This window comes from Geotrypetes seraphini, chromosome 2 (assembly GCF_902459505.1).
Source record: "Geotrypetes seraphini chromosome 2, aGeoSer1.1, whole genome shotgun sequence".
NCBI classification, from domain to species: domain Eukaryota; kingdom Metazoa; phylum Chordata; class Amphibia; order Gymnophiona; family Dermophiidae; genus Geotrypetes; species Geotrypetes seraphini.
In genome coordinates, this window is record NC_047085.1 from 66,562,705 (window position 1) to 66,849,543 (window position 286,839).

The window sequence follows — 286,839 nt, forward strand, 5'->3', positions numbered from 1 at the left end:
AAATGGTGAGAAGAGGGCAATCATGGCGCCATCGAAGAGGGGGAGCCACCCGAATCCTCCAAGCGGTTAAGGAAATCCTGGGCCTCCGCCACAGTCGCATAGAAGCAGGTGGAGCCATTAAGGGTGACCCGGAGTCTCGCTGGGTACAACAGAGCAAAGCGGATTTTCCAGTCAAACAATCAAGAGCAGATAGGGCTAAATATTCACCTCTGCTGGGCCACCCCCGAGGAATAATCCTAGAAGCAGAGCACCCGACGGGACTGATAAGTCAACTGGCGGCCACCTCATAGCGCTCGCAGAACCACAAAGTTCAGGATGGGCAAAGTTCAGGATGCGCAAGATAATTGCCCGGGGCCTCTCAGCCCCTTCTCACCGCGCACCAAGCCGATGAGTGCGCTCCACCCGCAGGGGGCCCAACACCGCGGGAATCTCCAGGGACTCAGGCAGCCAGTGCTCAAAGAAAACGCGGAGCTCCAAGTCAGGCAGGGTCTCTGGATGACCCACAAATCGAAGGTTGTTCCATCGGGCTTGATTCTCCAAGTCGTCCAGTCGCTGTTCCAGTGCCTCCAAATGAAACTGTCTGACTCTCCACCACGCCACAAACGCGATCCTCCAAGTCACTCACCCGCTGTTGGAATTGGATGAGATCACAGCCCACGGCCTCCAATTTACCCTGCAACATGTCCAGTTTAGTATCAGGGGTAAGGAAACGAGCTTCTAGAATAGAGGCAACTGCCGCAGTCACCTCCTGGGTAATAGCCGCCGCGGTCACCTCCTGGGTAATAGCTGCCACCCACGGTGGTGTTGAAGACGGACCAGCAGGGCTTGCTTCCTGTGCCATCTTGGGCTCGATCCTTGTCCTTCCGCAGGGTTTTGGAGGTCATCCAACGAAACCTCGAGATGCCGGCAAGATGCACAACGGGTTCACAAGAAGTGCTGTGAGCAGCGGGGCCCCCGGGAGAAAGCAGATTAAGTAGAAAAGCTGGGATTAAGTAGGCTGGTGGCCGGAAAGGAAGCTAACCGTGTCCCATTCGGAGCATAGCGTCATATGACCCCCTCAGTATTTTAAAAATTTAAAATAATCCTGTTCCAATCTATTTCAGAAATATTTTAACTAATAAGACAGTTTTTGTTTAGTTAGGTTAATGATTTTGAATTGTTTTGTAAAATTTTGTTAATATTTGCTTTGTAAACTGTTTTGAGCCGTTGGTTGATAAGGTATTTAAAAACCATTATGTTCTGTTAAACTTAGAAAAGGACCAAGAAAATTATGTTTTCTTCTGTTAGTGGAGATACACACCCCATAGAATATGGAGGAGTAATAGAAGACTTAATGTCAACCTTTTTTTTTTTTTTTTTTTGAATAGTAAGTGCTAGACCATTCACTGTCAAAGCTAAGTAAAATGACTAACTCAGAGAAGGACTGGTGACCTGTCTGAGAATCTTAAAAAGGCAAAAGGCATTAGGGTCTCTGAGAAGAAGATTTAAAAAGTAAATTATTTTGGCAATTTTTATTGATTGTCTGATGAGAGCCAGTCAACATGGGTTCAGGTAAGGGAAATCATGTTTGACGAACCTACTTCAATTTTTTCAGACAGTGAACAGACAAATTGATAGTGGAGAACCGGTGGATATTGTATACTTGGACTTTCAGAAAGCATTTGACAAGGTTCCACATGTAAGACTTCTCAGGAAATTACAAGGCCATGGAATAGAGGGAGATATACTAAAATGGATAGGCAAATGGCTAGGGAACAGAAAACAGAGAGTGGGCATAAATGAGAAGTTCTCAGAATGGGAAAAAGTGACTAGCGGTGTACCCCAGGGCTCGATACTTGGACCCATCTTATTTAATATTTTCATAAATGACCTGGAAGAAGGAACATTCAGTGAAATCATCAAGTTTGCAGACGACACAAAGCTATGCCGGGCAATCAGATCGCAGAAGGACAGCGAGGAACTCCAGAGCGACTTGAATCAATTGGAGAAGTGGGCAGATAAATGGCAGATTAATTTTAATGTGGAAAAATGCAAAGTGATGCATTTAGGCAGAAAAAATAAATATCACAAGTATAGTATGTCAGGTGTAACTCTGAGAAAGACCGAACAGGAAAAGGACCTGGGTGTACTGATAGATAGGACCCTGAAACCGTCAGCACAATGTGCGGCGGCGGCAAAGAAAGCAAATAGAATGCTAGGCATGATAAAGAAGGGAATTACGAGTAGATCAGAGAAAGTTATAATACTGCTAAAACTGCTAGAGAGGGTGCAGAGACGAGCAACGAAGCTAGTGAAAGGTATGGAGAACCTGGACTATGAGGAACGACTTAGGAGACTGGGGTTGTTCTCCCTTGAGAAGAGGAGACTGCGAGGGGATCTGATCGAGACTTTCAAAATACTGAAAGGATTCGACAAAATGAAGCAGGGAAAGCAGTTATTTACAATGTCCAATGTGACACGGACAAGAGGACATAGACTGAAGCTGAGGGGGGACAGGTCCAGGACGAATATCATGAAGTTCTGTTTCACGCAGCGAGTGGTGGACACCTGGAATGCTCTCCCAGAGGAAGTAATTGCAGAATCCACTGTTCTAGGATTTAAGGGTAAACTTGATGAACATCTCCTTAAGAGTGGCATAGAGTGATACGGGTAAGGGTAAATTAGATGCACATCTCCCTTGAGAAGCATACAGTGATATGGGGACTAAAACTATGCCAGGGTACACCTGGTGGGGCCTCTGCATGTGCGGATCACCAGACTTGATGGACCCAGGGTCTGATCCGGAGATGGCAATTCTTATGTTCATATGTCTATAGTGGGAAGCAGAAGCTCTGAACATTGATAAATCTGAGGGCAATCGAGATTTACACCATTGGTGTTCAAGATGACAAAACTGCCTTTTAAGAAGTCTAATGGGTGGGACTGACATGAATTGAAGTCCTTAATCCAGAGTTATAGAATTAACATTAGCATATATTGATGACATCTAAATGGTCTATTCATATGATTTCCAGAAAGCAAAGGACCCACATCATCTTTGCCTGTCCTTAAGATCATAGCTCCTCACAAGCTCAAGCATAATCTGCAAAAATCAGAGGCCATCTGGTTTTCTCTTAAAAAAACTCCTCTCTTATTTATATCCTCTCTGTTTACATCAGTAACAAGCACCAAAATTGTACTAAAGGATTCAGTCATTAATCTTGGTGTTATCCATGACAGTCTGGGCATTTAGATATCCTCTTTGACCAAGAAAAACATCTATGCTCATTGAAGAAAAGCAAGGTCATGCATTTGGGCTTCAAAAACCTGAGGGAACAGTATAGTTTAGGGGGTGAAGAACTTATGTGCACGACAGGAAAGCGGGGCTTGGGTGTGATTTGTATGTGATGATCTTAAGGTGGCCAAACAGGTTGAACAGGTGACGGCAAAAACTAGAAGGATGCTAGGGTGCATAGGGAGAGGTATGGCCAGTAGAAAAAAGGAGGTATCGATGCCCCTGTATAAGACTCTAGTGAGACCTCATTTAGAATATTGTGTACAATTCTGGAGACCACACTTTCAATAAGATAAAAAGGATGGAGTCGGTCCAGAGGATGGCTACTAAAATGGTGTATGGTTTTTGTCATAGGGTGTATGGGGACAGACTTAAAGATCTCAATATGTATACTTGGAGGAAAGTCAGGAGAGGGGAGATATGATAGAGATATTTAAATGCCGATGACAATAGAAACACTAGCTTAAAATCACTTGTGATTGCTGCTTGAAAATAATTAATCTTGAGGCTTATTCTCCACCCTTTTTGAATAATGTGGATCTCCTAGGTAAAACCCATTGCTGGTGAGTAACATTTGGAAATTTGTTGTGATTGAATTGTTACTACTGATTCTTTCTTGAAAGACATTTAAATACCTACATGGCATAAATGTGCATGAGTCAAGTCTTATTTGAAAGGAAGCTCTGAAATGAGAGGGTATAGGATGAAGTTAAGAGGTGATAGGCTCAGGAGTAATCTAAGGAAATAGTTTTTTACAGAAAGTGTGGTAGATGCATGGAACAGTCTCTCGGAAGAGGTGGTTGAGACAAAGACTGTCTGGATTCAAAAAAGCAAGGGATATTCTTAGAGAGGAAGAGATAATGGTTACTGCAAATGGGCAGACTGGATGGGCTATTTGGCCTTAATCCGCCATAATATTTCTATCCTATCTTAGTTCCTTGACTCATGCCTTTATTAATAGACTGGACAATTATACCGCCCTTTAAGTTGGCCTAATGATCAAGAGCACCAGCTCAAACAGAACATTGCAGGGAAGCTTTTGTATGGAGCTAAAATATTTGATCATGTAAATCTACTTCTAAAGAAGATCATTAGCTTTCAATTGCACAAACAATACAATTAAAAATATAATTTTTTTTTAGCTTTCTCCATTGGTCATTCTGTCTAGCCTCATCACTTGCTCCATATGCTCCAACAACATCCTCAAGATCTTCACAAGGTAATCTTCTCCTACCTCTTCTTTGAAGGTTCAGATTTGAATTTACTGAGCTCTCTGCATCAGAAGATCAGGATTTAAAACTGCTATTCTACCTAGATATAATAAACTGTTTACTTTTACCTATGGTGAAAACTTAGGACCTACTTAGGGAGCAGTGCCTGGGATATAGTTTATGCCAACTTAGCTGCTATTACCTGAGAAGAAGGGCATGGGAGCTTGCTCTGCCCAACCAGCTGACATCACATACGCTCACTACTTAGTGATCAGCACCAAGTGGTGTGCCGCCAAAGGCATGCTCCTTAGCATGCTTCTTTGCACAGCAACTGATTTCAATTAGTAAGAGTCAGCATTTGAATCTATTTTAGATAATTTTGTAGTGAACATGTTCTGCTTATAGGGTTTTTTTTAGAAGTTCAATTTTAAAGTCTCTAGCGCCTTTTGAATTTTTCAGTGGGCATTTCCTTTAAAATGCATTGATTATACATACTGCTTTTGAGTGGCTTAGGCCTTTTTGGGCCTATTCAGAATAACCATTCTGATATTCTCAATATGTCAATACAACGGCAACCTGGATTCAGAAATGCAAGATATTTAATGAATGGACATCTAGTTTACTGTATGAGCTTTCAACCAAAAAGACAGAAGTTTTTTTTTATGGCAAAAGACCTTTAAGGAAGAGCAATCTTCAAAGGAGCAAATATCACTCTTATTTATGGCTTATTTCTTACAGTGCTTTTGCAGTCCTACCACATAAAGCCATATTAGTCCCACATTTTTATTGTTTGTTACTGCTTTTTTAAAGGGTTTGACTTATTGGATCAGTGAATTATTGTGTTTCCAATTTGGATGTTTTATTTGTCGTTTGTATTGTTTTAAGCATTCTGTATGTTTGATCTTATATAAACGTCCTAGGGTTAGATGGTAAAGAAATTTTAATAATAAATAATAAAACATTTTTATTGAGGGACTTGAGATAATCAAATAGGGATCGCTTTTATAGTGGAGACATGGCTTCCTGAACAAAATACTCCATTGTTGTCTGAACTATGTCCTCTTGATTATAGTCTGTAACTCTGGCTCTGCCCGCAGACTCCAGCCAGCTCTCTGAGGTTGGGTCACCCATGATCAGGATTAAAAAAATGTAATTTCTAAGTGAGGCACAGTTCTTAAAGTCACTCGAGCTACAATCCTAGGTTTAATCACCACTATTAGGGGTTCATAATAAAAAATAAAAAAAAGTCTAAAAAGTGGCCTAAATGGCTACTTGAACGATCAAAAAGCCTGATCGTCCAAGTACCCATAATCAAAGCTGGTTTTAGACGTATCTAAAATCAACTTAGGCCTTTCCCCTGCCACTAAACGCATAGAGAGAAAAGAGGCGTGTTTAGAGGAGAAAGGGCGGGAGATGGGCTGACCTACACCTAGGCGTGCAGCAGGTATAACCAAAACCTTAGGCAGGTTGCCTAGTCGGCACTTATATGTTTTGACTTAGACGAAATCAAAACAGGTCTAAGTGCCGAAAAAGGGGCCACTGAGCTGATCGTGGCTGCTGCGATCAGCTCAGCGGCCCCAGCAACCTGCCTACCCCCTACAGCAATGATCACGGCAGGAGAGATGCCTCATCTCCCCTACCCCGATGCCATCACTCCTCTACCCGAACTGCCGTGACCTGCAGCAGGAGAGATGCCCTATATATCACCCCCCCCCCCGACAACATTGGGGCAAGAGGGAGCCCAAGCCCTCTTGCCCCACGGCACCCCCGACCTCCCCGATGACATCGGGGCAAGAGGGAGTCCAAGCTCTCTTGCCCCGTGGCACCCCCGAACCCCCAATGAAGATCGGGGCAAATGGGAACCCAAGCCCTCCTGCCCCGCGATACCCAACCCCACCCCTGAGTCCGATCTGGCCAGGAGGGAGCCCAAGCCCTCCTGACCTCTTGCCCCCCACCCTCTACAAGATCGGGCAGCGCCTGGGCAGGAGGGGTTGGGCTCCTTCTTGCCCCAATCTTCATTGGGGGTTCGGGGGTGCCGCAAGGCAAGAGGGCTTGGACTCCCTCTTGCCTCGATGTCATGGGGGGGGGTGGATTCTATAACCGGTGTTGTTTTTGGCAGTCACCGGTTACAGAATCCAGCTTTTAAGCGAAGGACTGGCTCCTCCTTTGCCTAAAAGCCCTTGTGTTGGATGTTTGGGGCTTAGGCGTTTTTTTGGTTTATTATGGGGTATAAGTGTAGACATAGTGGGGGTATAAGTGTAGACATAGTGGTGGTCTGGGCGTTTAAACAGCTGAATATAGAGGCAGGCCATTATAAAAAAAAACCTCCATTTGGACATTTTTTTTTATTATGGACATTTTCCCTGCTTCTACTTTCAACGTTTAAGGCCTTAGGCCAAAAGGGGACTTAAACGTTTTTTTTATTATGCCCCTCCACGTCTCTTGCCTAAATTGCAGTTGAAGAATTCAAGCCGGAGTCAAAGGGTAACTGAAAACAGCAACTTTTAATTTAACTTGATTGTAGGCTTCAAAATCAACTATTTACCATTTCGTTCCATGTTAGCAGTAATCAGGTGTAAAGGTTCTTTTTGTATTTCTCCAATCACAAATCTCTTTTAGTTCGCTATAGCTGTTCTATTCAGGTATTCTCACACTCATAGTGTCTGTCCTCTCCCATAATCCCCTTGAAAAATAAAGGCCTTAGATCTTTTTCATTGTGAATCCCTCCTGGAAGGGTTACCATATTTTTTCTCTCCAAAAGGACATGTGGCTCAACCCAATTCTGCCCCAGCCCCTTTCCATTCTGCCCAGAGCCCTGCTCCTTTCTGCCCTCCCCCCCCCCCAACCCTGGCCCCACACAAACTTTGTCTCTTCGGGGCAGCATCTGGAGGGCATCTTCACAAGTGAGGATGCAAAGTAATGACATCACATGCATGCATATGACATCATTGCATCGCATCCACACATGCGCAGATACTCTCCAGACCGAGCCCCGAACTCAGTGATTTTCAAAAACCGGACAAAGTTATGGATTTTGAAAATCTGTCCAGATGCCTGGACAGTCCTCTAAAAAGAGGGCATGCCCAGGTAAATCTGGACATCTGGTAACCCTAACTGTTGGATTTCCTCTTTCTCCTCTCTTCTGTTTTCTCTGTTGCAAACCCTCTTAAGACTTCCTCCCCACAGGTAATCAGTACTCTAGGAGTCTCCCTCAGCACTTGGGCTCTGGCGGGAGAAATAGGATAACCAGAAACCTTGAAATGAGTTCACACTCTCTCCTTTCATATCTTCCCTCCTCCCACCTAGCGAAAAGGGCTCCAACTCCTCCCACCACTCTTTGCTGTCCACAAACACACTCTCATTGACCTCCTGAAAAATTCACTGTCTCCTGCTAATTCAGCAGAGGCATTTTTCTAATACACAGCCCTAAAGCAGATAAAAAAGGGAGGAGGTTTAGCAATTATGAGGGCCATTTAAAAACTATCAGTCCTTTATTCATAAAAAATACTCGTATTCAAATACAACAATCTTATACTAATCTCTTTCAAAGTAGTTCCCTTAGGCTGCCACACACTTCTTTCAATGGTTCTGCCACTGTTGGAAGCAGCGCTGGAATGCCTCTTTTGAGATTGCTCGCAACTGGTCCATCGCATTCTGCATGATGTCTTCTCTTGACTGAAATCTGATCCCTTTCGGGGGCATTTTCAGCTTGGGGAAAAGCCAGAAGTCACACAGAGAGCCATGTCAGGAGAGTAGGGAGCCTGAGAAATCACAGGTGTGTTGTGTTTGGCCAGGAAACTCCGTATCAAATGTGAAGAGAGTGCAGGTGGATTGTCATGATAGAGCTGCCAATTGCCCGCTGCCCACAGGTCCGGCCGTTTGCATCTCACGAAGGCGTCTTACGAAGGCGACAGATAACCTCTTGGTAGTACCCCTTGGTGATTCGACAATCCTGCATCACCAGGGTCTTCACTTGGTCAATGGCGATCTAATTTCTGGATGTTGAGGGCCTATCAGAACGTGCTTCACTCTCCACTGATGTGCAGCCATCTCTGAAGCAGTTGTACCACTCCTTTATCTGTGTGGTGCCCATTGCTTCATCCCCGAAGGCCTGTTGGATCTTACAGATCATTCCCAAATGGGAATCACCAAGCTTTAATGCACTAGCGTTGTTCAACTTTTTCTGACATTTTGTCAAAAACTAAAATTGGATGGCGCTCACATACACTTCCTCACTCATCGGTGGTCTGCTGGCGACTGACAGCTTCTGTAGGCGGGAAAAAATTAAAGCATGTGCATTAGGGTCGCCTACATAAGTGCACCAAACCACGCCTCCTACCTTTATTTGTTTACATAAGAAAAATTAAGGTCTGATACTTTTTGAATGGCCCTCATATATATAAAAGCTTTTTCTCACTAGTGTATCTAGACTCTTCATTGAAAGGAGATTTAGAAATCTTATCCTGTAAATTATAAGATGATTCAAGCTTTGGTCCAATTAGGATTTTGCTTATATAAAGAGCACCAGGGAGTTAGATAGAAAGTCAACAACATTTGATTATATTGTAATAATGTCTGCACATTATTCACGATTAATTATTCTGGATGATTTAAATTTTCTTCTTGAAAAAGCTGATGATACTTACATATTTAACTTTATCTTTCTTAGATTCTCTTACATCTTGGACCCGATTCTATAAACAGCACCTAAATCGGTAGGTACCTAGGGAAACTGCACTTACTGCATGTCATTCAAAGTTAGGTGCCACTATAGAATCGTGCCGGTAGGCATCAGAAACTTAGGCGCCAGTATATTAGGCCAGGGTTTTCTTGGCCTAAAATACCGGCACCTAACTCAATCCATGCCAAAACTCAACCCCTAACTATGCCTATTTTTCAGGTAGGTGCCTCGGTGTAGTAGATGTCTACATCGAGTTAAGCACCCATGCGAAAATTCATTTTTTAAAATTGTGTTTTAATTGGTTTTTAATGGTACTGTTCAATTACCAGTGCCAACTGAACCAATTATAAAAATTAAGTTAAGCACCTAGATTGGCTAGGTGCACTAATCTAAGTGCCTAATTGTAGACATCTTTTATAGAATCAGGGCCCTTGTGTCCATTGTTCCAACACATTCTAAGGATCATACATTGGATCTAATTGCTTTTTCTTCTTGTGTGAGTGACAGAGATACAATTATTCAATCTTTATTGGAGCCCTTTTTCATGGTCTATCATATATTGGCTAATTTTGATTTGAATACCCATATATAAGGAGAGGCAACAAATTGAACGATCTCATATTACATTTCAGTCTACAGGGAAGATAGATTCCAACTTGTTCTGGACACAGGTTAATTTACTCCCAATCTCAGCAGAATCAGATCCAGAAAAGTCTATAAACCAATGGAATAATAATTAAAACTTTGGATAAGAGTGCCCCTCTAAAAGAGAAGAGTTCTATAAATATCCCCTTGATACTCAACACAATTAAATATTTTAAAAAGAGCTTGCAGAAATCTGTTAAGGCAGAAATATTTTAAAAATAGCTGCAGAAATCTATTGGGGCAGACATTAGAGAAAAACAGTATACTGACAGATTGTGCAAACAATAAATAAATATAAATACACTTCTCTCTCCAAATTCACAGGGGTTAGGAGCAGAGCTGGTCCGCGAATATGAAAATATCACAAATAACTTTAAGGCCGACTTACCCACCCCCAACTCATTCCTGCCTCCTGGACCTTTCCACACCTTACCTGGTAGTCTAGCGGTGAAGCAGGGCAGGAACAATCTTCCTACGCTCCTGCCCCATGCAGAGTCGTGAACAAAAATGGCTGCCATGAGTTCTCGCTTTAGTCTTGTGAGACCACTTCACTACTAGACCACCAGGTAAGGTGTGGAGAGGTCTGGGAGGTGGGAGAGAAGCAGGGGTGGGTCAGGATTAAGAAACTTATGACTAACCACAATAGCAAGTCCTAAACCCATGAATTTGGAGGAAAAAATGTATTAGCCTCTCTTTTACTAAGCCTTGGTAGAAGTTTATACTGTGACCCCCCCCCCCCCTCCTTTTACTAAGCCGCAGTAGGCTTCTACAGCGGTCCAGAAAACTAAATGCTCAGAGACTGCTCCGATGCTCATAGCAATTCTATGAGTGTTAGAACATTTACGGCCTCTTTTACAAAGCTGCGCTAGCGGCTGCGCTGCGCTAACGGCCCCGAAGCCCATAGAGATTTAAAGGGCTTCGGGGCTGTTTCCACGTGGCTTTGTAAAAGAGGCCGTTAGTGCTCAGGACCATAGTAGAAACCTCTACCGTGGCTTAGTATAAGGAGGGGCCACAGTAGAAACCTCTACCAAGGTTTAGTAAAAGAGGGCCTAAAGCATGGAAAGATTATTATTCAAGTCTGAGAGGAACAGAAATTACTGATCAAAAGGTACTGTTTACGTTGTTGAGGGAATTAACTAATACAACTAATGCCCATCTCCCTGCCTTCATCTCACCATTCTATGATCCCCTCCACCTGTGTATAGTATCACTCCTCTATATCTCTATGCCCCCCTATCCTGCATCTTCCTTCTAATCTAATCTAATATTTGTGTGTTGCGCACACCTAAACAGGCTCTAGGCGACTTGAGGAAAGGGAGGGGAAAGGGAAAGGAATGGAAAGGGGACAGGAAACATAAAACAGGCAAATTAAGTAAAGGTCAGGTGCTTATAAAGATCTTAGAAAAATTAATTGTCGAAGAGTGAAATTTTCAGTTTTTATCGAAATAGGGTATGGTTGGTTTCCGTTCTTATAGTCTCTGTGAGATCATTCCAGATTTTGACTCTGAGGAAGGTGAACATGGACCGGAAAGATTCTTTTGTACTTGAGCTTTTTGTCGAGGGGAGGTTTAATTGGATCCTGTTGAGAATTATGCGTGAGATGGACCATGCATCAAGTTTCAAGTTTCATCAGTTAAGAGTTTGATGAGTGGGGCGGCTGAGTTGCCGTAGATTATGTGGTGCATGATACTGGCTGTTTTGAATTTTATACGAGCAGTGATGGGTAGCCAGTAGAGTTGTTTGCGGTAGGTTGAGATGGAGTCGTATTTTTTCAAACTGAAGATGAGTCTTACTGCAGTGTTTTGAATAAGTTGCATTTTGTGGATGATGGTGGTGTTGATTCCCAGATAGGCGACATTGCAGTAATCCAGTTGGGATAGAATCATCATCTGGACAATGGTAGCAAAGTGATGCTGGTGAAAGTATGGCCTGATGAGTCTTAGCTGTTTCATGGTGAAGAGGGCTTTCTTTCGAAGACGAGATACTTGAGGCTCCATGGATAATGTGGAGCCTAGAATTTTAGAGTTTTTTTTCTACAGTAAGTATGCTGCCCGATTGGAGCGTGATGCTTGTTGGCGCTATTTGTTGGGCATTGTGAAAATAGAGGACCTTAATTTTGGTGGTATTTAGCTTTAGTTTTTGAGCAGTTGCCCATGCTTGGATTTTTTCTATATTATCAGAGATTTTCTTGGAAGTGTTAGCTTGATTTCCTGTCACCGGTAGATTAGATTAGATATACAGACTAGCATTATGTGGTGTAGAACTGCAGATTCTCTCCGTAACTAGAGAGAAACATAGCCTAACAAACCAGTCCAGTTGTGGAGTGAATGGAGAGTCAGTCACCATATGGCTGAAATCAACACAATAAACCAGTGCTTTGGCCTGCTCATTGCTCCCTTTCTTGGTCAGAAACAGTGCTGGGATTCTATGCCGTGAGCCTTCATCCACAACTACTCTTTCTCCAAGAGTATCAGGACAAGCTTTTTTATGTTAAATTAATTGATCAAAGAAGAAATGTTATAAGATTATAGAACAAATTTTTAAACAATGCAGTTATATGGGGATGTGGCATAGTGGTTGGAGCTACAGACTCAGCACCCTGAGGTTGTAGGTTCAAACCCCATGCTGCTCCTTGTGACCCTGGGCAAGTCACTTAATCCTCCACTGCCCCAGGAAGATTAGATAGATTGTGAACCCACCAGGACAGAGAGGGAAAAGGCTTGAAGTACCTGTATGTAAACCACTTTGAATGTGGTTGTAGAACTACAAAAAGGCAATATACAAGTCCCAGTTCTATTCCTTGCTCTACATTCCTGATGTCTAGCCATCTTCTCTCTGTGCCCATATAGCACAGTTACTTACTGTAACAGGTGTTATCCAAGGACAGCAGGCAAATATTCTCACACATGGGTGACATCACCAACGGAGCCACGGTACTTACACTTGAAAACTGAATCACAACTTTAAGTTTGTAGAAAGTTCGCGATCAGCCTGCACCACGCATGTGTGAGTGCCTTCCCACCTGACTTAGGCATGCGGTCCCTCAGTTAAGATAAGCCAGCTAAGAAGCTAACCAAGGGAGGTGGGTGGGTTGTGAGAATATCTGCCTGCTGTACTTGGATAAAACCTGTTACGGTAAGTAATTGTGCTTTATCCCAGGACAAGCAGGCAGCATATTCTCACAAGCGGGTGACCTCCAAACTAACTAGGATGGGATGGTGGCAGTGTTGGCAACTTAGCAGAATAAATTTTGTAATACGCTCTGGCCAAAATGGCCATCCCACCTGGAGAAAACATCCAGACAATAATGAGAGGTGAAAGTATGAACCGAGGACCAGGTGGCAGCTTTGCAAATGTCCTCAATAGGAATGGATCTGAGGAAAGCTACTGAAGCAACCATGGCTCTGACTTTATGGGCTGTGACTCGACACTGTAGATGCAGTCCAGCCTGAGCATAGAAGAAAGAGACATAAGCAGCCATCCAGTTGGAGATAGTTCGCTTAGAAATTGGATGTCCCAACTTGTTCGGATCGAAGGAGACAAAAAGTTGAGGAACAGATCTGTGTGGTTTGGTGTGTTCTAAGTAGAAGGCCAAAGCATGCTTACAGTCCAGGGTATGAAGAGCTGATTCTCCAGGATGAGAATGAGGCCTTGGAAAAAACACTGGAAGTACAATGGATTGATTGAGATGAAATTCTGAAACCATTTTAGGTAAGAATTTAGGATGAGTATGGAGGACCACCTTGTCATTATGGAAAACTGTGAAAGGTGGATCAGCAACTAAAGCTTGCAGCTCACTGACTCTTCGAGCAGATGTGAGGGCATTGATAAACACCACTTTCCAAGTGAGATATTTCAGGTGAGCCGTATAAATTGGTTCAAAAGGAGGCTTCATCAATTGAGCAAGAACAAACATTGAGATCCCAAACCACTTGAGGCGGTTTGAGAGGAGGTTTGACATTGAAAAGTCCTTTTATAAATCTGGAAACCACAGGATGAGCAGAAAGGGGTTTTTCTTCAATAGGCTGATGGAACGCAGCAATTGCACTAAGATGGACTCGAATGGATGTAGACTTGAGGCCAGACGTACATAAGTGCAGAAGATAATCCAAGATGGAAGACAAGGAGGTATCTTGAGGCACCTTGTTATGAGAGATGCACCATGTAGAAAATCTAGTCCAATTTTGGAGATAGCATTGTCTAGTGGCAGGCTTTCTGGAAGCCTCTAAAATATCCCAAACAAGTTGAGAAAACTGAAAAGGTGTCATGTTGAGAGGTACCAAGCTGTCAGGTGTAGAGACTGCAGGTTGGGATGAAGAAGAGATCCTTGACTCTGTGTAAGCAGAGATGGAAACACTTGTAGAAGGTATGGCTCCCTGCTGCTGAGCTGAGTAGAAGGGAGAACCAGGGTTGCCTGGGCTACTGAGGAGCTATTAAAATCATGGTGGCATGATCGTTCTTGAGCTTGACAAGTCTTGAGAATGAGAGGGACTGGAGAAAATACATATAGAAAAAGATACAGGAAAAGATTCATCCATTCCAGAAAAAAAGCATCTGCCTCGAGGCGATGAGGAGAGTATATCCTGAAGCAGAACTGAGGCAGTTTGTGGTTGTGGGGAGATGCAAAGAGATCTATTTGAGGAGTTCTCCACTGATAAAAAATGTGATGAAGAGGTGAGGAATTGAGTGTTCATTTCTGAGGTTGCAGAAGACGACTCAATTTGTCTGCCAAACAGTTTTTCTCTCCTTGAATGTAGACTGCTTTCAAGACTGTGTTGTGATGGATCGCCCAGTCCCACACCCTTTGAGCTTCTTGACAAAGAGGGAGAGATCCTGTTCCTCCCTGATTGTTGACGTAGTACATGATTGTCTGTCTGAATAAGGACTACCTAGTCGTGAAGAAGATGCTGAAAAGCTTTGAGAGCATTGAAGATCGCTCTGAGTTCCAACAGATTGATATGACACTGAAGATCCGTGCAGGACCAGTGGCCTCAAATACGGAGACCGTGGAGATGAGCCCCCCAAGTGGTCGAGAAATCTATCGTGAGGACCTTCTGATGAGGGGGTGTCTGAAACAGTAAAGGAGTGACTGTAATGTGTTGAGAGAGTAGGTCGCAAGCCTGTGCCCACTGAGATGCCAGGTCCACTGAGGAATTTTGCGGTGAAGTCTGGCAAAAGGAATCACGTGAACAGTCGAAGCCATGTGACCGAGTAAAACCATCATGTGTCTCGCTGAGAGTGAAGAAAGGGAAGACACTTTGCGGCAAAGCTGAAGAAGAGCATCCAGACGCTAATGAGAGAGGAATGGTCTGAGTTGGACAGTGTCCAGAACAGCTCCGATGAACTGCAGATTCTGAGAGGGCTGAAGATGAGATTTGGGAAAGTTGATTTTGAATCCCAAGCTTTGTAGGAACCACGTAGTCCATTGGGTTGCTACAATAACCCCCTGAGATGTTGAATGTTTGAGCCAGTCGTCCAGGTAAGGGAACACCTGAAGACCATGGTTCTGCAGAGCTGCTGCAACCACCACTAGGCACTTGGTGAACACTAACTAAACTAAACTAAACCTTAAGTTTATATACCGCATCATCTCCACGGAAGTAGAGCTCGGCACGGTTTACAAGAACTTAAAAATGAGAAAGGGTAGGAAAAGGTTTACATAAGTTTATAAATCGAGTGGAAAAATAAGGGAAAAGAAATTACATGTTAGAGAAGAGCCAGGTTTTTAGTTGCTTGCGGAATAAATGGAGGGAGCTCAGGTTCCGCAGCGGGATAGTAAGGTCATTCCAGAGACCTGTGATTTTGAAAAGAAGTGATTTTCCCAGTTTACCTGCGTGGAGAATACCATGTAGGGAGGGGAAGGAGAGTTTTAATTTATGGGGCGGTCCTGGTGGAGTCAGGGCACGAGGTGTTGAAAGAAAGTGGGATTAGGGAAGGAAGGATGCCGTGAATAATCTTAAAAGCCAGGCAAGAGCATTTGAATTGGACTCTGGAAATCACTGGGAGCCAATGAAGATTGGCCAGGAGTGGGGAGACGTGGTCAGATTTACGTTTTGCAAAAATCAGCTTGGCTGCCGTGTTCTGAATAAGCATCCAGAGGTCAGATGTAATGGTCTCCCATCGATGGTAAAAATGATGGAGACGACCTCCTATGGGAAGAGGGGAGGACAGAGGCAGAACGATGGAGGTTTTGCTCTATTTGAGACAGTGAAAAAGGCTGAGAAGCCTTTGATGTAGCAGAAGTCTGAGGTTTCTGTTGCTTCTGTTGTTGTTGTTTCTTGGGGGTGCTCGAGGTAAGGAGCTGCCCTCGGAGGATAATGCCTCTGATAGGATGGAAGAGGCCAAGAAGGTTTGGAAGGAGCTGGCTTAGGCTTTGGTCTGACGATGGAAGCAAAGGATTTCTCATGCTCAGACAACTTCTTGGTGGCGGCCTCTATGGATTCATCAAAGAGGTCATTGCCTTCACAAGGAATATTGGCCAGACGATCCTGAATGTTGGGATCCATATCAATGGTGCGAAGCCAGGCAAGGCAGCGCATCGCTACTGAGAAAGCAGTGACCCTCAAGGAAAGTTCAAAGGCATCATATGATGACTGAAGAAGGTGTAACCTGAGTTGCGCCAAGGTAGCAATGACTTGCTGGAACTCTAAAAGCCTGTGTTGACCAAGGTCTTTAGAAAAACCAGGGAGTATATCAATAAAATACATGAAATAAATAGTAAAGATAAAATTATGATTTAAAACCCTTGAGTCCATCATCGAATTTTGATAAAGACAACGATCAAACTTGTCCATGGTCCTGCCCTCTCTGCCAGGAGGTACGGTAGCATAGACCCTGAAAGGATGACTCCTCTTTAAGGAAGATTCCACAAGAAGGGACTGATGAGATAGTTGGGAGTTCTCAAAGCCCTTGCAATGTACAGTTCTATACCTCGATTCCAGCCTGCCTGGAACAGCAGGAATGGCATAAGGAGTCACCAGGTTTCGTTTGAAAGTCTGAGAAAGAAGTCTGTTCAGAGGAAGTTTGAGAGACTCCGCAGGAGGCCGAGGCAAACTCATTTCCTCTAAATACTCCTTAGAGTACTTAGAACCAGAGTCCAATTTAAGATCCAGGTCCTCAGCCATTTGACGGAGGAAGGATGAAAAGGACAACTGATCTGCCAGAGCATTGCCTCGAGAGGGACTCAATGACCTCAAGATGCCTCGAGTGGAAAACGAAGGTGAGTATCAATACTCTCTGGAGTATTGATATCCCAGTGAATAAACAGACTGGGGCAAGGCACTGGAATCAGCTGAGCCCTCAGGTTCTGCTACTGGTGTCCTGTCTGGAGGAGTTGGAGGACTCAAAGAACTGGAAGGCCTGGATGAGGAAGGCTTCTCTCTGGAGGAGAACCTGCACCTCAATGAATGCCTCGATGAGAGCCTTGACATGTGGTGAGAGTGCTGCCTGGAAGCAGGTCTCATATGAGGGGGAGGAGACTTCGCCCCATGCCTCGAAACGGGCAATGCCTTAAATGAGGATATAGGGCTAGAAGCTGGAGATTGAAGTCCCATTAACTCTGTGGTTTGAATCGAGGAATCTCGAAGCACTCCCAAAGACTCAGCTCCTTGTATGGAGTGTGAGGATTCCAGATGAGACACTCGCAAAGACTCGACTCCTTGCATAGTGTGAGGATTCTAGATGAGACACTCGCAAAGACTCGACTCCTTGCATAGAGTGTGAAGATTCCAGACCAGACACTCGCAAAGACTGGACTCCTTGCATAGAGTGTATAGATTCAGCTCGAGGCACAGGCAAGGACTCGATCTCTTGTGAGACTGTTGAGTGCCCAGGCTGGACTGCAGGAAGCAGAATCGAGGCAGGACTATATTTGGTCAATAACTGAACAAATTCCCACTCTAAAATGGTCTGGATAGTAGCCTGAAATTGTGGATCCGAGTCTGAAACTGGGCCACTTGTTGAGGCTAAAGCAGGAATCTCAAAGTCCCTCCTTGAGGGCTGCAATCCAGTCGGGTTTTCAGGATTTCCCCAATGAATATGCATTGAAACCAGTGCATGCACATAGATCTCATGCATAGTCATTGGGGAAATCCTGAAAACCTGACTGGATTGCGGCCCTCAAGGAGGGACTTCGAGACCCCTGGGCTAAAGGCTCCAAGGTCGAAGATGAAGAATGCTTCGACTTGGAAGAATGATGTTTGAGTAGCTTGAGGACCACTACTGGAACTGTCTACTGAGGTATCTGATCTGAGGGAAGCTCAGGAAAACACTTGGCAGATTTACTCAAGGTCGCGGACGTTCCAAATAAGGAAGGTCTGATGAGAGTCGAGGTCGAAGTTGTGGAAGCAGGAGGACACCCCGTAGTAGGCCTGATCGAGTCTGAGATCGAGGACAAGGATGTAACAGGGGTCTCCATACCGAAAATCTTCTTCACTTGAACTCGACATTTGAGGGCTCGAGTTTGAAGGGTAGCACAGCGAACACATGACTCCGGGCAATGATCAGGCCCCAGACACTGAAGGCACCAGCAGTGTGGGTCAGTGAGGGAGATCGCACGCTGGCACTGGCTACACTTCTTGAAGTCAATGACCGGCCGGGACATAGAAGGAAAGATAGCCGCCGCAAAGTCGAAGCCCGCAGGCTGAGGGCATGTGACAGGACCCGCCAGTCATTCTACGAAAAAATTATTATTTTTTTTAATAAAGACTGAAAGAAAAGCACAGCGACATGGTAATAAGTAAAATAAAACATGTGGCTCCTAGGAAAACTGAGAACTGAGGAGATGCGCCCTGTGCTGGGCAGGAAGGCACTCGCGCATGCGCAGTGCGGCAGACTCAAAACTTCTGAGTTTTCTACAAGCAAGTCTGCTTGCGAGGCTGTCCACATCTGGGCTCCATGGATGACGTCATCCACATGTGAGAATAGGCTGCCTGCTTATCCTGGGATAATGTCCTTTCTCCTGCATGAGAATGAGGCTTAGGGAATAAAACTGGGAGAACAATCGACTGATTGAGATGAAACTCCGTAACAACTTTCGGTAGAAACTTTGGATGCAGAACCACTTTATCATGGTGAAAAACTGTGAAGGGTGGATCTGCCACCAACGCTTGTAACTCACTGACCCTCCTGGCAGAAGTGAGCGAGATAAGAAAGACAACTTTCCAGGTAAGAAACTTGAGATGAGCTGTGGCCATTGGTTCAAATAGAGGCTTCATTAAACTGGAAAGAACTAAATTAAGGTCCCAGACTAAGGGGAGGAGGTTTGAGAGGTGGTTTAACATTGAAAAGTCCTTTCATGAATCTGGAGACCATAGGATGAGCAGTAAGAGGTTTTTCCTCAATTGGCATTTGAAAAGCAGTAATAGCACTGAGATGGACTCTGAAAAATGTAGATTTGAGCCCACAGTCAACAGATGAAGTAGATAATCCAACACCAATTCAACTGACAAGGAAGATGGATCATGATGATGGAGACTCAAGTCCACTTTTGTTGATAACATTGTTGAGTGGTTGGCTTCCTGGAGGCATCAATAATATCGCAAACAGGCTGAGAGAGATGTAATTGATATGAATTCAGCCCAAGAGAAACCAAGCTAACAGGTATAACGATTACAGGTTGGGATATAGAAGCAATCCTTTTTTCTGAGTAAGCAGAGTAGGAAAGATTGGTAGAGTAATTGGCTCCCTGGTGCTGAGCTGATGTAGAAGGGAGAGCCAATGCTTGTTTGAGTTTGAACAGAGTTTTCAACAGGAGAGGAGTTGGAGAGAATGCATATAGAAACAGGCCTGTCCAATCCAGGAGAAATGCATTGGCTTCCAGACGGTGAGGAGAGTAAAGTCTGGAGCAAAACTGGGGCGACTTGTGATTGTGGGGATCTGCAAATAAGTCTACCTGAAGAGTGCCCCATTGAGCAAAGATGAGATGGAGAGTCACAGAGTTGATAGCCCATTTGTGAAGTTGAAGAATTCTGCTGAGGTTGTCTGCCAGGGAATTCTTCTCCCCTTGAATGTAGACAGCCTTTAAGAAAATGCTGCGAGCCATCGCCCAAAGCCAGATTTTCTGAGTCTCCTGACATAACAGAAGAGTGTCCGTGCCTCCTTGCTTGTTTATGTAGTACATTGCTAGATTGTCTGTGTGAAGGAGGAGGACTTGAGGACTTAAGAGGTGCTGGGAAGCTTTGAGAGCATAATATATCGCTCTGAGCTTGAGGAAATTGATGTGAAACTTCCACTCCCTGGCAGACCAATGACCTTGTGTTTGAAGGCCCTCCAGGTGCACCCCCCAGGCATAAGGAGATGCATCCAGTATCACCTTTTGGTGGTGGGGGGAGTGAAAAATGATACCTCTGGATAGATTGGAAGAGGTCATCCACCATTGAAGCGACTGCTGAAGAGATGATGTGACAGAAATATGTTGAAAGAGACGATCTATCGCTTGAGACCACTGAGAAGCAAGGGCCCACTGAGGAATGCGAAGATGTAGCCTTGCTAGAGGAGTTACATGAACTGTGGAAGCCATGTGACCCAGGAGAACCATCAGAGATGGTGTGCACCTTCAACATCTGGCACTCTGGAGGGAGAAATGCTCTCATTAGAGTAGTATCGAAGATAGCCCCAGTGAACTGAAGACGTTGAGTTGGAATTAGGTGAGATTTGGGGAAATTGACTTTGAATCCCAAAACTTGTAGGAAGGCAATGGTCTGAGATGTTGCCAGAGCCACCTCCTGAGGTGATACAGCTTTGATCAACCAGTCGTCCAGCTAAGGAAAGACTTGAAGACTGTGGGATCGGAGAAATGTGGCCCAACAATCAGGCACTTTGTGAAGACCCTGGGAGAAGATGCCAGGCTGAAAGGAAGAACCTTGTATTGGTAATGACGTCCATTCACTTGAAACCAAAGGTACTTGCAGGAAGCCTGATTAATTAATAATAATAATAATAATAATAATAGTTTATTTTTGTATACCGCCACACCATCAGTTCTTGGCGGTTTACACAATAAATTACAAAGTATTTAAAATACAGAGCTAGATAACAGTGTCTTATAAAAGGAAATAACACAATTCAATAACTGACAAAGTACAACCCTAACTCATTCAAACAAAGTATGCACAATACAGATAATTTATACTAAAATAGATAAGCTTCTATAAGCCTTATTCCAAAAACATAATAAAAATTCATTTATCAAATTGATATTGATATCTATTAAGTATTGTACTGTTTAAATAGATAGGTCTTAAAATCTTTCCGAAATTGCTGATAAGTGAGGGCTGGAGTAATAAGAACATTCAAGCATGTATTCATTACTCCTGCTTGAAACGCCAGAGTCCTATCTAAAAATTTCTTAAAACGGCACGCTTTTGCTGAAGGAAAATTAAACCAGCCAGTTCTACGTATATTTTTTTTACATATAAAAAATCTAAAATGAGCAACAAGATAAGATGGGGCCAACCCAAATAAGACTTTGTAGCAAATACATCCAAATTTAAACCACACTCTAGCCTCAAACGGTAACCAGTGGAGCCTTTGATAATATGGGCTGATATGATCATGTTTTTTTAGATTAAAAATCAAACGAATTGCTGTGTTTTGAATTAATCTTAATCTACTAGTTGTTTTTTTATGAGCACCAAATAAACGACATTACAGTAATCCAGCATTGAAAGAATTGATGATTGAACCAGTATTTTAAATGATATAAAATCAAAATATTTTCTAATGGTACGCAACTTCCAAAGAGTGATAAACATCTTTTGACCAGCAAATCTGTATGAGCCTTAAATGATAAAGTACGATCCAAAGTAACCCTAATATTTTTAAAGTAGGAACTATTGGATAAGTTTGACCGTTTACCGTAAGCATCATTTCCGTAAGCTTATCATTAGGGCTAGCTAGAAAAAACTTTGATTTATCTGGGTTCAATTTCAATCTGAAACTAGAAGTCCAAAATTCCACTTTTGTAAGAATGAAAGACATCTGATTTAAAATTTCTGGTGTAAATGCAGTTAAAGGAATTAGTATTGAAATATCATCTGCATAAATGAAAAATTTTACATGTAAACTATAGAGAAAATGACCCAGTGGAGCTAAATAAATATTAAAGAGAGTTGGCGAAAGTGGTGATCCCTGAGGAACCCCACTTTCGTTTACCCACCAGGTGGACAACTGACCAACACTAACAACCTGATATGACCTATTTTTTAGAAAACCTTGGAACCAATTCCATACCTTTCCCGAGATTCCAATCAAATCTAAACATGATAATAAAATGTCATGGTCAACCAAGTCGAAAGCACTGCTCAAGTCCAGTTGTAAAATTATTGCACTTGAGCCTGCTTTACACAAGGTATGTATGTGATCAATTAATGAGGCCAGTACTGTCTCTGTACTAAATCCTGATTGAAAGCCAGACTGATAATTTTTTAAAATTTCAAATTTATCTAAATAATCTACAAGTTGTACATTGACTAGACCTTCTATCACTTTAGTAAATAATGGAATAGAGGCAACTGGTCTAAAATTAGCTATATTTGTAATAGATTCTTTTTAATCTTTTATAATTGGAGTAATTAAAATCTTGCCTATTTCCCTTGGAAACTTCCCCATTTCTAATAATGTTATGATCCATTCAAACAGTTTTGATTTTAAAGAAAGCGGTGCAGTTCTCATTAACTTTGAAGGGCAATCATCAAGTTGACAATTTGTTTTAGCACATTTAGAAAATAATTTGCAAAAGGTTGCCCAATCGGGTGAATTAAACTGATTACAGCACATATTAGCCCTTATTTCCTCCTTATCTTGATTTGTGAAAAATTCAACAATTTTTTTCATTTCTAGTTTGTTTTAAATGCTTTCTTAAATTAATGATTTTAATTTCAAAATATTGAGCTAAAGCATCTGATGAAGGTGGATTCTCTAACCTAGATCTAGTCTTAGATTCAACATTAAAGAGATTGTTAACTAATTTAAATAGATCTTTACTATTCTTGTTTGGATTTCCCACTTTTTGAGCGTAATGTTTGGTTCGCTTCTCCTTAATCATGTTTTTATAATTCCTTATCTCTAGCCTCCAGGAGTTCTTATCTTCAACTTTACCTGATCTTCTCTATATTCTCTCTTTTTTCCTCACTATTCTTTTTTGCTTTAACAGTTCATCGTCAAACCATATATTTGAAGTTCTAGTTCTCTTTGTATAAGTTTTATAAGGTGCTATTTGATCTAATATTAATTTCTTACAGTCATTCCAATCCGATAAAAAATTATTATTCTCTTGGTCTGTAGTCATCATTAAATCATAATGAGACCAGAATTCAACCTGATTAATTTGTCCTCTACTAGTAATAGTCGAGACTTTTTTAGAACGATTTTGATTTTTCACTGAGTTTTCATGCCATTCAATTTTGAAATTACAAATATAATGGTCAGACCAATTAGATTCAGTCCAAGTATCCTGGAGATATATTATTTTGGGCTCAATCTCTTCCTTTGATGAAAAAGTCACCAAGTCTAATTTGTGGCCTTTAATATGAGTTTTTCCTGGATCAGATATAAAAAATCCTAAGGAAGTAAGAAATTGCCATAAATATTTCACCTCTGAGTTCTCCCCCTGGTCCAGATGTAAATTTAGGTCACCCAGAATTAAATTATAAGAACCAGCAATTGAATGTGATAAAATAAATTCATAAAAATAATCTTTGATACAGTGCCATTTCTTTGGGGGAATATAAAATAAAGTTACCATTAAAACATCATCTAAATCAGGCCATGCTAACCGACAAGTTATTATTTCCCAATCATTCGAAAAAAATGAATCAACCTTTACAAAATCAAAAGAATCTTTTAAAATAATGGCTAAGCCTCCATCTCTTTTTCCATCTCTAGACAGAAGTAGAATTCTATAGTTATTCGTTTATATGCGTGTAGGCTTCTATGAGATCTAGAGAGCATAGCTAGTTGTTCTGATTTAGAAGTGGATAAAGAAGGGCAAGGGAGAGCATCTGGAATTTCTCTTTGACTAGAAATTTGTTGAGATCTCGGAGATCCAGAATGGGTCGCATACCTCCGGTCTTTTTCTGGATTAAAAAATACTGGGAGTAGAATCCCTAACCCTGCTGAGATAAAGGAACCTCTTTGATGGCACTGAGAAGGAACAGTGATTGAATCTCCTGAATAAGAGGAGAAGATTATATCGGGTCTGAAATAGACTCTCTTGGAGGATGATCCGGAGGTAGGGTATGAAAATGGAGAGCATACCCTGATGAATGATATCTAGAACTCAGAGATCTATGGTGATGAGCTCCCAACAATTTACATAATGTTGAAGCCGCCCTCCGATCAACTGAGGTAGTGGTTGGAGAATGAGAACTGTGGCTATGCTCCTGAGGAACACGTCAAAAAGGATGTGTGGGCTTTTGTTGAGCAGCCTGTTGTTTAGGTTGCTGACGTGGTTGCTGCTTTTGCTTCCTAGGCTGAGAAGGAGCAGGAGGAGCAGGCTTAGCTGAAACCTGCGCTGGTACGAAGAAGGTGGCTTGAAAGTATGTGGTGCTTGAGGCTTCTTCTTTGGTTTAACCAAAGTATCCCATCTGCTCTCATGAGCGGATAGCGTTTGAGTAGTTGTATCCATTGATGGACCAAAAAGCTCATCTCCTGGACAGGGAGCACTGGCCAAGCGATCCTGGTGATTTACATCAAATTCAAAAATACGAAGCCAGGCAAAGCGCCTCATGGCCACCAACATGGCCGCAGCTCGTGATGTAAGTTCAAAAGTATCATAAGTAGTGCGAACCATATATTTCTGCAATTGAAAGTTGAAGCAATGAATTGTTGGAATCTCGATTGCTTACGGAATGAAATATAATTTTGAAAAGATGCAAGCTATTTGACCAAATATTTCAGGTAAAATGAAAAATGGAAATTATGTTCAAATATATTTTATTGAGCTCAACAAAGCAGCAAACAGGAAATAAACCAAAGACAAGCAAGCTCAGCATTTTTAATAACAGTACCCAACTCCACAAAACGCAACCTCCCAAGATAACCCCCCCCATCCCAACACAACCCTACCCAAAATAAATTAACTCCCCCCCCCCAGGGTCCTCCTTCCAAGCAATACACATTCAGAAAATCATAGAAACATAGAAACATAGAAATAGACGGCAGATAAGGGCCACGGCCCATCTACTCTGCCCACCCCAATGACCCTCCCCTACCTTTCTCTGTGAATAGATCCCACGTGTCTATCCCATTTGGCCCTAAAATCAGGCACGCTGCTGGCCTCAATAACCTGAAGTGGAAGACTATTCCAGCGATCAACCACCCTTTCAGTGAAAAAGAATTTCCTGGTCCCCGTGCAGTTTCCTGCCCCTGATTTTCTACGGATGCCCCCTTGTTGCCGCAGGACCCTTGAAAAAGAAGATATCTTCTTCCACCTCGATGAGGCCCGTGAGATACTTGAATGTCTCGATCATGTCACCCCTCTCTCTGCGTTCCTCGAGTGAGTACAGCTGCAACTTATCCAGCCATTCCTCGTACGGGAGATCCTTGAGTCCCGAGACCATCCGGGTGGCCATTCTCTGGACCGACTCCAGTCTCAGCACATCCTTACGGTAATGCGGCCTCCAGAATTGCACACAGTATTCCAGGTGGGACCTCACCATGGATCTATACAATGGCATAATGACTTCAGGCTTACGGCTGACGAAACTCCTGCGTATGCAACCTAAGATTTGCCTTGCCTTGGATGAAGCTTGCTTCACTTGATTGGCAGTCTTCATGTTCTCACTGATGATCACCCCTAAGTCTCGTTCTGCTTCAGTTCTTGTTAGGATCTCGCCATTAAGGGTGTAAGTCTTGCATGGATTTTGGCTGCCCAGGTGCATGACTTTGCATTTTTTGGCATTGAAGCTGAGTTGCCAGGACCTAGACCAAGGGAACAAATGGAAACAGAATGCAAAAAGTCAACAATTCAACAAGCGGCTGCGAGCCAGCGGGGTCATAGTTGTCCAGAACGGCTCCCAGGTACGCTGAAAAATACGGCCTGGAGGAGAAGAAAGGTCGATCACATCTCGTCGTTCCACATCAAGAGGGAACTCATCCAGCATCTCCAAAGAGAGTAATCTGGAGCTGCAGCTTCAAGCCAGGTAAGTAAAAGGCACTCCAGGGCCACTAGAACAGTCCATTTAAGGAAGGTGGCAGCTTCCCTCACATGAGGGAAATAATGAAAAATGGAAATTATAATTACCAGCTCTGTTGGCCAACATTGCATTCTGGTAAAGACGCTTACCAAACTTGTCCATTGCTCTACATTTTCTGCCAGGAGGTATAGATGCATAGACACTAGCACCCGACGATTTCTTTAGAGTGGATTCAACCACTGAAGATTCATGAAGGAGCTGTGGTTTAGCAAAACCACCCTATACAAAGAGTCCAGTTTTTTAGGAGCCAAAGGAATGGACAGAGGAGTCTCGAGGTTCTTATAGAAAGCCTCTCATAAAATGTCATGGAGTGGAGTGGTGACAGTTCAAACAAGCGTGGGATGAATACAGACGATCTCTAATCAGAAAATAATGGATATACATAAGAACATAAGAGATTGCCTCCGCGAGGTCAGACCAGGGGTCCATCGCGCCTAGCAGTCCGCTCCAGCGGCGGCCCATCAGGTCCATAACCTGTAAGTGATCCTTTGTCTAAAACCTTTCAATCCCCATTATTCTTCTATCTATACTCTTCCATAATCCTATCTCTACCTCTATCTATAGCCCTCAATCCCCGTATTCTTCAGGAACTTGTCCAATCCCTCTTTGAGTCCCCTTAATGTACTCTGTCCTATCACATCCTCCGGAAGCATATTCCAGGTGTCTACCACCCTCTGAGTGAAGAAATATTTGCTAGCATTGGTTCTAAACCTGTCCCCCTTCAATTTCTCCGAGTGCCCCCTTGTTTTTGTAGTTCCCAATAGGCTGAAGAATCTGTCCCTTTCCACCTTCTCTTTGCACTTCATGATCTTGTAAGTCTCTATCATGTCTCCTCTGAGTCTCCGCTTCTCCAGGGTGAAGAGCCCCAGCCTTTCTAGCCTGTCTGCGTATGAAAGGTTTTCCATACCTTTTATCATTCTTGTCACTCTTCTCTGAACTAAGGCCTTTACTGGGCAGGCTTGCACAGCCTGTGTCCCGTATATGAACATTCAGTTGAGGATGGGCTGGGGAGGGTTTGATGGCTGGGATGGTTAAGATGGGCTGGAGTGAGCTTTGATGGAGACTACAATAGATGGAACCTAAGAACACTACTGGGCAAGGCTCTGGGTTTCTGGCCCAGAAATATCTAAGTAAAAAGACAATTTAAACTAAATAATTAATTTATGGAGGAAGTATGGTTGGGTAGACTGGATGGACCACTCGGGTCTTTATCTGCTGTCATTTACTATGTTATCTAGACGCAGCCCAGAGCTCAGGGAAGGAGACAAGAAGTTGATGTGGGGGCAGGGCAGAGGGGCCAGAAGAGAGTGGGGCCACATGTCCTCTTTATTTTTTTTAAAGAGGAAATCTGTTAACCCTACCAAAGACCACGATTTCTGTCTATACAGTCCTTTTATATAACTTCTCCTCCCCTTTGGCAAAAGGACCTCCTGTTCCTCCCTCTAGTCCACTGTTTCCCAACTTCTTCAAGCCAAGTACCCCCTAAGTCTAACAAATATCAATGGAGTAATCTTGCCCAAGCTCTGCCCCAGACCCACCCAAGCTCCGCCCATGCCCCACCCCCCTAATAATAGTACTAATTGTAATGCATTTTCTTCCATCCATTTTTCATATAAGAACATAAGAATTGCCACTGCTGGGTCAGACCAATGGTCCATCCTGCCCAGCAGTCTGCTCACGCGGAAGCCCCAAGGTCAAGACCAGTGCTCCAAATGAGTCCAGTCTTACCAGTTTAGCATGAACTTGTCCAACTTTGTCTTGAAACCCTGGAGGGTGTTTTCCCCTATAACAGACTCCGGAAGAGCGTTCCAGTTTTCTACCACTCTCTGGGTGAAGAAGAATTTCCCTACGTTTGCACAGAATCTATCCCCTTTCAACTTTAAAGAGTGTCCTATCGTTCTCCCTACCTTGGAGAGGGTGAACAGTCTGTCTTTCTCTACAAAGTCTATTCCCTTCAGTATTTTGAATGTTTCGATCATGTCCCCTCACAGTCTCCTCTTTTCAAGGGAGAAGAGGCCCAGTTTCTCTAATCTCTTGCTGTACAGCAACTCCTCCAGCCCCTTAACCATTTTAGTTGCCCTTCTCTGGATCCTTTCGAGTAGTACCGTATCCTTCTTCATTTACGGTGACCAGTGCTGGATGCAGTACTCCAGGTGAGGGCGCACCATGGCCCGGTACAGGGGCATGATAACTTCGGATCTGTTTGTGATCCCCTTCTTGATCATTCCTAGCATTCTGTTCGCCCTTTTCGCTGCCATAGCACATTGTGCAGAAGGCTTCATGGATTTGTCGATCTGAACTCCCAAGTCCCTTTCCTGGGAGGTCTCTCTAAGTACCGCCCCAGACATCCTGTATTCGTGCATGAGATTTTTGTTCCGGACATGTATCACTTTGCACTTATCCACATTGAACCTCATTTGCCATGTCGCTGCCCATTTCTCGAGCTTGATTATATCCCGTTGCAGATCTTCGCAATCCCTCTGTGTCTTCACAACTCTGTATAACTTTGTATCATCCACAAATTTAATCACCTCGCTCATCGTACCAATGTCCAGATCGTTTATAAAGATGTTGAAGAGCACAGGTCCAATCACTGAGCCCTGCAGCACCCTGCTGGTGACACTCTTCCAGTCTGAGAATTGTCCATTTACCTCCACTCTCTGTTTTCTGTGCTCAAGCCAGTGATGCTTTAATCCACGTGAGTATTTCACCCTCGATTCCATGGCATGCAATTTTCCGAAGTAGTTGTTCATGTGGAACTTTGTCGAACGCCTTCTGAAAATCCAGATATACAATGTCAACTGGGTCACCCTTGTCTATCTGCCTGTTTAGTCCCTCGAAGAAGTGCAGCAAGTTCGTCCGGCAAGATCTGCCTTTACTGAAACCGTGCTGGCTGGTCTTCATCAGATCATGTCCGTCAAGGTGATCAATGATGCAGTCCTTTATCAGTGCCTCTACTATCTTTCCCGGTACCGAGGTCAGACTCACAGGTCTGTAGTTTCCTGGATCTCCCCTCAAACCTTTCTTGAAGATTGGTATAAAATTTGCCACCTTCCACTCTTCCGGAATATTTCCCGATTTGATTAACAGATTGGCTATTAGCTGAAGCAGTTCAGCTATAGTCCTTTTCATTTCCTTGATGACTCTATGATGGATGCCATCTGATCCTGGGGATTTCTCACTCTTAGGCCTATCAATCTGTTTGCATACCTCTTCTAGACTGACTGTCAACTCTGTCAGTTTCCCATCTTCTTTTCCAGCATATAGCCTGATGGGTTCAGGTATGCTGTGTATATCCTCTTTGGTAAAATACAGACGCAAAAAAATGTGTTCAGTTTGTCAGCGATTTCTTTGTCCTCCTTTAGCACTCCCTTTATTCCACGGTCATCCAATGGCCCCACCGCTTCCCTCGCGGGTCATTTCCCCTTAATATATCGAAAACGGCTTGAAGTTTTTTGCCTCCTTGGCTATTTTTTCCTCGTAGTCTCTTTTGGCACCTTTTACCGCCTTATGGCACCTGCGTTGATGTTGTTTGTGCTTATTCCAGTTTTCATCCGTTTTTTACCCTTTCCATTCCTTAAACAAAGTTTTCTTGTCTCTGATTGCTTCCTTCACCTCTACAGTGAGCCATGCCGGTTCTTTGTTCTTTTTCCTCTTGGTTCCTTTGTTGATACGTGGTATATATAGATTTTGTGCCTCGGTGACTGTGTCCTTAAAAAGGGACTAAGCTTGCTCTAGCGTTTTTACAGTGCTTATCCTCTTCTTAATCTTCTTCCCCACCATGAGTCTCATCCTTTCGTAATTCCCTTTTCGGAAGTTCAGCACCGTGGCCATAATTTTGGACCGATGTTTCTCACCTGCATCTAGGTCGAAGTGGATCACATTGTGATCGCTGCTTCCCAGCTTCCCTTCCACTTCTACATGTTGTGCCAGTCCTCGTAGTCCATTTAGAATTAAGTCCAGAATTGCATTTCCTCTCGTATTTTCCTTGACGAGTTGGAAGCAATCGCCTACAGTATCCAGGAACTTGGTCTCCCTAGCACAGCCGGAGGAGCCTAGGTTCCAGTCTATCCACGGATAGTTGAAGTCACCCATGATAATTACATTGCCTCCTTTGCAGTTGCGCTTAATCTCGTCTGTCATTTCCCCATCAATTTCTTCGGACTGCCCTGAGGGTCGGTAGTAGATGCCAATCTTTGTTTCCAGTCCATTTGTTCCTGGAATTTTGATCCATAGAGACTCTAACTTATCCATCAGTTGTGGTGTGTTCTCTCCAGTAGATTCAATTCCCTCATTGACATATATGGCAATACCCCCACCTTTTTGAGCCACTCTGTCTCTGCGGTATAGTTTGTATCCTGGTAGCACAGTGTCCCAGACGTTTTCCTCAGTCCACCATGTTTCTGTGATGCCGATGATGTCAATGTTATCTTTTAATGCCATAGCTTCTAATTCACCCATCTTATTCCTTAGGCTCCTTGCGTTCGTGTACATACACTTGAGTTTACGACCCATTACTTTCTTGCATTTCCTTCCCTCTTGTGTCCCTTTCAATCTGTCTTGCTTGTGATCTGGTGGGCCTTCCTCTATATCTTCCTGCACGGTATCTTCTGGGGAGTCTTCCCCTCTATCTTCCTGCACGGTATCCTCCGGGTATACCGTTTCCCGAACCATCGACTTTCTCTCTTGGTTGACTGTCTCAACTTCTCTCTTGATGTTGCTTGCAAGTAGCCTCGTTCCGTCTCTGCTGAGGTGGAGTCTGTCTTTCCTGTAAAGCTTGCTCTTCCCCCAGAATGGTAACCACAAAATTTTTTTTTTAAAAAACACAAAGCACACTGTATGCAGAAAAAATGTTCATCATTTATATTTGTTGGGGTTTTTTTCAGAGGTCAAGGCAGATGACTTTAAAATAGGCAATGTTACCTCAGTAACAATTATAGAAAAATATAGTGCAAAATATAGACAGCAGATATAAATTCTCAAAATTGACACATTTTGATCACTAAATTGAAAATAAAATCATTTTTCCTACCTTTGTTGACTGGTGATTTCATGAGTCTCTGGTTGCACTTCCTTCTGACTGTGCATCCAATTCTTTCTGCCTCCTGCACACTCCTCTCCTCCAGACCTCATTCCCTTCACCCAACCAACATCTCTCTGTCCCTCCATGAGTCCAAATTTTCTTCCTCTCTCCTCCACCCCCATTGGCAATATGTCTCCCTCTTTTTTTCTCACTGTTCTCTCATACCCTCCCTTGCTGCAAAGGGTATGAGGAAAGAGAGAGAGAGAGAAAGATCCAGAGTGCATCTCTCCCACCCCCTCTACTGTCACATACAACATTTCTCCCTCTCTCATCCCCCAGATCATGTGCAGCATTTTTCATCACTGTCCACCAGCCCCATGCCCATTTCTCCTTCTATCACCCCTCTCCAGCACCATGCCACATCTCTCCCTCCTTCACTATGTCCAACATTCCTCTCCCTTGCATCCCCTTCAATCTGTCCCTCTGTTCTCTATCCTCCACCATATCCAACATTTCTCCCTCTCATCCTTCTCTTCCCCATGCATCTCTACCTCCTCTCTCTCTCTATGCTCATTTTTCCTCTTTCTTTCTTTCCCCATGGGCACCATTTCTTTCCCTCTTACTCACACACTCATGCCCAACAATTCTCCCTTTCTATTCCCTCCCTCCTGTCCCAAGTTAGTGCCCCCTTCCTCCCTCCCTTCTGTGTTCCTAGATTGTGCCCCCTCCCTGCCTTTGTCCCAAAATCGTACCCCTCCCATGTCCCAACATGCTCCTTCCCCTCCCCCCTCCCAGATCATATCCCCTCTTTCCCTTAATTGCTCGATCCTTGGCCGCACTTGCTTCTTTACTATGCTCCTTCAGCAGCACTTATTGCAGGGACGCATGGACAGCCGCTCTTATATGCTGCATGTGGCTGACCCACAGGCCTTCCCTCTGTTGTTAGCTCTGACATCAGAGAGAAGGCTTCTGGGTCAGCCATGTGCAGTGTGAAAGAGCCACTGACGCGACCCTGCAACAAGTGCAGCTTAAAGCTGGAAGGAACAGCTCACCTGGAAGGAGATAATTGTGATCCCCCGCTGACCCAGAAGGCTTCCCTCCAATGTCAGCTCTGACATTAGAGGAAAGCCTTCTGGGTCGGCTTCGGCGGAGGGGGTGGGCGGGCAGGCAATAAGGAGGGCATCTCTGCGGCATCAGTGGCCATTAAGGAGAAAGGGGCCTGGAGACCTACAAAGTGCCTAACCCTAACCCTCAACAAGCTGCTTGTATACCCTTAAGGGTATGCGTACCGCGTGTTGAGAAACACTGCTGTAGTCCATTCTAGCCTTACACTGGAAAATGCACAGTTCTCTGCTTCCTACTACAAAGGCATTTTCCAGGGGAAGTCACAATATACTGTATAAACAACTTTGATTCTAAGAAAGAAGTTTATCAAATCCCATCCCCTTTCCCCTAAATCTTCTCACTACTGAGACAGAAAAAAAAACAGCATCATGATTTGATTACTAGTAAAGATGCAGATTAAGGGATACTGAAATTTGTCCCGAATAATAATTATTATAAGGACCTGTAATTCCCCATCAGAGACCAGCAATATGGGTTCTGTCTCTAGCTATCGCTCATGAACCAGGTTCCATCAAGTAAGAAAAGCATAATAGTACTCCAGTAAACCACAAACCATAATCCAATTGTTTTTGTTTTCCCAATCCCTGCTCTATAATAGTGCTTTATGTCATCCTTGTAATCCTATGGTCAATATTATTATTATCATTTGATTTGTGCCCATCAGACGTGAACAGCACATATACGGGTGAATTTTGTAAAGCATTTTTCAAAGTTCAAAGCATGTTTTTCACATAAATAATGGCTACTATAAATTGCATGGGGGTACACGCATTAAAAAGAATGCATAGCAAAAACCAAAACAAAACAGTGCTTTTAGAATAGTGTTACCATATGGCTCCATAAAAAGGAGAATGGATTGAGACATCAAGATTTTACTTCCACTGAAAGCAATGGAAGTAAGGAGGACAGACTGAAATATCTGGGTTTTACTTCCATTGAAAGCAATGGAAGTAAAACCCGGATGTCTCAATCTGTCCTCCTTTTTCTGGAGTTATATGGTAACCCTATTCAGAATAGATAGTCTCCACATATGAATTGTTGTAGGTGTAGTTGCTTTACACTGACATCTGCTTCAGAGCAGATGTCACTTTATGTGAGAAGTTGGTGATAGTTCTGGGATCCTATTTTATAAAGCCATATATATATTTCCTTATGTTGCCTACATAAACATTCACTTTTTAACAAATATTTTTTAAATGCCCTGTTATAAAATTATGCCTACACAGTCTACACATCAGCTATCTGTAGGGTGACCAGGTTACCCATTCCAGAAGGGAGACTTTTTGACCAATCCTGGTTTTAAAAATCACATCCCCCAAAGCAGAGTAATATTTGTAGACCATTCTATCCATTGAAATCAGTGCTACAGGTCTAGTCGAAAAGTCTCCCTTCTAGAATGGGTAACTTGGTCACTCTAGCTCTCTGTCCTCTAAGTTTACAAACTGGGAAAACCAACAATTAAGGACTTTGTAGGTCACTCATTTTGTTTCTTGTAGATATAAGCTTCCTTTCAGAAATACTTCCTGTTTCTTACTGGACAAATCCGCCCTGCCCCCTGCTTCTCAGCTGACTCCAAACAAACGCTTTCCTGTTTCCGCATTGACGTGTTACGTATCGCCGTTCGTGCGTGAGGGACTGACGTCATAGGCCCTCTATAAATAACTGGCGACGGTGCCCATCCTCTTCCCCTAACTCCCCGGCTGTTAGTGCTGTGCGTGTGAGCGTGTGCTCCGAAGCCTGGCCTCGGCACACATTTCTTATTAAAAAAAATATAAAAAATAAAAAAAAATACAAAATCCTTCAAAAAAAACTATCATAAAAAGTCTTTATTTTTTCTTTTGTTTGAAGTTTTAATTAGGAAAAAACCCACACACACGCAACAAAAAAAAAGCCAACCAAAAATTAAAAAAAAATAAAATAAAAACTGAAAAAAAAAATCCCAGCAGTAACCAGTGAAACGAAGCTTTCGATCGCAGGGAATTCGGCAGCGGTGAGGACGAAGAGCGGATAAACCTCGTTGACGAAGCTTCTATTGAACTGTTGAAGCCGCATTTGCTGCTCCACACCCGGCCGGAGCGCGCGAGCCTGCAGCGGAGCCCCGTCGTCTTCCTCCGGTAACAGTTTCTTCCCGGAGCTTCGGCCGTCGCGCGCCCGGCCGCGCGTGCCCCCTACTCGCCCGTTAAAACTTGGAACCGTCGTCGCCACTGCCGCCGCCTGGCAGGGCCCGCGCTCCTCGGGTGGGGAGGGGGCGGCCTGGGGGCCCCGGGCGGCAGGGCGGTTTGTGTGTGTGTGTGTCTCTCTCTCTTTCTCACTAACTCTCCGTCTCTCTTGTGTCTGTTTTTGCGGCTGCTGCTGCTGCAGTGAAGCTTGAGCCGTCCGACCTCCCGCGGAAGATGAACCCCAGTGCTCCCAGCTACCCGATGGCGTCGCTCTACGTGGGGGATCTGCACCCGGATGTGACCGAGGCCATGCTGTACGAGAAGTTCAGCCCGGCAGGGCCCATCCTCTCCATCCGGGTCTGCAGAGACATGATCACCCGCCGCTCCCTCGGATACGCCTATGTCAACTTCCAGCAGCCGGCCGATGGTGAGCTCCGGCGAACGTTCGCCTGCTTTTGTTGCGCTTCTCTTTAGAGGGTGTTTGGCTTTCCTCCTCCTCTTCTACCCCTGAGGGTTGAGGTACCTATATTCTCCCTTCTGATCTGTACGCCTAGAAGGGCCCACATGGTCTTCTGCTTTTTTTTTTTTTTTTTTGGGGGGGGGGGGGACTCTTCCACCCTGTTTTATGTCATTGGTATGTTTTGGGGAGGTTTCAGCTTGATCCTCTTTCATATCTACGTTATTTTGCTCTTCTGGGAGGTTCCCTTCCTCTGTTTCTTCCTGATAGCCTCTCCTTATCTCAAGCTGCTTCTTTTTTTAATTCTTTGCTCTCTTTTTCCTGTTCTGCAGCCTTTGATTTCTATCTGGGTTAGCCCTCATATGCTTCTGCCACATCTTCCTGTTTCCCCACACTTTTACCCTGGGACTTTTTACCCTGGAGAAGAGAAGACTTAGAGGGGATATGATAGAGACTTACAAGATCATGAAAGGCATAGAGAGAGTAGAGAGGGACAGATTCTTCACACTTTCAAAAAATAAAAGAACAAGAGGGCATTCAGAAAAGTTGAAAGGGGACAGATTCAGAATGAATGCTAGGAAGTTCTTCTTTACCCAGCGTGTGGTGGACACCTGGAATGCGCTTCCAGAGGGCGTGATAGGGCAGAGTACGGTACTGGGGTTCAAGAGGGAATTGGACAACTTTCTCCTGGAAAAGGGAATAGAGGGGTATAGATAGAGGATTACTGCACAGGTCCTATACCTGTTGGGCCACCGCGTGAGCGGACTGCTGGGCACGATGGACCTCAGGTCTGACCCAGTAGAGGCATTTCTTATGTTCTTATGTACCCCTCTTGTGCTTTGGGAGCCTGGGATAGATTCCTTCTTTCCCCCACTCATTTTGTTTCTGTTCTGTCTGTCTCTCACTTCTATTTTTTTCTCCCTCTCCAGCACTTCTCATTTTGGTTTTCTACTAGTCTTTCCTCCTATTGCCTAGTATTTCACAGCTTATGCTCTTTCATTTTATCTACTCTTATTTTGATTAGTTTCTGATGTACATATAGTTACTCTGTTCTGAATGCCTTAGTTGTTCTTTTAGTTTGGAGGATTTCAGATTTGTATTGTGAAATCATAATGAAGTATCTTCTTTCTTTTTTTAGCACTACAAATGTCGAATTTATTCCTTACCCTATTTTCTTTCTCCCCCCACCCACACATGTTAGAGGAAAAAAGTCCTTAGTAAACTCACTTTTAGTCTGATTCTTTCTCAAATGTGGAAAACAAGGTTTTGTGCTGAATATTTAGAAAATTGACTTGCGAGTTTGCTTGTGAATAGTTGACAGATGATCTCTGTTTTATGAAATGCAGACTTTCTACAAACCAGTTGTGTACACTTCAATTGTATTTTAATGAAAGTGTACAAAATTGGTTCAGCTATTAAAACAGGATATACAGTTTGGATAACTTGTGTTTGCATTAACCGGTTTCCAAGATTTGAGCATAATAAAACATAAATGAGCTGCATCATGACAAAAGACAATACTTAAGTTTTTGGGTGACTTATGTTGAGATAGTAGAGTTATGAATAAATATGTGAATAAAGGTAAGCCAGTTGACGTAGTGTATCTAGATTTTCAGAAAGCTTTTGACAAGAGTTCCTCATAAAAAACTCCTAAGAATATTAGTCATGTGATAGGAGGCATTGCTATTGGTAGGGACAAATGTCCATTTTTCTCAATGGAAGAGGGTGAATAGTAGAGTGCTACAGGGATCTGTAAAGAGATTGGTGCTGTTTAACATTTGTAAATGATTTGGAAATCGGAACAAGTGAGATGATTAAATTTGTAGATGATACTAAACTATTCAAAGTTGTTAAAACACATGCGGACTGTGAAAAAATGCAGGAAGACCTTAGAACAGGCTTGTCCCAAGAGCAAAATTTTATATTTTGCAACATTAAGAGGGCCAAAGCACACGCTGTCATATTTTGTCAATTGTTTTTCTCAAATTGCAACAAAATATGACAGTGCATTCATTGCCCATTTCCCCAGCCTTCGCCCAGTCTTGCTTGCACTCTCTCTCACACACACACTCTCTCTCTCTAGCTTACAAAAAGCTGAATTGTGATGGGAAACAAGATCTAGATGTCATCATAGACATCATCTGGTTAGCACTCTTCAGCTTAGAAAAGACAGCTGAGGGGAGATATGATTGAAGTCTACAAAATTCTGAGCGTAGAATGGGTAAAAATGAATTGATATATTTCTTTTACTTTCAAAAATTATAAAGACTAGAGAGCACTTACTTAAGTTAAACAGAAATACCTTTAAAATAAATAGGAGGAAATATTTTTTCATTAAAATAATAAGCCCTGGAGCTCCTTGCTGGAGGAAGTGATAACAGCAGTTAGGATAGCTGGATTTTAAAAGGTTTGTACAAGTTCCTGTTATTAAGAAAGATATGGGGGAAGCCACTGCTTGCCTCTGGGATTGGTAGCATGGAATTTTACTTCGGTTTAGGTTTCTTCCAGGTACCTAGATTGGCCACTGTGGAAACAGGATTCTGGGCTAGATGGACCATTTGTCTGTCCCAGTATGGCTATTCATATGTTCTTATGTAAGGAGGCAGAAATAGGATTTAAAAATCACTAGAACATTGCAACTTACTTTGGACTCGTAGTTACGAACAGGGTCCTGCTTTTCCCTTCTGTGTCCCAACTTCCTCCTTTCCGTGTCCTAATGTGCCTCTCTCCCTCCCCCCATTCTAAGTTTGTGTTTCCCTCCCATGGGTGTTTACCTTTTCTGGCCAGCTCCCTCCTCCATTCAGCTGCACTTGTTTCTCTTCACAAAGCTGGGGGCAGCGGCTCCTTCAAGTGATCCATGGCTGACCTTGGAAGCCTTCCCTCTGACGTCAGAGGGAAGGCTTCTGGGTCAGTCGTGGGCCGATCATAGGAGCCACTGCCTGCAGCTTTGTGAAGAGAAACAAGTGCGGCTGGAAGGAAGGAGGAGGAAGTAGCCGGCCAGAACAGGTCCACTTGCAAGAGGGAGTCACAAACTTGGGACACTGAATGGAGGGAGGGGGAGAGAGGCACTTTGGAAGTTGAGAGAGAGGAGGCACTTTGGGACACAGAAGGAAGGGAGGGAGCACAAACTTTGGACAAAGGAGGGGAGGGGGCATGAACTTGGGACATAGGAAAGAAGAATGGAGGGAGTGAGAGAAAGAGATGCCAAGGTGGGGGAGGGAATAGAGAAACTTGTTGAGCATGGGTGGAAAGAGAGATGGTGCACATAGGGGAATGAAGAAAGAGGAGAATTGTTGGGCATAGGGATGGAGAGAGTTATTGGACATGGTGGTTGGAGAAGAGCGAGGTAGAAATGCATGGAGAATAGAGCGATGAGAGGAAGAAATGTTGAATGTGATGGTGGAGAGAGAACAGTGGGACAGATGGAAAGGGATTCAAGAAGGGCCTCAAGGAGGTAGAGAAGTTGGGAAGAAAACTAAAATCAGACTTTGGGAGGTAAAAAGAAAGTTTTCCACTACTCTGTGCTCAGAGGGAAGGCTTCAGCTGCAGGCAGAGTGTAGGAAATGCTGCCCCTGACTTTGTGAAGAGAAACAAGTGCAGCTGGAAGGAAGGAGGAGGAGCCAGAACAGGTAAACACCCATGGGAGGGAGGCACAAACTTGTCATAGAACAGAGGGAGAGGCACTTTCCAACCCCTCAGCAGCAGAACCTGATGTCTGTCACTTCCATTTATACTACAGTACTTTATTTTGAGGACTGTTTCTTTAATGTTCAAGGTTTTTATAGACTATGTACTGTACAGAAAAACATAAATACACAGATTTCTCACATGATCCGAGTTGCTGTATATGCAAATTCAACTTAAGAACAGTGTTAAAAACAACTCATTCTTAACCCAGGAACTGTCTGCTGTATTCATTAGAAACTTAGGCAGAATCAGCATTAAGTGTACTCACTGCCAGTAGGTGTGGTCTATTGCAAACTAATTAATCTTTGAAGAGCAAGAAGCTAATGGTTTGCTATTTTGTTGCTGAATTGGCATTTGGTGAAACTTAGTTTAAGAAGACTAACATACTTCTCCATGGTTGTTATTTTTGTTTGTTTGGCTTTCCAATGTGTCCATATGAAGTTGAGATTCTGCTAGTAATATACAGTATATGTTTTTAGCTAGGACAAACTAACGCTCCACCACAGATATATATCCTAACCTTATAATCTTAAAAAAAATACTCAAACAATTGAACCCTTTATACAGAATTCTTAAAGCGAAATTCTTAAAAATAAAAATTTTTGTGGACCATCACAGAATGTTTAAAATCCTAGTCACATTAAACAGACATACTTCTCATAAGTTTGATTTTTGTTTTTTTTTTTTGGGGGGGGGTTTCCCCCCTACTATTAAATATCTAATTTAAAGTGCTTGAGAAATATTTTGAAGTATATGACCATCTCTGGGGAAAAAGTGACTAAAGTAACCAGAAACAAAAAAAATGAGGATTTATTAAATTCTGTTAGAGCAAATAATTTGTAATACAATAGTCCAAACCCTATCCAAACATATAACTTTTTCAGACTATTTATGGAACCATGACATGAAAAAAAATCAGACATTCTCAATATTTTGGATCTGCTACTTTAGTCACCTTTTCTCAGACAATCACATTCTTATTTGTAACATCAATCAATGCGTTCATGTTACATTCTCGTTTCCTAAAGTATTTTTTTTTTTTTTTTTTATTTATAAGTTTCCAATTTTATATAATCAAGATAAACTTGTACAGAAAGATGATTCATGGAAAGATAATTGTCAAAAGAAAATTAAACAAGCAATTAAAATAACTTAACATAAATCTTCTCAAGTCCTCAAATGGATCCAAGATGTAAATTAAATGCGAGTACATCAGAAAGAAACAATCTTTATAAAATCATAAGCTAGCAGAGAGTAAGGACCTCTAATCTATTTAGCACTCTCCTTCTCCAGTCGGGACAAGGACAGGAAGATCATCAATTGGGGAGGATCAAAAAATACATATTTCTGAGTTTTATAATGGATTACACATTTACAAGGATGTCTAAGAAAAAAGTTGCCCCTAGGGCCAGATCACCAAGTTTTAGCAAAAGAAATTCTCTTCTGCGCTTTTGAGTCTCCCTTGCCAAGTCTGGAAACATTTGTATCTTATAACCAAGAAATTATTTTTGTTTGTTTATAGAACATTCTCATTAACCAACTCTTATCAGGGGTAAGTGCAAGCGTTAAAAGCAAAATAGATGAAACAGACATTTCTCTATCAAATAAATCTAATACAGCTGAGATGTTTATAGGATCTTGATTTGTTACTTGTTGAATATCTCGAGTCTTAGTTGGTAAATAATACACTTGTGTAATAGGTGGTAGTGCAGACTCAGGTATTTCCAATATTTCTTGAAGATATCGTTTCAGCATATCTTTAGGTGTTACCGTTGAAACTTTTGGAAAGTTAATCAGTCTCAAGTTGTTATTCCTGGAAAAGTTTTCCAAAGATTCAATTTTCCTTCTTAAACTTATATTATCTTTAATCAAAGTCTCTTGAAGTTTCTTTGATAATCCTATATCTTCTTGAAGATTATTCGTTAAAGATTTAGAAGCTTCTAAATCTTTTTTCAAGTTCCCAATTTCAGTATCATAGTTGTTAATTTTCCCTTCTAATTGTTGGAATTGAGAATTAAAAGTCTTTCCCAAATTCAAAATCAAATCCCAAAGGGATTCTAATGTAACTTCCTGGGGTTTTTGAGGTAAGAAAAGTTGTAAATTTATTCCAAATTGCTCACCAATTGTAGTTTCTCCCTGTCTCTGTTCCTTCTGGGCTGTTCTTACTCCACCGGCTGTTGAATCCTCACTTTCTAAGCTCAGGCTCTCTTGAGAAAACTGAGAGCCTAAACTTCTGCTCTCCAGATCGACTTCTCTGGCCTCAGGGGTAGAATGCCCACCATCTCCTGGCAACACTCCCTCCCCTGGAGAGCTAGTAATTTGAGGTTGTTGGGGCGGTGCTCTGGCATTGGGGCTGAGTGTTGTTTCAAGCCCCACAGAGGCCGCCGGCATCTCGCCTCGTTGCCGCGCCTCCAGCGTGGAATTTGCTGCCGTAATGTCCTGCATCCGCCTCAGAAGCTTGTCAATTGTGCTGACAGCTACTGGTCCGGAGCGCCGCGAGGCCCCAGCTGCGCTCCTGCCTCTTTGCTTCGGCATAGTAAAGGTAAAAGTTTTCAATAAAGAAAAGTGGAGAGGAAATTTGCTGGCAAGTTTCCTGGCGTCCTCTCATCAAACTCATGAAAACGCCATCTTGGATGTTTCCTAAAGTATTTATCTTAGTTGAGCAACATAAAAATATCACAGGACCACCCAACATGATCATGTTTCACATAGGCAGAGATATCAAAAAAATAATTATCAATCGCCCCCCCCCCCCCCCCCCCCAAAAAAAAAAATTAAGCTAACTCAAATATCCTTAAATTCTTTAATATTAATCTTTGGTATCCACATTATGCCTAAATCATTCATGTTGCATACTAAGTGAGAAGGTGGGGATTATGAGCGATACTCGAATTATAAGGAAAGAGGTGGATTTGTGAATTTAAAGCTGTCACTAGGACGGCTGAATGAGTAATTGGATTGGGATGTCACTGGTTTAAGTCAACTGACTTTGATTAGCTTGAACTATATAAAAGGGGGTTGTAAAATTGCTGAGTATGCAATGTGAATAAACAATTTAATAATTAAATAAGAGTCCTGCGAGAACTAACGGCAGCCATTCAGGGAGCAGGGCGGGGCCAGGTTGGAGTGAGAAAAGCTTGTTCCAGCCTTGTGCGCTGCTGGCCGCAAGATATGATGAAGCAGCTGTCCAGCGAGGGAGGGGCAGGAGCGTGGAAAGCTCGCTCCTGCTGATACACTGCTGGACCATCAGAATTTTAAAAGGTACCGGGGGTGTGTGTGTGTGTGTAAAAAATTGTTTTATTCGCTCCATAAGACGCACAGACATTTCCACCCACGGTATATATGGTATTTGTGAATTTATTTTTATTTTTATTTTTTTTTGTAATTGTTTTTCAGGTACCTCTTTCTAACACAGATTATGTGAAATATGATCATGATCATTTTGGGAGGTCTTGTGATTATTTTTATATTTGACTGCTTTAACTTTTGGAAATGAGAATTTCTCTGTCAGCAGCAGACAAATCTAGACACATGGGTTAAGCCAACCCACCAGCAGGCGGAGAAAGAGAACAGCAGAGTTGTGAACTGGTACTTCGGATGGTATGCTTCATAGTTCTCCAGGAGGCAGATGCATGGACTTTTCCATGCTCCTGAATTCTTCTTCCCATAAGGCTCCCATTGTCTTCTTTTGCCTTGGTTGCTGCCTCAGGGGTTTTAGGTTCATTTGTGCCTAGGGGAATATACTTGGTGGAGCCAGGTCAATATTCCTCCCCTCTCTCTCCTTAACTCTGTTGCGGCTCTCTTGCTCAGACTCCCTCCTCATTACAAAATAAACAAGCATCCAACCTTTGGTCACAGTGCTGTGAGGCAGGTTCTTGCTGGGACTGTTGTTTGACTGCTTTTTATTTTTTGGAAATGAGAATTTTCAAAATATCATTGCATTCTCAATTGTAACAATTTCTCAACCACTTTAGAGATTTAACAGCAAAACTTAAGACCTGTGAGGAAGTATGGTTGTTGCTTAACAAAAGGAGAATTTTAACTACACCGTTAATGTCCATATAAAATGTTTCTGTTCTTATTTTAAGAATTTTGAATAAAGAGTTCAACTATTTTTGTGTATTTTCTTTAAAGGTGGTAAGGTTAGTACAGTGTCGATCAAACTATGCGCCACGAGAGATTCCAGAACTATTTTACTTTATTTTTAAAATTTCCCATCATAAGTACTAGAATAGATGACATGTATGTTGCATACACAAGAGTCTTTCAATGTTTTGAGCGTCTGTGTGCGTAAGGATACAACTGCCCAGCTAAGCATCATTCTTTGACGTGATTGGTTTTTGAAAACTAATGGCAAGTTATTTTATTTTTATTTTTTATGCAGTAGATATTCTAACTTGAGCAACAAAGCAATAAAGGCTTTGTTACCATTTGGCTTGTCTTATCTTTGTGAACTTGGATTTTCAGCTCTGAAAGAAATTAAATCAAATAAAGAGGACGACGGCAGATGGTGGATGATGAAATGCGTGTTTGCTTGTGAGTTATTGAGCTGCATTTTGAGTTAATTTGCACTCAAAAAACAAGCACATCCATCACATTGATTAGCAATTCTATTCTATCTTGTTTCACTATTGTTACAATTACCCATACATAGTTAAAGAACTTTGAATAAATAACACTTAAAGTTAATTTTTTGTTGGTTTTGCAATTTTATAATTTCAGTTATAATGTGCCACAAAAATATTTGCTTTTTTTAGTGTGCTAGAGCTTAAAAAAAAAAAGAAGTTGGAGACACTGGGTTAGGATATAAATCTGTGGTGGAGTTAAGGTGTGGTAGACATTACAGGATAATATCACTACTACTTGCTGAAAGCAAAGGCCCCATTATATTCCCTCATCATTACTAACTTAATATGATAGCAGTTTTTAAACTTAGTTCCTGGATGTTAAACTAAAAGTAAAATATTTCATTTTCTGTCAGTAATAATGGGTTTAGTAAGAATTATGTTAACTATCACTTCCTCTTGTAAAGATCCTCATACTGCAGCTAGCCAGTAATAAAGAAAAATTCCAAATGCTGAATTCTCCTTAGGATATCTCCTGTTCTAGTTAGGGCAGTGTAGCACAAACTATGCCACAGATTCCAGGTGTGCCACCATACGCCAGCGAGGAGGAGAGGCACCGGCTGACTGCATACAGGATTTGCCTCTCGCAGCAAGAGGCACGTCCTGTAGGCTGTCAGCCAGCATCGGCACCTCTCTTTGCCGGCATATCCTCACACCTTTCCCCACACCTTCCTCCATTAGTAACCCCTACTGGCGTAGAAATAGGCTCAGGGTCACAACTGGAGGACCTTCGCGCATGCGCGGATGTTGACATGATGATGTCGCACATGTACGTGATGTCATTTCATTTATGCCCGCGTACTTCTGGATGCCCTCCAGCCATAGTGTCAAAATATTTGCGGGGCACAGAGTTAGGGAATACTTGCAATTTGCTAGCACTTCCATTTACACACAGCATCCCACACTAATAAACTTATTTCGGTTCCCTAGGAGAAAGACAAGCAATTTTACATTTTTTGAGGGGTCACTTTGCAAAGTAGAATACTATGTAGAATTTATTGCCAGAGAAACAGATGGGAAATTCTTAAACAAAATTAGGGTTTCTTGGCAATTGTGTAGTGACGTGTGAAATGGGAAGAAGTAAACTATCCATGCGGCTAAAAAATTAAGTGACATTTGAAATGATGAAATGGGCAGTCTTTATGTTCAAATCTGTTTTATTAAGAGTTAACAGCATTATTATAGTAGCAAATACGTCATCAACATAGTGTCTGTTCCTCCTATACAGCAACAGAGCTACACAAAGCAGCAACCATCCATCTTTGCAGAATACATTTGCGGGCAATCATACACATTTTACGACACATCAAACGAGGTCCCCTATTCATCCATCCATATGCTGTACAGGTATCCAATACCAGCTGATGCACTGTACCTGCAGTAGGCCTGCCCAAGAGTGCTGACATATAGTTAACCACATGCTGCCAGAACAGCTGAATTTTATGGCAGAACCAAAATGCATGGCCAAAGGAGTTCTCCTACTGTTCACATTTAAGAAAGTGGGAAATGGGCAGTCTTTAAAGAATGTAAGAGTGTAAAAAAGTGTTCTATTAATACTTTAAAATTCTTTTTAAAGTATTAATAGAACATATTCTTCAGGTTACTTTGTGGATTTATTGGAACAACAATTAATGGGGAAGGATACAAAGCTATATAGAAGGATACAAAGTACAAATAATGCATTATATTTGCTTCAGTTCTTAAGGTAGAAAAGTTGCATGGGAGAGATGAAGCCAGAAAGGGAACTAGACCTAAGGAATATGAACATTTTTTACAACCTTGGATTAAAGATAATGTTGTGAAAATTCAATACAAGCATTAGTTTAAATTTAAGGCTATTTTGATAAGGTAAAAAGAACAAGAATAGGACCTTTGCAGAAGCAGTGTGAAAACAGCAAAGATGGTTCAAGGAGGAGGGACAACCAGAAGTTCAGCCATAGAAATTTATTGAGGCTTGACACATAAGAACATAAGCAGTGCCTCCGCCGGGTCAGACCATAGGTCCATCCTGCCCAGCAGTCCGCTCCCGCGGCGGCCCAAACAGTTCACGACCTGTCTAAATCACCAGAAGGGGCCCCCATGCCTCCTTGGTTTCCTAATTGAGTCCTATCTTCCTATCAAAGTCCTAGCCCTCCGGTCTTGCACCTGCACGACCTGGTTGGGTTTCTACATTTATTTTCTGGTTAGCTTTCTCAGTATCCCACGATCCCCTTATCCCTCAGGAATCCATCCAGTCTCTGTTTGAATCCCTGTACCGTACTCTGCCTGATCACTTCCTCCGGTAGCGCATTCCAAGTGTCCACGACTCTCTGGGTGAAAAAAAACTTCCTTGCATTCGTTTTGAACTTATCTCCCTTCAGTTTCTCCGAATGCCCCCTCGTACCTGTTGTCCCCTTCAGCCTGAAGAATCTGTCCCTATCCACCCTCTCTATGCCCCTCATGATTTTGAAGGTCTCTATCATATCACCCCTGAGCCTCCTTTTTTCCAGAGAGAAGAGCCCCAGCCTATCCAACTCTCAGCATATGGGTAGTGTTCCAGCCCTCTTACCAGTTTTGTTGCTCTCCTTTGGACTCTCTCAAGTACCTCCATGTCTTTCTTGAGGTACGGCGACCAATATTGAACGCAGTATTCTAGATGCGGACGCACCATCGCTCGATACAGTGGCATGATGACTTCCCGCGTCCTTGTAGTTATGCCCCTCTTTATGATGCCCAGCATCCTGTTGGCTTTTTTTGAGGCCGCTGCGCACTGTGCAGATGGCTTCAGTGATGCATCCACCAGCACACCCAAGTCTCTCTCAAGATTGCTTTCTCCCAACAATTCCCCCCCCAATTTGTAGTTGAACAACGGGTTCTTTTTCCCTATATGCATAACCTTGCATTTTTCCACATTAAAGCTCATTTGCCATTTGTTTGCCCAGTCTTCCAGCTTGTCTATGTCCCTTTGCAGGTCCTCACACTCCTCCCTGGAGCTAACTCTGCCGCACAGTTTGGTATCGTCTGCAAATTTTATAACCTCGCACTTTGCCTCCATTTCCAGGTCATTGATAAATATGTTGAAGAGTAACGGCCCCAGCACCCTGTGGCACACCGCTCGTGACTCCCCGCCAGTCAAAATATTGGCCCTTTACTCCGACCCTCTGCAGTCTACCCGACAACCAGTGCTCGATCCATCTGTGCACATCCCCTCCCACCCCGTGGTTCCACAGTTTCCTAAGCAGCCTTTCATGTGGTACCTTATCAAAAGCCTTTTGAAAATCGAGGTAAATGTTGTCGATGGGTTCTCCATTGTCCACCCGACTGCTTATTCCCTCAAAGAAGTACAGAAGGTTCGTTAGGCACGACCTTCCCTTACAGAATCCGTGCTGGCTTGTTCTAAGTAGGCCATTTTTCTCAATGTGCTCGCAAATGCCGTCCTTTATCATAGCTTCCACCATCTTCCCTATAATTGAAGTCAGGCTCACCGGCCTGTAGTTCCCGGGGTCACCCCTCGATCCCTTCTTGAAGATAGGTGTGACATTCGCCAATTTCCAGTCCTCTGGTACCTCTCCAGTTTTCAAGGATAGGTTACAAACATGCTGGATTGTGCCCGCTATTTCTTGTCTTAGTTCCTTCAGAACCCTTGGGTGGATCCCGTCCGGACCAAGTGATTTGCCGCATTTTAACCTGTCTATCTGTTTGAGGACATCTTCCTTACTTACCTCTATGTGCTCCAATTTTTCAGCCTGTTCCCCACGCATGAGCTCCTCTGAGTCCGGTATATTAGATGTGTCTTCTCTCGTGAAAACTGACGAGAAGAACGTGTTCAACCTCTCAGCTACCTCTTTATCCTCCTTAATCACTCCCTTCCTATCCCCATCGTCCAACGGCCCCACCTCCTCTCTCGCTGGTCGTTTCCCCTTTACGTAACTGAAGAATGCCTTGAAGTTTCTTGCTTCCCTGGCCAGCCCCTCTTCGTATTTCCCTTTTGCTTTTCTAACCTCTCGGTGGCATTCTTTTTGGCATTTCCTGTGCGCCTGGTGATTTTCCTCCGTTGGATCCTTTTTCCATCTCCGGAAAGATACTTTTTTGTCATTTATTGCCTTCTTTACTTCTGCTGAGATCCAAATCGGGTCCTTTGACCGCTTGTTCTTGCAGCCTTTCCTGAAACTGGGGACGTACGTTTTTTGTGCTTCCTGCAGGGTGTCCCTGAATAGGGTCCAGGCGCTTTCCACAGTCTCCATCCTAAAGATGTTTCTGAGCTTCCTCCCCACCATTTCCCTCATAGCAACATAGTTCCCTTTCTTGAAGTTGAGCGCAGTTGTTGCGGTTCTCCTTACTATGGGTGTCCCCCTTTCTAATGTGAATCTGATCGCATTGTGGTCGCTGTTGCCTAGTGGTCCTCCCACTTCTACCCCTCTTGCAGGCCCCCCTAATCTGTTCAGGATGAGGTCAAGGGTAGCATTCCCCCGCGTCGGTTCCCTGACCAGTTGCTCCATGAAGCAGTCCCTCACAGCTTCTACAAATCCTGTTTCCCTAGTGCAGTTGGAGTGACCTGTTCTCCAGTCTATCCCTGGGTAGTTGAAGTCCCCCATCACTGTTACACTTCCAGTCCTGCACTCCTGTCTCAGTTCCGCTTCCAGGTCGTGTCCGAGTCCTTCTGGCGTGCCAGGTGGGCGATAGTACAGCCCCAGTTTTATGCCTGCACCCTTGTTTCCCGGCAATTTGACCCATAGTGATTCCAGCCCCTCTGCCTTCGTTGCCATATCCATCCCGACCGAGTAGATAGAGTCCTTTATATATAGTGCTATGCCTCCCCCCTTCTTGTGGGTCCTGTCTCTCCTGTAGAGCTTGTACCCCGGCAGCGCCACATCCCATTGATTCTCCTCTGTCCACCATGTTTCTGTAATTCCAATTATATCCAGGTCTTCCCCCTTGGCCACGACCTCTAGTTCATCCATCTTGGCCATGAGGCTTCTTGCATTTGCGTATAAGCACCGCAGTTCCCGTCGTTTTTCCTCCACCTCTGCATTCACCTCTGCATTCACCTGGGCCGCCTCTCCTGTTCCCTGTACTTCTGTTTTGCCCTTTGCCTTTACCCTCGTAGCTTTCAGCTTCCCCACATTTCTGCCACCCCACTTCCCCGCTTTTCCTCTGGGTTTTCTTGCCCCCTCCTGGGCCTCGGCCTCTGTTTGATCCCCCTCGCCTTGTGCAGCCCCTAAAATGCCCTCAGCTTCCGTCCTCTTGACACAACTTGGCCAAGTTTCCACATAAGGGGCTCATTTTCAAAGCACTTAGACCAGTGGTCTCAAACTCACGTCCCGGGGGGCCACATATAGCCCCGCCAAGTACTAGTTTGAAGCCCTCGGTATGTTTATCATAATCATAAAAGTAAAATAAAAAGTTCCTTGATCATATGTCTTTTTAGCTATAAATGACAATATTTTTATTAAGACTTAGCCAAAAGGAAAGATTTATAAGCTATAAAGAGTTTTGCAAAATTGCCATTTCTTTAATAAGACATTAACTAATTTTTTCTGAGGCCCTCCAAGTACCTACAAATCCAAAATGTGGCCCTGCAAAGGGTTTGAGTTTGAGACCACTGACTTAGACACACAAAGTACTTTGTTTGTATTAGTACTTTGAAAAAGAGCCTCTAAGCCTTTTTGAAGAGTCATCAAATTCCTCAATAAATGCTATAAAGGCACAAATTTGCAAGCAGTCTATAGAGCGCAGTAGCATTCTGCTTCCCGAATGGTTATTTTGAAACATTGCTAGTTCAGGAGTCAATCTAGTTTCATAGGACTGTTAATACCATCTAGTCTCTGTATTTAGTAAGAGGATATTAGAAGGAAACTAGTTTATCTTCTGTCAATTTATGTAGGATTATTAATCAATGGACAGGCACGTTTCAAAATGCTAGATGAGATCATCATGTTCTCTAGTGACTCCCCATGCAACTTCTGATCCTGTTTAAAACTCTTAATTATGGCAGCTGCTTCTACTTGACAAAGTAGACAAAATCGTTTTAAAAGGAAGATTTGAATTTTCTCATCTCTGCATGAGTGGTGTACTTTGCTGAAATGTACTTTTGCTGTTGGGAAGGTTATGAATATAATACTGAAGTTGTAGCATGTAATTTGTGCATATCATGAAAGAAGAGCAGGACTGCAACAAGACTTCCCCAGCTTTCTAACCAGTCACTGTCTGCTGCTTGGTCCTGTTCTCAAGGTGTAGGGATTGTCTACTTTTCTGTGAACAGATTTTGGTGAACTTTAGTATGAGAGCTGGAATAGTAAGTCTGTTATGTAACACCCTGATTCATGGTTGGACAGTCCAGTAAGTACAATTGTGCATTTAAGTGATGACATGCACCTGAATTTCAGAAGTCCTTGTTAGGAAAAATGTTTCAGTATGATGTAGATACGTGCTGATTCAAGAATTGAAATTGAATGCTGTGTTTGTGGTTGAGAAGGAATAGACTATAGATAGCAATAGGAAATTTTTACACGTTTTATTGGGTACCAAGTAAATATAGCTATTAGGAAGGTAGAAAGTTGGATTCCCTGGTTGTTTGGTCTTAAGCTAAATATGAAACTTGTCAAAGCTGGGAGAGGTAGACTAGGTTTCCTTAAATTCAGAGGAGGCTGATTTTAACAATTGCAAATTATCTATTCCAACTGTTGAGTAAATAAATATAATACACTGTTTGAAATGACTTTATGCAAATGCCAGAAGCCTATGAAACAAGATAGGAGAATTAGAATATATTGCACTAAATGAAAAGATAGGTTTAAATGGCATCTCTGAAATCTGGTGGAAGGAAAATAACCAATGGGAAACTGTCAGGTTACATGTTATATAGTAGTGATAGGGTGGATTGAACCAGAGGCGTAGCGTTATATGTTGAGGGCCTCAAATTGAATGGATTCAAAATTGTACAGGAGCAGAAACACCTTATACAATTCCTCTGGAGGCTGAACTAGAGGGTTCTTGTATGTCTGATAGCTTCAGCTGCAGGGCAACTAAAAGATGATCCCTCTCCTTTGGGCTACTTGCCCAGGAGCTTCCTGTCTTGCTCAGTTTGTTCCTGCAGCTTTGCTGCTTGGTTGAAATCAATTAGTTCTGCTCGTGATTTGTTTTCAATTCCTTCCAGAATGGCTAAAGATAACCTTGGACCAATGGGTCCTAGAGATGCTCAGGGAAGGTCTTTGACTACAGTTCTCTGTCCACCGCCGGACTTCTTCATGTCCTCTACCAAGGAAATTCGAACTGGGCCAGCAAGGTGCGTACTACGATGCGCAGGTTACTGGATCTTGCGGCCATAGAGCCTATCCCAAGGGACATTTTGGGCTCCAGGAGATACTCTATTTACTTCATTGTGCCAAAGAAGGACTCCATTTCCAGACCAATTCTGGACTTGTAAGCAGTGTACGAATTTTTTTTGAGTTCCGTGTTTCCGGATGGAAACAGTGCGTTCTATCATAGCAGCGGTGGCACCCAGGGAGTTTAGGCTTCCTTGGATCTCACGGATACGTATCTCCACATCCTGATTTTCCCATGTTATTGGAGGTTTCTGAGGTTTCATGTACTCAGGATGCATTTCTAGTGTGTGGCGCTCCCTTTCGGTTTGGCATCGGCGCCCAAAGCTTTTACCAAGGTCAGGGAGGTGGTGGCTGCCCATTTGCAATCTCTGGGTGTGCTAGTGTATCCGCACCTCGATGGCGGGCTGGTCAGAGCTCCCTCGAGGGAGCAGGGCTGCTTAGCGATTCACGAAGTGGTGTCTTTGCTGGAATGTCTCGGATGGGTGATCAATCTGAAGAAGATTCACCTCGAACTGACCCAGGACTTGGAATACCTGGGAATCCGGTTCCACATGGGGTCTGAACTGGGTGTGTCTTCCAGAAGACTGAAACTCAGGAGTGCAATTCGGTCCCAGCACCGACAGCCTGGCAGTACCTGCAGGTGTTGAGTCTCATGGTGGCGACCATAGATATGATTACGTGGGCAAGAGCTCGCCCGTGTCCTCTTCAGTTTTCACTTCTGATACGGTGGAATTCCCAGAAAGATGCGCTGGGGATGAAGTTGCCTTGGTTTGAAGCAGTATGATGTGGTGGTTGAACCCGGTCACTCTGAACAAAGGGCTCCCTTTGTGGGTCTTGGATTGGATGACCCTGACTACGGATGCAAGTCTCTCTGGATGGGGAGCAGTTTGCATGTCCATCCCGGTCCAGGGCTGCTGGACGCTGAGGGAGAGCAGATGGTCAATCAATCGACTGGAGCTACGAGCAATCCAGTTAGTTCTGTTCATATTCCAAGGGAGTCTACACTGGAAGGCTGTCCGTGTATTCTCGGACAATACGACAGCAGTTGCCTATGTCTAGGGGGCATGAGGAGTCCCCTGCTGGGATTGGAGGCTCGAAGGCTCTTTGCTTGGGCGGAGTGTCATCTCTTGGCTGTTTCCGTGGCTCATGTGACAGGCATAGCCAATGTTCAGGCAGACTTTCTCAGTCAGACTTTGGAACAGGGAGTATGGTCCCTGTCAGGGCTGGCGTTCGAGGCGATGGTGCGCTGCGTTATCAATGAACAGAAAGGCAGACAGATTCTTCAGCCGCAGACGAGAGGTCGGCAGTGAAGGACTCGATGCTCTTGTTCAACCTTGGCCACAGGGAACCTTCTGTATGTTTTTCCCCCGTAGCCCATGATATGGCATGTGCTATGCTGGGTGTCCTCTCACAGGGGTCTGGTGATCCTTGTGGCTCTGGACTGGCCCAGAAGACTTTGGTATGCAGACCTTGTGAGGCTGAGCTCGGAGAGAGGTCTGCGTCTTCCTTGCCATTGGAAGTTGCTCATGCAGAATCTGATTGCACTTCAAGGCTGCCTCTGCGGTTATATCCATGCAAAAGCCTGGTGGTGTTTTCATGCTTGGTGTGTGGGGATCCAGGTGGACCCATTAGTACCGTCGGTAGCTCATGTTCTGGACTTCCTGCGGGATGGCCTCAGGAAGGGTCTGGCTGTCTCTTTTCTGAATGTTCAGTTTGCGGAACTCTCCTGTTTAGGTCCCTCTTTGTTCAGGGGTTCTCTGGCTTCTCACCCGGATGTTGTCTGGTTCTTGAGGAGGGCCGAGAGGCTGAGGCCTCCCTTGTGCCTGCCTCGGCGTCCTGGAACCTGAATCTGGTCCTATGCTCCCTGACTCGTCTGCCCTATGAACCCCTGGATGGGATCTCTCTGAAAGATCTTACCATTAAGACCGTCTTCCTGGTGGCAGTCACATCGGCACGGTGAATGTCAGAACTTCAGGCTTAGTCGTGCAGAGATCCTTTTCTTTGAATCGCGGAGTCTGTGGTGATTTTGAGGACTGTGCCTTCTTTTCTTCTGAAGGTGGTTTCCACTTTCCATGTCTACCAGGAAGTTTGTTTGCCAGCCTTTGCTCCTTCGGGTTCCAAGTCTCAGGATCATGTTTTGTGGTCTCTGGATGTGAGGCATCTCCTTTTGAGATACCTAGAGGCTACTAACGACTTCCGTCTGTTGGACCATCTGTTCGTCCTGGTTAGCCCCACGCGTCAAGATCGGCCTGCTTCCATGGCTACCATTTCATGTTAGATATGTGCGGCCATTTCCGCAGCCTATGTGGCGGCGGGGAAGAAGCCTTCCCTTGGGGTGAAGGCTCACTTTACCAGAGGAATGGCTTCCTTGGGGGCTGAATCTCATGCGGTCTTGCCCGAGGAGATTTGTCGGGCAACCACATGAGCTTCCCTTCATACCTTTTCCAGGTTTACCGACACTATGTGGCGGCTAAGGATGTTACGGCCTTTGGCACTTCTGTTCTCGCGGCGGGCTCATCAGGCCCTCCCTGATATTAGGGACTGCTTTGATATGTCCCTCTAGTTCAGCCTCCAGAGGAATTGTATAAGAATGCAAGATTAGGTTTCTTACCTTTGCTAATCTTCCTTCATGTAAATCTCTGGAGGCTGTTTAGTCCAAATCACAGGTCGCCTCTTCAGTAACTGGTAAGCTGGATTACTAAGAATTGCTAAGAATTACATGAGTATTCCCCTCTGCAAGGTTTAAGAGTTGGTGGGGTTCCAACCGAAGGATAAAAGGTGCTCTCAGGGAAGACAAGGCCATAGCGGAGAGATTAAATGAATTTGCTTCTGTCTTCACTGAGGAAGACGTGGCGGAGTAGCCGGTGCCAGAAATGGTATTGAGTTCTGATGAATCAGAGAAATTCATGCAAATCTCTGTAACACTGTATGATGTAATGGGTCAATTTGACAAATTGAACAGTAGCAAATTGCCTGAACCAGAGTGCTGATAGAATTGGAAAATGAACTTGCAGAGCTATTGTTGATAATTTGTAATTTTTCTTTAAAAACCAGCATAGTACCTGAAGACTGGAGGGTGGCCAGTGTGACGCTAATTTTTATATTTCAATCATGTTTTTTGGAAATGATAAATCTCAACAGCATTCAGAGATAACAAGGGTTGATCACAGCTTCTAGGGACAAACAAAGATTGATACAACACCAAATATCAAAACCAAAATTTCAGTTGTCTATCCAATCCATACCCATCCTCCCAAACCCACTCCCCTGAAACCCACATTTCCAGTTTATACAAAATAATGACCACAGTTAAAGTTTAGAACTCAGAAGGGCTCCCAAGTTTGCTGAAACAGTTGTCCTTTAGATGAGGACAGGAATTTTAACACCCTGTTGCTCCAGGGTCAAGAGTGCTATCATATGGGTACGCCATACACTACTGTATAAGGAGTCAACCAAGCAAGCAGGATCACCTTCTTTCCTATTGTCACAGCCTTATGAAGAAACCTTTGTAAACCTTTAGAAGAGAGGCTGTGTCCCACCAGGTGCCCCAAACAGAAGAGCAGGGGACTCCACTGGTCTACATTTCCAGTGCTGTCATATAAGAGCTATGATAGCAGACCAAAAGGTCCGAACAACTGTGCAATGCCTGAACATATGGCCCAATGTCACCCAGACCATTTGATATTAGGACAGGAATCGCAAGTTCTGTATGAAGCCACTTAAGCTTGGCACGGTGATATAAACAATCGCATAAGGAATTTATATTGTATTTTCCACAGAAGGGAGCCATCTGGGATGGTACAAGAGTAGGTAACATAGGAGCTCGAGAGACACTGGGTTGACAAATTATAGGTCCTCAGTCCAAGTCTCCGCTAGCAGCTGATAAGAAATTGAGGGCGCTGATTTCCGGATGGCACTGTGATGACGTCGAAGAGGTAGGTACTTTACTTAGTGAACCAAAAGAATGACAAACACTCCTGTTTCTCCTCTTGTCAAATGTTCCTTTGGCAGGGTGCTCAAGTAGTGATGTGGCAAAAGCATTCTTACTTCTGAGATGAAACTCCTGATGCAAGTCCACAAAAGATTTAATAGTCCCCTCTGAGGTCAAAACATGGAGAGGTAACGAAAGCCATTGCTCTACCAGTCCAGAAAGCTCTTATTGTCTGTGCCTAGCAGAAAGGGAGTTATATGAGGGGACAATATCAGATATTGACAAGTCCATCGCCAGGTACTGCTTAGGGGATGTACCAATATACAATTTTAAAGACAAATTGATAACTGAGCTGGAGGTGCATGCAAAATTGCAATAAAGTGTAAGGAGGAATGTAACTGCGTTTCCACATTGGTGAGAGAAGACATAGTAGAGTTACAATACCAGTTATTTATATGTCTTATGTGGCTAGCTAACATCAGATGTCTAAGGTTCAATAAGCCCAGCCCCCATTATCTGTGAGCCTAAAGTTTTTATCAAGCCACAGGAATTTTCTGAAGCAATCTCTGTAAATGTATCTCATCTCTCCGTCAAAGGCACACAGGTAGCATTTGAAATTTATACAACCACTCCAGAACTATCATCATGTTCTACAGATGGACTTGTTTTAGGAGTGAAATGAGATGTGATTGCCACAATTTCAGTTTAAGAGAAGCATCCTGCAAAAGGGGCTCTACATTCACTCGATAAAGCTAATTGATTTGACCTGGAATTAAGATACCCAACTATTTTAATGTGTCCCCAGTGGAAAGCTCCTCCGCCATCCTTCTCTAACCTGCGCTAACACTGGCAGCACCATAGTCTTTAGCAGTATGTATGGTTGACCCCCCTCAACCTTCTTTCATAGATGGAATAAAGCGGGAGCCTCCCTTTTGTTTCATTAAACTAGCCAAGAGTTTCCCCACTCTTACCATGTTTATGAAGGTGATATTTACAATATATGCGCATTCTCTGAGTTCTTTCATGCAATAGCATTTGTAGAGCCACCTTAGTGGAGTGCCATCGATCAAGACCTCTGGGCAGATGTGAGTGAACATATTGTCTCCTAGCACTATACAATCCTTTTCCAGTTGCCATATACTTTGAGACAAGCGTTTATTACACACACTATGATATCTCCCTGCAAAACCGCCTTTGCGGCCTGCCAGTATATCCCAAAAATAAGACCTACCCCGAAAATAAGCCCTAGTCGCCAGCAGCAACACTCCCCCGACCCATCTCTTCCTCCCATCCGAACCGCGAGACTAAATGTACCTTATAACAAACTGGCAGTGTCGGCAGCAATGTAGACAGGCTCCTTCGCGTCCTGGGCCGCTGATGATGTCATCAGTGATGCGGCAGAGGAACGGCCCAGGTCACAAAGGAGCCTGTCTTTACTGCCGACACTGCAGGTTTGTTATAAGGTACATTTAGTCTCGCGGTTCAGATAGGAAGTAGAGATGGGTCGGAGGGGGTAGGGATAGAAAGATACTACACAGGGGGATGGGAGCAAGGGAGAGAAAGAAGCTGCAAGAGATGGGAGGGAGGGATACAAGCTGCAAGGGTTCTTCACAAGGGATGGGAGGGAGGGGAGGAAAGATGCACAAGTGGGGGAGAGAAAGGAAATAGAAAGAATTGGGTTGGAGGAGAGGAAGGGAGAGATGATCATTGTACATGAAAAAAATAACTACCCGAAAATAAGACCTAGTGCCTTTTTTGGGCCCAAAATTAATATATGACAGTCTTATTTTCGGGGAAACATGGTAGCAGGGCGTTTGAAGTGTGTGCACTGATGTACTTCTTATAATCCCATTTCTTGTGCATCAGTAAGTCTAGTTTCCTGGAGACAGACTGTTAGCCTGCTTTCTATGCAATGTGGGTAAAATTTTACTACTCTTAATAGGCAAAGTTATTCCGGCCACATTCCAGGCGACCAAGCACAGCGTGCTACCTTTCTGAATCAATGAAGCAGCTGAGGCATCTCAGATTTAACGAGAACAATCCTGAGTCAGGGTTCCCAGCCTCCACCTGAACCCAGAGTGGTGTCATGAACAGTAAAGTGGGTCTGTGGTCCACCAACATCAAACAAAAGAGCTTGCAGAGCCTCCACACCCTTTCCCCACTCCCCATAATGCACAAAATCTATCAAGTGTGCTACCACACAAAGCAGGATAAGAGCACAGGAGACCACTCTAGAAGACTAAGGGCCCCCCACCCCTCTCTGATTCCAATGGCAGCGAATACCAAACGTAAGTACAGGGACACATGCTCAACAATAGTGCTGCCTGATTCATGATTCAAATCGATTCACCGATTCATTTCAGGTGAATCGATTCAAAACCCCAAAAAATCGGTCTCCCGATTCACCATCTGACCCTCGCCCCCTAAAGCAGGATCGGCAGTGCTGCCTCTTGCTGGCTGCCGCTGCTGCTCCTGCTTTAGAGGGCGAGGGGAGGGTCAGTCGAGAAGTGCTGTAGTGGACGGCTTCCCCCCTGGCCTCCTGTGCCTTCCTTTACCTGATTGCAGCCTGCAGAAAGGATCGCAGGTACTTTAGCGATCCTTGTAGGTTGCCTTAGGCCTCCGGAGCTGTCGTCCTTCTGCCTCGGTCCCGCCCCTCCTCTGACGTCGAATATTCTTGAAAGATCTTAATAGGCACAGTTTCATAAAGTACATCTGTTGTACACGCTCTGTGTTCTTAGCAAGTCTATGCATATAGTTAAAGATCTTAGCAATAACCAGCAAAGGCAGCGTGGGTTATGTGGCCTCCATGATGGGGTCCTTTTGCAGTCTCTCTTTCTGTCTTTTTTTTCTGTTTTGAGGCCATCCCAGCTGCCGATTTTGTAAAAAATCTGTCCATAAAGTTGTGCCCGAAAGCACCAAAGAGCCAAATGTCACCGATGGGTGAATTAAATGAAAATATTTGATGGCAGGGGTAGGGAGCCCTGGAACTCGACAGAGAGCAACCTGCCCCACTCAAATCATCATGTGGTCTCTGGTCGACACCTGTTTTTTTAAAAGGGTTCCAGAAGTGATCTGGGAAATTATAGACCTGTGAGTCTGACATCGGTGCCAGGTCAAAATGATAGTGACTATTATAAAGAACAAAATGAAAGAACATATACGTAAGCATGATTTAACAAGAGAAAGCCAACATAGTTTTAGTCAGGGGAAATCTTGCCTCACCAGTCTACTGTATTCCTTTGAAGGGGTATTGAACATGTGGATAAAGGTAAATTGGTTGATATTGTGTATTTGGATTTTCAAAAGGCACTTGACAAAGTACCTCATGAAAGACTTCTGTGGAAATTAGAAAGTCATGGGATAGGAGGTAATATCCTATTTTGGATTAAGAACTAGTTGAAAGACAGAAAACAGAGTGGGTTTAAATGGTCAATATTCTCCATGGAGAAGGCTAAATAGTGTGGTTCCCCAGGATCTGTACTGGGACCACTGCATTTTATCATATTTATCAAAAATCTAGAGATGGGAATAACAAGTGAGATAATTAAACTTGCTGATGACACAAAGTTGTTAAATCGCAAGATGATTGTGAAAAATTGCAAGAGGACCTTGTGAGACTGGGCATTGAAATGGCAGATGGCGTTTAATGTGAGTACATGCAAAATGATACATAAGGGAAAGAAGAACCCGAACTAAAGCTACGTGCTGGGTTCCGTGTTAGGAGTCACTGCCCAGGAAAAGGATCTAGGTGTCATTGTTGAGGATGTGTTAATAAACCCTCAGCTCAATTTGTAGCAGCGGCTAAGCAAGCAAATAGAATGTTAAGAATTATCAGGAAAGGAATGGAAAATGAAAATGTTATAATGCACTTGTATCGCTCTGGTACAGCCGCAACTTGAATACTGTGTGTAGTTCTGGTTGCCATATCTCAAAAAAGATATAGCGGAATTATAAAAGGTACAGAGAGAGAAGGGTGATGAAAATGATAAAAAGTTTGGAATGACTTCCTACGACAGCGATTCTCAACTTTCCGATGGTCTTAGGCAGTGTTCTTCAACCGCCGGTCTGTAGACCGGTGCCGGTCCGCAGAAATTTTCTGCTGGTCCACAGGGCCCAAGACAGCGTTCTTCAGCTGCCGGTCCACGGTACGATCAGTGCTGCAATTCTGCTTTTGATATGCATGCTGCATAATCCATTTTGTGGTGTTTTTCTTAGGTATTTTAAACTGTTTGCGGTAAACATTTTTAACAAATAATGCTAGATGGTGAAGTGTTTCACAAAACCAATTAATTTAATAGAACTCATTGGTGCAGGACATAGTAAGAGCAAATGATATTAAACCGATTTCAAAGGAGTAAACAAATTTAATGCTAGTTAGGGATCATTTCATGTTTAGTGCCTCCCTAAATCGAGACCTTAAAAACTAGAAGGGTATGAAGTGGTTGGACAATGCTGCAGATTAAAAATGGGAAGTCCTGAGCCTTAAATCTTACCATTAGGTGTCACCATTGAGCAATGACTATGATGCTCTCTGGCCCTTCTCCATCATACACAAATAGGACATGGGAGAGGGGGACGGCACAGCCTCTGCTTCAAGCCATCTCAGGGAATGAAATATTTGGTTCTGGTATCTGACATATAACACATGTAACTTTGTCATCGTCTTTCCTCAAGTTTTGCTTTCCTTCTCTACAAACACTAATTGTTTTACATTTGTATGATGTAAGAATGTAACCTCTCCCAGATTTACTAGCCTGAGTATGATTCCTAAGCATGGGCCCTGAGAGAAAATATAGAATGGTTTCTTCTGGTAAGGTCTCCTCGATCAAATCAGGCAAAAGAAATCTTATTACCCCAGATATGAGGTTTTGTGGGTATTAGCGTACTAGTGTGCGCTAATTTGCCGGCCACACTAGCCGCTACCACCTCCTCTTGAGCAGGCAGTAGTTTTTCGGCTAGCGCGGGGGTTAGCGCGCGCTAAAAAGTTGCGTGCGATAGAGCCGCTGGCGTGGCTTTGTAAAAGGAGCCCTTTGGGTTTTGGCCAGGTACTAGGGACCTGGATTGGCCACCGCAAGAATGGGCTACTGGGCTCGATGGACCTTTAGTCTGACCCTGTAAGGATATTCTTATGTTAATTTTGTGGTTACCATTATGCATTTATTTGTTTTTGTTTTTTTATTTGTAATTTTTACAACAGTTCAATATCCAGAACAGTAAAGAATGGAATTTTACAGTCAAACACCATTAGAAAAAAAATAATTAAATATTTTAACTATTTCCATCTAGCCCCTTTAAGAAAGGGCTAACTTCCTTTATATAATGATTTTAAAATTCATCGCCTAAACAAATGACCTTCTCTCACTATGATACTTCCCTTCACAAACCTGATGTAATTTCTCATGTAGCTCCAATGCCTCATGTAACACTTCTCATATAACCCCAATTTTTATGTAACATTTCTCCTCTTGCATTCTGTAATTCGCTGATAGTCCAGCCTTCTTTCAATGTGAACCGCCTAGAAGTCATTTCGACTATTGCGGTATAGAAAAATAAAGTTGTTATTATTATTATTAGGAGTGTCTTTTCAGAATGGCAAGTATGATTTTGTTGCTTTATCTTGGGTTGTAGTGTGTGTATTTTCACCTTTTGTTAATATAAACAATTTTATAACATAAGTTGCTCAAGTGGCCCTATAGACTGGACTGGGTGGCATCCATTTTTAATTAAATGTGGGTGTCTACAGTGTAGGAAATTAGGATGGCAATCTGCTATATGAAATTAACATGCAATATAGTAGCTATGAACTGCCTGTATAAAAGTTATTTTGTGTTGTGTACATTTTGTATACTGCAGCTAGGTTATTAACATCATATGCAAACACATGGTGTCAATGTTAAATCACTTTGAGCAGATTTTGGGTGAATCTATCCACTGTATACATTATGCTGTAAAAACATTGTTTTTAGTATTGGTATTAACCTTTGCAAAGTAATCTATAAGTGAAGTCCTTACCAAATTTCTTAATTCAGATTGTATTCAAAACAGAGATGATTGATATTATAGGATGGTGAGCTTTTTTGCTTTGACCATTCATTATTCAGATTACAATGAAAAAATTATGATGTGCCACTAAGCATAGATCTTTTTCCCCAGCTGAACGTGCTTTGGATACTATGAACTTTGATGTCATAAAGGGCAAACCAGTGCGTATCATGTGGTCACAGCGTGACCCATCTCTCCGTAAAAGTGGAGTTGGAAACATCTTCATCAAAAACTTGGACAAATCCATTGATAACAAAGCTTTATATGATACATTTTCAGCTTTTGGAAATATACTTTCTTGTAAGGTAAGTGAATTGATATAACAGATTTATTCAATTAATGATCCATTTAAATGTAAAATATAGAAAAGCATGGCATGACAAAATGCTGGTGATGCACTTGTGTGAATACAACAGATAAAATCTAAACAAAGAGAGAACAATTGGAACCTTGAGTACATTAAAACATATTTATTCCAGGACAAGCAGGTAGCATATTCTCACTGATGGGGGATGTCACCGACGGAGCCCCGGTACGGACCACTTTAAAAGTGCATCGCCACTTTAAGTCTTTAGAAAGTTTGCAATAGCCCGCACCGCGCATGCATGTGTGCCTTCCTTCCCGACATAGGCGTGCAGTCTCTCAGTTTCTTAGTTTCTGCGGAGCTAAGAAGACTTGTTTTCAACGGCCGTTGAAAATTTTTTCTTGCTGCCTTCCCGCTCGTGGATTTCTTTGACTGTTTCAGTCATTTCTTTATTTTTTTTAGCCTTGTGTAAAAAAACACAACATTTTTGTGTTTTCCCTCTCGCGGGTTTGGCCTGGCGGAGCTTGTTCAACCACCTTGGTCTCTGATTTTTATCTTGCTAGGGCCATTTTTCCTTCGATGTCCCGCCTGGAGATGGATTTTAAAAAGTGTGGACGTTGTGCTTGCCCCATTTCCGTGACTGACCAGTGTTTGGGGCCTGAGCACCATCCGGAGACCTGTTCCCGCTGTTCTTCTCTACAAAAAAGAACCTTGTCGCCTCATCCAACAGCGACTTCTATTTGGTGTCACGATGGAAGGAGATTTCGACACCACTACTGACGTCGCCATCCAAGTCGACACCAACAGAACCAACTCTGGTGTCGCAGTCTTCTGTGGGTAAGCTGGCTAAAAAGCCTTCCCCCACCCCATCTGGGCTCAGGTCAAAGTAACAGTGAGTCAAGTCCTGCCGACCTCGAAAAACCCCCAAAAGCGCTCTGCTCTATCGTTGAATGCCTCCTCATCGCCAGAGCGTAGAGCCGCACCAAAGGTATCGGCAAAAAAGACAGCGGTACCAGTGTTCAAGCAAAAAAATTGACATTTTGCTTAGGGAGGAACTGGGTGAGCATTTCCAAATGCTGGTGCCAACCCAACTTGTGCCCATGTCGACACCGACTCTGCCAGTGCCAGTCCGGTCTGAGCCCACGACACCGGTTGCACCTTCAGCTGATATTCCATTGGTGTGGAGGCTTTCCACACGGGAATCAGTACTTCCAACTCACCGGCACTGGTCGTCCTCGACACAGACATTACCAGAGATGACTCCAATGCAGTCCTGGAAGGCGTTGCAAAAGCTAAAGCATATTAAGCCTTCGACACCAAGTACAGTCTATTCAGAATTCAGACTTGTGGGGAAACTCTGAACATGATCCTCTTCTTTCTGAGGATGTGGGTTCTTCTGATTATGATTCACCTCAACATTCCTCTCAAGAGCCTCCTGTGTTGTCTGAAAAGTCATCTTTTTCCATGTTTATTTGTCAAATGTCAGAAACTTTATCCGTTCCACTAGAAGCTGACTCAACAGTCTAAACAGTTCTTGGAGGCTTTGGATTATGATCAACCGCCTAAGGAACTGCTCAAGCGTCCCCTTCATGACATTTTACGGGAAACTTTTTATAAAAATCTGGAAACGCCACTTTCCATTCCTGTGGCTCCTCGCAAGTTGGATTCTCTGTACAAAATGGTTCCTATTCCTGGTTTGACAAACACCAACTTCCACATGAGTCTCTCCTGGTGGAGTCTACCTTAAAGAAGTCTTCAGGGGCTAGTGTTTATGCATCTGTGCCCCCTGGCAGAGAGGGCAAAACCATGGATTGGTTTGGCAAATGCCTTTATCAAAATGCCATGTTGGCCAACCGCTCTGGCAACTACATTTTTCATTTTACCTCAAGCACTTGATTAAACAGATTTCACTTTTCCAGAAATACATTCCAGAGTGAAAACTTCCTGCTTTTCAACATCATATTTCTGATCTGTTTCAGCTTAGGAAATATATGGTACGTCCTACTTATGACACATTTGAACTTACCTCCCATGCTGCAGCCATGTCTGTAGCCATGAGATGTCTGGCCTGGCTTTATGTCTGAACTTGATGTGAACCATCAAGATAGGCTTGCAAATGCTCCGTGTCTTAGAGATGAGCTCTTTGGTCCCTCCATGGACACGACTACACAGAAGTTGTCTGCTCATGAGACCAGATGGGACACTCTGGTCAAGCCTAAAAAGAAGCCTTCACCTCCTCGTCCTTTCAGACTGGCTTCTTCTTACCTGTGACGGTTTGCTGCTAAGCCTGCAGCTCCTCCTCAAACTCAACCGAGGAGACAGAAACAGCAACCTCATCAAAAACAGAAACCACAGGGCAAAGCCACCTTCAGCATTTTACAGTCTTTGCCTCAGCCCATTGGAGGCCATCTCAAATTTTTCATTGCTTGCTGGGAGCTCGTAACATCAGACCTCTGGGTCTTAACCATCATTTGTCAGAGTTACACTCTCCATTTTCACACCCTGCCTCCAGATCATCCTCCAAGAGAGTCTTCTTTGGATCCTGCACAATCCTTTCTTCTTCTCCAGGAGGTTCAATCCCGTCTCCTGCTGAATGCCATTGAGGAAGTTCCTCTCGGCAGAATCAGGGATTCTACTCCCGTTACTTCTTAGTTCCAAAGAAGATGGGAGGACTGTGACTCATTCTAGATCTTGGAGCTCTCAACAAATTTCTAGTCAAGGAGAAATTTCGGATGCTGTCCCTCGCTCTGCTTTATTCTCTTCTCAATCAGACGACTGGCTATGCTCCCTGGATCTCAAGGAAGCCTACACACATATTCCAATTCATACGGCTTCCAGGAAATATCTCCGTTTTCAGATAAGTCAATTGCACTACCAGTACAAGGTTCTTCCATTAGGTCTGGCGTCTTCTCACAGAGTCTTCACGAAGTGCCTGATTGTCGTGGCCGCATCTCTCAGATCACATAGCCTACAAGTCTTTCCTTACCTGGATGACTGGTTGATCAAGGCTGTTTCATCTCAGGAAGTGGTCCAAGCAACATCTCAGACCATTTCTTTTCTTCAGGTTCTAGGATTCAAAGTCAACTTCCCCAAATCATATCTCATTCCGACTCAACGTCTTCGGTTCATTGGGAGCTATCCTAGAGACCACTCTCGAGAGTGTTTCTCCCTCTGGATCGCCTTCAGGCTCTCAACCACCTTTGTCAGCAACTGCTTCCTCTTCAATCCATCTCTGCAAGACACATGATGATTCTTCAGGGCCATATAGCTTCCACTGTGCATGTGATACCACTGGCACGACTACACCTTCACACTCCTCAGTGGACCCTTGTGTCTCGGTGGTCTCAAGCGACGGATCGTCTCTCACAACATATATCTGTAACATCATCTCTTCTGCAGTCGCTTCCATGGTGGATAACTTCCTCCAAGCTATCCAGAGGTCTCCTTTTTCACTTACCCCTTCATCACAAGATCATCACGACGGATGCACCCCCTTATGCTTGGGGGGCATATATGGATGATCTTCGGACCCAAGGTCTCTGGACCGAGAGAGAGCAGAAATTTCACATCAATTTCCTGGAGCTCAGAGCAATGTATTATGCCCTCAAGGCCTTCCATCATCTTCTCTGCCCTCATGTCCTCCTTCTTCGCACAAACAATCAAGTAGCAATGTACTGCATAAACAAGCAAGGAGGCACGGGCTCTCTTGTTATACCAGGAGGCCCAGAAAATCTGGACTTGCGCGACGACTCACAACCTTTTCTTAAAGGCTGTCTACATCCAAGGGGAGAAGAATTCCATAGCAGACAACCTCAGTAGAATTCTTCAACCTCACAAATAGACTGAACTCTGCAGCTCTCCAATCCATCTTTGCTCAATGGGGCACTCCACAAGTGGACTTGTTTGTGGCTCTCCACAATCACCAGTTGCCCCAGTTTTGCTTCAGACTTTACTCCCCTCTCCGTCTGGCAGCCGATGCCTTTCTCCTGGATTGGACGGGTCTGTTTCTCTATGTATTCCCTCCAATTCTTCTCATGTTGAGGAGTCTGATCAAACTCAAACTAGAGGCAGCCACCATGATTCTTATTGCTCCTCGGTGGACCAGGCAACATTGGTTCTCCCTTCTATTTCAGCTCAGCTCCAGGGAGCCCATACCTCTTCCAGTTTTTCCTACTCTGCTTACTCAGCATCAGGAATCAATTCTACATCCCAACCTGCAATCATTGCATCTGACAGCTTAGTTTCTCTTGGACTGAATTGATCTGATTTACATCTCTCTCAGCCTGTTCGACATATTCTTGATTCCTCCAGGAAACCAACCACCCAGCAATGTTATCAACAAAAGTGGACTAGGTTTTCTTCCTGGTGTCGTCTTCATCATCACGATCCAACTTCCTTATCAGTAGATTTGGTGTTGGATTATCTTCTTCATCTGTCTGACTCTGGCCTCAAATCTATGTTTGTCAGAGTCTATCTCAGCATTATTACAGCTTTTCACGTACCAGTTGAGGGAAAGCCTCTCACTGCTCATCCTCTGGTCTCCAGATTCATGAAAGGACTCTAATGTTAAACCATCTCTCGAGCCTACGCCTTTCATCTGGGACCTTAATATGGTTCTTTCCAGTTTGATGAAGCCATTTGAATCAATGGCCGCAGCTCATCTCAAGTTTTTCACCTGAAAAGTTGTCTTCCTTATTGCTCTCACCTCTGTCAGGAGGGGTCAGTGAGTTACAAGCGTTAGTGTCAGATCCACCATTCACAGTTTTTCACCATGACAAAGTGGTTCTTCGCATGCATCCAAAGTTTCTACCGAAAGTTGTCACAGAGTTTCATCTCAATCAGTCGATTATTCTGCCAGTGTTTTTTCTTAAGCCTCATTCTCATGCAGGAGAAACCGCTTTGCACACTCTGGATTGTAAATGTGCTTTGGCCTATTACATCGACAGGACAAAGCCTTGTCGTACTTCTCCCCAAATTTTCGTCTTATTTGATCCAAACAGGTTGGGCATCCTGTTTCCAAGAGAACGATTTCCAACTGGCTGGCTGCCTGCCTGTATCTCATTCTGTTATGCTCAGACTGGACTGGCACTGGAGAGTCGTGTCACAGCCCACAAAATTAGAGCTATGGCAGCTTCTGTTGCTTTCCTTAGATCTACTCCCATTGAGGAAATCTGTAAAACTGCCACCTGGTCCTCAGTTCATACATTCACATTCACTATTGTCTGGAGTCTTCCTTCAGATAGGATGGGCACTTCTGCCAATCTGTATTACAAAATTTATTCTCCTAAGGCCAACACTCCCACCATCCCATTCTTGTTAGCTTGGAGGTCACCCATCAGTGAGAATATGCTGCCTGCTTGTCCTGGGATAAAGCACAGTTACTTACCGTAACAGGTGTTATCCAGGTACAGCAGGCAGATATTCTTACAACTCACCCACCTCCCCAGGTTGGCTTCTTAGCTGGCTTATCTTAACTGAGAGACTGCACACCTACGTTGGATGGGAAGGCACTCGCACATATGTGGTGCAGGCTATTGCAAACTTTCTAAAGATTTAAAGTGGCGACCCACTTTTAAAGTGGTCCGCATCGGGGCTCCGTCAGTGACGTCACCCATCAATGAGAATATCTGCGTGCTGCCCTGGATAACATCTGTTATGGTAAGGAACTGTGCTTTCTTGTATAATCCCACTCTATTCCTGAACAAGTGGGTAGTCAATCCCATTTCGCAAGATCTGTTGTAGAAAGCTTCATTTACATATTTTGATCCTCCCCTCTGACTTCCAGTTGTCTTCCTACAAGCAAGACAGTAGGAGCTAGTCTTTTTTACTCATGTTTATTTTTTTCTATAACTTCAGTATTTTCGTGGATTCGTGTTTTCATGCTGCAGAGGTTCCCCACAGGGACAGCTCTGGCTGTGGGAGATCATAGGGCTAGATTCACTAAACCTTCCGATCCTGTACTGATCCCTGACCTGATTCACTAAACTGTTCTCTGATCTGATCCACCCATGCAAATTAGTAAAACCCTATGCAAAATAGCCAAGGGAGGAGCCCAAGGTGCCTGAGCTAGTCAGGGCCTTAGACCCCTCCCTGTACATCAAATGATGTACCGGGGCTGGGCCTAAGGCCCAGTCATGTCCAGAAGGCCTACGGAGCAGGAGGGACTGAACACCCTTCCTGCTCCCAACTTTTGAAAGAGGGAGAGGGGGTCAGGGAGTGGGGGTCTAGGTCAGTGGCAGGAGGGAGTGGGCATACCTCCTGCCTTTTTCTTCGATGGGGGGTGCGTTTCTTTGGGGGGGACTTTTTTATTTTTTAATTGACCAGATATTTTGCGTGTGTAATACACGCACAATATCTGGCCCATTGAAAAAAGAAGAAAAAGGAAAAAAGCTGCTGACAGCAGTGACAGGAAGCTGCTTTTCCTGCCACTACTGATAGGGCTGCCCCGACTCAATTGCTTACTGAGTGATTGAGTTGAGGAGTTTGCATGCAAATGATTTGCATGCAAAAAAAATAGTGAATCAATCGTTGTTTCAAATTTGGCCAGTAAATGGCCAACAGCGATTGAATCACTACCTTTAGTGAATCTGGGCCAATGTCTGTTTCCAAGGGGTTGGCTGCTTTGCAGTGCACCCACCTGGACGGCTTGCATTCCTTTGAGAGCGTGGCTCACCTCAGGTTTGTCTGCTTGTGGGTTTCTGCACAGGATGCATGGCTCCATGGCAATGTGTCCAGGATCAGGGCCGACCTCTGTTCCTCCACACTTTCGCATGTGCGGCATTTCCGGGTGAGGTGGAGGTCTCCGGGTGAGGCATTGGGCCGAGAGGCAGTCAGAAGACTGGCAGTTAAGATTCCAAGGCTTCTTGAGGCAGATAATTTCCCTGTCAACTTTCATCTTGCAGCTCTCAGTACACAGCATTGCACAGTGAATAAAAGGCTGATAGCTTATGAGATTGATTTTGGGATTGGGGGCTGTCTCCAGAATTGGGTTTTAAGAGCTTGGGAGTTAGCCCTAGGTCCCCCCCCCCACTCCCCCCCAGAAATCCTAAAATCCCGGCAGTGTCTCAGGTCACAGCTCTTATCAAAGCACCATACAATGGTTCTGTGGAGCTAGATGACCGCAGACTTTGGGAGCCCACTCTACTACCACCCCAAAGAAGCAGTTATGACACCAGGCTTTTGGCCGGCCCTCTGATGATCAAAGAGAGGTTCTTGGCATTCCTGAAGGAGTGGGCAGACATCACCACAGATCGCATGACATTCTGCAACAAGGGTACAAGCTTGAGTCCTGCAAGCCTCTTCCAGAATTGTTTGGTTTTTTTTTTTGGCCTCCAGCAGAGAGACCAGACAAATTAACTGAAGTCATAGCCACTGTCCAGAGATTGTTGGATATAGGTGCCATAGAGTCCATTCCTTAGTCTGACTTGGGCTCTGGCAGATATTCAATATGTTTCTTTGTGTCAGAGAGAGGCTCTGAAGATTGGAGACCAGTTCTGGATCTCAATTCGGTCAATGTGACCCTCAAGATTTCTTGATTCAGTCTGGTGACCATGTGGTTGGTGATTGCCTCAGTAGTGCCAGGGGAATTTCTGGTCTCTCTGATTCTGTCGGAGGTTTACTTTCATATTCCCATTTTTTTTTCCGCAGCACAGAAGACACTGGACGTTTCACGTCTTGCGACAGAACTTCTAGTTTGTTGCCTTGCACTTCTAGCTGGCAAGAGCACCTTGGACCTTTCCCAAGGTGGTGATTGTGGCATACCTAAGGAAAATCAAGATCCAAATCTATCCGTATTTGGATGATTGACTCATCAGGGCTCAGTTGGAGTCCAAGGATGCCCGGCCGTGCAACTGGGCATCCAGCTGCTGCTAGGCTGCGTGGCAACTTTCAGAAGAGTCGGCTCATTCCGACATGAGACCTGGAATACCTGGGAGTCTGTTTCTGTTTGGGAATCAACAAGGTGTTCTTGAGTCGCGCTAGAAGAAGTTTAACCAGTGGATAAGTGTTTTACTGGACACTTGAGCCTCGACAGCCTGGCAATACCTCGATGGTTGCAACTTTAGATACAGTTCCATGGGCACAGGCTCACTTGCGCATGCTGCAGGATATGCTTATCTCCTAATGTGTGACTCCCTTGGACGACGAAGGCTCAGTGCAGTCTAGCCTAGCAGTTGAATTCTCTTTGATCCAGCAGAGTTCCCCTCCAGATTTCTACACCTGGGTGGTTTTGATGACAGACATCATTAAGCCACCTGGAGCTTCGAGAGATCTGGCTGGATCTCCTATGCTTTGAGTGTGCGCTTCAGAACAAGGCAGATCGAGTCTTCTCAGACAAGGCCATAGTATTCACCAATGTCAATTGTCATAGAGGCTCAAATGCTCTTACACTGAGCAGAAAAACTTTTTTTGGTGTTTTCTGCGGTGCACATAGCAGGAGTATGCAACATGCAGTAGATTCTTTCAGCCATCGAACTCTGTATCTAGAGGATTGGTTTCTGTCCAGAGAGCCTTCCAATGTAGAGTTGAGAGTTATAGACGCCCAACGTTCGGCCTGATGATGTCAACATCCAACAAAGGCAGCTTATTTCTTCCACAGTCGTCTCAAACCAGGAAGGGAAGGATTGGACACCATGGTGTATCTGTGGCCATGTGAGGGCTCTCTCTCTCTGAGTTTCCTCTACAGCCCATAATAGATCGCCTTCTGAGAAGAATCAAGACAAAATGGGATCAGGTGATTCTCATGGCTCCTGATTGGCCAAGACACCCGTGGCATGCCAACTTCATTTGTCTGCAGCTGGATCTTCCCTGTCATTCACACCTTTCATGCAGGGGATCATAGCCCTACAGGATCTAGACAGCTTTGGTCTTCGGGCATGGCTCTTGAGCTTGCAGATTTTGTGTGCAGAAACTACTTGGCAGGAGTGATGGCTGCCATCTTGCGCAGCAAGAAGATGTCGATTGTTGCAGTGTATTCTAAGGCTTGGCAGAAGGAAGACCCGAGCTTGGCGTTAATCCCACTTATACTCTTCTTTCTTCAAGTAGGCCTGGAAAATGGCTTTTTCAGTTGGCTCCCTGAGAGTTCAGATAGCCAGGCTTTACTGCTTCTGTTCTAAGCCCCTGGGGGATGCTCTGGCTGCACATATGATGTGGTCAGGTTTTTCCAGGGCATGTGGTAGCACCGCCCTCCATTGCGTCAGCCGTTTCCAACTTGGAATCTCAATCTAGTTCTTGAGTTGCTTGTAAGTTTGTCCTATGAACTGTTGGACTGGGCTTCTTTGATGAAACTCAGTGTTAAGATGGTTTTCGTTTTCTTGGACTTCACATCAGACCGCAGAGTTTCCAAACTTCAGGCTTTGTCCTGCAGAGATCTCTTTCTTTGAATTACGGAATGAAGTGTGCTCCTACGCCCTGTCCCCTCCTTTCTTCTAAAGGTGGTCTCTGGTTTCCACATCAATCAGGAAGTGCGGTTGCCAGCTTTTACACCCTTGGGTTCAAGCAAACATGACAAGGTGTTGGAATCACTTTATGTGGTCACGAACAGTTTTCATTGTCCAGTGATCTGTTTGTGCTGGTAGGTGCAGCCCATAAGGTCAGACCAACTTTGAAAGCCACCATTTCCAGATCACATGGATATTTAATCCGCATATATTGGAGCCGGACAGTGGTCTCCTTTTTCGGTATAGGCTCACTCCACACGAAGCTTTGCTTCCTCATGGGCAAAATCTTCGGCAGATTCCCCAGAAGAGATTTGTAACATAGTAAATGTTGGCACACAAAGATCTGAATGGTCCATCCAGTCTGCCCTGTAATCCCAAGCATTACAATTTCTTGATTAAAAATGTCTTGCAATTTATTTATTTATTACTTTTCATCAAGTTCACAAGCATCCACTTGTTCAGGAAATACAGTGAATAAGGTAGCATAAAAGGATGACTATTATAATCATAATCACAATATCTTAAAAAGAAGAAAATAATTATCTCTTCCTCAGACCACAAAATTGTACTAAGAGGAAGCAAAGAAAGATAAGAAGATCCTCAAAAACCCCCCATTAACTTCTAAGTAATAAGCTTAACTGGATACAACACCATCAAAACCTTTTAAACTAGCTCTGTACATTCTGAACTAGCTTCATGGTATCTAGAAAGTCTCTGAGCTGGTTGGGAGTGAAAAAAACATATTTTATCCCAACAAATTTGACTATACATTTACAGAGTCTTTATCTGCCATCATTTACTATGTTAATAAAAAAAAAGTTACCCCTAATGTTTTAACTTCTTACTTCATACTTGGGAATAATTTTCTACGATCCTGAGTTGACTTCACCTCTGGGAAAACCCAGATTTTTTGACCCAAAAATAAATTTTGCAAAGATCAGAAGAATTTACGCATTACTGTGGTTAGATCCTGCTCAAATACAAATGAGGCAAGAAGGGTAGAACAAGATTCAATTTGTATAGTAGATTTTTCCAAAAATTCGGACAGATTACTAGTATTTAGAGGTTGTAAATGATCATTTCTAGGCAAATTCTCAGACTTCTTTTTTTCAGGGAGGTAATAAACTCTGTTTATAGGAGGCATTGTTTCTGGTGAAAATTTCTTTTTTTTAAATAGTTTTTATTGATAAAGCAGCCAAACCATAACAAGAAATCAGAATCTGAGGTGCAAAAGTATTCATAAACAATATAGTCAAGCTGGGAATGGCTAACAAAAACAGGTATGAGAAAGCACTGGAGAATATCATCAAATGCAAGGCTCAACAGAAACAAAAATGTACAACAGGAAAGCCTGTAAGGAGCCAGGCATGGTTCCCGTGATATTGATACGAACTAGAGTGCAAAAAGGACGCCCTCCCGAAGAACTAGTCAGGGCTGCAATAACCTTTTAAGTATAAAAGAGACAAACCCGCATCCCCCCCTCACACCCTCAATCAATCCCTCATACAACAATGACCAATACACACCACACTAGCCACACCACATTTACCCCGAACAGTCCCCCAGGCATTCACCAACCATACGCACCCCAATCATACCGGCTTGAGAATAAACAGACAGCACTGAGCCCCTGATATCCAGGAAAACAGAATCATAGCGGCGCAGTGGGGACAGCCGCCGCAGCCGCTGTCCTGAATGCTCTCCACAGAGAAACATAAAGGCATCTGTTGTTGAATAATGCGGAAGAATAGGTGTGGATTTCAAAGGAAGCAACTTCCTGCATCTTCCGCAACCACTGTGGGAAGGAGGCATGTGTCTGTTCCACCCAATGCTGTAACAAGAGCTTTTTTACTAACAGGAATGCAGTATACAGGAACTTTCTGAGCAGAAGGGCAAATCACCCATGGAGTAACGCTCTCTGATCCTCTAGAAGCAACAAGCCATAGTACCGGGGCACCCGCTGTCCCACCACATCCAGGAATGGAGAACCTGAAGCCAGACGGCCTCATGAGGGCACTCCAAAAACATGTGGACCAGAGTGCCCGGGACCTTCTGGCAATGGGAACAAGTGGCATCATCCCAGAGGCCCATACAGATATCAGCCGGTAATATCCCAGCTGATTTAGGAAAATTAAGTAGCCTAAGGTCTATTGAAATTTCAATTTATTCAATCTTCCTTTGAATGAAAAGTTTGTCTTTAACAAGGTTCCCTGTTAAATTTTGAAGAGAGGAAATTTGTTGGCAGTTTGAGTTTTGAAGGACTCAAAAATGTCTTTTTTCTTTGTTATTTCAGGGCCATAGACCTTAGAAGTCTAGTCCTTAATTTTCAACTACTGGAGTTGCTGTTGAAGCTCACTCCAGCCTATCCAAGCCATCTCCTTTGCTGGATTCAGACTGTGAAAGTTTGCTTATTTATATTCTTAGCGATCCTCTGTGTTCATCCCATACTTTTTGAATTCCATCACTGTTTTCCTCTCCACTACCTCCCTCGGGTGGGCATTCCAGGCATCCACCACACTCTCCGTGAAAATAATTTTCTACATTACTCTTTAGTCTATCACCCCTTAACATCAATGTATGTCCTCTAGTTTTACCAATTTCCTTTCTTTGAAAAAGATTTGGTCCTATATTAATACTTTTCAAATATTTAAATGTGTATCACATCACCCCCGTCCCTTCTTTCCTCTAGAGTATACATGTTGAGGTCTTCAAGTTTTATTTTATTTTTCTTTCCAGCTTATAATTTATCTTTAATCTTATCTATTGTTTTGCCTTTTGTCTTTGTTTTGTTCTATTTCTATCATTTAAATTTCTCCAGAATTATACTGTTCAACAGCTCCCCCTTCTGCTTCTATTCCTTTCTCTCCTCTCTTCTACCTTCCAAAATATTTAGATCAATGCTGTCTTGTTAAAATGTTTATTTTATTTTTATTTTTCCTCTAACTCTACTTTTCACTTCTCTATTACCCTCCAGGTACTTTAGTTAGATTGTGAGCCTTCGGGACAGTAAGGGAATTTTTCAAGTACCTTTCTTATTTCTAATCTTAATGTATATTTTCTGTAAACCGCTTAGAACCTAACGGATGTAGCGGTATATAAGAAATAAATTACATTACATTACATTACATTCTAGTCTCTTATACTACTTTTGGCGCAAACCTACCATTTTCGTTGCTGCCATTTGGCCCTATTTGCATGTTATGTCCCACTTGTCCAGGAATAGAGTGGGATTGTAGAAGAAGGAAAGATTAGGTTCTTACCTTTTCTAATCTTCTTTCCAGTGCAATAGGTATGTCATTCTAGACAAGTGGGTTATCTCCCCATGACCGCAAGCCATCTGCAGAAGGAATCCACTCCGGATTTTTTATGTCTCTTTCCTACTTAACTGTGAGCTCTACTGCCACCTGCAGTTTTTCCCTTCCACAAGTGAGCTGGAAGGAGTGTTTGTCTTCTGCATGCTCTTTATTTGGTGTTTTCAACCTTTATTCGGTGTCTTCAGTGCTCGGAGCTTTCACCTTGGTTTCAGCTCTGCCTGCATAGAGAAGAAGCAGACTCTGGTCTGCAGCTGACAGGCTGATCCCTGGTGGTACCTGTTAGTCAGTCTGCACAAGTATTTTTTGGAGCTCGGGGCCATCCCCGCATTTATTTCTCACCTACTGCTTTGCAGATGTTCGAGCATAGGCTGTTAGTCACCCTTAGGAGACTCAGTAGTGTCTCGCAGGGTGCCAGCTCCCCTTTTGTAAACGTGCCTGTTGGTCCGCAGGGGTGGAGGTGCAGCCAAGCTCCGTGTCTGGCTGGCATCCCAAAGATCAGCGTTGAAGAGGCATTCCCAGCTTGAGGCAGTGATTATTATTCTTTCCAGTTACTGTAAAGGACTGAGGCAGGCTGTAGCACATCTTCCTAATAAGGAATACGAGTATACAATGTCAGGTGCAACTCTGGGGAAGAGTGAACAAGAAAAGGACCTAGGTGTACTGATAGATAGGAGCCTGAAGCCGTCGGCACAATGCACGGCAGCGGCAAAGAAGGCAAATAGAATGTTGGGCATGATAAAGAAAGGAATCTCAAGTAGATCGGAGAAAGTTATAATGCCGTTTTATAGGGCAATGGTCAGACCACACTTGGAATACTGCGTCCAACATTGGTCTCCCTACCTAAAGAAGGATATAAAACTGCTGGAGAGGGTGCAGAGACGAGCAACAAAACTGGTGAAGGGTATGGAGAAACTGGAATACGAGGACAGACTTATAACACTAGGATTGTTCTCCCTTGAGAAAAGGTGACTGCGTGGGGATATGATCGAGACCTTCAAAATACTGAAAGGAATCGACAAAATAGAGCAGAGAAGATTATTTACATTGTCCAATTTGACACGGACTAGAGGACATGTAATGAAGCTAAGGGGGGACAGGTTCAGGACTAATGTCAGGAAGTTCTGTTTCACTCAGAGAGTGGTTGACACCTGGAATGCCCTCCCAGAGGAGATTATTGCGGAATCGACCGTCCTAGGCTTCAAGAGCAAACTAGATGCATATCTCCTTAAGAGAGGCATATAAGGATATGGTGGACTATAAATTAAGCCAGGTGTACACCTGGCAGGGCCTCCGGTGTGCGGATCGCCGGACTTGATGGACCGAAGGTCTGATCCGGAGATGGCAGTTCTTATGTTCAGCACAGGTCACATTGAGTAAGTCTGAATTTCAGGTTTTTGGGTGTTTCTGTATGATCCCCTGTGTCACCCTACCTAAAAAAATCCTAATTTCGCTGCTTTTGTACTTTGTAGAAATGTTTGTATTAACATTTTTAGGCGTAAAATTCTTAGTGGTGGCCATCTAGCAATCTTTTTTTCAAAAGTTCCCTGCATGTTCAAAACTGCAATTTTTGCCTCAAAACTGGTTGGGGAAGAGTCCTTGGGCTCTTCTACCACCAAATTCATTTAAGGATTGTGCAAATTATGGCATCTCACCTCAGACAGATAACTAAAAGGGCTGCCAGCCCGTTGGGGCAGCCTTCTCTATTTTCATGCCTGGAAATCCCTGCAGCCCAAAAAGCGCAAACTAAAGTCATCAAAAGGTGACTTCAAGCGCCAATCCTGGGGACTTCTCAGACTTTCTGAAATTTTTGTGGAATGCCTTTCATGAGAGCCGTGCTTCTTCTGCACAGTCTTGCTGCACCTCTGACTTGTTTCCTTGTGGTGTTGCCTCTCAGGACACTTTTCAGTTTGCTGCTGTTCAGGACTTGGGAGACCTCGCCCCAGGAGACACTAATGATGAAGACCATTTTGCAGATCCCTTATTTTCGGGGATGGTCTTTCTGTGGCTGGGGACCAAGAAATGTAGGCTGGCTCTGTGGATCCTGCTTTGGCTTTAGATCTAGGGGGCATCCCCATGGTTCTGCACTTATTTCAGTCCGCAGTTGTGTCAGATATTATTTCAGAGTCTCTGCATGAGTTGAATTTAGTCAGTCAGCCAGCTCCTCCTACTTTCTCCTCTCTTATGTGTGGTGAGAGAACTCAGTCCTCTGCCTTTCCCTGGCATCCTGATATTAACATCCTGATTTCAAAACAATGGGACTCTCTGGAAGGGACTCTTAAAGTAGCAAGAGTCATGTCCTAGTTGTATACTATAGCACAGGAATGTCAGCAACTCTTTAGTCAGCCTAGAGTGGATTCTTTAGTAGCTCAGGTTACTAAGTGCACTTTCCAATCAAAGGTAGTATGGTGCTTAAGAACATACAGGACCATGGAGTGGATGTTGTGCTCAGGAGACTTTTTGAGGCAGTGAATTTGGGAGTCAAAGTTGCCTTGGTGGCGTCTTTTGTCACGTGCGCATGTCTTTCTAGACTGTGCACTTTGGAGAATGAAGCTGTCGAGCCTCCTTCTCAGCTTCTTTTGTCAGGGATGGACTATATGGCTGACACCCTGTACAACATTCTTCGTTTCTCCATGGACAAGCAGTATAAGTCAGCCCCACTTTTGGTGACGTCATCTACGTCCCCAATTCGGATTTGCTCTCCTAGAGCTCAGGTGAGGCTTTGGGAGCCTCATCTGAGCATGTGCGGGTAGCCCTATATATACCTGTGCTGTCCCTCATTTAATCCAGTTTAGTTCATCCGCCCTCCAACGGCCGGATCACAGCTCTCCAAAAAAAAAAAAAAAAAAAAAAAAAAAAAAAAACCACGAAAAACAGAACAAAGAAACCAGAAGAAACGGAATGGAATCAGGAAAAAATGCAAAACCGGGATTCAAGAAGTGCCCGACCTGCAAGAGGAAAATGAGCTCCACAGACCCCCACGAGGTGTGTGTCCGATGCCTAGGAGAGGCTCACCTCATGGCCGCCTGCCCTCAGTGCCTCAAGATGTCCCTGAGAGCCCGCAAAAATCGCCTGCACACGCTTCAGAACCCGGGGGAAGACAAGCAGAAAGGGAAAAAAATCCCCACCAGCAGCAGGGAAGACACCATCGGCACACCCGACGCTGAAAAAGCCCCCCGGGGAGCCCAATCGGCAGCTACAGAAAACCCTGCTTACCTGCTAACTAAAGAAACACAGGGACAGCAGAGCAGGCTGCTTTTGAAACTCTCTGGCCTCATGAGACATTCCCCGTCGGCTGCTCCAGGGCCCGGGTCGAATGCAGAGGCACAAACAATGGCAAAAACGGCCGAGGGTCTCCTATCCCCTCCGCCTGCTTGCCCCAGTGCGCCGACAGTGCCATGCTTCGATACAGCACGGCGCCATGTTGCCTCCAGCCCAGAATCACTCTCTGCTCCGATTCCAGATCCCGATGACGTCAGCACGTCGGGATCCGCCCCCTTAAAGGCACAGCTACTCCTAAAAGCTGCACAGCCTAAAGACAGTGCTTTTTCAAGCATGAACACTGACTCTGCCCAGCAAACCAGCTGCAAACAGGGAAAAAGAAGGAAGCGACACAGGACAACTTCATCTTCTTCCTCCACCTCCCCCTCCTCTGCCTCTTCAGTCCCGCCGAGGCGGCACAGACACCACCACGGAGCCAGGAGCAGGGGCAGGTCCCGCCAATACAGCGCCAGTGCCCCCGACCAACCAGCCGCCACCATGGACCACCAACAACTACTTAATCTACTCAGCAGATTCATCTCACAAAATGCAGACCAGGTGCGGCAACCATCACCGGCAGGGAGGCATGGAGCACAGACAGCGGCATCTCACTCACCGACCACAGGCGGCTACGCCTCGGACCAGAGTGAGCGCTACCAGCCAAGCTACGCCTCAACAAAAAGCAGCCCACATGCATCAGCATTGGGGGAGACTCCAGACACTGAGCCTGCAAATGGGACAGCACAATCAGACACTCCCGCAGAAGACCTCACCTACCCCAAGTTCCTCCAGAAGGTGGCCACGCGCCTAGCACTTGCTCCAACACCGGAGCGAGAGGCGACAAACGAAGTGCCGGGACTGCTAAAATACCTGCAAGTGCAAAAGACCACAGCGATACTACCAGCCCACAAGTTGCTACTAGATCGCCGGGACGAGATCTGGAAGACCCCAATGTCAGGCACCGCTGTGTCCAAGAAACTGGACCAAAAATATCAGATCAGTGAGGCACCAGGCTTTGACAAACCACAGCTCCCTCATTATTCGATCATAGTAGAATCTGCACTCAAAAAAGCGAAAAGCAACCGCCCTCATGCCAACGATCCCCCGGGCAAGGAACACAGGACCCTGGATTCCACTGCTAAAAAGGTCTACCATGGCTCCATGCTCAATGCAAAAATTGATACCCACTTATTCCACCTGACCCTGTATAACGATGCCCTCCGGAGGAGAGTAGAGGAAACCCTGGACACTCTACACCCAGAGGAAAAAGCCTGCATAGCTCCCATACTGCAGGACATGGAAGAATGCGGTAAACATATGATAAGAGCGACCTTCGACGCATTCGAAACCTCGACCCGCACAGCTGGGGTAGCCATAGCAGCCAGACGCCTGGCATGGCTACGAGCCTCGGGACTCCGAGAGGACACCCATGAGCGTATTGCAGACGCGCCATGCTCAGGGGAGAACTTATTCGGAGACAAAGTGATGGAAGCAGTGGACAAAATGAAGGAACATTGCACTACTCTCCAAACCCTCTCCTCAGATGGCCTGGTAAAAGCCGCAACTATAAGACGGCACATCAACCAGTATCGCCGACAGAACACCAATGGAAGGCGGTATGACAGCCAGACCAGATGGCCACCACACAGACAGAAAGCACATCAACCCAGCGCCCCTTACCAGCAAAGGCAGCGCCAGAGGGAACGAAAACAACACAAGCCAGCCACTTCCACCGGCACGAAAGCGGGGCCCAGTTTTTGACTCATCAACATCGCCCCCCACCCCAGTAGGGGGCCGCCTCTCCCTTTTCCACAAGGCCTGGGAGAGAATAACCACAGACAAATGGGTGCTACGAATCATAAAAAAGGGATACCGCATCAGATTCCGCACCCACCCACCACCCAACCCACCAAAAAGAAACTACAGGGAACCGCAGCCAGAACTCATCTCCAGAGAAATAAAAGCTCTCCTCCAAGCGAGAGCAATAGAGCCAGTACCCAGGTCACAGCACAACCAGGGATTCTATTCCCGTTATTTTCTCATCCCCAAGAAGACGGGAGGGTTCAGACCCATCCTAGACCTACGAGGCCTGAACGAGCACGTAGTCAGAGAAAAATTTCGAATGCACTCCCTAGGGACAATCCTACCACTAATTCAAAAAGACGACTGGCTGGCCTCTCTGGACCTTCAAGATGCATATTCCCACATCCCCATGCATCACTCCCAAAGAAAATTTCTACGATTCAGAACCCTAAACCAACACTTCCAATACCGGGTCCTGCCCTTCGGACTCTCATCTGCACCGAGAGTCTTTACAAAATGTGTCGCCGTAGCAGCGGCCCACCTCCGCAAGAGCGCCATATGCGTGTTCCCCTACCTGGACGACTGGCTACTGGCGGGTCCATCAGCCCAGGCAACAGCAACAGCGGTAAAGACAACGATGTCACTCCTGCAATCCCTGGGCTTCCTCGTAAACATCAAAAAATCCATAATACAACCAACACAATCAATAGAGTTTATAGGGGCAAGAATTTGCACACCCCAGAACGCAGCCTTCCTACCCCACTCAAGGGGAACAGCAATACGAAAACTAACTCAGAATATGTCGGAGACACGTACAGTCACAGCCAGAACGATACTACGTCTCCTGGGCCATCAAGCTGCCACCATACACGTCGTCCCTCTTGCCAAGCTCCACATGCGACCCCTGCAATGGTTCCTCAGAAAAAATTGGAACCAACACACACAACCTCTGTCACACAGAGTCATAATGGACCAGAAAATCTGCAACGGCCTCGAGTGGTGGACACAGCAGCAGAATTTGTTCAAGGGCAGACTCTTCCAGCAGCCACAACACCAATTGACACTCACCACAGATGCCTCAAAGCAGGGGTGGGGAGCCCATCTCCTCCACCTGAGAACCAAGGGCCCCTGGTCCCCATCCGAGAAAAAACAACACATCAACCTGCTAGAACTCAGGGCAATTGGGAATGCCCTACAAGCCTTTGCCCCCTGGATCTCCAACAAGACCTTACTGATTCAGACAGACAACCAGGTGGCAATGTTCTATATCAACAAGCAGGGAGGCACAGGCTCACTCACCCTCTGCAGAGAGGCCCACAAAATCTGGACATTCGCTTTAGCAATCAACACCCTCATCCAGGCCACCTACCTCCCGGGCCAGAACAACGCCCTGGCGGACAGCCTCAGCAGAAAGCTGGACCCCCACGAATGGTCCCTCCACCCGGAAGTAATCCAGGAACTCTTCCACAAGTGGGGCCTCCCAACAAGAGACCTCTTTGCAACGGAGGACAACAAAAAGTGCCCACAATTCTGCTCCAAAAGACCAGCACAATACAGCCAAACCAGGGACGCTTTTGCCATACATTGGGGAAAACACCTACTCTACGCTTTTCCCCCCATACCACTTATCCACAGAGCGCTCCAGAAGATCAGACAAGAGGAAGCCTCAGTGATCTTCATCGCGCCCTACTGGCCGAGACAAGTGTGGTTCCCCTTCCTACATCGGCTGTCGACACAGCCGCCGATCAGCCTACCACTGCGACCGGACCTGATCACCCAGGACCAGGGACAAACACTACATCCCAGTCTGAAAACTCTAGCACTTACAGCATGGATGTTGAAAGGCTAATCCTGGACCCTTTCCACATGTCAACAGGGGTGACTGAGGTACTACTAGCAGCCAGACGCCCGTCCACTAGAAAATCATACAGGCTCAAGTGGAAAAGATTCCACATATGGTGTATTTCGAAAGGAGAAGACCCACTGAACTGCCAGGTCCCAACTGTACTCCAACACCTACTTAACCTATCCAAGAAGGGCCTCAGAACATCCTCCATACGGGTCCACCTGAGCGCTATATCAGCGTTCCACAGCCGCATTGAGGACAGGACCCTAGCCACACACCCGCTAGTGTCCAAGTTCATGAAAGGGCTTACAAACCTGCACCCGCCGCCCGCCACCCGCGTGGGACCTGGGCATCATCCTACACAGACTAACAGTGCACCCCTTCGAGCCTTTGGAGGAGGCGCCAATCAAATTCCTCACCTGGAAAGTAGTTTTCCTCATCGCCATCACATCAGCAAGACGCATTAGCGAGCTACAGGCACTGGTGACATACCCACCATACACACAGATCCTTCATGATCATGCAGTACTGAGAACTCACCCAAAGTTCCTACCAAAGGTAGTCTTACCTTTCCACATAAACCAAGCAATAGTACTTCCCTCCTTCTACCCGGGACCACATAACAACAGCACAGAACAACTCCTACACACTTTGGACTGCACCCGTGCACTCCGCCTATACATTCAACAAACACTACCCTGGCGGAAAGCAGCACAACTATTCGTCTCCTTTGATCCCAACAAACCGGGATCACCAGTGGGAAAACGCACTATTTCCAACTGGATCTCAAACTGCATCGCCTTCTGCTACGAGCAGGAGGGAGCATCCCTTGAAGAAAAGGCCACAGCACACCAACTAAGAGCCATGGCCGCCACATTGGCAAACCTCAGCAACACGCCACTCCAGGACATTTGCAGAGCAGCCACATGGTCTACCCCACACACCTTCACCAGACACTATTGTCTGGATCGCCCAATGCAGACCTCCAATGACTTTGGCCTGAACATATTACGATTGGTGACCAAAACAGACACAGCAAAGGGCACCAACACCTGAACTAGCCGATCAGGACTATTAGCCAAATCAGATAGAACAAACTGTCAGCAGATTACTTTCTGCCATGTTGGCACAATTTGCACTGTTTGCACAGGTTAGCACAACTTGCACTATTGGCACATGTTAGCACAAGTCGCACTGTTTGCACATGTTAGCACAAATTTGCACAGTTACTTGTTATAATCGCATCTGTTATTGAGATACATACTCTACCACGTTGGTAAGAAAGAAAGTGTTGGTCCAGTTCTGAGGACCAAAATAAAGTTCCTATTGTTTACAACACATAACCTCTGACTGGTCTCAGTAATTGGGGTTTTATCTCTGTCCCTCACCTGACTTTTATGCAGCCTCACCCTACCGCAGCAAGGTAGCGGAGATGCAGAGGGGACCATCCCCTGATGGGGACCCCGTCCTCTTACACCCTCTGCCCTCCGCAGCTGGAGAGTCACCAAAAGTGGGGCTGACTTATACTGCTTGTCCATGGAGAAAGCGAAGTTACTTACCTGTAACGGGAGTTCTCCGTGGACAGCAGGATAAGTCAGCCACACTGACCCTCCCTCCTCCCCTAAGGGGTGACACTGCAATAAGACTCAAGCTATGGAAATCACTGGATTAAATGAGGGACAGCACAGGTATATATAGGGCTACCCGCACATGCTCAGATGAGGCTCCCAAAGCCTCACCTGAGCTCTAGGAGAGCAAATCCGAATTGGGGACGTAGATGACGTCACCAAAAGTGTGGCTGACTTATCCTGCTGTCCACGGAGAACTCCCGTTACAGGTAAGTAACTTCGCTTTCCTGGCTAAAGCGTTAGCCTATTCCATTTCTGGTCATTGTATACTCTGGATCAGACAGTGGCCTTGTAATTCCACATCTAAAGCTACTCTTGCCAGACTCCCTTCTAAAGGGACAGTTATTTGGTAAAGGCTTGGATGGCCTCATGAATTCTGTGGTGGATTGTTCTAAGATCTACCTGATAGCAGCCCTAGAACCTTTATAGGCTCAGCGCTCTAATTTTCATAGATCCTGGCACTCCTGCCAGTATACCAGTTCTGCATCGCAGAGATCCTACCAAGGCTACCAACAGAGGTTCTCGGGGTTCAGACGTAACCAGTCCTCCTCCTAAGATGCTCCATCTATCAAGAAGTTGAAATGATGCCAGGCTGGGAGCGGCTCCTCTGCATATTAGGGGCAGGCTCTCAGCGTTTCTTCAGGCCTGGGTTCGGATTTCATCCAAACTGTTGGTTCTGAACATCATTGAGTATAAGCTGGATTTGCCCATCCTCTGACAGATTGGTTTGTGGACTCGCCCGTGAGACACCTGGAGAAGGTTCAGGCCACTGTGAGAAGGATGCTTGATATTTGGCCCATAGAGCTGGTGCCATCTGAACACTCAGGCAGATACTTCGTGTACTTTATCGTGCCAAAGCAAGGCTCAGACGATTGGAGAGCCATCCTGGACCTTATTCATGCCATGCCATGCTGGACCTTATTCATGCCATGCTCAGCGTTCTGCGATTTTGCATGAAGACGGTTCGATAGGTCATAACGGCAGTGACCCCGGGAGAGTTCCTGGCCTCTCTAGATCTGACAGAGGCCTACTTGCATATTCATATTTTCCCAGACCATAGGAAGTTTCTCAGGTTTCATGTCCTGGAAAATCATCAGTTTTCAGCTCTACCCTTTGGCCTGGTGACAGCTCCTTGCACCTTCATCAGAGGTCATTCATTTGGGCTGCAAAAACCCAAGGGAATGGTACAGTTTAGGAGGTGAAGAACTAATGTGCACGACAGAAGAGTGGGACTTGGATGTGATTGTATGTGATGATGTTAAGGTGGCCAAACAGGTTGAAAAAGTGACTGCGAAAGCTAGAAGGATGCTAGGGTGCATAGGGAGAGGTATGGCCAATAGGAATAAGGAGGTATTTTTGCCCCTGTATAAGACTCTGGTGAGACCTCATTTAGAATATTGTGTACAATTCTGGAGGCCACACCTTCAAAAAGATATAAAAAGGATGGAGTCAGTCCAGAGGAAGGCTACTAAAATGGTGCTGTATACCTTTGAGCAAAAACTTTTGAGCAAAGGTGGGAGAGGGGAGATATGATAGATGTTTAAATACCTACGTGATGTAAATGCGCATGAGTCCCTTTTATTTGAAAGGAAGCTCTGGAATGAGAGGGCATAGGATGAAGTTAAAAGGTGATAGGCTCAGGAGTAATGATGGATGCCAGTCTCCTTCGCCTCAGAGAGTGCTGTTATATGTCTTTCCTCCTTGGCCCAAGATAAGCCAAGTCATTCGACAAATTGCAGTTCATCAAGGAAGTGTCACTCTGGTGGTGCTGGATTGGACTCACAGGTCATGGTATGTAGATCAGATGTGGCTTCGATTGGGCCACACCCTCAGGTTGCAGGTACATCCAGACCAGCTTTCTCAGGGTCTGGTATGCATGGAGGATCCGGATCACTTTGCTCTTAAGGCATGATTATTGAACACAGAGTGTTAGAACATAAAGGTTATTCATGTGGCAGTTATTGCCACCCTTTTCAAGTCTAAGAAGTCGACTACCATTTCTGCCTATGCTAAGATGTGGAGAACTTTACAGCATTGGAGCTTCAAGGAACATGTGATTCAGGCCAGCAGCGTGCCGGATTTTAAAAGGAAATGGGATACACATGTGGGATCTCTAGGGGGTAAAAAATGTAGAGGGGATACACATGTGGTATCTCTAGGGAGGTAAATTCAAGGGGGTGGGGTTGTTAGAGTGGGCAGACTTGATGGGCTATAGCCCTTTTCTGCCGTCATCTTCTATGTTTCTATGTTCTCAGTTCCAGTGTTGACCTTTCTCCAGGTGGGCCTTGACAAGGGCCTTACCGTGGCTTCCCTTTGGGTCTAGGTCAGTGGGCTCTCTTGTTTCAGGGCTCAGAACCGTAGACCTATGCTGGCATCTCATCCAGACATTTTGAGATTTCTGAAGGGTGCTTTCTGCATTAGACCACCGATCAAACCCCCATTCCCTTCTTGGGACTTCTTGGGCTCCGTTTGAGCCTCTGGAAGGCGCATCCCTCTTGGACTTGATGCATTTTTTTTCTGATAGCAGTGACATCTGTGAGACGAAGTCGTAGAACTCCAGGCTCTTTCTTGTTGGGAGCCTTTTCTTAGAATCTCAGAGACAGGTGTTTGCTTCCACATTGTTCCTTTCTGCTAAAGGTGGTTTTAGCATTTCATGTAAATCAAGAGGTCCATTTGTCTTATGTTTCAACCTACAAGTTCTAGGAAGCAGGGACTGTCTTTTGATGAAGTTGGACATGAGAAGAATGCTTCCTTGCTTTCTAGAGGTCACCAATGAGTTTAGACTCTCTGACCATCTGTGCTGACTCATTTGTCTAAGCGTGGTACGCCTGTTTCCAAGGCCACAATCTCCAGATGGAACCTTAAAAGTCCTCCAGAGATTTGTAGAGCCGTGACTTGGTCCACACTACACACCTTTGCAAAGTTTTACAGGGTGGACGTTGCAGCACAAGAGGACTCTGCATTTGGTGCTCCATATTACGGGCCGGTGTAGTCAGCCCGCCCTAGATTCCTTGGTCTCGCTTGTCCTTACTTTGATAATATCTTCTCCAGTAGATAGGTGTGTCATTCTAGACTCTCGTCCTGTCCTGCATGTGCCTGCACACTGTCTCATTCTGTTAATGCTTTTTCAAGCTGTGTCTTGGTTGCCAGTTAGCTCTTTGGGTCCTGAAGAATACTGTATAATAGGTTTTAGCATCTCCAGGGGTTCTACCCCTGAGCTCCTTTGATGCTTCTGTTGTCTTTTGCTAGTTCATTACATATTAGTGTTTCTATGTTAGCGCAGAACAGTTGTGTTGTTGAACCCTCGCTTTCCTTACTTCACATATTTGGATGGAGCTCTAGCATTCTAGGGTACTAACTGCAGGTGGCAGTAGAACTGACACTGAAGTAGGAGGGACACTGAAAAAATATGGAGTGGATTCCTTCTGCAGATAGCTCACAGTCATGAGGAGATACCCACTTATCTAAAATAGCACACCTATCTACTAGATATTATCAAGGTAGAGACATAATCTCTCTTGTAAATCCACACTTTATTCCTGGAACCTACCCTGTGAGTTGCTGATTCGCTGATTGCCTGACTCAATAAGTACCGACAAGTTGGACTTCTGATTCTTTGATCAGCCTTTCCAAGATTAACCTCCGTCATTATCGTGCACTTTATCCTGGGGATCTTTCGTTGTTGTGCCCCACATTGTTAGCTCACACTGCGTCTCCTCGATTTTATGGTTTATAATGTTTACGAAATCTGTTTATTTGATCATGATTATTATGAAGTGTTATGTTATGAGCAGATTAGACTTTTTTCTCTGGGAATATCCCTGTACTCCTCCCCTTTCTATGTCCTATACACTTATGACTGTTTTTGTATCAACTGGAAGTCAGAGGGTAGTCCTGAGGTAAGAGAGGAGGATCAAAAATATGTAAATTAAGTTTCCTACAAGAGATCTTGTTAGATGGGATGGACTATTCGTCCAGGAATAGTGTGTGGATTTACAAGAAGATTAGCAAAAGTAAGAACCTCTTTCCATCTTATCCCGTGTATATAGGTAGTATTCTCCATTCTGTTACATCCACTCAAGAATCCATATGTATGATGATAAATCTGTTCCCAAGAAACTGGACTTGCAGAAGTGTGAATACTTATAGCTTTCAGCATCTCCATCATGGAGGCAGAGCCCAGAATCCCCTTTCATTTTTTCTTCTGCAAGCAAACTGTGCAGCGGTGTTATGATCTGCTTTGCTTTGTTTTCTTTTTGGCCTAAGGTGGTTTTTTCCTGAGGCTTTAGTGTCCCGAGACCCCATTCTTAGCAATCCTCTTCCTGGGAAAGGGCACAGGTTCCACTGAGTCAGTGCAAGCCTTCATATGGACCTGGAAGGCCAGCCTGCTGTGTGTGTCTTCAGGGCTCGGAGACTGTTTCTCTGGGAACTTGCTCACCACCTGAGTCAGTGGCTTGAGCGCGGGCTGTGGATGCAGGGCATCGGCTGCATAGTTTGCTCACCCTGTTGCGCTGTGAGGTTCCATGGATGTCGATACAACTCGCATCCCATAGATTTCTTGGTTTGGAGTTTGATTTGGAAGCACCTGAGGCAGAAAGTCCTTTCCCTCTCTCCAGCTGCACTGAAATAGCTGATAGCCAAGTACTTCCGCAGAACTGTGAGTACAGCCCTTTTATTTCCTATGGGAAAACAGGGGTGAATCTGAAAATCTCAATTTTGAGGGTTTCTGGGGTTAGGGCTTAGGTCTCCTACCTCCAAAACCCTTTTTTCTGTGTTTTTTAATTTTCCAAGTCTCCACGAGCCATTTTTGTCAAGATTTTACTGGCGGCAGCTATCTTGGATTTCAATCGATCTTTTTTTTTTTTCAAAAGCCTCTAGCTATCTCAAAACCTCTTAATTTTGATTATAATTGACTGGAATGGGCTCCTCAGGGTGTGTGGACACCGTTACTTGTAAAAATTGTCCACATGTTCATGTGCCACAGTGCATGCAAGGGAGGGACAGGAGCTTCATGCTAGAGAATGACACGGTGACAAAATTCATCACCGTTCCCGTCCCCGTGGATAACTGCGGGAAATAATCCCATGTCATTTTCTGTGTCTATTTCAACCTCGGTCCTTCTACACCAGCATTCTTCAAAGCATAGCTTGCGGGTCAGTGGTTGTGCCCAATTATACTCTGATTCTTCCCTCTTTCCTTAAAGAATGACATGAAGATGGTTTCCCGCGGTAATCCACGGGGACGGGAACGGTGATGAATTTTGTCACCGTGTCATTCTCTACTTCATGCTTAGCCCCATCCATGTCCTCCAGGGCTGGTGAACCGCTGTGGGCCCAAGAAATGAGTAAGAAGTCCCATCCGGATCCCCTATCTTGCAGTGATGCAAAGCAGAGGTTTATGAAGTCCGCAGAACCCACAAGAGCCCAGTAGGAGGCTCTGCAGGCTTCATTTGCTTACCCTACATAAATCTGATATGGAGAGCTTTTCTGACCAAACCAGCTCAGCACAGCCTACAGGCCCACAGCTGTTGACCCAGGGAGCATCCTTTCCTCCAATGTCTGTCTGCTTCTCAGTTGAGAAAGCCAGGCCTTGGCTCCAGTGACACTTCAGATTCAGACTGGCTGGATTGGGGTCTTGTAGTTGAGAAGCCTCCATGGCTTTTGACCAGGGAAATGACCCTCAGATCATCTACCTCTTCAAGTTAGTCCTCCACTTTATTGCTGATTCTATTAAAGAACTGAAGTTGGAGGCTCCAGCCTCCTCTTCCCAGTGCATTGTCATGAGTAGTTCTAATGCTCAGACCTCCTTTTTTTTCCCATGCATCTGGACATTATGACACTGGTTAAAGAACTGTAGGAGACCCCAGAGGAGTCCCTGAGGGTTGCCAAGGCCATGTCCAGACTTTATCCCATGGCATCGGAGTTCCAGCAGCTATTTGACCAGCTGGAGGTGGATTCGGCAGTGGCTCAGGTCACTAAACATATGGCTCTCCCGAGTGAAGGTGGTGTTATGCTGAAAGATGCTCAGGACCACAAAGAGGACATGATTTTGAAAAAGCAATTTCCAGTGCATTAGGTGTGTCATTCTGGACAAGTGGGTTATCTCCCCATGGCTGTGAGCCATATGCAGAAGGAATCCACTGTGGATTTTTTCTGTGTTCCTCCTACTTCACTGGGAGATCTACTGTCACTTGCAGTTTCTGTTCTGCATGCGAGTCGGAAGGAGTGTTTCTGTTCTGCTCTCTCTCTTATTTTATTTGGTGTTTTCAGTGCTTGGAGCTTTCACCTTGGTTTCAGCTCTTCTTGTGTAGAGAAGAAAGCAGACTCTGGTCTGAAGCTCACAAACCAATTCCTGGTGATGCCTGTTAGCCAGCCTGCAGATTTATTTTTGGAGCTCAGGGCCATCCCTGTTTTTAATCCTGACCTACTGCTTAGCAGGGGTTCAAGTGTAGGCTATTAGTCATCTATAAGAGGCTCAGCAGTGCCTCGCAGGGTGCCAGCTGCATTTTTTGTTCCCCCCTCCTTTTGTTAGCACATTCATCGATATGCAGGGGTGGAGGTGCGGTCAAACACTGTGTCTGACTGGCAGCCTGAAGATCAGTGTTGAAGAGGCATTTTCAACATGAGGCAGCGATTCTTCTCCTTTCCAGCTACTGTAAAGAGCTGAGGTAGGCTGCAGCACATTGCTAAAACAGGTCACAGTGAATAAGGTTGTTTTATACAAATTCATTGTTCTAATTCTTGTTTTCTAAATTACAGAGCAGAACAGAATAGTGTAATGTATACGGGGTCATTCCCCATTCCCCTTCTTTATAAGAACATAAGAATAGCCTTACTGGGTCAGACCAATGGTCCATCAAGCCCAGTAGCCTGTTTTCACAGTGGCCAATCTAGTACCTGGCCAAAACCCAAAGAGTAGCAACACTCCATGCTACTGATCCAGGAAAGCAGTGGCTTCCCTCATGTCTTTCTCAATAACAGACTATAGACTTTTCCTCTAGGAAATTGTCCAAACCTTTCTTAAAACCAGTTATGCTATCTGCTCTTACCATAACATCTGTCAACGTGTTCCAGAGCTTAACTATTCTCTGAGTGAAAAAATATTTCCTCCTATTGGTTTTAAAAGTATTTTCCTGTAACTTTGAGTGTCCCCTAGTCTTTGTAATATTTGACGAAGTGAAGAATCGATCCACTTATACCCATTCTACCCCACTTGGGATTTTGTAGACTTCAATCATATCTCCCCTCAGCCGTTTCTTTTCCAAGGTGAAGAGCCCTAACCTTTTTAGTTTTTCCTCATATGAAAGGAGTTCAACCCCTTTATCATCTTGGCCGCTATATCTTTATTGAGATAAGGAGACCAGAATTGAGCACAATACTCTACATGGAGTGATAGAGGATTATAACATTCTTAGTCTTGATAACCATCCCTTTTAAAATAATTCCTAGCATATTGTTTGCTTTTTTGGCCACTGCCGCACATTGGGCAGAAGGTTTAATCGAATTGTCTACAATGACACCCAGATCCTTTTCTTGAGCGCTAACCCCCAAGGTGGACCCTAGCAATCTAGTAACTGTGATTTGGGTTATTCTTCCCAATCTGCATCACTTTGTATTTGTCCACATTAAATTTCATTTGCCAATTTCCTAAGATCTGCCTGCAATTTTTCACAGTCTGCATGCGTTTTAACAACTTTGAACAATTTAGTGTCATCAGCAAATTTAATCACCCCACTTGTTCCAATTTCCAGATCATTTATAAATAAGATAAATAGCACCGGTCCCAGTTCAGATCCCTGTGGCACTCCACTGTTTACTCTCCTCCATTGAGAAAAATGACCATTTAACCCTACCCTCTGTTTTTTTATTCGATAACCGATTCTTAATCCACAACTGAACTTTCCACCTATCCCATGACATCTTAATTTTCTCATGAGCCTCTCATGAGGAACTTTGTCAAATGTTTTCTGAAAATCTAGATACACTATATCAACTGGCTTACCTTTACACGTGTTTATTCATACCTTCAAAGAAGTCAAGCAAATTGGTGAGGCAAGATATCCCTCGGCTGAACCCATGCTGACTGTCCCATTAAATCATGTTTGTCTACGTGTTCCATAATTTTATTTTTTATAATTGTTTCCACCATTTTGCCTGGCACTGAAGTCAGGCTTACTGGTCTGTAATTTCACGGATCTCCCCTGGAACTCTTTTCAAAAATCGGTGTAAGGTTGGCCACCCTCTAATCTTCAGGTACTACAGACGATTTTAGCAACAGGTTACAGATCAATAACAGCAGGTCAACAATTTCATGTTTGAGTTCTGTAAGTACCCTGGAATTTATACCATCTGGTCCAGGTGATTTATCACTTTTAAGCTTTTCGATTTGGCTTACTGTGTTTCCCTGAAAATAAGACACTGTCGTATATTAATTTTGGGCCCAAAAAAAGGCACTAGGGTAGGTCTTATTTTTTTTTCATGTACAATGATCATCTCTTCCTTCCTCTCTTCTATCCCAATTCTTCCTATTTCCTTTCTCTCCCCCACATGTGCAGCATCTTTCCTCCCTTCTCACCCATGCCCTTGTGCAGTATCTTTCTATGCCTCCCTCCCTTCCATCCCTCTGTGCAGCAGAACCCTTGAAGCTTCTATCCCTCCCTTCCTCCCATCCCCCTGTACAGCATCTTTCTATCCCTCCCATCCCCATGCTGCCACACACACACCCTCGCTGACCCTTTCATCTCTCCCTCCCGGCCTTCTCATGCCGGGCGTTACTCTGCCGCGTTGCTGATGACATCATTAGTGATGTGGCAGAGGAACGCCTGGGCATGAGAAGGCTGCGATGCAGCCTGTGCTGCCATTTGTTACCAAGTATTTCGGTCGGGGTTCGGATGGGAGAGAGAGAGGTTCAGCGGGGGAAGCGCTGCTGCCGGCGACTGGGGCTTATTTTCAGGGGTAGGGTTTATATTAAGACCTACTCTGAAAATCATGGCTAGGGCTTATTTTCAGGGTAGGTCTTATTTTTGGTGAAACGGTAGTACATCTTCTAGATTCACCGAGATTTTTCATTTGCTCCGTATCATCACCCTTAAACATTTCCAATTCGAGTAGATCTCTTACATCTTCTGTAAAGACCGAAACAAAGAATTAATTCAGTCTCTCCACTATGGCCTTATCCTCCCTGACTGCCCCTTTTACTCCTTGATCATCTAACGGTCCCATGGATTTATTGCTTCTGATGAACTTAAAAAAAAGTTGTTGTGAGTTTTTGCCTCTTTTGCAAGTTTCTCTTCATATTCTTTCTTAGCCTATTTTATCAGTTCTTTGCATCTAACTTGCCAGTGCATGTGTCTTCTCTTATTTTCGTAATTCGGATCCTTTTTCCATTCTTTAAAGGATGTTTGTTTGTTTTTTCCACTATGATAGCCTCTTTCACTTCACTTTTTAACCATGCCAGCTCTCATTTCCTCTTCTTTCCACCTTTGTTGGAATACATATGGTCTGGGCTTCCATGATGGTATTTTTTTTTTTTTTTTAATTCTTTATTCATTTTTCCATCTTACAACAAGTGCACAATACTACATCATATTAACTTTTACATATCACTTGATATTCATACAATTATGATTTTACATACTTGAATTTATTCTCCCCCATCCACACTTCCCACAAATAATTTAATTCAAAATATCATTTATATATTATATTTCAATCTATTAATCAGACCTTTAAAAGAACTATTTACCCTCCCCCGTCCCCCTACATTTAAATGTACTTTCATTAGGAAAATGATGTCTATTCATTGCAATAATTTTTTAATGGCCCCCAAATCTTTTTAAAATTATTATAATTCCTTTTTTGTATGGTAATTGATCTTTCCATTTTATAAATATGACATAATGAATTCCACCAAAATATGTAGCTAAGCCTATTGTAATTTTTCCAATTGTTGGTAATATGTTGTATGGCGACTCCTGTCATAATTAATAAATAATATCCATGCCTGGTTTACAGTCCTAATCTTTGCAACTGATCCTTTTAGCTTCTTTTTAACCATTTTTCTCATTTTATTATAGTTGCCCTTTTGAAAATTAAATGCCACTACAGTAGATTTCTTTTGCGATGTCACTCCTTGTATCGGTTCAAATTTGATCACGTTATGATCAATGTTTCCCAGCAGACCCAACACTGTTAACTTCTGTACTATGCCTTGCATTCCACTAAGGACCAAATCTAAACTAGCTCCCCCTCTTGTGGGTTCCTGGACCAGTTGCTCCAAGAAGCAGTCATTTATGACATCTAGGAATTTTACCTCCCTAGCACTCCCTTTTTCTTTTCCAGTGGAGCTTGATTGCTTTGGGACGTAACTGAAAGGGGACTCTGGGTTCCGCCTCCATAAGGGAGGTGCTCACAGCTGTAAGTATTCACACTTCTGCAAGTTCAGTTTGCAGGAACAGATTGATCACTGTATGTATGGACTACTGAAAGGATTAACATTATCCAGGTAAGAACCTAATCTTTCATTTCTCTCCTAAGTAGATTTCTCAGTTATGGAGCTCATGCTTTTTTGAATAAATGTTAGTGGCTAACTAGTCGAGGTTATTAAAATAACTTATATTTAGTATATTGGATAAAATTAGCAGAGTAGTGTTTCATTTATAATTTTGCCTTATAGGTGGTTTGTGATGAAAATGGATCAAAGGGCTATGGATTTGTTCATTTTGAGACTCAGGAGGCTGCAGAACGAGCTATTGAGAAAATGAATGGTATGCTTCTTAATGACCGCAAGGTGTAAGTATGCAATTAATATTTTTTTCTGGGATCTTTAAACAACAATATTGTTTAGACTTTTGGAAGACAATTAAGTTGAGATGGTGTGTTCCTTGAAATCTGAGATTTGGTCCATACTAGCTCTAGGAAATGTGGTATGGAGATAGTTGGTGAGAACTGTTCATTTTAGTTGCTTCTTATTGGATATTTGGTTTTTCTTGTACAATCCCACTATATTCCTGGACAAGTGGGTAGTCAATCCCATCTCACAAGATCTCTGGTAGGAAGCTTCATTTACATATTTTTGATCCTCCCTTCATATCTCAGGACTGCCCTCTGACTTCCAGTTGTCTTCCTACAAGTGAGATAGTAGGAGATAGTCTTTCTGCTTGTGGGGGGATGTTTGTTTGTTTGTAACTTCAGTATTTTCACAGATTTGTGTTTTTGTGCTGCAGAGATTCCACACGGGGATAGTTCTGACCGTGGGAGATCGCAGACTTTACTGGCAAAGTCTGTTTCCGGGGGTTGGCTGCTTTGCAGTACACCCAGTTGGACAGCCTGCATTCACTGATTGGAGCTCAGGGACCGTTCCTTGGGAGCTTAGCTCCATGGCGGTGTGTCCAGGATCGGGGCTGACTGAATTCCTCTACCCCTTCACGTGTATACCATTTCTGGGTGAGCTGGAGGTCTCCTACTGAAGCATTGTACCTGAGAAGGCCAGCAGTCAAGGTTCCAAGGCTTTTTGAGGCAGATGATCTCCCTGTAAGCTGTTTTCAGCTTCTATCTTGCAGCTCCCAGCACACAGCATGGCACAGTGAATAAACAGGCCAACAGCCTGTAAGATCGATTTGGGGGGGGGGGTCTCTAGAGATCCTAATATTGCTGGGTTTTATTATTCGATTTAAGTTTCCCAGCTGTTTTATTATCAAAATCACTCCCATAGTGGCCATCTTGGATTTTCCCGATTTTGAAGTAAAAGCTTTTATCTGCCTGAAAACAGTTTGTTTTTGCAAGACAACAGATCAAATGGATGACTCAGGGCAGGATACCTCAGATTCATGTCCCGTTTGCAGCAGATGGCTGTCTGGCGAGCATCCATGTTCACATGTCCAAAAAGTCTGAAAATTGGGCTGGGGAGCAGCACAAGTGAGTGCCTGGCAAATTGCAGCCACAATTCTGGACCCTAAGCCCACAAAAACTCTTAATTCAGAGGAGGCGACTGCCCACCAAGGTCCTGGATTTTCCCCGGAATTTTTTTAATATGCTGTTTCTGGCTTATCTAACCAATACTAATTTGCCTAATACGCCTACCATGGCGCCTATGTTGGGGTGGAGGTGGGGCCCTTTCTTCTAGGGACATGTGTCCCCAGCAGCAGGGCCATGCGCAGTCTGGGGACAAACCACCTACAGATAGCCAGATGAAGTCCTCATGCCTTTGCTTTCTCAGACAGGCACTTCCAAAATGGGGAATTTGGCTGCAGTCGTGAATCACCAGGACCAAGTCTGAGTGAAGCTCCAAATCTTGGGGAGGTCCCCATTGCGGAGACTACTGAAACCTTCTACTTTGATAGGGATTATTTTGGAATCTCTTCAGGAATTGAAATTGGAGATAGTCAGTTCTTGACAGCGCAGTGATTTATTTGAATAGCAAGAAGCCACAGTCTTCCTCTTTTCCTGATCATCAGGAGCAAAGCTGCTCCTGGATCACTGGGAAGTACTGTGGGTCCTCTGAGAATTGGGAAATGTTCGACCTGATAAGGAGGATCATTTCTTCCACAGTCTTCTCAAACCAGGAAGAGAAGGATTGGATGGTGTAACTGTGGCCACAGGAGGGACTTTTCTGTCTTTTCTCCGTGGCCCATGATAGGCCGTCGTCTGAGAAGAATCAAGACACAACAGGGTCATGTGATTCTAGTGGCACCTAATAGGCCAAGGCGCCCCGTGGCATGCCAACTTGGTTTGTCTGCAGCTGGATTAGAGTCTCAAACTTCCCTTTTATTCACATCTTCTCACGCAGGGGCCCATAGCCCTGCAGGATTCGGACTGCTTTGATCTTCTGGAGTGGCTCTTGAGCGTGCAGATCTCATGCACAGAAGTTAATCGACAGGAATCATTGCTACCATCTTGCGCAGCCCACAGTTTCCGAACTTGGCTTTGTCCTGCAGAGAACCCATTTTTCAAATTACGGAATCAAGCATGCTCCCACACTGTCCCCTCCTTTCTTCTGAAGGTGGTCTCTGGTTTCTACATCAATCAGGAAGTGGGATTGCCAGCCTATACACCCTCAGGTTTGAGCAAACGTGACAAGGTATTTGAATTGCTGGATTTGTGCAGGCTTTTGCTGAGGTACTTAGTGGTTGCAAACAAGTTTCACTGTCCGATGATCAGTTCGTGCTGGTTGGTGCAGCCCATAAGGGCAGACCAACTTTGAAAGCCACCATTTCCAGATGGATGTGCATGGATAGTTCATTCACCTATATTGGAGCCAGGCAGCGGCCTCCTTTTTTGATAATGGCTCACTCTACACAATGTTGCTTCCTCGTGGGCAGAATCTTTGGCGGTTTCCCGCTGCCACTCGGTCCTCCTTGCATATCTTTTTATTTTTTTTTCCCCCAGTTCTTTATTCATTTTTTCATCTTACATCAAGAACACAATATTACATCAATTGAATTATATACATCACTTGAAATTCTTTCTATATATCATCTTAAATACATAAAATAACTCCCTCCCCCACCCACCCTTTTCATAAATATTGTAATCAAAAATATCATACATGTATTATATTCATAAACTATTCTTATAGCCCGTTACATTAACGTGTGCTAGAATATGTGTGTGTCTGTCTTTATTTCTTTCTCTCTCTCTCTCTTTAGCCACTTTCTGTATTTCTGTCTTTCTTTTTACTCGGCTGTCCACCCATTCTCCCTTCCTTTTACCTTCCCTGTGTCCACCACCACCCCTTCATTGCTCCCCTTATCCAGAAGCAGCCCTTCTCCCTTTTTTTATCTCCCCCCTGTTTAGCAGCACCACTTTCCTGTCCTCCTGTCCAGCAGTAGGCCTCCCTTCCTTTGTCTTCCCCCCTGTCTCTTCCCCTGTCCATCAGCAGGCCTCCCTTCCTTTTTCTTCCCCCCTAGCACCTCTTTCCTGCTCCCCTGTCCCTGTCCAGCAGCACCCCTTACCTCACGTCTGCCCTCCGCCTCAAGCCGCGGCGGCCTGCAGGCGCCGACAGCCGCCGCGGCCGACAGCCTCCGCACCGCCTGAAGCCAACATCCGCCTTGGGAGAGAGAGATATGTGTAGAAGCGCGCATGTGCACTCCTACCTGCGGGTTCCTACAGCGCACGGAAACACACTGGTAAGAGTGCGCATGCGCGCTTAGGCTTTTATTAAATTAGGTATTGATTGAACCTATAATATAACTATATACCACCCCCTTCTCTTAATCATAATTATACTTACAGTGTAAAAAGGCGTCTAATCATTACAATAAGTTATCAATGGCCCCCAAATCTTTTTAAAATTATTATAATTCCCTTTTTGTATGGCAATTGCTCTTTCCATTTTGTATATATGGCACAACGAGTTCCACCAGAAGGTGTAATTAAGTCTAGTGTAGTTTTTCCAATTTCTGGTGATATGTTGAATGGTGACTCCTGTCATTATTAATAAAAGTTTTTTATTGCTTGATGAAATTTGACTTTTTATTCTCATTGACGTCCCAAATAGAATTGTATGATAGAGCTACATGGTTTTCTAATAAAGGTCATAACACAGGGACAAAAAAATAATAGATGATCTAGAGTCCCTGCTTCCAGATTACAATGCCAGCATCTATTAGACTTAGAGCTATCCAACTTCTGTAATCTAACTGGGGTCCAAAATGCTGTATGTAACAAAAAGAACCAAGTTTGTCTCATAGATGCGGACACTGTACATCTCATTCTCCAAGACCAAATTCATGGCCATTGAGATGCAGAAATTTGATGCTTAATCTCAATGCTCCAAATGTCTCTAAGACCAGTCTTTGGTTTTTTATTCATAAATCCAGATATCAATTTATACCATTGTGCAGCCTGGTGTCCCAAGAAATCCGACTGAAAGCACGCTTGTCCTCGAGTTGGACTCTAGTGTATGTTCCCCATCGAGGCGATTGCCAGCCTCTAAGGGGCCTGCTTTGAAGCCGGTTGGGGAATTCTCCTTTACCCCTTCTTCTCCAGGGCTTCGCCAGCGGATCCCTCGGATCCCGGTCCATCTGGCACGGGGCCATTCCTCGACGCCCCCTAGACACCTTAGTCAAACCTCTTCGGTCTCCTGTTCACAGGACTCTGAGGCCCCGGCTTATTATTCCAGGGAGGTTTCTCCCTCTTTCTCGGCCGCACTAGGTCCTGGTCGGAGTATCCCCCCGGAAGATGAATCTTCTCGGACCTCCTCCTTTTCTCGTTTCATCTCTGACATGGGCAAAGCTTTGAACTTAGATCTTCAGTCCGACTCCTGCTTTACCCAGGAATACCTGGCGAAAATGGAAGTTGACCGTCCGCCTCATGAGGCGCTTCGCCTGCCTTAGCATCAGGTTCTCCAGCAGACATTTCTCCGGAACCTGGAGACACCATATGCGGTTATGGCTGTTACCGAACAATCCCGGTGAAAGGGTTTGAAAGTGCTCAGCTTTCCCACCAATCCTTGGTGGTTGAGTCTTTCTTGAAGAAGTGTAATCCCTCGAAGGTTTATGTTGCCGTCACCCCGGACAGGGAGGGCTGTACGATGGACAAATTTGATCGCCGCCTTTATCAGAATTCGATGATGGCGAACTGTGTCCTTAACTACAATTTTATCTTCACGTCCTACCTCCGGTTCTGTGTGGATGCCCTCCATTCGTTCCGAGAGGTCGTGCCAGAGCCTCGGCATCAGGAGTTTGTCTCCTTGAAGAGACCCTGTCCCAGCTCCGCCTGTACATGTTTCAGGCCTCTTACGACGCTTTTGAGTTGTCCTTGAGAGTGATGTAGGCAGCTGTCCAGGCCTACCTCGGTAATGAGACCTCGAACGCTATATACTGGTTTCAATAAGTATATATTTATTTAGTCAATCAATAACAGCTTACAGGAATAAATCATTCAGCATATAGCGTAACAGAAGTTGATCTCCAGGCCTGTAGATCCTCTGATGTCTGTTCTGACCTCTCCCTTCTAAAGGCCTGGTTTTTATACATTTCTTAGTGGCCAACACCACGTTGGCCTACATCACATGATACATCCTTATTGGCTATTTTCTTATGTATTACTGCCTAACTACATTCATTTATTGGCTGGTTTCCCCTGCGTCATGTTATGTGGTCGCCCTGTTTTCTGTAAGGCCTAACCTATTCCCTGAAATGTCTGTTTCTTTACCATATAAGCATTTCCGAGCAATAAACCTCCTCCCAACTGCAAATATTTCTGGCACCTGTTATTAGATGATATTTCTTGAGAATTCTACCTTCTGAGAATTCTATCTTCGGACCATGGTCTGTGTTTATCTCTTCATGGTATCTGGCTGGGTGGGCCTTGGTGTAAAACCACAGCAAACCCACAGCATTAGGACTTGTTGCTTTCTCTCAAGTTTTACTGACACAGTAGTTAACTTTTTGTTTAAAACCTGGGTATTTCCCCATCCTTGTATGCCTTCTGGCAAATTGTGTGAAATATCTTTTCACAGTTAATCTGTTTCCATCAGCTGCAGAGATAGATAAGGTAGATGTCAGTTGCAGGGGGGGGGGTTTCTGTAGAGAGAAAAGTGAGCTTTGTCTTGTTTTTTTCCTATCCCACTTCACCTGGTTTAATAATGTCAGGACTTACAGGGATAGAACTTTCATGCTTTACCTTCTTTCCATCTTCCTCCTTCTCTCAAGAGTTACAGCCTATGCGATCGCCATGCGTTGCCTCGCTTGGCTCTGGATTGTGGATATGGATCCAAATCTGCAGGATTGTCTTGCCAATCTCCCTTGTATGGGTCATGAGCTCTTCGATAATTCCATCGAGGCCGCCACGAAGCGCCTCTCGGACCACGAGCAGTCCTTCACCTCTAGTGAAACCTAAACCGAAGGTTCCTCCGGCTCGACCTTATAAAATTCCTCACCGGAGGTATCCACAAAAATCCACCCTTGCCTTCTCTCAGCCTCCTTTGAAACGGCCGCAGTAGCAGCAGCAATGTCAGGCTTAGGCCTTGCTTTTGACAATTCCAGTACGCAGTATGAGCCTTGGGGCTCCCTTCCTCATGGGGCCTTCCCCCTTCCCCATCGGGGGTCGCCTCCATCATTTCTATTCCCAGTGGCAGAGTCTTACCACCGACAGTTGGGTGCTGTCTATCATCCAGGATGGGTACTCCCTTCACTTCAGTCAAGTGCCCCCGGACATGCCTCCAAGAGAGTTTCCTACTGCTCAGTCTCAGCTGCCTCTCCTTCAGAAGGCTCGAGCCCTTCTTCGCCTCAGGGTGGTCGAGGAGGTTCCACCAGACCAGAGAAACACCGTTTTTTATTCCCGGTACTTTCTGGTACCCAAAAAGATGGGAGATCTGCGCCTGATCCTGGACCTCCATGCTCTGAACATGTTTCTGGTCAGGGAACGGTTCAGAATGCTCACCCTTCCTACGTTGTACCCCCCCTCCTGGACGAGGGGGACTGGCTGTGCTCGCTAGACCTCAAAGAGGCATACACGCACATTCCTATACAACCGCCCTCTCGCCGGTATTTGAGATTCCAGGTGGGGGATCTCCATCTCCAGTATTGTGTTCTTCCCTTTGGCCTGGCGGCCTCGCTGAGGGTCTTCACAAAGTGTCTCTTGGTGGTAGCTGCGGCCCTGCGTCTCCGCGGTCTGCAGGTGTTTCCCTACCTCGACGACTGGCTGATCAAAGCGAAGTCCTGCGAGCGATGACTCAAACCATCTTGCTCCTTCAGAGCCTCGGCTGCGAGGTGAACTTTCCCAAGTCCCACCTCTGCCCATCCCAGTTTCTCAAGTTCATCGGAGCAGTCCTGGACATGGTTCGTCTCCGCTCCTTCTTGCCTCGGCCTCGTCAGGAGGCCCTTGTCCGTTTGTGTCGGAGGGTGACCCATCTGTCCTTGGTTCCAGCTCGGCTCATGATGGTCCTCCTAGATCACATGGCCTCCACGGTTCATGTGACTCCTTTTGCCAGACTTCACCTCCGTATTCCTCAATGGACTCTGGCGTCCCAATGGAACCAGGATCGGGATCCTGTCTCTCGACTCATTGTCGTGACTCCTTTGTTGAAGAGTCTCTCTGTTGGTGGATGCTCTCCTCCAATCTTACCAGAGGTTTTCTATTCCATGCTTCTCCTCCGCAAAAGGTCCTCACGACGGACTCGTCGGCCTACGCTTGGGGGACCCATCTGGACGGCCTTCACACTCAGGGTCTCTGGTCCAGTGCCGACAGACTTTGTCACATCAATCTGCTGGAGCTTCAAGCGATCTTCCTCGCCCTGAAAACTTTTTATCACCTGTTTCGCAACCGCGTGGTGCTGGTCCGCACGGACAACCAGGTCGCCATGTATTATATCAACAAACAGGGGGATACGGGATCCCTGTCCCTGTGCTAGGAGGCGCTATGGCTCTGGGATTGGGCCATCCGCCGCAACATATTCCTTCGTGCGGTCTACATTCAGTGACAGCAGAATTGTCTGGCGGACAAGTTAAGTCGTCTTCTGCAGCCTCACAAGTGGTCTCTCCACTCCGTAACCCTGCGTCAGGTGTTTGCTCGTTGGGGGACTCCGGATGTCGATCTGTTCGCGTCCCCCCTCAGTCACAAGTTTCCCTGCTTCTGCTTCAGGGTTTACACCCCTCTCAGGATCGAAGCGGATGCCTTCCTTCTGGATTGGATGAACAAGTTCCTGTATGCGTTCCCTCTGATCCTGAAGACTCGTCAGGCTCAAGTCTTCGCATGCCACCATGATTCTGATAGCTCCTCGGTGGCCCCGACAACCTTGGTTCTCCCTTCTGTTGCAACTCAGTTCCAGGGAGCCTCTTCTGCTGCCTATTTTTCCTTCTCTGCTTACACAGATTCATGGTTCTCTGCTTCATCCCAACCTCCAGTCTCTGCACTTAACAACTTGGTTCCTCAAGACTTAATGCCCTCGTTCCAGTTCTCCCAGCCTGTGCTGGATGTCCTGGAGGCATCTCGGAAAGAGTCCACTCGCCAGTGTTACCATCAGAAGTGGACCCACATTTCTTCCTGGTGTGCTAATCGACAGCTGGAGCCTCTGTCCGCCTCCTTATCTGCTGTCCTGGATTATCTGTTGCACTTGTCTGGCGCTGGCCTCAAGTCCTCTTCAGTTCGAGTCCACCTCAGTGCTATCACAGCTTTTCATCAGCCGATTAATGGGAAGCCTATCTCGGTTCATCCTGTGGTTTCCCGCTTCATGAAAGGCCTTTTCCACGTTAATCCACCCCTTAAACCTCCTCTGGTGGTTTGGGATTTTAACGTGGTCCTTGCCCATTTGATGAAACCCCCCTTCAAGTCGCTGGTGCAGGCTCACTTGAAGTTTCTTACTTGGAAAAAGGTGTTTCTTATTGCTTTCACTTCTGCCCGTCGGGTCAGTGAGCTTCAGGCCTTGGTTACGGACCCACCTTTCCCTGTCTTCCATTACAATAAGGTGGTACTCCGTACCCATCCTTTTCTTGCCTAAGGTTGTGTCTTGAGTTTCACATCAACCAATCCATTGTTCGTCCTGTGTTTTTTCCGAAGCCCCATTCTAACCCTGTCTCTGCATCTCTTGATTGTAAGCATGCGCTGGCCTTCTACTTGAAGCGCACCGCATCTCATCGTTCTGCTCCCCAACTGTTCCTCTCTTTCGATCCTAATCGCATGGATCGCTCTGTTTCTAAGCGGACCATTTCTAACTGGTTGGCCACTTGTATCTCTTTCTGTTACGCTCAGGCTGGTGTCTCCCTGCCGGATCGAGTCACAGGCCACAAGGTCTGAGCGATGGCGGCGTCTGTTGCTTTCCTCCGTTCTACTCCCATCGAGGAAATCTGTAAGGCTGCCACTTTGTCCTCGGTTCATACATTCACCTCGCATTACTGTCTGGATGCTTTCTCCAGGCGTGATGGCCATTTCGGCCAATCTGTTTTGCAAAATCTTTTCTCCTAACTTGCCAACTCTCCCTCCATCCCTTTTTAGTTAGCTTGGAGGTCTCCCACATGTAGAGAATATGCTGCCTGCTTGTCCTGGGATAAAGCACAGTTACTTACCGTAACAGGTGTTATCCAGGGACAGCAGGCAGATATTCACGCAACCCACCCACCTCCCCGTGGTTGGCTTCTTTGCTTGCTATCTAAACTGAGGACACGCTGAGGAGACGCATGCCCTAGGCAGGGCGGGAGGGGCACACGTGCATGCTCGGGCCAATCGCAAGCCTGAAGGTCTTCGAGCAAGTCTGCTCGCGAAAACATCCACTAGGGGGCTCCGTCGGTGACGTCACCCACATGTAGAGAATATCTGCCTGCTGTCCGTGGATAACACCTGTTACGGTAAGTAACTGTGCTTTCTTGTAAATCCACATTCTATTCCTGGAACCTGCCCTGCAAGTTGCTGATTTGCCTGATTGCCCACCTCAATAAGTACTGGTAAGTTGGACTTCTGATTCTCTGACCAGCCTTTCCAAGATTAACATCCATCATGATCATGCACTTTATCCTGGGGATCTTTCGCTATTGTGCCCCACAGTTAGTGCATGCTGTGTCTTCTTGTTCCAATTTTATGGTTTATAATGTTTACGAAACCTGTTTGTTTATGATTTATGTTCTGAAGTGTTATGAGTAGATTAGACTTAAGAACATAAGAAATGCCTGCACTGGATCAGACCTGGGGTCCATCTAGTCCGGTGATCCGCACACGCAGAGGCTCAGCCAGGCTTATCCCGGCGAATACCTTAGTCACTCGTATCCCTCAATGTATCCCCGTACTAGTCTCCTTTCTGTGTGACTTTCTGTTTTTCCTTTCTGTGTAATTTCTTTGTACCCACTTGACTTCAGAGGGCAGTCCTGAGGTAAGAGGGGAGGTTCAAAAATATGTAAATGAAGCGTTCTACAAGAGATGTTGCAAGATGGGATTGACTATCCACTTGTTCAGGAATAGCGTGGATTTACAAGAAAGAAGTTTAGGAAATGTATGAACCTAATCTTTTCTTGTGACAATTTGATCATTGCTTTATTCTGTGCTGTAAAGCAACTTAATTTGCAGTCATAGGTGAGAGAAAATTAGTTTTAAGTATATTAATAATAGTAAAGAAAAATAGAAAGAACCTATAATGGGAATTTAGGCAGTGATAGCATGTGAAATGTTCCAGAAGGGTTTTATGTAAGAAGGTAACATGGATAGTAGCTGAGTTTATGGATGACATCTGTGCCATCTTTCTTCCATAAGAACATAAGAAATGCTGCTGCTGGGTCAGACCAGTGGTCCATTGTGCCCAGGAGCCCTTTACTAAGCTGCTTTAAGCACTAACACACACCTAAAGCAGTAAAAATGGCCTATTGTGGGATGCACTAAAGTGTGCATTAGGGTTACTCTCTTAAGTCTGGTGTTTATTTGGGGTGGGGGGAGACATGTTGGGGACAGAGAATGGGTGAAAACAGCATGAAAGCATTAACCACTAACTAGTTAACATACACTTTTACAGCATTTATATGCAGCTTATTATATCAAAGTGGCTTCCAATAAAAAACATACATAATCAAAAACACAAATACCTCACCTTAATATCAAAGGTACATTCCACTATACACAACTCTACACTATCCACCCTGTTCCACTCATGTACAAAGAAAGGCACGCAGAAACAAGTCTTTAATACTTTCTTAAATTGCTGCAGAGATGTACTGAAACATATATACCCTAGTAGAGGCTATTACACAAATGTAGAACTGCAGTTGCAAAAGCACACAAGATGTTGTCTCAACATAGTTGAACCTTACTTAGATCTGGTACCACTGCTGTTCTATCAGCTACTGATGGAAGGTTATACACTGAATCAAATCTTGCAAACAGGCAGGGGCTGACACGAATAGGCACTGAAAATTTTAAATTAGAATTTGATATTGTGTCTGAAAATCTACCAGCAGCCAGTGAAGCTATCTCAAATTACTGGAAATATTTTTATAACTACAACCCTCCAAAATCAACCCAGCTGCTACTTTTTGAACTAATTGTAATGCCTTCAATTTAATTTTTCATATCTCCAAATAATGTGGGAGTCTTTACCATATGCATTTTTTTTTTCAAATGGCCTAATAATAATGCATGGCCAGAAATGAAACAAATGGAATAAAAGTGTACTGTACTTCATGGCTTTGCTAGAAATGGGCTTAGTGTGTGGGAAAGGCCTATATAAAGGGCGCTGATCTCATTTCTAGTGCAATAGGTGTGTCATACTGGATGGATGGTAATTTAGACAGAAAAGACATCTTGAGGTTAGAGAGTTTCTGCAGAGTTAGAGCCTTTCCGAGGAAGATTCAGAGAATGAGGGGGGTCTATCTTTATGCTTTTACTGTTTCCAAGTTTATTCCAAATTTAATATACCATCTATCAACTTGTTCCTAGACGGTTTAGAATAGCCTCATGAGTAATTGTGACAATGGATGCCAGCCTGTTCAGCTGGGGTGCTCACTGCAAAGGATGCCCGACCAATAAGCGTTGGTTGGCCTCCTGAAAGAAGTGGTTGATCAACAGATTGGAATTTCGAGCCATTCAATTGGTGTTGAAGAGTCTGGAGGGACTAGTGGTCCGAGTCTTCTCGGAGAGTGCTACTGTGGTGGCATGTGTCAATCTCTAGGGAGGCACCTAGAGTGCGCAGATGAGTCTGGAGACCTGCTTACTGTTTCTGGTGGGCAGTTTCATTTTCAGGCTCTTTCAGCAGCGCATGTAGTGGGGGTGGATAATGTCCAGGCCTATTTCCTCAGCAGACACACTGGATCCAAAAGAATAGACACTGTCTGTACAGCCTTCCAATCCTTTGTTCATTGCTGGGGTTGCTCAACATTCAATTTGATGTTGACAGCAAGAAACAAGAAGGCGGACCGATTCTTAAGTCGATCATCTGAGTCCAAAAGCACAGGTCTGGATGCTCTGGTCCAGCTGTGGATGAAGAGCAAGCTCTTGTATGTATTTCCTCCATGGCCTATGATAAGTCACAGGATTGCAAGCCATCGGGGGAACAGTCATTCTCGTGGCTCCAGATTGGCACTGCAGACCTAGTGTATCTTCAGAGGGACGCAGGTCTCAGACTGCAAGTACAGCTGGACCTTCTTTCTGGTGGTCATAGAAGATTCAGATCATTTTGCTCTTACAGCATGGCTCTTGAGCGTGAGGCATTAGTGCGCAAGGGATACTTAGAGATAGTCATTGCTACTCTGCTCAGAGCCAAAAAGCCTACAAGGATCTCTGTTTATGTTAAGGCATGGGAAACTTTCCAACACTGGTGCATCATGGAGAAGACAGAGCTTTTCTTTGCTCTGATCTCAGTGGTGTTAGCCTTCCTCCAGGCTGGCCTTGATAAGGGGTCTACAGTGCTGTCCCTCAGAGTTCAAGTGGAGGGATGCTCTTGTTTCAGGGCTCAAAAGCATAAGACTTCATTGGTGTCTCATCCAAACATAGCCAGATTCCTAAAGGGGGTGCTACGGCTCAGGCCACCGGTAAAACACCTATTTCCCTCAGTGAACCTTAACGTGGTTTTGTAAGGCCTCAAGTCAGGCTCCATATGATCCACGGAAGCATCCTTGACTGATCTGATGCTCAAGGCGGTTTTTCTTGTGGCTATCACCTAAGCAAGAAAAATCGTGGAGCTCCAAGCTCTTTCTTGCAGAGAGCTTTTCCTCAAGTTCACAGACGCTGGAGAATTTTTACATGCCATTTCATCCTTTTGCCAAAGATTGTTTCAGCTTTCCTTGTCAAGAGGTCAGATTGCTGGCATTGCAGTCCACAGGTACTAGGAAGAAGAACCAGATTCTGAAAAAGTTGGATGTGAAAAGGGTGCTTCTGCAGTAACTTGAGGTCACTGAGCTCAGGTGATCTGACCATCTTTTTGTGCTCACTATTCAGGTTAGACATGGTGCACCAGCTTCCAAGGCCACAATTGCCAGATGGATCCGTAGGGCCGTTTCATCAGCATATATTGCCTGTGGAAAACAGTCATAGTCTCCATAAAGGTTCATTCGACTAAAAATATGACTTCTTCATAGGCGGAATCTTGATGTCCTGAGGAGATTTATAAGGCAGGGACTTGGTCCACTCTACATACATTTTCCAAGTTTTATAGAGTGAATATACCTGCAAGGGAGGACTCTGCTTTTGAGTCCTCAGTGTTATGAGCCAGCACAGTGGTTCCTTCTGGGACTGCTTTTATACATTCTGTCCAGAATGACATACCTATTGCACTAAAAAAAGAGATTAGGTTCTTACCTTGCTAATATCTTTTCTAGTAGATGTAATTACGGATGAGCCCCACCCAAAATGTAAGGTTTTGGAGAGGTAATGTTAAAGCAAACATGCCTCAATGATATAACATGGTGGCCTTACTATCCGCAGGTCCTGGATTCAATACCCTCATAGAAGATTTTCAGTAGGGAGTGAAATTAATAACAAGGACAGCTAAAAGTGATTGTATAAATAATATATTGTGTTAGAAATAGGCTTAATATTACAGAAAGGCAATACAGAGAGATACATCACGCATATGCTGAGTTACAAATGTACAGAAAGAAATAGAAATAAGCTTTACAAATATAGAGTGGATTCAGAGACTGCATATGTGTATGAGAGAGAGGACATTCTACCTGCATTACAGAGTCAGAGGAAAGAGAGAGAGAAGGGGGGAGGGGTTGGTCCAGACATCAGGGAGAAGTCCAGGTTCCAGAGAGAGAGAGAGAGGATTTTAACCTCCCATATTTATAAGTTTGAGACTTGTTCTAAAAATAGAATCTATTGATAAGTACCCCTATCTTTTGTAAACTGTTTGAAACAATGGTGAATAAGGTGAGTGGTGCAGAGACTGGAGTTGCTGTTAATTTCCAGTATCACTCTGACAATGGTTTCTGATTAACCATGCAGCTGGGGCTCTGTGTATCTTAAGCACACACATTAATACATCTTTGCACCTCAGGGCTGTACCAAAGTCTTTTGTTACTTTTAAGCACTGATGTAATTTATGCACTTTGAGGTTGCTGGTCTATGCACTGACATGCCCCAAGGTCAGATATAACTGATATGATCTCCCATAGGCCTTTGCTGATATTGGTAAGGCCAACAGAAAATGCTGACAGCCAGGGATGGGCTGACAGTAGATAGCTGATTCATTCTGGAGCCCCACCCTGTCGGTTATCTCCTGTTCCTGCCTACTATCTCAATCAGAAAGTATGAGTCCAAACTGAAATTTGGATGTCAGTCAGATCTTAAGGATATAAAGAATAATCTATTGCTATAATACATTGGGGTAATCCTTGAGCTCCATAAATGTTTCTGTTTGGCATGATTGTTTTGATGATTCACCTTTTCAATGACAATGTTCAACATGTTTGTTATAATTTCAGAGCAGAAAAGTGTTGTAGTTCAGGGAGTTTCCCCATACCCCTCCTTTGCATATTTCAGTTTAGAGTTATCACCTGCTTTGGTACAAACTGAAGTGGTCAGCAGAGCCCTCTAGTGAAGGAGGAGGGTTCAAAAGTTGGAGTGGATTCCTTCTGCATGGCTTGCGAGCATGGGGATATTACTCGTCTGTCCACAATGACACACCTATGTATTAGAAAAGATATTAGCAAGGTAAGATCCTAATCTCTTTTTACTGCAACTTAGTAAAATGGCCCCTAATTAACTACATCTTAGCACAATGCTCAATCCCTCAGTGGAATACACGGATAAATTTGTGGCAATGATGAGCTAAATCAGTTCAGTAGGTACATTTTGCCTCAGGAATCTGGTATTGTCTTTCATAGATGGACATTTTTTCACAATTACAATTTTATGTAAAATTGAAACTTTGCTTTCCTTTTCATTAGATTTGTTGGGAGATTTAAATCGCGGAAAGAACGTGAAGCTGAACTTGGAGCAAGGGCAAAAGAATTCACTAATGTCTATATAAAGAATTTTGGAGAAGACATGGATGATGAAAGACTTAAGGAAGTCTTTGGCAAATATGGTAACTTTACTTTTTTATGTAGTATTATTTCCCATTTACAGCTGGTAAGGCTCTGCACAAGGCTGTAGAACTATTGCTTTCATGCAGGTTCCTAAGCCATTCATCATAATTTAAAGTTTTTGGGATGGACAAAACAGAATATTCTAACTGCTTGCTAATGTGATTAGATGCCATACCTAGCTTAATCTTTTAATATTTGAAGTTTTAATAATTCCAGGATATATTTATTTTTGGTGTATATTTTCAACTATTGCCTTGAAATTACATTTTCATGTAGCAGACTTACCAGCTAGTTTTAAAGTGTTGCTTTGTAATTATGTACAGTATAATCTCGTTATAACGGACTTCAAGGGACCTGGAAAAACAGTCCGTTATATCCAGAGTTTCATTTTTTAAAAACTTTGTTTAGGTCAACTTGAAACAACGTACAATCAATGAACAACAGTCACTGCACAAGCATATCAGCAGCATCAACAACAAAACTCAGCAATACATTTGTATGGCACGAAATGATTGCAAAACTAGAACACTAAAAGATGTTCTGAAGTATTATGTTGTATTGTACTGGAAAGAAACATAATCTGTCATTTTCTTCCGGGCGCCTTGTAAGTGGAGCCTGCATGTCCGTTATAGCCGAACAAAACTACAGCTAAAAGCGGCTCTGGAACCAAATTGTTTGTTATATGCGAAAGTCCGTTATATGCAAGTCTGCTATATGCGGTGATTTTCTGTATGTTCATAAAGGCTCATGGCCAGGACCAGCGAACCTCATCCGCTATAAACAATATGCTGTTATAAGCGAGTCCGTTATAACGAGATTATTCTGTAGTGCTGAAATATAACAGTAGATATATTTTTGCTGCCCTTCCTCTGGGTTGGAATACCTGAACCTGACTGCTCTCCTCTGCTGAACATATGGGGGAACAGCTATTTCAGAGTGTGGGACTTCAGGTAGACTTACTCTTTTTGAAAATGACCAATATTTTTTTTTTTGGGGGGTAAGTTCTTGTTATAATACATCTTGGATAATTTTTTGTAATCCGCCTTGAACTGCAAGGTAATGGCGGAATAGAAATCCCTAATGTAATGTAATGTAAGCATCAGATTAGAAGAGAAAAGCCAATATACAATCTAAAACAATAAGCCATATCAAAATGACTGCATTAGGACTGATCAGTTCCAACTAAGCAAGCTAACAAAAACAGGAACATGCAGCCAGCTCCATTTATTTCTAAAACTATAACTGTAAAAATTCCCTCACCCCACTTCCCCCCCCCCCAAAAAAAAAAAAGTCCTAATCAGGGTTTTTCCATTTGTGATACAGATCCCATGCCTTATAAAATTCCATCTATTGACCATATTGGAGAGCTTTCATTATCCCAGGACAAGCAGGCATGATATTCTCACATGTGGGTGACGTCATCTACGGAGCCCCGGCGCGGACAGCTTTTCAAGCAAACTTGATTGAAGTTTCAAGTTTGCACACTGCACCACGCATGTGTGTGCCTTCTCGCCCACTAGAGGGCGCATCCCACCTCGTGGTCCTCAGTTCAAATTTTTCCGCGGAGCAAGAAAGCCCTGTGGATCTGAGCTCCAGTGTTTTTGCCTTCTAGCTGCCGCGTTTAGTTTGTTTTTCCCTTCGAATTAGTTCGCGGTGCTGTTTTCCTTTCGTTTCTTTTCAAAAAAAAAAAAAAAAAAAAAGTCTTTCGTTTTTCATCGGGCTCCGGGGGCTCCCGGAAGCCGTGGCCGCGGGACGTCGGTACGTTCCCGGCCTTCTTCTTTTTCTTCGAGGATGTCCCGTCCTGTTACGGGATTCAAAAAGTGCAGCCGGTGTGAGAGGTTGCTTTCCATCACTGACCCTCACCGGTGGTGCATTGTCTGTCTTGGGCCCGAACATCCGACAGACTCGTGTGATCGCTGTGCTACCTTCCAGAACAGGGCCCTCCGTCGCCGTAAGGCAAGAATGGCCGAATTGTTCGCCGTCGACGCACCGCCTAAGGCCTCGACGTCGGCCTCGGCTTCGGCCCCGGCCTTGACCTCGGCCTCGGCGTCCTCGGGGGCCTCGGCCTCGCCTCGGCCCTCTTCCTCGAAGGCGTCGTCAGTGAAGCAAGCTTCGGGTAAGTCCTCTGTTCCATCCCCTTCAGCAAAGAAGCCATCCTCGAGTCAGGCCAAGGCGGGTGGGTCGACCCCGGCCCCGCATCGGACCTCGACTCCGCACACCCCGAGGGAATACTCGAGACCGAGGTCGCCCTCCAGGGAGTGTGCCCCGGACTCGGAACTCCCCACCTTCGTGGGGATTCCGGCCTTCCAGGATCTCCTCCGAGCTCTGATCTCATCGGAGCTGTCGGGAGCCCTGGAAGTGTTGCAGCGTGCTGCGGTTCCGGCGGCCTCGACCTCGGCCGGGGCGCCTTCGGTCTCGGAGGCCCCGGCCTCGGCTCCCTCGGGAGCCCCGACCTCGGCGACCTCGGTCTCGGGTACGGTGGCCCCGTTCACCTCGGCCTCGGCCCCGCCCCGGACCTCGACCTCGGGTGAACCCCCTGAGCGGAGTGTAAGGCCCAAGGAAAAGTTGCGCAGAGTGCGCCGTCTTTCCTCCTCTTCCTCCGGGTCTTCCAGACACGCCTCGCCCTCGACGCGACCTCGGACGGGGCGTCGATCGAGGAAGTCTAAGCGACCCCGAGGCTCGCCTCGGCGCGACCGCTCCTCGTCGTTCGGGGGCGAGGCGCTGCAGGTGTCGGAGTTGCGCCTCGACAACCCGAGGCTCCTCCGCTCACCTCATGGGAAGTCTTCCCGGGCCGCCTCGCCGAGGAAACGGGAGAGTGTCCCACGAACCCCTGGGTCCTCACCCAAGGGCTCTGCGAGGAGCATAAGAACATAAGAAGTTGCCTCCGCTGAGGCAGACCATAGGTCCATCCTGCTCAGCGGTCCGCTCCCGCGGCGGCCCATCAGGCCCATTGTCTGAGCAATGGTCTATACCTATCTATACCCCCCAATCCCTTTTTCTTCTAGGAATCTATCCAAACCTTCTTTGAAACCATTTAATGTTTTCTTGTCTACAACAGCCTCTGGAAGCGCGTTCCATGTGTCCACTACCCTCTGAGTGAAAAAGAACTTCCTAGCATTTGTTCTAAACCTATCCCCTTTCAATTTCTCCAAGTGCCCCCTTGTACTTGTGGTGCCCCTTAATTTAAAAAATCTGTCCCTGTCTACTTTTTCTATGCCCTTCAGGATCTTGAAGGTTTCTATCATGTCTCCTCTAAGTCTTCGCTTTTCCAGGGAGAAAAGTCCCAACTGCTTCAATCTGTCAGAATATGGGAGATTTTCCATTCCCTTTATCAGTTTGGTTGCTCTTCTTTGTACTCCCTCAAGTAACGCCATGTCTTTCTTGAGGTACGGCGACCAGTACTGGACACAGTACTCCAGATGCGGCCGTACCATTGCACGATACAGCGGCATGATGACTTCCTTCGTCCTGGTCGTAATACCCTTCTTAATGATACCCAGCATTCTGTTTGCTTTCCTAGAGGCTGTGGCGCATTGCGCCGATGCCTTCAGTGTTGCGTCTACCATCACTCCCAGGTCTCTCTCCAGGTTACTAACCCCTAGTGGTGTTCCCCTCATTTTGTTTGTGAACATCGGGTTCTTTTTCCCCACGTGCATGACCTTGCATTTCCCCACGTTGAAGCTCATCTGCCACTTTTCGGCCCACTTTTCCAGCTGCGTTAGATCCTTTTGGAGATCTTCACAGTCTTCCTTGGTTTGAGCCCTGCTGTATAGTTTGGTGTCATCTGCAAATTTAATGACTTCACACTTAGTTCCCGCCTCTAGGTCATTTATGTAGATATTGAACAAGAGTGGTCCCAGCACCGACCCCTGCGGAACTCCGCTCGTGACCCCTTTCCAGTCTGAGTAGTGACCCTTTACGCCAACCCTCTGCTTCCTGTTTGCCAGCCAGTTTTTGATCCATCGGTGGACCTCCCCTTGTACCCCGTGGTTCCATATCTTTTTAAGCAGTCTCTCGTGTGGCACCTTGTCGAAGGCTTTTTGGAAGTCAAGGTAAATAATGTCTATAGATTCCCCTTTATCCACCTGGCTGTTCACTCCCTCAAAGAAGTACAATAAGTTTGTGAGGCATGACCTACCCTTACAGAAGCCATGTTGACTCGGTTTTAGCTGCCCATTTTTTTCGATGTGCTCATAGATGCTGTCTTTAATCAGTGCCTCCATCATCTTTCCCGGGACTGAGGTCAGGCTCACCGGCCTGTAGTTTCCCGGGTCCCCCCTTGCACCCTTCTTAAAGATGGGCGTGACATTTGCTATTTTCCAATAACTTCCCCTTCCCCCTCGAGGGCCCTCGAGAGGGGATCCTGGGATTCGGGATCGGTTAGGGATCCTCATTATTCCCATGAGGCCTCCCCCCTCTCATCGGTGGGGCGGTCGTGAACCCCGTCTCCCCAGGCTAGGCCGTCCTCATTTTCATCCTTCGTTCAGGACATGGCCCAAGCCCTGGGGATTGACCTGATGGTAGGCTCTCGGTATTCCAAAGAATTTTTGGAGGAACAGGACCTCCCCACTCTTCCTAGGGAGGTGCCTAGACTCCCTCTCAACAGTGTCCTTCTGCAAACCTGGCTGAATAACTTGTCAAACCCTCTTACAGTCACGTCTGTGCCTTCAAAAATGGAATCGAAGTATAGGACGATTCCCCCTAAAGGGTTCGATAAGGCGCAGCTCTCACACCAGTCTCTTCTGGTGGAGTCTGCTCTTAAAAAATCACAGCCCTCACGGGTCTCTGCGGCGGTTCCACCAGGCAGGGAGGGGCGGACCCTGGACAAGTTTGGCCGTCGCCTCTATTCAAATTCCCTGATGGCCACCAGGGTTCTAAATTACGCCTTCACCTTTTCCTCCTATTTGCGTGGTATGGTGAAGGACCTTCCTCAATATCGAAACTCGTTACCGGACTCCCAAAGAGCAGGATTCGATAAGTTTATGTCCAACCTGTCTCAATTGCGGTTGTACCTATTCCACGCAGTGTACGACGCCTTTGAGCTGGTTTCGAGGGTGTCGGCCCTCGCGGTGGCCATGCGCCGCTTGGCCTGGCTTCGCACCCTCGACATGGACCCAAACCTGCAGGAACGCCTGGCAGACTTGCCCTGTGTGGGGTCCGAGTTATTCGACGAGTCATTGGATGCGGCGACCAAACGCTTGTCGGAACAGGAGCGCTCTCTAGCATCCCTGGTCCGCCCCAAACCTAGACCCCCGCCGCAGAAACCCTTTCGGCCTCCGCCGCGCCGATACCCTCAGAAGTCGACTCCGGCTTTCTCGAGACCGCCTCCGAGACGTCCGTCTCAGCGAGGCAGAGGGGGACAAACCCAAGCCCAGGCGCAGGGCCCTTCTAAGCCCGCGCCTTCCTTTTGACGGGCTGAGCGGACGGGGCGGGTTCCCCTCCGCACTTTCTCAGGAACCCCTTCCGATCGGGGGCCGTCTTCGGTCCTTCCGGGAGGCATGGACCGGGATTACCTCAGACGCTTGGGTGCTCCGGATCGTCTCCGAGGGCTACTCGCTCAACTTTGTGTCCTCGCCGCCGGACAGTCCCCCAAGTTTAGTCCCCTGCAACCGTTCGCAGCTACCGACCCTTATAACCGAAGCCAAAGCCCTCTTGAAGCTTCGGGCGGTCGAGCCAGTCCCCAAGGACCAGTGGGGTACGGGGTTTTACTCCCGCTACTTTTTGGTCCCAAAAAAGACCGGGGACCTGCGCCCCATACTGGACCTCAGGAAGCTCAACAAATTCCTGGCCCGGGAGAAGTTTCGAATGCTATCTCTCCCGGTTTTGTACCCCCTCTTGGGGGAAGGGGACTGGATGTGCTCCCTCGACCTGAAGGAAGCATACACCCATGTTCCGGTGCACCCCGCCTGTCGAAGATTCTTACGATTCCAGGTGGGGGACCTCCACCTCCAGTACAGGGTACTGCCCTTCGGCCTGGCCGCGTCCCCACGAGTATTCACGAAGTGCATGGTGGTGGTTGCAGCAGCCCTCAGGTCACGTGGACTCCATGTGTTCCCTTACCTGGACGATTGGCTCATCAAAGCCCCGACCAGGGAGGGGGTTATCTCAGCGACCCGACAGTCTATTGCCTTCCTGCAAACTCTCGGGTTCGAGATAAACTTTCCAAAGTCTCAGTTGAGACCGTCGCAGTCTCTTCAATTCATAGGTGCGGTGCTGGACACGGTGCGCCTACGCTCCTACCTGCCGACCCAGCGGTTGGAAGCCTTGGTACGGATGAGCCGCCAGGTCTCCCAACTATCGAGGGTGTCGGCCAAGCGCATGATGATGCTGCTGGGCCATATGGCCTCGACGGTACATGTCACGCCGTTTGCGAGGCTACACCTGAGGATCCCTCAGTGGACCCTCGAGTCCCAGTGGCGTCAGGAGTGCGACCCGGTGTCTCGCCTCATTTCGGTAACTCCGCCCTTGCGGAAATCGCTGCGTTGGTGGACAGACTCTTCAAATCTGTCCATGGGGCTATTGTTTCGCACTCCGCCTTTTCACAAGGTCCTGACCACGGACTCCTCGGAGTACGCGTGGGGAGCCCATCTCGACGGTCTTCGCACGCAGGGCCTGTGGTCGTCAGAAGACCGTCAGTGTCATATCAACGTGCTAGAGCTGCGAGCCATCTTCCTAGCACTTCGAGCCTTCGTTCACATATTGCAGGACCAGGTGGTCCTCGTCCGCACGGACAATCAGGTGGCAATGTATTATGTGAACAAGCAGGGAGGAACGGGGTCATGGCCCCTCTGCTCCGAAGCTCTTCGCCTCTGGGAGTGGGCGGCCTCCCGGAACATCTTCCTCCGGGCGGTCTACATCCAAGGAGAACGGAATTGCCTGGCGGACAAACTGAGTCGACTTCTGCAACCGCACGAGTGGACTCTACACTCAGCAGTTCTACGCGAGGTCTTCGCTCGCTGGGGAACGCCACAGGTGGATCTGTTTGCCTCTCCGGAGACACACAAACTACCACTATATTGTTCTCGGATGTACTCGCAGGACCGTCTGGAAGCGGATGCCTTCCTACTCGACTGGGAAGGGAGGTTCCTGTATGCATTCCCTCCGTTCCCTCTGATCATGCGAACGTTGGCACACCTAAAATCGTCCACGGCCACGATGATTCTCATAGCACCTCGGTGGCCGCGTCAGCACTGGTTCTCCCTGCTGCTCCAGCTCAGTGCCAGAGAGCCTCTTCCCCTGCCTGTCTCTCCTTCTCTGCTGTCTCAGAGTCAAGGATCCATGTTACATCCCAATCTGCAGTCATTGCACCTGACAGCCTGGTTTCTTGTTCCCTGACTCCTCCGGACCTGTCTCAATCGGTGAAGGAGGTGTTGGAAGCCTCCCGCAAGATCTCGACGAGGCTTTGCTATGCGCAGAAATGGACCAGGTTTTCCACCTGGTGCTCGTCTTTTCACCTGGATCCGGTATCAGTTCCGGTATCCTCGGTTTTAGAATATTTGTTTCACTTGTCGCGCTCCGGCTTGAAAACCACTTCGGTGCGGGTTCATCTCAGTGCGATTTCTGCTTTCCACCAACCTCTGGAGGGACGCCCTCTGTCACTCCATCCCTTGGTGACACGCTTCATGAAAGGGTTACTCAGGGTTTGTCCCCCTCTTAAGCCTCCGTCTGTCGTGTGGAATTTGAATGTGGTTCTGGCTCAACTGATGAAACCCCCGTTTGAGCCACTCAACAAGTCCCTCTTGAAATTTCTGACTTGGAAGGCGGTGTTTCTAATTGCCCTCACCTCCGCCAGGCGGATTGGGGAGTTGCAAGCCTTGGTTGCGGACCCTCCTTTCACTGTCTTTCATCACGACAAGGTGGTTCTCCGCACCCATCCTAAGTTTTTACCTAAAGTTGTTTCTGACTTCCACCTCAATCAGTCCATTGTCCTTCCTGTGTTCTTCCCGAAGCCCCACTCCCATCCTGGCGAGATGGCGCTTCACACGCTTGACTGTAAGAGGGCGTTGGCATTTTATCTTCAACGCACCAGGCCTCATCGGAAGGTTCCTCAATTGTTTTTGTCCTTCGATCCCAATCGATTAGGGCACCCAGTTTCCAAGCGCACTCTGTCTAACTGGTTGGCCGCTTGCATTTCCTTTTGCTACGCTCAGGCTGGCCTTCCTCCCCCGGGTCGAGTCACGGGGCACAGGGTCCGAGCGATGGCAGCTTCGATAGCTTTCCTCCGATCCACTCCGATGGAGGACATATGTAAGGCTGCCACTTGGTCTTCGGTTCATACATTCACCTCTCATTACTGTCTGGACACTTTATCCAGGAGTGACGGCCGGTTTGGCCAGTCAGTTTTGCAAAATCTGTTTTCCTAAATTGCCATCCTCCCACCTGCCCTTTTTTGGTTAGCTTGGAGGTCACCCACATGTGAGAATATCATGCCTGCTTGTCCTGGGATAAAGCACAGTTACTTACCGTAACAGGTGTTATCCAGGGACAGCAGGCATATATTCTCACAACCCGCCCGCCTCCCCGGGGATGGCTTCCTTGCTAGTTATGGAACTGAGGACCACGAGGTGGGATGCGCCCTCTAGTGGGCGAGAAGGCACGCACATGCGTGGTGCAGTGTGCAAACTTGAAACTTCAATCAAGTTTGCTTGAAAAGCTGTCCGCGCCGGGGCTCCGTAGATGACGTCACCCACATGTGAGAATATATGCCTGCTGTCCCTGGATAACACCTGTTACGGTAAGTAACTGTGCTGTTTGGTCATCTGGTGTGTATAATTCATCTTGTTTAGCATCATGATCAATGTTGGCTGCTGCCAAAGCTATCTGACCAGTGGCCAACTTATGGTATTCCAGTTTCAAGCCATAAAGTCTAAAATGTAGCAGATATTGTTCTGTTTTTAAAGAATAAGCGACAGAGAGGTTATGTCCCAGAATTTGTGAAATAGTTGTCTAAATAGCATGCAAGTTAGGGACAAGCCCACCACACATGATACATGTCACCAGTTTGTCCACAGTTATACCAGGATTAGTTATTACTGTATTTAAACATTTTAGGAACTATGCTGTGGAGTATACCATCTATAAAGAATCTTATAACCATTTGTTATGTCCCTTCCGGATTTCATACACTAGGTGTTCAATCCCAGCCCGCATTCCAGGAGTTGGAGAAATTCACAAACTTTTCTGAGCACATGCTCGAACCTCTTTGCCTGAGAGCTAGCAAACATATCCAGTTACAATTTCTGCAAGCAATCCTTGCAGAATTCTTTTGCAGTTGCTCTGCTTCTTTTTCTTTTTTCTTTTTTTTTTTGATTCTTTATTCCTTTTTAATCATTCAACAAGTGTACAAGAAAAATCATACATAGGCTCAAAAACAACACTTGATAAATCCATCAAGACAATAACAATTGTCTTGATGGATTTATCAAGTGTTGTTTTTGAGCCTATGTATGATTTTTCTTGTGTGTGTGTGTATATATATATATATATATATATAAACAAACCCATAACCCACCCTCCCTCCCAACACTATTCTTCTTAATTCATTTTACCCTCTCTTCAAGTGTACAAACCCTCCCCCCATCCTTCCTTAAATGATGTATCTTCAAAAGAAAAATGGTGTTTATTCATTACAAAACAATGTTAATGGCTCCCATATTTTAATAAAACTTTTATAATTTCCATTTTGTACCGCTATTGAACGTTCCATTTTATATAAATGACATAGCAAATTCCACCAAAAATTAAAGTTAAGTCTGCTATGATCTTTCCAATTGTTAGTAATATGTTGAATGGCAACTCCTGTCATAATCAATAAAAGTTTGTTATTGCTTTCCGATATCTGACTCTTTTTCCTCATAGATATGCCAAATATCACAGTATCATAAGTTAATGCTACAGGATTTTCTAATAAAGAATTTATTTGATCCCAGATCGAATTCCAAAAGGCCAAGATATAGGCTTCTTTTTCTTAATTTTCATTTAAAGTTTGTTTTCTCTGTGGCTTCAGTGCCTTGAGACCCCTTTCCAGTGGTCCTCTGTCGGAGGAGAGGACATAGTCCCGCTGTGCTGGACTGCTGCTTCACAGAGAAACTCTGTGGAGTCAGCCTGCTGTGTGCCACCATTTTTAGACTCATGGTCCCTTCCCCTGGGAGTCTACTTGCCGGTGACCTTGTTGCGGGTTTCAAGCGCAGGCTGTATGCATATGGAGTGAAACCCACCCGGATTTCAAGGTGCAAGCTACCTTTCTGTCCCCTGACCGCGTGGATGAGGATCCGTGGGGCAAAATTTGTATTTGGTGTCTGGCCAGCTGGCAGTCTGAAGACCTACCACTCTGGTAATTTGGAGAAGTTTCTGAGGCAGGTAAATCCTCTTCCTCCACTCAACTGCTGTTTAAAATTGCTGACAGGCATGGCACTGCTGAACTGCGAGTACCCTCCACTGGGGGTAGCTTCTGGATTATTTTAAGTCATTTTTCACATTTTCTGAGGGTAGGGTTCAGGTCCCCCACCTCCCCAGACCTCAAATCGCTATTTTTTAATTTCAGGTTTTGCTTATTTTTGCTGTTTTGGGCGCAAATTCACTGGTGGCTTCCATCTTGGATTTGAAACAATCTTTTTTTTCTAAGCTTTATTTCTGCCTCAGAACCCCTCGATCTGATTAAAAATCCTTTGGGATGGACTCTCCAAATCTGTTGAATGTGGACATTGATTGATTGACTCCCAGCCCCAAATCTGTTGAATGAGGACATTGATTGCGCCGGATTGGCGCCATATCAGAGATTGTGTACCACATGCCGTAGTGCACAGGGGGAGAGGGCGGGAGCTTCGGACTTCACCAATTCTAAGTACTCTTGGTCTGGGGAGCTGGCCTGGGTCCATGCCTTCTGAAGAAAATCTCACCCAGAGGCCATTCTGGAGTCTGGTGTAAAATACCTGTGTTCCAAGTCTAGAGACTTTTTTGGTGCAGTGCATGTACCTCAACAGAGCCCTGCCATGGTTGCAGGGTGGGCCTTTTCACCAGACTTTATTTGGCTCCTCTGAAAGGTGTATTCTTCAGACCCCCCACTTGTTTGACGCAGTCGGCAAGTTCATCGGGTCTTTTTTGGTCTCTTGCACCTATGGTGGAGCTTTCTGTTCGGGAGCCCTCTTGTCTGGCTTTGGCAGACCTTGATTATAGTAGTTGCCATGCAGATATTATGACTCTTCTGTATCCTTCCACTGCTTTTATTTTGGATCCGGCTGATCTTTTACTGGGAGTGGTCTCCTCGACTGTCCTGTGCATCCAAATTTGGGTGCTGACCCTTCATTGCAGATTTTTAACTGGCTTCTGTTTACCTCTTTACTGCTGATGATCTGAAAAAGCGCCGTTTGGATTCTCCACCTTTCACTTTGGTCATGGGCTGTTCTCTGACTTTTTTCCATTTAGTCCACAGCTCCTTGGTCTGGTTTCAGAACAATGAGATACCCTTGAAAACTCTTTCTGACCTTCTAATGCTATGTCTAAGCTTTATCACCTGGATCTTGATTTTCAGCAGGTTTGTGAGCAAACAAGCAGAACACCACCTCACCTTCGAGTGAAGACAAACAAAAAAGGCAAGGGAGGTGTCTTTTCAACCTGTAATAAACTCTTTATTATATGAGTAATGGTCCCAACAAGGATCCCTGTTTCAGTGTGTAAAAACACCTTCTTCAGGGGACACTGAAATAATAAAATACTGAGGTCTAGAATCGCATGAGCAGTCAAGCAGTAGCATTCATAACACAATGTCTTTGGATCTGTCTTTGTACTGGGGATGCTGCCTCAAGGGACCCTTAAGTGGATGTCCTTTAAGGGTCAGATTCTTGCTGGTATAGGTCTGGATGACATCTACACAGGTGTTGCCGAGCGCCACCCTAAGTCTCTCCCTGTAAACAAGTTTTGCCGGATGTGGGGAGGGGTCCACAGGTTTTTCCTTCCAGAGACATTCCCAAGGCTACGCCCGTTCTACAACAGTGCCAATTCCAGGCATCCTCAGGCCTCAGGTTTCTGTGCAGTGACTACACCTGAAAAGCTTCGATGACCCCAGGGTCGGGTGTGGCTTCCTTATCTCGGAGGCTGACTTTTCAGTTTTATCAGGAGTCTGCCTTCGGCTTTGTTTTTGGACTCCAGCAAGTTGACCGGAATAGAGTCCGGGGCCCATGATACTCTGCAGCGCCTCTTGGATATCAGGACACTGGAACCTGTTCCAGAACATGAATTGGGTTTAGGTGGATACTTCTTATACTCCAGAAAGGCTAGAAGATGGGTGACCCAATCTGGATCTAAAGTCGGTCACCTGCTTCTTGTGGATTCCTCTTTTCTGAATGGCAACGGAGCGTATGGTAATAGCTGCTCTCTTTTCAGGAGAGTTTCTAGTGTCCTTGGATCTTGGAGGCTTTCCTCCATTATCTACCCAGAGCATCGCCGGTTTCTGCGTTTTCCATGTTCTGAACAGCATTTCTAGTTTGTAGCTCTGCCCTTGGCCTCGCAACAGTGCCCTGCACTTTTGCCAAGGTGATAGTAGTTGTGGCGACTTTCTTCCAGCAGGGGGTCCAGATCCACTCTTCCTTGGACAACTGGTTGATCCAGGCTCCGTCTTGTCAGGAGTATGAAAGTACGGTGGAGATGGTAGTCTCTATGCTGCAAGTTCAGTAAGAGTCACTTGGTGGCGTCCTAGTCTCTGGAGTTTCTGGGCCTTCTCTTTGTCTCCAGACAGGGTTGTTTATTTCTTCTTGAGGCACTCAGACAGAACCTTTAATAACAGATCAGAATTCTCCTGGACCTTCCAGCTCCCTCGGCCTGGTTTTATCTGCAGGCTCTGGGGTCTCTGGCAGCCTCCTTGGAGGTGATCCCTGGATCAGAGCGCCCATGCACCCTTTACTGGAGTACCTCCTGTCTTGATGGTCTCTGCAGAGTTTTTCCCCTTCAGATGCCACTCCCCTGGACAATGCCAGCTAGCAGCGGCTTGAGCTGTTGAATTCAGGGGGGGAGGCTCTTTGTCAAGGGCTGGCTTCTTCAGATTTCTGAGTGGATGACTCTTATGATGGCCTGTTAGGTAGAGACTCACTGTGGGAACCACTCCATTCAGGTGCAGTGGTCTCCTGGTCTGAAATGCTGGTTGATCAATTGTCTGGAACTTCAGGCAATTCAGCTGATGCTGCTCGCTCTCCAGCCCCTTCTGAAAAGAACAGCAGTGCAAGTTTCTCAGATGATGCTACAGTGGTGGTATATATACATCACAAGGGGATACAAGTGCTCTCTCTCTTGGACCAGAAGGAGTGGAAGCACATCTTCTGTCTTTCTCGTTGGCCATGTGGCTAGTCGACTGTTCTTGCAGCCTTCCCCATCAGATCCTGGACCCAGGAGCATGGACCCTCTCACAGGAGGCGTTCCGTCTGATTGTACATCGCTGGAGTCAGCCCAGATGGACTTGTTGGCTTCAGCAGAGAACTTGAAGGCCCGCTGCTTTTACAGTCGACAAACAGCAAGGAAGCTAGGGCTAGATGCCTTGATTTGACCCTGGCTGGCTCACGAGCTACTGTATGATGTTCCCTCCATTACCTCTAGTTGGTCAGGTCCTCCGCTGGATAGCAGCGCATCCCAGCTTGGTGATTCTACTAGCTTTAGAGTGGCCTCGTTGCCCATGGTATGCGGATCTCATCCATCAGTGAGCTGAGAATCAGGCAGAAGGACTGGGGAAGCTTTGGGGATGATTTGCTTTGGGGATGGTTAAATAAAATGTTTAAACTTAAAAAGTTGTATCATTGAAAGTGAATCGAATCGAAATATTTTTCTCTGAATCGGGCAGTACTAGTTTACGCATTACCGAAGGCCTTTCATGGGGTGCTCGTTGCACACAACAGTTTAGTTCTGCATTGTTTCTCTATGTTTTTCTGAGTTGCCTTTGTGCCTGTTTATTGCTTGTTAATATTTTGCAGAGCAAACCAGTTCAAGAATTGTTTAAATTGCTGGGGATCCTCCCCATACCCCTTGTCATGGATTTGTCTAGGTATTTTGCTTGGCTTTGGGACTTAACTGGATATGTTTGCTAGCTCTCAGGGTAAGGGGATGGAGCATGTGCTCAGAAAAGTTTGTGGATTTCTCCAACTCCCGGGTTGGGATTGAACACCTAGCATATGGAATCCTACAGAGACTAACAGAAAGATTATCGAAGGTATAAACTTAATCTTCCATTCTAGATTACTAGATATGGAAACCTTTAATAAATGTTTGAAATCAGTCTCCCATTGCTTAAAGCAATCCTGAAATCAGCTTCTTCTTGAGCTGTGTACTGCAAAATTGGGCAGGTCTGAAGTAGAAGTGCTTTACAGAATTGTGTAATACACTGTGTAATACACAGTGCTTTACCCCACTCCTCCTAGACTGGCCGAACAAATTTCTCTATGCCTTTCCTCCAATACCCTTAATAGGGAAACTTCTAGACTTGACGAACAAATTTCTTTAAGCCTTTTTTCCAGTATCCTTAATAGGGAAACTTCTATTCAAGCACAAATGAGAACCAGCAGCTATGATTCTCATTGTCCCCAGGTGGCCAAGACAACCCTGGTTATCTCCTCAGTCAACTCATTATTGAGGATCCTATTTCTTTCCAGATTTTTCCAATTCTTATCAGTCAGAATAAGGGGTCCCTCCTCCACCCCAACCTACGTTGACTAGCACTCACAGCCTGGTTCCTCTCTCCACCCGCTTAGCTGCTCTAGTATCAGCTATCATAGACACTGCCAGGAAACCATCAACCATCCATACAGCATTGTTGCTATTTTAAGTGGACTTGTTTTTCCTCATGGTGTAACCAACACTCTTTACCTCCAGATATGTGTCCTCTTGTCAATATTGGACTACCTCTTGCATCTCTCCAACTCTGGACTAAAGACTACTTCATTCATTGTCATCAGTGCTTTTCACATTTTTCTCAGGGAAAAACCTTTAGCTTCACACTCTTTGGTTTCCAAGTTTATGTAAGGCCTGTTACACTCAAAACCCCACCAATCAAGCCTCCTACAGTTGCTTGGGACATTAATGTTGTCCTTTCTATTCTCATGAAGCCACCATTTGAACCACTGGTGCCTTCATCACTTAAATACCTAATATGGAAAGTGGTTTTCCTGATTAGCATCACTTAAGCTCATTGAGTCAGTGAACTTCAAGCATTAGTCTTAGATCCACCATATACCACATTCCATCATGACAGAGTTGTCCTGCATACTCATCCCAAATTCCTGCCAAAAGTAGTTTCAGAATTCCATCTCAACCAGTCTATAGTTTTGCCTGTCTTCTTATCCTGAGGAAGCTGCTCTCCACACAATGGACTGTAAGCGCACTTTAGCATAGTACCTCAATCATATGAAGCCTCATAGAACCTCTACTCAGCTATTCATTTCATTTGATCCTAACAGACTGGGCAATTCTGTTACCAAGAAAACAATCTCAACATGGTTGGCTGACTGCATCTCCTGCTATGCTTGGGTTGAGCTACCGTTGGAAAGTCATGTCACAGCACATACACTTAGAGTAATGGCAGCTTAAGTAGCTTTTCTCTGTTCCACTCCTATTGAGGACATTTGTAAAGCGGCCACCTGGTGCTCAATCCACACTTTTCACATCCCATTACTGTCTGGAGACTCATTCCAGATGGGATAGTTGGTTCAGCCAAGCAGTTCTTCTATATTTATTCTCTGTTTAATTGTCAACTTCCCTCCATCCCTTTTGAGGTAGCTATTGTCCCATCTGTGAGAATATCCTGCCTGCTTGTCCTGAGACAAAGCACAGCAATCCAGGTGTTATCCAGGGACAGCAGAAAGATATTCTCACAAACCTCCCACCTCCCCTAGTTGGCTTCTTAGTTTGTTTGTTGTTTTCTTAAATTGAACTGATGGTCCCATGAGCCGACGAGCAGGAAGACGCTCGCGTATGCTTGGTATGGGCAGTCTCAAGACTTCTAAAGAAGTTAAAGTGATGGTACACTTGTGCACTGTCCATACCGGGGCTGTGTTTGATGTCACACATCTGTGAAAATAACTACCTGCTGTCCATGGATAACAAGTAAGTAACTGTGCTTTCTGTGCCGATACTGCAGGATGGGGCAAGGTCCTTAGAGTGAAGCAAAACCCCAAACAATCTCACTTACTGCTTCACGTGACCTAACGGTCCTACAAATTTAAATTAAGATTTGCTGTCTGGTGTGACAGAAGAGCTGTAGACCTCTTTTCCTGTCCACACACATGCTATTTAAATAGCTTCTACATTTTGAGTCCTAACTGTGTTAGGAAATATCTTAGTGCAATTGGCATTTATTACTAGCATGTAGAAAGGAAAAAGCACAAACAACATCAAAGTAGGTGCCATAAGGCAGTAAGAGGGGCCAAAAGAGATTATGAGGAAAAAATAGCCAAGGAGGCAAAAAACTTCAAGCCGTTCTTTCGATATATTAAGGGGAAATGACACGTGAAGGAAGCAGTGGGGGCCGTTGGATGACCATGGAATAAAGGGAGTGCTAAAGGAGGATAAAGCCATTGCCGACAAACTGAACACACTTTTTGCATCTATATTTACTGAAGAGGATATACATAACATACCGGAAGCCTACAGGCTATACGCAGGAAACGAAGATGGGAAACTGACAGAGTTGGCAGTCGGTCTAGAAGAGGTATGCAGGCAGATTGATAGGCTTAAAAATGATAAATCCCCGGGACCGGATGACATCCATCCGAGATTAATCAAGAAACTGAAAGGGGCTATAGCTGAACTGCTTCAACTAACAGCCAATCTGTTGAACAAATAGGAAAGATTCCGAAAGACTGGGAAGTGGTGAATGTTATGCCGATCTTCAAGAAAGGTTCGAGGGGAGATCTGGTAAACTACAGGCCGGTGAGTCTGACCTCGGTACCAGGAAAGATGGTAGAGGCGCTGATAAAGGACCGCATCATTGATCACCTTGATGGACACAATCTGATGAGGACCAGTCAGCATGGCTTCAGCAAAGGAAGATTTTGCTTGACAAACTTGCTGCACTTCTTCGAGGGAGTAAACAGGCAGATAGACAAGGATGACCAAGTTGACATTGTATATCTGGATTTTCAGAAGGCGTTTGATAAGGTTCCGCATGAACAACTACTTTGAAAAATTGCGAGCCATGGAATCGAGGGTGAAATACTCAGCATGGATTAAAAACTGGTTGGTGGTTAGGAAACGGAGAGTGGGGGTAAATGGACAATACTCAGACTGGAAAAGTGTCACAAGTGGAGTGCCGCAGGGTTCGGTGCTTGGACTTGTGCTCTTCGACATATTTATAAACGACCTGGAAATTGGTACGACGAGTGAGGTGATTAAATTTGTAGACAATACGAAGTTACTCAGAATAGTGAATAAGCAGGAGGATTGCAAAGACTTGCAATGTGATATAAACATGCTCGAGAAATGGGCTGTGACATGGCAAATGAGGTTTTACGTGGGTAAGTGTAAGGTGATGCATGTCGGTAACAAAAATCTTATACACGAATACAGGATGTCCAGTGCAGTACTTGGAGAGACCCCCAGGAAAGAGACTTGGGAACACTGGTTGACAAGTCAAAAGGAGCCGTCTGTGCAGTGCGCGGCAGCGGCGGTGAAAAGGGCAAACAGAATGCTAGGAATGATTAAGAAGGGGATCACAAACAGATCGGAGAAGGTTATCATGCCACTGTACCGGGCCATGCTACACCCTCACCTGGAATATTGCATCCAGCACTGGTTGCCGTACATGAAGAAGGACGCAGTACTACTTGAAAGGGTCCAGAGAAGAGCGACTAAAATGGTTAAGGGGCTGGAGGAGTTGCCGTACAGTGAGAGATTAGAGAAACTGGGCCTCTTCTCCCTTGAAAAGAGGAGACTGAGAGGGGACATGATTGAAGCATTCAAGATAATGAAGGGAATAGAGTTAGTAGATAAAGACAGATTGTTCACCCTCTCCAAGGTAGAGAGAACGAGAGGGCACTTTCTAAAGGGGATAGATTCCATACAAACGTAAGGAAGTTCTTCACCCAGAGAGTGGTAGAAAACTGGAACGCTCTTCCTGAGGCTATTATAGGGGAAAATACCCTTCAGGGATTCAAGACAGACAAGTTCCTGCTGAACCAGAATGTACACAGGTAAGGCTAGTCTCTATTAAGGCACTGGTCTTTGACCTAAGGGCCACCGCGTGAGCGGACTGCTGGGCACGATGGACCACTGGTCTGACCCAGCAGTGGCAGTTCTTATGTTTAGTTTGATTTCACATTGGGCTTGATTTTACAAGTCGCCTGCAGTGTCATGGGGCCTCTACTTGGTATTAACCAAGGTGATGAAAGCTCCTTTTTTCTGCATGCCAACTGTGAAGTATCTGACCTGGAAGTTCTTATTTTTGGAAATGGTAACTTCAGTGGACAGAGTTGTGAACACCAGGCTCTAGTAACCGACCCTAAGCTATATTCTTTTAACAGGGTGGTTCTGCATACCTATCCCGTGTTTGTTTTTTTTCCCTAGGGTAGTGTTGGATTATCATCTTAACTAGTTTTATTATCATCCTGCCAACATTATTTTCCAGCTCACAAAAATGAAAGCACATTGCATATTTTGGACTGCAAGAGAACCTTAGCCAGTTGGCCACCTACTTGGAAGTGGACAGAAGTCCTTAACGTGTATCCAATTCTTCTTTTGACCCAAATAGGTTATGGTCTGCTGTCAAAAAAATTCATACTCCTTATTTGGCTAGCAGACTGCATTTCCTTAGCTTATGCCCAGGCAAGTATCTCGCTTGAGGATCATGTCACAGCTCATAATGGCAGATCTATGGCTGTCTCTGTAACCAACCTGAGATCAACTTCTGTGGAGGAAAGGATGTCCTTACAATCACTACTGTTTAGAAAAGGATTACCAATTCAACAGATTTGGCCAGTCAATCCTGCATAATCTCTTTGGGGCCTAAAATCCGTTCCCTGAGGCCCATTTTTTTTCTGTTCCAGGCTAAGTTGAAAAAACAAAATGACTACACAGAATGCATCTGTCAGACAGCAAAGATGATTTTTCTTGCAGAAGATTGTTCATGCTTCTTGACATCAGTGAGAGAGTACTAACCTTAGGTGTGAGGAAGGAATCACCCCTACATGCTATATATAGAGAGCACCTTCTGCAAGTAACTTGGTTTTCCTTTCTTCCATTTCTTATCCTGAGTCTCTCTAGTCCAGTGATTTCCAAACTTTACTATGTAAAAATTTCCAAACTTTACTATGTAAAAATTTTGAACTAACAAAGAACACTCAGTATACAGATTCTACAATTTAATTTCCTGAAGAGAGTTTGTTAAATCCTAGGGTTCTGTGGAACCCAGATTGGAAATGGCTGCTCTAGTCCCAGGCTCTTGCTATTTTTGATCCCTTTTTCTTTCCCTCCTTCTTCCACCATTAAGATTCCATTCCCATGCTAGTCTCCTCCCTGCACTAATCAATAAGGGTTAATTTTTCCCTTCTTAAAAACAAAATTACCAACAAACCAGGTTGAAACTTTTTTTTTTTTTTTTTACAATTAAAATAACACTCTATAATGCAAACGTGCTGCAGGAAACGTAGCTGGATATACTTATTAACATTTTCAACATCACAGAGCTTTTCCTAACTTTTTGGCGTTACAACTATAATTATATGCAGCTTCCACAGTAGTATTTGGTTTACCAATAAGGAAAACAAAAACTGAACTTCAGCTTTTACATTTTTTTTCAGGACCTGCCTTAAGTGTGAAAGTTATGACTGATGAAAGCGGAAAATCTAAAGGCTTTGGCTTTGTCAGCTTTGAAAGACATGAAGATGCACAAAAAGTAGGTAATTGTGAGAGAGTTTACATTTCAGGAAGAATATTTAGTACAAGAATACTGAGAATTGCCTGCAACCAGGGCTGGCCCAAACACCTAGGAGTCTGCCTAGGGAGTGGTACCAACATGGAAGGCATTACCATTGGTGTGGGTCCTTGAGCCTCCTTGCATTCTCAATGTCTGCTAGTTTCCACTTCTGAGCTTCCTGTTTCAGACAAGGCAGAACCTGGCAGGCTTTGAGCATGTGCAGATGCTGAAGGCCCTAAGCTGACTGTGGTGTCTTCCATAGGCACACTGAGTTCTGCATTGGTGCTGTCCCTTAATGGACATAGAAGGGAAGCAAAGCTACGAAGCTGCTGAACCTGAGGAGAGAGGAGATGCAGGCATCATGAATGAAAAAGGGAGAAGTAGGAAGAGGAGAGATTCTGGATGTCATGGGGAGAGTATAGGGGTCATTCCATGTCAAGTAATCAAATATTGAAAATAATCCCCACTCGACATCCTCCAAATTAAATAACATTTTGTGTGGACATTCCCTATAGCCTCAAATGAAACCATGTAAAATTTTTCAGCTAGATCTCTTTTCAAATGTAAAGGTGATCGGATGTAGGTCACTCTTGAGTACTGTGCTCTTTATAACACAAAATGGCAACTTTGTCCAGCCACTACAGCCCAACAAAACATCCAAGAGAATTGAAATTTTGTGGATTAATACAACCCGTGGCACTAACTTCATGTGCAAAGTTTTTAATGTAACATTAGTTTATCATCTCTTTTATGAGCCAGCAAAGTAGGCAAAAAATGTTAAAAACTTTAATGCCTACTTTTGACTCTATTGCTCTTGATCTATATTTCAATTCAAGTCATAACTGTACCAGCAGTTATGACAAATGACATGCACATAGGATTTGCATTAAGAAGCTTTGCAATCAATTGGAAGCAAAGATATAACTACACAAAGAAAATATTAGTGCTTTATACAAATTTTGGCTGTTTTATGAGTGAAAATATCAATTGTAAATTGTCCAGTTTTCTTTCTTTTTTATATCCTTGAAAGAGCGACTTTTTTGCTACAAAAGCCATTCTGTTTCATATTATTTGACCCAGCCTCACTTAGGCCAGAATATAGCTCTCACACATGCATTATTCACACGAATATGTATGCGGTGGTAAAAAAGGACATCTTTGGCATCCTATTGTGTAATATGCAAATGAGTTAACGGTGCAGCTAAACTTGTTGGGCTTGCCATGCTAACTCAGGTTACAACATCCACTGCTTTTACATAACTCTTATAAATATGGCCCATCAAAATGGACATTTAGTTGGTGATTCATTGCAAGTTCAATAAAGGCTTCTAGCTATACATTTCCAATTTTTTTTTTAGTTCCAATCTTTTTTATTGAACATTAACATAAGAAAGAGAAACATTCTGTAACAGCAACAGTTCACAAAAGTTTGTGGTGCAATGTAGAGCTCATACAGCATAAAAATAAATAAATAAAAATTAATTTGTAACTTGGATACAAGCATTATCGGAATCCGTGCTCCAGAATATTAATAAATAATTCTCTCTCAAATCCGATTATCTTAAAAAGGGGAACAAGACAGGGTTGTCCTCTTTCGCCTCTTTTATTTAATTTATCGTTAGAACCCTTTTTATCCTCCATTAGACAATCTGAAGACATACAGGGAATTCCTACATCGCTTAGAGATTTTAAGATAGCGGCATATGCTGATGATATTATGTTTTTTCTTAAAAATCCTCGGCTATCTCTATCTGCCCTCATCCACACAACCAATTTATACTCTTCATTTTCTGGTTACAAAGTTAATTGGGGAAAGTTCGTTATTTTTCCTCTTAATGAACATGCCTCACAATCTGATATACAAGATTTTCAATTCTCGTGGTCTATCATGCCAATAAAATATCTCGATACTTTTGTACACAAAGATCCTGAGGTAATTATGGAATATAACATCATCAAATTAAAAGATTTAATTAATCGTACTATTACTAATTGGTCACCACTATATATTACATGGTGGGGTCGTATTTCTGCTATAAATATGACTTTATCACCTCAAATATTATTTAAACTCATCATTCTTCCTGGCTTATGTAAACCACAGCTATATAAATGGATAGATAAACAATTGAATTCTTTTTTATCCCAGGACAAGCAGGCATGATATTCTCACATGTGGGTGACGTCATCTACGGAGCCCCGGCGCGGACAGCTTTTCAAGCAAACTTGATAGAAGTTTCAAGTTGCACACTGCACCACGCATGTGCGTGCCTTCTCGCCCACTAGAGGGCGCATCCCACCTCGTGGTCCTCAGTTCAAATTTTTCCGCGGAGCAAGAAAGCCCTGTGGATCTGAGCTCCAGTGTTTTTGCCTTCTAGCTGCCGCGTTTAGTTTGTTTTTCCATCGAATTAGTTCGCGGTACTGCTTTTTTTTCTTTCGGTTCTTTTCAAAAAAAAAAAAAAAAAAGTATTTCGTTTTCGTCTGGCTCCGGGGACGTCGGTACGTTCCCGGCCTTCTTCTTTTTCTCGTGGATGTCCCGTCCTGTTACGGGATTCAAAAAGTGCAGCCGGTGCGAGAGGTTGCTCTCCATCACTGACCCTCACCGGTGGTGCATTGTCTGTCTGGGGCCCGAACATCCGACAGAGTCGTGTGATCGCTGCTCTACCTTCCAAAACAGGGCCCTACGTCGCCGCAAGGCCAGAATGGCGGATTTGTTCGCCGTCGACGCGCCGCCCAAGGCCTCGACGTCGGCCCCGGCTTCGGCCCCGGCCTTGACCTCGGCCTCGGCGTCCTCAGGGGCCTCGGCCTCGCCCCGACCCTCATCCTCGAAGGCGTCGTCAGTGAAGCAAGCTTCGGGTAAGTCCTCTGTTCCATCCCCTTCAGCAAAGAAGCCATCCTCGAGTCAGGCCAAAGCGGGTGGGTCGACCCCGGCCCCGCATCGGACCTCGACTCCGCACACCCCGAGGGAATACTCGAGACCGAGGTCGCCCTCCAGGGAGTGTGCCCCGGACTCGGAACTCCCCACCTTCGTGGGGATTCCGGCCTTCCAGGATCTCCTCCGAGCTCTGATCTCATCGGAGCTATCGGGAGCCCTGGAAGTGTTGCAGCGTGCTGCGGTCCCGGCGGCCTCGACCTCGGCCGGAGCGCCTTCGGTCTCGGAGGCCCCGGCCTCGGCCCCCTCGACCGCGGGAGCCCCGGCCTCGGCGACCTCGGTCTCGGGTACAGTGACCCCGTTCACCTCGGTCTCGGCCCCGCCCCGGACCTCGACCTCGGGGGAACCCCCTGAGCGGAGTGTAAGGCCCAAAGAAAAGTTGCGCAGAGTGCGCCGTCTTTCCTCCTCTTCCTCCGGGTCTTCCAGACACGCCTCGCCCTCGACGCGACCTCGGACAGGGCGTCGATCGAGGAAGTCTAAGCGACCTCGAGGCTCGCCTCGGCGCGACCGTTCCTCGTCGTTCGGGGGCGAGGCGCTGCAGGTGTCGGAGTTGCGCCTCGACAATCCGAGGCTCCTCCGCTCACCTCGTGGGAAGTCTTCCCGGGCCGCCTCGCCGAGGAAACGGGAAAGTGTCCCACGAACCCCGGGGTCCTCACCCAAGGGTTCTGCGAGGAGGACAACTTCCCCTTCCCCCTCGAGGGCCCTCGAAAGGGGATCCTGGGATTCGGGATCGGTTAGGGATCCTCATTATTCCCATGAGGCCTCCCCCCTCTCCTCGGTGGGGCGGTCGAGAACCCCCTCTCCCCAGGCTAGGCCGTCCTCATTTTCATCCTTCGTTCAGGACATGGCCCAAGCCCTGGGGATTGACCAGATGGTATGTTCTCGGTATTCCAAAGAATTTTTGGAGGAACAGGACCTCCCCACTCCTCCTAGAGAGGTGCCTAGACTCCCTCTCAACAGCGTCCTTCTGCAGACCTGGCTGAAGAACTTGTCAAACCCTCTTACAGTCACGTCTGTACCTTCAAAAATGGAATCGAAGTATAGAACGATTCCTCCTAAAGGGTTCGATAAGGCGCAGCTCTCACACCAGTCCCTTCTGGTGGAGTCAGCTCTTAAAAAATCACAGCCCTCACGGGTTTCTGCGACGGTTCCACCAGGCAGGGAAGGGCGGACCCTGGACAAGTTTGGCCGTCGCCTCTATTCAAATTCCCTGATGGCCACCAGGGTTCTAAACTACGCCTTCACCTTTTCCTCCTATTTGCGGGGTATGGTGAAGGACCTTCCTCAATATCGAAACTCGTTACCGGACTCCCAAAGAGCAGGATTCGACAAGTTTATGTCCAACCTGTCTCAATTGCGGTTGTACCTATTCCATGCAGTGTACGACGCCTTTGAGCTGGTTTCGAGGGTGTCGGCCCTCGCGGTGGCCATGCGCCGCTTGGCCTGGCTTCGCACCCTCGACATGGACCCAAACCTGCAGGAACGCCTGGCAGACTTGCCTTGTGTGGGGTCCGAGTTATTCGACGAGTCATTGGATGCGGCGACCAAACGCTTGTCGGAACAGGAGCGCTCTCTAGCATCCCTGGTCCGCCCCAAACCTAGGCCCCCGCCTCAGAAACCCTTTCGGCCTCCGCCGCGCCGATACCCTCAGAAGTCGACCCCGGCTTTCTCGAGACCGCCTCCGAGACGTCCGTCTCAGCGAGGCAGAGGGGGACAAACCCAAGCCCCGGCGCAGGGCCCTTCTAAGCCAGCGCCTTCCTTTTGACGGGCTGAGCGGACGGGGCGGGTTCCCCTCCGCACTTTCACAGGAACCCCTTCCTATCGGGGGCCGTCTCCGGTCCTTCCGGGAGGCATGGACCGGGATTACCTCAGACGCTTGGGTGCTCCGGATCGTCTCCGAGGGCTACTCGCTCAACTTTGTGTCCTCGCCGCCGGACAGTCCCCCGAGTTTAGTCCCCTGCAACCGTTCGCAGCTACCGACCCTTATAACCGAAGCCAAAGCCCTCTTGAAGCTTCGGGCGGTCGAGCCGGTCCCCAAGGACCAGTGGGGTACGGGGTTTTACTCCCGCTACTTTTTGGTCCCAAAAAAGACCGGGGACCTGCGCCCCATACTGGACCTCAGGAAGCTCAACAAATTCCTGGCCCGGGAGAAGTTTCGAATGCTATCTCTCCCGGTTCTGTATCCCCTCTTGGAGGAAGGGGACTGGATGTGCTCCCTCGACCTGAAGGAAGCATACACCCATGTGCCGGTGCACCCCACCTGTCGAAGATTCTTACGATTCCAGGTGGGGGACCTCCACCTCCAGTACAGGGTACTGCCCTTCGGCCTGGCCGCGTCCCCACGAGTATTCACGAAGTGCATGGTGGTGGTTGCAGCAGCCCTCAGATCACGGGGACTCCACGTGTTCCCTTACCTGGACGATTGGCTCATCAAAGCCCCGACCAGGGAGGGGGTTATCTCAGCGACCCGACAGTCTATTACCTTCCTGCAAACTCTCGGGTTCGAGATAAACTTTCCAAAGTCTCAGTTGAGGCCGTCACAGTCTCTTCAATTCATAGGTGCGGTGCTGGACACGGTGCGCCTACGCTCCTACCTGCCGACCCAGCGGTTGGAAGCCTTGGTACGGATGAGTCGCCAGGTCTCTCAACTGTCGAAGGTGTCGGCCAAGCACATGATGATGCTGCTGGGCCATATGGCCTCAACGGTACATGTCACGCCGTTTGCGAGGCTACACCTGAGGATCCCCCAGTGGACCCTCGCATCCCAGTGGCGTCAGGAGTGCGACCCGGTGTCTCGCCTCATTTCGGTGACTCCGCTTTTGCGGAAATCGCTACGTTGGTGGACAGACTCTTCAAATCTGTCCAGGGGGCTATTGTTCCGCACTCCGCCTTTTCACAAGGTCCTGACCACGGACTCCTCGGAGTACGCGTGGGGAGCCCATCTCGACGGTCTTCGCACGCAGGGCCTGTGGTCGGCAGAAGACCGTCGGTGTCATATCAACGTGCTAGAGCTGCGGGCCATCTTCCTAGCACTTCGAGCCTTCGTTCACATATTGCAGGACCAGGTGGTCCTCGTCCGCACGGACAATCAGGTGGCAATGTATTATGTGAACAAGCAGGGAGGAACGGGGTCATGGCCCCTCTGCTCCGAGGCTCTTCGCCTCTGGGAGTGGGCGGCCTCCCGGAACATCTTCCTCCGAGCGGTCTACATCCAAGGAGAACGGAATTGCCTGGCGGACAAACTGAGTCGACTACTGCAACCGCACGAGTGGACTCTACACTCAGCAGTTCTACGCGAGGTTTTCACTCGCTGGGGAACGCCACAGGTGGATCTGTTTGCCTCTCCGGAGACACACAAACTACCACTATATTGTTCTCGGATGTACTCGCAGGACCGTCTGGAAGCGGATGCCTTCCTACTCGACTGGGAAGGGAGGTTCCTGTATGCATTCCCTCCGTTCCCTCTGATCATGCGAACGTTGGTACACCTAAAATCGTCCACGGCCACGATGATTCTCATAGCACCTCGGTGGCCGCGCCAGCACTGGTTCTCCCTGCTGCTCCAGCTCAGCGCCAGGGAGCCTCTTCCCCTGCCTGTCTCTCCTTCTCTGCTATCTCAGAGTCAAGGATCCATGTTACATCCCAACCTGCAGTCATTGCACCTGACAGCTTGGTTTCTTGTTCCCTGACTCCTCCGGACCTGTCTCAATCGGTGAAGGAGGTGTTGGAAGCCTCCCGCAAGATCTCGACGAGGCTTTGCTATGCGCAGAAATGGACCAGGTTTTCCACCTGGTGTTCGTCTTTTCACCTGGACCCGGTATCAGTTCCGGTATCCTCGGTCTTAGAATATTTATTTCATTTGTCGCGCTCCGGCTTGAAAACCACTTCGGTGCGGGTTCATCTCAGTGCGATTTCTGCCTTCCACCAACCTCTGGAGGGACGCCCTCTGTCGCTCCACCCCTTGGTGTCACGCTTCATGAAAGGGTTAATCAGGGTTTGCCCCCCTCTTAAGCCTCCGCCTGTCGTGTGGAACTTGAATGTAGTTCTGGCTCAACTGATGAAACCCCCTTTTGAGCCACTCAACAAGTCCCCCTTGAAATTTCTGACTTGGAAGGCGGTGTTTCTGATTGCCCTCACCTCCGCCAGGCGGATTGGGGAGTTGCAAGCCTTGGTTGCGGACCCTCCTTTCACGGTCTTTCATCACGACAAGGTGGTTCTCCGCACCCATCCTAAGTTTTTACCTAAAGTTGTGTCTGACTTCCACCTCAATCAGTCCATTGTCCTTCCGGTGTTCTTCCCGAAGCCCCACTCCCATCCGGGCGAGACGGCGCTTCACACGCTTGACTGTAAGAGGGCGTTGGCATATTATCTTCAACGCACCAGGTCTCATCGGAAGGTTCCTCAATTGTTTTTGTCCTTCGATCCCAATCGATTAGGGCATCCAGTTTCCAAGCGCACTCTGTCTAACTGGTTGGCCGCTTGCATTTCCTTTTGCTACGCTCAGGCTGGCCTTCCTCCCCCGGGTCGAGTCACGGGGCACAAGGTCCGAGCAATGGCAGCTTCGATAGCCTTTCTCCGATCCACTCCAATGGAGGAAATATGTAAGGCTGCCACTTGGTCTTCGGTTCATACATTCACCTCTCATTACTGTCTGGACACCTTGTCCAGAAACGATGGCCGGTTTGGCCAGTCGGTGTTACGTAACCTGTTTTCATAAATTGCCATCCTCCCACCTACCCTTTTTTTTGGTTGGCTTGGAGGTCACCCACATGTGAGAATATCATGCCTGCTTGTCCTGGGATAAAGCACAGTTACTTACCGTAACAGGTGTTATCCAGGGACAGCAGGCATATATTCTCACAACCCGCCCGCCTCCCCGGGGATGGCTTCCTTGCTAGTTATGGAACTGAGGACCACGAGGTGGGATGCGCCCTCTAGTGGGCGAGAAGGCACGCACATGCGTGGTGCAGTGTGCAACTTGAAACTTCTATCAAGTTTGCTTGAAAAGCTGTCCGCGCCGGGGCTCCGTAGATGACGTCACCCACATGTGAGAATATATGCCTGCTGTCCCTGGATAACACCTGTTACGGTAAGTAACTGTGCTATTTGGCAACGTAAAAGACCTAAAATAGCACTTAAATTACATTTCCAATTTTAATAACTTTTAGTGACATTGTAGCCCATGGTCCAAAAGTTTAACTGGGCAAACTTATTTGATATAAATGTGCTTTGGTTTACAAGTTAATATAGTCAAAATAATCTTATGATTCAAAATTAATATCCACAAGGCCCTGCTCGATCCTTTCATTGGCTTGTTAAAAAAGATACTGTGTGGGTTTCAGAGGAACATATGGTTTTTGAAGCTCCAATAACAATCTCAACAGGAAGGCAATACAGCTATTCATGACATATTCAAGGCATTGTACTCGGGCTAACAGTATGATGAGCAGCATTTGAAGTGAATGAGAAGCATGATTTGTCTTTGAAATTGAACTCTTATCCAAACCATACTGTTCTTTCATCACATTAATTATTCATCCTAATAAAAAAATTTACAGTTACAGTATAATTCAAAGTTTTCTCTCTTTGTTCCTATGCCTGTCTACATCTCCAACATACCATATTTAACATGAAACTTAGGTTGAAACCTTGATGTACTTTCAGGCCTATTTTAAGCTATTAGGAATGGCGTGTCAAAAATGTGGCTCAGTGAGTTTTGTAGCCAAAACATTGCTCTTTCAAATGGTGCAAGAAAGAAAGAGATTGGATGATATAGAGTTGTAATATGTGACATTAAATATAGGTAAAAATTTGCATAAAATTTTTTCAACAATCTTATTAAAGATTTATCTCATCAAAGAAAACTGCAGTGTGCTTAAAAGTTTATGGGGCAGTAACTGGCCGTAATCTCTTCCAGTTACTAAAATCTGAGCCCTATTGTGCTTTCTGTTCAGGAGCTATGTTGTCAAATATTTGCCTGTGCATTCCACAACAAAATGTTTAACCAACTTTGTGGTTATCCAGTGATACACCTATGTATGCACCAATGATCTCAGTGGCATATTTGGATTCAGCACAAAAAGTTGTGCTGAAAATATGGCTTTTAGCTTGGTCAAGCCACTATCCTTTCCACAACCTGAATGAAAAGTTGATGTTTTTCCACTATCTTCCACTGAACAAAAAAGTGCCCCAATAACGGGGCTCCTAACTTTAGAAGTTGAGATCCTGCTCTAAGACTTTGCACATATTCATTGCATATCATATTGTACTTCTAGTGATAATTGATTATAATATGTTTAATTCACTTATTGTAAGAATTCAAAAATGAATAAATAAAATTAAAAAAAAAAAATTTCATCAACTTTTAAGATGCTCAAGTGGGGAGTATGCGTATCTCAAGGGCTATTTGAATCACTGGTGGGGGTACACTGTGCCACACAGGTCTCCCACCCTCTTTCCTTCTCAACCCCTTGTTGGAGCCACTACTGTTGTTGCAGCCCTTGCAATTTTGCCTCCTGCGTTGGGAAGCAGGCTAATATCCCATGGTCCCTGCATCTTCCGACTATTCTGTCTCTCACTTTAATGGGTTACTGGCAGAGATTCATACAGCTGCCTGCTGCTAACTTGTAATCCTCTGTCAGAACTTCCTGTTTCTGCCTGGGTGGGACACAATAGAGAAAGGTTCCGGATTAGCAGTAGGCAGCGTGTATGAATCGCTACCACTAACCCGTTGAAGCAAGAGAGAACAAAGCATGTTAGTCGAGTTGGTTTGGGGAGAAGGGAAGGAAGGCAAATTGTTACAGGAGGGATGAGAGGTAGAAATGGGCATGGGCTGGAAGGAAGGGAGAGATGGTGCATGGGGAGAGAGCATGTTGTGAGTGGGGTTGGTGGGGAAGTAAGGAAAACTTGCAGGAGAGATGAGAGAAGGAGAAATAAACATGGGGTGGAGGGGAGAGAGAAATGGACATAGGAGGGGAGGGAGAGATATTGGCTATGGCAAAGAAAGGGAGAGAATGCTACATGGACGGAGGAAGAAAAATGTAGGGTAATTAGTGCTATAAAACAATCAGCTTGGAGGGGTTTCGCTCACTCGTTCTTGTCTAGGGGAAAAAAGCACTAAATACAAACCAAAGCAAATTTTTGGTTGTTTTTGCAAACAGATCAGGAGGGACAAAAATTGGTAAATACAGTCTTTATTACCAAAATAGAAAAATGCATAGAAATATGAATCACTTGCATAAAATAAACTATTGATTATCTAACTAAATACCGTTACATAAACCATTGGTAGTTACTGATGTACCCTAAGCACCAGAACTAAATATATTGCATACAATATATAAACTAAGATCTAGAGCAGGGGTGCCCAACGCGTCGATCGCGATCGACCAGTAGCTCAGGAAGGCAACTCGAGTCGATCGCACTCGAGTTGCCGTCCTGATCTACGGGCCGATCAGCCTTCCTCTCCAGTGTTCTCCCTAGGGCCTTTTAGCTGGACGGTCCGCCCAGCTGTCATCTGCCGCTGCTGAACATTAAAAAAAAAAACCAAAAAACCGGCTTGGAGATTTCAGCCCCTAGCGAACTTATGCTCCGGGCTCTAACGTGTGCGTGCAGGCTTCTCTTCTCTTCCCTCCGAAACCGGAAGTTATGTCCGGGGAGGGGGGGGGAGAAGGGAAGCCTGCACGCACATGTTGAGAGCCCTGAAGCAAGCGTTCGCTACGAGCTAATGCGGGAGACAGGTTAGTGAAGCATTTGTTCTTGTTCCTGCCGGGTCCTGCCTACTTTCTGTTTCCGCGAAGGCAAGACCCGGCAGCATTTCCCCCAATAGGTTGATCACAATCTTGGGCTGATCAGCCTTCCTCTTCCCGACGGCAGAATTGACGTCAGGGAGAGGAATGCTGGTTGGCCGAAGCAGGGAGAGCTTGGGGCCTGTTATTGGTGGCGTTTGGGTCCTGGTCCCCGATGGTAATGGCAGTGGCAGTGGCTTGGGGGAGGGCAGGGAGAAAGAAAGAAAAAGGGCAGGCAAGGAGACAGAAGGAAAGAAGAGAAACAGAAAAAAATGAAAGGGTGGCAGAGAGAAAGAAAGGGCAGGGAAGAGGAAGGAAAAGTTGGGGGGAAGGAATGAGGTCTGGAGGAGAAGAAGCATACAGGCTAAAAGAAGGGAAGAAAGATTGTATGCACAGTCAGAAGAAGAAAGTGCAACCAGAGACTCATGAAATCACCAGACAAGGTAGGGAAAATGATTTTATTTTAAATTTAGTGATCAAAATGTGTCTGAATTTATATCTGCTGTCTATTTTACACTAAGGTCCCCTTTTACTAAACCGCAATAGAGGTTTTTAGCGCAGGGAGCCTATGAGTATCGAGAGCAGCGCTGGGCATTCAGCGCAGCTCCCTGCGCTAAAAACTGCTATCGTGGTTTAGTAAAAAGGGAGGGGGTATATTTGTCTATTTTTGTATGGTTGTTACTGAGGTGATAGTGCTTAGAGTCATCTGCTTTGACCTCTTTGAAAAACCCTGGAATAGGAATGATGATTAACATTTTCTATGCATACAGTGTGCTTTGTGTTTTTTTTTAATTTTATTGTTGGTAGATCGTTTTGACTTGGTCATTTAAAAAGTAGCTCGCAAGCCCAAAAAGTGTGGGCACCCCTGATCTAGAGAAATAAACAGCTATGATTCACACATGGCTAAATCACCAAAGAAGTCTCGTAATCTTCCTCACACATGCACAAAAGACATTTCTAAACTAAACCTTAGTGAACTGTAAAAGGAATTCCTGCTCACCATTGGATCCATGGGGGTGCAATCTACAAGGTACCCAGAATGTCTCTTCCAGGGCAATGAGCCAGATGCGGACCCCAGTTGTTTGGGCAATCGAAGAATTTCAGCACGGGGAAGGAAGTCACCGATCTTCATCCCACATCTCTGGAATAAACTCCCCCCCCAACTCAGGCAACAGAACTCTTTATTGACATTCCGTAAAATGGTAAAGACCCTCCTCTTCAACTAAAGATCTCCCTCAGTCTACACCCCCCCTTAAACCCCACCTCTCTCTTCTCTCCCCTATTTAACTTCTCCTAAATTTCAGTATAGTCCTCTCTTAGTCTGTACTCTGAAAAATTGTTTGTACCCTGATAAATACTGCACAATCTTGTATGTCCAAGCACCTAAACCTATTGTACATCTTATTTGCCTAATTACTTCTACTGTGTATGTTTACTTGTAGACCGTTCTGAGCTACTGGGAGAACGGGATATAAATCTAAATAAATAAATAAATAAAGTTAGGATCAGCCTGAGCTGACAGCTGATATCAGTCTTAGGCAATTCAGAGAGAAAGTTCACAAGTCCCTGTGAAGACAGGTGCTCTCTCTTACAAGGTATCTCAATACAAAAATATTCACAGAGTCCAGTAAAGAATTCACCCAATCTAGATGAATTATTAATGAGGTCCGGAAGGGGTATCAGACGGCCCAACAAACAGTGATGTTTGAAGGGAATAACTCTTCATTTGCCCCACGGTACCTCCTCCTCCGTATTAATTTTACTTTTTTTACTTTTATCAATAGTTACTGTCACTTTTAGTCTTTTCTGGTGCTTAAGTCTTCTTATTTCATACAATTATTCATGAATCTTAATTCTAAATACTTAGCTTTCAGCCTTGAAAAACATTCCCCTGAACGCCAACGCGTTTTGAATTCTTTGTCAAGGCGACATGGGGAAAGCTGAAAATCCAAGAAACAGCATAATTAGCACTGTAGACTTAGCAGTATACATATTTAACTGCGGAAAAGCTAAACCCTCCCACTACTTAAACATTACAGCTTACCTATTGTTGTGAACATACATTACATACCGCCGCACAACTTATCAAAGGACAAGCCGCAGCGTTCTACTCTGGAATATTAAATATCCCCCCTGAATGACGACATATCTGGGGGGAGGGGAAGAAAAAAAAAAAAAAACTCTCACATCGAACGTGAACTCTCAAGGCCCAGCACAGGAAGCAGATCTTCAGGCACCGGCACCACGCACAGGACATGCTGGTGCCGGTGCCGCTGCGGAGGCTACAGAAAAGTAAGAAGAGGGTTTGGGTGGGTTGGGGGGACCTCAGGTTGCGGCGGGGGGGGTGCCCGATGGCGGCGGGGGGTGCCGGATCACGGGGGGGGGGTGAGGGTGCCAGTTCGAGGGGGGGCCTTCGGGGGGAGCAATGCCGGTTCTCGTGGGGGGGGGGAGCAGCGCTGCTGGCCTCGGGGGGGGGGAAGGTGGAGGGGTGGAAACATATCAAAGCAAGTTTCCCTTACTTCCTATGGGGAAACTTGCTTTGATATACGAGCATTTTGGATTACAAGCATGCTCCTGGAACGGATTATACTCGTAATCCAAGGTACCACTGTACTTACTGCACCATGGTATGGCTGGGAAACATATCACCAAAGCTGCTGCTCAGATTACAACTTCTGTCTCTGTGCAAACAGAAATTGTTACCCAGGCAGAGGGAGTGGTTCCATGTGCAAGCTGTCTTCAGCTTGAAAATCTCATGAAGGAAGTAAAGGAACTGAGAGAGGAGGTGGTAAGACTGAGAAGCATCCGTGAGAATGAGAGGTATATCAATGAAATGGTTCATGAGGCGTCAAAAGATTTTCAGCAGTGGGGGAAGAAGAGGCTGTGCTGAGGGAAGGCAGCTGGCAGCTGTGACTCCCCCGCCCTTGAACTGAAGAACTGGCATGCTGTCCTGAAAGTGGAGGAGATGAGAGCATCCCAAGGAGAGGAAGAACCAAAGCTTGAAATCCCCCAAATTACTGGATTTGTGACCACTAGTTGGCGATTTCCTTCTGAGGGGTACAGAGTAGAGAATGACAGGGGGAAAATTTGTCCCCGTCCCCCACGACCACCGTCCCTGTCCCCTCCCAATCTCTGCAACCAATGTCCCCGCCCCATCCCCGTGACCACCATCCCCCACAGCATCCATACAAGCCTCAGTAATGCAATATTTAGCTTATTCCTTCCTTGAAATATGATTTTATCTAGCATAGGCACAGCTCAGAGAGACAGAAAAATAAGCTAATAATTACACAGAGCCTGTTTTCTTTATCTTAATAATTATACTCAGGGGTGCACGTTCTGTCTTTCAGGACTGCAGACAGGTAAAGCCTTTAGGGTATCCCTAATGGATATACAGGAGAAAGAACTGCCTACTCAACCGGGTTCTTTGCTCCAGAGTCCGGTTGAGAAGATCACAAGGGAAGCCACAAACAGCTTCGCCTGCAGCTTCGCGGAGTCTTGCAGGCTCAGCTAATCGTGGATTCACTTGCGATCAGCTCAACCGGACTCCAGAGAAAAGAAAGAAAGACCCCCCCCCCCAATGTTATTCTCTACATCTGATCCTATCCACACAAGCCTCGAATATTTTTATACTGAACTTAATTTCTTAAAAGTATAAAAATAAACAATATTCTGTACATTTGTCATTTTATAAATCAAAGTTCTGGCTTCTGAACTAGAGAAAGAGATGTTCAGCTGGCAGGGCTTTGTTTATAAATTTTTATCAGCACAACTAATATTCTACTTTATCCTAAAGCAAAAGAAAATAAATATAATTTTTTTTCTACCTTTGTTGTCTGGTTTCTGCTTTCCTCATCTTCTCATTGAATTCCTTCCATCCATTGTCTGCATTCTCTCTGCCTCTTCCATTTGCTCTGTTACTGTGCCTCTCCCTTCCATCTCTCCCTCCACCCCTTGCCCCAATTGGTCTGACACCCATCTTCGTCCCTTTGCTCCCTCCATAGTCTGGCATCTCTATCTTCTTCCCTTCCAGCGTCTTCTCCCCACTCTCTCTTCCCCATTTCCCTTCAGCGTCTCTTCCCCATTTCCCGTCAGCGTCTCTTCCCCATTTCCCTTCAGCGTCACCTCCCCACTTCCCTTCAGCGTCTCCTCCCCACTTCCCTTCAGCGTCTCCTCCCCACTCTCTTCCCCATTTCCCATCAGCGTCTGTTCCTTTCCTCCCCATCCCCCTTCAGCGTCTGCTCCTTTCCACTGCCCTTCAGCACCCCTCACGTGGTCCGAGCATCTCCCTCCCTCTTACCTTCTTGGCACGTTTTACTTTACAGTGTAATTTGTTCAAGCTGCCGGAACCTGCCTGAAATTTGCGGGTGGAAGCTTCTCCTCTGATGCAATTCCGGTTGCGTCAGAGGAGAGGCTTCCAACCACAAACACACGCAACTTCAGGCAGGCTCTGGCGGCTTAAACAAATTACCCATTAAAGTAAAACGCGCCACGAAGATAAGGGGGAGGAAAATAGATGTGGCCGTCAGGTATGAAGGAGGGAGAGGGCTGCATGTGATCGGTGATCATGCGCTTTCCCTCCCTTAACTGCAGAGACAAGGCCATTCACTGCTCCACGGGGCAGTGGATAGTCTTGTTCCCGTACCCGCAGGGAGCACTTTTTTCCCCCACCGTTTCGGCGGGTTACCCGTGGCTACCCACGGATAACAGCCACTGTGTCATTCTCTAGTATAGAAGCAATCCAATCTTTAGTCTTATATACCGGGTCATTCCCCTGAGGGATTCGAACCGGTTAACAAAAATTAACTTAAGGAAACATTAATGAACAACAATAGGACAGAATAAAGTCAGTTAATATCAACATTCAGTCATCAACTAGAAAATTCTTAAACAGATGCATCATCTTTCAGTTATCAGTTAGAAATTTCTTAAACAGATACATTTTCAAAGTTTTTCTAAAGCAAGTCGGCGAAGAGAGAATTCTGATTTTCATCATTCCAGTTTTTCACCATAGTAAATGCCAAAGAATGTGAGAGCCTACCTAAAGTTTGAATCCCTCTAATAGAAGGGAATATTAATTTATGTATATTCCTAGTAGACCAGAATCGATAAGAATTAAAAGAAATAGGAAACAGTGGTGAAAAAATCCCATATAAACTCTTAAAAACAACATTGGCACATTTAAACTGAATCCTCCAATACATCAGAAGCCAATGCAGTGCTCTCAGCAATGGAGTAACATCGTATTTGTTTTGACCAAAAATCAATTTGGTAGCTGTGTTCTGAATAAGCTGTAATCTCTTCAAGTTACACTTACTTAAACTGATGTAAAGAGAATTGACATAGTCCAGATAAGCTAGCATAGCAAAGTGACCAGACTTGATGTCACGAGAGGTATGCTGTCTGCCTGGTGCCAAAATCCAAGTTGTTATGGAGAGCTTGCCAAGACTCATCAAGCCTGATGAATATTATCAGATGTTTCTCATCCACGTTGGCACTAACGATACTGCCAGGTACCCCTGTGAACAGATCAAAAGCAACTTTGTGGCTCTGGGAGAGAAGGTGAAGCAGTGAGTACACAGGTGGTATTCTCGTCCATCCTCCCTGTCGAGTGTAAAAGCCAGGGCAGAGAAGCTCGCATCCTGGAGATGAATGCATGTCTACATGAATTGTGTCGTCAAGAGCTTTTTGGCTTCCTGAACCATGGGATGATTTTCCAAGGGCTGCTCAGCAGGGATAGTGTGCATCTATTAACGAAAGGAAGAAGTGTCTTCATCAGCAGGCTGGCTAATCTACTGAAGAGGGCTTTAAACTAGAAGTGATGGGGTAGGATGATCAAAGCCCCCAGGTAAGTATAAGCCCTGAGAAGAGAGGGGGAGGAGAGAGAGAGTCCTGTACAGGTGACAGATGAAGAGCCCCCCCCTGAAATCCCCTAACATAGTAGGCCAATAAACACAACTAAAGGCCTAAGATGGCTGAGAATGCTCTGACTAAAACTATCAAGCCTTTGCACAATCTATGCTTGCTGAAATCAGCAAGCCAAGCAAAACTTATGCTAAAAATGAGCGAGTGAAACAAAACTTATTCTTTTATATGGCAACTGGTGTCACATCTGCTGTAATGCCATACGAACAGGGAAGTGAACCTAAGAAGGATGAGGACATATCTTGACCAAGAATACAATAAATACATTATTTGCGAGATATATCCTGGAATGGGCGGATTCTTACCGGACACTTTGCTCAAAATTGTTGAGTTGATATTAAAATGACATTTGATGGGGATAGATAGTTATTTTAGTAAACAGGACACACGTATGGTATGACACAGATATTATGAACCAATTAATAAACTGATAAATAATGACGTTTGTAAGTGACCAATAAAAACTAACAATATATGTGCCAACTTGGCCTCAAGCTGTCAAGAATTGTATAAGAGACAGCCTTTGTAATTATGAAAACAGGACAGACATCCCAGGTATATTCAAGCGCTTGAGGCATACTATCTGTCAGCTCCATATGCTGTAAAGATTTGTTCTTGTAACCTGTTATTGATTGTTAATAAAAATAAATATATATTAATTATAACAGCATATTGAGTTTCTGTGAAGCCAAGTATTGAAAGCCGTAAACAGGCGGTTTTCCAGCGACTTTTCAGCCCTCAGGTAAGTAAATCACTAAATACCTCTACATGGATGGGAAAAGGGGGCATTGTCTGGAAAGCAGTATATACTAATCTTGTTGCGAGAATGAAGTTGTTGCACCTTAAGAGATTAGTGAGGCCAAAAGGGATTCGGTGCTGAAGTTGGGTCTGAAGCCGAATTGGTGGGGGTAGGAGAATAGAGAATCTTTCTAGGTAGGATGAGAGTTGGGTGGATATGATGGATTCTAATAACTTGGTTAGGAGAGGGATATTTGCTATTGGACGGTAATTTGATGGTATGGAGGGGTCAAGGTCGGCCTTTTACAGTAGAGGGGTCAATGAAATATGTCCCATGTCGGGGGAGAAAAGGCCCGATGTTAGGGCAGAGTTTATAAGTTCGGTGAGGGAAGCGATGGCCTGTGTGGAGATATTCTCGAATAGATAGGAGGGGAAAGGATCCAAGGTGCATTTGCAAGTTTTTAGTTTGAGGCAGAGTTTGGAGACTTGCGATTCGGAAACAAGCTTGAAGACGGTCCAGGATCTGTTGGCAGGAATGGGGGTGGAGACAGGTAAGGTAGGGTTGAGGTCAGGGAATTATAGGAGACTGTGGGTGGGAAGGAGCATCTTAGGGTGGTAAACTTTTCATTAAAGAAATTTGCAAGGGCATCGACTGATAGAGACGGTGGGAGCAAGGATGGGTCTTTTTTTGTAGTTAGGGAGCGCCAAATGTTAAACAGCGCACTGATCTGGTTGTTGGATCTAGAGATCTTGTCTCCGAAGAAGTTCTTCCTGGCTTTTTTTAGTGTTGAATTGTAAAGTTTAATGTTGACCCTCCAGGTCTGTCTATCAGAGGGGGATTTAGATTTTTTCCCATTTGCGCTCCAAAGCGCGACATTTCTGTTTCAATTCTCTGTGAAGAGGTAAGTACCAGGGGGCCTTTCGGGGGTAGGAGATGGTTTTAGTGGATATTGGAGCAAGGGAGTGGTAGATGGACTCGGAGAGGGCGGTCCAGTTGCACCAATGGGATTCGGGGTCTGTAGGTCTAGGGTTGGAGGAGAGTTGGTTGAGGAATTTGGACCAGAATAGATTGCTCGAGGTTTTTTGCGGAAGGTTATGGAATGAGAGGAGTGGGGTGGGAATTCAAGATGTGACATGAAGATGGGGAGGCAGGTAGTCCCTAAGAAGTGGTCAGACCAGGGGACTTGTTCCCAGCGAGTGTCGTCGGTTGAAGTTTTGAAGGCGGTAAGATCGAGGAAGGTGGTGAAGTATAGAGTGTGCCATTTTTCGTGGGTTGGAGATGGGGTGGGTGAGGGGAAGCTTAGGGAGGTAAGGAAGTTGTTGAATTCAGTCGTTTCCTTGCTGTTGGTGTCGTCAAGGTGGAGATTGATATCACCAATGATCAGAAGTCTGAAATTTAAGGAAGGCGTTTGTTATGGCCTCGAAGACGAGATTGGAGGAATTGGTCCAAGGGGTAGGTGGGCGGTATAGTAACAGGATGCCCAATGGGTGGGTGCGGAGTTCATCATTGACTGAGGCAAGCAAATATTCTAGAGAAGCGTGAGTGCCCGTCTTGAGGAGCTGGACGTCAAAGAAAGATTTGTAGAGGAGTGCCAGACCACCTCCTTTTCGATTGGGTCTGGGGGAGAAGAGGCCTTGGTAACCGTGGGGGAGGAGTTCGTTTTGTGTGAATAGATCGTCTTTGGCGATCCATGATTCCGTGATGCACAGGAATCCAGGGTCGAGCTCGTCTAGAAAGTCCTTCAAGATTTGAGTCTTATTGCACGCAGATCTGGCATTGCAATAAAGTGTCGGGACTGGGGTGAGAGAGTCCGAGGCAGTGTTAGGAAGATTGGCAGGGGGCAGGGGCTTTAGGGAATCCTGGTTGACTTTCCGGTGGTTTTTCTTGAGAGGGGGATTTCTGGTGCGTGTCAGTGTGGGGATTCTGAGTCCCGGGCAGATGTTATTGGTGTTAGCGGGATCGAGTAGGTGGGGAGAGGGAGGTTTCAGACAAAGGGAAGTATAGAGAGGTGAGCAGAGTAGGAGGAGAAGGATCCAGAAGGATGGGTTCATGGCGGGGTTAGGACAGGGTGGTTGGTGTGTGAGAGTCTGCAGCAGGGGGGGAAATAGAGTTAGTTGAGGAAGGAGCAGGGGAACCTAAATTAGACTAGCTGAGTGCAGGGCCAAGAGTGCAGGGGAGGAGAGTATTTTTTTTTTTTAGGGGTAGGTCAAAGGGGGAGCTATAACGGTGAGAGCAATTAGCGGCTAAATACTTTCTGTATGGAGCCTAGCAGGGAGAGACTTGGGGCAGTAGATGGATAACAGGGGAGATTGCGCAGTTAAGGTTTGTATGTAACCCAGGATGTGCTGGGGGGAGCAGGGCAACCGAAAAGTGAGAGACTGGTAAAACCTTTGGCAGAAATACAGTTTGGTGCTGAACTAAGCAAAGACAGAATAAAATTTAGCATCTAAACAAGAGCATAGACAATAATAAAATATGGCACAGAAACAGGAATATAAACAGTGATAAACTTTGGCAACCAGCAGAATCCGGGTTGGACAAGGTGAGTCTGGAGGCCCTCAGAGGACCTCGATAAGCCATGTAGGGGGGAGGGCGGTAAGGTTAGGCAGAAAGGAGCCCAAACATGCTAGTACTGTCTTGCAGGGACTTCAGCACCTCTTGGGTGGGCTTTGGAAGGCAGAGTTCAAGTGAAGAGCAGGAGCAGGGCAGATCCCTCCTGCTCGAGTGGCGTCGGGCGGAGGAAGGAGGGACAAGATGGAGGAAGCTGCCTCCTTCCTCTGCCTTGAAGTCGCTGAAGCGGAACAAAAATTTTCGGCGGCCCACAGTGGGCTGAAGAGAAGCCGGGTCACGCTAGCCTTTAGCAGCCCTCGGATGGGCTGGAGGAGAGCAGGCTCGCAAGTAAGCAGGGAAGAAGAAATTTTAGTTACTTGTGTTTGCAAAGTACTATCTAAAGATACTTCACATTTATTGAGAATTATGTAAGAACTGTGGGAAATTAGAGAGCCTGGTTGGCAACGGTGGATGTGATTTCACTTTATACTAAGATTCCACAAGATGGTGCCTTGGAGATTGTCACCCATACTTTGGAAAGAAGAGAATCTAGAGGAAGATTTTCCATGGAATTTCTACAGTCATTAAGTTAAGTTAGTGATAATGAAAAATTATTTTTGATTCTCAGGGGCTTTTTATAAACAACTCAAGGGGGTGGCTATGGGAGCCACGTTGGCTTCATTGGTGGCAACATTGTATGTGGAACATTTTGAAACTACTTTTGTATACCCATCACAACATTTTCCTCAGTAGTATTATGGAAGTGTTTTTTGGATGATATATTATTTGGAGACGAACAGAACAACTCATTGAATTTGGAAGATGGTTGAACACAGGTAATGAACATCTTCAATATACAATGTCTTATGATTTTCATAAGATAAAATTTCTTGATGTAACAATGATTAAACAAAGATCTAGGTTGATTACTAGGTTACATAGAAAACCCGTAGAAAGAAATACATTGCTTAAATTTCACAGTTTTCATCCATATAAGCTCAAATACAACTTACTGATAAGCCATTTTTTGATATTGAGATGCATATGTACTACCATGCAATCATTTAAGGAAGAAGCCAAAATTCTACAGGATAGGTTCGGGCGTTACCCTAAAACAGCAATTAAGAACATACCTGAGGGTTAAATTTGCCCATAGGGATTTACTGATTCAAGATAAAATAATGAGAGAAGTGGATAGAATGGTTTGTGTTTTCCCTTTCTCCAATACATCAAAAATATTGAAACAGTCCGTCATCAAACATTGGCATGTTGTAGGTCTTATATCAGAAACTTTTGATGAACCCCCATAACATTCACGAGGGGTAAGAACATAGGAGAAATGCTCTCCAAACACAGATATAATCGCATAGAAAAGCGGCATCAAACCAAACATACCCATAATGGGAATTTTCCATGGTGTGAATACACAATTGAGGGTACTGAGTGGGTGGTACCACATAAAGGTATAAGGATTATTTCATATACTGATACTATATGTAAAAGCAAGAATGTGATTTATGCAATAAAACGGCCTTGTGATTTAGTATATGTTGGACACAGTAGTAGACCGGTACATGTTCGGTTCAATGAACATAAATTGAAAATCACTACACAAAATCAAAAAGCACCCTTGGTGAAACATTGGCAAGAACACCGCCACCAAGTGAGCGATATTAGTTCATTGATCAGGTTACAGAAGGGTGGGAGGGAGGTAATTACAAATGTATAGTAAACTATAAGGAACAATAGTGGATATACCAACTAAATACCATAACTCCAAATGGCTTGAATTTGGAAATTGAATGGTTAACTCTTTTGTAAAGTTTAATTATGCTTATTTATTATGTTTATATTTTACACCTATTTGTGTATATATAAGGAAATATCTCTTTAGGTACGGAGTGTCAATTTGTTGTTGTCAATAAAGTTCTATATAAAGCCATCAAAAAGTTTGACTTGGCTGTCTTTGGAAGAAAGAAATCCACTGGAGAATGAACCAGAGCGATGTGATTAGGTAAACAAGAAGCAGCAATGTTCTGTTACGTCCCTTCCAGATTCCATATGCTAGGTGTTCAGTCCCAACCTGCAATCCGGGAGTTGCAGAAATCCAACACTTTTCTGAGCATGTGCTCCTCCCCTTTAGACTGAGAGCTAAGAACATTCTATGCAAAAGTCTTTTGCAGTTGCTCTGCTTCATTTCATTTTTTTTTTTTTTTTTGCTTCAGTTTAGTTTTGTTTGGTGGCTTCAGTGCCTCGAGACTCTTTCCACAGAGCCAGACTGCTGCTTCACAGAGAAACTCTAGTGGATCTGTGGAGCCATCCTGCTGTGCCCCACCCTTTTTAGACTCGGGGTTTCTTCCCCTGGGAGTTTGCTTGACTGCTTACTTTGTCATGGGTCTGCTGTCTGCCTGGAGCCAGGATACGAGATGTCACTGCCAGTCTGGATAGACTACTCACGCCCCGAGACCACTTTCCTATGCTTCTTGTCCACATAGGAATCAACGACACTGCCAGGAACACACCGGAGACCATCACCAGAGACTTTGGAGCACTGGGTGAGAGGCTGAAGCGGTCAGTAGTGCAGGTGGTTTTCTCATCGATCCTCCCAGTTAGAGGCAAGGGAAGAGCCAGAGATGAACGTATCCTGAGGACGAACAAGTGGCTACAGGGATGGTGCCGGGATATGAACTTTGGATTCCTAAACCATGGGGAAGCGCTACAAGGACTTCAGGGACCAGATGGACTCCATCTGACCAGTAGGGGTAAGAACATCTTCGGACACCGACTAGCCTGCCTGCTTCACAGGGCTTTAAACTAGGTAAGTCGGGGGAGGGTACCCATTCACATATTAGTACAGAAAGGAATTATCCTGATGAGGTGAGTCGAAACTCCGCTTCCATGTCCAAGATAAGTATCCACATTGCAAACAGTTCTTTGGGAGTCACACCGACTCGGGTAGGATACGCCTCACAGGGACTTAGCAAACACAAGATATGGAGGGCCATGTATGTTAATGCACACAGTTTAGGTAACAAAATTCTAGAATTGGAGGCTGAAATAAGGAATGCCGACCTAGATGTGGTGGCAATATCTGAAACTTGGTTCACGGACTCACATGGGTGGGATATGGCTATACCGGGCTACAATGTACTTCGTCAGGACAGAGAGGGCAGGTTAGGAGGGAGGGTAGCCCTATACATTAAAGAGGACATCAAAATCAGCAGGATCACAGATGTCAAATACACCGGGGAGTCCCTCTGGGTAAACCTGGCAAGAGGCAGAGAAAAATGCCTGTATCTAGGTGTGGTATATAGACCCCCAAGACAACTGGAAGACATGGACGCAGAATTAATTGAAGACATAGAGAATATCACTCTACGAGGAGAAGCTGTACTGCTAGGGGACTTCAATATGCCTGATGCAGACTGGAACTCATTTTCAGCGACAACCAGCGGTAGCAGGAGGCTCTTAACCTCCATAAAGGGAGCATGTCTCAAACAAATGGTAACAGAGCCCACTAGGGCCCAGGCGATCCTCGACCTGGTACTCACCAATGGGGAAAGCGTCTCAGAGGTCTCTGTAGGAGATACGCTAGCCTCCAGCGACCACAATATAGTATGGTTCAACCTTAGGAAAGGCTTCCCTAGATCAAACACGAAAACAAAGGTACTCAATTTCCGGGGCACAGACTTCACACGCATGGGAGATTTCGTCCATCGGACGCTGCAGGACCAAGCGGAGACCGATGATGTAGAAGCTAAGTGGTTAACACTGAAATCAACCATACATGAAGCAACTAGCCGCTTCATAAAATCAGTAAATAAACAATAAACCCCAATGGTTCACCGCGGAGATCGCGCACCTCATTAAGGAGAAGAAAAAAGCGTTTCTCTCCTACAAGCGCACGGAGGAAAGAGAGGCAAAGGTAGAATATAGGACCAGGTCTACAGCGGTCAAAATGGCAGTTAGGGAGGCAAAACTTCGAGTGGAAGAAATTCTGGCAAAAAACATTAAAAAGGGGGACAAATCCTTCTTCAGGTATATTAGTGATAGAAAAAGGAACACAGACGGGATAGTACGCCTTAGAAGACCGGACGGAAGTTACGTGGAAGCAGATTCCGATAAAGCCGAACTACTGAATGAATACTTCTGCTCAGTCTTCACCTGTGAGGCACCAGGACACGGTCCGCAGTTGAAGGCAACACAAAGCACAGAAGACCCGTTTCAGAATTTTGAGTTCACACCAGGTGAAGTTTACAGTGAACTGGCAAGACTCAAGGTGAACAAAGCCATGGGACCAGATAATTTGCACCCAAGAGTGCTCAGAGAATTGAGCGATGTTCTGGCGAAACCGTTGGCTGAGCTATTCAATCTCTCCCTAAGTAAGGGGAAAGTTCCCCTAGACTGGAAATTAGCTAATGTCGTTCCTCTGCATAAAAAGGGTTGCAGGGCAGAGGCTGCGAATTATAGACCGGTGAGTCTCACATCAATAGTGTGCAAACTCATGGAAACACTAATTAAAAGCAAATTGGACACGATCTTGAATGAAGGGAATCTTCGGGATCCCAGTCAGCATGGATTCACCAAGGGTAGGTCCTGCCAATCCAATCTCATCAGCTTCTTTGACTGGGTAACAAGAGTGTTGGACTTGGGAGAGTCTTTGGACGTCGTGTACCTGGACTTCAGTAAAACTTTTGACAGTGTCCCACACCGCAGGCTGCTAAGCAAGATGGAATCGGTGGGGTTAGGAGAGACACTAACTGCATGGGTCAATGATTGGCTGAGTGGCAGACTTCAGAGGGTGGTGGTTAATGGTACCCTCTCTAAAACATCGGAGGTGACCAGTGGAGTGCCGCAAGGCTCGGTCCTGGGTCCACTCCTTTTCAACATATTCATATGGGATCTGACTCAAGGGCTTCAAGGTAAAACAACACTATTCGCCGATGACGCCAAACTATGTAATATAGTAAGTGAATGCAGTTTACAGAATTATATGGCGCAGGACCGCCTTACATTGGAAAGTTGGTCCTCAACCTGGCAGCTAGGCTTCAATGCTAAGAAATGTAAGCTCATGCACCTCGGAAGCGGAAATCCATGCAGGACGTACTTCTTGAACAGAGAAACTTTAACTAGGACTTCAGCAGAACGAGATTTAGGAGTAATCATCAGTGCAGACATGAAAACTGCCAATCAAGTGGAGAAGGCTTCATCTAAGGCAAGGCAGATATTGGGCTGTATCAATAGAAGTTTCGTCAGCCGAAAGCCTGAAGTCATAATGCCGTTGTACAGGGCCATGGTGAGACCTCATCTGGAGTACTGTGTGCAATTCTGGAGGCCACATTACAGTAAAGATGTGCGCAGAATTGAATCGGTTCAGCGGACGGCCACCAGGATGATCTCGGGGCTCAAGGGTCTCTCATATGAAGAGAGACTGAACAAATTGCAGCTCTACACTCTCGAAGAACGTAGGAAGAGGGGAGACATGATCGAAACATTTAAGTACCTCACGGGACGTGTCGAAGTAGAAGATGATATTTTCTTTCTCAAGGGACCCTCGGCCACAAGAGGGCACCCACTCAAACTGAGGGGCAGAAAATTTCATGGCGACACCAGAAAGTATTTCTTCACAGAGAGAGTGGTTGATCATTGGAACAAGCTTCCAGTGCAGGTGATCGAGGCAGACAGCGTGCTAGACTATAAGAATAAATGGGATACCCATGTGGGATCCCTACGAGGGTCAAGATAAGAAAATTGGGTCATTATGGCATAGACAGGGGGTGGGTAAGCAGAGTGGGCAGACTTGATGGGCTGTAGCCCTTTTCTGCCGTCAACTTCTATGTTTCTATGTGTTTTAAGCAAAGGCTGTGTGCGTCTGGAGTGAAACCCCTGGGTTTCAGGGCGCAGGCTACTTTTCCCACCCCTGACCACGTGGACAAGGATCTTTGGGGGCGGATATCACAGTCGGTGTCCAGCCAACTGGCAGTCTGAAGATCTCAAGTCTAGTCCATTTGGAGCTGTTTCTGAGGCAGAAAATTATTTTCCATCATGCTGTTTAAAATTGCTGACAGTCTGGCACTGCGTAACTAAGTAAAGTGAGGGGATGGATTGTAAAACAATTTTAAAGTCGTTTTTCACAGTTTCTAAGGGTAGAGTTCAGGTTCCCCATCTCCCCAGACCCCAAATTGCTATTTTTTATTTTAGGGTTTTGTTTATTTTTACCGTTTTTGGTGCAAATTCGTTGGTGGGTGGCCATCTTGGATTTTAAATTATCTTTTTCAGCATTTTATTTCTGCCTCAATACACCTCGATTTGCTTAAAAATCGTTTGGAATGGACTCTATTGAATGTGTTCATTGATTGCTCTGGATTGGCACCGGTCAGTGACACTGTGCTGGGGGAGGGGGCGGAAGCTTCAGACTTACCCTCCTCCGGGTACTCTAGGGCTAGGGAGCCAGCCTGGGTCTATGATTCAGAAAAAATTCTCACACAGAGGCTGTTCTGGAGTCTGATGCAAAAGACCACTTTAAGCAGACTTCATTTCAAGGGCCAGCTTCTTTTTGGTAAAGGTCTAGATGACCTCATCACCTGTGTTGCCAAGCGCCGCCCTAAGTCTCTTCCTGTGAACAAGTTTTGCTGGACATCGAGAGGGGATTCCTCCTGCAGGTGTTGTCAAGGATCCACAGGTCCTTCCAGAGATATTCCCAGGACTACCGCCCCCATTACAACAGTTCCAATTCCAAGTGGCCTCGTGGCCCCATGCAACGGCTGTGCCTAAAAAGCCCCAATGACGCTAGTGGTCAGGTGGGGCTTCCTCATATTGGAGACTGACTTCTCAGTTTTATCAGAAGTGCACTCGACTTTCATCAGATCAATGGGTGCTAGCTATCATTTGGGAAGGGCACAAGTTAGACCTCTTTTGCATGCCTCTGGATTTGTTTCTGGATTCCGGCAAGTTGGCCGGAAAAGAAGTCCAGGGTCTGTGATACTCTGCATCGTCTCTTAGACATTGGAGCAATGAAACCCATTCCGGAACACGAATCGGGCTTATAACTTCATCATGCCATAGAAAGACTTAGAGGATTGGAGACCCATTCTGGATCCAAAAGGTCAACCGCTTCTTGCAGATTTCCACATGGATTCAACACAAACTGTTGTATTAGAAATATGACTCTTAGCTTGGTCAAGCAACTATCCTTTCCACATCCTGAACTCAAAAGTTGACATTTTGGCACTATCTTCCATGGAATGAAAAAGTGGTCCCAATAGCGAGGCCCCTAATTTAGAAGTTAAGACTTTGCATATATTTATTTCATGTCCTATTGTACTTCCACTAAAAATTTCATCAACTTCTGAGTCTCTTTACCTTCCTTAGCGCTTTACATTTGACTTGCCTTTCTTTTCCTTATGCTGTTTCCCTATTTTCAGTTGTCCTTTTTCTGAAGGATTTTCTTGTAGCTCGAATAGCTTCCTTTCTCACTTTTTATCCATCTGTTTTGCCTTCCTTTCCTCTTTTTAATTCATGAAATATATCGGAGAGCTGGCATTTTTTTTAATATAAGAAAAGATTTGGGCTGCCGCTGATAGTCGTCTTAATTGTATTTTATGTATTCTATATTCATTGACTGAGAAGATGTTATTGGCTTATATCCCCTTGAAAATATAATATAAAAATATGCCTTATGAGATTCAGGACGAAGACTGTATAAAATTATAAAAACTGAGTAATTTAAACTTAATTTCTACTGGGAGCCAGTGGAACTGAGCTAGGCATGGAGCTGCATGCTCCATTGCTTTTCCACCCAGCACTAATTTCACTCCCTTATTACTAAAACTATTAAAAGTAGATGAATCGCTGCAGCTTAGTTTGGTCCTGTCAATTCTGAAAAGCTTATACTAATAAACCTGATAACTGAGCAGGATAGGCTGAAAAAAGTACCCATAATACCTCAATATTAGCAGAAGCATAATTATTTAATGTTGTAATTGAGATAGATGACAGGAGCCTATGGGAGACTTTTTCAGGTTGTGAGACCTATTCCTACATTTTGCTGAAGTTGCTAAAGTCACGGGCTTGTATAAACTGGTTTCAGTTCAGATGCTGAGATGCTAATGTGTGGCATGTGAGTGTATAAATTTCTTGCTGTGAAATCTCTCAAGGACACCAAACAGTGCTGGAAAGACAATGAACAGTGCTGAAAGAAAAATGCAAGTCAGCAGAACACTCCATCCGGGAACCTAAGAACTGATAAAGTGATGCTGTACCCGTGTGAAGAATGGAAACTTCAAGAAGAAGAAAGTTCTAGAAGCTATGCCTGTCCAGGGCCCCCCAGGGAAGAATGGAGGCGTGGACTAGGAGAGGGTTAGATAGGCATTTGGTTTATCCAATAGGGTGGTACATAATAGCCAGGGGAAGGTCTTGCGAGAAAAAGATACTTTCTGTATAAAACCCCCATGCTGTGGCAGTTTTCTTAGAGAGACTGCGCCATGCTTACAGAAAAAATGCTGGTACTGTTCGTATGAGGTTTTTTCTCTCCATTGTATATGTCCAAACTTATTTCTGATTGGACAAATGCTGCTATAATACTAATTACTAGAATAAAAAGTTATTTGCTTTGGAATATACAATGTAATCTTGTGGGTTTTATTTTTATTTTTGGTTTTTCTTTTCCTTCACAATGTATCTCCGGTGAGATAAAGTAAGCAGCCTTTCATTGCATCATTTAAAATCAGATCTCATAATCTTAGCCAAACTTGTGAGGTCGGCCAGCTGTCTAGGCCTATCCCGAGATAGAGACCTCACACTCTATATACTGGTTTCAATCCATAAGTATATTTATTAGCAAATCAGTAACAGCTTACAAGAATAAATCATTCAGTATATAGAGTAACAGAATGTGATCTTCAGGCCTGAGGATCCTCTGATGTCTGTTCTGCTTACTTCCTCTTAAAAGGCCTATTTTTAAACATTTCTTGGTGGCCAGCACCACGTTGGCCTAAATCACATGATAAATCTTTATTGGTTATTTCTTACACGTCATTACAGGACTCTCATGGAGAAGAGAGGCTGAGAAAGATAGATTTGAGGACATATATTTCATGGGCGTTCAGTAGAGATTACTGGCATAAAGACCGTCCTCAAAAATATGCCTGAACACCAAGTATGCACCAGCCGGTACCAGGAGGAAAATTTAGGAAGAACGAGATAAAAGAAGCCAGGCATCAGTTCCCCAACACTTATGATAATGAAGGTTCACAAAGATGCATGCTGACAGAAAATGAATATATATAGATTAGAGTGATAGAGCATACATCAGGCTGGCCAGACTGATGGAGAACTTCCAAAGAGTTCTGAAGCACTGGTCCCGGGAGCCCTCTTTTATAGGACTCTGCCAGCTCTGGCCCACCTTGATGCATGTTACATTTCACATTTTCATTGGTTAATCATATTTATTATCTCATTTATTAATCTAATGATTGGTTAACATGAGTGGTACTGTGTTACCACACCCCTTATGATCTAATTCTACCCTGATTTCCCGTAAATGTCCTGTTAATATACCAAGCCCCGCCTCCGAGCACCTGGCCTAATGGTTTTTAGCTCTGTGGTTAGTTTTTACTTCCTTACATCCCTTGTTCTTACGCTGCACAGCCCAGTTTCTTGATTAATTTCTTACATCAATCTCTGTGTCTTCCTGTCCAGCTGTGTTTTGTGGTTGACCTTTCCTTCAAGAAAGCAGAAGTGTCTTTCAGAGCTGACAGTTTGTTAGAGTTTGTTAGTCAGAGTCCATTTTTACTTTTTCAGCATTCATTTTAGGCTCCATCCTTATTGGCCTGTTTCTGCTTAAACGGGGGAAATTTCAGGGGTCTTCACCTGGTCTCTTCTACACAGGACTTCTATACCCTTCCTCACTTGTACAGTAGAATCTCAGTTAGTTGGTATTCAACCAACTGGCACTCTCACCCAACCGGCAAAAAAATTGCTGGGAGGAAGAAAGTCTCCTGAAGTGGCAGCGGTCCTGAGCCATGAACCCCCTCCCTCAAACCTCAAAGCAGCAAAAACAACATCAATCCTGAGCTATAAACCACCACCCCTCCCGCCCTGAAGCACCAGCGCGGCAACAGTCCTGAGCCACAACCCCTCCCCCTCAAGCTCTGAAGCAGCAGAAACAGGCGGTGATCCTGAGCCGTGAACCCCTTCCCTCCCTTATGCGAAGCAGCAGGAGGCAGCATTCAAAACAGGCTACTTGCAGCCAACCCCTGCAGGTCCTTTCCTCTGATGCACGACACATGATGTTTCAGAGGAAAGGCCCTGCTGGGGCTGGCCATGAGCAGCCTATTTTGAGTACTGCCTCTTGCTACCCTGCTGCTGCTTTGGGTGAGGGATGGGAGGGAGAGGGTTCGCGGCTCAGGACTGCCTCTTGCTTCTGCTGCTTTTGGCCTGGAGGGATGGGAGGGAGGTTTGCAGCTCAGGACCGCTGCTGCACAGGTGCTTCGGGAGGGAGGGGGTGAATTGAGATCTGAATTAGACAAGGTTTCTAATACAGCGCACTCAAGCAATCAGAAAAACAGTTATCCGGCATCCACCAATCCCCATGAGTGCCGGTTGACCGAGATTATACTGTACCAATGTCCTTTTGCAATAACTTGATAATCTGGTGGGTATAATGAATTCTGCACCCCCTTCCCTTCACACATCCATGACTCAGTTATACAAAATATCAATATTAAATTCAAAAATTAAGTGCGCTCTCATTCATAGAGCAAGGCAATATTCAAAATATATATTGTATCTTGTAAGTAAGTTCATAGGAGTCCAAGACAGCACCAACCACCTACTCCCTCTAATTCTAAACAAAATATTCTCATGATGTTCCTGGTAATACATGAGAGCCAATCCCTCACCAACGTTGGTAGTCTTATACAAATACTGTAGAACATCTTATTTCTATGGAATTTTAACATATAGGATTGAGCCTAGAATGCCTTGATTGTTGGCTTGATTGATAAAATGTCTATAGGGTGCCTGCATGCTGTTAATCATGTTTCTCTTTTGCCAAGGCTGTGGATGATATGAATGGAAAGGAACTCAATGGAAAGCAGATTTATGTTGGAAGAGCTCAGAAAAAGGTGGAAAGGCAGACAGAGCTGAAGCGTAAATTTGAACAAATGAAGCAAGACAGAATCACCAGATACCAGGTTAATAAAGGCAGAATTTAAATTTTGCAATTTTGCTCTAATCAGAATTTTATCAGAATCATCATATTGGTTTTTGATTTTAGGGTGTAAACCTTTATGTGAAAAATCTCGATGATGGTATAGATGATGAACGCCTGCGAAAAGAGTTTTCACCCTTTGGTACAATCACAAGTGCAAAGGTAATTTTATTTTCTGTAGGAACAAAATTTAAATCCAATAGTTCAGTTGATTATGGTTATTGTTGGGAAACAGTTATAAAAGCTACTTTTCTAGTTGCCTAGCACTGTACATCTGAAAAGATTATAATTAGCCATGCCTATATCTACTTCTGACACAGTTTACTTCTAAAATTTCTGCTAAAATATTTTAGTACATACAAATACAATTTTTGACTAAGATCTAAGTTTTTAATGTGAAAGATACTTTATTCCTGAACTTGTGGGTAGTCCATCACTTCTCACTAGAGTTCTTGTAGAGATCCTCATTAGCATTCTTTTGTTCCGCATCCCATCCCTCTGGGCTGTTCTCCAATTCCTCAGTTGTCTCTCCAAGTGAGAGTGTAGGAGCCTGTTTCTTTTTCAGTTAAATTTAGTTTTTGTTTACCGTTTGTGAGGGTGCCACTGGCTTAGTTTCCTCTAGTCCCTCAGGGGGTGTTAGTGCCCAAATGGTGCAAGGACCAGAAAAAAAGTCCAGTTTTGAGTCAGGGAGCAGCGCATGTGCGCCTCCAGCTAAGTGGTGCTACAAAACCCCAGAAAGGAGTTTGTGAGCGTCCACAGGGGTCGTCTGGATGTCCTGGACAGGGGTTTCTTCCTGAACTTATTAATATGATGTTTGAAGCTTACATGGTTAATAAAGGTAATGTTTGTGGGTAATATGTTATGATCTGACTGGGTCAGTTGGCCAAAAATCTGACTGGGTCAATTGGCCAAAAACATTAAAACTAATAGATGATAAGGGAGTCAGTGACAGTCCTGGGAGTAAAATTGGACCCAGGACTTACAATGAGTTGCCAAGTAGTAAAGACAGTGCAAGTATGCTTTGCACAGATACATTTACTGTATCGTTTAAAACCAATGCTGTCACCAGTTGACTTTCGTGCTGCTATACAAGCAATGATTTTGTTGCGGCTGGACTACTGCAATGTCCTGTACCTGGGAATAACTAAAACCAGGTGCAGAGCATTGCAGGTGATCCAGAATGCTGCGGCTAGATTGTTAACCGGAATGCCAAAATAAGAACATATTACCCCATATCTCCAACAACTGCATTGGCTACCAGTTGTATTTAGAATCCAATACAAAGCAATCAAGCTATGTCATCAATTTTTATATTGACCAAACAGCACAATAGTTAAAGTTAAATTTTCTGTGAGAGTATAGCCCGAACTTCAGATTGGAATGGTGTATATTCTTATCCCTCTTAACTCTCTTCACAGTAAATAGTACGTTTATAGTTCCTCAGAAGTACCCCATAGCACTCATACAAATTCATTGCGTCAGGCTTTATGTACTACTTCCTCACCGGATCTTCCATACTTTGCTATTAAATTTATAAATACTTTTTTCCACCTTAGTGTATAAATAGTTTAAATACTTAGCTGTAGGAAGGTCTGGAAGAAGGCCTAGTGGTTGGTTTCCTGAAAATTCATATTGTGGGCTCTTGTGTTTTGAGCCTAGGATTAATAAGAACACCGTACCCACACATCCAGATGAGGCCAGGTTTTTGAAAGGTGCTTTGTATCTCTGGTGTGATAGCCTTTTCCATCATGGAATCAATCTGTTCCTATGGCACTGGCTTGAGTGCCCTATGAACCTCTAAAGCAAGCTTCTCTGATGAATCTTACTATCATAACAGAGTTTTTGGTGGCGATTACCTCCGCCCCATGAGTGTCAGAACTGCAGGCATTGTCATGCAGAGATCCTTTCCTCAGAATTCCGGATTCAGGCATGATCATGCGAAACAGTGGGAGAAAAAAAGTGGTCGCCATGGGTACGGGGACAAGGCTATTCACCGCCTCCCTCCTTCCTAACGATCTCCGCTGACTGTGCATCTCCCTCCCTCCCTTCCCTTCACCTTCGTGGCGATTTTTCATTTTCTCTCAACAAGCAGCTGTAGCCTTGAAGTTGTGTGTGGCTGCCAGAACATAAGAACTGCCATCTCCGGATCAGACCTTCGGTCCATCAAGTCCGGCAATCCGCACACATGGAGGCCCAACCAGGTGTACACCTGGTGTAATTTTAGTCATCCATATCCCTCTATGCCTCTCGTAAAGAGATGTGCATCTAGTTTGCTTTTAAATCCTAGAACGGTGGATTCCGCAATAACCTCCTCTGGGAGAGCATTCCAGGTGTCCACCACTCATTGCGTGAAGCAGAATTTCCTGATATTTGTCCTGGACTTGTCCCCCCTTAGCTTCAGTCCATGTCTTCTTGTCCGTGTCACATTGGACATTGTAAATAAATTTTTTTCCTGCTCTATTTTGTCGATTCCTTTCAGTATTTTGAAAGTCTCGATCATATCCCCTCGCAGTCTCCTTTTCTCAAGGAAGAACAATCCCAGTCTCTTAAGTCGTTCCTCATACCTTTTATTAGCTTCGTTACTCGTCTCTGCACCCTCTCCAGCAGTTTTATATCCTTCTTTAGGTTGGGAGACCAATGTTGGACACAGTATTCCAAGTGTGGTCTGACCATTGCCCTATAAAGCAGCATTATAACTTTCTCTGATCTACTCATGATTCCTTTCTTTATCATGCCTAACATTCTATTTGCTTTCTTTGCCGCTGCCGCGCATTGTGCCAACGGATTCAGGGTCCTATCTATCAGTACGCCCAGGTCCTTTTCTTGTTCGCTCTTACCCAGAGTTGCACCTGACATTCTATACTCGTGTTCCTTGTTCTTTCTGCCTAAATGCATTACTTTATACTTTTCCACATTAAACTTCATCTGCCGTTTCTCCGCCCATTTCTCTAACTGACCCAAGTCACTCTGGAATTCCTCGCTATCCTTCTGCGATCTGATTGCCCGGCATAGCTTTGTGTCATCTCACTGGATGTGGAAGATCTCACTGGATGTTCCTTCTTCTAGGTCATTGATGAAAATATTAAATAAGATCGGCCCAAATACTGAGCCCTGGGGCACACGCTAGTCACTTTCTCCCAGTCTGAGAACTTCCCATTTATGCCCACTCTCTGCTTTCTGTTCTCCAGCCATTTGCCTATCCATCTTAGTTTATCTCCCTCTATTCCATGGCTTTGTAGTTTCCTGAGAAGTCTTTCATGTGGAACCTTATCGAACGCTTTCTGGAAGTCCAAGTATATTATGTCCACCAGTTCTCCACTATCAATTTGTTTGTTCATGATCTCAAAAAATTGAAGTAAATTCGTCAAACATGATTTCTCTTTCCTGAAGCCATGTTGACTGGCTCTCATCAGGTCGTGTGTATCCAAGTGCCGGACTATGTTATCTTTAATCAGTGCTTCAACCATCTTTCCAGGGACAGACATAAGACTCACAGGTCTGTAGTTGCCCGGTTCTCCTCTTGATCCTCTTTTGAAAATTGGCGTGACGTTTGCTATCTTCCAATCGTCCGGTATCTGTCCAGTTCTAATTTACAGGTTGGCAAGTTTTTGCAAAAACTCTCCGATTTCAACCTCTGACGCAACTGGAAACAGGAAGTTGCATCAGAGGAGAAATAGTGTATTAGTTATGTTGAAAAACCATTTATAAACAAACCCCTGCCAACTGAAGATCCTCTAGTTCGGCAGCCAGAACTTTGATTTATAAAATGACAATTGTATAGAATATTGTTTCTTTTTATACTTTAATAAAATAAGTTCAGTATAAAACTATTCCAGGTTTGTGTGGGTGGGATCAGATGGTTTCTGGGGACGGGGCAGGGACGGGGACCGAGCTCACAGGGATGGGCGGAGACAGGGACAAATTTTTTTCCCTCTGTCATTCTCTACTACATGGTCCCATCGTTCTTATTGAAAGTGGTTTCCAGCTTATCATATCAATCAAGTGCAATTGCCTGCCTTCACACCCTCGGGATCTAGGAAGAGTGATAAGGTGCTGAAATTGTTGGATGTGTGCAGAGTATTACTGCAGTATCTGGAGATTTTGGACAAATTTCAATTGTCGGATCATCTTTTCATTCTGGAGGGTGCTGCATGTAAAGGCCGACCAGCCTCAAAACTGACCATTTCAAGATGGATCTGTATGGCCATTTCTTCAGCCTATATCAGAAGCAGAAAGCATTCTGGACCTATATCTGTAAAGGCACACTTTACCAGAAGTGTGACTTCTTTATGGGCAGAATCTTCAGCGGTGTCTCTGGAAGAAATTTGTAGAGCAGTCACATGGTCCTCTGTCCATATGTTCACAAGTTCAGAAATAAAGTATCTATCTACTAGAAAGAGGATTACCGAACTGAGAAGTCTGTCTGTCTCTTACCATTTTGTATGAGTTTGAGAAGCCAATACAGTATGGATTGTATTGACCTGCTATCTAATTCTATTTAGGGGCATATGACCATTGGCAAAACAGGATTAAAACTGCTATTGAGCATGTAATTGAAATGAATTAAAAGAAATCAGTCATCCTATATATAAAAAGTAGTGATCCTAAAGTTGAATTCTGTGTAAAGAAGTTAGAAATGGTAAAAGATTGGGCTCATGCAAAAACTATCCTGCTGTTCCATCAAGTATTGTGTACTGTATATTGGCAATTACATGTATGTTTGTTTACTTTTATTTTTACTGTATTAACTTAAAAATGTCAAACCTGCTTGAAGCTAAGGCTAAACTCATAAATAGGTGATTCCTGAATGCTGTAGACTTATTTCTTGGCCTATTGGACCAGTGGGAAGGTTTGATTTAATTTAATAACTTTATATACCACTTAGTACCCCAAAAAAACATGATACTATACAATAAAGCTCTAAATGAAAATTGAGGAATAAAGAAAAAAAAATAATCAAATGTCATACAAAGTAGAAACAGGCAACCATGTCTTCAAATCTTACAAAATTCTAAGTAAGCAGATAGTTCTGAGACAGTTGAAGGTAAAATATTCCATAATGAAGGACCAGCATAAGAAAAGGCTCGCTCTCTGATATAAGTTTTAACAGTTTGCAGAGAAGGAAGTTTTAACAAACAGTGCTGAGATGAGCGCAACACACAGTTGTGTCTTTGCACAGTAAGTTAGTCACTGAGATATTCTGGTGACTGAAAGTGAAACACTTTAGAGTAGACCAAACATAAAAGTTTGAATGGCATTCTAACAGAGAGATAGGCAGCCAGTGTAGCTCTTTCAGTAATGGCACTACATGATCATTTCTTTTCTCTGAGCACAAGCAGGTATAACCTCACATGTGAGTGACATCATCCACAGAACTTGGTAAGGACATATGCCGAGTGTACTGTGACTTTAAATTTTAAGTCAGTGCCTATACCTTGCACATGCCAGTGAAGGAGAGTGGCATAGTGGTTAGAGCTTCAGCCTCAGCATCTTGAGGTTGTGGGTTCAAACTCCGCTTTGCTCCCTGTGACCTTGGGCAAGTCACTCAATCCTCCACTGGCCCAGGTACATTAAATAGATTGTGTGCCCACCGAGACAGACAAGGAAAATGCTTGAAGTACCTTTATGTAAACTCCTTTGAGTGTGGCTGTATAGCTACAAAAAAAGCGGCATACAAGTCCCAATTCCCCTTTCCCTTCCCACCCAACGTCGACTTGCAGAATCTGCAGTGCTTCATTTCTGTGGAGCTGAGAAGTTATCCCAGGACAAGCAGGCAGCATATTCTTAACGCATGGGTGACGTCACCGACGGAGCCCCGGTACGGACACTTTTACTAGAAAGTTCTAGTTGGCCGCACCGCACATGCACGAGTGCCTTCCCGCCCGACGGAGGAGTGCGTGGTCCCCAGTTTCTTCGTTTCCGCGGAGCGAAGAAGACGCATGTGTTTTCAACGGCCGTTGAAAAACTAATTTTTGCCTTCCCGCTCGCGTATTTTCTCACTTTTTTCTATTTTTCTTCTTCGGATTCCCTTTATTTTTACTTTAAAAAAAAAAAAAAACTCCTCGAGTTTTCCTTATTTTTTCAGGCCGGCCCCAGCGGGGCCTGTTGCCACCATACAGGCCTCTGGATTCGATTTTGCGGAGGCCATGTTTCCCTTCATGCCCCCTCAACCGGGCTTTAAGAAGTGCCAGCGGTGTGCACGCCCGATCTCTCTCACCGACCCACACAATTGGTGCCTCCAGTGTTTGGGTCCAGAGCATCGGGCTAACGCCTGCACCCGCTGTGCTACGCTTAAAAAGCGCACTCTAAAAAATAGGCAGATCCAACAAAATATTTTGTTCGGTACCGAATCTGCCATGGAATCTGCCACGATGTCGGCGGCACCGACTACGTCGACACCACCGGATCCTTCTTCGGGGTCGCTGGGCCCAGGTAAGCTGGCTAAGAAGCCTTCCACTTCTCTGGAACGCCCTCCTGCCACGGTCGCGACGCCGACCCTTCCGGCACCACACCGACCCCGTAAACGCTCCGCTCCAATATCGGTGAGTGCCTCGTCATCGGCCTCCTCATCGCCGGAGCGTAGAGCGGCACCTATGGTACCGAAGAAGAAAAAAGCGGTACCGGTGCCCCCCCTGGATGACCGCATCACGGCCATACTCCAATCCCAATTACAGGAACAGCTGCAGCAACAACTACAACAACTGCTGCCGGCGTTGCTGGCCCCGCACCTTCCGGTACAGGACCGGTCCGAGCCTCGCACTGTCCCATCGGTGTCGACCCCCTCGGTACCGATTAATACCTCCATGCCGGTACTCTTGGCTGAACCGCCTACAGTGCATGCCCGTGCCGCTGCCGACCCTTCCCGGTCCCAAGAGCGACATCGGTCTCCTCACCCGGTACCGCCTCGGTACGATCAGGCAAATCTCTCTCAAAGACCCACCATACCGAGCCTTCCACACCGAAGTCCAGACGTGCACACCCCGACGTTAGGGACCCGGACTTATGGGAAGACTCCCCGCACGGTACCGAAGAGGATGCTTCGTCGACCGATGAAGAACCCTCCATGGCCGACACCGTTTCCAAACCGGAACAGTCCTCTTTCTCTAAATTCCTTAGGGAGATGTCAGCAGCTCTTTCTATCCCATTAGAGTCCGACTCTAAAAAGTCTCAGGCTTTCCTTGATGCCCTAGACTTTGAGTAACCTCCCAAGGAATTTTTGAAGTTGCCCGTCCACGACATCTTACGGGAAACTTTTTATAAAAACTGGGAGACTCCCTTCACTGTTCCCAGGGCCCCTCGCAAACTGGATAGCTTGTACCGGGTCATTCCAATCCCAGGGTTTGACAAGCCTCAATTGCCCCACGAATCTCTCCTGGTGGAGTCCACCTTGAAAAAATCTCAGGGTTCCAGTGTATATGCTTCCACCCCTCCTGGCAGAGAGGGAAAAACTATGGATAAATTTGGTAAGCGCCTTTTCCAAAATTCAATGTTAGCAAATAGAGCAAACAATTACACCTTCCACTTCTCCTTCTACATGAAGCATCTGGTGCAACAACTCTCCTCCTTACAAAAATATCTTCCGGAACGTAAGGTCCCTCTCTTCCAGCAGCATATTTCCAGCCTCCTCCAATTTAGGAAGTTCATGGTTCGCTCCATATATGACTCGTTTGAGCTGACCTCTCGAGCATCTGCCATGGCTGTTGCTATGCGCCGTTTGGCCTGGCTGAGAGTCTCTGACCTTGACGTTAATCACCAAGACCGCCTGGCTAACGCACCTTGTCTGGGTGACGAACTCTTCGGGGAGTCATTAGACTCGACAACCCAGAAGCTCTCAGCACACGAGACCAGGTGGGACACTGGTCAAACCTAAAAAGAAGACTCCACCTGCTCGCCCCTACAGACAACAGTCTTCCTACCAGCGCAGGTTCTCGGCCAGACCTCTCAACCCGTCTCAGCAACAGTCTCGCCGTCCTCGTCACCAGCATCAACCTCAGGCTCGATCGCAGTCTCATCAGCCTGCCAAGCCTCTTCCTCCATCAAAACCATCTCAACCCTTTTGACTCTTTTCTCCAGGGCATAGCCAGTCTCCCACCGTCGCTACCTCTTCCTCAGCCTATCGGAGGACGTCTTCAGCTCTTCCTCAGCCGTTGGGAGGTCATCACTTCGGACCAGTGGGTCCTCAACATCATTCGCCACGGCTACTCTCTCAACTTCCAGACTCTTCCACCAGACAATCCTCCCATCGAGTCTGCTTCTCACTCCTCCCAATCCCTCCTCCTCCTGAGGGAGGTCCAATCCCTCCTTCTTCTCAATGCCATCAAAGAGGTGCCTTCGGACCAAAGGGGTCAGGGATTCTACTCCCGCTACTTCCTGGTTCCCAAGAAAACAGGAGATCTCCGTCCCATCCTCGATCTCAGGGACCTCAACAAGTGTCTGGTCAAGGAGAAGTTCAGAATGCTCTCCCTTGCCACGCTTTACCCTCTTCTCTCTCAACACGATTGGCTATGTTCCCTAGACCTCAAAGAGGCCTACACTCACATCCCAATCAATCTGACTTCACGTCGCTACCTCCGATTTCAGATACAACACCGTCACTACCAGTACAAAGTGCTCCCCTTTGGCCTCGCATCATCGCCCAGGGTGTTCACCAAGTGCCTTATTGTGGTGGCGGCCTTCCTCAGGTCTCACAACCTCCAGGTGTTCCCCTACTTGGACGATTGGTTGGTGAAAGCACCTACATCTCCACTTGTGCTACAAGCCACTCATCACACCATCTCTTTCCTCCATCTCCTGGGGTTCGAGATCAACTACCCCAAGTCGCATCTGCTTCCCTCACAGCGACTTCAGTTCATTGGAACAGTTCTCGACACCACTCTGATGAGGGCGTTTCTCCCCTCCGACCGACAACGGACCCTGCTCCACCTCTGTCGTCAGGTGCTCCTTCATCACTCCATCCCAGCCCGGCAGATGATGGTCCTCCTGGGTCACATGGCCTCAACGGTCCATGTGCTTCCTCTAGCACGACTCTACCTCCGAACGCCTCAATGGACTCTTGCCAACCAATGGTCGCAAACCTTGGATCCTCTTTCTCATCCCATCTCTGTGACATCGTCTCTTCAGCAATCTCTTCAATGGTGGTTGAACTCCTCAAATCTTTCCAGGGGTCTACTCTTCCATCTACCCCCTCACTCCATGACCATCACCACAGATGCCTCCCCCTATGCGTGGGGAGCTCACCTGGGAGATCTTCGCACCCAGGGACTCTGGACCCCTCAGGAGCGTCAACATCACATCAATTTCCTGGAACTCAGAGCCATGTTCTATGCTCTCAAGGCCTTCCAGCACCTTCTCTACCCTCAGGTTCTTCTCCTGTGCACAGACAACCAAGTCGCCATGTACTATATAAACAAGCAAGGCGGCACCGGATCTCCCCTCCTCTGTCAGGAGGCCATCCGCATCTGGACCTGGGCCACGGCCCACAGTCTCTTCCTCAAGGCTATCTATATCCAGGGCGAAAGGAACTCCCTGACCGACAATCTCAGCCGCATCCTTCAACCTCACGAGTGGACTCTGGATCCTCCCACACTCCGCTCCTTCTTTGCTCGGTGGGGCACTCCTCAGGTGGACCTCTTTGCAGCTCCTCACAACCATCAGCTGCCCCAGTTCTGTTCCAGACTCTTCTCTCCTCATCGTCTGGCCCCGGATGCATTCCTGCTCGACTGGACGGATCGGTTCCTCTATGCCTTTCCTCCCCTGCCTCTGATGTTGCGGATGTTATCCAAACTATGCAGGGACAGAGCCACCAAGATTCTCATCGCTCCTCGGTGGCCTCGCCAACACTGGTTCTCCCTCCTGCTCCAGCTCAGCTCCAGGGAGCCCATTCCTCTCCCTGTGTTTCCTACTCTACTTACGCAGCAGCGTCAGTCTCTACTACATCCCAATCTGTCCTCGCTCCACCAGACAGCTTGGTTTCTCTCGGGCTGACCTCTCCAGAGAATCTGTCTCAGCCTGTCCGTCGTATTTTGGATGCCTCTAGGAAACCGGCCACCCTCCAATGTTACCATCAGAAGTGGACCCGGTTCTCCGCTTGGTGTCTACTACATCATCACGATCCCACCTCATTGGCGGTGGAAACTGTACTGGACTATTTGCTCTCTCTCTCCGACGCTGGCCTCAAGTCTACCTCAATTAGAGTCCACCTCAGTGCCATCACTGCATTTCATGAGCCTATCCTCGGAAAACCTCTCACGGCTCATCCCCTGGTTTCCCGGTTCATGAGAGGCCTCTTCAATGTCAAACCACCTCTGAAGCCTCCTCCAGTCATCTGGGACCTGAATGTGGTTTTTTCTGCCCTCATGAAACCTCCGTTTGAGCCTCTTGCCACAACTTCATTCAAATTTCTTACATGGAAGGTGCTTTTCCTCATTGCCATCACCTCTGCCAGGAGGGTTAGTGAGCTCCATGCACTGGTTGCCGACCCACCTTTCACTGTTTTTCACCATGACAAGGTGGTTCTGCGTACCCATCCTAAATTCCTTCCCAAGGTGGTCTCGGAATTTCACCTCAACCAGTCCTTTGTGTTGCCTGTCTTTTTCCCTAAGCCCCATTCTCATCCTGGGGAACAGGCGTTGCACACGCTGGACTGTAAGCGTGCCCTTGCATACTACCTTGACCGTACCAGGGCTCACCGCTCGTCCTCTCAGCTCTTTTTGTACTTCGACCCTAACCGTCTAGGTCGTCCTGTCTCTAAACGGACGCTTTCCAACTGGCTTGCTGCCTGCATTGCGTTCTGTTATGCTCGAACCGGTCTTTCACTGGAAGGTGCTGTCACGGCCCACAGGGTCAGAGCTATGGCTGCTTCTGTGGCTTTCCTCGGTTCCACTCCCATCGAGGAAATCTGCAAGGCTGCCACTTGGTCCTCAGTTCACACGTTCACTACTCACTACTGTCTGGATACCTTCTCCAGACGGGATGGACACTTCATCTGTGTTACATAATTTATTTTCCTAATGGCCAACCATCCCTCCTTCCTCTCTGTTAGCTTGGAGGTCACCCATGCGTTAAGAATATGCTGCCTGCTTGTCCTGGGATAAAGCACAGTTACTTACCGTAACAGGTGTTATCCAGGGACAGCAGGCAGATATTCTTACGTCCCTCCTACCTCCCCGGGTTGGCTTCTTAGCTGGCTTAGCTTAACTGAGGACCACGCACTCCTCCGTCGGGCGGGAAGGCACTCGCGCATGCGCGGTGCGGCCAACTAGAACTTTCTAGTAAAAGTGTCCGTACCGGGGCTCCGTCGGTGACGTCACCCATGCGTTAAGAATATCTGCCTGCTGTCCCTGGATAACACCTGTTATGGTAAGTAACTGTGCTTTCTCTTCAGTATACTTTTTCATTTTTAGTGCCGCCTTTTTGTTGTTTTTCATCCTTTTCTTTCTTTTTATCAAGTTCCTCTATATCTACTGACTTTGGTTTATTTTTTTTGCAACTTTTTCATTTTTGGTATTCAGGCCACATTAAAGCCTTTTTTCCATGTGGGAGCATCGATCCTCTTTGGGTTGCATCTTGCTCGAGCTCCCCACAATATTGAGCAATCTAACTTTGCATTGGCCATTTCCCTCTCCATGTTCAAATTGATACCAAGCAGCTTCAAAATAAAAGCAGCCCAGCCAAATAAAGGAAAAAAATAAAAAGAAAGAAATGCTCTCAATGCAATAGGACTGTCTCAGACTCTGATCCACATAATTGGTGTGTCCAGTGCCTAGGTCCTGAACATAAGGACATTGACTGTGTTCTCTGTGCTCATATGCAAATGTGGTCACTAAAAGGCCGCAAACTTCAATTTGAAAAACGTTTTAGAACCATGTTGACATCAAGCATATCTGGAGATTTGGAACCTGTACAATTTCCTGTGACCTCGGCATCAGTATCTGCACCATGTGCATTGGGGTCGACGCAGCGCTGAGACTCTACATCATCGATACCTAGAGCATCAACAGAACTAGTACATAAGAAAGCTAAGGTGGGGGATGATTTTTTTAAAATTATATAGGCCGCCCCCAGTTACTGATAGATAAGCCGCGGCTAATACAATGGGGCAGCTTATCTACCAGTTTTAAAACATATATAGGAATTTTTTGCAGCCTATATACTGGAGCGGCCTATATGTACGGTATTTGCCTCAAAGCAAAAATGCATGCTCTCTTGCTTTGGTAAAGTAACTTCATAAGGCAGCAATCTAAACGCTATAATTCATAATTTCTGTCATCAAGTTGAAACTACAGAAAATACATGATGTTGTGGTTTATTTACATTCTCAGGTAATGATGGAAGGTGGCCGTAGTAAAGGATTTGGGTTTGTATGTTTCTCCTCCCCTGAAGAAGCCACCAAAGCTGTCACAGAAATGAATGGTAGAATTGTGGCCACAAAGCCATTGTATGTAGCTCTAGCTCAACGCAAGGAGGAGCGTCAAGCCCATCTGACAAACCAGTATATGCAAAGAATGGCAAGTGTGAGAGCTGTACCCAACCCTGTTATCAACCCCTACCAACCAGCACCACCTTCCGGTTACTTCATGGCAGCTATCCCACAGGTATGACTTCATTTTTTTTCTTCTGTATTTGATTCCTCCCTCCTATAGTTTTAGTTGCATGTTTTTATATTACAAACATTGGTGTCATGATTTTTATACTATAAATATTGCATCCTTTTAAAATTGATCTTGAGTAAATATATTAGTTTAGAAAAAGTACTTACTAAAGTTAAGATTCAGATGGTTTAGAAAACATGGGTAGAAACTGAAAACAACTATTTTAAGTTGAAGATTTGGAGATCAATTTATTTCTTTCTATTTTCTTAAACAGACCCAGAACCGTGCAGCATACTATCCTACTGGCCAACTTGCTCAGCTCCGACCAAGTCCTCGCTGGACTGCTCAGGGTGCCAGACCTCATCGTAAGCAAGTTTCCTATATCATTCTGGGGTGCTGGATTTTGGTTTTAATCTTAATGAATTAATTTAGGTCTTATAAATTGTTCTGAACTAGTGCATTGAAAGAGAGTACCCAGCTGAGCCACAGAACAAATAGTGGATTGTGATAGATAAGGATTTCCTTCACTGTTGTTTCTAATGGGCATTAGTTCTGTCCTGGAGGAAGTAACTTTAGATGAAAGAATATCATATCCTCTGTCCATTCGGTCCTTGACTGAACTAAGACTGCCGACAAATTTAAAAGCATCTCTCAAAGGATGTTTTAATGATGTAGACCCTGATCGATTTTCAGAGGATTGTGCTTATGAGGAGCTAACTAAACTAAAGGTGAGCAAAGCGATAGTGCCAGATGTTGTACATCCAAGGGTACTGAAGGAACTTAGGGAAGTACTGGCAGCTCCGCTGGCTGACCTTTTCAATGATACCGGAGGACTAGAGAAGGGCAGATGTGGTCCCTCTCCATAAAAGTGGAAGTAAAGAAGTAGTTGGAAACTACAGGCCAGTAAGTCTGACTTCTATGGTAAGTAAGTTAATAGAAACGCTTTTAAAACAGTATAGTGACGTTTCTGGAAACTAGTGGATTAAAGGATTCGAGGCAACATGAATTCATGTGAGGCAGGTCTTAGACAAATCTGATCTATTTGTTTGACTGGATGACCAGACAATTGGATAGAGGGAGAATTCTAGATGTAGTGTATTAAGATGTTAGCAAAGCCTTTGACAGTGTTCCATAAAGACATTTAATAAATAAACCGAGTGCCCTCGGTATGGGCCCCAAAGTGACAGACTGGGTCAGTAATTGGTTGAGTGGAAAGCAACAGAGGGTAGTGATCAATGGAGATTAATCAGAGGAAAATGATGTTACCAGTGGTGTGCCTCAAGGTTTGGTTCTTGGGCCTGTTCTTTTTAACATTTTTGTAAGTAATATTGCTTAAGGGCTGTCGGGTAAGATTTGCCTCTTGGATTATACCTAAATTTACAATAGAGTAGACCCCCCCTGATGGTGTGAATAACGTGAGGAAGGACAAACTAGATGAAAGGAACGAAGTCTGGAATTGGCAGAGGAGGAGAAGGGTAACGTTAAGAGTGGCGTATCTGAGAAACGGAGTTCTCTGAGAGGTGTATAAGGAGAAATAAGCAAGGAGAGAGATTGAGGGGCAGCAGAATGAACACACTTATAGGTCAGCAATAAGATCTTGAACTGTATGCGATGGCAGATAGGGAGCCAGTGAAGTGATTTAAGGAGAGGGGCGACATGAGCATAGCGAGATTGGTAGAAGATGAGTCGCGCAGCAGAGTTTTGCATAGATTGCAAGGGGGAGAGGCGACACTGAGGGATACTAGTTAGGAGTAGATTGTAGTAATCTAAGCGTGAGGTTACGAGAGTTTGGACAAAGGTCCGGGCAGTGTTCTCAGAGAGGAAAGGGCAAATTTTGGTGATATTGAAGAGATAGAAGCGATAGGTCTTAGCAGCTTGTTGGATATACGTAGAAAATGAGAGGTCAGAATCGAAGATGACTCTAAGGTTGCGAGCAGAGGAGACTGGAACAATGACAGTATTATTTACAGAGATGGAGAAAGGAGGAGGAGAAGCAGAGGCTTTAAGAGGAAAGAGGAGCAGCTCAGTCTTGGACATATTTAGTTTCAGATGACGGCAGAACATCCAGGCATCAATGTCAGCCAAACAAGCAGAGACTTTTTCTTGGACTTTAGGTAAAATTTCAGGTGTAGAGAGGTAGAGTTGGGAGTCATCAGCATAAAGGTGATACTGGAAACCATGGAAGGAGATCAGGGCACCAAGGGAAGAGGTGTAGAGAAAGAAGAGGTCCTAAGACAGAACCCTGGGGTACATCAACTGCTAACGGAGTAGCAGCAGAAGAAGACCCACCAATGCATACACTAAATAATAATAATAATAACAGTTTATATATCGCAATACCGTTAAGTTCTATGCGGTTTACAATAGATTAAGCGAGGTACAAATTGATTGAATTTAAGAGGGGGGAAGAGGAGAGTTAATAGGACCAGAAATGCGTTGTTGAGGAAAAAGATTAATAGGACAGAGGAATCACTATGGAGGAGAAAGAAGATGAGTGGGTCAGTTATCTAGATACTTTAGGAACAGTTGAGTTTTTAGACGTTTTCTGAATTCCTCATAAGTAGTGGGCGAAAGCAGTTGATCTAGGTCTTTACCCCACAAAGCTGCTTGATGTGAAAGAAGGTGTTCATGGTGTTTTTTCAGTTTACAACCTCTAACTGGAGGGGAAGCGAAGTAGGAATGAGAGCTTCTCTTGTGTCTGTTGGCAGAGAAGGAGAAAAGATCAATTATGTATTTAGGGGCAAGTCCGTTTAGCACTTTAAAGAAGAAGAAGGTGAATTTAAACTTTATGCGTGCTTCCATCGGTAGCCAATGTATCTGCCGGTAGTAGGGTGATAAATGATCGAATTTCTTTAGTCCAAAGATTAATCTGACCGCTGCATTTTGCATTAGTTGTACACGTTGCATATTTTTTTGGGAAATGGCTAAGTAGGCGATGTTACAGTAGTCAAGTTGACTTAGTACGAGGGATTGGACCAGGTTTCTGAATGCCAACTTATCGAAATAAGCTTTAATGGATCTGAGTTTCCAGAGAGTGAAGAAACCCTTTCTGATTAAGGAGTCCACCTGGTCTTTCATGGTTAGGCATTGATCTAGAGTTACGCCTAGTATCTTTATGGTGGGCTGGATGGGGTGATTAAGTTCATTGATGCATAGAGGTGTTTTAGTGTCAAACGGATGTGGTGAAGCAATGAAGAATTTTGTTTTTTCTGAATTAAGTTTGAGCTTGAAGTTTGTCATCCATTGCTCCATCATGTTTATGGCTTCTGAAGCCTTGGGAATAGTTTCCGAGATAGAGTCAGCAAATGGGATTATAATCGTGAAGTCATCTGCATAACTGAATAGTTTTATCCCCAGCTGAGTTAATTGCAAGCTCAGTGAGGACATGTAGACGTTAAATAATAATGGAGACAATGGTGACCCTTGTGGCACACCGGATGGATTGCTCCAGGTATCGGAAAGCTCATAATTGAAGCATACCTGATAGGTGCGGGATGTAAGGAAGCCACAAAACCAGTTCAGCACCTCATCTTTGATACCAATGGCATCTAGGCATTGTAGCATTTTGACCAGTTTTGGACCTCAAGAGTCTCAATTAGTGTCTCTGCATCTCGCACCTTTGCATGGAGATGCTGCGGTTGGTCATTGCATCTGTGCAGAGGGAATTTCTCACCATTCTCAACCTCAAGGAGGCATACCTGCATATTCCCATTTGGCCTCCGTATCAGTAGTAACAGTGCTTTACAGTGCTGGGTCATTACATTTATCCCAGGACAAGCAGGCAGCATATTCTTGACTGATGGGTGACGGCACCGACGGAGCCCCGGTACGGACAATTTTAGAGTGATTGCACTCTAAGAACTTTAGAAAGTTCTAGCTCGGCCGCACCGCGCACGCGCGAGTGCCTTCCCGCCCGACAGAGGCGCGCGGTCCCTCAGTTTCTTAGTTTCTTAGTTTCCGCGGAGCTAAGAAGTCGCACGTTTCAACGGCTGTTGAAAACTTTTTCCATTTTTCGCCTTCCCGCTCGCGTAAACGTCTTTAGAAGGTTTATTTCCTTCATTTTATTTTACTTTCTTTCTTAAAAAAAAAAAAAAAAAAAACTGATTTAGTTTTCTTTCTTTTTTCGGTTTCGCCCCGGCGGGGCCTACTGCCACTATCGAAGCCTCGGCCTTCGATTTGGCTGAAGCCGTCTTCACATTCATGCCCCCTCAACCCGGGTTTAAAAAGTGCCAGCGGTGTGCACGGCCAATTTCACTGTCTGACCCACATAATTGGTGTCTACAGTGCCTTGGCCCGGACCATCAATCGTCTACCTGCACCCGCTGTGCGACTCTAAAGAAAAGAACTCTTAAAAATAGAGAGATTCAACAAAAACTTCTTTTCGGCACCGAGATGTCCGATACCACTCCGGCACCGACTTCGACTCCGGCTCAGTCGGCACCCACATCGTCGACACCACGCGATACCGCGTCGGTGTCGGCTCCTCCAGGTAAGCCGGCTAAGAAGCCTTCCCCGTTGGAGCGTCCTCCGGTCTCAATAGCAGCGAGCCCAATCCTGCAGACCTCGAGGCGCTCACGGAAGCGCTCCGCTCCAATAGAGGTGAGCCCCTCTACATCGGGTTCCTCATCCTCGGAGCGTAGAGCGGCACCGCAGGTACCGCAAAAGAAAAAGGCGGTACCGGTGCCTTCTCTCGAAGACCGTATTGCTGCTGTTCTAAAATTACAACTTAAAGAACAGTTAGAGCACATTCTGCCTTCACTCCTGGTACCGAGTCTTCCGGTACCAGTCCGGTCTGAGCCGCCGGTACCGACAGTGGATCGTCCTACTTTGTCAACTTCCACTTCGTCGGTACCGGTACAGTCTGTTTCCTCTGTCTCCATGCCGATTCTTGCACCGGAGCCGAGATCCCACCATCAAGCTGTTCAGACTTCGGCACCGGTGCATACAGTCACATCCCCCGGTACCGAGTCAGGCAGGTCAGGGAAATCTCATAGAAAATCCCATCACTTACAGTCTTCCACGCCGGATTCTCGGGACCGGAGCTTCCAAGTTCAAGACCCTGACTTGTGGGGCGACTCAGAAGACCCTCTCCTTTCTGAGGGAGAATGTTCTTCTGGTGAAGAGGACACCTCTGCCTTGGGGCCCTCCTCTAAACCAGAAGTATCTTCTTTTTCTTCCTTTTTAAAGGAAATGTGTGACTCTCTCTCTATTCCTTTGGAGGCTGAGTCACAGAAATCCAAAGCTTTTCTTGATGCTCTGGATTTTGATCAGCCTCCAAAGGAATACCTTAAGTTACCTCTCCATGATATCTTGAGAGAGACGTTCTATAAAAATTTGGAATCTCCCCTCACCATTCCTGGGGCTCCCCGAAAATTAGACTCTCTATACAGAGTCCTTCCTATCCCTGGGTTTGATAAACCCCAGTTACATCATGAGTCCCTTTTGGTCGAATCCACCCTCAAAAAGTCCAAGGGGGCTAGTGTGTATGCTTCTGTCCCTCCTGGCAGAGAGGGAAAGTCTATGGACAAGTTTGGGAAACGACTATACCAAAATGCAATGTTGGCGAATCGATCAGGGAATTATGCATTCCATTTCTCCTTCTACTTAAAGCAGCTTATTCAGAATATCTCTGCTTTTGAGAAATATCTCCCTGATCGGAAAAAGTCGGTTTTTCACCAAACTTGTTCTTCGCTTTTCCAGCTCCGGAAATTCATGGTTAGATCCATTTATGACACCTTCGAGCTGACCTCTAGGGCTACAGCCATCTCAGTGGCAATGAGACGGCTGGCCTGGCTTAGGGTTTCTGAACTCGATGTTAACCATCAGGATCGGCTAGCCAATGCACCTTGCCTAGGGGATGAGTTGTTTGGAGATTCCATGGACTCCACCACTCAAAAGTTATCGGCTCATGAGACTAGATGGGATACACTTCTTAAGTCTAAGAAGCCGCCAACAACCAGACCTTTTCGTCCACAATCCTCCTACCAGCGTAGATTTGTGGCTCGTCCTCTGCCTCAAGCTGCTCCCCAGCAACGACGCCAGAGACAACAAAGGCCGGCTGCTAGACAGCCTCAGCAACAACAACAGGTAAAACCTGCACCAGTGCAAAAGTCTACACAACCCTTTTGACTTAATTCTCCAGAACATAGCCAGTTTTGTTCCTTCTACCCAACTTCCACAACCTATAGGAGGACGCCTTACTTATTTCATAAGCCGTTGGGAACTTATCACGTCAGACCAGTGGGTCCTCAACATCATCCGCCACGGCTACTCTCTCAACTTTCAGTCACTACCTCCTCCAAGTCAACCAAAAGAGTCTGCTTCCAGTCCTCAATTAACCCTTCTTCTCCAAGAGGTTCAATCCCTCCTTCTTCTAAATGCCATAGAAGAAGTTCCCCTAGACCAGCAGGGGCAGGGGTTCTACTCCCGATATTTTTTAGTCCCCAAAAAAACAGGAGATCTCAGACCCATTCTAGATCTCCGCGATCTCAACAAATATTTGGTCAAAGAAAAGTTCAAGATGCTTTCTCTGGCCACTCTTTATCCTCTTCTCAATCAAGGCGACTGGCTATGTTCCCTCGATCTCAAAGAAGCGTACACTCACATACCAGTAAATCTGGCTTCCAGACAGTACCTACGCTTCATGATCAATCATTCTCATTACCAATACAAGGTGCTGCCCTTCGGCCTTGCCTCCTCTCCAAGGGTCTTCACCAAGTGTCTCATTGTGGTAGCGGCATTTCTACGCTCTCATCACTTCCAGGTCTTCCCTTACCTGGACGACTGGTTAATCAAGGCCACATCCGCTCAAGCAGTTCTTCTGGCCACCAACCAAACCATCTTGTTTCTACAAATTCTGGGGTTCGAGATCAATCTACCCAAATCTCATCTCATCCCTACTCAGAGACTTCAATTCATTGGAGCGATCCTGGACACACTCCTCATGAGAGCTTTCCTGCCATCCAATCGTCTTCAGACCCTTCAGTCTCTATGTCAACAGGTACTTTCACTGCCTTCCATCTCAGCCAGGCAAATGATGGTACTCTTGGGGCACATGGCGTCTACAGTTCATGTCACGCCCCTCGCACGTCTTCACCTACGCACTCCTCAATGGACTCTTGCTACTCAGTGGTCCCAAGCGACGGATCCTTGCTCACGACACATATCTGTGACATCATCTCTTCGTCAGTCTCTTCAATGGTGGTTGGTATCCTCAAATCTATCCAGAGGTCTTCTGTTCCATCAGCCCCCTCATCACCTGGTTATCACCACCGACGCCTCTCTTTATGCATGGGGAGCTCACTTGAACGAGTTCCAGACTCAAGGTCTTTGGACAGCCCAGGAAAAGAAGCATCAAATCAATTTCCTGGAACTCAGAGCGATGTTTTATGCCCTCAAGGCTTTCCAACATCTTCTCTTTCCTCAGGTCCTCTTGTTGTGCACAGACAATCAAGTTGCGATGTACTACATCAACAAACAGGGTGGGACAGGCTCTCGCCTTCTATGCCAAGAAGCCCAAAAGATCTGGAATTGGGCCATAGATCACCATCTCTTCCTGAAAGCTATCTACATTCAGGGAACACAGAATTCTTTAGCGGACAAACTCAGCAGAATTCTCCAGCCTCACGAGTGGACACTCGATCCTATAACTCTGCAGTCTATCTTCACTCAATGGGGCACTCCTCAGATAGACCTCTTTGCAGCTCCTCACAATCACCAGCTGCCCCTCTTCTGCTCCAGACTTTACTCTCCTCACCGTCTGACAGCGGATGCTTTTCTCCTCGACTGGTCGAATCTGTTCCTGTACGCCTTCCCTCCTCTGCCTCTAATGTTGAGAACCTTATTCAAGCTCAAGAGGGAACGAGCCACCATGATTCTGATTGCTCCGAGGTGGCCCAGGCAACATTGGTTCTCCCTTCTACTTCAACTCAGTTCCAGGGAACCTTTTCTTCTTCCTCTGTTTCCTTCTCTGCTTACGCAACAGCAGGAAACCCTCCTTCATCCCAACCTCCAGTCTCTACACCTGACAGCTTGGTATCTCTCGGGCTGACATCTCATGATACTCTCTTATCTCAGCCTGTTCGTTCCATTCTGGATGCCTCCAGGAAACCAACCACTCTGCAATGTTACCATCAGAAGTGGACGAGATTTTCCTCCTGGTGTCTTCTTCATCATCTTGATCCCACTTCCCTGGCAGTGGAGACGTTGTTGGACTATTTGCTCTCTTTGTCTGACTCTGGCCTTAAGTCTTCGTCCATCAGAGTCCACCTCAGTGCCATTTCAGCTTTTCATGAGCCAGTCCATGGAAAACTTCTCTCAGCTCATCCCCTGGTGTCCAGGTTCATGCGTGGGCTTTTCAACGTGAAACCACCTCTTAAAGCCCCTCCTGTTATCTGGGATCTCAATGTGGTTCTTTCTGCTTTAATGAAGCCTCCATTTGAACCCTTGGCTACCTCTCCTTTCAAGTTTCTTACTTGGAAGGTGCTTTTCCTTATTGCCCTTACCTCTGCCAGGAGGGTCAGTGAGCTTCATGCACTGGTCGCAGATCCTCCCTTTACGGTTTTTCACCATGACAAGGTGGTTCTGCGTACACATCCAAAGTTTCTCCCTAAGGTTGTATCTGAATTCCATCTCAACCAATCCATTGTTCTCCCTGTTTTCTTTCCAAAACCTCATTCTCATTCTGGAGAACAAGCTTTACACACTTTGGATTGTAAAAGGGCTCTGGCTTACTATCTAGAGCGTACGAAACCCCACAGATCAGTTCCTCAACTTTTTCTGTCCTTTGATCCAAATAAATTGGGACGTCCCGTTTCTAAACGTACGTTGTCTAATTGGCTGGCAGCGTGCATTTCATTCTGTTATGCTCAGACCGGACTGACACTGGAAGGTTCTGTCACGGCCCATAGAGTCAGAGCAATGGCAGCATCTGTAGCTTTCCTCCGCTCCACTTCTATTGAGGAAATCTGCAAGGCTGCTACTTGGTCCTCAGTTCACACTTTTACATCTCATTATTGTCTGGATGCTTTTTCCAGACGGGATGGACACTTCGGCCAATCTGTTTTGCAAAATTTGTTTTCCTAATGGCCAACCTTCCCTCCATCCCTCTTTTTGTTAGCTTGGAGGTCACCCATCAGTCAAGAATATGCTGCCTGCTTGTCCTGGGATAAAGCACAGTTACTTACCGTAACAGGTGTTATCCAGGGACAGCAGGCAGATATTCTTGCGTCCCACCCACCTCCCCGGGTTGGCTTCTTAGCTGGCTTATACTAACTGAGGGACCGCGCGCCTCTGTCGGGCGGGAAGGCACTCGCGCGTGCGCGGTGCGGCCGAGCTAGAACTTTCTAAAGTTCTTAGAGTGCAATCACTCTAAAATTGTCCGTACCGGGGCTCCGTCGGTGCCGTCACCCATCAGTCAAGAATATCTGCCTGCTGTCCCTGGATAACACCTGTTACGGTAAGTAACTGTGCTTTAGGGCTATGCCATTTGGGTTGGCCACGGCGTGAAGAATGTTTTTGAAGGGGTGGTAATGGCATTTCTTGGACACCAGGAGATCAGAGTTCATCCTTATCGGACAATTGGCTTTTTCGTGCTTCCTCGTATCAGGACAGTGTGTCAGTGTCATCCAAGATGGTTCAGCTCCTCCAGTCCTTGGGTGGGTGGTCAAGAGCAGCTTGATCCCATCACAGAAGCTGGAATATCTAGGGGTTCTTTTTGACACAAGGAAGGAGAGAGTTTTCCTCACATATCACAGGTGCTGAAACTGATGTAGTAGATTCACATGCTGTGCATGCAGTTCAGGCCTGGGGTCTGGGTCTATGTTTAATTTCTGTGCTCAATGATGACGGCCATGGAGGTGGTGCCCTGGGCTCGGGCGCATTCCGTCCACTGCAAGAGACCCTGTTAAGTCATTGGTTGTTGGTTTCCCAGAATTACAGTGTCCGACATCCTTAGACCAAAGCAGCTAGGCAGAGTCTTCAGTGATGGTACAAAGGAATCTTTCTATAGGAGTGCCATTTCCCATGACCTATTGGGAGGTGCTGACAATGGATGCCAGCCTAAGGCTGAGGGACCCATTACAATATCCATCTAGCACAGGGCACTTAGAGGCAGTGTATGCAAATCAAGTTTATGCATATTCATTGTGTATATCCTGAAAACCTGACTGGCAAGAGGGGTGTAATCCAGGGCAGAGTTGAGAAACACTACCCTAAAACTCCCTCAGGACTTGGGCCTGCTCTGGCAGGGGTAAGTGCCCATGGATGATCTCTCCCCTTTGGTCTTACAGCCTGGCCATTGAACGGGAAAGGCTGAGATGGAAGGGGGACTCTTGAGTTAGTTATTGCTATCTTACTGCAAGCACAGAAGCACTGTACCTCCACAGAATGTACTATGTGACATTTGAGGGCTGGTGTGTTGAGTGGGAAATCGTCCCTTTCTTGGTTAGGATCACTCACAGAAACATAGAAATATGATGGCAGATAAAGGTCAAATGGCCCATCCAGTCTGCCCATCCGCAGTAACCATTATCTCGTTCTCTCTATAATAGAAACATAGAAACATGATAGCAGGTAAAGGCCAAAATGCTGGCAATGTCAGGTTTAAATGTAGCACTTCAGCGTGACATGCGAGTATTCTGTAATGTACATGTGTAAGTGTTTAACACACCCCATGCTCTACCTCTATGCCTCTCCCTATTTCCCTGTTTACACCCTCTTGTGTTTATGTGCTATTTGACTTGCGCACTCATAGAACACCAGGGATTAAATAACACCACTAGAATGTAAAAGGTAAAAATACTTGTGGAATAGCAACGTTGAACTTGGCAGTCCATCTACTGTATTCAGTATTCAGCTCTTCATGAGAACTGGGAAGGACCCCAGGGATTAAAGAACGTGAGTGTGAGTCTGTCACTCCCGGTGCCTCTCTGCCCCCACACAAACTTTGTTTCATCTTCCTTGAGCTCGGGGCTATGTCTGGAGGGCCTCTGAGCAGTTTGATAGTTACATTAATGATTGGGTTAGAGATCTTCATTTTTTGACATGTAAACTAGATGGTACAGAAGAACAAGCACAAAAATATTGGCTACAGCAGGAATGAAAATTACAGCAAGTGGAGTATAGCGATTTCTGAAATGTACAGAGTACGAAAATAACCAGGCATATAATGGACATGAACTAAAATTCAGAATCATAGTACTTGTAAAGTTTATTTTGAAGTGTTGAACAAGTGAGAGGCAATATATATTTGTGCAGAGGAATCAGAATATGAGAGAGCATATCTTGTACCTTGTGATGTCCTTTGATATCTTAGTCCCCCAAACTCTCTTCTTTCCTCCTATCATCTTCCTTTCCTCGAAGTTCCTTTTTCATCTCAATTCCTGTAAACCGTGACGAGCTCTACGACTGTAGAGATGGTGCGGTATATAAACCTAAGGTTTAGTTTAGTTTAGTCCTATTGAAAAATATATTGCTATTTATAGTCATGTGAAAAAATTAGGAAATATTCAGTTTTTTCTTAAGAAATGTTCACATATCAATGTCAAATCTTTTTTAATTTATCTATAGAAAAGAAAGTGATGTAATTGCAGGTAAACAACAAAAATTTTCCTTGATTTACTCATGAAACAAAAGATATCCACAAAAATGTGTATTCTAACTGAGCAATAAATTAGGACATCCTAATAGCTAGTGTTGCCCCTTTTGGCTGAAATAACTGCAGTGAGACGCTTCTTGTAGCCAGTCTCTGATATCAGCCTGAGGAAAGTTTGGCCCATTCCTCAATGTGGAATTCTTTCAGCTGTGAGATGTTTAAGGGGTTTCTTGCATGTACAGCCTGTTTCAAATCACTCCACAGCATCTCAATGGGATTAAGATCAGGGCTTTTGACTCGGCCACTCCAGACTCTTCCATTTCTTAGGTTTTAGCCAGTCCTTGGTGGATTTACTGGTATGTTTTGCGTCATTGTCGTGTTTCAGGGTCCAGTTCCGCTTCAGTTTTAATTTTCTTACAGATAGTCTCACATGTTCCTCAAGCACCCTCTGATATACATGGTAGAATTCATGGTGGATTCTATGATGGTGAGCTGGCCAGGCCCTGCTGCAGCAAAGCATCCCCAAACCATGACACTTTCACCTCCACCTCCATGCTTCACAGTTGGTATGAGGTTCTTTTCTTGAAATGCTGTATTTGGTGTACGCCAAACATGTTCGCTTTTCTGGTGTACATATAATTCAATTTTAGACTCATCTGTCCATAGAACTCTATTCCAGAAGTCCTGGTGTTTGTCTACGTTCTCTCTGGCAAACTTCAGTCTGGCCTTGATGTTTCTGTTAGAGAGCAAAGGTTTCTTCCTTGCATACCTCCCATGCAAGTTAAATTTGTGCAGTCTCTTTCTGATTGTAAAGGCATGTACTTTCACATCAACAGTAGCAAGAGCCTGCTGTAGGTCCCGTGATGACATTTTAGGGTTTTTGGAGACTTCTTTTAGCATCTTGCGGTCTGCTCTGGGGATCAACTTGCTTGGATGGCCAGACCCGGGCATGTTGGCAGTCGTTTGGAAAGTCCTCAACTTGTACACTTTTTTCTGGGCCGTGGAATGGCTAAGGTCAAATTATTTCAAGATTTTTTAAAATCCATTACCAGACTTATAAGCTGCTACAATCTTCTTTCTTGAAGGCCTCAGACAGCTGCTTTGATCTTACCATGGTGTTCACTCTCACCGCAGCAGTCAAGAGCACTCCAAATTAAATATCTGAGGTTTAAGTAGGGCAAATCTTCAAAATGCTGAGTAACAATGTTCTAATCAAGTACACCTGATGTGATAACACCTGTGTGTGATTTGAGCCACTTTAAGTGGGAGGATATTTATGGGGTTGTCCTAATTTATTCCTCAGTTAGAATACACATTTTTGTGGATATCTTTTGTTTCATGAGTAAATCAAGGAAAATTTTTGTTGTTTACCTGGCAATTATATCACTTTATTTTCCAGAGATAAATTTTAAAAAAGATTTGACATCAATATGTGAACATTTCTTAAGAAAGAACTGAATATTTAATGGGGTGTCCTAAATTTTTCACATAACTGTATATAATACCTTGATCTAAGGTGCAATATAGACATATTTTTATTACTTTTACTTATTTCTCCTATAATCTTCTGATTGCAGCGTTCCAGAGCATGCCTGGTGCAATCCGTCCAGCAGCTCCCAGACCACCAACCTTTAGTACCATGAGACCAGCTTCTTCCCAGGTCCCACGAGTTATGTCCACACAACGTGTTGGTGAGTACCATTCTCTCTTCAAAAATTTGATTACTCCTGGACAAGCAGGCAGCATATTCTCACATGTGGGTGACATCATTCATGTGGGTGACTTCTTTTTCTTCTTCCCCTCTTGAAGTCAGTCAATTTGTACCTTTGCTTAATCTTTTGTAAACCGCATAGAACTTCACGGTATTGCGGTATATAAGCTGTTATTATTATTATTATTATTATTATCATCATTCACAGAGCCCTGGAATGGACAGCTTTAAAAATGCATTGCTACTTTAAGAACTTGAAAAAGTTAGCAAATTGCCTGCATCGCGCATGCGTGAATGCCTTCCCGCCTGACGCCTCCCGCAGTTCCTAGTTTTCCGCGGAGCTAAGAAGTCATGTTTTTTGAACATTGTTCAGTTTTTGCCTTTGCCTTCCTGCTCACATGTCTTATTTTTCTTCTGTTTGTTTTATTTGTTTTACTTTTTCCTCAGCCATTGGATTCAGTTTGAGCGAGGTGGTTTTTCCGTCGATGTCCCGACTGCTAACCGGTTTTAAAAATTGTTGCAGGTGCCAATGGCAGATTTCCATTACTGACCCACATAGTTGGTGCTTATAGTGCCTTGGCCTGGAATACTACGTTAAATCCTGTGCGCGCTGTTCTACCTTGCAAAAATGTGCCATTAAGAGTTGAAAGCTTCAACAAGAAAAGTTGTTTGGCATCAGTATGGACACCGAGAAGACATTGCAGCCTTCCTTGTCAAAAGCATCTACGTCGGCATCAAGGTACATCACTCCATCGGGTAAGCCAGCTAAAAAGCCGCCTTCCCAACAGGTCTCGCAGGTCAACATTGCATTGAGTACCTTGATGCCGATTAAGCAACAATCCCTCTTGTGTCTGGCCTCTCCTCCATCAAGGTGTGCATTCTCTTCACGGTCACCCTTTTCAAGGCCAGACAAAGCACCAATGCTACTGGCAGAATGCTCTTGTATCGTGAAAAGCTCAAAGCGCTTTTCCAAGTAAGTGACATGTTCAAATTCCTTACTCCGACACTGACTTCATTGGTACTGGCCCAGCCTGAACATAAGGCCACCAGGTCTTGCGGTACCAATACTGGATCTCCAGTGCAGCATCAGTGTTCCTCTTTGCAGAGCCCGGTTCTCCATCACAGTGTCGATCCAGTTCTTCAAGGCATTTGCGGTCTTCCTATTGTTTCGACGATCCAAGTCTGCTCAGCATCATTCATCCTCAGCTGCTTTGAAAAACAAGCATCACTTTTCTTCCTGCTCTACAAAGCGTAAAAGGAAGTCATATCATACATTGTCTTCATCGGATTGACACCGGGCTCGACGTCACCATTAATCCTGATGCACTCCTTCACCAAAAGTCTTTTATGACTCAGATTTACAGTCTAACTCAGCAGATGATGTCCCTGAGTCCACCACAGAGGCTTATGACACTTCTTCTGAAAAGTCTCCTCAGAAGTCTCCACAAAGAGCTGTCTCCTACTGAAAGACTTTCTTTTACAAAAAATTAGGCAGAGCTCTCAGTCAAATTAGAAGCTGATTCTGCCTACAGTGCTGAATATTTGGAGGCTTTAGACTATGATTAGCCTCCTAAAGAACTTCTTCACCTACCATTACATGGTATTCTCAAGGAGACTCTTCATAAGAACTGGGAGACACCCCCCCCCTTACAATAGTGGCTCCCAGAGCATTGAACTCTTTATAAAAAAAATTCTCTTCCTGGTTTTGACAAACCACAACACCAGCATCAGTTCCTGGTGGTAGTTGACTTTGAAAAAATCTACTCCATCCAGAGTCTATGCCTCTACCACCAGGGCATGAAGGGCGCACTATGGGCAAGTTCAGCCGTTGCCTGAACCAAATCTCCATGCTGGCTAACAAAGTCCTAAACTACAATTTCTATATTTCCTGCTATGTCAAGACTCTGGTTAAGAAATTGTCTTCTTTTGATAGGTATATCCCTTCTACATCAATTACATGATTTATCCCAGGACAAGCAGGCATGATATTCTCACATGTGGGTGACGTCATCTACGGAGCCCCGGCGCGGACAGCTTTTCAAGCAAACTTGATAGAAGTTTCAAGTTTGCACACTGCACCACGCATGTGCGTGCCTTCTCGCCCACTAGAGGGCGCATCCAACCTCGTGGTCCTCAGTTCAAATTTTTCCGCGGAGCAAGAAAGCCCTGTGGATCTGAGCTCCAGTGTTTTTGCCTTCTAGCTGCCGCGTTTAGTTTGTTTTTCCATCGAATTAGTTCGCGGTGCTGCCTTTTTTCTTTTCGGTTCTTTTCAAAAAAAAAAAAAAAAAAAGTATTTCGTTTTCGTCTGGCTCCGGGGGCTCCCGGAAGCCGCGGCCGGGGACGCCGGTACGTTCCCGGCCTTCTTCTTTTTCTTCGTGGATGTCCCGTCCTGTTACGGGATTCAAAAAGTGCAGCCGGTGCGAGAGGTTGCTTTCCATCACTGACCCTCACCGGTGGTGCATTGTCTGTCTGGGGCCCGAACATCCGACAGAGTCGTGTGATCGCTGCTCTACCTTCCAAAACAGGGCCCTACGTCGCCGCAAGGCCAGAATGGCGGATTTGTTCGCCGTCGACGCGCCGCCTAAGGCCTCGACGTCGGCCCCGGCTTCGGCCCCGGCCTTGACCTCGGCCTCGGCGTCCTCAGGGGCCTCGGCCTCGCCCCGACCCTCATCCTCGAAGGCGTCGTCAGTGAAGCAAGCTTCGGGTAAGTCCTCTGTTCCATCCCCTTCAGCAAAGAAGCCATCCTCGAGTCAGGCCAAAGCGGGTGGGTCGACCCCGGCCCCGCATCGGACCTCGACTCCGCACACCCCGAGGGAATACTCGAGACCGAGGTCGCCCTCCAGGGAGTGTGCCCCGGACTCGGAACTCCCCACCTTCGTGGGGATTCCGGCCTTCCAGGATCTCCTCCGAGCTCTGATCTCATCGGAGCTATCGGGAGCCCTGGAAGTGTTACAGCGTGCTGCGGTCCCGGCGGCCTCGACCTCGGCCGGAGCGCCTTCGGTCTCGGAGGCCCCGGCCTCGGCCCCCTCGACCGCGGGAGCCCCGGCCTCGGCGACCTCGGTCTCGGGTACAGTGACCCCGTTCACCTCGGTCTCGGCCCCGCCCCGGACCTCGACCTCGGGGGAACCCCCTGAGCGGAGTGTAAGGCCCAAAGAAAAGTTGCGCAGAGTGCGCCGTCTTTCCTCCTCTTCCTCCGGGTCTTCCAGACACGCCTCGCCCTCGACGCGACCTCGGACGGGGCGTCGATCGAGGAAGTCTAAGCGACCTCGAGGCTCGCCTCGGCGCGACCGTTCCTCGTCGTTCGGGGGCGAGGCGCTGCAGGTGTCGGAGTTGCGCCTCGACAATCCGAGGCTCCTCCGCTCACCTCGTGGGAAGTTTTCCCGGGCCGCCTCGCCGAGGAAACGGGAGAGTGTCCCACGAACCCCGGGGTCCTCACCCAAGGGTTCTGCGAGGAGGACAACTTCCCCTTCCCCCTCGAGGGCCCTCGAGAGGGGATCCTGGGATTCGGGATCGGTTAGGGATCCTCATTATTCCCATGAGGCCTCCCCCCTCTCCTCGGTGGGGCGGTCGAGAACCCCGTCTCCCCAGGCTAGGCCGTCCTCATTTTCATCCTTCGTTCAGGACATGGCCCAAGCCCTGGGGATTGACCAGATGGTATGTTCTCGGTATTCCAAAGAATTTTTGGAGGAACAGGACCTCCCCACTCCTCCTAGAGAGGTGCCTAGACTCCCTCTCAACAGCGTCCTTCTGCAGACCTGGCTGAAGAACTTGTCAAACCCTCTTACAGTCACGTCTGTACCTTCAAAAATGGAATCGAAGTATAGAACGATTCCCCCTAAAGGGTTCGATAAAGCGCAGCTCTCACACCAGTCCCTTCTGGTGGAGTCAGCTCTTAAAAAATCACAGCCCTCACGGGTTTCTGCGACGGTTCCACCAGGCAGGGAAGGGCGGACCCTGGACAAGTTTGGCCGTCGCCTCTATTCAAATTCCCTGATGGCCACCAGGGTTCTAAATTACGCCTTCACCTTTTCCTCCTATTTGCGGGGTATGGTGAAGGATCTTCCTCAATATCGAAACTCGTTACCGGACTCCCAAAGAGCAGGATTCGACAAGTTTATGTCCAACCTGTCTCAATTGCGATTGTACCTATTCCATGCAGTGTACGACGCCTTTGAGCTGGTTTCGAGGGTGTCGGCCCTCGCGGTGGCCATGCGCCGCTTGGCCTGGCTTCGCACCCTCGACATGGACCCAAACCTGCAGGAACGCCTGGCAGACTTGCCTTGTGTGGGGTCCGAGTTATTCGACGAGTCATTGGATGCGGCGACCAAACGCTTGTCGGAACAGGAGCGCTCTCTAGCATCCCTGGTCCGCCCCAAACCTAGGCCCCCGCCTCAGAAACCCTTTCGGCCTCCGCCGCGCCGATACCCTCAGAAGTCGACCCCGGCTTTCTCGAGACCGCCTCCGAGACGTCCGTCTCAGCGAGGCAGAGGGGGACAAACCCAAGCCCCGGCGCAGGGCCCTTCTAAGCCAGCGCCTTCCTTTTGACGGGCTGAGCGGACGGGGCGGGTTCCCCTCCGCACTTTCACAGGAATCCCTTCCTATCGGGGGCCGTCTCCGGTCCTTCCGGGAGGCATGGACCGGGATTACCTCAGACGCTTGGGTGCTCCGGATCGTCTCCGAGGGCTACTCGCTCAACTTTGTGTCCTCGCCGCCGGACAGTCCCCCGAGTTTAGTCCCCTGCAACCGTTCGCAGCTACCGACCCTTATAACCGAAGCCAAAGCCCTCTTGAAGCTTCGGGCGGTCGAGCCGGTCCCCAAGGACCAGTGGGGTACGGGGTTTTACTCCCGCTACTTTTTGGTCCCAAAAAAGACCGGGGACCTGCGCCCCATATTGGACCTCAGGAAGCTCAACAAATTCCTGGCCCGGGAGAAGTTTCGAATGCTATCTCTCCCGGTTCTGTATCCCCTCTTGGAGGAAGGGGACTGGATGTGCTCCCTCGACCTGAAGGAAGCATACACCCATGTTCCGGTGCACCCCGCCTGTCGAAGATTCTTACGATTCCAGGTGGGGGACCTCCACCTCCAGTACAGGGTACTGCCCTTCGGCCTGGCCGCGTCCCCACGAGTATTCACGAAGTGCATGGTGGTGGTTGCAGCAGCCCTCAGGTCACGGGGACTCCACGTGTTCCCTTACCTGGACGATTGGCTCATCAAAGCCCCGACCAGGGAGGGGGTTATCTCAGCGACCCGACAGTCTATTACCTTCCTGCAAACTCTCGGGTTCGAGATAAACTTCCCAAAGTCTCAGTTGAGGCCGTCGCAGTCTCTTCAATTCATAGGTGCGGTGCTGGACACGGTGCGCCTACGCTCCTACCTGCCGACCCAGCGGTTGGAAGCCTTGGTACGGATGAGTCGCCAGTTCTCTCAACTGTCGAAGGTGTCGGCCAAGCACATGATGATGCTGCTGGGCCATATGGCCTCGACGGTACATGTCACGCCGTTTGCGAGGCTACACCTGAGGATCCCCCAGTGGACCCTCGCATCCCAGTGGCGTCAGGAGTGCGACCCGGTGTCCCGCCTCATTTCGGTGACTCCGCTTTTGCGGAAATCGCTACGCTGGTGGACAGACTCTTCAAATCTGTCCAGGGGGCTATTGTTCCGCACTCCGCCTTTTCACAAGGTCCTGACCACGGACTCCTCGGAGTACGCGTGGGGAGCCCATCTCGACGGTCTTCGCACGCAGGGCCTGTGGTCGGCAGAAGACCGTCGGTGTCATATCAACGTGCTAGAGCTGCGGGCCATCTTCCTAGCACTTCGAGCCTTCGTTCACATGTTGCAGGACCAGGTGGTCCTCGTCCGCACGGACAATCAGGTGGCAATGTATTATGTGAACAAGCAGGGAGGAACGGGGTCATGGCCCCTCTGCTCCGAGGCTCTTCGCCTCTGGGAGTGGGCGGCCTCCCGGAACATCTTCCTCCGGGCGGTCTACATCCAAGGAGAACGGAATTGCCTGGCGGACAAACTGAGTCGACTTCTGCAACCGCACGAGTGGACTCTACACTCAGCAGTTCTACGCGAGGTTTTCGCTCGCTGGGGAACGCCACAGGTGGATCTGTTTGCCTCTCCGGAGACACACAAACTACCACTATATTGTTCTCGGATGTACTCGCAGGACCGTCTGGAAGCGGATGCCTTCCTACTCGACTGGGAAGGGAGGTTCCTGTATGCATTCCCTCCGTTCCCTCTGATCATGCGAACGTTGGTACACCTAAAATCGTCCACGGCCACGATGATTCTCATAGCACCTCGGTGGCCGCGTCAGCACTGGTTCTCCCTGCTGCTCCAACTCAGTGCCAGGGAGCCTCTTCCCCTGCCTGTCTCTCCTTCTCTGCTGTCTCAGAGTCAAGGATCCATGTTACATCCCAATCTGCAGTCATTGCACCTGACAGCCTGGTTTCTTGTTCCCTGACTCCTCCGGACCTGTCTCAATCGGTGAAGGAGGTGTTGGAAGCCTCCCGCAAGATCTCGACGAGGCTGTGCTATGCACAGAAATGGACCAGGTTTTCCACCTGGTGCTCGTCTTTTCACCTGGATCCGGTATCAGTTCCGGTATCCTCGGTTTTAGAATATTTGTTTCATTTGTCGCGCTCCGGCTTGAAAACCACTTCGGTGCGAGTTCATCTCAGTGCGATTTCTGCTTTCCACCAACCTCTGGAGGGACGCCCTCTGTCACTCCACCCCTTGGTGACACGCTTCATGAAAGGGTTACTCAGGGTTTGCCCCCCTCTTAAGCCTCCGCCCGTCGTGTGGAATTTGAATGTGGTTCTGGCTCAACTGATGAAACCCCCGTTTGAGCCACTCAACAAGTCCCTCTTGAAATTTCTGACTTGGAAGGCGGTGTTTCTAATTGCCCTCACCTCCGCCAGGCGGATTGGGGAGTTGCAAGCCTTGGTTGCGGACCCTCCTTTCACTGTCTTTCATCACGACAAGGTGGTCCTCCGCACCCATCCTAAGTTTCTACCTAAAGTTGTTTCTGACTTCCACCTCAATCAGTCCATTGTCCTTCCTGTGTTCTTCCCGAAGCCCCACTCCCATCCAGGCGAGACGGCGCTTCACACGCTTGACTGTAAGAGGGCGTTGGCATTTTATCTTCAACGCACCAGGCCTCATCGAAAGGTTCCTCAATTGTTTCTGTCCTTCGATCCCAATCGATTAGGGCACCCAGTTTCCAAGCGCACTCTGTCTAACTGGTTGGCCGCTTGCATTTCCTTTTGCTACGCTCAGGCTGGCCTTCCTCCCCCGGGTCGAGTCACGGGGCACAAGGTCCGAGCGATGGCAGCTTCAATAGCTTTCCTCCGATCCACCCCGATGGAGGACATATGCAAGGCTGCCACTTGGTCTTCGGTTCATACATTCACCTCTCATTACTGTCTGGACACCTTGTCCAGAAACGATGGCCGGTTTGGCCAGTCGGTATTACGTAACCTGTTTTCATAAATTGCCATCCTCCCACCTACCCTTTTTTGGTTGGCTTGGAGGTCACCCACATGTGAGAATATCATGCCTGCTTGTCCTGGGATAAAGCACAGTTACTTACCGTAACAGGTGTTATCCAGGGACAGCAGGCATATATTCTCACAACCCGCCCACCTCCCCGGGGATGGCTTCCTTGCTAGTTATGGAACTGAGGACCACGAGGTTGGATGCGCCCTCTAGTGGGCGAGAAGGCACGCACATGCGTGGTGCAGTGTGCAAACTTGAAACTTCTATCAAGTTTGCTTGAAAAGCTGTCCGCGCCGGGGCTCCGTAGATGACGTCACCCACATGTGAGAATATATGCCTGCTGTCCCTGGATAACACCTGTTACGGTAAGTAACTGTGCTTTTTGTCACATCTCTTACATCCTTGCCCTGGCTAGAAGGTACATGGCAAGATCAGCTTATGATGTCCTCGAGTTACTTTCCAGAGCTTCGGCTATTTCACTGGCAATGAAACGTCTGGCATGGCTGAGTCTCCAATATGGATGTCAACCTCCAGGATAGATTGGCTAACATTCCATGCTTGGGTGATGAGCTATTTGGTGATTTCTATTGAAAATGCTACCCAAAAGCTCACTAACCAAGAGAAACTTTGGGATGCCTTGGTCAAATCCAAGCCTAAGCCTTCAACTTCCAAGTCTTTTAAGCCTTTTTCTTCCTATCAGAGGCATTTTTCTTCCAAACCTGTGCTCCTCCTAGACCACAGCAAAAGAAACAGAAACAGCATCCTCAGAAAACTCAGACAGCAGTTCCCCAAAAGCCTGCTCAGACTTTTTGACGTGCTTCTCGAGAGCATAGCCGCTCCTCTATCCCAGCCTCTCCCTCAACCCATCGGAGGATGGCTTCAACTCTGTTATCCTCACTGGGAACTGATTACCACAGACCTCTGGGTACTAATAGTCATTTGAAAGGGATACTCACTTCACTTTATCAACATTCCTCCAGATCATCCTCCAAGAGAGTCTTCTTTCAACCCGCAGCAGACGTCCCTTCTCCTTCTCAATGCCATTGAAAGGGTTTCTCTTGGACAGAGAAACTGGGGGTTTTACTCCCGGTATTTTCTCATCCTGAAAAAGATGGGAGGTCTTCGTCCAATCTTGGACCTCAGGGGTCTCAAATTTCTAGTGAAGGAAGAGTTTCGGATATTATCCCTGGCAACTTTATATCCCCTCTTAGATCGCAATGACCGGCTATGCTCTTTGGATTTCAAAGAAGCCTACACTCACATTCCAGTGCATCCGGCCTCCAGGAAATTCCTACGATATCAATTGGCTCATCACCATTGTCAATACAAAGTACTACCCTTTGGCCTTGTATCCTCTCCCAGAGTAGTCACTAAGTGCCTGGTTGTGGCAGCAGCACTACGGTTGCAGGACCTCCAAGTCTTTCCTTACCTGGATGACAGGCTGATCAAGGATCCTACCTTGCAGAGGGTGACAGTAGCGACTTGCATGACAATTCTCTTCCTTCAACAGTTGGGTTTCAAAATAAATTTTCCCAAATCCTAACTTCAACCATCTCAGACTCTACAATTCATAGGAACTCTGCTCGACACCATTCATCTCGGGGCGTTTCTCCCTTAGCAAAGACAAGACAATTTGGTTCAGCTTTCCATTCAGACTTAACATCTGCCTTGCTGTGTAAAGTGCTGGAGAATCTTCTCCGTTCGCTGACCTCTCACACTGAGGACACCCCGTTTCACAAAATTTATGATTTAAGTTATAACACTATCACGTGGTTTCTCTCAAGTGCTGAAATATCAGGTTGTACCCTTCAGAGAACCTATTGACTTTTACTGCTTTTTTGTGTGTCTTTTGATCAATATCAGCCAGACGAATGATGGTACTTCTGGGTCACATGGCTTCCACAGTGCATATTACTCCGTTTGCGAGACTTCATCTCAGGGTACCTCAATGGACTCTCACCTCTCAGTGGTCTCAAGCTCTCTACCCACTCTCTCAACATATTACAGTCACTTCTTCACTTCAACAGTCACTGCAGTAGTGGATGAACTCTTCCTATCTGTCCAGAGGATTTTTGTTCCATACCCCTCCTCATCAGAAAGTTCTGACAACGGAGTAGTCAACTTACACTTGGGGAGCTCATCTGGACAGTCTTTACACTCAAGGTCACTAGTCTGCCCAGGACCGCCTTTGTCATATAAATCTGTTGGAACTCAGAGCGATCTACAATTCTCTCAAAGCTTTTCAGCACATTGTCACCAACACCAAAAGTCTCATTCGCACAGACAATCAGGTCACAATGTATTATTATATAAACAAACAAGGAAGCATGGGTTCTCTCCGTCTTTGTCTGGAGGCCCAGAAGATTTGGACCTGGGCTATTGCTCATAATATATTCCTGAAAGCAATTCACTTGCAGACAGATTCAGGTTTCTTCAACCACACGAGTGGACACTCAGTTCTGCAATTCTGCATCACATCTTCTCTCAGTGGGGGGCTCTTCAGATAGACCTGTTTATGTCCTCCCAAAAACCACAAGCTTCCCCAGTTTTGCTCCCAGCAGTACTCTCCTCACCATCTGGAAGAGGATGTTTTTCTGCTGGATTGGACTCACAAGTTTCTCTATGCTTTTCCTCCAATCCCCTTCATCCTCAAGATGCTTGTCAAGCTCAAGCAGGACTCAACTACCATGATTCTTATAGCGCCTCGATGGCCTAGACAACCCTGATTTTCCCTTCTTCTTCAACTCAGTATGAGGGAACCAATACCTTTTCAAATTTTCTCATCTCTTCTTGCACAGAATCACGGATCTCTTCTGCATCCCAACCTTCCAGCATTGCACCTGACAGCTTGCTACCTCTGTCTAAGATCGGATGACCTTCAGCTTTCTCAGCCTATTAGATTAATCTTGGAAGCATCGAGAAAACTGTCTATACAGCAGTGCTACCAGCAAAAAAGGGACACAGTTTTCCGCTTGGTGTGCTCTTCATCATCATAACGCTAAATACACCTCTGTATCTTCATTATTGGACTATCTTCTATATTTATCCAATTTAGATCTCAAAACCACTTCAATTAGAGTTCATCTCAGTGCTATCAATGCTTTTCACAGACCAGTTGATGGTAAACCTCTCACTGCTCATCCTCTTGTGTCCAGATTCATGAAAGGAAACTGATCTCCAAAAGTATTGTAGAGTTATATCAGCTTACTTATATATCTGGTGAAATTTACATACACTCAGAAATATGTAATCTGTCCAAGAACCAAAGCTCTTATAGCCAGACCCACCACCCAATTACTGTTTATGGAATGATATAATGACTTTACATATAAGTTCACTTATTCATTTGTGCGTTTATAACGTAGGGGAAAAAAAACTATCACTTAGCTTCTAGAAAGTCCCGACATGGACCATGTTTAAAAAAACTTTGTCAAGGAACCCAAAAAAGAGCTTCTAACTTTTCAAAATGCCAAGAATATCAGGCAGTGTGGTATCAAAACGTGTTATTCTAAAAAAAATAAAAGAAACAAAAGTTGAATTGTACCTATTGCAAACTTAATTGGACTAAAGTACATACAATGTGCTATTCTTAAAAACTATTTTAGGCATCAGAACAAGAAAGGTACCTGTCATATGAAGTTCTCAAAACCACTGCTTCTTAACTCACATTACTGCTTCATTAGTGTGGCGGTTGGAAAAAGACGCCACTAATTTTTAAACGACGTGTGGTGATGTCATCTCGTAAAAGGGAAGACGTGAAGAACAGCTGATCTCGACGTACTACCACAGTGGAGGAGCGGAGCTCATCAGTATCATGCTTTTTATCTGTCCAATGTTGGACCAGTAGAGCTTCCATCTTGCCGGTACGGATCTTGCTCAAGTGTTCAGCAATTCTGTTTAATACTGCGAGTAGTTTATCTGATGTATTGTAACAAACAAGGACATTGCATAATGTATATCACCCTTTGAGTAGTGCAGTTAGAGGACATAGATTCTGCTTTCTTTTTTATCCAATCAGGTACTTGCAATTGAGCTAATGGTACACTGTACTGACAATACTTGCAATTGCCACATGGAGTGTGGCCGCTATGACTGGCTGGTATCCCTAGGGGTAAATATTGAGATCTGACAAGACGCAGTTTGAGATTTTGAGCTTTAGAGAATGCAAATCTTGGTAAGTCTCTATATCATATCTAGTTTACTAATCTCCTATTTAGAGATTCATCCAAAGCTTCCCTACTTAATCCCCTTTTTTTGACTACGACTGCAGATTCTTGAAAGGACTTTTCAATGTCAAACCATCTCCAGTGGTTTGGGATCTTAATGTGATTCTTGCTGCACTGATGAAGCCTCCTTTTGAACTGATGTCTATGGCTCATCTCAAGTGTCTTACTTGGAAAGTGGTTTTTCTCATCTTACTTGAGTCAGTGAGCTTCAAGTACTGGTAACGGGTCTTCCTTTCACAGTATTCCGCCATAACAAAGTGGTACTTCACACCCATCCCAAGTTTCTTCCAAAGGTCGTCACGGAATTCCACCTTAATCAATCTATTATACTTCAATATTCTTTCCTAATCCTCATTCACACCCTGGGGAAATGGCTCTTCACACTCTGGACTGCAAACAAGCATTGGCTTACTATTTGAAGAAAACTCAACTGCACAGAACTACTACTACTACTATTATTTATTATTTCTATAGCACTGAAAAGGCGTACGCAGCGCTGAACATTTAACATATAATGGACAGTCCCTGCTCAGAAGAGCTTACAATCTAATTTAGACAGGACATTACAGGGTTGGGGAGATTATGGAAAAGGGAATGATACAGTGAGTATAGGTATCTGACAGCAGTGAGTGGGAGTTAAGAGTTGAAAGCGGTTTCAAAAAAGTGGGCCTCAACTTTTTATCTCCATTGATCCTAACAAGTTGGGACATCCATATCCAAGAGAATGATTTCCACATGGTTGGCCTCTTGTATCTCCTTCTGTTATGCTCAGGCTGGGCTACAGCTGGAGAGTCTGTCACAGCCCACAAAGTCAGAGCTATGGCAGCTTCAGTTGCTTTCCTTTGTTCAACTCCTATTGATGAAATCTGTAAAGCTGCTACTTGGTCCTCAGTTCATACATTCACTTCACACTGCTATCTGGAATATTATTCCAGATGGAATGGTCACTTTGGCAAAGCAGTTTTGCAAAATTTATTTTCCTAATGGCCAACTTTCCCTCCATCCCATTCTAGTAAGCTAGGGAGTCCCACATGTGAGAATATGCTGTCTGCTTGTCCTGGGATAAAGCACAGTTACTTACCGTAACAGGTATTATCCAGGGACAGGAGGCAGATATTCTCACAACCCACCCACCTCCCCTGGTTGGGTTCTTAGCTTGCTTATGGAACTGAAGAGCCGCATCAGGCAGGAAGGCACGCATACATATGCGCTGCGGACAGTTCACAAACTTTCTCAAGTTTGTAAAGTGGCGATGCATTTTTAAAGCTGTCCGTACCGGGGCTCCGTGGATGACGTCACCCACATGTAAGAATATCTGACTGCTGTCCCTGGATAACACCTGTTACGGTAAGTAACTGTGCTATATGTGCAGCAAACTAAAATACGGTGGAACCTTGATTTGCAAGCATAATTCGTTCCAGAAGCATGCTCATATATCAAAGCAACTTTCCCCATAGGAGTTAATGGAAACATGGGCTATTCGTTCCACATCCCCAAAGGACTCCCTCCCCCCCCCCCCCCCCCCCCCGAGGTCACTGGTGCACTTCCACCCCACCCCCAGGAACCGGCTTCGCCCCGTCCATCCGCCCAAACCCTTTCTGTGATCAGGCACCGGCATGCAGCACCAAACCACAGGATGTGCCGGTGCTGAAAGAGCCTGCTACTGATCTTTTGGGCCTTGAGCATCTCCGCATGCTCAAGACCTTCTGGCTCCTGCTCTCTCTGAGATTCTAATGAGATTCTCAGTTTCTCATTAGAATCTCGGAGAGAGCAGGAACTAGAAGGCCTTTAGCATGCGCAGATCCTCAAGGCCCAGCAAAGATCAGCGGCAGGCTCTTTCAGCACCGGCACATCCTGTGGGTTGGTGCTGCATGCCAGTGCCCAATCACGGTAAGGGTTTGGGCGGGTGGATGGGATGATGCTGGTTCTCGGGGATGGGGGCTCGCATATCGAGTCAATGCTCGATTTGCGAGAGTGTTTTGCAAAGCACTCGCAAACCGCATTACTTGCAAACCGAGGTTTGGCTGTACTTTGTTTTATCAACATCTTTTTTTATCTCAAGCTTTTGGTAAGTTAGTTGTTTTCCTTTCACAGCTAATACATCAACACAGACAATGGGGCCACGCCCAGCCACCGCTGCTGCAGCAGCATCTACACCAGCTGTAAGGACAGTTCCTCAGTATAAGTATGCTGCTGGTGTCCGTAATCCTCAGCAACACCTCAATGCACAGCCACAAGTTGCCATGCAGCAGGTACGTATATGTGAAGGGTTTTCTATCTGGGTTTAGTGTCGTGAAATCCTTAAAGCTCTATTAAATGCAAATTGTTAATGAAGGTGTGTTAGAACATAAGAATTGGATCAGACCAGTGGTCCATCGTGCCTAGCAGTCTGCTCATGCGGCGGCCTTTGGTCAAAGACCAGCGCCCTAACTGAAACTAGAATTACCTGCGTACATTCTGGTTCAGAAGGAACTTGTCTAACTTTGTCTTGAATCCCTGGAGGGTGTTTTCCCCTACGACAAACTCCGGAAGAGCATTCCAGTTTTCTACCACTCTCTGAGTGAAGGAGAATTTCCTTACGTTCGTACAGAATCTATCCCCTTTTAATTTTAGAAAGTGCCCTCTCATTCTCCCTACCTTGGAGAGGGTGAACAACATGTCCTTATCTACTAAATCTATTCCCTTGAATGTTTCAATCATGTTCCCTCTCAATCTCCTCTTGGATTTCTTATATTGTCAATAGTTGATGGAGAAGGATGATATATTTTGGGGGGTTTTAATTACAAGGGCAAGGCAGATAAAGTTCTTAAGTATAGACTACTTTTAAATTAGTGCTGTACAGGATAAATATTGGAAATAGATGTAAAGTTTTTAGTCTAGAAAGGTTTCTGCTGTATGAGCACTTCTCAGTAACGCCTTCATATCCAGAAACATGGCTACTCTGCCTAGGTAAAACACTTTTGGTGATAAGACAGCCGATCTCAAACTCAGACTATCCCAATGCCTATCCCAAACCAAATCTCAAATCCGAACTATCCCAATACCTCTGAAATGAGCGCTGACTTCCTGGCAACCCTAACTGATATTGGATTCCACCAAATAATTGCTTCTGTGACCCACACATCTGGAAACACCCTGGACCTAGTCTTCACTCACAGGGTTCTGATCACAGTGCCTCCCAAGCCAACCTACACCACCACACCGGTCCCATGGTTGGACAATCACCTTGTACAACTTCACCTCCTGCCCATGTCTACATCCAAACCATGGGGGCTTCACCTTAACTAAGCAAACCCAGAACCCAAACACAGTTTCTCAGACCACTGTTCAGGAGACGTCAGCAGCGGACCCAGACCTCGCTAGTCATTTATTGGAGGATCTGGATAGGGATACTGGATCCGTTGATCCCTTAGGGGCTCCGGATCCTGGAGAAGACCCGACTGTGGTGCGCTTGCGGTACTTTCTGACTTGATTGCTGAATCCTTACAGGAATTAGGCTTGGATGACAAGCCTCCTCCTTTCCTCTTCTTCTCCCTGGCTCTGCAGTATGCGCGCACAATCTGCCATTTTTCCCTGGCATCTGGATTTGAGTTTTTTAGTCACAGAACAGTTTGACTCTCCAGAAGCTTCCTTGCGGAATGCTTGGGTCATGTCTCGTTTGTATCCTCTGGTGCAGGAGTGTCAGCAGCTGCTGGGACAACCCAAGGTAGATTCCTTGGTGGCTCAGATGACCCGGCGCACTTCACTACTTAGTGACGGGAGCGTTGTGTTAAAAGATATACAGGATCGCTGGGATCCCACTACTATTAATTATTTCTATAGTGCGCACAGTGCTGTACAGAGTCACAAAGAGTAAGAAAATGGTCCCTTCTCAAAAGAGCTTACAATCTGAACAGGCAAGACAGACAAACAGGATGTCATGGATACAGTTAAGGGGAACGGTTAATCACCTGGCTGGGTTGGATGTGGTTAAGGATTGAAAGATATATCAAAAAGGGTTTTCAGCCTGCTTTTAAACAAGGGAAGGGAAGGGGCTTGACGGGCAAACTCGGGTAATTTATTCCAGGCAAAGGGGCAGTTAGATGAAAGGAACGAAGTCTGGAATTGGCAGTGGAGGAGAAGGGTAAAGTTGAGTGACGTATCTGAGGAACGGAGTTCTCTGAGATGTGTATAAGGAGAGAGAAGTGAGGAGAGATATTGAAAGGAAGCAGAATGAACACACTTATAGGTCAGCAATAAGATCTTTGAACTGTATACGTTGACAGTTAGGGAGTCAGTGAAGTGACGAGAGGGGTGACATGAGCTATATTGCACTGATGGGCTACATATTACTACAGCAGGAAAAAGAAACCTTGCAGAGAAATTTAGACTATTTTTCTAGGCATTTAAACTAGAAGGTGGGGGTGGTGTATATACGAAGGACAATTATAGAGACCATCCCCGGCAAAAGAAAAGATGTGATAGTAGTAAAGACTGCAACATAAGCAATATCAGCAACTCATTTCTTAGTATTGCGCTCTGCTCAGACAAATGGTGACGGAACCCACAAGGGAAAAAGCGATATTGGATCTGGTCCTCACAAATGGAGAGAGTATCTCTAATGTTCGAGTGGGTGCTCACCTGGGAAGTAGCGATCATCAAACGGTTTGGTTTGATATAATGGCTAAAGTGGAGAGCGGCTGCACGATACTTAAAGTCCTAGATTTCAAACGTAGGGACTTTAATGCAATGGGAAAGTACCTGAAGAGAGAGCTGTTAGGATGGGAGAACATAAGAGAAGTGGAAAGACAGTGGTCTAAGCTGAAAGGAGCGATAAAAATGGCTACGGACCTTTATGTGAAGAAAATCAATAAAAACAAGAGAAAAAGGAAGCCGATATGGTTCTCCAACCTAGTGGCTGAGAAAATAAAGGCGAAAGAGTTGGTGTTCATGAAATATAAAAAAAACCCAAGAAGAGGAGAGCAGAAAGGACTACAGGGTGAAACTGAAAGAAGCCAAGAGAGAGATACGTTTGGCGAAGGCACAGGCGGAAGAACAAATGGCTAAAAATGTAAAAAAAGGGAGATAAAAAATTTTTCAGATATATTAGTGAAAGGAGGAAGATAAAAAATGGAATTGCTAGGCTAAAAGATGCTGGGAACCAATATATGGAGAGTGATGAGGAGAAAGCAAATGTGCTAAACAAATACTTCTGTTCTGTGTTCACAGAAGAAAATCCTGGAGAAGGACCGAGATTGTCTGGCAAAGTTACATGAGAAAATGGAGTAGATTCTGTGCCGTTCACGGAGGAGGGCGTTTATGAGCAACTTGAAAAACTGAAGGTGGACAAAGCGATGGGACCAGACGGGATCCATCCCAGGATACTAAGGGAGCTCAGAGAGGTTCTGGCGAGTCCTATTAAAGACTTGTTCAACAAATCTCTGGAGACGGGAGTGATTCCTGGAGATTGGAGGAGAGCGGATGTGGTCCCTATTCATAAAAGTGGTCACAGGGATGAAGCAGGAAACTACAGGCTGGTGAGCCTCACTTCAGTTGTTGGAAAAATAATGGAAGTGTTGCTGAAAGAAAGGATAGTGTACTTCCTTGAATTTAATGAGTTACAGGATCCGAGGCAACATGGCTTTACAAAAGGTAAATCGTGCCAAACGAACCTGATTGAATTTTTTGATTGGGTGACCAGAGAGCTGGATCGAGGACATATGCTAGATGTAATTTACTTGGATTTCAGCAAAGCCTTTGATACAATTCCTCATAAGAGGCTGTTGAACAAACTTAAAGGGCTGTAGTTAGGACCCAAAGTGGTGAACTGGGTCAGAAACTGGCTGTCGGACAGACGCCAGAGGGTGGTGGTTAATGGAAGTCGCTCGAAGGAAGGAAAGGTGACTAGTGGAGTCCCTCAGGGTTCGGTGCTGTGACCAATCCTGTTCAATATGTTTGTGAGTGACATTGCTGAAGGATTAGAAGGAAAAGTGTGCCTTTTTGCAGATGAAACCAAGATTTGTAACAGAGTAGATACCGAAGAGGGAGTGGAAAATATGAAAAAGGATCTGCAAAAGTTAGAGGAATGGTCTAATGCCTGGCAACTAAAATTCAATGCAAAGAAATGCAGAGTAATGCATTTGGGGATTAATAATAGGAAGGAACCGTATATGCTGGGAGGAGAGAAGCTGATATGCACAGACGGGGAGAGGGACCTTAGGGTTATAGTGTCCGAAGATCTAAAGGCGAAAAAACAGTGTGACAAGGCAGTGGCTGCTGGAAAGAAGGATGCTGGGCTGTATAAAGAGAGGCGTAGTCAGTAGAAGGAAGAAGGTGTTGATGCCCCTGTACAGGTCATTGGTAAGGCCCCACTTGGAGTATTGTGTTCAGTTTTGGAGACCGTATCTGGCGAAAGATGTAAGAAGACTTGAGGCGGTCCAGAGGAGGGCGACAAAAATATTAGGAGGCTTGCGCCAGAAGACGTACGAGGAGTGACTGGAAGCCCTGAATATGTATACCCTAGAGGAAAGGAGAGACAGGGGAGATATGATTCAGATGTTCAAATACTTGAAGGGTATTAACGTAGAACAAAATCTTTTCCAGAGAAAGGAAAATGGTAAAACCAGAGGACATAATTTGAGGTTGAGGGGTGGTAGATTCAGGGGCAATGTTAGGAAATTCTACTTTACGGAGAGAGTAGTGGATGCCTGGAATGCGCTCCCGAGAGAGGTGGTGGAGAGTAAAACTGTGACTGAGTTCAAAGAAGCGTGGGATGAACACAGAAGATTTAGAATCAGAAAATAATATTAAATATTGAACTAGGCCAGTACTGGGCAGACTTGCACGGTCTGTGTCTGTGTATGGCCGTTTGGTGGAGGATGGACTGGGGAGGGCTTCAATGGCTGGGAGGGTATGGATGGGCTAGAGTAAGTCTTAACAGAGATTTCGGCAGTTGGAACCCAAGTACAGTACCGGGTAAAGCTTTGGATTCTTGCCCAGAAATAGCTAAGAAGAAAAAAAAATTTTTTTTTTTTTAAATTTAAATTGAATCAGGTTGGGCAGACTGGATGGACCATTCGGGTCTTTATCTGCCGTCATCTACTATGTTACTATGAGCATAGGGAGGTTGGTAGAAGATGAGTCGCACAGCAGAGTTTTGCACAGTTCCTCAGGAAAATTTTTGAGACAGCTAATTTAGGTGTCGAAGCTGCTGTGGCTATGTCATTTGTGGCCTGCGCCTGTATGGCTCGGCTGCATACACTCGAGACTGAGGTGGTAGATCCTCCTCCTCAGCTTTTTATGGCTGGGACGGACTACTTGGCAGATGCTTATATGACCTTGTGAGAGTAATTGCAAAGTTCTCAGCCTATTCAATATCATCCCGCCGAATGCTCTGGGATTCCACCTCCAAAGCAACCCTGGCTCATCTGCCTTTTAAGGGGCAGTTATTATTTTGCAAAGGGTTGGATAATCTCATGGATGTAATTTAATAATTTATTTTTTAATAATAATTTATTTTTTTTGTATACCGCCATACCCAGGGAGTTCTAGGCGGTTCACAACAAATAGATGAATTACATACAGTGCGATTGAACAAGGAGGAACATAGCAAGGCAATCGAAAGGTCAAAACTTGTTTACATTGACAATTTGGGTGGGGTTAAGGGCTAATACAGAGCATATACAGTAAGTACTGTAAGAGAATACAACTGGATTTAAGAGAAGGGGGAACAGCATAAGTCTAAGGGGCCTGGGCATTCTACTTTTTGTGGCGCCAGAAGAACCTTTTGGGACTTCAAACAGTTTTCTCCCTCCTCATCGCAGAGATCTTTACAGAGCGTCAGAGGGCAATATGCGGGCTACAGACGTTCCCAGCCTGCCTGACCTGTCAGCAAGACACAATTATGCCAGGAAGACGGGGATCCCCCCCTAAAGATAGGGGGGTCGGCTTTCAGGGTTTCTGCCTGTCTGGATGCGCATTACCAGATATCAGTGGGTCTTGGAAATTATTCAATTGGGCTACAAGCTGGAATTTGACCAACCCCTGTCTAATTTGTTCGTGATTCTCCTGCAGGGGTCAGGAAAATGCGCGCAGAGTCCAAGCTACAGTTTAGCGCTTGCTGGATATTCAAGCAATAGAGCTAGTGCTAAGCGATTTTTCGAGCTCAGGCAGATACTCTGTTTACTTTATCATGCCAAAGAAAGGTTCAGAAGATTGGAGACCTATTAGAGATCTGAATCATGTGAATGCGACCCTCAAGATTCCTCAGTTCCGGATGGAGACCTTGAAGTTGGTCATTGCGACGGTGTCTTCAGGGGAGTTTCTGGCCTCCTTGAATCTTATGGAGGCATACTTGCACATCCCTATTTTTCCAGCTCACTGTAAATTTCTAAGGTTTCATGTGCTGGGTCAGCATTATCAGTTTTCAGCTCTGCCTTTTGGCCTGGCAACGGCACCCCAGACGTTCACCAAAATGATGATGGTAGTATTGGCTCATCTGAGAAAGATGAGGTTGCAAGTTCACCCATATCTGGACGACTGGTTGTTCAGAGCTCCCTTGTTGGAAGAGGGGCGTTTTACAGTGGAAAGGGTGCTCCGGGTACTGGAATCCTTGGGCTGTATTGTCAGTTTCCAGAAGAGCCCCTGATGGCCAGGCGACCTGGGAATTCTATTCAATACGGCAGAGGGTCGCTTTTCCCTGCCTGAATCTCGCAGACAAAAGCTGTGTGTGCATATTTCAGCTCTGCTGAAGTCGGCTCCGTCAGCGTGGGATTACTTGCAGGTGTTGGGCTCCATTGTAGCTGTGCTGAATGTGGTACCCTGGGCGAGAGCGCACATGCGTCCTCTTCAACATGCCTTGCTTTCTCGGTGGGTGTCACATCTAGATGCCTTGGAGATGCTTCTGCCATGGACGTTGGAGGCCAGAGCAAGCATGGACTGGAGTCTTCGCCCATAATCGCTCTGCAAGGGCATCCCGTTGCAGATTGCCTCCTGGACTGTGGTAATCATGGATGCTAGTCTTCAGGGCTGGGGGGCTCGCTGCGATAGTCATCCATTTCAGGACTGTTGGACCCTGTCGCAGAGGAAGTGGTCCATCAACAGGCTCGAGCTAAGGGCCATTCGGCTAGCCCTGAGAGCATTGCAGACTCATCTGGAGGAGCAGGTTGTTCAAGTTTTTTACAACAATGCGACAGCAGTGGCCTATGTCAATCGACACGGAGGAACCAAGAGCACTCCTTTGGCTCAGGAGGCTTGGCTTCTGTTCCTTTGGGCGGAACATCATCTCCTGGCACTGACAGCGTTCCATGTGGCCGGAGTGAACAGTGTTAAATCGGACTTCCTCGTCGTCAGAGTCTGGATCCCGGTGAGTGGACCCTGTTGTCTCAGGCGTATCAGAAGATTGTGCGACATTGGGGTCATAGAAACATAGAAAGATGACGGCAGAAAAGGGCTATAGCCCATCAAGTCTGCCCATTCCACTGTCCCACCCCATTAAGTCAGAGTGCTGCTCGACCCACGTAGAGATCCCACGTGGATGTCCCATTTATTCTTAAAGTCGAGCACGCTAGTGGCCTTGATCACCTGCACCGGTAGTTTGTTCCAGTGATCCACCACCCTTTCTGTAAAGAAATACTTCCTGGTGTCACCACCAAATCTTCCTCCTCTGAGTTTGAGCGAGTGCCCCCTTGAGACTGAAGGTCCCTTAGGAAAGAATATGTCGTTTTCCACCTCGACATGACCTGTGACGTACTTAAATGTCTCAATAATGTCACCCCTCTCCCTCGATCTCATGGCGCAAAACAAGAAAGCGCCATGCTTCTTCAGCCAAAGATTCAAGCCCAGAAGCGCAGGAATTGAAGTCCTTGTACATCCACGAAGTCCCTGGTATGCAGATTTGATGCAGGTGTGAGTAGGATGCGGTCTGCGCCTGAGTGCCTTCATGGACCTTCTTACTCAAGGCCCAGTGGCCATGGAAGATCCGGGTCGCTTTACTCGCACGGCTTGGCTTTTGAACATGCGGTCTTATAACGTAAAGGCTATTCGTAGCTTGTGATTGCTACACTTCTCAAATCCAAGAAGTTTTCCACAGTGTCAGCCTATGCTAAGGCGTGGAGCACCTTCAAACATTGGTGTACCCAGGATCAAGTAGACCCTTTTGCGGCTCCTGTGTCATGGGTCTTTGCTTTTCTCCAGGCTGGTCTGGATAAGGACCTCTCTGTGGCATCCTTAAGAGTCCAGGTGGCCTGTCTATCTTGTTTCCAATCTCCGGATAGCCGTGCCTCATTGGCGTCACATCCAGATGTTGCTCGCTTTTTAAAAGGGGCTCTTTGGGTCCAGCTGCCCGTTAAGAATCCGTTCCCAGCCTGGGATCTTAATGTGGTTTTGTCGGGCCTTGCTAAAGCTCCGTTTGAGCCTCTTCGTGATGACTCGCATCTGGATCTTCCAATCCAGACAGTTTTTTTCTGGTCGCCATCACTTCTGCCCATAGGGTTTCCAAGCTGCAGGCTTGTCTTGTAGAGACTCTTTCCTCTGAATTTCGGAGACGGAAGTCTCACTTTGGATTATTCCTTCCTTTTTGCCTAAGGTGGTGTCAGCGTTCCATGTCAATCAGGAGGTGTGTTTACCTGTTTTTCAGCCGACAGGTTCCAAATATCAAGATCATCTACTGAAAAGGTTGGATGATTTTCACCTTTCTGACCATCTCTTTATGCTGACGCAATTGATTAAACGAGGTACTCCCACTTCCAAGGCCATGATCTCCCAATGGATCTGTAGGGCCATTTCCTTCACTTACATTTTGGTGGGAAAACAATCTCCTGTGTGGCTTCTTCATGGGCAGAAGCGCAATCTGTTTCTCCTGTGGAGATTTGCAGGGCGGCGACATGGTCATCTCTTAACACGTTTATCAAATTTTACAGAGTGGATGTTGCTGCCAGAGGGGACTCAGCTTTCAGGTCCTCAGTCTTGAAAGCCAGTGCAGCAAGCCCACCCTTGCTCTCTGAGGGACTGCTTTTGTGCATCCATATGGTCTAGAATGTCTCGCCTATTGCACTGGAAGAGGAGATTATGTACTTACCCTGATAAGATATTTTCCAGTAGATAGGTGAGACATTCTAGACTCCCCACCTTGTCCTTGCTGTGCCTGCTTTCAGTTTTCCTTGTCTCGTTTGTCTCCTTTGCTGTTACCAACTTGTTCGTGGATACCGATCAGCACTTAGGGGCTGGGAGGTAGTTACTTGTACATATGTTCAACCTGTTTTGGGAGTAGTTCCTGAGCTCTTTTGAAGCCTATGTTGGCGGTTAAGGGTGCTGTTTAGCTTGTCGTTACAGGTGCCTCTACTTCACAGATGTGAGTGTCCTTTCATGCATGGGTACTGACTGATGGGAGGAGCTAAGTTAACCTGTGAAGTACTCTAACGGTGGAGTGGAAAACTGGAATGGTTCTCTTCAGCAGTCCATGCGAATAAAGGAAAATACACTTCCCCCTCCGCATTCACAGTAATAGGAGAATGGCAAGGCAGCGAATAGAGAAAACCCACAAATAATCTGACCTGTTCCAGTGAAGAAAGTGCAGCTGGGAGGATTGATTTTTTTTTTCTGTGCATTGCTGGGAACAGTGATTTTGCAACGCCGGGAGTAGCAATTTCCTGTGATGTAAATTTGGGGGTGGGGCCTTTGATCGAAAAACCAGAAATAACCGAAACCGCGGATTGCAAATATGGAGGGGTAAGTGTAACCCTATGTTCTAGAATGTTTCACCTATCTACTGGAAAAGATTTTACCATGGTAAGTACATAATCTCCTTTTGCTTTGTACAGGGGATTTAAAGAATTTTTTAAAAGGATTGCTGCAGAGAATTGAATTTCTGCATAAAGGGGTGTGTTCAGTATGAACTAAGGTTTAAGGTCTATGTGGCCACTTCAAGACCACTTTTATGTTACACCAAAACTAAAGGTACGTAGGCCAAAGTGGATACGTATCTTTTCAGACATTGGTTATTCCTATCCTAAACAATTTAATAGCAATTTGAAGTCTGCTAAATGTAGAATACCTTTGACTGCTCTGTTAAATTGAAAGTTTCCTATATAAAACATAAACTACTGTGTTGCATATATATACTGTGTAGTTCCCTTACCTTATTTATAAACAGTACAGTAAGGAATGGTTGCCATTTTTTTTGGAAGTTCTACAATTTCTTTGTACTGTTCATTGATTGGTAGTAATTTTCAAATGTATAACTTGAAAAACTGAACTTAAGCTTTTTAAACTAATTAACTTATTTAAAATGTATTTCTTACTTGTAGCCGGCTGTCCATGTGCAAGGTCAAGAGCCCTTGACTGCTTCCATGTTAGCGTCCGCCCCTCCACAAGAGCAAAAGCAAATGTTGGGTATGTATGTTATCTAAAATAACATCACTAGAATATAAAGGGTAAAAATACTTATGGAATAGCAACATTGAATTTGGCAATCCACCTACTATATTCAGCTCTTCATGAGAACTGGGAAGGACCCCTGGAGACTATGAGAGCATCTGTAAACATTACTTATCAAGAGACTGCAGATGAGTCTAGGTTTTGCAGGAGCAGTTTACTAGTTAGAGTAGCAGACTAAGGACTAGAGAAGTAAAGGGGTTCAAATCTTATTTCTACCACCAATGCTGCTTGTGGCATTGAAGTCACATCCCCCCCCCTTCCATCCTCAGGTACAACTTAATTACAAATCCACATGGATTTGTGCATCTGATTTTTATGTCAAGCTCAGATTTAGAAAAGGCAAGTTAAGTACAAAACCAAAATCTTGCATGTATAAATAATCATTGTGGACAAAGTAAAAACTAGACATGCAAAGCACTTACAAGGCCAAAGTAATGCATCTGTTGTATGCTCCTTCTCTCAGCCTAATATGGAGTATTCAAAATTCTATGAGTATTTTCAATAATATCTATTACAAATACTAACTAACTCAGGAGTTGACAAATCTTAAATGCCATATCACCATGGTGACCAGAAGTTTCCCCTGTGTCTGTTCTGCAATTTATTTTAACTGCTGCTGTCGGTACAGGATCATCTTCCATTGTGTACTGCATAGTGATCTTCAAATTTGAATCATACAGTACTACAACTCCTGTGTTGGTCTTGGGGTTTCAAGTCTCATGAGCAGTATGAGAGCTCTGCAACACACAGGTCAAACTCGGAGCCGCAGGTGCAGAGAGGAGTTAATTCCTGTTCTAACAGTGTTAGCAAATACAAGATAAGTAGAGCTAGCCCAGTGGGGAATCTGGGGGAGTGGCTGGCAAACTGGCTAGGGACGGTGGCTGTGAGGAGTCACTAGGTGTGCTGGCTGGATGGAGGGGTAGCCAATTATGGGTAGGAGGGAGATGATGGATGGATAGAGGGAAGAGAACAAGACTGGGTGATAGGGAGAGAGGCTGGGTTGATGTCAAGATGTTGGGAGAGAGTGGGACTGGGTTGACAAGAGAGGAAGAAAAAAACGGGTTTGGGGGTCTGCTAGTGTGCATTTAAGGCCTGATTTACTAAACTTGCTTTTCCATTAGACATGGAAAAGGAAAACAACCTTAGAAAATCAGACTTTAAAGTTACTTTAGATACCTGTTCTACTTTTCAACCTCTATGGATACAACGGGAGTGGGAGGGAAGTAAAAGATTTTAACTGTTCACTCATATATTTTTGTGCTGGCTTCTAAACTGGAATAAAATTTGTTTTGTCAGAGCCTATGCTAACTAAAACTATTCCAGGAAACATCACTTTAAAATAGTTTATGGAGAAATACCATTAATATGTCATTAATCTCTGTGTGCTACATTCTTCCCTTCCCCAGCAGCCTTTTTGGCTTCAGACTGCTATCACCCCCATAGCCTTAAGTTTTTCCTCTGCTACTCTCAATTCATTCTCATCTAGTGGAATGGATTGACAGCCCTCCTCAGGTTCATTTTCTTTGTGCTTAAAAGTAGTGGTGTGGGATACTCCTTTCAGCCACTTGAAGAAACTGAGCAGGCCTTTGAGCTGCTTGGCTGTTGGTGCAATTTCCTAGCTGTTTGTTCTAAGGCTGATAGATTGATTAGATTTGGAAGCCAAATATATGAGCACCCAAAAGAGACAGCAAATATACAGTGAAGTCAATAGGTTCTAAGAGTGGTATCTTGGACAAAAGTGTGTGAACCGGGTAAAGCACCCTGAACTAATGTACACCAAACCCAAATAATAATATTATGAAACGGGATATCCTCAGTGTGAGGTAATAGCGAGGGGAGGAGAACCTCCAACGCTAAACACAAAGGCAGCGGAGGGAAGCCCTACCTGCACACCATCACTGGATATCTCCTTTGTGCTTAACACAATAGTGAGTAATAGTGCAGTGAGTAATAAATGAAATAATTAATATGTAAATCAATCACACACAAAAAGAGGGCCAAGATACCACTCTAAGAACCCCCCAGCCAACTCCAGAAAAAGTAAAACTTAGCTTGAATTGACGAATGGATGAAGTTCTTTCGGTAACAACATGTCCAAAAACAAATTCAATGACTTATTCATCAAGCTGAGTTCAACCAAGCCCGTTTTCGGTGATATGGTGCCCCTTCATCAGGAATCCATTAAAGTTGAAATACTGGAAACATCAAAAACGTGAAGGACAGCAATCCAAGCTGGCTGGAAGGAAGGCGCTTTTTGGAGTTTTTGCTGTGTGAAATATATGAGCACAACATAGATATCAGCTTACATATGATTCTGAATATTTGGTCTTTAGTTATCTGAGGATAGTACTAGATGCATTTTAAGTATGGCTGAAACATTAACGTGTTAATGTGATTAATGATGACAATTTTAACGGGATTAATGGGTCTGGCTGACAGCACTTCTAGTGTGCTCCAGAAGTGAAGTCAGGCTGAAGACAACGTCGAAGGAATGTTGAATTACTGCTTCTTCTCTGCCGTTGCCACTGCTACGCACCTCCGAAGAGCTGTCTTGCCGCCGTCACCACCTACCCCCAGAGAGCTGCTCTTGCCGCTGCTGCCCACCCCTAGAGAGCTGCTCTTGCCGTGCTGCCCACCCCTAGAGAGCTGCTCTTGCCGTGCTGCCCACCCCTAGAGAGCTGCTCTTGCCGTGCTGCCCACCCCTAGAGAGCTGCTCTTGCCGCTGCTGCCCACCCCCAGAGAGCTGCCACTGCTGCAAACTCCCAGAGAGCTGCCGTTGCTGCCCACCCCCGGAGAGCTGCTATTGCCTCTGCTACCCACCCCTGGAGAGCTGCCTTGATGCCGTTTCCGCCGCCGTCTATCCTCAGAGAGCTGCCTTGCTGCCACCGCCAGGGGTGAACAAGCTGCCGTGCCTACCATGGTTCACTATAGCTCCTTCCTCTCACTTTTTATAACCTGCCGGCAGTGCTAGTGATTAAAGCAGATCACTGCCAATAAGCTTGTTGGCTCCAGTCTCTCTCAATTTCCTCAGTGTCTGCTATACTTGAACAGGAAGCTACATCAGCTGTTCAGGTGTAAGCAGGGACTGAAGAGACTGTGGAGCTGGAGAGCTTGCTGGCAGTGCTCTGCTTTAAATGCTATCAATATAGTTTGGAGTTCTTATGCTTTCAGACGGACTTCCTGGGACACCAGGCCGCGCAGTGGTATAAATTGATATCTGGATTTATGAATAAAAACCCAAGAACTGGTCTCGAAGACATTTGGAGCATTGAGATTAAGGATCAAATTTCTGCGTCTCAATGGCCACGAATTTGGTCTTGGAGGATGAAATGTACAGTATCCGCATCTGTGAGACAAACTTGGTTCTTTTTTTTATATAGAGCATTATCCCAGGACAAGCAGGCAGGTATTCTCACTAATGGGTGATGTGATCCAACGGAGCCCCGATGCGGACGCTTCTTTGAAGAAAAACTCGAAGTTTCGAGTCGCCCGCACCGCGCATGCGTGAGTGCCTTGCCACCCAGACCAGGGTGCATCTCCTCATTTCTTACTTTTCCGCAGAGCCGAGAAGTTCGTCTTTGACTCTCTACGCAAAGTTTTCTTCACTTGTGCCTTCTAAGTCCGTGGTTTTGGTTTTATTCAATCTTAATCGCTGATTTTCGTCGTGTTTTATTGTTTTTTAAAAAAAAAATTTCATCGTTCCGTTCGACTGGGCAGGCCACGTGGCCGCAGCCCCGCGGCTTCGATCTTGCGGCAGAGCTTTTCCGGCCTATGTCCCGGCCTATCACCGGTTTTAAAAAGTGTGACAAGTGCCAGCGCACGATTTCGTTAATGGACCCTCTTCGACGCTGTATTAGGTGTCTCGGGCCTGAACATCTCTCGAAATCGTGCCAGCCTTGCTCTACACTTTCAAGCGCTGTTGCGTTTTGTGGGAATCGCTGTTCATGGAGTCCTTGACGGAGCCGTCGACATCATCTGCAACTCCAAGCCTACCACCTCTGCGGCGCCGAGTCTCATCAAGCCCGCCTCGTTCGTCCCTGCTGCGACGCCTTCCTCAACCTCCTCAGGTCAGGTAGCTCAGCAGCCCATTCCCCCAGTAGTGTTAAAAGTGCCTAAGGCCTCGAAGACCAAGCACTCACACACTGCCCCCAAGGGAGCGCGAGGTCCGCGCAGGTGGTCCCATTTCAGATGCGGATCCATCCTTGCCGGCCTCGTTCCAGACCATGCTACAGAAGCAATTCATCGAGCTCTTTACCACGATGGGGCCTCAACTTCTTTCCCAAATCCAGCCTGGGCACGTGGAGGCCTCCCGCGAGGTAGAGCCCCCTCCAGTGCCTCAGCGGGGAACACACTCTCAACAGGGAGCAGAGTCTCTGCGAGTGTCTGGTCTGGCAACTATGCATGCATCGCAAGGAGCAGAGTATTTGCCCATGCCTCCATTGGAACCGATTCACTCGATGCAAGGAGCAGAGTCTTTGCGAGTGCCTCCATTGGAACCGATCACCCCGACAGGGTTCAAACCTCTACAGCAACCACCCCTGCTTCAATCGACCGCTTCCAGCCCCATCCACTACCTGGGAGCCTCAGTGAAGACCTACTCGCCTCGCCCATCGAGGCCGACCTCTCGACACAGTCCGCATCACCGATCGAGGCACTCGTCCAGGCAGGCCTCGCCTCATCGGAAGCAAGCATACCTGGAGTATTCGCCACCGACTACTACTCCTCCACCGATGCCAAAGCTCGAGGACACGATGGGATCTCTCTCATCTTCTCGATCCCTGTCCCCAATGGATCCGGAGGCCTCGATCTCATCGAGCCCGTCCCGAGGCCCTGCAACAGCCGACCAATTGTCCTTCTCCTCGTTCCTTCGACAGATGGCTGATAACATGGACATCCCCCTGGATACGGGGTCCAAATTCTCGAAAGAATACCTCGAGACTATGCGCATCCCTCAACCACCTGCGGAGTCCCTCAAGCTTCCCTTACACAAGCTGCTGGACCAGACCTTCGCACGGTGCCTCGAGACACCTTATTCAATCCCCGCAGTGCCGAGTAAATTGGACACCAGATACCGCACTGTCCATTGTAAGGGATTCGATGGCTCGAAGCTCTTCCACCAATCCCTTTTGGGGGAGTCCTCACTGAAGCGATCCCATCCCTCCCAGGCCTACGCCTCCGTCCCACCTGGTAGAGAGGGAAAGACCATGGACCGGTTCGGCAGGAGAGTTTACCAGAATTCCATGATGGGCCTCAAGACTTCTGAATTACAACTTCTACTTCACAACATATTTGGAGTTTCTTTTGTCCGTACTCCAGAAGTTTATGCCCTACATGGACCCTAGGGCTCAGTTCGAGTACCAGGAGGCGCTGGCCTCGTTATCCCAACTCCGGGTACAGCTTATGCAGTCGTCCTACGATGCCTTCAAGCTTGCGGCTCGGACCGCAGCATGTTCGGTGGCTATACGCCGGCTGGCGTGGTTGTGGACCATCAACATGGACCCCAACCTCCAGGACAGGCTTGCCAATGTTCCATGCGCCGGCTCCGACCTCTTTGATGAGTCCATCGAGGTGGTAACCAAGAAGCTCTCGGACCACGAGAAGTCCTTCCAGTCCATCCTGCATCCGAAGCCCAGGCCTGCTCTTCCTCATCAATCACGCCCATCGTTGATCTACCAGCGACGTTACCCCCCGAAACAGGCTCCCCCCATCCGACAGCCTGTGAAGAGGCAGCACCCGCAGAAACATCAGCAAAAGCCTCAACCATCTGCTGTCCCTAAGGCTCCTCAGCCCTTTTGACTGTCTCAAAGAGGGCATAACCTCTGTCGTTCTGCCATTTTCAGTGATTCCACCTATCTGAGATCGTATCCATCATTTTTTCCATCGATGGACGACTATCACCACCGACCTCTGGGTCCTTTCCATCGTCAAGGAGGGATACTCACTTCAATTCCACCAGGTTCCTCCGGAACATCCTCCAAGAGAGTATCCTTCCAACTTGATACAGACCGCCGTTCTTCTTCAGGAAGGTTGCAGCTTGGGGCTGTCGAACCGGTCCCTCGGGACCAACAGAACAAGGGGTTTTACTCCCGGTACTGCCTTGTTCCGAAGAAGACGGGCGATCTGCGACCCATCTTTGACCTCAGGGTGCTCAACAAATTTCTGGTCAAAGAAAAGTTTTGCATGTTGACCCTGGCATCCCTGTACCCCCTCATCGAGCAGAACGATTGGTTATGCTCTCTGGATCTGAAGGAGGCCTACACTCACATCCCCATTCATCCGGCCTCCCGCCAATTTCTCAGATTCCGGGTGGGAAATCTTCATCTGCAATACCGAGTGCTTCCCTTCGGCCTGGCCTCATCCCCCAGAGTCTTCACCAAGTGCCTGGTAGTGGTAGCCGCTGCACTCAGGAACCACGGCCTCCAGGTGTTTCCTTACCTGGACAACTGGCTCATCAAGGATTCCATGTCTCAAGGAGTCGCCCTCCCGACTCAGAAGACAATTTGGTTACTACAACATCTGGGATTCAAGATAAACTTCCCAAAATCCCACTTACAGCCCTCCCAGTCTCTCCCCTTCATCGGGGCAATCCTGGATACTACCCAACTCCGAGCGTTCCTCCCTCTCCCACGCACGGAGGCTCTTCTTCACCTCTGCCATTCAATGTACTCTCGCCCTTCCATCTCGGCGAGACAGATGATGGTCCTGCTGGGCCACATGGCCTCTACAGTGCATGTGACGCCATTTGCCAGACTTCACCTCAGGACGCCTCAGTGGACCTTGGCATCTCAGTGGTCCCAGACGTCCGACCCTCTGACTCACCACATCCAGGTCACTCCTGCTCTACAACAGTCTTTTCGCTGGTGGATGCTTTCATCCAATCTCTCCAGATGCTTGTTCCACACCCCCCGCCATCAGAAAGTCCTCACGACCGACTCGACCTATGCTTGGGCTCATCTGGACGGCCTCCGCACCCAGGGTCACTGGACCAGCACAGACCGCCAGTGCCACATCAATCTCCTAGAACTCAGGGCGATCTTCATCGCTCTCCAGACCTTTCAACATCTCCTCCACGACCAGGTTGTCCTCATCAGCACAGACAACCAGGTCGCCATGTACTATGTGAACAAGCAGGGAGGCACGGGATCGGCCCCCCTCTGCCAGGAAGCTCTGAAGGTGTGGGATTGGGCAACTCACAACAACACCTTCCTAAGAGCGGTCTACATTCAGGGGGCGGACAATGCCTTAGCAGACAGCTTGAGCCGTCTTCTGCAACCTCACGAGTGGACTCTCAATTCCACGCCCCTTCATCACATCTTCTCTCTGTGGGGGACGCCTCAGATAGACTTCTTTGCAGCTCCCCACAACTTCAAACTGCCTCACTTCTGCTCCAGGATCTACACCCCTCAGTGCCTCGAGGCAGATGCATTCCTCCTGGACTGGACGAATCACTTTCTATATGTGTTTCCTCCATTTCCTCTCATTCAAAAGACTCTGGTCAAGCTGAAGTCAGACCATGCCACCATGATCCTGATTGCTCCACGGTGGCCCAGGCAACCTTGGTACTCCCTTCTACTCCAACTCAGCAGCAGGGAGCCATACCTTCCACCAGTTTTTCCATCTCTGCTTACACAGCATCAGGGATCTCTGCTTCACCCCAACCTGCAGTCTCTACACCTGACAGCTTGGTTCCTCTCAATGTAACCCCTCTACAGTTTTCCCAATCTGTGAGGGACGTCCTGGAAGCTTCACGGAAGCCCGCTACTAGACAATGCTACCACCAGAAATGGACTAGATTCTCTGTTTGGTGTGTCTCTCAGCGCCAGGAGCCTCAACACTCCTCCTTGTCCTCGGTTTTGGACTATCTTTTGCACCTGTCTCATTCTGGCCTCAAGTCTTCCTCGATACGAGTCCATCTCAATGCAATCGCTGCTTTCCATCAGCCTCTTCAATGGAAACCTCTATCTGCTCATCCTGTGGTTTCCAGACTGTTCCATGTCAATCTTTCCCTCAAACCGCCTCCAGTGGTTTGGGATCTCAATGTTGTTCTTTCACAACTTATGAAGCCCCCATTTGAACCTCTTCACAAGGCTCACCTAAAGTATCTCACTTGGAAAGTGGTGTTTCTCATTGGCCTCACTTGCCCGAAGAGTCAGTGAGCTACAAGCCTTGGTTGCGGACCCACCTTTTACAGTATTCCATCATGACAAGGTGGTTCTCCGCACGCAGCCAAAATTCCTTCCTAAAGTTGTCTCAGAATTTCATCTCAACCAATCCATTGTGCTTCCAGTGTTCTTTCCGAAGCCACATTCTCACCCTGAGGGAGAATCTGCCCTGCATATGCTGGACTGTAAGCGTGCTTTAGCCTTCTACCTAGAATGCACCAAGCCTCACAGAACTGCTCCTCAACTTTTCATCTCCTTTGATCCGAACAAGTTGGGATGCCCTGTTTCTAAGCGCACCATCTCTAACTGGATGGCGGCTTGCATCTCATTCTGCTATGCCCAGGCTGGATTGCCCCTTGACAAAAAAATCACAGCCTATAAGGTCAGAGCGATGGCAGCTTCTGTAGCTTTCCTCAGATCAACACCGATTGAGGAGATTTGTAAAGCTGCCACTTGGTCCTCGGTTCATACCTTCACTTCACACTACTGTCTGGATACTTTCTCCAGACGGGATGGACAGTTTGGCCAAACTGTATTGCAAAATTTATTCTCCTAAGTTGCCAACTCTCCCACCATTCCATTCTGGTTAGCTTGGAGGTCACCCATTAGTGAAAATATCTGCCTGCTTGTCCTGAGATAAAGCAATGTTACTTACTGTAACAGTTGTTATCCAGGGACAGCAGGCAGCTATTCTCACATCCCACCCACCTCCCCTGGGTTGGCTTCTCTGCTAGCTATCTGAACTGAGGAGACGCTCCCTGTTCTTGGCGGGAAGGCACTTGCGCATGCACTTGCGCGGGCGACTCGAAACTTCGAGTTTTTCTTCAAAGAAGCGTCCGCATCGGGGCTCCGTTGGGTCACATCACCCATTAGTGAGAATAGCTGCCTGCTGTCCCTGGATAACAACTGTTACGGTAAGTAACATTGCTTTTTGGACCCCAGTTCGTTTTCAAAAATTGGATAGCTCTTTTTTTTTTTTTTTTTTTTTTTTTAAATCTTTATTCATTTTACATCTTACAACAAGTGTATCAATAAATGACAGTTGAAATTAAATACATCACTTGAATTTCTATCATATTTAACATTTATACATAAAATTTAATCCCTTCCCTTCCACCCCTGCCATAACATATGCAATCAAATATAACCTATAAAATATTCTTTTCTACTGATAAAATTGGATAGCTCTAAGTCAAATAGATGCTGGCATTGTCATCTCGAGCCAGGGACTTTAGATCATTTACTGTTCTATTGTCCATTAATTTTGGCCTTTTGGAAATCAATATGGGGCCAAATAAATTGTTTATTGAAAAATCCTGTGGCATTATCGTACGACACGATTTTATTTGGAATGTCAATGAGAGCAAAGAGTCATATTTCATTTAAAAACAATAGACTTTTATTGATTATGACAGGGGTCGCCATACAACATATCACAAGTAACTGGAAGAATTGGAGTAAACTTAATTTTTATTATTTTTTTTTTAATTCTTTATTCATTTTACATCTTACAAGTGTATCATAAAATAACATTTAAACTTATACAATATCACTTGATTCTCTATCAATTTAACTTAAATCATAATATTTAAATCCTCCCTCCCAACCCTACTAATTCATATGTAGACTTAATTATAGTTTTTGGTGGAACTCACGTTGTCACATTTATAGAATGGAAAAAACAATAGCTATACAAAAATGAAATTATAATAAATTTAAGGAGATTTGGGGGCCATTGATAAATTATTGTAATGAATAGATACCTTTTTTTCAATATAAGAACATTGCAATACGGGGATGGGTTGGGGGTTCTGAATTTTATCAAATGTTTAGATCATTAGAAAATAATTTTTATAAAATATATTTGATTATATATATTATAGTAGGGGTGGGATGAAACTTTGTTTTAATGTTGAATATGATAGAAATTCAAGTGATGCATTCAGTTTCAATGTTGATTATTGTTACACTTGAAGTAAGATGTCAAAATGAATAAAGATTTAAACGCTAGCACTACTGGCTGGCTATAAAAGATTGGTTAGAGGGAGAGAAGGAGATCAACTGATCTGACCCTGTGGGGGAAAGGAAGGGAAGAGAGATAGAGACCCGACTACCGGGGGGGGGAGAAGGAAGGAGAGAGACATACCCAATCACAGAGCGGGGAAGAGACAGACATACCCAACCACAGAGCGGGGAAGAGACATTGAGGGAGGGAGATCCAACCATGGAGGAAAGGAGGGAGGAAGAGAAGAGGGAAAGAGACCCAACCATGGAGGGAGAAAGAGAAGAGGGAAAGAGACCCAACCATGGAGGATGGGAGGGAGGAAGAAAAGAGGGAAAGAGACCTAGCCATGGAGGGAGGGAGAAAGAAGAGGGAAAGAGAGAGACCCAACCATGGAGGAAGGAAGAGAAGAGGGAAAGAGAGAGACCCAACCATGGAAGGAGAGTGGGCAGAGAGGGTAGGATCACAGGAAGATTTGCTGAGAGAAAGAGTTACAGATGAGGAGATAGTGTGATGTTTAAGAGGGCTAGATTCTGGAAATAGGGATGGAAAAAACAAGAGAAATAGTGAGCACAGAGTTGGTGGGCAGAGGGGGTACCCACGGAAGGAGAGGGGAGGGAAGGGAGATGATTGTGCTCATGAATGGCAGGGAAGAGACAGAAACTAGACAGATTTGAAAAGGAGGAAGAAAAGCTGATCATGAATATAGGACAGAAAGTAAAGAAGAGGAAAAAAAAAAGTGAATAGACAGAGCACAGGGAAGCAGAACAAGATGTTTACAAAGATAAAATCACCAGACAACTAAGATAAATTATTTTGTTTTTAGTTTAGTAAGGGAGTTAATGAGATTTGATATATTACCTTTCTATGGGACAATTGAATTGAAATATGTCAGTTTTGAGAATAACAAAGAAAAAATAAATTATCTCCAGAACATCTGTATACACAGTTTTTGTTTTCATCAGTTTTGAGAATGACTGCTATGTATATATTGCACTATACAGGACAAAATGTGAGAGGGCACTTTATGTGATTAATCACGATTAATCATGTGATTAAAAATTTTAATTTGATGTACATTTCTAATTTTAAGTTTTCTTGTTCTATTTCTAGGTGAGCGACTCTTCCCTCTTATTCAAGCCATGCATCTAAGTTTAGCAGGTAAAATAACTGGCATGTTGCTGGAAATTGATAATTCAGAGCTTCTCCATATGCTTGAGTCTCCAGAGTCTCTTCGCTCCAAGGTGGGTAGATACTTTTCTCCTGGGTTTTTTGTTAAATAAATGCTCTCAAAAGATTTTGTATGAATAAAACTTGGAATGAGTCTTTGGGTGTCATTTATTAAGATTATTTTCCCTGCAGACAATGGGAGAGAAAGTCTTAATAAATTTGGCTCTTTGTGAAAGCTTTCCTGCTCTTCTTCTTGATGCCTGTGCAAATGTTTATGAACACCTCAGAGGAGTTTAAGCTTTTCATGAAGACTTAAGCCTAGTTTACAGTGAATGTGGTTCTTGTCTTGCTGTTGTATACCCTCTAGGTGACACAGGCTCAGAAAGTTCTCATAGAGCAGTGTTGTAGTTAAATATTTTATGTATTGCTTTATTAAAAGAGCAGTTACAGAATGAGCTTTACCTATAAAGCATCAAATTTTCTATAGATATAGGTGAGTGTGTTTGCTTAGTGGAAGAAGGTGTCTGTCACTAAATGGAGGGCTGGCTATATGCGAGTACCTTATTGCAGGAATGCTTCCTTTCCAGAAAAGACCAACAGGATGCCCAGCACCAGAAATCAGTGTGGGGGGGGGGGGCAGATTTGTTTGGCAACACACATGTGAACATTATAACAGACATCCTCTGCTTCTGGGACATAGCTAAGCTCTCATCTGCAGAGGTTGACTTGATGTGGATGTGCTCATCAGCGAACTCCACTAGGTACATCTCTGCTTGTGCACACAGCTCTAGTGTTATAGTGTATATAATGTTCCCCAGTCAAATTTCAGTGGGTGTCAACTAGTTTGGATTATTTATTTACAAATTTATAGACACTGGTTTCCAAAATTAACAACTAAAATAAAACAACGTAGTTGCAACAAAAGAAATAATACAAACAAATAATCAACAGTCATAAAAGTCTATTTCATAGTGATAAAATAAACAAGTACCAATCATAAAAATCTATTTCATAAACAGCAATCATAGTGAATCAAAGCTAAACTGATTATCAGCAAAAGCCTGAGTAAACAAGTACATTTCTTTAGCACTCTCCAGACCAGTAGAGGTTAACTTTACGAATGGGTATATATCTAATCATGACCAGCAGGTGGAGACTGAAAACAAAACTTTGGGACAGTATATCCTAGCCCCTCCTCTCTATTTCCCTCAGTCTTCTTTCAGTCTCCAGCAGGTGTTGAGTGATCTGTACCCATCTCTCTTGGTAGGGCTGTTGGAATTTGTTTAGGGGGTTTATTGTCCCTGTTTTTAGCCGGACGGAGCTTGGGCGGACTCTGTTTGGGGGTTCGTCCGACCTCGGGGGTGTCAAACCCGGCGGGTCACGAGCGGGGTCCCTCCCCCCACTTCCTCCACCTCCCCACATTTTTTTAGAGGAGCCTCAGCAGTATCCCTTGCCCCCTAAATCAAGCAAGGCATATTGCTTCGAGAGCCTGTGGAGTCTGTTCTGTAAAAAAAAAAAAAAAAAAAATCCTGAGGTAGTGCTGGTCTGAAGGGTTGTTTCCCTTTAAGAAAACTGTATTTTACTGTATTTTTTCATGTAACCAGCACTTTTTTATAGCTAGGTCGCGTATGGAGCAATTGTGCCCTTCTCCGGGGGAGTAGGCCACAATTTTAGTCCAGCCGCGAGGCACTCGCGGCCGGCCTGAACTCGGCGGTTTGGGTCGGTGAGGTGGTGGAGCTCCGTCGGCAGCGGCTGCAGGCGCCCAGAGCTCCCCGCCGATGGTGCCTCGCGAGTCGGCTTGGAGCAGTGGGGAAGCCCGGTCTTCCACAACCGCCCACGGAGGGATTCCCCGAAGGATTCCCTCTCAGCTGATTTTTTGACAGCTGATGCCGGCTTGCCTGCTTTAGCGGCTGAGACTATTCAGGTTTCTCAGCCGCTTCAGGCTATGGAGGGAGCTTTTTTGGCGGGAAAACCGCCATCTTCTCTGTCTGGCCCCTCCATTTTGTCTTCCACCTCAGGTGACCTTCCCCCTGTTTTGACTATGCAGGGGCAAGGTTCTGCTGGGTCCCCTGCTGTGGCAGGGGGTCCCTTGGGACCCTCGGGGGGTTTTTCTCCTGAATTTTTCTTTTCTTTATGCAGAGCCTATTTTCAGGCGGCTGGGGGTCCCGGTTGCGCCCAGGGGGTTTCGGGGGGTGGGTTTTCCTCCGCGCTCCCTGCGGCTTTGCCTCTTTCGTCTGGCGTGACGTCCCCTCCGCCGCCTCCCTTGTCCAAGCGTCCGCGGGTGTCGTGGGACGAGAATTTGTGGTCGGAGGAACGGGTCGGTCTGGAGGAGGACCTGGACCCTTCTGAGGAGTTCCAGGACTCTCTGGAGGGGACGGAAGCTGGCGGCGGGTTGTCGGATTTCCCGTTCTCCAGTGACGAGGCGTCCGTGGTGCGCCTTTTTCAGAAAGATGAGCTGCCTGACCTTATTCAACAGGTTTCTACGGTTTTGCGTTTTGAGGACGCGCCGCAGGAGACTCCGCGTGTGGGGGACCCCCTGTTACGGGGGATCCGTTCCGTTTCCCGCTCTTTTCCTATGCATCAGGATATTCGGGATATTATTTTGGAGCAGTGGAAAACGCCGGAGGCGCCGTTTCGGCTGGCGCGCAGCATGGCTCGCCTGTATCCCATTCCTGAAGGGGATCGGGCTACGTTAGCTTCGCCAGTCGTGGATGCGGTGGTCTCGGCAATTTCCAAGCGGCATACCGTGCCTGTTGAGGGCGGTTCTGCCTTGCGAGACCCTGAGGAGCGCAAATTGGAGAACATCCTTAAGCAAAATTTTCAGGTCTCTGCCTTTGGGGTCCAGGCAGCTATTTGTGGGGGACTGGTCGCTCGCGCCGTGTTTCGGTGGGCGGAGCGGGTCTTGGATCGAGAGTCTGACGACTGGTCTCTGGTGGATCAGGAGGTTGCGAAGATTGAGATGGCGGCCTCATTCCTCTCAGATGCTCTATATGACTTGGTGCGGATATCGGCTAAGTCTATGGCTTTTGGCGTGGCCGCAAGGCGTGTGTTGTGGCTGCGCGCTTGGGCGGCGGATGCTGCGTCCAAAGCTAAGCTTACTAAATTTCCCTTTCGAGGGTCGTTTTTGTTTGGAGAGGACTTGGATAAGTTGATTCAGACTCTGTCGGACTCGAAAGTTCCCCGTCTGCCGGAGGACCGTGCCCGCCCGGCGTCTCGGGGGGGTGCGGCCCGGGGGCGTTTGCGGGATTTTCGCAAGTATCGCCCTGGGCGTGGGGCTGCTTCTTTCCAGTCTCCGGGATTTTCCCGGGGTCGGTTCTTCCAGCGCATGCAGCCCTTTTGGGGGGCCCGTCGGGGGGCAGGGAATCCCTCCGCCGGTTCCCCCGCTTCCCGTCCTGCACAATGACGCCTTGCCGGCGCCCCCTTTGGTTCCGGTGGGGGCTCGGCTGCGCGAATTTTTCCCCAAATGGGCCGAGATCACGTCCGATCAGTGGGTCCTGGAGGTGGTGCGGGACGGTTATGCCCTGGAGTTCGCCCGCTCTCTGCCGGATTTTTTCCTCGCTTCTCCGTGTCAGACTCCGGGGAAGACGCAGGCTTTTCGCCAGACCCTTCAGCGCTTGCTAGATCTCAGGGCAGTTGTTCCGGTGCCCCCTCCGGAGTGGGGCACGGGCAGGTACTCCATTTACTTTGTGGTGCCCAAAAAGGAGGGGACTTTTCGGCCCATCCTCGATTTAAAAGGGGTCAACAGGGCTCTCAAGATTCCCTCTTTCCGTATGGAAACTCTGCGGTCGGTCATTCTGGCGGTTCAGCCGGGGGAGTTTCTCACTTCTCTCGATCTGACGGAGGCCTACTTGCATGTTCCCATTCGGGCCTCTCATCAGCGTTTCCTGCGCTTTGCGATCTTGGGTCGGCACTTTCAGTTCTGTGCGCTTCCCTTTGGGCTGGCCACGGCTCCTCGGACGTTCACCAAGGTGATGGTGGTCGTCGCGGCAGCCTTGCGGTCGGAGGGTATCCTGGTACACCCCTACCTGGACGACTGGTTAATTCGGGCAAAGTCGTTGCAGGAAAGCTCCCGGGTTACTGCTCGGGTGGTGGAGTTTCTCCGGTCGCTGGGCTGGGTGGTCAACCTTTCCAAGAGTCGGTTGGTCCCGGCTCAGCGTCTGGAGTACCTAGGGGTGCTGTTCGACACCTCCTTGGGGAAGGTCTTCCTCCCAGAGGGCCGGGTGAGCAAATTGCAATCTCAGATTCGCCTGCTTTTGGCGTCCCGGTGTCCTCGGGCGCGAGATTTCCTCCAGGTCTTGGGGTCGATGGCGGCGTCCCTGGACGTGGTGAGGTGGGCGCGGGCCCACATGCGTCCTCTCCAGTATGCTCTGCTCCGGAGGTGGTCTCCCCAGAGGCACGGGATGGATGTTCCGGTTCCCCTGCGAGGCTTGGCGCGCTGCAGTCTGCGTTGGTGGCTCCAGACCCCTCACCTAGTTCAGGGGGTGGGTCTGGATCTCCCGCAGTGGACGGTGCTCCTGACGGATGCGAATCTCCTGGGTTGGGGGGCTCAGTGTTTGGGTCACTCAGCTCAGGGCACCTGGTCCGCGGAGGAGGCCGCCTGGTCGATCAACGTGTTGGAGACCAGAGCGGTCCGTCTGGCGCTGTTGGCTTTCCACTCCCTGTTGCTGGGCAAGTCGGTCAGAGTGCTGTCGGACAATGCCACGGCGGTGGCTTATGTCAATCGTCAGGGGGGCACCAAGAGCACTCAGGTGGCGCAGGAGGCGGCTCTGCTCATGGTTTGGGCGGAATCCCATCTGCTGGACCTCTCGGCCTCTCATATAGCCGGGGTAGAACATGTTCAGGCAGACTTCCTCAGTCGTCACTTCCTAGATCCAGGAGAGTGGTGTCTCGGCGCCGAGGCGTTTCAGTTGATAGTGCAGGCTTGGGGGCAGCCCCTGATGGACCTGATGGCCACGGGTGGCAACGCCAAAGTGCCCCGCTTCTTCAGTCGTCGCAGGGACGGTCTGGCCGAGGGTCTGGATGCTCTGGTCCAGCAGTGGCCAATGGAGGGGCTGTTGTATGTGTTCCCTCCTTGGCCGCTGGTGGGCAGGGTGCTTCTTCGCATTGTTCACCATCCGGGTTTGGTGGTGCTGGTGGCGCCGGATTGGCCTCGCCGTCCGTGGTATGCGGATCTGGTGAGGCACCTGGTAGCGGATCCTCTTCCTCTGCCTCTCTCGGACGACCTTCTGATGCAGGGTCCCATTCCCATGTTCGACCCGTCTCCCTTCTGTCTTACGGCGTGGCTCTTGAAAGGGGTCGCCTTAGCAAGAAGGGATATTCAGACAAGGTGATCTCTACACTGTTGGGGTCCCGGAGGCTTTCTACCTCTCGGGCTTATGTGCGGGTTTGGCGTCTCTTTGAGGAATGGTGTCGGGCGCGGGGAGTGACCTCTTTTCGCGCTTCTCTGCCTAACATTCTGGAGTTCTTGCAGGATGGCCTGGATAGAGGCCTGGCTTGGTCTTCTCTCCGGGTTCATCTTGCGGCCCTGTCGGCTTTTCGAGGGTTGGTGTCAGGTCAGCGTTTATCGGCTCTTCCTGATGTGATTCGGTTTTTGCGGGCGGCCAAGTTGCTTAGGCCTCCCCTACGGCCCTCGGTTCCCTCTTGGGATCTTAATCTGGTTCTCTCTGTTTTGGTGCGTCCGCCTTTCGAGCCCTTGGACGACTGTTCTTTGAAGGACCTTACTTTGAAGGCGGTCTTTTTGGTGGCCATTACTTCTGCTAGGCGTGTTTCTGAGCTGCAGGCTTTCTCTTGTAGGGCTCCCTTCTTGGAGTTTTCTAGGGAGCGGTTCCTTCCTTTCTGCCGAAGGTTGTTTCTCCTTTTCATGTCAATCAATCGGTGGTTCTCCCGGTCTTGGGTGGTCGGGAGGGCTCTTCTGAGCAACGGCAGCTGCGCAAGTTGGATGTCGGTCGGGTCCTTCGCTCTTATGGGCAGCGGACCCAGGAATTCCGGAAGTCCGATCATCTCTTTGTCCTCCTGGCGGGTCCTCGTCGGGGAGCTGGCGCTTCTAAGGCTACTATTGCGCGCTGGATCAAGGAGACGATTGCTTCCGCTTATCTTCTGAAACAGCAGCCTGTTCCGGAGTTTCTCAAGGCTCATTCCACTCGGGGTCAGGCGGCTTCTTGGGCTGAGTCGTCGCTCGTGCCTCCAGTGGATATTTGTAAGGCTGCGGTTTGGTCCTCCTTGCATTCCTTTGTTCGTCATTATCGGGTTGATGTGCAGGCGCGTCGGGACGCGGTGTTCGGTGAGCGTGTACTGGTATCGGCCCTTCGGGGGTCCCGCCCGTGAGAGGGACTGCTTTGGTACGTCCCATTCGTAAAGTTAACCTCTACTGGTCTGGAGAGTGCTAAAGAAGGAAAAATTAGGTTCTTACCTGCTAATTTACTTTCTTTTAGCTTCTCCAGACCAGTAGAGGTCCCCACCCTGTCTGTTGTTGTTGTTGTTGGGGCTGTTGCGCGGGCAGTTTTTGGTTTTTGCTGCGGGTTCTAGTATTTTTCTAGGGCCGGGGAGAAGTGAAGAACAGCGGCTGTGGCTCGGCTGGCTTAGCTGGCGAGCTGTGGGGACATTCTTCCTTCGGGAATTTCTCCTCTGCATTTTCCAACAGCATTTTGGGTATGTTATTTGTTACTCCTTTCGGAGTATTGTTTTTTTCTCTCTGTTGTTTTCCAGTTCTTGGTTCTGCTTGGCTATTCGGCAGACTGAGGGAAATAGAGAGGAGGGGCTAGGATATACTGTCCCAAAGTTTTGTTTTCAGTCTCCACCTGCTGGTCATGATTAGATATATACCCATTCGTAAAGTTAACCTCTACTGGTCTGGAGAAGCTAAAAGAAAGTAAATTAGCAGGTAAGAACCTAATTTCTCCTTTGCGCTGTTCTCTAAATTGCACTAACGAGTTACTTTTGCAAGTCTTTATGAAAAGTATTCCAGAGGACAGCCTCCTCATAAGAGATGGATGACTGTTTAGATTATGTATTTAGAGGAGTCTTGTTTTTGTGTGGACTTTTTTATTTTTTAGGCCACAGAGGTTACTTTGAGATAGCTCAGCTTTTATTTCTTTTTTTTTTTGTAAATCTTTATTCATTTTCAAAAAATTTCAACAAGTGAACAATAAATATTCATAAAATACATTAATTAATCACTTGACAATCTTATTTGTATTACTTTAAATAACTAAATATAAAAGTCCCACCCAAATTCTTTAATAAATTTCCATTCTCAGAAACTCCAAGTGTATAATAATTATTCAAAAATATATTAATTAATTACTTGACCTACTTATTTGTTTTACTCTAAATAAATAATTATAAAAGCCACACCCCTCCCACCCATCCTGTAAAACGTAACATTATCAATTTTTATCAATCATAATCCCTCCCCCCTTTATCTTATCTAATACTCCGGTGTTTAAAATGTCTGATCACTAGAATAAATCATCAATGGCTCCCAAATCTTTTTAAACTTATTATAAGTACCTTGTTGCATAGCAAATACTCTTCTAATGTATTCCTGAATTCCCATGAGATACCAGTCTTAGCAAGTGAGGTTTCCATCTATTGTATGTACATTTTTTTAAATTTAATATAATTTATTCATTTTTAAAACTTCAGTTGTGCACAAAAGATGATGCATTTACATAAATTATTATTATTACAGCATAATATACTTAATAGAATAAAGACAAGTCTTATTTTCTCCCACCCACTTTCCAATTTACAAACACCTCATAAAAATACTTACAATCAACCCTTCTATATTTCTTAACAAATGCCAAAACATATCCCCCTCCCCCCTCCCCCGATGTGAATGTTTTACCCAATTTATACAAATAAATCAATCTTTACAATATTACATGTCCTCTAGTCACCAGCTCCCTTGTCTTCTGCCTCTGTTGTTCTTGTCCTTCTTCCAACCACCCATCCCTTTATTTCCTCTGCTCTTACTTCAGTTGCCATTAACTTCCTCTAAGCCAATTGTGAGTCCTCCACCTACAGTCCTGCCAGTGGGAAATACTGTTTCACTATCACATTTTCAATAGTGAGAGGGACAGAAAAGCTCTGCAGGATTCTAAGGAGCCTGCCTGTCCCTAGCAATTGAAATTACAATATTGACGCACCCCCCCCCCCCCTAGCAGCAGTGCAGTTGGAGGACTCCCACTCAGCTTAGGAAACATTGCCCCCTCCTCCTTTTAGAAGTATCAATAGATTATTTCTAGACATGGTTCTCAGACTTCCCCTCCTAAGTATCAATATTTTGTCTTTCACAGCAGTGCTTTCAAAGTTTTCTGGCCAGAATATCATTAAAGTTGTTACATCTATAGCTTGTTCTCCTTAAAAAAGCTCAAACCAAAGCAATTCACAACAATAAGTGCATAATTTTTTTAATCATATAATACATTAATAAAAATATTGTATTCTGTAAAATGCATGAGGATCACAAAGTGGAGCTACTTTTCCTCTGTCTCCCTCCCTCCCTTCCTCCTTCCCCCACTTCCACACACACATGTGCTCAGCCCCAGTCTGTGGGGGGTTTTTCTTTGCCTGCTGCCTCTGAGATCACGAGAGTATTGTTAATTGGAACTTGCTGTACTGCGTTAACTGACATACAGATCAAAAAGTTTTGCATAATAACTAAAAAGATAAGGAAAATAGTTCCAGTTTAATGACAGAACATACAACTATACAGTACTGTAAGCGAACAAAGATGGTGATAGATAATATCCAAAATGATATACGGGGAGTGGAATCATTCTAGAGGTGGTGCTAAAAAGGAAAAATATGCTGCATTTAAAGTGAACTCTAAATTATGAGCACAAGTAGGCACAAAAAGAACAAATGGTACTCACTGAGTGATCTGGAATGTAAGGAATGGTCAGGGCTTCTAGATAGTGAGATACCATCATACAGGGCTTTGTAAGTGAGAGTCAAGATCTTGAATTTAATTCTAAATGAAATAGGAAGCCTGTGCTTGTGAAATAAGAGATGAAAGTATACTTACAAGCTCAACATAATAGCCAAACTGCCATATTCTGAAGAGATTGGAGTCTATCAGATTGGTTGAAATGTTCCTGTGTATACTACCTTACTATAATCAAGACAGGAAATAAAAAAGGGCACGGAGCAAGGTACGTAAAGAGGAATCATTCAGTGATTTGCAAATGGAGCACCACTGCAGTATTAAACCTGTGGAAAAAATGAAAGTTGATGTTGGTTACAACCCTTAAATATCTGAAAGGAAACTTAAACAAAATAGGAACCAGTGAAAGGTAAGCAGATCAGCCTGTGAGATCCAGTAAGCAGTTGTCTTGTTTAAATTGGCTATGAACTCATTGACTTGCTTAATCAGCCTCTGCAGGCAGACAACATTGTAAGGGATAGAGAATCAGGGTTTCTGTATCGCCTGGTAGACCAGTATAGTTCCTTTACGGATGGGTATTATACCTCACTGCTACCAGAAGGTGGAAACTGAGATCAAACTTGTATATCAGTATAGCTTCCCCTCTACTAATCCGGTCTTCCTCAGTCTCCGGTAGCAGGTGGTAAGGCTAATTTCGGCTCCACTCTTAGCACTGTTGGAACTTTGTTTTTGGACTCCTGGTTCCCCTTTTGTGCCAGATAGAGCTTGGATGGGTCCTGTTTGGGGATCCATCCGATCTCGGGGGTGTTAATCTTGCAGCAGGGAAGCTATACAACGTCTGAATCATTTGTATAAATCCTGAACCTATACCAAACCAATCTAATGCTTGATACATGAAAGTCCACTCAACCCGATCAAAGGCTTTCTCCACATCCAAAGAGACAGAGAAAGCCGGATCTTTTATGGCTTTTGTTAAATTTAACATATGAAAAGCCAGTCTGGTATTATTAGAGGAATGTCTCTTAGCAACAAATCCCGTTTGGTGCATATCAATAATAAAAGGGAGAGCCTTAGCTAAGCGTAAAGCCAATGTCTTAGCTAAAAGTTTTCCATCAACATTGATCCAAAGTATTTTTAATGCCAGTGAAAGAAGTCTAGGGAAGAAAAGCATGGGCTCTTTCAAAAATTTACTTTTAGCTACTGCCTTAAACACTCTCTAAAAAATTTTCCTGTTACTTTTACAATAATTAACTGGTTGTACTCTTTCCTCTTGCTATGGCACTGAAGATTTCAATCACCTCACTCACACTGCTACTTGCAGTTTTAGTGAAACTAGACTTTCTAGAACTTTGGATAAGTTTATGCATGCGGCTGTCTCTCTTTATAGGGGGGGTGTATATGTGTGTGTATGTATATATGTGTATATATATATATATATATATATATATATATATACACACACACACATATATATATATATATATATATATATATATATATACACCGTGTTTCCCTGAAAATAAGACATTGCCCAAAAAAGGCACTAGGTCTTATTTTCAGATAGGTCTTATTTTTTTTTCATGTACAATAATCATCTCTCCCTTCCTCTCCTCCACCCCAATTCTTCTTATTTCCTTTCTTTCCCCCACATGTGCAACATCTTTCCTCCCCTCTCACCCAACCCCTTGTACAGTATCTTTCTATCCATCCCTCCCATCCCCATGTGCAGCAGAACCCTTGAAGCTTCTAGCCCTCCCTTACTCCCATCCCCATGTGTAGCATCTTTCTATCCCTCCCAACCACATTGCCACACTGCACCCCCCCCCCTGCTGACCCTTCCATCTCTCCCTCCCATGCAAACCCCGACTGCGAGCCAAAATATCTGGAAACAAATGGCAGTGTCGGCAGCACAGACTGGATTGCGGCCTGCCCTTCTCATGTCCGGGCGTTCCTCTGTCGCATCATTGATGATATCAGCAACGTGGAATGGCCAAGTGTGAGAAGGGCAGGCTGTGATCCGGCCTATTTTGCCGACACTGCCATTTGTTTCCAGGTATTTCGGCTTGCGGTTGGGGTTTGCATGGGAAAGAGAGATGGAAGGATCCGCAGCGGTGTACAGGGGGAAGTGCTGCTGCTGGCGGCTAGGGCTTATTTTCGGGGAAATACAGTATATATGCAGTATATATAATACCAAGCCTCAATTTTTAGAGGGTCGGTTATAAGTGTATTTTAGCAAGATGCTAGTTAGATTTTAAATTTGTCTGTGAACTGTTCATTCTATCAGGTTGATGAAGCTGTTGCTGTATTACAAGCCCACCAAGCTAAAGAAGCTGCCCAAAAAGCAGTTAGCAATGCCACTGGTGTTCCAACTGTTTAAAGTTCAAGTAAGTGTCCATTGTAAAGCATTTATCTGTTTAAACAAACCAGTTTAAAAGTGAACAGTAATATGTCCTTAATACATTGTGAAGTAGATACTGTTTAGACCATTTGACTGTGGAGGATTTTTATCAATTTTTTGGTTTTGACCAAGTGATCTCAACTGGCCTACTCTACTAGTTGTTTTAGAATCTCTTCCTAAAAGCAAACTCACCTTGAGCTTGGATTTGGTAAAGGTGAGTAATTAAATCTCATCCTTTTATGATTACAGTAACAGTGGTTATTTTAGATAAGGGGTGCTCAAAAGGTTGATCGCGATCTACCAGTAGATCACAAAGGCAACGCGAGTCAATCGCAGAGCCCATTCAGGGCTCCGTGATAGACTCGCGTTGCCTTTGCATTCTACCTGTTTCGCTGACGCAGCAACAGGCCAGGCGCGTGCAGCCACTGCACAACCGCCAGGCCCACAAGCCTTCTCCTCCCCCCCCCCCACACCCCGGTCAATTCTGACGTATGAGAGGAAGTTCCGGGCCAGCTAATTGCTGTCTGGCTGGCCCGAAACTTCCTCTCCGATGTCAGAATTGACATCTGAGGGGGGAAAGGAAGAATTGTGGGCTCAGTGCTTGTGTAGTCACTACACACGCCTGGGGGTGGTTAATGGAATTCGCTTGGAGGAAGGAAAGGTGAGTGGAGTCCCTCAAGGATCGGTTCTGGGACCGATCCTGTTCAATGTGTTTGTGAGTGACATTGCTGAAGGGTTAGAAGGAAAAGTTTGCCTTTTTGCAGATGATAACCAAGATTTGTAACAGTAGACACTAAGGAGGGAGTGGAAAACATCAAAAAAGATCTGCAAAAGTTAGAGGAATGGACTAGCATCTAGCAACTAAAATTCAATGTGAAGAAATGCAACGTGATGCATTTGGGGGGTAGATATCTGAAGAACCATATGTGCTGGAAGGTGAGAGGCTGAAAAGCACAGATGGCGAGAGGGATTTTGGGGCTATTGTCTGAGGATGTAAAGGCATCTAAACAGTGTGATAAGGCAGCGGCTGTAGCCAGAAGGATGCTAGGCTGTATAGAAAGAGGAGTAACCAGCAGAAGAAGGAAGGTGCTGATGCCTCTGTATAGGTCACTGGTGAGGCCGCACTTGGAGTATTGTGTTCAGTTTTGGAGGCCATAGCTGGCGAAGGATATAAAAAGACTTGAAGCAGTACAGAAGAAGGTGACGAAAATGGTAAGCTATTTGAACAAAAGAGTATTAGAAGAAACTGGAAGACCTAAATATGTATATTCTGGAGGAGAGGAGGGACAGGGGAGAAATGATACAGATGTTTAAATATTTGAAAGATATTAATATAGAACCAACTCTTTTCCAGAAAAGAAAAAATGGTAAAACTAGAGGGCATAATTTGAGGTTACAGGGAGGAAGACTTAGGAGCAATGTTAGACTTAGGAGAAATTCTTCTTCACAGAGAGGATGGTAGATGCCTGGAATGCCCTCCCGAGGGAAGTGATAGAGAGGAAAACAGTGATGGAATTAAAAAAAGCTTGGGATGTAAATTAAAGAACTAAGGCCGGTATTAGACAGACCTGCATGGTCTGTGTCCCATATAGCACAGTTACTTACCGTAACAGGTGTTATCCAGGGACAGCAGGCAGCTATTCTCACATATGGGTGACATCATCAACGGAGCCCGGATGTGGATGCCTCGCAAGCAGACTTGCTTGAAGAAACTCGAAGTTTTGAGTTGCCCGCACCGCACATGCGCGAGTGCCTTCCTGCCCAGCGCAGGGAACGACTCCTCAGTTCAGATAGCTAGCAGAGAAGCCAACCAGGGGAGGTGGGTGGGTTATGAGCATAGCTGCCTGCTGTCCCTGGATAACACCTGTTATGGTAAGTTACTGTGCTTTATCCCAGGACAAGCAGGCAGGTATTCTCACATATGGATGACCTCCAAGCTAACCAGAATGAGATGGTGGGAGTGTTGGCAATTTAGGAGAATAAATTTTGTAAGACTGTTTGGCCAAACTGTCCATCCCGTCTGGAAAAAGTATCCAGACAAATTCAGCTTAGCTTGGAAAGTGGAAGCTCAGATTGGAACTAATGCTTTTTACTGTGTTTCCAAGACCTGTCTTTGCTGGTTTATGCCATCAATGACATTTTAGAGTAAATGATTGGTCAGTTTGTAGCTGTTGTATATAATATACAATTTTACACATCAATGCAATGTTATGTGGTGGTGGTGAAAACATTAAAGCCACAAGTTGAAGTGGTAATCTGAATTTATTTTCCTTTTACAGAAAGAAAGAAAACTGCAATATCGAATTTCGCTTCACCGAAGAAAAATATCTAAACATGGAAAAATTTAAATTGCAAAAAAACATTGCAAAACATAAAACACACAAAAAAAGGAAAGGAACCGTTGATGCTTACGTACAGAGCAAATGCCAGGTCTAGCAACAGAACCGCTAGTCCTAGATAACATTAATAAAAAAAACTTTAAAAAAAATAGAAAAATAGAAAAACAAAATTAATGTTTTTAGACCCGGGGAAAGGCATTTTCAGCACAGTACGAAAAGTTAAAGCATTCCTTTCTTTCATTTTGTAATTTACTGTGGAAAAACTCAGACTTATCACCACTGTTTTAATTGACAGAATTGATAGCTGAGCAAAGAAACAATTTGGATTATAACATTCTTCCTTTAATAAAAATTACTTAAACACTGAAGTAGCTTGTTGTAATGCTTATTCTCATATTTTGGTGCTCTAGTATTCTTGAAATGTGTGGGGTGATGATTACTGTACTTCCAAGTCACATCTGTTCAGTTTGCTAATTATATAAAAAAAATTTTTTTTACATGTACAGTGATATGAAAGTCTCCCACTTCTTACTGCATATGTCATACTGTTTTTTGATCTTTAAACAAAATTAGATGACAGGACTCTGAGTAAACAGAAGACAGTTGTTATTTCATTTTGTTTAGGGAATAAAGTTCCAATGCTCATATCACCCATGTGAAAAAGTAACTGCCCCTCAACTTAATAAAAGGTGGCATCACCTTTATCAACAATAATTGCAACAAAACACTTCCTATAATTTTATCTAAATCATCTTTAGCGTCCCTCCAGACTGACACAGAAATGGATGAGTTTACGCTCCTCTGCCAGCAGGTGGAGACTGAGACACTAACTTTTGTCTACACAACAAGTGGACTGTGCAGTCCCTCTTACAATCAGTCTTTTCTCAGTCTCCAGCAGGTGGGGTGGTAAGATTGTACAATCTGTGCTGAGGTTTGTTTGGGCCTGTTGGATCTAGTTAGGGAATTTTTCTGGTCCCTTTGGCTATCTGGTTAGAGCTTGGGGGACCCTCTTGGGGGTCCTACTGACCTCAGGAGTGCCACACTCAAAAGGGCCAAGTCCTTTTCCCCACCTCCCCAGGTTTTCTGTGTTAAAGGAGCCGATACCAGCAATGACTACAGTTTAGAGTGCCATGTGGGGTCTGCTCTAACTTGATACAGTTGGTGAGCTGTGAGAAGGTTAAAAAGATACAAGAAATAGAGCATAAAGTGGTCCTGAGGCAGCCGTTTTTATACGGATTTCTTGTACTTGGGGTTTTGGTACATTCGGTGTGAGCACTTTTGAGAAGCAGCACAAGTACATTTTATGTAGACGCCGAGCGGTGGATGTGGCTGGCAGGTGCATGAAATGTTCCGGCAGCCAAGTGTCAGCATGTCCGACTCCCCTTTGCGTGCACACCACTCATCGGCAGGAGGCGCTGATGATGCCTGGGCCTCATTGGGTTTCCTCAGCTGCCAGCAGTCTGGTAGATTTGGGCTTGCGGACCACTGGAGAGGCTGGGGATTCCCTTGTTACTACGGCTAGGGCTGCTAGCAGTGTTTCTGAAATGGTGGGGTCGAGTTTGGCTTTGATGCCATGTTTGTTTTCAGGTTCCAGTTTATCGACGGTGGTTCCCTCAATTTTGACAGGAAACACATCTATTTTGCCCACTACCTCAGGCGACGTTCCTCCTGTCTTAAAGAGTCAGGAACAGGTCTTAAATGTATTGCTCATTAGCATTTGGAGCAACATTTCTTTTGGCATATCCATGCAAATGTTCAATTAAATTCTTAGGTTTTAAATATACCTTTTTTATCCCGGAACATCATAGATCATTCCTGGATTTGAAGAAAATGTCAACCGGGACAGTTTCATATGATAGTCATGATTATGGAAATATGAGGACCGTATACTGTTTAAAAACAATTTTCTTTTTCTTTATATTCCTCTGATCTGATATTGTGGTCTACGAAAGATTTAATATTTGTTTCTTTTCTTTAAAATTTTTAAGTTTATATGATGGTTTCATTTCTGATTTGCTTGTACAAGAGATCTCTTGTGAAATTATATTAAAAACTAGTATTTTAACCCGTTACATTAACGGGTGCTAGAATATGTCTGTGTGTCTTTATTTCTGTCTTTCTCTCCCTCCCGCTGTCTGTCTGTCTCCCTGGCCCCCTTTGTCTGTCTGTCTTTCTGTGTCTCTCCCTGCCCCTGTGTCTTTCTTCTTTTCTTTCTATCTATCTGTCTCTCTGCCTCCTATGCAGCAGCATTTCTCTCCCACCACTTCCCTGTGCAGCAGCCACAGCAGCATTCCCCCCCCCCCCTCACATCACTTCCCTGTGCAGCAGCAGCGTTTCCCCAACCCCCCTTTCCTTTCCCGCGGTCTGCTCGGCTCCCTTAGTCCCTTACCGCCCCCCCCCCTCCCCCCTTCCCTTTCTGCAGTCCCGACAAACCTTCTGATTCCAGCAGCGTCTGCAGCACTCTACACGGGTGCTAGAGTAGATGTCTGTCAGTATGGGTTTTTTTTTTCTTTGTCTCTCTCTCCTTAAACGCTGCCTGTCTGTCATTTTTTCTGTCTGTGTCTCTCCCTATGTCCTTAGTGCCCTCAGAGCCTCCTTCCTATGTCCTTAGTGTCCCTAGTGCCTCCTTCCCATGTCCTTACTACCTCTTCCTATGTCCTTAGTGCCCCATTACCTCCTTCCTGTGTCCATAATACCCCCAGTGCCTTCTTCCCATGTCCTTAGTGCCCCCATTGCCTCTGTTCTGTGTCCTAAGTGCCCCAGTGCCTGCGTACTGTGTCCTTAGTGCCCCAGTGCCAGCGTACTGTGTCCTTAATGCCCCCAGTCCCTCCTTCCTATGTCCTTAGTGCACTCAGTGCCTCTGTCCTGCTTAGTGCCCTCAGTGCATCCTATGTCCTTAGTGCCCTCAGTTCCCATTTCTATGTCCTTATCATTATCTTCCAGTGCCTCCTTATGTCCTCATCATTATCTTCCAGACTTTGTCCCACCCCCACCCCCGATGCCAGCCTGCCTGCCTCCTATCTCCCTTCCATTGAACCCCCTGAGCAGCATGTTTCCATGGAACCCCCCCACCCGATGACAGCCTGCCTGCCTTCCATTGAAACCCCCCCACCCTCCCTCCGATGCCAGCCTGCCTCCCATCCCCCTGAGCAGCGGTGTCTAAGGAGCTCTACAGGTTCTGTCTTTTCACATGGCAACCCTGAAATCAGTAATTCTGGCCATCCAATCTGGGGATTTTCTGACTTCTCTTGATCTGACAGAGGCCTAGCTACATGTTCCCATTCGGGCCTCTCATCAACGCTTCCTATGCTTTACAATTTTGGGAGAGCATTATCAGTTTGTGCGCTTCCCTTTGGTCTAGCTATGGTGCCGCACACCTTTGCAAAGATTATGGTTGTGGTGGCAGCTGCCTTGCACAAGGAAGGCATTCTGGTGCACCCCTATCTGGACTATTGGTTGCTTCTAACGAAGTTGTTGCAGAAGAGTTCCTGGGTCAGGGCTCTGGTTGTGGAGTTCCCCAGTTCCTGGGCTGGATGGTCAACCTGTCCAAAAGCCAGTTGACTATCTTGGCATTCTTTTTGACTCCAGCTTGGGGAGTTATCCTTCCGGAGGCTCAGGCTCACCTGCATCCTCTTTAGTATGCACTGCTTCGGCGGTGGTCGCCAGAGATGCAAGATCTCCACTTCGGGAGTTCAGTGCAGCCTTCGCTGGTGACATCATCTTCCAGTTTGGTTCAAGGAGTGAGTCTTGTTCAGCCCCAGTGTACAGTGTTTCTCACGGACGCCAGTCTCCTCGGTTGGGGAGCTCAATGTTTCGGTCGCTCGGCTCAGGGCTACTGGTCGATCAGTGTTCTGGAGACCAGAGCTATTCGGCTGGAGGGCAAATCGTTTCGAGCTCTCTCAGACAATAACACAGCGGTGGCCTGTCGGTCGTCAGGGGGGCAATAGGAGTCATCTGGTGGTGCTGGAGACTTCTCTGCTCATGGAATGAGCGGAGGATCATCTTCAGGACATCTCGGTGTCCCACATTGCTAATATGGACAATGTCTGGGTGAATTTTCGCAGTTGTCAAGCACTGGATCCCAGCAAGTGGTGTCTCAGGCTGGAAGCCTTCGAGTTGATTGTTCAGTCCTGGAGTTCGCCGATCATGGATCTCATAGTCATGAGTGTCGACACCAAAGGGCCACGGTTCTTCATTCACCACAAAGATTGCCAGGCCAAGGGGCCGGATGCTTTGGTGCAGGCTTGGCCAACAGAAGACCTGCTGTATGTCTTTCCTTCCATGGCCTTTGGTGAGCAGAGTAGTTCTTCAGATTGCTTAGTACGCAGGCCGCGTGATTTTTTTGTGGCTCCGGACTGGCCCAGGCGCCCATGGTACGCAGATCTGATCAATTTCTTTGACTGGGTGACCAGAGAATTGGATAGAGGGTGTGCACTAGATATGATGTATTTAGATTTTAGCAAAGCCTTTGACAGTGTTCCACACAGACGTCTGATAAATAAATTGAGTGATCTTGGGATGGGTCCCAAAGTGATGGGCTGGGTCTAGAAGTGGTTGAGTGGAAGGCAACAGAGGGTAGTGATCAATGGAGAACGCTCTGAGGAAAGGGCAGGTTACCAGGTTATGTTCTTGGGCCCGTTCTTTTTAACATTTTTCTAAATGATATTGCTGAAGGGTTGTCGGGTAAGATTTGCCTCTTTGCGGATGATACGAAAATCTGCAATAGAGTAGACATGTCGGATGGTGTGAATAACATGAAGAAAGACCTGGCGAAGCTTGAAGAATGGTCTAAAATTTGGCAGCTAAAATTTAATGCTAAGAAGTACAAAGTCATGCATTTTGGGCTGCAAAAACCCAAGAGAACGGTACAGTTTGGGGGTGAAGACCTTATATGCACGACGGAAAAGCGGGACTTGGGTGTGATTGTATGTGATGATCATAAGGTGGCCAAAACGTTGAAAAGGTGACGGCGAAAGCTAGAAGGATGCTAGGTTGCATGGGTAGAGGTATGGCCAGTAGGAAAAAAGAGGTATTGATGCCTCTGTTGAGACCTCATTTAGAATATTGTACAATTCTGGAGGCTGCACCTTCAAAAAGTTATAAAAGGGATGGAGTCGGTCCAGAGGAAGGCTACTAAAATGGTGTGTGGTCTTCATGATAAGGCGTATGGGGAAAGACGTTTAAATACCTACGTTAATATAAATGTTCATGAGTCGAGTCTCTTTCATTTGAAAGGGAACTCTTACAATAAGAGGACATAGGATGAAGTTAAGAGGTGATAGGCTCCGGAGTAATCTAAGGAAATACTTTTTTTTCGGAAAGGGTGGTAGATGCGTGGAACAGTCTCCTGGAAGAGGTGGTAGAAACAGAGACTGTGTCTGAATTTAAGAGGCACATGGGATAGGCACGTGGGATCTCTCGGAGAGAGAAAGAGATAATGATTACTGTGGATGGACATACTAGATGGGCCATTTGGCCTTTATCTGCCATCATGTTTTTATGTCTGGTAGTGGCAGATCCTCTCCTGGCGACCCTCTTGCCTGTTCTTCGGTCTCGGGGTCCTATTCCACTGTTCATTCAGTGTCCCTTTTGTCTTAACAGCTTGGCTCTTGAAAGGGCTTACCTAGGGAAAAGGATATTCAGATAAGGTGCTCTCCACTCTCTTAGGGTCTCGGAGAATTTCCACCTCTCGGGCTTATATCCATATTTTTGAAGAGTGGTGTTCCATGCGTGGCATGGTTCCCCTTCAAACTGTTTTACCTCACATCCTGGAGTTTCTGCAGGATGGCCTGGAGTGAGGCCTTGCCTGGTCTTCCCATCGGATGCAGATTACCACTTTGTCATCCTTTTGTGATCTCTTGCATGGTAAGCATTTGGTTCCTTCTCCAGCTGGGATATGTTTCTTGAGAGCTTCAAAATTGCCCCGGCCACCAGTTCAGTCATCGGTTCCTGCCTGGGATCTTCATCTAGTTCTCTCCGTGATCGTGCATCCTGTGTTTGAGCCTCTCGACGCCAGTACATTGAAGGACCTTACTTTTAAAGTGGTATTCTTAGTAGCCATTATCCCAGGACAAGCAGGCATGATATTCTCACATGTGGGTGACGTCATCTACGGAGCCCCAGCGCGGACAGCTTTTCAAGCAAACTTGATTGAAGTTTCAAGTTTGCACACTGCACCACGCATGTGCATGCCTTCTCGCCCACTAGAGGGCGCATCTCACCTCGTGGTCCTCAGTTCAATTTTTTCCGCAGAGCCAGAAAGCCCTGTGGATTTGAGCTCCAATTTTGCTGCCTTTCTGCCGCCGCGTTTGAGTATTTTTTCGAATCGCGGTGCTCTTTAGTTTTGTCTTAGTGTTATTTTCCTTCGTTTAAAAAAAATATATATATATATTTTTCTTTTCGTTGGGCTCCGGGGGCTCCCGGCAGCCATGGCCACGGGACGTCGGTCGTTCCCGGCCTGTTTTTCCGTACATGTCCCGTCCTGTGACGGGTTTTAAGAAATGCAGCCGGTGTGAGAGGTTGCTTTCTATCACCGACCCCCACCGGTGGTGCATTGTTTGTCTGGGCTCGGATCATCCGACAGCTTCTTGTGACCGTTGTGCTACTCTTCAGCCCAGAGCTCTCCGCCGCCGACGGGCCAGAATGGCGGAGTTATTTGCCGTCGACGCGCCGGTGAAGGCCTCGACGTCGGCCTCGGCTTCGGCCCCGGCCTTGACCTCGGCCTCGACATCGAAGGCGTCCTCGGGAAAACCTGCGTCGGGTAAGTCCTCTGTTCCATCCCCGACAGCTAAGAAGCCATCCTCTGCCCCGGCTAAGGCGAGTGGGTCGGCCTCGGCCCCGCCTAGGACCCCGGCATCGCACACCCCGAGGGAATACTCGAGACCGAGGTCGCCTTCCAGGGAGTGTGCTCCGGACACGGAACTCCCGACCTTCGTCGGGATTCCGGCCTTTCAGGACCTCCTCCGAGCTCTTATTTCATCGGAGCTGTCGGGGGCCCTGGATGTGCTGCAACGGGCTTCGGTCGCGGCTGCCTCGACCTCGGAAGCCCCGACCTCGGCGGCCTCGGCCTCGGGTATTGAGGCTCCAGTAACCTCGGCCCCGGTCTTGCCCTCGACCTCGGCCTCGGGGGTGCCACCTGAGCAGAGCGTGCGACCCAAGGACAAGATGCGCAGGGTGCGCCGCATTTCCTCCTCCTCCTCCTCGGGGTCCTCCCGGGGCGCCTCGCCCTCGACGCGACCTCGGACGGGGCGCCGCTCGAGGAAGCCGAAGCGCCCGCGGGGCTCTCCTCGGCGGCACGATCGTTCCTCGCCGCTCGAGGGCAAGGCTTTGCAGGTATCGGAGTTGCGCCTCGATAACCCGAGGCTTCTCCGATCTCCTCCTAGAAGGACTTCCCGTGCCGCCTCGCCGAGGAAGGGGGAGAGGACCCCCCGGACCCCGGGGTCCTCGCCCAAGGGTTCTTCGAGGCGGAGAGTTTCTCCTTCCCCCTCGGGGCCTTTGGAGCGGGGATCCTGGGGCTCGGGGTCGGCGAGGGATCCTCATTATTCCCACGAGGCCTCTCCCCTCTCCTCGGTGGGGAGGTCGAGAACCCCTTCTCCACCCGCCAGGCCGTCCTCATTTTCCACCTTTGTTCAGGACATGGCCCAAGCTCTAGGGTTGGACCTCATGGTGGGTTCTTAATATTCCAAAGAATTTTTGGAGGAGCAAGACCTTCCCACCCCACCTAGGGAGGTGCCTCGGCTTCCCTTGAATAGAATCCTCCTGCAGACCTGGCTGAAGAATTTGGCTAACCCTCTTACAGTCACGTCTGTCCCATCCAAGATGGAAGCGAAGTATAGGACGGTGCCCCCTAAGGGGTTTGAGAAGGCGCAACTCTCCCACCAGTCTCTACTGGTGGAGTCTGCCCTTAAGAAAACACAGCCCTCCCGGGTTTCTGCGGCGGTTCCACCCGGCAGGGAGGGGCGGACCCTGGACAAGTTTGGCCGTCGCCTCTATACTAATTCCCTGATGGCCACCAGGGTGCTAAATTATGCCTTCACCTTCTCCAGAATATACAAAATCACTTCTTAGTCACAAGTAGAAAATGCAATTATTTAAGTATATATTATACCACGCCTCAGAGACCGAGTATAATGGCAAAATTTGCAATATACTTAGTTCGGTTCAAATCTCAATCATTGGCAAGTGGTATGGAGTATTATTTTACTTTCACTGTATATATACTTATTGCTTTTGCTTATTTTTCAAAAGAGATGTAAAAACATCTTAAACACCAAATGCTATGAGAAAATGCAAGATAGTGCAAAATTTGAAAGGGAAGCACTTATCTTGAAGTTGTTCACACTGTGTCTAATCCCAACGGGGCCACCGTTTCACCTTAGGTGGCTTCTTCAGGGGAATTTAATAACCAGTGTGGAGCCGATATTCGCTTCAACAGAAATTTCTCAAGAAATGGCGGTGGAACCGGTCCCCAAAAATCAGCTGGGGAAGGGCTTTTACTCCCGCTACTTTTTAGTCCCAAAAAAGACCGGGGACTTACGCCCCATTCTGGATCTCAGGAAGCTCAACAAATTCCTGGTCCGGGAGAAGTTTCGAATGCTGTCCCTCCCGATCTTGTATCCTCTTTTGGAGGAAGGGGACTGGATGTGCTCCCTCGACCTGAAGGAAGCGTACACCCATGTTCCGGTGCACCCCGCCTACCGGAGATTTTTACGGTTCCAGGTGGGAGATCTGCACCTGCAGTACAGGGTCCTGCCCTTCGGCCTGGCCTCGTCCCCTCGAGTCTTCACGAAGTGCATGGTTGTGGTCGCGGTCTCTTCAATTTATAGGCGCAGTGCTGGACACTGTGCGCCTGCGCTCGTACCTTCCGCCTCTGCGGTTGGAAGCCTTGGTACGGATGGGCCGTCTGATCTCTCAACAATCGGTGGTCTCGGCCCAGCGCATGATGATGCTGCTGGGCCACATGGCATCGACGGTCCACGTCACTCCGTTCGCCAGGCTGCACATGAGGATTGCTCAGTGGACCCTAGCGTCTCAGTGGCATCAGGATCGCGATCCGGTGTCTCGGCTCATTGCGGTGACTCCTCCTTTGCGATGATCGCTGCGTTGGTGGACCAACTCTTCCAATCTGACAGGGGGTTTACTGTTTCTCACCCCTCCCTTTCGCAAGGTTCTGACCACAGACTCCTCCGAGTACGCGTGGGGAGCCCACCTCGACGGTCTTCGAACGCAGGGCCTATGGTCGGCCGAGGACCGTCGCTGTCACATCAACGTGCTGGAACTTCGTGCCATCTTTCTGGCGGTTCGAGCATTCGACCACATACTGCAAGATCGGGTGGTCCTCGTTCGGACGGACAACCAAGTAGCGATGTACTATGTGAACAAGCAAGGTGGGACGGGGTCTTGGCCCCTCTGTTCGGAGGCGCTTCGTCTTTGGGAATGGGCGGTCTCCCGGAACATCTTCCTTCGGGCGGTCTACATCCAGGGAGAACAGAACTGTCTGGCGGACAAACTCAGTCGGCTTCTGCAGCCGCACGAGTGGTCCCTAAACGCCGGAGTCCTGCGCGAGGTTTTCGATCGCTGGGGAACGCCGCAGGTGGATCTGTTTGCCTCTCGGGAAAACCGCAAACTGCCCCTGTATTGTTCCCGGATGTACTCCCGGGACCGTCTGGAAGCAGATGCTTTCCTTCTCGATTGGGAAGGGAGGTTCCTGTATGCGTTTCCTCCCTTTCCGCTGATCATGAGAACGTTAGTGCGTCTCAAATCGTCCGCGGCCACTATGATTCTCATTGCGCCTCGGTGGCCGCGTCAGCATTGGTTCTCCCTGCTGCTGCAGCTCAGTACCAGGGATCCTCTACTTCTGCCTGTGTTTCCTTCTCTGCTGTCTCAGAGTCAAGGGTCAATGTTACATCCCAATCTTCAGTCATTACACCTGACAGCTTGGTTTCTTGCTCCTTAACTTCGCCTGGTCTGTCCCAATCTGTGAAGGAGGTATTGGAAGCCTCCCGCAAGATTTCTACCAGGCTTTGTTATTCACAGAAATGGACCAGGTTTTCCACTTGGTGTTCTTCTTTTCACCTGGATCCTGTTTCGGTTCCGGTGTCCTCGGTCCTGGAATACTTATGGCACCTGTCGCACTCTGGTCTGAAAACCACCTCTGTGCGTGTTCATCTTAGTGCCATTTCGGCTTTCCATCATCACCTGGATGGACGTGCTCTTTCACTCCATCCTTTGGTGACACGTTTCATGAAAGGGCTACTCAGGGTTTGTCCCCCTCTTAAGCCTCCTCCTGTCGTGGGATTTGAATGTGGTTTTGGCTCAATTGATGAAACCTCCTTTTGAGCCACTCGACAGGTCTCTGTTGAAATTTCTGACTTGGAAGGTGATTTTTCTGATTGCTCTCACATCCGCTAGACGGATTGGGGAGTTGCAAGCTTTGGTTGCGGACCCTCCCTTTACGGTATTCCATCATGATAAGGTGGTTCTCCGCACACATCCGAAATTTTTGCCTAAGGTGGTGTCTGATTTTCATCTCAATCAGTCCATTGTCCTTCCTGTGTTCTTTCCGAAACCCCACTCCCATCCTGGCGAGACGGCGCTTCACACACTTGACTGTAAGAGGGCGTTAGCATATTACCTTCAACGCACCAGGTCTCATAGGAAAGTTCCTCAATTGTTTTTGTCCTTTGATCCTAATCGATTAGGGCACTCTGTCTAACTGGTTGGCTGCTTGTATTTCCTTTTGCTATGCTCAGGCTGGTCTTCCGCCCCCAGGTCGAGTCACGGGGCATAAGGTCAGAGCGATGGCGGCCTCGGTAGCCTTCCTCCGGTCTACACCTGTGGAGGACATATGCAAGGCGGCCACTTGGTCTTCAGTTCATACATTCACTTCCCACTACTGTCTGGACACATTGTCCAGAAGCGATGGCCGGTTTGGCCAGTCGGTATTGCGTAATCTGTTTTCCTAATTTGCCATCCTCCCACCTGCCCTTTTTTGGTTAGCTTGGAGGTCACCCACATGTGAGAATATCATGCCTGCTTGTCCTGGGATAAAGCACAGTTACTTACCGTAACAGGTGTTATCCAGGGACAGCAGGCATATATTCTCACAATCCGCCCGCCTCCCCGGGGATGGCTTCTTTGCTAGTTATGGAACTGAGGACCACGAGGTGAGATGCGCCCTCTAGTGGGCGAGAAGGCATGCACATGCGTGGTGCAGTGTGCAAACTTGAAACTTCAATCAAGTTTGCTTGAAAAGCTGTCCGCGCTGGGGCTCCGTAGATGACGTCACCCACATGTGAGAATATATGCCTGCTGTCCCTGGATAACACCTGTTACGGTAAGTAACTGTGCTTTACGTTGGCAAGATTCTTGGCAGCCATTACTTTTGCAAGATGTGTTTCAGAACTGCAGGTTTTTTCATGTAGGCCTCCCTTCCTGGAGTTCTCAAGAAAGCGGATAGTACTGCAGCTGGTTCCCTCCTTTCTTCCGAAGGTGGTCTTGCCATTTTCATGTCAACCAGTCCATGGTCCTCCTGGTCCTGGGTAGTCAGGATGGCTCATTGGAGCAGAGGTAGTTGCGCAAGTTGGATGTCCGTAGGGTCCTTCACTCTTATGTTCAGCGGACCCAGGAGTTCTGTAAGTCGGATCATCTTTTTGTCCTCTTAGCGGGTCCTTGTAAGGGGGACGGTGCTTCCAAGGCTACCATTGCGCGCTTGATCAAGGAGGAACATAAGAATTGCCGCTACTGGGTCAGACTAGTGGTCAATCGTGCCCAGCAGTCCGCTCCCATGATGGCCCTTAGGTAAAGGACCAGAGCCCTAACTGAGTCTAGCCTTACCTGCGTATGTTCTGGTCTAGCAGGAACTTATCTAACTTTGGCTTGAATCCCTGGAGGGTGTTTCCACCTATGACAGCCTCCGGAAGAGCATTCCAGTTTTCCACCACTCTCTGGGTGAAAAAGAACTTCCTTACGTTTGTACGTAATCTATCCCCTTTTAACTTTAGAGAGTGCCCTCTTGTTTTCCCTACCTTGGAGAGGGAGAACAACCTGTCTTTATCTATTAAGTCTATTCCCTTCATTATCTTGAATGTTTCGATCATGTCCCCTCTAAGTCTCCTCTTTTAAAGGGAGAAGAGGCTGTTTCTCTAATCTCTCACTGTTTGGCAACTCCTCCAGCCCCTTAACCATTTTAGTCACTCTTCTCTGGATCCTTTCGAGTAGTACCGTGTCCTTCTTCAAGTACGGTGACCAGTGTTGGACACAGTATTCCAGGTGGGGTCGCACCATGGCCTGGTACAGCAGCATGATAACCTTCTCCAATCTGTTCATGATCCCCTTCTTAATCATTCCAAGCATTCTGTTCGCCCTTTTCGCCACCACTGCACATTGCAATGACGGCTTCATTGACTTGTTGACCAGTACTCTCAAGTCTCTTTCCTGGGGGGTCTCTCCGAGTACTGCACCAGACATCTTGTATTTGTGTACAAGATTTTTGTTACCAACATGCATCACTTTACACTTATCCATGTTAAATTTCATTTGCCATGTCGTGGCCCATTTCTCGAGCATGTTTATTACATTACATTACATTACATTAGTGATTTTTATTCCGCTTGTACCTTGCGGTTCAAAGCGGATTACATAAGAAGAGAACTGGACATTTCCAGGATGGTACATGACAATAGAGAATACAGTTTGAGGATAGAGACTTAATAACAGAATGATAGTAAAGACTTAATAACATCGGAAGATGTTTTGGACGGCAGTGTTTTGGTTTCTTGGGGGATGGGGTGAGGGAGGTTAGGTAGATTGTATATGCTTTTTGAACAGCAGTGTTTTGATTTCTTTACGGAATGTCCTGTTTATGTCCTGTTACAGGTCGTCACAATCCTCCTGCGTCTTCACTACTCTGAATAACTTCGTATCGTCTGCAAATTTAATCACCACGCTCGTCGTTCCAATTTCCAGGTCGTTTATAAATATGTTGAAGAGCACGGACCCAAGCACCGAACCCTGCACTCCACTGGTGACGCTTTTCCAGTCCGAGTATTGTCCATTTACCCCACTCTCTGTTTACTATCCACCAACCAGTTTTTAATCCACGTATTTCACCCTCAATCCCATGGCTCGCAATTTTTCAAAGTATTCGTTTATGCGGGACCTTGTCAAACGCCTTCTGAAAATCCAGATATACAATGTCGACCGGGTCAGCGTTGTCTATCTGCCTGTTAACTCCCTCAAAGAAGTGCAGCAAGTTCATCAAGCAAGATCTTCCTTTGCTGAAGCCGTGCTGGCTGGTCCTCATCAGATTGTGTCCGTCAAGGTGTTCAACGATGCGGTCCTTTATTAGTTCCTCTACCATCTTTCCTGGTAACGAGGTCAGACTCGCTGGCCTGTAGTTTCCCGGATTTCCCCTCGAACCTTTATTGAAGATCGGCATAACATTTGCCACTTTCCAGTCTTCCGGAATTCTTCCCGATTTGATCAACAGATTGGTTATTAGTTGAAGCAGTTCAACTATAGTCCCTTACAGTTCCTTGATTACCCTCGGATGGATGCCATCTGGTCCAGGGGATTTATCGTTTTTAAGCCTGTCAATCTGCCTGCATACCTCTTCTACACTGACCATCAACCCAGTCAGTTTCCCATCTTCATTTCATAGGTATAGTTTGTCAGCTTCTGGTATGTTGCGTATATCCTCTTTTGTAAACACAGACACAAAAAATGTGTTTAGTTAGTCGGCAATGGCTTTGTCCTCTTTCAGCACTCCCTTTATTCCATGGTTGTCCTTCGTGGGTCGTTTCCCCTTAATGTATCGAAAGAACGGCTTGAAGTTTTTTGCCTTCTTGGCAATTTTTTCCTCATAGTCTTTTTTAGCTCCTCTTACCGCCTTATGGCACCTGCTTTGATATTGCTTGTGCTTTTTCCTGTTTTTGGCTGTTTTTGATCTTTTACATTCTTTAAATGAAGCCTTCTTGTTTCTGATTGCTTCTTTCACCGCTACAGTGAGCCACACCAGTTCCTTGTTATTTTTCCTCTTGGATCCCTTGTTGATACGCGGCATATATAGATTTTGCGCCTCGGTGACTGTGTCCTTAAAAAGGGACCATGCTTTCTCTATCGTTTTTACAGCACCTATCCTCTTCTTAATCTTCTTCCCCACCATGAGTCTCATCCCTTCGTAATTCCCTTTTAGTAAATTCAGCACCATGGACGTCGTTCTGGATCATTGTTTCGCCCCCGTGACCAGGTTGAAGCAGATCATATTGTGATCACTGCTTCCCAGCGTCCCTTCTATTTCTGCACCTGGTCCTCGTAGTCCATTTAGAATTAAGTCCAGAATTGTATTCCCTCTCATGTTTTCTTTGACAAGTTGTTCCAGGAAGCAATCACCCACTGCATATCTTCTCCAAAAGAAACCTGACCCGGGCTTTCTCAGAGCTCATTCCACTTGGGGGCAAGCAGCTTCTTGGACTGAATCTTCTCTTATACCTCTGGTGGATATTTGTGAAGCTGTGGTTTGGTTTTCTCTCCATTCCTTTGTTTGACACTACTGTGTGACCATTCAGGCATGTCGGGATGTGGTTTTCGGTGAGCGTGTTCTTGTGGCGGCCCTTCAGGGGTCCCACCCATGATGGGTACTGCTTTGGTACATCCCATCCATTTCTGTGCCAGTCTACAGGGATGCTAAAGAAGGAGAATTAGGTCCTTACCTGCTAATTTTCTTTTTTAGTCCCTCCAGACCAGCACAGACCCCTCCCAGTCATTTTGTTCAGTATTTTCGTGAAGAGTAAACTAAACCTTAAGCTTATATACCGCATCTACTATAAAAATATAGAGCTTGGCACGGTTTACAACAAATGTAAAGGAAAAAGAAAATTTAATAAAAATTAGTAATTATATGGAAAGCAGCAAGATTTACATTTTTGAAAATAGCCACATTTTCAGATGTTTTTTTTTGTTGTTTTTTTTAAACGTATGTTTATTAGCTGTGAAAAATACACCACCCAACAGGGCGCAACAACAGACAACAATAAGGCAAAAGTTGTCCAGTACAAGCAAAAATACAGTAGCAGAGGCAAAGCCTCCCCAAAGGATCCCCCACACAGATACAATAAGTAATAAGTAAAAAGAAACAGCGAGGGCAACGGAAACAAAAGCGGTGAGGGACAACAGAAATAGATAGATCCGCCCATCAGGGCCAGTGATCTTCCACCTTTTTATTTAATGTACAAATAACCCATGAAAACCTCAAAAGACTCGCAACACCACTCACATACTACACCATCCATACCACTCGAGCCAGACACACATTCCCCCAAGCACCTCCCTCCCCCCCCCCACCCTCCCCCCCATCCCCAGGGCACCATAGTTTGATAGAGAGAAGAATCAATAGAGCATATCAGGGGATGCACAAAAGAAACACAGAAGAAAACTAAACAGGCGCTAGTCCCCCGTCCTGTTCATGTGATGGCACCAAGTCCCGCAGTCTCTTCCACAGGCCAACGTAATGTCGTTTAAGCACGCTCGGTGACCTAGCATAAGACCGAATTTCAAACTGAGCCACTTCCCGGAGTCTACTCCTCCAGTGGGGTATCGGAGGTGATTCCACCGACATCCAATAAGTCAAAATCAATTTCTTCACTACAAGTATCACATTATAGAAGAATCTACATTGGGGAGAGGTGAAACCCTGATCCTGGAGGGAGGTCTGCAGACCCAGAAGAAGAAATCCATAGTCCCAGTCAACAGTACGCTGCACAGCGCGCTCCAGTAGGGAGAGAGCCTCCTGCCAGATACTCAGTTGGGGGCATTCCAGAAAAGAATGAAGGTACGTGCCTACTTGGTTCTTACATTTAACACACAAATCACTATCCCAAAGCCCCAGGTGTGCCCCCCGCTGAGCAGTGAAATAGGCACGGTGGAGAATCTTATACTGGAGTTCTTGGAAGTCAGCAGACTTAGTGTATGAATATAAAGTACTAAAACAGGCCAAAAATTGAGGTTCAGCTATATCCTGTCCCAAATCCCGTTCCCAGGAAGAGCGCACAGGGGTAAGCACCGATAGAGGGACGATTTAAGGACTCGATACCAGTGAGCAAGGGAATTAGCTATGGGCGGGGTAGCCGAGAAAAGGGTATCCAGAGGACCTTTAACCCAAACCCCATCCCCTCCTCTACGTTCAACATCCCAATAGTGACGTACTTGAAAGTAAGAAAATAAATAACAAGAGGGAAGGCTCCACGCGTCCCTTGTTTGCTGGAAGGATGGGAATCCGGCGGGGGATAGATCAAGTAAGTCCTCCATCATCACACAGCCCTGAACTGCCCATTGCTGAAATACTGATTTACCCCAACCCGGCTGAAACCTGGAGTTGCCCTCCAGACACACAAATGGAGACACTTCTGTCGACAGCTGCTGTCTGTGCCGCCACCAGCGCCAGGCCAATCTGAACGGGCGTAAAAAGCGAAAGCAAGCTAGATATCTCCTCCCAGGATCGTCCTGACGATGTAATGTATTCATAAAGTGAAAAGGGGAACTCCAGCCCGCTAGCCATCCCCGGAGAGAGTAGCGAGAACACCCTGTGTAACCCTCATGGATCCAGCGAACTAGAGACGCTACATTATAAAGCCGAATATCCGGGACATTAAGTCCCCCCAGGCATTTGTCCAATGTAAGTTTGGACATAGCTATCCGAGGGGCTCGGGACCTCCAAATGAAACGAGAGATAGTGGATTTAAAAGCAAGTTCATCCCGCCTGCTAAGCCAAAGAGGCATAGTCTGCAAGGGATACAGGAGTTTCGGTACCAAAACCATCTTCACCAAAGCTACCCGTCCCAAGACGCCCAACGGTAGCTCCTGCCAGGCCTGGCACAGCTTTCCAATAGCCTCAAATGGTCGGCGAATATTGGCATTGTAGAGAGTAGGCAGATCAGTGCTAAGGTATATTCCCAAATAGCGCATCGGTCCATTCGTGGATGCAATAGGCCAGTGGTTCCCAACCCTGTCCTGGAGGAAAACCAGGCCAATTGGGTTTTCAGGCTAGCCCTAATGAATATGCATGAAGCAAATTTGCATGCCTATCACTTCCATCATATGCAAATCTCTCATGCATATTCATTAGGGCTAGCCTGAAAACCCGATTGGCCTGGTGTTCCTCCAGGACAGGGTTGGGAATCACTGCAATAGGCAACACCGCATGCCAAGGCTCCGCCGAACCCCCGGACAGCAATAAGAGTTCCGACTTGCTACAATTAACTTGTAAACCAGACAATGCACCAAAGGCGCGAACTACCTCCAAGGCTATGGGCAGGTGCAGGGGAACCTGGTCCATATAAAGTAGGTTGTCGTCAGCGAATAAACTGATTTTGCATTCCTGCCCCCTCACCACAATGCCCTGAATAGTCTCATCCTGTCGGATTTTAGCTGCTAGGGGCTCGATAGCCAAAAGAAAAAGAAGGGGGAAAGAGGGCAGCCCTGTCTCGTACCCCTCTGCAGACCAAAATCTTCAGTTAAACCCCCATTAATCAGTAAGCGCACCCTGGGATTATGATATAAAGCCGTCACCCAGGCCAAAAACTCACCCTGAAAACCATCCCTACGAAAGACCCAAAAAAGGTAGTCCCATGAGATGCTGTCGAACGCCTTTTCCATATCCAGTCCTGCCACCGCCTCTTGGCCACCCCGTCCCACCCTATCGTGAATCGCGCCCAAGACCTTCAGCAAATTCATAGAGGCGTAGCGGCCTGGTACAAACCCCACCTGGTCTGGGTGAATGAGGTCAGGAAGAAATCGATTCAAACGCCGCGCCAGAGTCATGGCCAGCAGTTTAATGTCCTGATTTAGAAGGGAAATTGGACGAAACGACCCCACCAGGTCCGGGTCCTTACCCGGCTTAGGGAACAGAACTATGTGGGCCATATTATCCGGGAAGAGGCCTCCCGTCTCCGCCACTGCGTTATACATTGCACTCAGAGGCTGCACCACCAGGTCCTCGAGAATCCGATAATATTCAGGTCCGAACCCGTCTGGGCCGGGCGCTTTCGCCAGTTTGAGAGACCGAATGGAAACACGGAGTTCAGCCTCGGTTATAGGTAGACTCAGTGATGCAGCCTGATCCTCCTCCAGGTGTGGTAGAGATAGGCCCCGGAAGAATTCCACAAGGGCAGTCTCATCCAACTGGCGTTTACCATATAAGGTCTCGTAGTACCTGACAAACTGTTCTGCAATTTGGCTCTCCCCCTCATGCCGAGTTCCCATAGTGTCGCGGATGGCAGTGATGAGTTGGCGTTTTTTATACGGTCGCACTAGATTTGCCAGAAGTTTCCCCGTCTTGCCCCCCCACCTATGCATATTATACCGTTGAAACGCAAGTGTCTGTTCCGCTCGCTAATGAAGTAAAGTCTCAATGCGTTCTCGTATTTTCTTATAGTCCATTCTATCAGAGTCCGACAGAGAGGAGATATGAGCCCTGCGGAATTGGTGTAGTTGACGCGTATGCGATAGAAGCTCTGCTCCCCGAGCCCGGCGTTTGGCAGCCGTATATGCAATCACGTGCCCCCTCAGGACTGCCTTGGAGGCGTACCAAAAAGATACCGGCCCTATTTCAGGAGTATCGTTAGTGGCCTGATAATCTACCCAACGCGCCCGCAGGTAGGTCCGGAATTCCTGATCATGGTACAGGTACAGTGCCATTTTCCAGGAAGAAGCCTTGCTACCAGCCGCAAGAGTCAAAGTAAGGTCCACGGTGGCATGGTCAGAAACCGTGGATTCCACAATTTCCGACCTAGTAGCCCTGGAGAACAGCCGTTGATCAAGTAAGATGTAATCCAGTCGGGCGTACACTTTGTGGACATGAGAATAAAAGGTAAAGTCCGAATCATACGGGTGTAATGCCCGCCAGACGTCCACCAGGCCTAAGTGCTGTGCCAGGAATCCCACCCCCTTGTTGTCATGATCCCTCAAGCTGCCCCTATGAGGTTTGCAATCCACCCCTGGGTCTGCAGTGATATTCATGTCTCCCCCCAGGATGACCTGGTAATCCGGGTGAGCCGATACCATAGAGAGGACTGTGGAGAAAAATTTATGACAGTAGACGTTCGGGGCATATAAGTTACAGAGCAGTAGCTTTAGACCCCAGACCTTCCCCAGGACAATAACATATCTCCCCTCCCGGTCCGTCAATTGTTTATGCAGGACAAAGGGCAGCCGTTTATGGAGTAGAATTGCCACCCCCCGCTGTCGGCCCCCAGAAGTGGAGGAATAAACATCCCCGACCCAATTTCTCCGCAATTTGGAGTGTTCAATTTGAGTTAGGTGGGTCTCCTGTAGAAAGGCCACATCCGCTTTCAAATTACGCAAGTTAGTGAGTATGCGAGATCTTTTAACTGGGGACCTGATGCCATCAACATTAAAGGTGACAATCCTTAGATCAGCCATAGCAGAGAGAGGAAAACATTATACATCGCAAAAACCCAGAGGGAAACATCCCTCCAAGAACGTAAAGATTCATCCATTCTCCACCAGCCATACATGAACTGAACCTGTGCGGGAATAACAGATAGGCGCAGACGAAGCCTCCCAGCTAAGCTTCGCCGCCCTCGCTATCCAGGTGCCCCATACCCCAGCAACCAAGACCCCCACACAACCCCCCCTCACACACATCCCCGACTCAGACACACACCCCCACGCACACCCCACCCGACATCCCCCCATCAACCCACCTCCCCATCCCCCCATGCTGCGCCCTCCCTGCCAGCATACATACCCATATGTACCCCCCAGCCTGCCCGGAGACCCCCACCCACCCTCAGGAAACTCCCCTTCTGCATCCCAAAAGACCACACAGCCCAAAAGTAAAATAGAACGTAAACATAATGCATAAGTCATAAGGTATCTCCAACAAGTCCAGGACAAATTCTACATAGGAACCACACTGTGCCTAAAAGATGTCCGAGCTGGCCATGATGTCCACCGCCAAGTAGATTCCAAAGGTCCCTCAAAATGGAGTGTGGCCGGGAGGTAGATAAGGATCCTTGCAAGCTCAAAGAGACAAGAGCCCTGCTCAGTTATGCACAGTCCACCCGAACGATTCCTCCGAAGCAGGCTCTAAACTGGAAGAAATGTTCCCTCCACAGTAGCCGGGATCCCGCATCCGCAAGGTGTGTGTTAAAATGTTCAGGCAGGTGTCAGCTCCGCGGTCCTGGCTCATAGGGACCCCAGCTCAACGCGGTGTAAAAGGCAAGAGTTAGATGACAAGTAAGCTCGGTTCAGCTACATCAGGCAAGTAATTTTCATCAGGCAGGTAATTTTGCCAGGAACGCCTTAGCTTCATCTCCAGAATTGAAAGTCAGGGTCTTACCATCATGCCAGACCCGAAGCTTCGCCGGGTAAACCAGCGCGAACTTGATTCCTCTGTTGTGGAGATCCGTGCAGGAAGGCGCCATGGTCTTGCGTTGGGCCGCCACCCGCACGGAGTAATCGTTAAACAGAAGGACCCGAGAGCCCTTATAATCCTGCGGTAGGCCCGAAGAAGCATTTCCTTTTCCCGCCAGTTGGTATAACAGGCTATTGCAGTCCTCACTTTCCCCCCCCTCCGCTGGCCGGGCTCCGATGCGGTGCGCTCGTTCACATGCAAAACTCTCGGCGCCTCCGGCCAAATTCAATTGTTCGGGCAGCCACGTGCTAAAGACAGCATAGAGATCCTGCTCGCTTACCGTCTCCGGGAGCCCGACCAGCCTTAGGTTGTTTCGGCGGCTTCTGTTCTCCTGCTCTTCCAGGGCGGCCAGTAACTCCCGGGAAGATTTCTGCAGTTCTTCCACCTGGGTAGTTAGGCCCGCGCACGTGTCCTCTTGATCGGACACCCGCTGCTCTATGTCCGTCAAGCGTCGGCTGTGGGAATCAAATTTCTCGTACATCTCATCCACAGCCGACTGGATCTTGTTAAGTCTGTCTGCCAGCGCCGCCGAGACCGAGCGCGTGATGTCGGTAATCCAGTCTCCGGTGTGTATGGTAAAAGTGGCCTGTTCCGCCGCCATTTTGGAGGGGGTGAGAGAGGGCTTGTCCCGGGTACCTTTCGCCGATTTAACGGGCATACCCTGCTCCGATGTGAACGCTCTGGAGGACTACTAGGAAGCGGATAATATTTCCCAATCCTATGGCCTCGCAACTCCAGTAAGGATGCAGAAAAGCCGGTTTTAACGCTGATAATGTGTCCGTGGGGCAGGAGCTCTCCGTCCGCGCGTCTGCTTAGACAGGCTGCATCACGTGACCCCCTTTCAGATGTTTTTTAAATAATTGTAAAGAACCCAAATTACGCAGCTGGACAGGAAAATTATTCCAAAGCTCAGTAATTTTAAAGTAAAGATATTTCCCTAATTTTCTGATATAGATAACGCCTTTTAACGAGGGGAAAGATAATTTAAGCTTTTGGATAGATCTGGTAATGTCAGGTCTTGCAGAATTCCAAGATAGAGGAAATAAAGGAGGAAGCATGCCATGCAAGATCTTAAATGTTAGGCAGGCACATTTAAAGTAAACCTTAGAAATTATTGGGAGCCAGTGAAGTTTTAACAGAAGCGAGAAAACATGATGAAATTTGCTTTTTGAAAAGATCAATCTAACCGCAGTATTCTGGATCTGCTGAAGTCTTTGAAGAGTTTTCTTGATTAGACATATAATAATCCAGCCTCAAAAGAATGATTGATTGTACAAGAACAGCAAAATGTTGTTGGTGGAAACAGGATCTCACACAACATATGGAGACTAAAACATTTTTTTTACTAGAGAATTAAGATGGTCATTAAATGAAAGTGTTGAGTCTATAATGACACCTAAAACTTTACTTGAGAATTCAATCTGTAGTGAAGATCCAGAAGGTAATGAAATAAACGAAGGTAGTTGATCTAATTTTGGGCCAAGCCATACTAGTTTTGTTTTAGACTCATTCAACTTCATTTGTATAGTAAGGGCCCGAGATTGAAGTTTCATTATACATTCTATTATATTCTCAGCGTTTAGTAAGATTCGAATCTATCTCAAGAAGGACAAGGATGTCATCTGCATCCTATATAATAAAACGCTAGCCGTGCATGACCCATCTTTACAGAAAATAGACCTGATAGTAAGGCAGAATTTATAAGTCTGGTAAGAGATGAAATAGCCTGAGTGGGAATTTTCTCATATAGGTATGAAGGAAACGGATCCAATACACATTTACAAGATCTTAATTTGTGACACAATTTTGAAACCTGAGCCTCAGATACATACTCAAAGACTATTCAGGTTCTCTCTATTGGAATAGAATTAGTGTCGCTAGACACCAGAGAATTATAAGAAACTAATGATGTAAAAGAGTTTCTTTTAGCAGCAACCTTTTCATTAAAAATTTTGCTAGATCATCCGCTACTGGAGAGGAAGGATGTATAGATGAATCATTGTTAGAAGTTAAAGAGCGCCAAATGTGTACTGCTTTGATTTTTGGATCTGATAATTTTATCACTGTAAAAATTTTTCCTAGCTTTTTTTAATACTATATTATAGAACCTAATACTGTGCCTCCAAGACTGTATCCACTGGAACATAAGCAGTGCCTCCGCCGGGTCAGACCATAGGTCCATCCTGCCCAGCAGTCCGCTCCCGCGGCGGCCCAAACAGGTCACGACGTGTCTGAATCACCAGAAGGGGCTCCCTTGCCACCTTGGTTTCTCATTGAAGTCCTATCTTCCCATCGAAGTCCTAACCCTCCGGTCTTGCACATGCACGACCTGGTTGGGTTTCTATACTTATTACCTGGTTAGCTTTCTATACTTGTGTAACATCCCAGCTCCTCCCTCATTTTTCCCTAGATTTTTCCATTTACTCATCAATACTTGGCATTTCTGCTTCAGTTCTCTATGATAAGGAAGATACCAAGGGGCCTTACGAGAGTAGGAAACAGTCTTAGTAGATAGAGGAGCAAGAGAGCAATAAGTAGTGTCAGAAAGGTTTATCCAATTATGCCAGTTGACTTGGCATCAGGCTTAGGGCAGAAAGCAAACTGATTAAGAAATTGGGTCCAGAACTGTTCATTCGCAATTTTCTTGTGGAAGGTAATAGATTTTGAGGCACAGGATTGAACCCCAAGATGAGGCATGAAAACAGGAAGACAAAAGCACCTAAAAAGTGATTGGGCCAAGGGACTTGTTCCCAATGAACATCTTCAACTAAAGTTTTATAATCGGAAAGGTCGAGAAAACTAATGATATCAAGAGAGTGCCCCTTTTCATGGATTGAAGAGGTCTTAAGAGAGGGAAAGCCCAGAGAAGAAAGAAAACTGCTGAATTCAATCACATCCTTACTAGTGTTATCATCTAGATGGAGATTAATATCACCAATAATCAGTAATCTTTGAAATTTTAGGAAAGCGCTTGTTATGATCTCAAAAACAAGTTCAGAGGATTTATACCACGCAATTGGAGGATGATATAATAACAAAATACCCAATGGGTGACGATGCATCTCATCATTGACGATAGCTAGCATATATTATCCCAGGACAAGCAGGCAGCATATTCTTAACACATGGGTGACGTCGCCGATGGAGCCCTCGGTACGGACCTTTTTAACTAGAAGTTTCTAGTTGGCCGCACCGCGCGTGCGCGAGTGCCTTCCCGCCCGACGGAGGAGTGCGTGGTCCCCAGTTTCTTCGTTTCCGCGGAGCGAAGAAGACGCGTGTGTTTTTTCAACGGCCGTTGAAACCACTTTTTTGCCTTCCCGCTCGCGCTTTTTTCCTTATTTTTTCTTTCTTTACCTTCGGGTTTATTTATCTTTGATTTGCAAAAAAAAAAAAAAAAAAAACTTTGCTTTTTCCCTTTTTTCTTTCGTTTTTGCCCCGGCGGGGCCTGTTGCCAGTATACAGGCCTCGGGCTTCGATTTTGCGGAGGCTATCTTCCCCTTCATGCCCCCGCAGGTCGGTTTTAAGAAGTGCCAGCGGTGTGCACGCCCGATATCCATAACTGACCCACACAATTGGTGCTTGCAGTGTCTGGGTCCAGAGCATCGGGCGGACTCCTGCACCCGCTGTGCTACTCTTCAAAAAAGAACCCTTAAAAACCGAAGAATTCAGCAAACTCTCCTCTTCGGCACCGAGTCGGCGATGGACTCCTCACCTTCAACAGCGGTACCTCAAAAATCGGCACCGTCGTCCTCGACACCGACCGACCCCGCATCGGCGTCACTGGCGCCAGGTAAGCCGGCTAAGAAGCCTTCCTCTTCCCTCGAGCGCCCTCCAGCTACGGTGGCGACACCGTCCCTACCGGCATCGCACCGGTCCCGCAAACGCTCCGCCCCGATCTCGGTGAGTGCCTCGTCATCGGCCTCCTCATCGCCGGGGCGTGGAGCGGCATCTAAGGAACCGAAGAAAAAGAAAGCGGTTCCGATGCCACCTCTAGATGACCGTATCTCGGCCATCTTAAAGGCTCAACTCCAAGAACAGTTGAAGAAACAACTTGAACAACTGTTGCCCACTATCCTGGCACCGCTCCTTCCGGTACCAGACCGGCCCGAGCCCCGTACCGAGCCTCCGGTGTCCACCCCTTCGGTACCGGTGAACACATCCATGCCGATCCTTTCGGCCCAACAACTTCAGGGCGATCCGGTGGTTCATTCTCAGGCCACATTGGATCCTCCTCGGCACCAGGCGGCACGGCATTCTTCTCGGGACCGAGATAGACGCCGGTCGTCCTCCCCTGGTACCGTTTCGGTGCGCTCTGGAAAATCCTTGTCCAAAACTCGCCATACCGCGCCCTCCACCCCGGTGTCTCGACATGCACCAGAAGTCAGGGACCCTGACTTATGGGAGGAAACTCCTCTCGGTACCGAGGAGGATCCCTCCTCATCTGATGAGGAACCATCGGCACCCGATGCCACCTCTAAACCAGAGCAGTCCTCATTTTCTAAATTTCTGAGAGAAATGTCTGCTGCCCTGTCCCTTCCCCTGGAATCGGACTCAAAAAAGTCTCAAGCCTTTCTAGAGGCTCTAGACTTTGAGCAACCTCCTAAGGAGTTCCTCAAGCTTCCCGTGCATGACATTCTACGGGAAACTTTCTACAAAAACTTAGAAAATCCCCTCACGGTACCGGGAGCCCCCCGTAAACTGGACAACCTTTACCGTGTCATTCCCATTCCTGGATTCGACAAATCTCAATTGCCCCATGAGTCCCTTCTGGTGGAATCCACCTTAAAAAAGACTCAGGGCTCCAGTGTCTATGCCTCTACCCCTCCTGGCAGAGAAGGTAAAACCATGGACAAGTTTGGCAAGAGGCTTTACCAGAATGCCATGCTTGCAAACAGGGCAAACAACTATTCCTTCCATTTTTCCTTCTATCTCAAACATTTGGTCCAACAACTGTCTGCCCTCCAAAAGTACCTTCCTGAGCGCAAGGTCCCGCTATTCAAACAGCACATCTCTGGCCTTCTCCAAATGCGCAAGTATATGGTCCGCTCGATATACGACTCCTTCGAGCTCACCTCTCGGGCCTCTGCCATGGCCGTAGCCATGCGTCGCTTGGCCTGGCTCAGAGTCTCCGACCTGGACATCAACCACCAGGATCGTCTGGCCAACGCCCCCTGTCTCGGGGATGAACTTTTTGGAGAGTCACTGGATTCCACCACCCAGAAACTCTCTGCCCATGAGACCAGGTGGGACACCCTGATCAAGCCGAAAAAGAAGGCACCGCCTGCCCGACCTTATCGGCCACAAACATCTTATCAACGGAGGTTCTCAGCCAGACCACTCAACCCGCCTCCCCAGCAATCTCGGCGACCCCGTCAACAGCAACATCATGCTCAGGCTCGATCTCAGGCCACTCAACCCTCTAAGCCTTCTCAGCCTGCTAAACAATCTCAGCCCTTTTGACTCTTCTCTCCAGGGCATAGCCAGTCATCCACCCTTGCTACCTCTTCCACAACCCATCGGAGGTCGTCTCACCATTTTCTCCAGCCGTTGGGAAGTCATCACGTCAGACCAGTGGGTCCTCAACATCATCCGCCACGGCTACTCTCTCAACTTCCAGACTCTACCTCCGGACAACCTTCCCGTAGAGTCTGCTTCACACTCATCTCAAGCCCCCCTCCTCCTGAGGGAGGTTCAATCCCTCCTCCTTCTCAATGCCATCGAAGAAGTACCTCCAGATCAAAGGGGTCAGGGATTCTACTCCCGCTACTTCCTGGTCCCCAAAAAGACGGGAGACCTCCGTCCCATTCTCGATCTAAGGGCCCTCAACAAGTGTCTAGTCAAGGAGAAGTTCAGAATGCTCTCCCTTGCCACGCTTTACCCTCTTCTTTCTCAACACGACTGGCTATGTTCCCTGGACCTCAAAGAGGCCTACACTCACATCTCCATCAATCAGAATTCTCGCCGCTACCTCCGGTTCCAGGTACTGCAACACCACTATCAGTACAAGGTGCTACCGTTCGGCCTAGCTTCCTCACCCAGGGTCTTCACCAAGTGCCTTATAGTGGTAGCGGCCTTCCTCAGGTCTCACAACCTCCAGGTGTTCCCCTACTTGGACGATTGGTTGGTGAAAGCACCTTCATCTCAACTCGTGCTACAAGCCACTCATCACACCATCTCTCTCCTCCACCTCCTGGGGTTCGAGATCAACTACCCCAAGTCGCACTTGCTTCCCACCCAGCGACTTCAATTCATTGGAGCAGTTCTGGACACCACGCTAATGAGGGCCTTTCTCCCCTCCGATCGCCAGCGGACCCTGCTCCATCTCTGCCGTCAGGTACTCATGCACCCCTCCATCCCTGCCCGACAGATGATGGTCCTACTGGGTCACATGGCCTCGACGGTGCATGTCCTTCCTCTGGCACGTCTCCACCTTCGTAAGCCTCAGTGGACTCTCGCCAACCAATGGTCACAGACTACAGATCTTCTTTCTCATCCCATCTCTGTGACATCATCTCTTCAACAATCTCTCCAATGGTGGTTGAACTCCTCAAATCTTTCCAGGGGTCTACTTTTTCATCTGCCCCCCCACTCTATGATCATCACCACCGATGCGTCCCCCTACGCGTGGGGAGCTCACCTAGGAGATCTACGCACCCAGGGACTTTGGACCCCACAGGAGCGTCGTCATCACATAAATTTCCTGGAACTCAGAGCAATGTTCTACGCCCTCAAGGCTTTCCAACATCTTCTCTGCCCTCAAGTCCTCCTCCTGTGCACAGACAATCAAGTCGCCATGTACTACATAAACAAACAAGGCGGCACCGGATCTCGCCCCCTTTGTTTGGAGGCTCTGCGCATCTGGACCTGGGCCACGGACCGCAATCTCTTTCTCAGGGCGGTCTATATCCAGGGCGAACAGAACTCTCTGGCCGACAATCTCAGTCGCATCCTTCAACCCCACGAGTGGACGTTGGACCCTCCGACTCTGCTCTCCATCTTTGCTCGATGGGGCACTCCGCAGGTGGACCTCTTTGCAGCACCTCACAATCATCAGCTGCCCCAATTCTGCTCCAGACTCTTCTCTCCTCACCGTCTGGCCCCGGATGCATTCCTGCTCGATTGGAGGGATCGGTTCCTGTATGCCTTCCCTCCACTTCCTCTGATGTTGCGGACCTTGTCCAAACTCCGCAAAGACCACGCCACCATGATTCTTATCGCACCTCGGTGGCCTCGCCAACACTGGTTCTCACTCCTGCTCCAGCTCAGCTCCAGGGAACCCATTCTACTTCCTGTATTTCCTACTCTACTTACGCAACAGCATCAGTCTCTGCTACATCCCAATCTGTCTTCGCTCCACCTGACAGCTTGGTTTCTCTCGGGCTGACCTCTCCGGAGAATCTATCTCAACCGGTCCGCCTCATTGTGGACGCTTCCAGGAAACCGGCCACTCTCCAATGTTACCATCAGAAGTGGACCAGATTTTCCTCCTGGTGTCTCCGGCATCATCAAGAACCCACCTCCTTAGCGGTGGAAACTGTCTTGGAATATTTGCTCTCACTGTCCAACGCTGGCCTCAAAACTACCTCCATCAGAGTCCACCTCAGTGCCATCACTGCGTTTCATGAGCCTATTCTCGGAAAACCCCTCACGGCTCATCCTCTGGTTTCCAGATTCATGAGAGGACTCTTCAACATCAAACCACCTCTCAAACCTCCTCCTGTCGTCTGGGACCTGAATGTGGTTCTCTCAGCTCTCATGAAACCTCCGTTTGAGCCTCTTGCCACAACTTCTCTCAGGCTTCTTACCTGGAAGGTGCTTTTCCTAATTGCCATCACCTCTGCCAGGAGGGTTAGCGAACTGCATGCACTGGTTGCCGACCCACCTTTCACTGTTTTTCACCATGACAAGGTTGTTCTGCGTACCCACCCTAAATTCCTTCCCAAGGTGGTCTCCGCTTTTCACCTCAACCAGTCCATTGTGCTGCCCGTCTTCTTCCCTAAGCCTCACTCGCATCCTGGGGAACAGGCGTTGCACACGCTGGATTGTAAGCGTGCCCTTGCTTACTATCTTGATCGTACCAGAGCTCACCGAACTGCCCCTCAGCTCTTTTTGTCTTTCGACCCCAACCGTTTGGGTCATCCTGTCTCCAAACGGACACTTTCAAATTGGCTTGCTGCCTGTATTGCTTTCTGCTACGCTCGGGCCGGTCTCTCACTGGAAGGAACTGTCACGGCCCACAGAGTCCGAGCTATGGCTGCTTCTGTGGCTTTCCTCCGCTCCACGCCCATCGAGGAAATCTGCAAGGCGGCCACTTGGTCCTCAGTTCACACGTTCACTACTCACTACTGTCTGGATGCGTTCTCCAGACGGGATGGACACTTCGGCCAATCTGTGTTACAAAATTTATTTTCCTAATGGCCAACCATCCCACCTCCCTCTTTGTTAGCTTGGAGGTCACCCATGTGTTAAGAATATGCTGCCTGCTTGTCCTGGGATAAAGCACAGTTACTTACCGTAACAGGTGTTATCCAGGGACAGCAGGCAGATATTCTTACGTCCCACCCACCTCCCCGGGTTGGCTTCTTAGCTGGCTTATCCTAACTGGGGACCACGCACTCCTCCGTCGGGCGGGAAGGCACTCGCGCACGCGCGGTGCGGCCAACTAGAAACTTCTAGTTAAAAAGGTCCGTACCGAGGGCTCCGTCGGCGACGTCACCCATGTGTTAAGAATATCTGCCTGCTGTCCCTGGATAACACCTGTTACGGTAAGTAACTGTGCTTTCTAATGATGTACATCAAAAAATGATTTATAGAGAAGTGCCAAGCCTCCTCCTTTCCAGCAATTTCTGGAAGAGAAAAGGCCTTGATAACCATGGGAACAAAGCTAATTTTGTGTAAATGTCATCTTTTGCAATCCAAGATTCAGTCATGCACTAGAATCCAGGATCAAAATCCCCTAGTAAATCATTTAATATTTGAATCTTGTTGCATGCTGATCTAGCATTGCAATATAATATCAGGACTGGAGTGAGAGAGTAAGAGGCAAGACTGGGCAAGTTGGTAATTGGTACAGGCTTTAGAGAAGCATAATTAATATCCTGAGGAGATTTATTTTTAAAGAATAATTTCTGGTGTGCACCAGTACAGGGATTCTTGAGACCAGGGCAGATCTCACTATCACTAATAAAACCAAGTACATTGGGGGAAAGAGATTTCATACAATGAGTAGTATTGAAAGATGAACAGAGTAAGAGAAAAAGGAGCCAAAATGGAGGCTTCATGATGAAAATTGACCTAGAAACCACAAGAACTAGTCTAAAACTTCTAGATGAAAAAAAAATTATATTAACTGAACTAACGTGTTCTAGAGACACAGTAAAACAGCAATACAAGTAAAAAGCAGGATAAAAGGCACCAGCAAAGGTTAGATAGCGCACCAAACAGCTAGCGCTGTTAGGCGCAGGCTTTTTTAAAAAGCTTGACGCAGCACTCAAGAGACAGGGAGGAGCAGGCTCCCACACCGAAGTGAGATGTAAATGTCAGCTACTGTGGAGTCAGCTGGAGAGCTTGGCACTAAGCTTTTAAAAAAGCTTGATGCTGTATGCAAGAGACAAGGCGGAGAAGGCTCCCACGCCAAAGTGAGATGTAAAAGGAATGGAAGGCAGGCTGAGGTGAAAAACGGCTCTGAGGGAGTGGGGCTTCCCACCAAAGATAATCCTGCCTTCCGGTGCAGTGAAGAGGGACGACCCGATCTCCTTTCCCCTTCACTGTGCTGGATCTGGAGGTGGCCTGGTCCGCTGAGCCCTTAAGAGGGCTAGAAGGTGGGCCAAGGTGAAAAATGGCTCTGAGGGGGTGGCACTTCCCACCGAAGATGATCCTGCCCTCTGGTGCAGTGAAGGGGGTTGTTGCTGGTTGTTTTGGGGAGTTGAAAGAGCAGCGGCATTTGGTTCGGCTGGAACTTGTCATCATGACATGTTCTCAGTAATGGTCCCGCAAATATGGAATACCTTACCTCAGTATATAAGAGAAGAAAATGACGTAAGTTGTTTTAAAGGCAATCTGAAGAGTTTTCTTTTTAAAGATGCTTTTAATCTTTAGCTATGCTCAAAGTTTATTTTAGTCCTTCCTTATTTTCTACTTTTACCCCCTATTGTTCTTTCCATTCATGTCTTCTCCTATATTCTAATATAAACAATTGTAGTTCTGCCCTTCTTACCTTATGTATCTGTTAGTCTGTAAGTCTGTCAGTTAAACCCATTATATTTAATGACCAAATTGGTATATGCTTATACCTTTTTTAAATTTGTAAATCACTTAGTAAAGTAAATGAGCGATTCATCAAGTCAAAATAAAAACTTGAAAAAAAAATTGTTTAGCTGGCAAACTGTGGGGCGTTCTGAAAGGTTCTTGTTTTAATCAGTATCCAACAATGTCCCCTGATCCGATTTGGGACTGTTCCTTGGTCTTTTCCATGTGAAGGTGGCATTGTATGTTCTGGTTCAGCCTAGTTGATTTCTGCTTGGCTATTCGTAAAAGACTGATTGTAAGAGGGACTGCACAGCCCATTTGTACTGTAGACAAAAGTTAGTGTCATTCTCCACCTGCTGGCAGAAGAGCATAAACCCATCTGTTTCTGTGCCGGTCTGGAGGGACTAAAAGGAAGAAAATTTGGCAGGTAAGGACCTCTTTTTACATCTTTGTTGAGGAAACTTAGTATACTCTTTTTTTAATATATATAAACTTTATTGCTTTTCAAAAACTTATACAAAGTGCAACAAATATATAAACAACAAGTAACAGCACTTATATTTGTGCAATCAACTGGATCACATTAACCCAACCCATCTTCCCCCCTTTCCCTCCCTCCCTACCTGGAAGTGCATAGAAATCTAAAATTAATGATTCGATTTTCTAATGCCGTACAAATGCCTCTAATGGACTCCAAATCTTTTTAAACTTTTTCCCATTTCCAGATATTTCTGCAATCATTCTCATTTATCTGCAGTTTTCCTTGTTTTATCTGCAATCATTCTCTCATATCTGTAATACAGACAAAGGGCTCCTTTTATCAAGCCGCGCTTAATAGCACGTGCTAAACCGTGGGATGTGCTAACCGCTACCGCCTCCTCTTGAGCAGGTGGTAGTTTTTGGCCAGCACAGGGGTTAACGCATGATGAAAAGTTGTGCGCGTTAACCCCACTAGCGTGACTTGATAAAAGGAGCCCAAAGTGTTTCCCACCAAAAAGAAAAATTAATCTGTCCCAGTTCTTCCAATTTCTGGTTATTAACTGCATGGCTACCCCCATCATAATAAGAAGTCTGTTTTTATGTATATCAATTGGACTCTTCAGTGTCAACAAAATCCCAAATAAGACCTTGTCATATGACAATGGAACGAGACTCCATGTTGATTTTGCCCCAAATTGATTTCCAAAAATTGAGTATCAACGGACAACAGAGTAGAAGATGGTCCAATGTCCCTATGGCAAGATGACAGTGCCAGCTTCTATTAGACTTAGAACTATCTAACTTTTGTAAACGAACCGGGGTCCAAAAAATTCTATATAACCAAAAAACAGGTTTGTCTCGTAGATGCTGACGCTGTATATCTCATTCTCCAAGTCCAAATCCTTGACTATTGTGTAGCAGAAATATGCTATTTAGTTTCTATACTCCAAATATCTTTTAAGCTAGTTTTAGTTTTTTTATTCAAATGTTCAGATATTAATTTATACCATTTGGAGGCCTGATGTCCTTGAAAATCAGTCTGGAAACAGACCTGGCAAGCTATACTGATTTTTAAAATTGCGCTAGTCAGGGAACCCCTTCTGAATGGCCTGTTTTAATTGTAAGACACAATAAAACAATCACAGCTCTTATAAAAGCTTTTATAAGAGCTGTGATTGTTTCATTGTGTCTTGTGATTCTTCATTACAGATTCAAACTAGTTATCTCCCTATTCTGTTGTTGCTGTTTTAATTGTAACCATTTATAACCTTGAGACTTAGCTATATCAAATGATTGTTGTAATTAAAGCAAATTTGCCATTTTCCCATTCAGAATTACATCATTTAAAGTACGAATGCCTACCTGTAACCAGTGTTTACAGAGGATTTTATACTCACCAATTTATATCTTGGAGTTTAACCATAGGGATTGACATGCTGTATCGGAATAGGAGTTAACGTATCAATATATCTTAATGTAATCCAAGTGGAATGGAAAATAACATTGTCCTTATACAATCTAGGAAGCTTGATACTCAATATATGGCTAAGCTGAAGTGGATAAATACTTTATTATATCACAGCTCTCATTCACAATTTACAAAACATTGCATTAAAAACAAAATTATCCTTGCATATTCTGATTCAGTGTTCGTAACACGCTGGAAACACTGAAGTGAAGTGGAGACATTGGACTCCTTTTATTAAGGTGCGCTAGCATTTTTAGTACGCGCTAACCCTGCGCTACATGCCAAAAACTAACGCCAGCTTAAAGGCGCTAAAACCGCTAGCGCAGCTTGGTAAAGGAGCCCATAAGATGACTTTCCAGAAGCAACCAATCCGGTAGATTATCCATAAGTTCAGGAAGGATCCAATATATACCCTGGCATAAAATAAAAGCTTGATGATATCTGTAAAAGTTTGAGAAATTTACCCCTCCCTCCGATTGAGATTTTTGCAAAGATACTAAGGCAATTCTAGAAGTTTTACTCAGCCAAATAAATTTTGTAAGAATCCCATTTAGTTTTTTATAAAAATAAACTGGTAACTGGTTTGGACTCTCCCCCACCAAGAAAGATGTAGTGGATTCCAATGCTCACACATTTCTTTAACTTATCAATAAAGATTTTTCATTTACTGTCATTGTATCTTCCAATGTTTTTTGAATCATTATACCCAAATATTTTATTCCCTCTTCCTTCCAAAGGAATGGGAATGGATCAAATAAACCTTTTACACAATGTGCATTCAGTGGAAGAATCTCTGATTTACTCCAATTTATCTTGTAACCAGAAAATTTACCAAAACGATAAGTCAATTCCAGTAAATGAGGGATGGTTGATTCAGGATTCTTCAAATGAAGCAAAATATCATCTGCATAAGCCGAGACTTTATAATCTCGACCTGCATATGGAATTCCCTGTATCTCCCTTGCCTGCTGAACAGCCAACAAGAGTTCCAAAACAATATCAAAAAGCAAATAAGACAAGGGATAGACATCCTTGTCTAACTCCCCTCCTTAAACTGAAACGTTCAGAAAATGTGGTGTTAATGTATAATCTGGTTGAGGGGGAACTATACAAGGTTTGAATGCAATTTCTTCATTTTTCATATACACAATCCAATCATTAACAATACATAATGGTAACCACAAAATTAAACTACACAAAGCAAACTATGCAAAGAAAATTGTAATTGTCATTTATAGGTATATTCGGGGGGGGGGGGTTCAAAGAGGTCAAGGCAGATGACTAAGATACGCAATGTCATCTCAGTAACAGCTATAGAAAAATAGACATATAAATTCTCAAAATTTACACATTTCAGCCACTAAATTGAAAATAAAATCATTTACCATACCTTTCTTTGCTTCCCTCTGTCTGTGCTCTTAACTGTATTTTCAGGACTGTCTTAACCATTGCCTGTTTTTCTCTTCACTTTCTGCCCTATATCCATCTTTGGCATTAACTTAACATTCAACTTTTTTCCATTTTTCTGCTTTCTTCTCAAAAATCTACTTTTCCATGTCTTCCCTTCCTATCTCTCTCCTCTCCTATGCTCTGGCATATCTCTCCCCCTTACTGTGATTTGACATCTCTTTCCTTTCCCACAGTCTGGCATCTCTCTCCTCTCCCCCCCCCAATCTTCCATTCCTTAATCTGGCATCTCTCCCTCCTTTCATCACCCTTCTATGGATCTGACATCTTTCTCTTAAGTCATTTCTCCCCCCCCCCAGTGTAATATTTCTCCTTCCTTTCTACCCCTGCTGTCCAACATCTCCCCTCCTTTCTGGCCTTCCCCCCCCCTCCCAGTCCAACATTTCTCCCTCCACTAGTCCAACATTTCTTTCTCTCTGCCTCCTGCATGCTTCCTCTCCTCTGAACTTCATTCCCTCCCCCAACCAACATATCTCCCTCAATGAAACCAACGTTTCACTTTCCGCCTTCTTCCCCTGAGTGTGACATTTCTTCCCTCCCCATCAATTTTTCCCTCTCTCCATGAGGCCAACACTTTCTGCCTCCTGCACACTTTCTCCTTGTTCCTTCCCTCGAGTGTGACCTCCCTCCTTCCCACCCACCCATCCCAGTCCATTGCTTCCCAATCCCACGCACAACTAACAGGCTCTCTCCCCATGTCCATTTCTCCCTCTTTCATCACTTCTGCAACAATTTTCCTACCCTCCCCTATCCAATTCACAACTAGCAGGTTCTCTCCCCGTGTACTATTTCTCCCTCTCACCACTTATCCCTCCCAACATTTTTCCTTCCCTCCACCCAACCCAAGTGCCCCAACCACAACTAACCTGTTCCCTTTTGCTTCAACAGGTTAGTGCAGCAACTCCTACACACTGCCTGCCACTAACCCAGAAGCCTCTCTGTTGTGTCCCGCCCAGGCAGAAATAGGAAGTTCTGACAGGGCAGAACCCAGCAAAGGAGAAGCTTATGGGTTATTGGCAGTCAGTGTGTAGGAAATGCTGCCACTAACCCATTAAAGCAACAGTAGTGCAAGAGAAGCAGGGACCAAGGCTGCAAAATGAATTGCTGGGGCGGCAGAGGCAGCGACTGAGTGGTTCCACCAGCAGGTTGAAGAGGAAGGATGGTTGGAGACCCATGCAGTGCTACGTACTCCCCACCAGCTGTTCACATATATGTAGGGGTATGCGTACTGCAAGTTGAGAACCTCTGCACTAGAGCAGTGTTTCTCAACTTCTTCAAGCCAAGTACTCCCTCCTAAGCTTAACAAATACCAACCAAGTATGCCTTCCCCATCCATCACACTCTCTCCATGAATCCAACATTTTCTTCCTCCTGCATGCTTCCTCTCCTCCGGATCTCATTCTCTTCCCCAACCAACATTTATCTGTCCTTCCAATGAGTCCAACTTTTCTTCCTCTCTTCTACACCCCTATTGATAACAAATCTCCCTCTGTCTCTCTGTCCATCTGTCTTGAGAGATTCAGGCATTTCTCCCACCTCTTCTACTGACATATTTCTCCTCTCATCCCACAGATCATGTGCAACATTTTTCACCACTGCCCACCAGCCCCATGCCCATTTCGCCTTCTATCACTCTCTGCAGCACTATGCCACATCTCTCCCGCCATCACTATGTCCAACAATCCTCTCCTGTCATTCCCTTCAATCTGTCCCTCTGTTATCTCTCCACACCATATCCAACATTTTTCCTCATCCTATCCCCATGCATTTCTACCTCCTTTCGGCCCAATTTTCCTTTCTTTCCCTCACTCACACACTGATGCCCAACAACTGATACCCCTTTCTATTCCCTCCCTCCTGTGCCAAGTTAGTGTCCCCTTTCTCCCTTCTCTGTTTCCATATTCATGCCCCTCTTCTGTGTCGAGTTTGTGCCCCCTCCCTGCCTTCCAGCTGTTGTCCAAGAATCGTACCCCTCTAATGTCCCAACGTGCTCTTTCTCCCTCTCCCTCAACTCCTTTCTCCTTTTGTCAACTTGTTCGAACTGCACTACTGCTGCCTTCAGCGGTTTGTTCAGGGGATGTGCAGCAGGCAGCGATTTACACATTGCATATGGCTGACCCACAAGCCTTACCTCCGATGTCAGCCCTGATGTAGGAGAAGGTTTCTGGGTCAGCTATGTGCAGCGTGTAAATCACTGCCTGCTGCACGCCCCTGAACAAGCCGCTGAAGGCAGAATGAGCGAGGAGGTAACTTGGAAGCGGCCACTCCCCCCTTACCACTGACCTGGAAGGCTTTTCTCTGATGTCATCGGGAAGCCCTGTGGGTAGGCTTTGGGAAGGAGGGAGGGAAGAGCAGGGAACCTGGCAACGGGTAGGGCGGGAAGCAAGGAGGGATCGGCTTCAATGGATGGGAGGGTGGACAGGGATCTCCAGCAGCAGGTGGGGCGGGCTGCAAGGAAGGATCCCCAGCGATGGCTGTAGCTTCAACAGGCAGACATTGAATATCTTCTGGCGGCCAGGCCACGTATCCCCAACAAGCGGCCTGCATACCCCTAAGGCAGGGGTAGGCAATTCCGGTCCTCGAGAGCCGGAGCCAGGGCAGGTTTTCAGGATATCCACAATAAATATGCATGAGATAGATTTGCATCTCAAGGAAGGCAGTGCATGCAAATCCATCTCATACATATTCATTGTGGATAACTTGACCTGGCTCCGGCTTTCGAGGACCAGAATTGCCTACCCCTGCCCTAAGGGTACGCGTACCAAGTGTTGAGAAACACTGCACTAGAGCACTTGGATGGGGTGGTTCACAAACAGCTAAGGGAGTTTGAGAAAATGACAACAAATATATGGTTATGATTATCTTTATTTGATATACTGCCTTCCCTCCGCAGATTTCAAAGCAATTTTCCTGATATGGGTATACAGCTAGGGGACAGAGGTAAGAGGGTCTTGCTGGAGAGGGAGGATCAAGAGAAAGCTGTGGGTTTTTCTAGGATTATGGTAGGAAAGAAGACAAAGATGGACAGCAGGGAGGAGGCTAGAGTATATCCACCCTGGAAAGGGTGTTGGAGAAATGTGAGGCTAACGACCACTAGGGCTGTGGGAAATAAAGCCTAGGAAGGAGTTTGATCCTGAGGTTGCATGCTAGGGTGTGTCAACTTGGGGAGAGGAAGAGCCATACCTTTATAATGGGGAAATTCTGCACTGGTTTATTGGGGGGGGGGGTTGATTTTTTTTACTATACTACTTTTAGTGGAAACAAGGCAGTTTACAATGATACATAATTTTTGCAATATTGTATGAAGTTTCTAATATATGAAACATCTGCAGATTTGCCATTAACATCCTTAAAACTTGACAGGCTATTCAGAATCTTTAAAACAGGTTTGGGAATCCCTGACTTGGATGTCTTGTGTTTGTAGTTTGCATTCTTTGTAGACTATAATACCTTTCACTGGACCTATGGACGGTGCCTGTTAACTATTCATAAAAATAAGTGACTTTGCTTTAGTAGCAGCCTAACCCTTGACACTATCACTAAAGTTTGTTTGCACTGAAAGAGTATCTTTAAAACATGTATGTTGACTATAGTAACATATATTATCCCAGGACAAGCAGGCAGGTATTCTCACTAGGGGGTGATGTCATCAGACAGAGCCCCGGTACGGACGTCTCACAAGCACGTGTTGCTTGTAGAAACTTAAAGTTTCTAGATGCCCGCACCGCGCATGCGCCGGTGCCTTCCAGCCCGGAGATCCGGGCGTGTCTCCTCAGTTCTTTCTTTTCCGCGGAGCTGAGAAGTTCAACTTCATCATGCGCTAGCTGAATTCAGTTAAATTTGCCTTCCTTGTCCGCGTTTTCGCTTTCTTTTAATTACAGTTAACAGTACTTTTCTTTTTCAGTAAAAAAAAAAAAAAAAAGAAGATTATTTCCTCCGGCGGGTCGAACGGGCCGGCCACGTGGCTCAGGCCCACTGGCTTCGACCTCGCGGCGGAGATTTTCCGGCCTATGTCCCGGCCAATCACCGGGTTTAAAAAGTGCAGCAAGTGCCAACGCGCGATTTCACTCACGGACCCTCACTGGCGCTGTTTGCAGTGTTTGGGCCCTGACCACATCCCGAAATCGTGCAGGCCTTGCTCTACCCTTACGGCACGCTCATTCAAGCGGCGTTGCCTATTGTGGGAATCGATGTTCAAGATGGACGCAGCTAAGGATCCCTCAGCCTCCACTTCATCTGATACCTCCCCGGTTCGGGCAAAACCGGTATCGACCCCTCCTGCATCGAGTGTGGTGAAACCGGCATCGTTCACCCCGACACCATCCACGAGCTCGACGTCGGTGCCTGCCCCGGTCTCCTCGGTTCAGGTACCTCTTCCTTCCACAGTGCCACCAGTGGTCATCAAAGTGCCGAAAGCTACTAAGCAGAAGCACTCGGCCTCGAAGGAGCGCGATGTCCGTGCAGGAGGACCCCCTTTCGGTGCGGATCCCTCCTTATCGGCTTCGCTACGGTCCGTGCTGGAAGCTCAATTCGTTGAGCTCATGCAGACCATCGTACCCGGGCTCATCGCTGCCATACAGGGTGACCTCCCGGTACCGGTCCAAAGGGGCGGTCCGCCCCCTCCCCCTCCTCCCCGTTCGACCTCGAAAACCGACGAGGACGAACGGGGGAGGGCGGCGATGCCCACGCGGCAAACCTCGCTTACCGATATGCCGCCATTAGAACCCATTACGCCTCCGCGCCAACATGGGACCAGACCTCCGATCGATACTCAAAGCCCTGGGCATAGTCAGGAAGAGTTCTTCCGTACTCCTTACCAGACTTGGGTAGCATCGCAAGAACCCGCATCGCAACCAGTGTTCCCGCTAAGCTGCGTTGGCCTGCGCTCACGCACAAAATATTACATCGCAGCGCAAAGTTTCTCTTCACAGCGCACACACGCGTCGGTAAGGTAAGGGGACGCATTGGGGGGATTGCACTTCCCCACAATTGCCATGCTTCGGTTCCTCTTCTTCCTTCCTTCCTCCCTCCCCCCCCCCCCCGCGGGACCCTGCGGCACCATCAACTCTTACTCCCTCTAATGTCGGCCCTGCAGCTCCAGACTTCCTCGCACCTTCTCCCCTCCCCCTTTGGATCGCTATTATTTTAAATGTTATAGCCGCGGAGCTGTATCCATCAGTGGAGATGTCTAACCTCGGCCTGCCCCGGAACTCTTACTGCAGCAGCCGCCCGTCTAGGCAGGAACAGGAAGTCACTGTTGCAGTAAGAGTTCCGGGGCAGGCCGAGGTTAGACATCTCCACTGATGGATACAGCTCCGCGGCTATAACATTTAAAATAATAGCGATCCAAAGGGGGAGGGGAGAAGGTGCGAGGAAGTCTGGAGCTGCAGGGCCGACATTAGAGGGAGTAAGAGTTGATGGTGCCGCAGGGTCCCGCGGGGGGGGGGGGGAGGAAGGAAGGAAGAAGAGGAACCGAAGCATGGCAATTGTGGGGAAGGGCAGAGCTGCAGGGAAGAGTGTTGCGGTACCCAGCTGGAGGGAGAAGGAAGATGAGGGAGGGAATTAAAGGAGATGCCAGGGCTTGGAGCATAGGAGGAAGGTATGCCAGTCTAAGGGAAAAGGAAGGGGGAGATGTGAGAGCATGGAGGGGGAGCGAAAGATGGAAGAAAAGGAAAGGAGAGAGATGCCAGAGAATCAGGGAAGGGGAGATACCAGACTATGAGGAGAGGTGTGGGAGAGGGAAGGCGAGGAGAGAGATGCCAGACCAATGGGGTGAAAGGAGAGATGGAAGGGGGAGGCATACAGTTTCTGGAAGGGGCATAGAAGGAGAGAAGATGCCATATAGGGGAAGAGAGACGGCAGACAGTGGATGGAAGGAAGAGAGTTACAAGAAGATGAGGAAAGGAGAAACCACAGAAGACAAAGGTAGAAAAAAATTTCTATTTATTTATTGCTTTAGGAGACATGTGTCACTGTTTCTGTGAAGCATTGTATGCAGAGTCCAGATTCTTGCTGGTTCAATTTAACCTTTGTCTATGTATTTTTATTTTATCCCCCCTTTTACAAAACTGTGAAGCGTTTTTAGCACCAGCCTTGGTGGTAGCAGCTCTGATGCTCAGAATTTTATGAGCATCAGAGCTGTTACCTCCGTAGCTAAAATCCACACTACAGTTTTGTAAAAGAGGGAGGGGTTAGTTTGTGATTACATATTCCTTACTAGGCGAAGGTGTTTTCTGTGTTCTGTGTGTTCGAAAGACATGGTTTTCTGTTAGGATTGACGGTGTAGGATTGATCTGTGCTGGTCTGGCTTGTTTAGTTTTACAATGGGTGTATTGATGTACTGCTCACTGCAATATGTAAGATGCTGCCTTTTCCTAGGTACTCATGTGTGACGTGTGGTTTGTTACTAAAAATCATGTTTTTCTTACAGATGGGGGGGGGGTGCCAAAAAATGATGGGCCCCGGATGTTACATATGCTAGGTACGCCACTGTATGTAAAGATACCAGAAAGCTGGCGTAGCAAAAACTTCTAAGTTTTGAGTATTTAACCCTCCCACAATCTCACGGGCACTCGTTTCAAGTTTATTGAGATTTTGATTTAAACGCAATATCAAATATTTTCAATGCGTATAACAAAAATAAATTTGGGGAAATAAATAAAACCATTTGAACCAGTGTTCCCGCTAAGCTGCGCTGGCGTGCGCTGGCGCACAAAATATTACATCGCAGCGCACACGTTTCTCGTCACAGCGCACGATCGGAAGAGGCGTACGGCAGATGGCAGGGCGGCGAGAGGAGAATCGGGCGAGTTGGCTCATAACTTGCTGGCGCCCGATATTTTTGGCTCACGGTGAAAAAAGTTTGCTCACAACACCCGCCCGCTTAGAGGGAACACTGATCGCAACCCCAGTTGCGATCCACCGCTTCCAGCCCTATCTACCACTTGGGGGCCTCGGGAGACCATGCGATGCACAGACGATCCCGATCCCCGTCCCGCCACCGAGACGGGCATCAATCGAGACACTCATCCTGGCACTCTTCACGCCATTCGGAGGTGTCACCGCAGAAAAAACTGCAACGTAGGGGATACTCCTCATCAGAGGTGTCCCCGCCGGGGGGCCCGGAGTACGAGGAGACACCGGTGCCCGATTCTCCTTGCCACTCCCCGATGTCCATGGACCCGGAGGCCTCCTCCTCCTCCAGCCCGTCCCACAGGCCGACGCTGGCGGATCAATTGTCCTTCTCATCATTCCTCCGACAAATGGCGGATGATCTGGATGTGACCCTTGACACGGGCTCCCGATACTCCAAAGAGTATCTGGACACCATGCATTTACCTAATCCTCCAACGGAGTCGCTTCGGCTCCCCCTGCATAAATTGCTGGATCAGACCTTCATGCAGTGTTTCGAAACACCGTACTCCATACCGGCGATCCCCAGCAAACTCGATGCTCGATACCGCATCGTGCACCATAAAGGGTTTGAGGGCCCTCAACTCTCCCACCAATCCCTACTGGTCGAGTCCTCTCTTAAACGCTCTCATCCCTCCCAGGTCTACGCCTCTGTACCGCCGGGCCGAGAGGGGAGAACGATGGACAAATTTGGTAGAAAATTCTACCAAAACTCCATGATGGCGTCACGGGTGCTGAATTACAATTTCTTTTTCTCTTCCTATCTGGAGTTCTTCTTGCCGGTGCTCCGCAAGTTCACTCCGTTCATAGACAACCAAGCTCGATTCGAGTTCGAGGAAGTGGTAGCCTCCCTCTCCCAATTACGCCTCCAGCTGATGCAATCCTCCTTCGATGCATTCGAACTCTCAGCACGTGCTGCCGCAAGTGCGGTAGCCATGCGTCGCCTGGCATGGCTCCGTACAATCGATATGGATCCCAACCTCCAGGACAGACTCGCCAACGTACCATGTGCTGGAGCTGACCTGTTCGATGAGTCTATCGAAACTGTTACCAAGAAGCTGTCGGATCATGAAAAATCTTTTCAATCCATCCTGCGGCCCAAACCCAAACCTCAACAGTCTCGACCTCCCAGGCCACCCCTGATTTACCAGCGGCGTTACATGCCCAGACAAACGCCTGCTGCGAGACAACCTGCGAAGAGACAACCTCCCCAGAAGTCTCAGCAAAAACCTCAGCCACCGGCTGCACCTAAGGCTCCCCAGCCCTTTTGACGCCCCTCCCGGGAGCATAACCGACACCGTTCTGCACTCAGCCTCTCCCATAGGGGGCCGCCCCCATCTTTTTTACCATCGATGGGAGGCCATAACCACGGACCTATGAGTCCTCACCATCATAAGAGAAGGATACTCTCTTCAATTTCATCGGGTCCCCCCGGACCATCCTCCAAGAGAGTATCCTTCAAGCTCGACGCAGACCGCCCTTCTTCTTCAGGAAGTCCAAACCTTACTTCAGCTTCGGGCTGTCGAGCCGGTCCCGTCAGACCAATTGAACCGAGGGTTTTACTCCCGGTACTTCCTCGTCCCGAAGAAAACGGGCGACCTGCGACCTATTTTAGACCTTCGGGCCCTCAACAAGTTTCTGGTCAAAGAGAAGTTTTGCATGTTGACTTTGGCTTCTCTATACCCCCTCCTCGAGCAGAACGACTGGTTATGCTCCCTGGATCTCAAGGAGGCCTACACTCACATCCCCATTCACCCGGCCTCCCGAAAGTTCCTCAGATTTCGGGTGGGAAATCTGCACCTACAGTATCGAGTGCTACCATTCGGCCTATCTTCGTCCCCCAGAGTCTTCACAAAGTGCCTGGTGGTAGTGGCCGCAGCACTCCGGGACAGGGGTCTACAGGTGTTCCCATACCTCGACGACTGGCTCATCAAGGCCCCGTCAGCCCCAGAGGTCACTTCGGCGGCCTTGGCTACAACCTACTTTCTCCAAAATTTGGGCTTCGAGATCAACTTTTCCAAGTCTCATCTACAACCCACCCAGTCCCTCCCCTTCATCGGAGCGGTCCTGGACACCACCCGACTCCGAGCATTCCTGCCCCTGCAACGCATGGAGTCCCTTCTTCATCTCTGCCAGTCGGTGTCTACTCGCCAAACCCTACCGGCGAGACAACTGATGGTGCTCCTGGGCCATATGGCCTCCACAGTACATGTGACACCCTTTGCCAGACTCCACCTCAGGATCCCCCAGTGGACCCTGGCATCACAGTGGAATCAGACGTCCGATCCACTATCCAAACACATCTCAGTCACACCTGCTCTTCGGCAGTCTCTACTTTGGTAGATGACCTCTTCGAATCTATCCAGAGGTTTGCTGATGCACTCTCCCCCCCATCAGAAAGTTCTCACAACCGATTCGTCGAATTATGCATGGGGGGCCCACCTGGATGGTCTCCGCACCCAAGGATTCTGGACCAGTGCGGAAAGACTACACCAAATCAATCTACTGGAACTCAGAGCCATCTTCAATGCGCTCCAAGCTTTCCAACACCTACTTCACGACATGGTAATCCTCATTCGCACAGACAATCAGGCCGCCATGTATTATATCAACAAGCAAGGAGGCACGGGCTCGGCCCTCCTTTGCCAGGAAGCTCTACGAGTCTGGGACTGGGCGGTGCGCCACAACGCCCTACTCAGAGCAGTATACATCCAGGGGGAGAGCAACGTCTTAGCAGACAAACTAAGCCGTCTGCTACAACCGCACGAATGGACTCTCCATTCCAGCCCCCTTCACCAAATCTTCACGCAGTGGGGGACGCCTCAGATAGACCTCTTTGCGGCTCCCCACAACTCCAAACTGCCTCAGTTTTGCTCCAGGATCTACACCCCTCATCGCCTCGAGGCAGATGCTTTTCTACTGAACTGGGGGAAGCGATTTCTATATGCGTTCCCACCATTCCCGCTGATCCAGAAGACTCTGGTCAAGCTGAAACTCGAACAGGCCACCATGATTCTAATAGCTCCTCGGTGGCCCAGACAACCCTGGTTCTCCCTCCTACTTCAACTCAGCAGCAGGGAACCAGTACCACTTCCAGTGTTTCCTTCACTACTTACTCAACATCAAGGATCACTACTTCATCCCAACCTGCAGTCTCTCCACCTGACAGCTTGGTTCCTCTCAACGTAACCCCTCACCAATTCTCACAAGAAGTGAGGGAGGTCTTGGAAGCTTCCAGGAAGCCCGCCACTCGACAATGCTACTCCCAGAAATGGGCCAGATTCTCCTCATGGTGTGTTTCTAAATCAAAGGAACCTCAGCGAGCTTCCTTATCCTCCGTGCTGGACTATCTCCTACACCTATCTCAATCTGGGCTCAAGTCCACATCCATACGAGTCCACCTGAGCGCTATTGCGGCGTTCCACCAGCCCCTACAAGGGAAACCCCTCTCGGCCCATCCGGTGGTCGCCAGATTTATGAAAGGACTCTTCCATGTTAACCCTCCTCTCAAACCACCCCCAGTAGTTTGGGACCTCAATGTAGTCCTTTCCCGCCTCATGAAGCCCCCGTTTGAACCACTCAACAGGGCCCCTCTTAAGTATCTCACCTGGAAAGTGCTTTTTCTTGTAGCCCTTACGTCCGCTCGCAGAGTCAGCGAACTCCAGGCATTGATGGCGGATCCACCATTCACAGTATTCCATCATGACAAGGTGGTCCTCCGCACTCACCCGAAATTCCTGCCTAAGGTGGTCTCCGAATTTCATCTCAACCAATCCATTGTACTTCCAGTATTCTTCCCTAAGCCCCATTCTCACCACGGAGAATCGGCCCTTCACACTCTAGACTGTAAACGTGCCTTGGCTTTCTACCTGGATCGCACCAAGCCACACAGAACCACTCCTCAACTTTTTGTCTCCTTCGATCCTAACAAGTTGGGAAGACCCGTATCAAAGCGCACCATCTCTAATTGGATGGCGGCTTGTATCTCTTTCTGCTATGCCCAGGCTGGATTATCACTTCCTTGTAAGGTCACAGCCCATAAGGTCAGAGCAATGGCAGCCTCAGTAGCATTCCTCAGATCAACACCAATCGAGGAAATTTGTAAGGCTGCCACCTGGTCCTCGGTTCACACATTCACCTCACATTATTGTCTGGATACTCTCTCCAGACGGGATGGACAGTTTGGCCAAACAGTATTGAAAAATTTATTCTCTTAAGTCGCCAACTCCCCCTCCATCCCACTGAGGTTAGCTTGGAGGTCACCCACTAGTGAGAATACCTGCCTGCTTGTCCTGGGATAAAGCAATGTTACTTACCGTAACAGTTGTTATCCAGGGACAGCAGGCAGCTATTCTCACGTCCCACCCACCTCCCCTGGGTTGGCTTCTCAGGCTAGCTACCTGAACTGAGGAGACACGCCCGGATCTCCGGGCAGGAAGGCACCGGCGCATGCGCGGTGCGGGCATCTAGAAACTTTAAGTTTCTACAAGCAACACGTGCTTGTGAGACGTCCGTACCGGGGCTCTGTCTGATGACATCACCCCCTAGTGAGAATAGCTGCCTGCTGTCCCTGGATAACAACTGTTACGGTAAGTAACATTGCTTACTCAAATATAAACAGAAGGAGAAAAAAGGTTGACTCGAATATAAACCAAGCTTAGAAATTTGGGGAGCCAATGGCACAGACATTGACGTGATGATTGCATGTGTAATGTCCAGCCGCAGCTCTAAGCTTCCTATTACCGCCATTGGGGATTGCTGTGGAAGTAGAAGTAAGGAGAAGGAGCAGAGGTGCTGGTGATGAGGAGAGGTGCAGGCTGGCTAAATGACTTGCTTCTCACCACAAGAGGCACGTCCTGTAAGCAGTCAGCTGGCGGTAGCGCCTTTCCTCAATGGTATCTCACAGCACACTAGTTTGTGATGCACTGCACTAAACATAATAAAAATATCTGTGATACATATATCCCAAAGCTAACATATTCACAAGGCCCCTAAGTAGGGAAACACAACTACAAGCAACAACAAACTTAAACCTCAAGAAGCCATATGCTGTATGCAGTTCAACACCAGAGAAAGAGAAACAACACTTTACCTTTGGAAAATAAAAAAGAAAGCAGTATAAACTTAATGTTAAAGTGCATTTTCTGTTTATTAAATTAAAAATAAAATTCTTTTCTATCTTTGTCTGGCCATTTTATTCATTTATCCCAGTTCCTTGCTTTTTTTTCTCTCTATTCTTTATTTTCTTTCCAGAGTCATATCTGCCACTTCTCTATTTCCTATCTTCACTTCCTCTCCTACAGCAATCTCTGACTTTAACCTTTTTTCTTTCAGTTTTACTCCATTTATTTTTCTGCATCTCTTATCTGCTTGTATTTACAGCTTTCCATCTCTCTCATATTTATTCTCTAGGTTGGTTGGTTTTATGCTAAGTCTCCCCCCCCCCCCTTTCCAACATCTCTCTTTTCCTATCTATTTTCACTCTTCTAACCAGTGTCTCCTCTCTTGCCCTTATCCAGCATATAAGGTCTGTTCAAAAAGTTTCAGGACAGTTTGAATTACGTGCCAACAGGAAATTCTTTTGAGACATGCTAGGTGGCATTGAGTAGCTTGAAATCTCATGAGTTAATCTCCTTTTTTCTGTTTAATACATGTATCTGTTTTCGTCTCCGAGCTACCCAGTTTTTGTGACAGTATTTTTATGATCAGCTATTTTTCATCATGTGCAACCTCAATGAGCAGCGCTACAGTGTGAAGTTCTATTTTAAATTGTTATGAAATGTTAAGAGGCTTATGGGGAACATCTCATGAGTTATGGAAAGTGTTTTGAATGGTATTCACGCTTCAAAAATGGTCGTGAATCAGTGAAAGACAAGTCACGAACTGGAAGACCATCAACTAATGATGATCATGTTGATCAAGTGAAGGTTCTTGTGCACGTTAATCGGTAATTAACTGTTAGAGAATTGGCAAAGGAATGGAACATCTCCATTGGATCATGCCACAACATTCTAACAGGGAAGTTAGGGATGTCTCAAGTTGCGGCAAAGTTTGTTCCACGGTTGTTGACTAATGACCAGAAGAACCACCACTTCATGTTCTGTCAGAATCTTTTTGAGCAGACAAATGAAGGTGAAACATTTCTTGATAAAGTGATAACTGGTGATGAGATGTGGATGTACAGTTATGATATGGAAACCAAAACTCAATCATCTCAATGGAGAACTAAAATATTACCAAGACCAAAAAAAAGCTCGGCAAGTTCAGTCGAACGTCAAAGTGATCTTAACAGGGTTTTTTGACAGTCGTGGCATTGTTCACTATGAATTTCTGCCACAAGGACAAACTGTCAACCAAAATTACTATCTGAAAGTGTTGAAACAACTCCATGAGAGAATCAGCAGGAAGCAGCCCAAACTTTGCAGTCGTGGTTCCTGCTTCACAACAATGCACTCACTCACTGCTATCAAAATTCATGAATTCTGTACAAAAAAACACAGTTCTCCAGACACCTTACTTTCCTAACTTGGCCCCTGCTGAATTATTGCTTCCTCAACTTAAATCCACACTGAAAGGAAAGCAATTCAACACTATTGAAGACATAAAGCAAAATTTGATGCAGCAACTTTTGGCAATTCCTGAAGATGCGTTTAAGGACTGTTTCCAGAAGTGGAAATGACATTGGGGAAAAGTGTATAGGTAGGGAAGGAGAGTACTTTTGAAGGGGACCCAGTGGAATAAGTTGTAAGATTGTTTAATAAATTTTTATAAAATCAGTCATGGAACTTTTTGAACAGACCTTGTATCCTCTTTCCTCCAAAACCTCATCTCTCTCCCTCCACCTCCATCCAAGATCTTGCCCATCACCTTGTACCTTTTGCCTCTATGTACCTGTGGAGAATGGAGTTGCGGGGCAGGCCCAGGCCCTACATGTGAGGCAGGCAGTTGCTTTGTCCTAGCAACGGCCATGGCAGTCATCCATGATGTTTGCTGAGAGAAAGGGGAAGTGAGGAGTCAGCAGTGCATTCCGATTGCAATCAGCCTTGCCTTTGGTCCTGGTCCTGCTAAACCGGCTGGCAATAATGAAGCCAGAAGCTGCAGGGGCCTTCCGTCTTGCCAAGTCGCTGTAGGCTCTGCCAGTGAGTGGGAGTGAAGATAAAGTATTTGAAAAAAAGGTGAGAGATAGACTGAAAGGAGGGGAAAATGGAAGAGTACTTGAAGAAAAGTTGGAGAGAGTGCCTGAAAGGGGAGAATGGAAGAGGGAGGTAGTGCTTGGAAGGAGAATGAGAGTGTGTTTGGAGGGAGGTGACAAAAGAGAGATGAAGCTAGTAAATGGGGAGTTTCTGGAGCAGTAGATGTAAGATGGGGGAGATGACTATAGATTGTGTGGAGGTATGTAGAAAGAATTATGGGAGCTACTATAAAAAGGATGATGGAAGGAGAGGAAACACTGGGTTCTAGGTAAAGAACAAGTGATCGGGGAAGAAGGAAATAGAAAGGGCACTGACATCAGTTTCACTGGTCTATAATTTCCCAGATCACCTCAGGAACCCCTTTCCATATGTCTTTTCTCCTCTCTCCTGTCTTGTTTCATTCCATCATTACTCCTGTCTTGGATATACAGATCTTTCCTTTATAGCTCTTCTTGCCCTTTTTTACTTTTCTGCCTCTCCATCCACTCAAATTTCGCCCTTTTTACTTTTCAGCTACTAACCAGCTTCCCTTTTCCCTTTCTGTTGCTCTAGCTCTCCCATTTCCCATCTCATGCCTTTCCCAGCCTCCTAGTCCCTTATATGAGTATCTTTCATCTACACCTCTATACTTACTATCCTCTCATTCATTTCCTTGCCACCCTCTCCATCTCTTCCACATGATTCCACAATTTCCAGTATATCCCCTCCCTCAATTCTTACCGTAACATTGTTTCTTATACCTACCAATTGTCTACAGTACTCCCCCGATATTTGCGCGAATCTTGAAAAACTGCAAATAATGGTTTTTCGTGGGGGAGACTGGAGAGGGCAGCGGGAGAGGCAGGAGAGAGCAGCCGGAGCACCGGCGAATGCAGTAAATCACTTGCTGTATGTTCCAAACCTCCTCTTCCTGCACTAAGTCGGGCCTTACCAATCAGGAGCTGTGTGTCAAAGCAGGAAGAGGTAGTCAGAGCATACAGCGAGTGATTTCCTGCACTCTGGCTGCCCTCTCCTTGTCGGCGGTTCGCGGTCAGAAAATAACGCGAATGACCGGGACTGCGAACCACTGACCACGAACGACCGGGGGAACACTGTACTGGGAATCATTACGGCTTACATAAGATTAAAAAGGTTTAAAAGAGGAACATAGAGGATCATACAGTATAGAGCTTCAGTCCTGGACTATAATGAGAATAGATGCATTTTTAGTGCCTTCCTGAATTGAAGGTAGGAGAGGATCTGATGTAAGCAGGTCAGAAGGCAGTTCCAAATTTTGGGGCCTTGGAACTTAAATTTGGACTTGAAGAGTGATTTCCTCTGGCCTTGGCATGGAGAGGGAAATGGCAGTTTGCAACGCTGGGCTGTTCTTAAGTTAAAGGAATGTGTGACCTGGATGGCAGAAGTTAGTCCAGTTGAGTTTTCTCCATATATAGCTTTTTGGACCATACAAGCAATTTTAAATTGGATTCTGTTCTTGACTGGCAGCCAGTGTAGCTCTGCCAGTAGCAGGCTGACCCTTTCAATTTGAGCATTGTGAAAATCAGTCTATCTGCTGTGTTCTGAAGTAGCTGTAATCTCTTGAGATCTTTCTTTGGGATGTTGCAATATAGAAAGTTGCAGTAGAGTAGATACAGACGTAGGGCTGCTTGAGCCACTGTCCTAAACCTGGTTGGGTTTAGGGCTGATCTTAGCTCTCCCATTTTTTTGACCAATGAGGTGATCTACTATGAATCATGATGAGATCGGAATCCAGGATTAGTCCTAGTGCATTCAATATTTTGTTTATTGTGAGCTTCTCACCCAAGGACAGAGTTAGCTCTGAGTTGAGGTAGTGAGTTGTGGTCACTAAACCAAAGCACCTTCTTTTGATTTTTAGTTTGACGTTGTGACCATGTACTTAGGTCTTCAATCACGCTGCTCCTGGTGCCCGTAGAGTTCCTGTGAGTGTCGGGAGCAGCACAGAGCATTCAACGCAGCTCCCTGTGCTAATAACCACTACTGTGGTTTAGTAAAAGGGGGGGGGGGGTATACTTATTACATAAACGGCCCTTTTAAAAGATGAATGTAAAGCGTGAGAAAATGCTTGAATGTAATAGGTTGGCAGTTGGAGTGCAATCCCCCTCTTTCAATTCTCTTGAAGCACTGGGCTTCATATTCTACAGTATCCTGCCAGATTCTGGAATCCCACTAGTGGTATACCTAGCATATATAACACCTGGGGTCGATCATTTTTTACACACACACACCCCTTTATATGAAAAACATGACTTTTAGTAATAATTCACAAGTTGCACAACAAGAGTACCTATGAAAAGGCAGCATCTTTACACACTGCAGCAAGCACTAGAACACCAATATATCCAATGTAAAACTAAACAAGCCATATTAGTACAGTCAGTACTAACAGAAAACCATGTCTTTCATACTTACAAAACACAAACATCCTCGACCACTGTGGAATAATTAATCACAAACTAAAGTGTGGCATAGTGGTTAAAGCTACAGCCTCAGCACTGTGAGGTTGTGGGCTCAAACCCCCACTGCTCCTTGTGACCCTGGGCAACTCTATCTAATGTGGGCAATCCCCCCAGGTACATTAGATAGATTGTAAGCCTGCTGGGACAGACAGAGAAAAATGCTTGAGTACCTGAATAAATTCATGTAAACCATTCTGAACTCCCCTTGGAGAACAGTAAAGAAAATTGAATAAATAAATTAAATAAATAATAAATTCAATAGAAATATGTAGAAAAAAGTTAAACTGAACTACTAAGAAGCCGGATTCTGCATACAATGCAACACCAGAGAAACAGTGATGCATGTCCCCTATGTACAAAATATATCGCAGATATAAATTTGAAAAAAGAGAAATTAATCATTTTACAAATAAACAGTGGAAAATAAGATAATACCATTTTATTGGACTACTGTAATACATTTTTCAATTAGCTTTCAGAGGTCAAAACCTCTTTCCTCAGGTCAGTAAAGCATACTGCTGTTACAGTATTCTGTCCTGATCTGAGGAAGGGGGATTTGGTTTCTGAAAGTGGTCAAAAATATATTAAAATTAGTCCAATTAAAGGATCACCTTATTTCCAATTTCTATTTATATATATTTATCAGCACAGCTACAATACTATAACAACAAAATGAATACAAGAAAGACATTTTTTCTACTTTTGTCATCTGGTTTCTGCTTTCCTCATCTTCTTGTCATTCTATTCCTTCCTTCCACTGTCTGACCTCTCTCTCCCTCTTCCATATGGCATCTGCTCTCTTTCTATGCCCCTTCCATTAATCTGGTATCCATCTTCTCTCCACTACCCCCATGGTCTGGCATCTGTCTCTGTCTATCTCTCCCCCTCTGTGTTTTTTTTAGCATCTCTTCCTTATATCTATCTACTCTCCCCCACTCCCCCCGCCGATCTGGTATATCTATCTCCTTCCCCCTTTCCTCCCCTCCCACTGATATGGTATCTCTCTCCTCTCTCCCCAGATACCATTTCTTTTTTTCCCTGGTCTTCTGTCTCAATTTATTTTCTGTCTCTGTCTAGATTACATTCTTACTGTCCAGTCCTCAATTTCCTTCTTTTCACTATCTACAGCTTGCCACCTCTCTTCCTCACCCCCTCCAGCATGTGCCCTTTCTCCTCCCCACTTCCTTCTAGCATCTTCTCCCCTCTTCCATCCAGCATCTGCTTCTCTTTCTTCACTTCCATTCAGTTTCTGCTCCCCTTTCTCGCTCCCTCCACTTTCATTCAGCGTCTGCTCCCCCTCTCCACTGCCCATTTCCATCCAGCATCCACTCACCCTTTCTGTTCCCCACTGACATCCAATGTCTATCCTCTTCTCTCCCTCCATCCCAATTCTATCGAGTATTCTGCCCCCTCAACTCCCCACCACTGTTGTTGCTTTCCTGTATCAACAGTAGCAACTGTAAACTTAAATGCAGCCATCACGGGACCTTCCTGCACCTCCCTGTTGCTGCTAGTTCTGCTCCGGAACAAGGGAGAGGTGTCAGAAGGGGGTGAACTGTCAGCCGCAGGGAATTGCAGGAAGGTCCCACGATGGCTGTATTCCAAGTTTACAGCTGCTGCTACTGATACAGGAAAGCAGCAGGGGTCTGAGTGCTGGCTGTGTATCACCTTAGGGTCTGCACCTGGGGTGGACCCCTCCCGGTATGCCACAGACTCCTACTGAAACCTCAGGTGCCCAGATGTACAGACCCCAATCTAACAGGGAATCTGTCACCACCATTATTGTCGCCTCTATTCCATGTACCCAGATGCCACTCTCCCCTACCTCAACCCTGAAGTTCTCTGCTTTGTGGGTAACCATTATGTATTGTTAATAAGATTATATTGTGTGTATATATGAAAAATTAATGGAAAAATGGTATTACAATTAGTACGATTATGGGGTGGGTCTAGGGTGGAGATTGGGTGGGGTCTGGGGGCGGAGCTTCCCCCCCCCAAAAAAAATAAAAAAAAATAATAAATAAATATATAAATAAATAAAGCGTTCAGTTGCCTATGGGCCATTTGGTCTATCTGCCATCTTGTTTCTATGTCCTGTCCTCTTCCAACATTCTGCAGGCCTTGAACAAGGCTGGATTTCCAAGGCCCCTGCATTAGCTTTAAGTCTTGTGTAGTGATGTTGCCCACCAAATTCTGTCACTATGGGTGGTATGGAAGGAAGGGAAAGTGAGGTACTA

General features: G+C 46.1%; 1 protein-coding gene across 2 annotated transcripts; it reads left to right on the forward strand.

Moving 5' to 3' along the window:
* Positions 1-33,862: 33,862 nt before the first annotated feature.
* PABPC1 (poly(A) binding protein cytoplasmic 1) lies at positions 33,863-233,973 on the forward strand. Of its 2 annotated transcripts, none has more exons than XM_033933124.1 (16): positions 33,863-34,145; positions 34,517-34,741; positions 60,472-60,665; positions 92,625-92,740; positions 107,755-107,894; positions 127,665-127,759; positions 158,771-158,908; positions 158,992-159,087; positions 171,246-171,518; positions 171,790-171,880; positions 184,686-184,799; positions 198,643-198,800; positions 208,833-208,917; positions 220,240-220,370; positions 231,471-231,570; positions 233,864-233,973. In XM_033933124.1, exons 2-15 carry the CDS (start codon positions 34,549-34,551, stop codon positions 231,561-231,563), a joined length of 1,917 nt encoding a protein of 638 aa, XP_033789015.1. In that variant the 5' UTR covers positions 33,863-34,145; positions 34,517-34,548; the 3' UTR covers positions 231,564-231,570; positions 233,864-233,973. The 2 variants fall into 2 exon arrangements, with proteins under 2 accessions (XP_033789015.1, XP_033789014.1); XM_033933123.1 differs by having other exon boundaries at positions 33,866-34,269.
* The last annotated feature ends 52,866 nt before the right edge of the window (positions 233,974-286,839 follow it).

Excerpts from the sequence above, each read along its gene's own strand:
- PABPC1 (XM_033933124.1), top strand. The coding sequence starts at position 34,549 with ATGAACCCCAGTGCTCCCAGCTACCCGATGGCGTCGCTCTACGTGGGG. Across the intron at positions 158,909-158,991 it reads ACAGAATCACCAGATACCAG|GGTGTAAACCTTTATGTGAA; the intron begins GTTAATAAAGGC and ends TTTTGATTTTAG. Across the intron at positions 159,088-171,245 it reads GTACAATCACAAGTGCAAAG|GTAATGATGGAAGGTGGCCG; the intron begins GTAATTTTATTT and ends TTACATTCTCAG.